Source organism: Aquila chrysaetos, chromosome 6 (assembly GCF_900496995.4).
Source record: "Aquila chrysaetos chrysaetos chromosome 6, bAquChr1.4, whole genome shotgun sequence".
NCBI lineage: Eukaryota > Metazoa > Chordata > Aves > Accipitriformes > Accipitridae > Aquila > Aquila chrysaetos.
In genome coordinates, this window is record NC_044009.1 from 18,701,782 (window position 1) to 18,973,625 (window position 271,844).

General features: G+C 41.7%; 7 protein-coding genes across 28 annotated transcripts; 4 read left to right on the top strand and 3 right to left on the bottom strand.

The window, feature by feature from the left end:
- Window positions 1–37,469: 37,469 nt before the first annotated feature.
- On the bottom strand, window positions 37,470–44,364 carry MSTN (myostatin). Of its 2 annotated transcripts, none has more exons than XM_030016954.1 (3): window positions 43,883–44,364; window positions 41,492–41,733; window positions 37,470–39,212 (listed from the first exon to the last, which is right to left on the bottom strand). In XM_030016954.1, the coding sequence occupies exons 1-3, from the start codon at window positions 44,253–44,255 to the stop codon at window positions 38,832–38,834; spliced, it is 996 nt and encodes a 331-aa protein (XP_029872814.1). In that variant the 5' UTR covers window positions 44,256–44,364; the 3' UTR covers window positions 37,470–38,831. The 2 variants fall into 2 exon arrangements, with proteins under 2 accessions (XP_029872814.1, XP_029872813.1); XM_030016953.1 differs by having other exon boundaries at window positions 41,492–41,865.
- A 22,564-nt stretch (window positions 44,365–66,928) lies between these two features.
- Window positions 66,929–133,173, top strand: C6H2orf88 (chromosome 6 C2orf88 homolog). Of its 8 annotated transcripts, none has more exons than XM_030016955.1 (6): window positions 71,806–72,311; window positions 72,578–72,772; window positions 73,031–73,128; window positions 77,503–77,576; window positions 78,190–78,269; window positions 81,911–82,031. In XM_030016955.1, the coding sequence occupies exons 1-5, from the start codon at window positions 71,961–71,963 to the stop codon at window positions 78,225–78,227; spliced, it is 756 nt and encodes a 251-aa protein (XP_029872815.1). In that variant the 5' UTR covers window positions 71,806–71,960; the 3' UTR covers window positions 78,228–78,269; window positions 81,911–82,031. The 8 variants fall into 8 exon arrangements, 6 of the variants coding, with proteins under 6 accessions (XP_040980325.1, XP_029872820.1, XP_029872815.1 ...); XR_003923824.2 differs by lacking the exons at window positions 71,806–72,311; window positions 72,578–72,772 and adding exons at window positions 90,537–90,589; window positions 132,579–133,173 and having other exon boundaries at window positions 72,807–73,128; window positions 81,911–82,368; XR_003923823.2 differs by lacking the exons at window positions 71,806–72,311; window positions 72,578–72,772 and adding exons at window positions 90,537–90,589; window positions 128,062–128,532 and having other exon boundaries at window positions 72,807–73,128; window positions 81,911–82,368.
- HIBCH (3-hydroxyisobutyryl-CoA hydrolase) lies at window positions 85,941–135,109 on the bottom strand. 5 transcript variants are annotated; one of them, XM_041124388.1, is made up of 16 exons: window positions 134,922–135,109; window positions 133,897–133,939; window positions 132,989–133,129; window positions 131,437–131,521; window positions 130,448–130,528; window positions 128,282–128,334; window positions 109,919–109,997; window positions 104,699–104,844; window positions 103,690–103,776; window positions 101,684–101,742; window positions 100,807–100,888; window positions 94,592–94,711; window positions 93,338–93,371; window positions 90,828–90,987; window positions 89,854–89,985; window positions 88,176–88,261 (listed from the first exon to the last, which is right to left on the bottom strand). In XM_041124388.1, the coding sequence occupies exons 1-15, from the start codon at window positions 134,951–134,953 to the stop codon at window positions 89,868–89,870; spliced, it is 1,320 nt and encodes a 439-aa protein (XP_040980322.1). In that variant the 5' UTR covers window positions 134,954–135,109; the 3' UTR covers window positions 88,176–88,261; window positions 89,854–89,867. The 5 variants fall into 5 exon arrangements, with proteins under 5 accessions (XP_040980323.1, XP_029872812.1, XP_029872810.1 ...); XM_041124389.1 differs by lacking the exon at window positions 89,854–89,985 and having other exon boundaries at window positions 85,941–88,261; window positions 90,832–90,987; XM_030016952.2 differs by lacking the exons at window positions 88,176–88,261; window positions 89,854–89,985; window positions 90,828–90,987 and adding an exon at window positions 85,941–86,181.
- A 342-nt stretch (window positions 135,110–135,451) lies between these two features.
- On the top strand, window positions 135,452–184,252 carry MFSD6 (major facilitator superfamily domain containing 6). 4 transcript variants are annotated; one of them, XM_030016945.2, is made up of 13 exons: window positions 135,452–135,732; window positions 138,831–138,903; window positions 148,317–148,378; window positions 152,001–152,082; window positions 153,341–153,424; window positions 154,750–154,799; window positions 163,816–165,412; window positions 170,621–170,718; window positions 176,318–176,479; window positions 177,064–177,162; window positions 179,311–179,591; window positions 181,794–181,812; window positions 182,030–184,252. In XM_030016945.2, the coding sequence occupies exons 7-13, from the start codon at window positions 163,869–163,871 to the stop codon at window positions 182,038–182,040; spliced, it is 2,214 nt and encodes a 737-aa protein (XP_029872805.1). In that variant the 5' UTR covers window positions 135,452–135,732; window positions 138,831–138,903; window positions 148,317–148,378; window positions 152,001–152,082; window positions 153,341–153,424; window positions 154,750–154,799; window positions 163,816–163,868; the 3' UTR covers window positions 182,041–184,252. The 4 variants fall into 4 exon arrangements, with proteins under 4 accessions (XP_029872805.1, XP_029872803.1, XP_029872802.1 ...); XM_030016943.2 differs by lacking the exons at window positions 154,750–154,799; window positions 181,794–181,812 and having other exon boundaries at window positions 135,459–135,732; XM_030016942.2 differs by lacking the exons at window positions 135,452–135,732; window positions 138,831–138,903; window positions 152,001–152,082; window positions 181,794–181,812.
- An 877-nt stretch (window positions 184,253–185,129) lies between these two features.
- Window positions 185,130–201,063, bottom strand: NEMP2 (nuclear envelope integral membrane protein 2). 4 transcript variants are annotated; one of them, XM_030016949.2, is made up of 9 exons: window positions 201,047–201,063; window positions 197,973–198,088; window positions 196,150–196,378; window positions 195,902–195,974; window positions 194,782–194,875; window positions 193,966–194,080; window positions 193,091–193,316; window positions 190,703–190,879; window positions 185,130–188,506 (listed from the first exon to the last, which is right to left on the bottom strand). In XM_030016949.2, the coding sequence occupies exons 2-9, from the start codon at window positions 198,060–198,062 to the stop codon at window positions 188,281–188,283; spliced, it is 1,230 nt and encodes a 409-aa protein (XP_029872809.1). In that variant the 5' UTR covers window positions 198,063–198,088; window positions 201,047–201,063; the 3' UTR covers window positions 185,130–188,280. The 4 variants fall into 4 exon arrangements, with proteins under 4 accessions (XP_029872809.1, XP_029872807.1, XP_040980321.1 ...); XM_030016947.2 differs by lacking the exon at window positions 201,047–201,063 and adding an exon at window positions 200,646–200,978; XM_041124387.1 differs by lacking the exon at window positions 201,047–201,063 and adding an exon at window positions 199,365–199,775.
- Window positions 201,064–223,129: 22,066 nt separating this feature from the next.
- LOC115342883 lies at window positions 223,130–226,566 on the top strand. Its single transcript, XM_030018084.2, has 4 exons — window positions 223,130–223,408; window positions 223,638–223,741; window positions 223,848–224,027; window positions 225,026–226,566. Exons 1-4 carry the CDS (start codon window positions 223,141–223,143, stop codon window positions 225,155–225,157), a joined length of 684 nt encoding a protein of 227 aa, XP_029873944.1. The 5' UTR covers window positions 223,130–223,140; the 3' UTR covers window positions 225,158–226,566.
- A 1,533-nt stretch (window positions 226,567–228,099) lies between these two features.
- On the top strand, window positions 228,100–254,561 carry NAB1 (NGFI-A binding protein 1). 4 transcript variants are annotated; one of them, XM_041124405.1, is made up of 9 exons: window positions 228,285–228,380; window positions 229,985–230,075; window positions 233,821–234,654; window positions 240,309–240,442; window positions 241,471–241,522; window positions 247,214–247,324; window positions 249,667–249,808; window positions 251,063–251,212; window positions 252,352–254,561. In XM_041124405.1, the coding sequence occupies exons 3-9, from the start codon at window positions 233,836–233,838 to the stop codon at window positions 252,441–252,443; spliced, it is 1,500 nt and encodes a 499-aa protein (XP_040980339.1). In that variant the 5' UTR covers window positions 228,285–228,380; window positions 229,985–230,075; window positions 233,821–233,835; the 3' UTR covers window positions 252,444–254,561. The 4 variants fall into 4 exon arrangements, with proteins under 4 accessions (XP_029873941.1, XP_029873940.1, XP_040980339.1 ...); XM_030018081.2 differs by lacking the exon at window positions 229,985–230,075 and having other exon boundaries at window positions 228,100–228,380; window positions 251,063–251,188; XM_030018080.2 differs by lacking the exon at window positions 229,985–230,075 and having other exon boundaries at window positions 228,101–228,380.
- The last annotated feature ends 17,283 nt before the right edge of the window (window positions 254,562–271,844 follow it).

Sequence of the window (271,844 nt, forward strand, 5' to 3'; positions counted from 1 at the left end):
GCTTTGGAGCTGTAAGTCTGGGTGGCTCCCCACCGCGGTACTCGTGGTTGGGAGTGCAAGTTGAAATTGTGAGTTGCTCTGATACTGTGCTGGTGGGAGACGGCTTTAGAGAGGGTGAGTTTCTCCTCGCTTTATCCAGTGTGGTTGGGAGGAAATGTTACTTTGTGTTTCTAGAGGTGCTCTTTCTTTTTCTAGAGATGCTTTTACTGATGCCTCCGGTGATGCATCCATTTTATGTTCCTTATTTAAACAATAAAAGTACCCCATTTCTAGATTTACAAGTTTAAAAGAAGTCAGATGGTGCACTTGATTTAATCGTTCTCAAAAAGGAAGGCACATCAACTTACTGCCGTTGCATCAGCACCTGGTGCCGCTCAGATGTGTCATTAGGTGACGAACCCCACGAGGCTTTCTGGAGAGCGTGCACAGGCTGCCTGTCCTTGCAGTCCCCAGCAATATGGGCTGTTTGAAAGGACAAGAAAACCTAAAATGTGTAACGAAGAGTAGACTTGGTTACTGTTGTGCTTGACCTCTTACCTTGGAGGAAAAAGGAGTGGGGCAGGACCTGGCGGGCGCATGTCCCAGCAGTAAGCGGACAGACTGCCGTGTCGGTGTATCCCACACCGTGGACCCACGCAGCTCTTTCAACCACGAGTGGCCTGGTCGGGGCATTTCGGGGGACTTCTAGTATTTGCACTGCCCTCTGCTGGCATTTTCTTTTCGTACAATTTTGACCACTGAAGATGATGGGTAGGCAGGTCTGAGGACCATGAACGAGCACCATTCCTTCCTTCCTTTCAGCCACCAGCAGGTCAAAGTGTTATTGCTTGTGATGCTTCTCATGGTGTGCACATTTGCCTTCCTAAAATATGCCTAGTGCAGGTAGCAGTGTTCCCTAAGCGATAGTCAGGAGCTTTCCAGACTAAGGCATGATCTCGTAATAAAACTTACAAAACCTTTTGGTTGCACATAGCTTTGCATTATTCCAGAGGATCATTTGTACGGTCAGTTTGGGCAGGTTCAGTTCTGGTGGTGTATTTGCAGCTCCAGTGTCTGCCTTGCCCAAATTCTGAAAAGTTGCCTATTATTTTAATAGAAAACCATTGAATATCAATTTTCTTTTTAAGTACAGGAAAATCTCATTGAAAAAAGAATTCTTTTTCCTTGCATGTAAATATGGGTATAAACATGAAATGGAGGTAGTGACTTTTACATGTTTCTTTTCTGAATGTACTAGGAAGCTTAATAATGAAGTTTCTGTTTCCTCTCAGTTAAGAAGTGTGTGTGTGTGTGTGTGTGAAGGGTTTTGGAGTATTTCTGGGGTTGTTTTTGTTCCTTTGGTACGAATAGTAGCAATTCAAATAACAGCAAAAACAGTAGAATGCTTGACTTATCTCAGGAACACTTAGAAGTCATTGGCAACAGTAAAATCTGTATGATGTAATTTGTGATTTGTTAAAATGGATACTTCTTATGTATTTCCGTATTCTAATATGGAATATTTAAAATACCTAGCAATAGAATCAATACTTCCAAGCAATACTCTAGTTATACAAGCACCCATTCCTCGGTCTCAATTTATGCAATTGGTTTCATTCCTCCTCCTCCCCCCCTCCTCCTATTTGTATTACTTTCATCAAAGTAAGCATCAAAGAGCAGCTGCTTAGGTTTTTGAAAGAGTTGTAATATTTGGTCTTCAGAGCTTGTTTTATCTTCTGTAAAGCAGGTCTAGTTTTGGTTTGGTTAGGGGGGTCTGGTTTGGTTTTGTTAAACTTATAATTCGGAATTAATTTTTTGTCTGTAATAGCAATATTGAAAGATTCTTGAATGTTTTGTTTCTTTTAACAACATTTAACAGGCTGGGTTAGCAATCGAAAGAAACTTGAGGTACATCCATTTAATTTTGCAAATGGAAAGCTACCACAAGTAGCTTTTATTTTTTTTCCTCTCTCTAAGTATGGAGTATGATATCTGAAATTACGGAGAGTATAAATGTGGAAATGTTAAATCTTTTGTTAATGGCTTCAAATTAAGCACACATTGTTGCAGATGATTTGGAGGACTTATTTAAAGTAAATATACAATTTCAAGCTCAATTATCATTCATAGTTTAACTGAATGTAGTGAGATATTAGGTCTGTGAATTTGATACAGTGTTACTTCATAATTACAATGCTTTTTTTACAGTAAATTTGATATAGAACAGTTGCTAAAGGAAAGCTGCTGAATGGTGTGACCAACCATTTTATGGGACACATCTGGTCCATTAGTTCAGGATGTGCGCTGCAGAAGAACAGAGCCCTTTGCACAAAATGAGAAGGAAGCTAACTCCACATGTATACGTTTTGTGGACATGCGGAGAGGTTAAACAATTACAAGTTAATTGTGTAAGCTAATAGGAGGGGTGTTCGTAATGTCATTTCAAAATAGCTAAGGAGGAAATGGAGGAGAATTATTGTTTTAAAATCTCAGATGAACAGTTTACACCTGTTAATGTTACATTTAGAACAGCTGTTTCTTTTATTATCAGTAAACAGATGCAGAAAGTAATGGAATGTTTTAAAGCAATATGTTAATCTTGTCTTCCACTACTGAACATTCTCACAATATCATGATTAAATATTAACTGTAATGCTGCTGTCATATGCAGTTACAGAATTCTTACTTATTTTTTTAATCACTTTTGTGTCTGAAGTTGTAAATGTTTATCCAGAGTTATTGTAGTCTTTCATCAACCCATCGTAAGCCTTTTTGCACATCAGTAATTTTACCGATGATTTTATTGGGCTGAATTACTCAGCCAAAGCGACCCTGACTTTGGTTTTGCTGAAAAGTTATCTCTGTATTTGTAATTTCCCCCTGAAATGAAGCAAGCTATATTTATAAGGGGAGAAAAAAATTGCTCTTGAGGACCCAGGCTAACCCACATTTTGTATGAACTCCATATGAAGTTGTTTGGTATGATAGGTGAAGCTTTGCCAGAGCGTGCTCAGTTAGGTCCAGCACTGCATATTGGGATAGTACCAATGAGGTGGTACAGGAGAGGTTCTTGTTTAGTGCATGGAATTTTTTGTTTTATGACAATAATTTTGATCTTAGTTCATTTATTTTCTGTATGTCTTATGACAAATGTTTTGTGCTACTAAGGTTTTGAAATAAAGAACAGCTATGGTTCTGACAGCCTCTTTGAAAAAAATAAAACCCTCAAAACTGCAGATGCAATACCACGGGTACCTAGAAAAAAACAACCAGCTATTTAAAAACATTTAAAAATTAGTGCCTAAACTGACCTGAAGTTTTCTAGAAACCAGTACCTGCCACTCAGATGCTCAAAGGTGGCAGTAGTAGTTCTTCAACTGGAAAATATATGTCTTGATTTAGAATTACAGTATCTGTAAATGTTCTTTAAAAATGTAGCATTTCAATGAAATAACGTGCGATTGTGGAGCATTACTAACTCAGCACTCCAAGAACGGAAGCGCAGAAGATTAATACTGTATAACTTGTTTGGCAGATTAGTTTTCAGGAAATGTAGAGACCAATGAATATGGCAGCTGCATTATTAAAATATTGTATTCAAGCCCAGGTCAAATTGTTCATTCATGCATGGAGTAACTCAGCATTAGTTGAATCTTTACATTTTTTAGATATTTTAGATCACCAATATTTTTTGCTTCAGCACTTAAAATGCCTGTTTAATTTACAGTATTCACAAGGAACAAACGTTTTGACAGAGGAATGCTGTATGAAGCATTTATATGCGAGTGCTCGCTTGTCAGGTCATTGCAGTAATAAAATGGCATTGGTAGAACTAAGGTTCTACCTTATTTCTAATGTCAGGACAGCCTATTTTTGGAGAATTTTAAAGAGGCTTGGTCAGGTAAAGTTATCTTAAGTTGACATAAAATAACAAAGAGCTTATGTCTTTCCTTGTTCTTGTTAGCCTGGTACTGTTTATGTTAGATAAATGAGAGAGAGTGTTCCTGATGAAAGGTGAGAGAATTTATTTTCTCAATTAAAAAAAAGGGGGGGGCAGGAGGGAGAAACCCTCTCGTATTCGTTAAGTAGCTTTAAAAAGTCCCGTCATCTCACTTCAGGAGAATGGAAAGGAAAATTCTTTTTGAAATAGTTTGAGTTTATTTCATATAAAGTAGTTGTTGAAAGACAACTAGTTTCAGCTGGGAGGAGCAAATCTAGGTATGATTCTTGTCAGACTTGGCCAAAACTGACTAGTAGTAAATAGATTATTTCAAAGCAATGTGCTGTTGCATTTCTATTCTTCTTCACTTAAGCGGCAGAGTTTGACTGTTATTTAGTCAGTTAACATTCCTGACGTTCCCTGACAACTTAGGTGTGTATAATTTAGAACAAGAGCCCGTTAATACTTACTAAGACACGTGAAACTATATACACGTAGTTCTAGAAAAATGTTCCCTCATCAGAAGAACTCATACAATTACTTTTCCCATAAGGTAGCCTCCTTCGTTACAGAACATTTCCTTAATTGTTGCACTTAGAGCTTCACATTCAGCTTCAAAATCCCCTCTTTCAAAACTGCTTGCCCAAGATCCCATTGCCATTTAGGAGAGCCATACCTCTGAGCAACTGAAAATGCTGCCAACTCCTTTAGGAAATGTGGATTTGAAATTCCAGTTTTTGTCGATGTCTGCAAATAAGTAAATGTGATTGTGCATCAGCAGCAATAAAAGGGACACTGGCCTTTTAGAATGGTAGTATTTCATACTGTTAGTGAGATTCACTGTAGAACCTGGAAACACTTAATAGTGCACCAACTCCTTACAGGTTATGGAAACCGAAGAAACAGCTCAATCAGGCTTGAGCTGGATGCAGAGTTTACAGGGGGGGAAAACCCCGAACTCTGCAATTCAGCCAACACTGTTGCCTGTTCACTATGATGAGCACATACCTAATAGTTAATGGGTGGGTGCAGTTTATTCTTGCCTAGTAATGAACTCCTTGTGGAGTCCTCAGGGCTGTATAATTTCTGACTCTATACTACTCAGAGTCATCAAAACTTATGCAGTTTTTCATTATTATTGTGTCCTGTTTCTTCTGAATTTGGATGCTTTATAGCAACAAAGTGTGTTGTTGAATTCTTTAATTATGTAAAGTAACGAAGGTTTCAAGCACCACTAGATTTTTTTCTTTTTTCTTTTTTGAAAACCTGTATGGATGCAGAATTAGTAAGACTAAAATCAAGTCCATCTAAGGAAAGGCTTAAATGTTAAAATATATTGCAATAATAACTGTCTTGCCGGTTTTCTTCTGGTTGCCCGTCTAAGTCTTCTAACTGTAGGTCAAAAATCTGGAGCAAGTATTTTGGCATAGCACAGTTTGTTGTAAGGAAGATTTAATAGCTTGTTATGTCCTATTTCTATAAACAGAAGTCATTTAGAGTTCAGCAGATATATTTAGAATCAGCATTTGTGCTGGTAGTTACAAGCTGAATAAAATAATCTTTGAAAAGCTCAATATACAGAAGGGAATATGCAAGTTCAAATTTACCTCGCAGCTAATTCTGTTTCAAGAGACTTAGGCATATTCACAAATACTAACCTGCAAAACTGGGAATCACGTTCGCTATTTTATTTACAGATCTTTTTAATAATGAGTTGAAGTGTTGTGTGCAAACTTTAATAGTTTTAAGAGAGTTTCATGGTTACTGCTGTACACTAGGTCTGCTCCTGCAGTCTTTACCCTGGCAAAACTCCCTAATCTTCAGAGAGGAAGATTTCTCTATCTCAAGGAGTGCAGTGTAAGGCCCAATAAAATGGACAGCCAGAAGCTCTGGAGAGGTCTTCTCTGCTTCAGGCTGGTTTGGGACAAAATATTAATAGTTTACATTGAGTGATTTGTAATCTAACCTGTGATTTGTTGACTTCAAGGTACGCATAATATCTGAAAAACACAGGCGAAGTCAGTTTAAGATACGAGTTTTACAGCAAATAGTAAATTAAAACCATAGTGACCTTTTGGTCTTGCTGATCAAGTGCATAAAGATGTTCATCTGTTGGTCTGTACTAATCACAGTAACAGGGCTCTTGCTCAGGGGATAGCAGGCATGAGCAATACTCTTGTATACTTGTTCTTCTGCTGTTGTTTTTATTGAGGAAATTTTGCCATTAAAATGTTTATAATCACACCTTGATGCAATGTTTGCATGTTCTGTTTTGGAAAAGATAGTAGTTCTTTTCTTTTGTGAAAAAGGGTTCACTCAGTGGTGCAAATAGACATCAGTGCCCTAGTTTAAATTTCAGTTGATATTTCTGCCCTGGTTGCTGGCACTGGCCACGTTGGTGTGAAGTCTGATAATTTCTACTGTACCATTTCTGGTACAGATATTGCCAAACACTCAGGAGTTTGAAAACTATTAATTAAAAGCATATTATATGTTGCGCTTAAATATCTTTTTCCTCCTGTATTTTAACACAAGAATAACTGTTGTCCTTTCTTCTATATTAAGTGTCCATGCTTTCAGCGTCACAAAAATTGTCGCCCAATTGTGTGATCGCCCCATCGTTAAAGTAGTATCTTGCAAGGATTGTTTTGCAAGTAACTTAAACCCTTCATTTCGTATTCTTATATCTAGACAGGACATTTTTCGGTTTTTACCATGTTTGAATTTTGGTTGTTTCAGTAAGCATCAGAGAAGTTTTCATGTAGGTGTATTATTTTTAAATGTAATTTCTGAAGAGAGAAAACATGACTACTATTTTTTTTCTTGTGTTACAGAGATTTAAAATGATACTTCACAGTGTTCATTGCTGTTCATCCAAGTGTCAGAAACGTGAAGTTGTAATGAGAGTCATATTATGCCCCTTTGTCCCCTCATTAAACTGGCATACTGAAAAGAGGACTGGCCACGTAGCTGGCTGTTGGCAAATCTGGGAACAGAACCTAACACGCTGATAGTGTTTCCCCGCTTTAACTACATTGGAAGTCTACTTGTTGGGGAAAATGATAGGCTGGTACCAAATGATATATATGATGTGCAACACAAAAGATTTCCTGTTTTCAGTATATATGACGTGACCTGTGGGCTAACTGAAGAAAACATCACTGAGAAAGTGCTATATCTACATATACAAGTGTTCCTATTGATACGTTATTTTTCTAAGATTTTGCTGAGTAAAGCTATTTCCATACATAAGCGTTTTGGCCATCTGCAACTGCTTGTCAATGAGCCTGGTTTGAGAACACTGCTCGTAATTGTAACCTCAGGAATGTGTGACCAGCTCGCGGCCAGCTGTGCATGCCCTGACTTTTCCCAGGTGTTAAGATACATGGCCACTTTTGTTCACTTTAACCAATGGGGCAAAATACAGTCCTTGTTTTTCTCCACCTTGTATTAAACCTAAAAACTGCTGGGTTTTATTATTTTTTTAATATGTCATAGCAAACAACTAGATGGAGTTGTCCATGTTGTTTAATTATTAATTAATTAATGCAGTGCGCTGCATCTCTATGACAGTATGTATTTAGAGAAATACAAAAAGGGTCCTCAGTGTGCCGTGGTCTTGCTATAAATTAACAGTGCTGACCCAGCAAATTGCAAAAATGCTCTTTGTTGTTGTTGTTTGAAAAAGATTTTAGTTATGTTTCAATAGCATAGATATTTCTGCAGTTTAAGCCTCTTCAGCCAGAGTGGGTTTGGCTACATTTTCTAGTCGGTTTTATTTTAATGATTCATTTCATGATCATAGGGACACTTACTAGCTGTCTTCTGCATGGGAACCTAATTGGAACTACTCCTAAATCCAACCTGGAGTTGTCTGCATAGGGGGGGTTGTATTTTGCCTTTACCTGTGTAGCATTTTCTTTACTTGTGTAGCATTTTCTATATTCAAGGTGAAGCATAAATATCTTGAAAGCAATACATAGGAGTACGGGTCCCCTCCTTACAGGTGTTGGAAGGGGAGAACACTTCTAGTAATCACGAGGACAAAATTTCCTCCATGGCCTGTGACACTGTTAAGCAAAAAGTGAAAGCACGAGATTAACTTATGGACATGATAATTTGCACGGTGTGATTGTTATAAAGGAGTAAATCCACTTCTCAAGTCACTGCTGTTGGCTCTTATTTGCCAACAAGCTGACATGCTCTCCACATAGTAGATATGGACAAGAAATGAGTTTGTAACTTAGACCGATTCTTTGTATGGTCAAAAAGACACACGTCATCCCTAAAAGTAACCTACCTATTTGGATCAGTTTCCATGGAATGAACTCAGACCTTCAAGCAGAGCAGGTCAGTGTCTCCCGTAACAAGTTCATGAAGTATGAATTTCTGCCTTTTATGGTCTTTCAAAGACCTTGCACTGTTGGTTTTGGTCATCTTTGAATGTAGTAAGGACACACAGATTCTAAACCAGCGCTGGGGTTTTCCTAAATGTTCAGAAGTCAGTGAGGGATGGGCACACGTGAAAACTTTGTATGCGCCTAAATGCTTTTCAAACTCTAGTTCTTAGGGACTCAGAAAAGCTCCTTTAATCTTGGAAGTCAGTGAAAAATTAGACTCCTAAACACTTGCTTAGCCGTTGAAAAACGTACCAGAACTGTTTTGGGGGAGGAGGAGAGTATCACGCCAATCCAGTGCTGAGAGCTGCTCAAACATAAACTTGTAGCGAGACAAGTTCTTTCCTTATGGCTGCAGTGATACGGAGCACTCTTGCATGATGGTCTTACATAAAAGACTGAACGATGTGCTTTTTCAAGGGTGTTTTTGTAGTTAAAGTACTGGTCTGTGAATCCTCTTCACAAAGCAGGGACCGTCCACTCTTCACCAGAGCCCACGGGAGAGCTGATAAGACCTGGGATAAAACTGCATGCTCCAAGTAACTCGTAAGTGATTTGTGCCTCTGACTGACGTCTCTCCAGTGAAGACTCCCAGATATGTACCAGCGTTGTGAGATTCCTGTAGCCACCGGTCTTCGGTATTTCCTGTGAAACTTAAACCTAATGTTCGAAATCTGCATCAGCACTGAACTATTCTGTCCTTTGTTTTCTGTTCGTCAAGGTGGCTTTTCTCATTAGCATAAATCACAAAGCTCCTGCAGCAGTAGCGTTGTCCATATGATATACAGCATCTCTGCTGTGGCCAAGGGATATTTACAACCCAAAATGCTCTGCTTTGCTGGCTTTGGAGAGACGTTTCATTGTTTCTTCTTTCACAGTTTCCTGCATCCCAATGAGTAATTCATGTTATAAGATGGAACAAATAAGGGTCTTTAAGAGAAAATCATATAGAATACATGATACTTTTATTATTATGCATGTCTGATGTGAACAAAATAAATTAGCCAAAGGCAAATAAAACGCACCCCTGTCGACATTCAGAAGTTTAAAAACAATGAAATAAAAATATCTGCGGTGCATTACATTAGACTATGGTAAAGAAGTTAAATGGTTCTAAATTGTGTGTAACCTAGTTGAAGAAATAAGATACTTCTGTGGGCTATGGATACATGATGTAAACAATTTCAAAGAGTGTTTGGCAGTGTCTTGGAATTTGCTCCAAATGCTTTCGGTTCAATGGGAGTGAAGAGCTATGCTCCATTATAGCCTCACTTGATGTTTTATTTTAGAGGAAGGAAACTTGGAAGCAAGTCTACATTTTTTTTCATTGCTTAAAGGTGACAATGGAAAAAAGATGAGCTGCATGCTCATATCGCTTCCTACCTGCTCATCTTTCTTACTTTCATTGTTGCCTTTAACCTTCAGTCTTACTTAAGCAAAAAGAATTAAAATGCGCACACATGTAACTACTAACATAAGATACGTTAACGAGTGTAATTGGTGACAACTGCTTGCTTCGTATATGAAAGAAACTGATCTGTGGAGATGCTTTAGTTTCCTGCTCTTTCTCAGAGGTTGCTCCTGGACAGGGAATAGGTATTTCTGATGTTATCTTCCTATCTGTGTATCTTTATAGTATTTCTTTGTTGTTATACCTGCTGAGATGATCTTGAGTGCTTTCTTTATGAGGACTTAGGACTCACAGGAGTAGGAAACATTTCCTTCCTGTACGGCTTTTGAAAGATGGGTAAGAATTGCTCTGATTCAGTGCAGCTTCCAATCACGTTGCCTTCTGCTGCGTTCTCATCAGATATTGCAGACTAAGTAGTATTAATCTGCTTAGTAGCTGGGTGGAAACCGCAGGGAACAACTAGAAGTTGATTTTCCCCCGCTTCCTGTAGCGGCATATGAAACCAGTTCAGCAGAGCTGTTAGCCTTGCTCCTGAGGGCTAATATAAATTAAAGGTCCTGAGCACTAGGGGTTGTTAAAATTCTCATAGGGCTCTTTATAAGATGTTAACCCCCATGGTCTGGCCAGGCTCCAAACGGGGTAATTACATTCTTCCTACCTAAATTCCCCCTGCAATTGCAATTCGATGTGCTGGTATTCCTCACTTCCTCTCCTCTGCCGTGCCCCGTGGAACAGTTGTTGCATTTCATCCCAGAGGTACTTGCTCTCAGTGACTGATGGAGTGATCTGTGCGTAGAGTCTAGAAAGCATGTTAAGAGCCTTTTGGATGAAATATAATTTATGATGCTTAATTTTTTAATTATCTGCTGTTTAAAATGGACTAGGTTAATCTGAGCCCTGAATGCGTGTGAACTGTGTGAAGAGACCTGGAATGAGACAGTATCAACAGCTGTTCTCGTTCCCCATTGAACTCCTTCCCAGGGGCTTTTAGATAGAAGAAGCAACAGACCAAACTAAAAATATAGGAAGGCTTTTCTAAAGGGTTCATTACAAAATAGGAAGAATATGAACTATGTAGTAAGGCTAATGCGATTTTTGCCTCAGCTGAAGTACATATTGAAGTGTATATATGTACACACATATATATAAAATGTTCCCTCTGCTTAGGGATTCTGTTGTAACCTTAAAAGCAGCATCTAAACACTTGTGTTCTAGAAGTTACTCTTTTCCTACCACTTCTTATACTAGAAATGCCTTTTCTTGTAAAAACACTATAATTTTTATTCAAGATATTGCATACTAATTGGAAGTAGACTAATTATCTATAAATTTAAATGTTGCCTATAAACAGAGAGATACAAAGTTAGTACTCAATGTTCAACAAGGTAGTTAGGGAATATCTGTCTGTGTCCAATACACAGAGACTTCAAGTAGAGTGTTCTCTAAATATGGGGTTTGCTTATCATATATCTGCAATACGAATAGGATAAAGCAATGCTGGGGGACATCTTTGTGTTAGTTTAACATTAGTTTCTCTCTTCGCTCGTGGAGTGACTCATACTAAGCCTAGCTGTACTACATAGGAAATCTTTGTACAGACGCTAACCTGAATGAACTAAACTTTTATTTCCTGACATCACTTAGTCTGGTCTGTTGTGTATGACAGGCCATTGCATTTCACTTGGTATTAGTGTCAAGCCTAAATATTTGTTTAGGTCAGATATTTCCCTCCTAGAACATCAGCACGTAGGCTACTGGTAGAAACAAAACATCACTGTTCGTCTGTGCAATAATGCCCTTGCTAATTAAGTGAGATCTCTCGAGGTTATCTAAGCAGGTGAACTACTGACTATGCTGCAGGGAGAGTCGAAGATTTTGCAGGTGACTTGTCCGGTAGCACAAGAAATGTATTTCCAGTCCCAGATGGCAAAAATCAATATATGACCCTAGGCAAGTGAATATGATGCACTACCTGAGCGGATTCTTAGTGTTACTTTCTGAGTCAGTGCAGATGTCCGAGCATCTTGACCCCTGCATCAGCCAGTCGCTCTCTGATGCTTCTGAGGAAGGGTAAAAAAGCAAAACCAACAAATCAAACTGAAAAAACTCTTCTTTATGTAAATAAATAAATAAATAAATAAATAAACCTGTCTACTCTGATACAATAAGTTTGAAAGTCTGAAGCTTAAAATGTCCTTGCAAGGTCTTTCATTGTGTTTCAGTGAAAAACTACACTATCATGAACCTAAGATATCTTTCTCTTTGACCTGTGATGAAAGCTGAAATAAATTTAGTTAAATATTTGACACCAAATTTAGCTCAATGTGCTCTACTGCTTGTTGCTTAGAAAGGAGCTTATACTAACTACATAGCCAGATGTTAAAATGAGTTATGCCTATATAATCCCACTCAGTGTGACTTTAATGGATTTTAACTTGGAATAGGAAATTTAGTTCTCTTGCATATGATCAATTTAGACATATTCTTACTTAAAACCAGTTTGTCATTTAGGATTGAAATAAGCTATTTGTATAGTTTTAGTACTGTAACCTTTAAGAATGTCCTTTAATTGCAATATATAATAGTAAATATTTGCATAAAATACGGCTGTGCTATGAAGCATTTCTCATGATCATTTATAGTTAACATTACCAATGCAGTTTAAAAATACATATTACATTACATTTTACATATTACAGAAAGAAATGTGTTATTTTTAATTCGTTTATGTGTAAGTAAACATAAACAGCTTTATTCATACTGATGGTCTCTTAACAGGCACAAGAGCAATGTACTCTCTCTTGCCATCAACTCTGACATGCACTCATGTCTTCTAAGCATCCTAAAGTGTTTATATTCTTTTATTTGTTTGAGCTTTGGCAAATCGGCATCTTTTTACATTTTGTACTAGCTTCTGTGTCCAAGATGAGACACAAATTCCTGGAAAATTTCATGCAAAAAAATCCATGTATTCTAATACTATAGGAATATTTCTTTTATCAAATAATATTTCTAGGTAGACGTAGTCTGATAGAATAAGGCAGCAAAGCATTTATTTAAATGGAAGATGATTCATAGCTAGATGTCGTGGAGGTGCATACCCCATCATTTTGTGCATCTGTGATCTTTCTAGCTTTCCTAGTTTTGTATCTTTTTTTCTTTACCTGACACTGTGGTGTAACTTTTTAAGTGTTTGTTTTCCATTAATGTAATTATCAAATTGAATTTTTCAGAAATTAGTATCAAAGAACAATGTATTAAATGTGTCTATGTTTTGAATTCTTTTTAATTCTGATTTTCTATTCTTTCAGCAAATAGTGTCTGCTGTTTGTGCTCCCCACCCCACCCAATCAGACTTCATTCTTCTCCACTAAATTCTCTCCTTGGCTGTTTTTTTTGCTGCTGCTGCTTCTTGCATCCACTCCCTCTGGAAAGGAGGAATGTGCTCTTTTCTTCTACTCATGCATGAATTTCTCACTGTCTCTTTCTTTTTTGTTACCCACAACTGTCTGGTTGGTTTTTTTTAAAGTCTCCATCTACAGCTTCTTTCCCCCCTAGCACTCACTGCTGTCATGAACAACTTTAATTTAATTAGAAATGCCTTTTGGTTCTATAAAACTGAATTTTATAGAACTCGGTAGAAGCTTCCATATCTAAGGTTGAAAGAAAAAGGTTTCTTTCTATTTCACACAGTTTCCTACCTATTTCTTCTTTTTTTTTTTTCCTCATTGATACCATTTTTCTTCTTTCTCAAAACTGTCTCTTTAGCACTCCAAACTCAAAAATTCCCTTCAGTGGTTGCTTGTCATTAAAGATGCAGTCTGATAATTAAATATTCTAAAATATGTGCAAAATTCAGTTCTGTGGATTTGCATTAAGTTTTTCTGGGGAAAAATAATTTTCAGTACTAGTGTCCTAGTCAATGTGGGAAACATACTTTAGAAATTTCAAAAAAAAGCATTAAAGCAATTTTTCTCAGAGCCCCAACCTTCTCATATTTAGGAGATTGTGTAGTTTACCCAGAAGAGTAGATTATTACTGCCATTCATTGGAGTGAAACCATAGCAGTATCTGTACATACTCAAAAATTCATCTTCGTTATGGGATGTTGTCTTTAATGACTGCTCTAAGTTACACTTTTTTACAACTATTATGTTAACTTGGTTGTGGAGACAGGTGGATATTTATAAAAAATTTCATTGCGCTCTTGGGGAAACCAGCCATACCAAGAATACGCGCTTTAGCTGAAATTGAGATAAATAACTTGAGGGTGACTTACTTAAGTTTTGAAACAGTTAATGCTCTCTTAGGAGGAGATGAGGGGTAGATAAATGGTGAACAACTGGGAAGCTGGCTCTGAAGCACGTGCTCGTGAATTTGGACACCGACTAATCTGTTTTGGCTGTTGCTGGCACCGCAAATAACAGCATAATGCAAAACCTCCCTGTTTCTTCCCACTCCGTCGTTTTAACTTTCCTCCGAGGGCAAGCAGCGGCCGTGGGCAGAGCCCTCGCCGGCAGAAGCGGGAGCAGCAGCTTGGCCCGGGCTTCTCGCGCGGCCAAGTCCACAGCCTCCCTCTCCCCACTGCGGCTCCTCTGGCTCTGGTGCTGATGGATGCACGGCAGAGCGCAAGTTTGGGAGGTTTTTCCCCCCTCTTTGCCAGCCTGGAGTCAATCTGTGACATCGAATGAAGCATATGACTGGTGAAGGGGAGTCAGCTGCAGCCATATGGCTCGTGTGTGCCCGGGAGCAAAACTAGGCACCTGTAACTGTTTTATGCTGTGCCATCTTCCGTGTTTGCCTTGGCAGAGCTACTGAAGAGGATTGCTAACGTGGAGATGTTACCATTCAGGGTTATCTCCTGCTGTTTTCTTATTAACTTCTCACACTCTGAAGTGCTGTCAAATCTGGGGGGTTTTTTCTTCCTTTTAATGGTTTATAAAGATGATGATCGGTATGTGTGACTCCCTCAAAATGTTCTCACATTTCAGTTACTTTTGTTGGTTCCCTTAGAAACCCGGTCTTTTGCCTTGTCTTGGAGAGAAGTCACACTCTTCAGAACTCATCACAAACTTAGTGACATCAAGCAAAGTTTGCCTACCGTTTCATCATCTTGTTCAAATGTTATTCTAGCACTTTATCTCCTTTAGATTGTCTGTCTTTTTTCCTTAACCCAATCATCTAAATTTAGCCTTGGTGGGTTTTTTTTGGTTTTTTTTTTAAGGCATCAATAAAATGGAATTTATCCTCTACTTGCTCCTCTCAGATGCCTCAATTGTCTGTTTTGCCTTAGCTTAGGTTGTAGATGCGTGGTAAATCACTCGGTTACTGAATTGTTCTCTGTATGCTCTCTGTTTTCCTCCTGAAACACAACCATGGTTTGTTGTTGAGGTGTGTATCTAAAGGATAATACCACCCTGTTCCTTGCATCTGCTTGGGCTTCTAGCTTACGTGTGGCTTCAAGACAATGTGGAAAGTCTGTGTGACTAATGAAGAGTGTGTTGCGATGCTCTTGGACACCAAGAGCTGAAGGTATAATTTGAAATAAGTAAAAAATATGCAGAGAACCCATATACAGATGTATAGTAATGTGCACTCCATTCTGGAAATATGAAATTTCTTGTGTTAGGATAATTTTGTGTGTGCGAGTCCTACAGATGTAAGGTTTGATTATTTGAAACAAAGCTGCCACCACCTGCCCTGTGGGTGCCCTCTTTGCTTTTGTATCTGAAGAACTAAAGATAAGTAGCTTCAACTGCATCATCTTCTCCTCCTCCGAGCCGCTTTTGCAGTATTTCATGTTCCGGGCTGGAAAGAATATTATGGGCTGCCTTGCCCTCAGGTCTGATCATCTCATTAATGGTCCTGTTCCTGCCTCCGTGGGCTGTCCTGGCACCAAGTCCCTTTTTAGCACCGCTGTCTCTCTTGGCTCTATCCCATAAAGCATCTAAAGGAAATGTTCCCTGAACAGCTTCTCATCTTCCATTCAGCCTGGTGTTTTGTTTTGGGCTTTTTATCCCTTCTGATCAGTGTAGGTGTCCGACAGAGTCCCTGCTGTCCGTGTCCTTTCCGGACGCTTTGATGGCGCGCTGTCCTGCGCTCCCGATGGCTGCCCTCTGGGAAGCCACACTTCCATCAGAGGCTGGGAACTTGTAAGCAGCCTCATGTGTCTGTTGTGTCGTTGGACCCACGCTGAGAAACCACTTACCCAATACCGGGAATTTTAAATTAATATAGCCTTCTGTATAGCTATTGCTTCAGCTGGAAGAGATGATATGGAAAGGATCTTGTGGAAAATCTCCCATATCCTATGTTGCAAGAAGATTTAGGTACATTCTCAAGTTGCTGCAAAAGGTTGTTTTAGACTCTCAGTGTAACCAAATGATTTATCTTCTGTTTTTCCTCTCAAATCCCATGTTTTATTCTGAACTGTGCTAAATTTCACGCTCTCTATGTGAAAAGGTTTTTGTGGTTCAATGTAGAGAAGAATGAATTGTTTTCATTATTTCCTAGACCTTTTTCATACCCTTCATGTCTTTGTGCCTGCTCCATAAAAATAATAGGTTTTATCAATCCTGTCTTGATAAAGCCAGCCTTAATCGGTTTCAGACTCTTCTAACTATATTAAGACTAGCTATCAAATAACAAGGAACATATTAAAGCCCTGTTCCTCTGAGGCTCAGACAGTCCCTGCTGCTTCCCAAGGAACTACAGCAGTTCCTTGGTTTTTTCAGGTATTGCTGTTTAGAGTTAGACTCATGCATTAATTTCCTTTACCTGTTGATGCAGAGTTGTAGAAAGGATTAGTTAGACTGCAGAGTTAGTCTGCTCTCCTCACTCTTCAAATAGCACTTTCCTATCTTGAAGCTCAATGTAGAATACCTCTGAATCACATAGGTGAGACTCTGTGTGGGCAATTGCTTGGGGAATAAATTTCATTTATGCTGACATATGTATATGCCTTCAAAGTAAATTTATGTATAGTTGCAATGATCCTCATTCTGACACATCCCCCTCACCCCCCACCATCCCAATTAGCTGAAGAAATATAGATTCAAAACTTTGAAGTCTAGGTTAAAAAAAACAGACCCAACCAGACAGCCCTGCTGAAATGCAGTCAAGGCTCTGCTACCCTTATAAAGCAATAAGGAGGGCAAACAAGGTACAGTCACACCTGATGGAACACTTATTCCAAGAAAATCTGATTGCAGGCATATAGCAAATATGCAGCTTACGCAGATCTGTGTGGGCAAAACACTTTCAAAATCTATTCCTCTCTAATTTTTTTTATCCCATTCCTTAAGAACAGGAGACAGTCTGACAAATTAAGGGAAAACACATTGACCATAGCCGGTAAGTGGTGACTGGAATTAATCAGAGTCTTGGTATGATAAAATTCATACATTTTCCTTATGGTCCTATTTGCTTCTCAAATATCCTCCTATATTTTTTGGTTTTAGCAGTGATGTCAGTATCTTGGACAAAGTTCAGCAAAGGAACTATATTAGTTTTAAATTTTCCCAGTAGTTCCTTACATCATATTATGGCTCCAAAATAACTAAGTATTGTCATCATGTTTGGTTTGTGCTTTTGATTTCAATTCCCAAGTTGTGTAACTCTTTCAAAATCATTCAAGCCTGATTCAAACTCCTAGAGCAACTGTAATACTGAAAATGGGAAGAGGGTGATGCAGTTTCTGTTGGAAAGGGGCATCTCAGAGAAGTTAGTTTATGTATGTTTGACGTAGGTTGGAAGACGTGCAGCTTCAAAGATCTTCAGGGAAATGTTGAATGAACACTTATAAGGATTTTTTAAATCACAGAAGATTGGGTTTGTGTGGCAAGGTTTTAGTAGTGGAGGGGATACAGGGGTGGCTTCTGTAAGAAGCTGCTAGAAGCTTCCTCCATGTCCGACAGAGCCAATGCCAGCCGGCTCCAAGACGGACCTGCTGCTGGCCAAGGCCGAGCCCATCAGCGACGGTGGCAGTGCCTCTGGGATAACAGATTTAAGAAGGAGGGAAAAACCTGTGCAACAGCAACTGCAGCCAGAGAGGGGAGTGAGAACATGTGAGAGAAACAACCCTGCAGACCCCCAGGTCAGTGAAGAAGGAGGGGGAGGAGATGCTCCAGGCGCTGGAGCAGAGATTCCCCTGCAGCCCGTGGGGAAGACCATGGTGAGGCAGGCTGTCCCCCTGCAGCCCATGGAGGTCCACGGTGGAGCAGATATCCACCTGCAGCCCGTGGAGGACCCCACGCCGGAGCAGGTGGGTGCCCGAAGGAGGCTGTGACCCCGTGGGAAGCCCACGCTGGAGCAGGCTCCTGGCAGGACCTGTGGCCCCGTGGAGAGAGGAGCCCACGGAGCAGGTTTTCTGGCAGGACTTGTGACCCCGTGGGGGACCCACGCTGGAGCAGTCTGTGCCTGAAGGACTGCAGCCCATGAAGGGGACCCATGCTGGAGCAGGAGAAGAGTGTGAGGAGTCCTGCCTCTGAGGAGGAAGGAGCGGCAGAGACAGCGTGTGATGAACTGACCGCAACCCCCACTCCCTGTCCTCCCGTGCCGCTGCGGGGGAGGAAGGAGAGAAAATCGGGAGTCAAATAGAGCCTGGGAAGAAGGGAGGGGTGGGGGGAAGGTGTTTTAAGGTTTGGGTTTATTTCTCATTGCCCTACTCTGGTTTGGTAATAAATTCAGTCAGTTTTCCCCAAGTTGAGTCTGTTTTGCCCGTGACAGTAACTGCTGAGTGATCTCTCCCTGTCCTTATCTTGACCCATGAGCCTTTCGTTATATTTTCTCTCCCCTGTCCAGCTTTGGAGGGGGAGTGATAGAGTGGCTTTGGTGGACCCCTGGCATCCAGCCAGGGTCAACCCGCCACACTGATGCACAAAAATAAAATGTCAAGTGCCTTTGGGGTTCCCTGTCATTTAGAACGTAAAGATTTAAGCTTGACTGTAAGAGGGCATTGAAGCAGTCATACAGAAAAGTGAGTCTGGCATGAATGTATTTAATGAGATGTAGAGTCAAGGTAATGATCAATAATGACTAAATACATTTGTAAACAGGTGCAAAACTTTTTTTTTTTTTTTCCCCCTGCCTGGAGAGCTGCCACTGTTATGTGATAGCTTAATATTTCAGCTAGAACTACAGCTGGAAAGGCAATGATATTGAATGATTTTCATTATCCATTCTGTGCTGCTGAAATGAACACAGCCATGTGAAATAATGCTAAAATAAACTCATCAAATAGACTTTACAAAAAGGGGGGTTTTGGAGGGGAGGATTTTTGGTAAATGAGTGTACCTTTGTGGAAACCTTTCAAAAGAGCTCTGGGCTACTGATTGAGTTTTCAGGTAATTTCTTTAAACCCGTATCACTTGAAGTCCTGAGCTACAGCTATAAAAGACCTTACCCCTGAACTTGTCACTACTGCTGCTCTCTGATGTGGCAAGTGGCCTTTGAAAATGGACCACTCACCAGGCCAGTCTGATACCAGCTCGTGATTGTTTTCCAGTATTACTGTTATAGCACTAGGACTCTGTTGTAGATGCTGCATACTGCAATCCCTAATCTAGGACAATTAGTGACAGTTGCTAGACTAATGCTAATTAGAAAATTAACAGTAATTTGTTTGCAAACTGCATTTCTTGGCTTCACTATGTTCATGCTACAGGTGCCTGGAAACATGTTCAATTTTGATGCAATCATAATGTTGACTTAGCTTCTTGCTGTCACTGCCTTATGTTCAGAGCATCTATTTTTATGCATCTAATATCAATATGTCTTATAAAAACCTGCACAGCAAAGATTGTAATATTCCTGTGGATAAAGGAGAGCAAGAAAGCAGAAGCATCACTAGCTAACTGAAGATTGTTATTTTTAATTCAGTATAGCATGCATAAACAGACTTGAACAGGACCACTTGGTTTAAAAGTCTAACTAGAGAGAGGTTCTTAATAAATATTTCTTCTAGCCTTGGACTTTTGGACTTGGTAAATATATTAATGTGCCAGTACTAAATATATAATGTGGTTTAGCTTTCCACTAATGTGTTTGCTTTCCCAGCTGTTTCTAAATGTTTGGTTCAACATATAACAGCGTGAACATAATCAGACGTAAACATAGTCTTTTTAATGCAGTATATTATGTTACCTTGTTTCTGAGTTGTATTTCAGATTGAATAGTATAATGTCAATATTAAGAAAGCAGGATGCCAAAACAGACAGTACTGACCAATTATCCAGGTATTTAGAAAACTCTAGTTAATTTTGTAAAGACAAATTTGTCCAAATATCTTATGTTAATAATAGATATAATTTATTACCTTGGAAAATCCATTCTGTATTTTAAATTAGATTACTGCTGGATTCAGAAGGATGAAAACCACTGCTGAAGTGTATCAGATTATTCATGGCCCATAGGGGAACTGTGTGCTACGAAAAAGCAGGTGTCTCCTTTCACTAGGAAGGCTTTCCATTACAGGAACAGGATTCAGAGTAACACATGGAAGCCTGTAGGATCCTAAAAATCTCTGCTTCCTGCTACTTTACATCATTTTTCAACAACCTTTTGGCAAGATGAGGCAAAATCATGTTTACAGGAGTGTTGTACTTACATAGCAAAACTGCAATCTCTTTCAAGTCATTTTATTTTGGGAGACTGCAGCTTTTTGGTGATAATTTAAAAATTTGTGGTTTGGGTTTGGGGTTTTTTTTTTTACTGTCACTTCTTCATTAATGCACAGGGTGTAGTGACAAAACTGTGCAAACTTCTTATAAGTTAACCATATTTAAATAATTTCTGTACCTATCCAGTCCGTGAAGCCTGGGAGGTGTTACAGTGGTGGTGGCCTTGTGGGGGAAGCTGTAGGAGTCTCTCAATTTCCCAACCGTGCTCTGCCCAGAACAGAGGAGTTCCCTGGGTCATGGCATTTCCAGAGTAACCATGGTAGATAGTATACAAAGAAGAGCTAAAAGCAGCAGATCACTGTTGAGAGTCCATCGGAGCTCAACATAAAACAAATTGCGGGTGTCTTTAGGGAAAGGCAAGAATTACCAAAAACTGCATTAAGGTCCTGAAGGAAGGCTAAGAAGCTGGCAACCATACAAAAAATACCTTGTGTTGCATGGCTGCTCTTTGTGTAGGTGATGGGGATGACGATGATGTGTTATGCATCCTTGTCCCATCAAGGAATGATTCATATTTTCTACATATTTTTCCCTTTCTTCTGTATGTTACATTTGAGAGGAGTGATTCTTCCACAATTAAAGTGTGTTTTGTCCTAAAAACAAGCGTCCACCTGCAGAGGTTATTCTGGAACAGCTCTTCGCTAATGTTTTATTCTGAAGGACCGTTTGCAGTTTGTCTTCTTGATGCGTAGCACTAAGTCTCTGCTCTTAGTAGGCCACTTGCGCCAGTGTTCTTGAAGCAATGGGGGGTGCAAGGGTGTTTATCACATGATAGTTTTTTAGCGCTAGGGATGGAAATTGAATTTTCAATTGAATATACATAGTGATCACTTGGTGACAAACAGCTTCAGAAAAACAGACAGATTGTAAAATGTTTGGCACTTTATGTTATGAGATTAGATGTCGACAGCATTCCTTTGAGGTGATGTGAAGTCTCAGAGAAAACACCCTGGCAAGTTTTTGTCAAAATCGCAAAGGAGTGTTCAGAGACAGTGAAAATCCTGGGGAAATCTTTGCACTGGTATGCTCAGAGAAGATGTTTTGCTTGGAGGTGAAGTATTGGGCTTGCCCCAGTTGTGACTTAGCTCAGGTTACTTGATTTGAAAGTGGACTTCCACAGACAGGGTCCCCATTGCACACCGATACATTGCCCCTACAGGATAGGTACGCTATTGTAAACTATACCGATGTGGAGGGAGGAGAAAAAAAAAAAAAAAAAAAAAGAAATGTTTTAGACAGGGTATTGCAGTTTCCTACTGCTCTTGGAGCCAATTCACCTTCTGGAATAGTACTTCCAAACGCAAACATTGTATTTCCATTATTGGTGTATCCTCACTGAAATGCTTAAAGTATTCCAAGTTTTTCATTCAGTTCTGTGATAGGGAATTTCTTTTTTCTCAAAGGCATCCAGTGGTGTGGGATCCTCCTGCTATAGTGGTGTGTACATTCAGTAGGGAACCTAAGTTAATCGAGGAGTAAAGAGCTAGTCAAAGCTAGCCAATCTTAAATATGCTGTGAAGTGCATGTTAAAGGTTGGAAAACTTATTTCATTTTTATTTTTTTAGAGTTTTCATCATTTTGCAGTATTAAGAAGTTATATTGCATATCTTGTGGTATTGCAGATATTTTCCGAAGATGTTTAAGTCACTGTGCTGTATTTGACAGCTACTTTGCTCTGAAATTTTCACATATGTGCACATAGCTACTGTCATACCAGCTTTAAGAGCTGTATGCATTTTTTGATTTTTTTTTTTTTTTTAATACCAATATTTTAATACATTCTGGAAGGATGATTTTTTGTTGCCTGTCCTCCACTGTCTTGAAGATAAGAAAGCTCACTAGTAGTTGGGTTTTGCTGACGCTGCTTAATGATTCTCCAATCCATTCAAAGTAACTTTTCTCAATCTTCGTTTATATTGCTGCTTCATTTTACCATGTACCAATAGGAATGGGAATGTTTTGGGATGTAGTTAATTAGGATAAAATCTTCTGTATGCACAAATACTTTCTTTAGTTTTAGGAGTGATTACTGACTTGCCTGTTGCAGGGCAAGAAGAGATACAGTTATCCTGGGAAACCTATCAAGCATATCACCACAAACTGCAGGAAGATGAGAAGCTATTTGTGTCCCCCCAGAGTGTCACAGTCACCCAAAAAGATCAAGTGTGGAGCACGTATTAGCTTTTAACTTACCTTTCACCATCCTATGGTCGCGATATTTTCAAATGTTTATACGATTTAATCTTGAAGGTAGACTTTTGCATAGTTTTGTTTTAAAAGTTAGCTGTGAATCAAAGTGTGAATTAGAGTAACGCAAAGGATGCTGCTTCTAATTTCTTAACACTACTGATGGGGTTAAGAACAGCTACCGTAGCCAGAGGTACATTTCTAGACCTCAGAGTTTCATGCAGGGTGTTCCCATAAGAGGAATGGAAAATCTTCAATAAGACTATTTCAGTGACTGTGCTATTGCCATAGGATTGTCATAAATTCATTGTGAAATCTTCAGAGAAGCCATTTTACACTTCATTTTTTCATTAAGGTTATTTTCATTAGTGCCATCTTGTGATGACGATATGTATTTGTATCTACATGATGCACTTAGAAAGGGTGGACTTTCTAAATAAGTAATTTACACATATTCTATGTAAGAATCAAAATCTAGGTATTCAGTGGTTTTAGTTTTCAACAGGGAAATTATTAGCTTAATTGCTGGTAAAAAGAATAATACTGTTAAGTCATCTGTGAATTATTTGAAATTATGTCTCTGTTTCTTTGTACGGTACTTCCTGTGGCTCTACTATCACTAGTACAAGTCATGAAGTCTGCTTTTAGCATCTAGCAATAGTCTGCAGTTTTTGAACAGTGGCACAGAAGATAACAGGGTATCCCTTTGGTCAGAGTGCACGTGTAATCCAATCTGTGGCAATGGGAGTTCATGCTCACAACAATATGAAAAATATATCCTTGAAATATGCAACTAATTATGTTTGTGATTAAGGAGTAATGATTCTACTATATGATACACAGTTTTAGAGCAAACGTAAGTCCTGAGTGACAAATACACATCATCATAATTTTCTTACATACTTAACTGTAAGATGAGTCTTTCTAATTTTTTTAAATTTATGCAGCACTATTCAGGGTAATGGGAACATGAGTTCATTATTCTTCCGGTTTTAAAGCAAGCCCTGCACTGATGAGTGAGGCTGTGCATTAGCTGAGGAAAATCTGTAGTTCTCGAGGGGTGCTTGGTCAACAATCTCAGATTAGGGTGGCTTAGTGCGTTGAACAACACAAGAGTGAAACCGACAGAATTGTGCACTCTAAGAATAATTTAATATAAATTATAGCCTGCTCTGCATTGAACTTCTGAGCAGGAATGAAACTGTGGAATTATGCTGAAGTTGAAGTTTCATGCTAAAGCCTCTTCCCCACCCAGAGGTTTATGTGCAGTCAGACTTCCCTTTAATCCCAAATATGTGAAATATAAAAAAGCATTTAAAATATCCAACTAGAAATTTCAACTTTGAACAGCCAAATTCCACTATCTTACTGACAGGGAGAGGGAGTGAAACTTCATTTTTTTGTTGACAGCTGTACCCAAAGTCAAAGGAAAGCTGGATAAGAACAGGTATACAAAGAACTCAAACCAGAAATCTAGACTCCTGGTTTCTGAATAGCAGGTCAAATAAATGTTTGTGTGTTTTCATCCAACTGCCTGTGTAGCTTTCTTGGTATTCCCAACTAAATTCCAGAGATGAAATACATTTATTCATAGTAATCTTTGTAGTGCACTAAAGCAAGCCACCATAATGGCAATACGCTCTTACATTCTTTCCATGTGTATAGAATAAAGATTACTTGAGTATTTTAGCACAACTGAAATCTGGAAGAAGACTTATATCTCATGAAATAATGATCATGAAATTCAGATTCCACTCTGTGATTTTGTCATTGAGTCCAAAGGGGTTTTAGTCATTGTTTTACTGTTTACGACCATCTGGACAGACAAAAGAAAGAAACTTCCTGTGGTTTTTGTTTTTGTTTTGTTTAATAATGTCAATAACTCTTCAAGTTATTCATGCTGGCCAAGCATTATTAGAAAAGGTCAAATATTTTTAAAAAAATCATTAAACAACATAATTAAACTTAAAAAATTTCACTGGAAGAGTTTCAATTCTTTTTTTACAAAAAATAAAATTAAAAAACATTCTTTACTGTCTGAAGCCCATGCAGCTCACAGAGTGGGGGATTTTTTGGAAGTCTCATGACCTGGACCACCGATGAATGGTGAGAGAAGACTTAAAAATTAACTGGAACAAAGAATATGAAAATATTATTCCTCCTCCTACCTGGTGAACAAGTCCATACCATTCTCTCCTTGCCCCACATAATATATAATTACTTATTCCACATTAGGTAGCAGTGCTTTAGTAGGATTACCCCATAGCTTGAGAGTGCATTCATCCAGGAGAAAAGAAACACAGAATTTAGAAGGCTTCCCATATGTTTAAAAAAAACAAACACACACAGAAAACAAACAACAAAAAAAAACCCACAAAAAACAACAGCTCCCCCCCCCCAAAAAAAAAAAAAAAAAACCAGAACAAAAAAAAGTTCAAACCAAAACAAACAAACAAAAACAACAGCAGCACAACACAGTTAGGTAAAAGGGAAGGAGAACCGAAAGAATTTTGTGTTACGTAGTTGTACCTTTGTAGGACAGATTTGGTGTTAGGGATAACAAGGCTTAGGCAGTTTTGGAACCTGACACAGAAATGTAGATGCTTGTGAGTGGCACCTATGTGGCACCTAGACTTAACTATCTAAAATGTCTGGTTTGGATTCACTCTTTTAATGTTGTCAGGTTGTCAAGGTTTGGATTGAAAAGGGGATTTTCAGGGACGTCTTTTGGAAAATATTAATTCACTGTATCCCTCTCCTGTAATTTACAGTAGAGAGAGAATATTAATGCCAAGAGACTTTTGAAGATGCTGATCCAAGAATATGTCACCTTCTCAAGTCCTAGAGGAAGAGTTACCAAGTTACTTATTCTCCAAAAGATCATCCCGTTTGAGATAGTATTTCTCTGATTTTAGAGAAAAAACAATAATTTCAGGTGTAAGATGGAGATCGGTTATCTCATTAATTTATTATACTTTTTTCACATGATCTTCTGGATATTATCTATAGGATATTTGAAAGCTTATATTTTGTGTAGAATGTAAAATGTGTTATTCTGTTAAATACAAGAAGTTTAAAGCCAGATGCCTCAGCACAGTAGGAGCACTGGTGGAACAGGGGCTGCTTAGATCCAGAAAACATTTATTTTTCTGTTGTCATTTCAGTAATAATCAAAAACATTGGCAATTCAAGGTGCCTGACTCTTATTTCTGTGTTAATGCCACACCACCTTGATTTTTGCCAGTGTTTCACAAGCTTTTAGGAAAGCAAGGGTTGATGAAGTTGTGCTTTGCTTTGTGGGGTTTTTTGGGGGGGGGCGGGGGGAGTTGCTTTTGTTATGATAAGTATTCGGCTCTTACAGAAGAAAATTTGGCCTTGGCTATAAGTGCCTGCATAATCTTTGGTAACCCTGGAAACATTTACTGAAATTCTGTTAAGTGTATCTAATTTTACTATGGTTACAGATCGAACGCAAAATAAAAGGTCTGATGGTGGTAAAGGTTATAGAGGCAACAGAGTGAAGTGCAAGAGGTGCTTTCATGGAATGACAGCTGTCTGGTTTGGCTTTCTGTTATCATCACATCATACTTACATGGGTGGATGGGAACTGCTCTAGACATGAAAACTTTATGCTTTGGCTCAAGAAAGGGACAGAAGGTCATTCTTGAAACGATTCCCTTTGAGCTTATCAGTTTCTATTTCCATTTCATGCTTGTTTCAAGTTGTTTAGCACTCTTGAACAGGTGAAGCACACAGAAGAGATGAGGACAGGCTGAGAGAGCTGGGGTTGTTCAGCCTGGAGAAGAGAAGGCCCTGGGCAGACTTTACTGCGGCCTTTCAGTGCTTAAAGGGGGCTTCTAAGAAAGATGGGGACAGACTTTTTACTAGGGCCTGTTGTGATAGGACAAGGGGTAATGGTTTTAAACTAAAAGAGGGTAGATTCAGACTAGATACAAGGAAGAAATTTGTTACGATGAGGGTGGTAAAGCACTGGAACAGGTTGCCCAGGGAGGTGGTAAATGCCCCATCCCTGGAAACATTCAAGGTCAGGTTGGACAGGGCTCTGAGCAACCTGATCTAGCTGAAGATGTCCCTGCTCATTGCAGGGGGGCTGGACTAGATGACCTTTAAAGGTCCCTTCCAATCCACGTTATTCTATGATAAGACAATACTCTGAAAGAAAAGGTTTTAAGTCATTTCACTGACTTCAAACATCAGTTCTACCTCCATCAGTTTGCAAGAAACAACCCAGAACTGTTGCAGCTACTAAAAGCAAAGAAATAGCCTTCCAAACGTTGACATCAAGTTTATTATGTGGTTATTTTCTCTTTCTATTGTCCACACTGATAGTAGTAACTCATATCGAATAGAAACATCCCTTTCTGCATGCCAGGTGGGACCATTGCCAGGTTCTGTGGAGGTTGTCCTCCGGGTCAGAGTTCTCCTGGGCCCCTTCACCTTTCAGGGCAGCTTTCCACCATGATCCCACATGCTGCCAACTGAAACAAGCCAGAAGCCCAGGGCTGCTGTTCTGTTATTTTGCCTCCCTCCCTCATTTCCCTTGCCCTACTGTCTCATAGTCACGACAACACAGTTACCCTCAGTCATCATGTTCCTATCCAGGTGTGAGTAGCAGAGGCAGTGGAAAGTTTCTCCCATGCAGCCCATCCCACACCCATCTCCAACATCCTCCAGAAATCTCTAGGATTGCTGCTGCCCTGCTGCGTTGCCCTTCCAGCAGATGCTGGGGTGGTTGAAGTCCCCATGTTAACCTGTGACCATGAAGTTTCGTCTAGTTCTTTAAAGGAGGCTTCCTCTTTTCTTGATTAGGTGTTCCATAACAGACATCCACCATGGTGTCTTCCTTGTTGGGAGATGTCTCTTCGATCCCAATGGCTCTGCAAATACTTGGAGAATCCTAATTCCTCCTGCATGTTTCCCACTATACATGAGGATGTGTATGGGCACTGGAGACGGACCTGATGGCTTTGCAGCTTGCTCGGGGACAGTACCACCCCTCCGTCCATGCGTACTTCCTCTGTTCCCGCACTCACTAGGGGCTTGGACTCCACCCCTCAAATAACCTGTTTAAAACTCCTCTCACTAGTTTGCAAGCCTGCTGGCAAAGGTGCTCTTGGCCACTTTGTCAGATAGATCTTACCTCTCCCCAGCAGTGCTCACCCTCAAAGAGGGTCCTGTCATCACAGAAACCAAAGCCCTGCCTGCAACCAGCTGTGCAGCCAGCTGCTGAGCCTCAGTAATAGCAAAGGAGGCTTCTACAGCACTCTTGCTACTTCTCCCTGTCAGAAGAGAGCCTTGTTCTGCCCATATAAGCCTCATACAAATGCAATTGTCGTTAACTGTTTAAATGAAACTTTAATACTTTTTTTTAATAAACCATGTATGAGTTGGTGTCACTTCTAGAACCATGCAGAAACTATGTAGGTCAAGTATGTATGGGGAAGTCAGGTCCTCATCTGCACGTGGTGGCACATTTGGGAGCGAAGCTGGCTTTTCTGACCTGGCTTCCTTGCTGCTAAAGTACTAACCATGTTGTCTTGCCTTAGATACGAGCCTTATACAACAGGGATAGTTTCGTCTCTCTGTGGACAAGTAGAAAGAACTAAACCATGAGGCTTGTGGAGTGATGTTAGGTAAGCCCAGGTTGATTCAACCTCACCAGCTCTAGCGAGAGCAGCTCAAGTGCTGACTTGCAGGCGTACATCCAACTCTTTGCCGCTACAGCTTGACTATTGCGCTTCCATCGAGTAGATTATGCTTAGCGCAGTTATGTCTGTCTAGTCTGTAACGGCATATTCTACTTTCAAGAAGCTTTACATTTTTGTTGTGAAAGTATGGTATCGGGTATGGTTACAAGAGCTCAATCTCAACTGAAAAAGCATTCCACCCTGCCTGTTATTGTGATGGGCAGTATCTAATATGGATAACTTACGAATTGTGGTATAAGCAAGCTGTGGGCGTACCGGAGATGTTGGTGTTTGCTGTAAGCTGGTGGAGAAGGTGTTGCTAAATCTCTGAGTGAGATCCATGGTAATGCTGCCAAGGAACAATTGGCTTCCAAACCACAATTAGGGTCCGTGGGAGCGGATCTGGAAAAGCCTCCTGAAGGCTGCATGGCCGAAACTGAATAATCGCATTTTGTTCTAACTAAGCTTCTTCTTAATCACAGTCGAGAGAAATTTGTGGAACCAATTTTTGGTTGGCTTTCAGCTAAAGACCTGAAGTTCAGCCATATCTAATCTAAACAACAGACACCGAGGATTGTGTTGTACCTTCTATAGACATAATTTGTTTTGAGATCCACTCGAAACCAGAAAAAAAGAAAGAGAATTGTCATATGTGGTTATGTGGTAGTAACAATTAATGTAGCTCTAGTCAGATGAGATCTTGTACGAGTGCGGTGGGAGATTTAAAGAAGTGGGCGGTCATGGACAGCTACAGACTTCTGAAGCATTTTGTAAAGGCCAGTAGTCTTCACACAAGTACACAGATAAAAGTAAGGTAACAAGAGTATCACAGTCACCAGAAGAAAATGGTAGTAAAAGGCACAGGTCAGTGTAGGATCTGTTACCAGACCAATACCTTGCTGACTGAAATCTGTTTTTAAGATGGAAAAGGTCTTTTACTGAAAAACATCTTTTTAAAATTTTTTTAAAATGTTCCTAAGACTCCTATTTTGAATATAAATAAGTAAATGAATCCCTTCAGAAGTTTTAATGAGGATAAAGTACTAAAAAGCTAGGGGGTTTTCTGGATATTTTTTCCTTGAAATCTGAAAATCTCAATGCACTTTTTTAACTTTACAGTGAATGTTTTCATGAACAAAGAAGGAGCTTTAAAAAAAGAAGGAAAAAGAGAGTTTTAATAGCAGATAAAATTTTTGACGAGCAAAGAAACCTAAGGTGATAGTCGCCTTTGGGCTTATCATTTTGTGGCAACTAGTGCTGGAGTCTAGATCTGAGCTGGTTCATAAGGAAAGTTGAGACAGTTGTTTGGGAACAAGAAGGGTAAGATGCTCATAGAAATCAGAAGAGAATTCTGTGAGGATGCTTTAATAGTATTTCCAGTTTTAGTAAGATATTGGAAAACTAAAATTAAAAGACATCAGTACAAAAGAGTAGATTAATGAATAAGCCACAAGTTATACATGAAAGCTAACAAATAAAAGATGAGGCAAGTAGCCTGAGAATATTTCAGAGACAACACAGTGGCCTCAAAAGAGAATATTTTGAGCAGCTGCCTTCTCTATCTCCCTAGGAAAATCATAGAATCATAGAATCATTTAGGTTGGAAAAGACCTTTGAGATCATCGAGTCCAACCATCATCCATGCCCACTAAACCATGTTATGGAGTACCCCGTCTACTCGCTTTTTGAATACCTCCAGGGATGGTGACTCAACCACTTCCCTGGGCAGCCTGTTCCAATGTCTGACAACCCTCTCAGTAAAGAAATTTTTCCTAATATCCAATCTAAATCTCCCTTGCCGCAACTTGAGGCCATTTCCTCTCGTCCTATCTCCAGCCACCTGACAGAAGAGACCAGCACCCACCTCACTACAACCCCCCTTCAGGTAGTCGCAGAGAGTGATAAAGTCTCCCTGCAGCCTCCTTTCCTCCAGGCTAAACAGCCTCAGCTCCCTCAGCCGCTCCTCATAAGACTTGTGCTCCAGGCCCCTCACCAACTTGGTTGCCCTTCTCTGGACACGCTCCAGCACCTCAATGTCTTTCCTGTAGCGAGGGGCCCAAAACTGAACACGGTACTCGAGGTGCGGCCACACCAGTGCCAAATACAGGGGAACAATCACCTCCCTGCTCCTGCTGGCCACGCTATTTCTGATGCAGGCCAGGATGCCCTTGGCCTTCTTGGCCACACTGCTGGCTCATATTCAGCCGGCTGTCAACCAGCACCCCCAGGTCCTTCTCTGCCGGGCAGCTTTCCAGCCACTCTTCCCCAAGCCTGCAGCACTGCATGGGGTTGTTGTGACCCAAGTGCAGGACCCGGCACTTGGCCTTGTTGAACTTCACACAATTGGCCTCGGCCCATCGATCCAGGCTGTCCAGATCTCTCTGTAGACCCTCCCTACCCTCGAGCAGATCGACCCTGCCTCCCAACTTGGCGTCATCTGCAAACTTGCTGAGGGTACACTCAATCCCCTCATCCAAATCATTGATAAAGATATTAAACAGAATATTAAACAAAATGGCATAACCATAAATGGGATGTACTGTCTGAATGGGTGCCAGGTAACAACTACCTCTGGAGAAAAAACAAGCAAACAAAACCAGATTAAATAAATTTTATTAATTTGATTTATTGAGTTTGTTGGCAACTGTTGTTGGGCAGACTCAGATCCATGAGATCTGACTGCAGGTCAGTGTATAGAATTTTGATGCTGTGGCTGCTTATTGTGATGTGACTTTAGAGGAATGCTTCTGCATTGGGGAAAACCCCAATTTTAATGGGCTTTGGAATTTGGAATTTTGGAATAATTCCTGTCTAGAAGGAAAACACTCAGTTAAGACAAAGCGATGCTGCTGTTAGTTGGAGTAACCCATGCTGTTAGGTATCCCTGGGCATACAATGATCGTTACTGGAATCCTATGGGATTTGTTGTTCTGCACTGCGATGGGTGAGCAATGCAACTGAACAGAAACCACTGGCCAGCTAGTCAGGTGAAGCTTCAGCGTATTGTGGTAGGTGTCACCTATAGCAGCGAAGCAACGGGCTTTTTTCCCCCCCCCCGGACGAGCACCTAAGCTGCACTGTCCCACATGACAGCAGCATACAGTAGGCAGCTGAGCTCAGCCTGAAGGCATGTGTTTGACGTGCCTCCCGCTCCTCCGACCACCTGGCACCGTGAGCGAGGCGAAGCTGCAACCTGATGCTACAATGTGTGACAGCCAGGTGTTCAGTTTTGCTGTTTCATATGTCAGCGTTACCAAACTCAATGAATACCAATGTGAGAAATGATGGTGAAAATGTTAGTAGGAGAGCAGGTTGCTGTTTGACTAAAATCAGAGTAAACCTCTAATTCAAAGGTGCAGATGCTAAAGCATAAAGCAAGTCTTTGCTCTGCATGGTCTTGTGTATGATGCTTAAGAAAGAGCATTATTTCAGAGTGCTTTATGGCACTGAATTTGCAGTGCTATCTTCCTAATACTATTGCTTGGTTGGGAAGGTAATTGCTCCCCTCCTAGGTGAAAAACCAGTGAGGAAAAAGAAGTTTTGACTGTATTTCTGCAGGAAGAGTCAATGAATTGAATAATCATATCTGCAAACTATTAACCAAGTCATGCGTAATTATATTTTGGATTGCTACATATTCAGATTATGATGAAACAGATTATGATTAAGTTAGATTTGCTTTTGTATTGGGTTTGCCTGGCAAGGTTTTCATTGCGGAGGGGCTACAGGGGTGGCTTCTGTGAGAAGCTGCTAGAAGCTTCCTCCATGTCCGACAGAGCCAATGCCAGCCGGCTCCAAGACGGACCTGCTGCTGGCCAAGGCCGAGCCCATCAGCGACGGTGGCAGTGCCTCTGGGATAACAGATTTAAGAAGGAGGGAAAAACCTGTGCAACAGCAACTGCAGCCAGAGAGGGGAGTGAGAACATGTGAGAGAAACAACCCTGCAGACCCCCAGGTCAGTGAAGAAGGAGGGGGAGGAGATGCTCCAGGTGCCAGAGCAGAGATTCCCCTGCAGCCCGTGGGGAAGGCCATGGTGAGGCAGGCTGTCCCCCTGCAGCCCATGGAGGTCCACGGTGGAGCAGATATCCACCTGCAGCCCGTGGAGGACCCCACGCCGGAGCAGGTGGGTGCCCGAAGGAGGCTGTGACCCCGTGGGAAGCCCACGCTGGAGCAGGCTCCTGGCAGGACCTGTGGCCCCGTGGAGAGAGGAGCCCACGGAGCAGGTTTTCTGGCAGGACTTGTGACCCCGTGGGGGACCCACGCTGGAGCAGTCTGTGCCTGAAGGACTGCAGCCCATGGAGGGACCCCACGCTGGAGCAGGAGAAGCGTGTGAGGAGTCCTGCCCCTGAGGAGGAAGGAGGAGGAGAAAGAATGTGTGATGAACTGACTGCAACCCCCATTCCCCATCCCCCTGTGCCGCTGCAGGGTGGGTAGGTAGAGAATCCAGGAGTGAAGCTGTGCCTGGGAAGAATGGAGGGGTGGGGGGAGGTGTTTTAAGGTTTGGGTTTATTTCTCATTGCCCTACTCTGGTTTGATTGGTAACAAATTCAGTTAGTTTTCCCAAGTTGAGTCTGTTTTGCCCGTGACGTTAATTGGTGAAAGATCTCTCCCTGTCCTTATCTCAACCCATGAGCCTTTAATTATTTTATATTTTCTCCCCTTTGTCCTGTTGAGAAGAGGGAGAGATAGAGCTGCTTTTGTGGGCACCTGCTGTCCAGCCAGGGTCAATGCCGCACAGCTTTAAAACATGTTCTAATCTTGGCAAAGGACAGACCTTTTCAGTTTAAGTATTTTTATGGTAGAGGAAGTCAAAGTTTAGCAAATGCCTCCAATATCATCCTGGATTTGGGAAGCTAAAATCTTTCTTGCTGTCTTGGGTACATCCCATCAAATTATTTAACTCCCTTAAATTTCAATTTTTATATATGCTCAGTTCCTTGAAATACATAGAAGCGGACCATTCTTCGCACGACTGCTTTACAATGAATGTTACATCTTACATGATTTCAGTATGTTGTTCTGTCTCTGCAGTTGTCTCCCAAACTGCCTTTTTTAAGTTTTGTGGAAACTGTCTACCAAGTAATGCCTCCATAATGCTTTCCCAGATACTCTTTCCATACCATCATAGTCTTTAAGGGCTCTTGTTAATTTTACTTGTGAAACATGGAACATAAGGTGCATTCCCTGCCAAAACCGAGTGTTATTATGTTTTTATAACCAGAGAACCTAACCAGATCTCACCCAAAGGTCATGCAGCATTCATCAGGAGTAACAGAAAAGACAGTGCTGAGCCAGGGCTTGTCCTTCTGCCTTTCCACAGGCAGGACTCATTTGAGCTGAATCCTTTCAGCTCTTGAAGAGGGATTGGCTTTACTTTTACAGACTCAAGGTAGTATGATAAATAGAACGGAAAAGCAACAGGTTTGAAATTAAACTTGATCATTGACTTGTAAGTGAAAGACATTTCTATAGGGACAAAAGGTAAGAGCTTTTAGGGTCACTGATTACTTTGGATGCATAATTAGACTTAAAGCGCAAATAGCCTCTAGGTTAAGAACTGATGCATCGCAGGTTGACTCATGGACACTAAGCTATTTTATTTTCTCTGGAAACTGCTATGTTGAAAGCATACGTAGTGTGAGTTATGTCCATTTCTGAAGAAAAGGAGCAGTCTTTCCTGTAGCCTCAGAAAGCCTTAGCGCTCAAGGCTGGTGAAACTCAGCCAGATTTACACCCAAAATGCTGCAAAGCTCATTGCTGATCTTGCCACCACATCTACAGAGGGGTTCAAAGCTCGTTGTCATCTATACTTCTGGAGTACTGAAAAACAGACAGTAGAACACCCACTGTAATAGTTCTTCATACCTCAAGTTCACCCTGTCCAACCAGTAAAGAGAATGATGCTGCTTAATTTGTCAGTACACCTAGTAATTAATAGCAGTAGTTTACCATTGAATGAACTGTATGTTTGCACTTCTCCATTGCTTTTTTTTCCCCCAAGATTGCTTCAGCAGATGCTGGCACTATCACTTATTTTTTGATTATTTAGAAATTGCTAAGAGTGAACAGAGCTGTACTTCTTCCCTGTTCAAATTCAGAAGTTGGCCTGTAGCCCTAACTTCTTCCTTTGGATCTCATCAGGGCTTTTATAAACTACACAGGGGAGAGAATTGGTGCTTCAGTGTTTCCAGAGCCTGTTAACATCTTATTTTTATGGAATCAACCATGCTACACATGCATTTCAAGGGAGAGTTACGGTCTTACTGCTTGCAGGGGAAGATTGCATAGAGAAGCAGATGCAGTCGCATTAGTAAGTTACTGAGTGGCTCTTTGCCATGTGTCTTGGTATTAAATCAATGTATAGATATCTACTTGCTGTAGATATCATTGTTGGGATGAAGCTAAAGTGCAAGCACACGGCTAACTTGGGTCAGTTAAAACAGATAACTAAGGTTCTTCATGACATTTTTGCTGAATTGCAGAGGTGCAATGTTGTTTTGAAATAAACTTGTCACATAAAGCTTCTTATTAGTGCCTTCCATAACCTACTATTTCCTAATTTTTTAAAATTATCATTCACTACATTTGGTTATTAAGTTTGTCCATCCAGTACTTCACATTATACTACCCTGCTTTGTCTTGCTGTAACTTTAATGAAATGTAACTGCCTGGACTGAACTGTCCAAGCCTAGTCTCAGGCTGATTTCTTTTTTAAGACATTAAGCCAAAAGAGCTCGTTCGCATCCAAGAATGAGTCAACTCAATAATCTCCCTGATTAAAAAAGAAACCACCCCAAAAACCCTACAAAAAAACCCCAAACGCCAATGAACAACCATAAAAACCAAACAGGCTCTACAGAATTGAGGAAAAGCTACCTAAAGCTATGAATGGATTTGGCCTTTAGCTGTTCCTTTGAAATCTGCTTATATTTAGCAAAACAGTACATCTGTGAAAAATTGCACACAGTTCACATATGCTTAGTGGCGATGACTTCTGTGTCAGCTGTTAAATTCCCCAAAGGCTCCATTCGAGCATATTGGAAGGTTTCCCCCACAAGCCGCAGCGTTCCGCAGAAGCAGGATGCGTTGGATCTGGCTAAGGGGCAGGAGGGCAACGCTGCGGCGGGGGCTGTTCCCCCTGCGGAAGGGAACGTGGCGCAGAGCACGGAGCGTGCTGTGAGCTGGGGATGGACCTGCGCTGCGCCGGGCTGGGACGTGCTGGGAAAAATGGGAGGGGAAGCGCTACTTGAACCACGGTGTAACTGGAACTGTGGAACTGGGGGTAGAATAGCACTGGCAAAGGACTGGCTCGTGTTGGGAGGGGAGGAGCTGGGCGGTAGAGCCAGGAGGAAGAGCTAATGAAAAATCGAGATGAGGGACTGCCCCGTCGCAGGTGTGCACACGCATCTCGGGGCACGTGAACGCTGCCTTGGAAAGCTGGATTCTGCCTGTGTCATTCCTATGGGGTTCTTAAGATGTCAGGCAAGGAAATGAGGCTGTTTATTTCTCAGAAATTATCCCTTGTTGCATATTTCTGGCTTTCTGGGTACCCAGCTTAACAGTGAGATTTGAGTTCTTGACGCACAAAGCGCTTACGGATGCTGCTGAAGTCTCTAGGACCCGAGCCTTGGAAATAGAAGGATGTAACCATAAGAACTGAATGAATGCTTGACATCTCAAATTGATTGTCAATAAACACATTCATTATGAATCATTCAGCAGCTAGAATCAACAAGACCGAAGCGCAGTGCATGTTCCTTGAGTAGCCACTTGTATGTGAGGTCAATACTAAAAACATGGGAGCCAGGACTGCTCTACGACAATTTCAAGCTTGGCAAAATATGAAGGACACATACTGCATAAGATTTCCATGGAATAAAATTTATCTGAACATCCAGATGGAACGCTGGTTGGAGTAGATGCTTTTGGGAACTCATATTATTTCTTTTCTCAATTTTGGTTAATTTTTCTTTTCACTGATACCAGCAAAAAAAGAAATTCCATCACTTGTGCACTGCATTTGTGCAGGGTACAGTTATTACTAGGCAGCCAATGATGTCACTTATGTGGGGGTAACTGAATTTGCATTAGCTTTAGTTTAGCTGTCATGAGTAAAAATAGTCATGCAGGTGTTGTATCAGGACTTCAGTGCAGCCTGGGAATACATTGTGTTTGCTCTCAGCTCCAGAATCCATGCTGCCACATCTCTGTGGCTGTTGTTATATGAACTGACCCAAACAAAGCTAGTGAAGGTCTAACTACCTGGTATACAGTGGAAGTTTGAAGTCTCTGAACAGTTTATGGGGCTTTTGGTATGCCTCGTGCAGAGAGATACTATTGGTAGTTCAAATGAGCAGGGACTGTCTGGTGCCTGAATGTCACGAGTTAAAAACTGAAGGGCAAAAAGCTGGTCTCCCTTAAAACCAGCAGAAGTTTTGCTATTAACTTCAACAAACCTAGGTTTTCTCCCTTAATTCTGTAAGTTTGGGTTTTGGCCAAGAAGGAATTGCGTTGTACTTTTACTTCTTGCGGCTTCACCAAGACTCCATAGTCTAAGCGTTTTTAAATTATCTTTTATTTGCTCTGGTTGTGTTTTGTGGGAAACTAAATTGAAAGTGTATTTAAGGGCCCCAGAGACCTGCTCGGATGAGCTCCATCGGGAGAAGTTGAACATCTGCTTGATGCTCGGACACAGCTTTAGCAGAACTCCTAATCATTCAAAAGAAATTGTAGAAAATCTGTTTGCTTTTAAGTTTCAAACCTCATCACTCAAACTTTAAATTTTAATGTCCTTACATACAAATAAAAAAAAGTAGAAAACTCAATACAAAATATTTACCACCTAGGCAGAAAATGTATAAAAGGGGGAGGGAAAGAAAAATCAAGCATTTTTGCAATTTTAGGGTGGTTTTACACAAAGGAAACTGAATTCCGGAATATAACAAAAATGTGTATCAGACGAACATGAAGATGTTTTAACAATGATTTCGTTGTCTTAACAAACACCTGTTTTATCAGTTGTATTTCACATGTGAAATGAAATGGACTTATAGTAAATAGAATTTTTAATTTCAATTAACAATTTTTTAGCCTAAGGAAAATGTACAGAATTTGTGTGGAAATCCATGTACTACGTTTACTCAAATAAAGATAATACTTTGCTGCAAATTTTTAAATATAATAAAATGCATTTAATAGCAATCTTTTGTGGTATTATCATTATTTATGGACATAACATTCAAAGTATGGAAATTCAGTTGTGGATCAAAATGACCATAAAAACAGTAACCCAAAGAACCTTATAAACATGTCAACACCCATCATTTATCACAGATGGCCCATACCAATGTAAAAAACATATAAAATGTAGTATAATTCTCAACATATGGTTTACTTTGTTGCATTGTTCCTACATGTTATTTGTGTTAAAATCCAGGAAATTATATTATGACGAGAATATTGGTTTTTGTTTATTAAACTAAATTACAGGTTAAAGTCATTCTTTTCGTGCGATGAACATATACCAACAGTGATTAAAAAATAAACATTTATTTACAAAATATTGATGCATACATATTACACAAGTCAGTTATATCAAAGTGGTTTTTTAAACAATATCTGTAGCAACCAACTATTTGCATTGGTTTATCATAGTGCAAACGGTAATGTTGCAAAGGCAGGTTATAATGTGGGATTACGATTTGAACATTAAGACATGTCTGCTGCCTTTTGTTTTACCACATCTAGAAAACTATTCCCTTTCATTTAAAAAATACCTATTTCTTGCGAATGTTGAATAGTGTACCTGAGGATAGGGCAAATGCGTTATTAGTCTAAATTCTTTCACTTAGATAACTATCTTTCTATTTACTCAGCCTGCTTACGTAGCACCATTGCCATTGATTACTAACATACTAATGAGAGAAAGGAATGGAAACACGCTAAATACACTATGCCATCCCTAATTTCAGGATTTGTCCATTTATGTGGAATTTCATCTGGTACATTTCACAATTCTGCACTATATATTCAAGTGTTTAAGGATGATTCTGGTGGTATTGGGTAGCGGTGTATATGTTGACCAGTATATATTTTCCTGTAAATACAATATTAAGTGAAGCTGTGAAGAAATGGACTTAAAAGCCCGCTCCTTCCGTCCTCAGATGAGAAGGAGCTTGCTTTTGATTACCAACGTGTATTGAAACCTGCGTATAACTTTGCATCTGAATGACTGAATATTGATTCCCTCGCAATGTAAGAACTTCATGTGTTAAATCCGGTGATTTTGATTGTAGCTTTTCTGTTTCACTGGCTCAAAGCCAGCCGTTAGGTAACTATATCGTCCTTTAGTTCACGTTCTGTAGCTGGTGCTGCACTAAATCTGTACGATAGCCTATCATACAGCATATAGGATGTCGGCAATGCCTAGCGTACGTAACTTCACAGTTTCAAAGACTGGTGAGGGGCTATAACTTTTTTTTTTTTTTGGTAGCTTCCACAATTTACGAAGCAGTGGATCTCACAATGATCTCATGAGCACCCGCAGCGATCTACAACCATGGCCGGTATCTTGCCGTATATTATTTGTTCTTTCCCGTTGAAGTACAGCATGTTTATGGGGGACATCTTGGTGGGCGTGCAGCAAGGGCCTGCCGAGCCTCTGGGGTTTGCTTGGTGTACGAGGTGAGTGTGCGGGTATTTTTGTAAAAATACAAATTCGCATTCTCCAGAGCAGTAATTGGCTTTGTATCTTTTAGGTGCGATAATCCAGTCCCATCCAAAAGCTTCAAAATCCACGGTCAGCGGGTAGCGACAACACCGGGATTCTGTCGAGTGCTCGTCACAGTCGAGGCCAAAATCTCTGCGGGACCGTTTCGGTGTGTCTGTAACTCTGACCTCTAAAAATGGGTTCTGTGAGGAGAGGAGAAGGAATCAGAAGCATTACTGAGGTAAGCCTAACTTCAGTAAAACCATGCAAATATATAATATTTCAGACATTGATGTATTGTATCAAGTCAGTATTTTCAAATAATATTTGCAGACATTTCTGAAGTTACACCCTTCGGAGAACTCTGTCCTCCTCCAAATCTCCACTACATTTGAGGTCTGCTCAAGGATTATTCCTCTGTTTCACACTGAGGACCAGCATTTCCTGAAATCACCATCATCTCGGTGCTAGCGTCATTTCTGTTAACTGCTAAAAGAACATTTCAGAAATCTTGAGGATGCTGGATTTTTACTTTTGCTGTGGGGTTTGTTTGTTTTAAAACTGATAATAAGAGCTACTTTTTTGCCATGGAAGAACTCCAAAAACTTTTAAAGGGCAGGACCAACTGGTGTTGGTCTCCTTTTTGTGAGTCTTTCTGAAATTCCCTCCATTAAAATACTGTTCAGTTCAGGCTTTCTGGATATCAAGGAAGGCTTCTTGTCCAGACCAAGGACGACAAAATTCACTCTGTAATTGCTATTGCTCTTGAATGACTGCAGTGGCAGTAGAAATGAATGCTTCACCTGCTGGGACAGGTTACTTGTACTTCACAGCCAAATTCAGCCTCTGCCAGAGGGCTGAATCTGCCGTACTGAATTTGGAGGGGCAGCTAATATTTTGACTCCTGAAAGAGCCCTGTGGCCAGGAATGTACTTTTGGCAGGCCTCCGAGCCACGTGCCTCCTACTGAAGGTGTGTTTCCACAGTCACCAACTGAGAATAGAAAGAAATTGCAACCTTTACAATCACGAGTTTGAAAAAGCTCCCGATGTTTCCTCCCTTCCACGCACTGATTTCAGCCCCGTGTGTCCGTTTGGCACTGACCGGGCTGTCCCATGAAGGAATTGGCTCCTCAGGAGTAAATAACGGCCCAGCTAACATTGTTAGGCAGGTTTGTGCCTTCCTAGATACCCGCCTTTACGGCTGCAAGTTGTCCAGCTGCTGGAGACACTCCTCCCAAAGGTAAATGATACGGGGAGGGGCTTGGTGAGAGGAGCATCCCTGTACCGGGAGCTGCTGGAGAGGAGCTGGAGGGAAGAGAAGAGAACTTTCCTCTCCCGTTATCAGCCATGCATCCAACCCTGCACTGCTGTTGAATCGGTTTGTTTTTACAGATGATGATAACCATGGGTTATCCGCATGTGTGAAAACACAGGGCTGGGTATTTGAACGGCTGGAGGTGGTGAGGACATTCCTTATCATGATATCCAGCTGGCCAATTCCAAGTATGGGAGATCCACTTGTGTAATGGATCTACAATTAAAGATATCACAGCATTTTTCCTTTAAGTTCTTTTAACAGCATTATACTTAAATGAAGTTAAACGTTGCATACCTACATAAACAGATTGATCTACTGCATAGCAGTAAAAGTAAAATGATATTCTTTATTCAAAAGGAGGGAATTCTTGGTTGTGATTGTTTCAGCTGTGATAGGTTCAGGAGTTTTTAGAAGTTGTGGATGATTAGTGATTTGCAGAAACAAATAGCGAGGAAAATGCTGTAGTTTAACTGGTACACTTCAGATTTAATTTGTTTATCTATACTTACAGAAAGAAACCAGGTAGTTATTTTATGCCCTTTCTCATCATTATGACCCATTTATTGTATCAAGCAGAATTTCTCTATTCAAACATTTCTAATAGGTGGAATGATGCACTCTATCACATACTGAAAGGTACACAACATTATGAAGAAAATCTGTTCTCACATTCATAAACATAGATAATTATTGCTGTTGTTAATAGAAAATATATGCATACAGAATAGGGAGAAACTCCCTCATGGTTTGAATGCAAAAAACTTTCTAAGCACTATCGCAGGCAGCTTTCCTATCAATGAAATAATCCAGCTATTCTTTTTAGCTTTACTGCTTATTATACAGTATTTGCTCTCAAATTTGAAAACAACGTTACTTTTGATAGTTCCATCCATCAGTAATTACCAAAACATTTTCCAGTTAATGCCTCTCAACATCTTACTGAAGAACTGCAATTTCTCTCAATTTTTCACATAGGGAAATGGAGGCACAGGAATGCTATTGATTTTAACGTGATCAGAGAGCAAAGAAAGAAAGAATTGGCTATACAGAACTCTTATCTTCCATTCCCTAAACAATACTTCCATTTTATCCTTAAAACACAACTTAAATGCTTCCCAATATAATGCAAGATATTTAAACGGGATTTTTCTAAATAAACTTACCAATCCATCTTCACCTGGTCCTGGGAAAGTTACAGCAAGATCTCGTCCATTCTCATCAAAAGCTTTTATTTCGATGCCTAAATTGGATTCAGGCTGTTTGAGCCAATTTTGCAACACTGTCTTCACATCAATACTCTGCCAAATACCAGTGCCTGGGTTCATGTCAAGTTTCAAAGATCGAATTCCAGTATATCTTGTACCGTCTTTCATGGGTTTAATAAGTCTCAGGATCTGCACAAACACTGTTGTAGGTTTTTGGACTTGCCTCAAGTATATCCACAATTGTGCCTTTACTACTTTGTTATATTGTATTTTAGAGCTAAACTTAAAGAAGCAACATTTTGGTTTTCCCTCCATTTGTACAAGAAAATCAGCTATAAATGAATGGAAAGAACAGATTACTGAACAGGGAACAAGAAGAAATATGCATATATAAACCCGATTTATTTTTTTTTCCAGACCGTGTAGGAAGTCTTACAATATGTTATAAACAGTATCAGTAACAAAGTGGATTTAACTTAATTCATTTTCTGTGGTTTACGCTCTACAGCAAATTTAATGGATGCGGAGGTGTACTCAGGCTGAAACTCGGAAATGATGGGCAATCACGGGAAACACACACTGTGGAGGACCTTGGCGGTCCTCGGCGTGCTCAGGGCTCTGACCAGTCGTACCAGTGCTGTGGGCTGACCTGTACAGCTGCAAAATAGCCTCTTTCCCAAACAAAAACTACCTGGGGCGAGGGCACAGCCTATTCCACTTCACAGTGACTACTACCAACTCGCTTCTGCTAGTCACCTCCCAAGGACCTTCATAAAGCATGCAGAATAGCACCTTTGCATAAGCTGGCTCAACGTGTATGTGGTGATCCAGCTACTTCTAATTTATTAAATAGCCTTAGTGTGCTACACATCGTACGTACGGAGGTGGCCATGGGCAAACTACATGAACACTTTCATTTCTTTTCTCAGTGGAAAAACAAATCATTAAAAGAGTATTAATCTAAGGATCATTTCGTTTTCATTTGAACAATATTATAGGAAAGTCATGTGCAGCGCTGCGTTCCTCCTTCCTGTAGCCCACGATGCAGCTGTCATACCTAGTCATAGCAATATCTTTCCATGCCAGGATAAAATGGGTAATACTAATCTTAAGTGGTGCAGGGCTTTGACATTCATAAATCTCACCACTTAAGATACCTGTCTCTTTAGTGCATTTAAAATAGTTCAAGGGCTTTTTATAAGAAGTAGGAAATGAACTCAGATCAATGAAGTACAATGACTTTTCTTTAGTCATTGTAATTATATAGCGGTTTAATTAAAAATAGTTATAAAGCCTTGGGCATAATAGGCTGGAATAAAACTGCTGGCAGACCTCAACTTTGTGATAAGGCTGCAGTAATATATTGCTGTTAAGTACACATCTTATTAATTTATAAGTTAAAAAATTTTACAGATAAAGTTGCTTTTTCATCGATGCGCACATTTTTAGCTTGCTAGAGCAGCTGATACGTTATTCTAGTACGTGAATTTTAACTGCTAACATGCCTTATATGTCCTGTCATCTTTTTCCTTTTTGACATCATATTCGTAAGTGTTATTTAAAAAAACAGCTGCCATAGCCAAATACTTTAGCTGATGAAGAACATAAGATACTATAGTATTAGCCGTGCAAAAGATACTTGATAGGAGCCATAGCAGATGTTTAGCACTCAGAAGATAACTCAGAATCTGCTCATTCAGTAAATGCCTTCTTTCTTCCTTGGCACGACTACTGGAGCTGATTGCTATAGCCTGGACATTTTAACATTTAAATCTGTTACACACATATTTGCTTTAAATACATAGTTTTCACTCAGAGGTGGGTGGTGCTAGTTTATGGGATCAGCAAAGAAGCAAGAATTTAACTCTGTACTTGCACTTGCTCTAACATGTCGCAGTTAGGTAGGTCTGGTGCTCTAAGCTGCATTTCTGCTGATTTCTATTGCTCCTAAAAACACTGGCCAGCGCAGCATCCCTCAGAAAAATATAGGTCTCTCGTTATCTGCACTTGTACTTTGTATTTGCGATAGGAAACGCCCTGAGTACTGCAGATAACGAAGTCAACTAAACTGCAGATCTCCCTTTGCTTTCTGAGGGAATGGGCAAATCCGAAGTGCTACAGGGCACACACGTTACGAGGAGCCGAAAACCGAACCGTGAAACAAAGGATCGCAACACGGTCATCTGAACCTGGCTCAAATTCTTTAGAAATAATGCTCTCCTCCCTCCCTCTAGCAGACTTCAGCCAGCAGCTTGTTGGGAGAGCCCGAGGAGGAGTTGCGTGGCTCTACCGCAGGGAGACAACTCTCTCGGAGGAGCGGTGGGAGGCAAAAGCAGCAGGGTTACTTACACTCCGTAGGCATTGTGATAATCGTTTCGGTGGTGGCGTGATAGTCATCGTCTTCCAAAGAGCCATCGCTACTGTCGTCTCTCTGGACGTCATACTGATCGATCAGTTCCTGTAGCGGAGGAGCTTTGGGTAAAAGTTGCTTAATAACATCCCTGCTAATGTTAGGAGCTTGTTCCAGGCGCAGTTTGCTGAGGATTTGAATTTTTATGGCTTCTATTCTGGAAGATTTTGTATTCTGTCTCCATGTACAAGCATTGCACAGTCCATCTTTTTCAGCGTTCTCTGGGGGCTGACTACTGTCATCAAGAGCCACTGGATCAACTGAAATCAGCATGAACAGGTAAATATAAACATAGATTGCTAGCTTTTGCATGATCTCACATTCAGTGCAGCGCTTTTCCCTTTTTTTTTTTTTTTTTTTCCCTCCCCCTTTCCCTTTCAGTGCTAAACAGATCCGTGAAAGCAAATGCAATCTGAGAGACAGCTTGCCACACTGGTGTACCTTATATATTCCAAGGGGGCTTTTTATACTCCAACTTTGATTAGGCTCATGTCGTCAAACCCGACGATTGGTTGCTGTCCCAACAATGAATCTGGCTGTCAGAGGGTAAAGCCCTGTCGATCACAAGTCACTAGACAGCGTTTAGTTACAGCCAAGGGTGAACTGATTTATCTGGGTGCTTCGTAGAGGATATGTCTTCGCATACTGAAAGGATATATTTCCAAGTATTGTGGGCAGCAGTACTGAAAGACAGCACTGTCATTCTTAAATATATACCAACCATGTACTTGTACTATGAATCAAGACAGACCTCTCTCTAAACTTGCTTTAAGCTTCTACCAGGTTTTTTGACTGGAAAGTTTGTGCTCTTTAAAAGAAAATCCCAGGGGATTACTGTTAGCAGGCAGGGAAAAAATACTTTAGAAATGCATTGCAAACAGTGCTAACTTATGTTATTCAACACCTAAAATATATTGAGCAGTTCATATTTCAGAAAACCTTAATGGGTTTTCCTGCTAGGTACTAGCTAAAGCGGTAATAAAGATTTTGTGCATATATGACTCTATGTAAATGCATATCTTATCTGTTTGTCCCTTTAGTGTATATCAAAATCAACCGAACAAATCCTTTACTGAATTAACAGTCAGTGATAAAAAAATGAGTCTGTCCCCTCTTCATACTATCACTAGGTCAGCAGAATTCCGGGCAGTAAATTAAATATTGAGAGATCTTCAGTAGCAAAGGTATTTTTAAGGAGTATCTTTAGCTACTCATTCTAATATTATACAGAAATAATAAAGCTTGCTTTTTCCATTAGTAGTGAAAGTATTAAAAGACTTAAAACATTTAAATGTCTACTGCGAGTATATCTTCTTTTTCCACGTCATCTTCTATTTCTGTTCATAATGTCTCTGTAATATGCCAGTTTAAGTGATACCTTTCTGTGCTTTATTTTGCTTCTACTCCAATATTTGTAAGTTCTCTGTATACATTACAGTTTTAATAGGCTTTCTGCATAAGAGAAATACATCTAGAAGTGATTTTATACCTAAAGGTTATGGCTTATAAAAATCTTACAGCAATGTAGTGCACATTTGATGTGCTGTTAGCAAGAATTATGGAATTCACGCTTAGCTGAGGAGGTGGGGGGTGCTGGGGGTCACTGTTCAGCAGAGGCTGTATATTACAGCAAGCAGAAATCCTGGGATTTGTATATGTTGTGTATATTTGTATATTTGGAATCTGTATGTTAGAGCAAACAGAAATCCTGGCGTTTCATGCAATATGCCAAAGTTTGCCTATCTAAGTTAGGACTGAATTGTCAGTTTCTCACTGAGTTTCTCTTCTTTTTCCATTCTGAGTACACCTAAAAACGTGGCAACCAGGGTTTTTTGCATATGTTCGCGTAGGAAAAATGTTGGTATATAGGAAGATGTGGGACAGAACTTTCAAAGAGCTTTTTTCTGCCTGGTCATTCATATTATTTTGTATCACCTCTCCAGGGCATGCAAATTCACTGCATAGCACAGAACTGAGCCCAATATTCAGCTCATGACCGGTGACGTAAATCACGAGTATTCAATTGAAATTGATTGTCCTACCCTGGTGTAAAGTTGATGCAAACGATAGATGTATCACACTCGCACATTCCAGGCCTATGGCTTTAGGGTCAGACCCTGATATTCTGACTTCAGCCAAAATCCATGTTTAAAGCAAGCAGTTTGACTTTTTAGCTTCTGAGTATTTACTTTTTACACAAGATACGGGTGCAGCTACTCTCAACATGCGGTAGCAGAAATGGGCTTGTGGTTCACTGGAACTAGAAGTCAGGCTAGCTCTGAGTTTGCAGTGGAGACTGCCTGCCATGCCTGTAACATATTTCAAACAGACTCCTAGTGCATTTCAAGAGCTGGAAATGTATTTTTATGGAAGATGCATAGGATGATTCACAGTAAGAATCTTTTTGAAAAGTGCTGACCCTGTTCGTGAATTTGGGGGGGGGGGGTTAGGTTGGGGGGGTGGGTGTTTGTGTATTATTAAGACAGAGAATGTCATAATAAAACTATTGTTTATTATTTTTTATTTTAAACCAGAACGATGTAACCAGTTGGGTATAAAAAGGAATCTATCCCCAAGTGGAAACCTTGACAGGTACCAGGTTTCACACTAGAAACAGTTTTAAAGGGAACAATGAACAAAATAAACAGGTGGAAGTAATGATGCAGTCCTGATATCAGAGTACTTAAATGCTCTGGCAGACCGTGGCAGTAAGCCGCTTGTGTCGGAGAGGGGACAAGAGAAGTGCTCAGCAAAGCAATGCCTCCAGCACCGCGACTCATCGTTGAACGTGCTCTGCAGCAGCTTGCCCGGTGCTCGGCGGCCACGCTGGTACCTGGGCTGCTCCTCCTCCTTCAAGGTCTTCCCTCTCTGACTGCCGCTTGCCACGAGCATGCAGAACGTCAGTTGATTTTTTCCAATCTTCTGGTTTCCAAAACAGGGCCCCCTTAGCATTTCTTTACGACTGCAGGACCAAAGTCCTCTCTTGTACGCCTGAGACCCCAGTGAGCTCTGAGCGAGAGTTGAGCTCGCTCTCAGCCACCAAGGTGGTGACACGTGGGGGCAAACAGATCCTACTGAGCACCATGCCTCTGCTCCCTGTTTAGAAGTAGGAGGCAGCAATAGCAGCTAGAGTGGTGGCATGGGGATTACCGACCAAGGATGGCAAAAGTGCCCCAGAAGTCACCAGCAGCCGCATAACCAAGAGCAGTATTTTTCCAATATTTCCCTCATGAAATGCACTTCATATCCACATACTCTGAATAACTCTAGGCTGTTAGTAGAATACCTTTCTCTTCATCTTTTGTTGTTGCCTTCTGCTTCTTTTCTATGAGACTGCAAGAATTTGGAAGAGAGCTTAAACACTTGCACTTGATCAGGAGCTATTGAAGTATCTAAATTCTTTAATAATAATAGTAACAATACAATATGCAAATTGTTTTTCTTTCTAACTTTCATTGTAGTGTTTTTGGAAGGTGATGACTACAGTAGTAGGTGACAGAGGTAAGAAAAGTAAGTGACAAAGGGACCAGGTAAAAGTTGTTCCAAAAATTTATTTGGCAAAAAAATTAATTTAAAAACAAACAAACAAAAAAACCCAACAAAAAAACTCCGACACATTACCACCAGCAAAACTAACGAAGAGTTAAAAATGAAATGCGCATCTTACTGAACTTTATGGCATTTTAATATTATCTTTGGGATTTGTGTCATTCTACCCGCCCTGCCTGCCAATAGTGAATAGTATTCCCAATCCTAACTATTCAAAGCTCATGGCTCAGGCCCCCAAAATCAAGCAGTGTAAGAATGTGTTCCTTTCTAAAGGAAAAAGGCACACGTCTGCCTACCTGTCAACTTCTCCTCTCCTTTCCCCCTTCCACCAGGAGCTTTTGTACTCGTTGGAAAACCTAAAAAAAAGACGGAAAAAAAAAACCCAAACCTACCCCCAAGACATCTGACCAATAGAGAGGTTTCAAAGACACTGTTACTGTGAGTTTTATGGAAAAACAGTGACTGTGTAGAGGTAAAGGAGATTACTAATGCCCTCCCTGAGGAGAAGGCAAACGGAGCCCAACCATTACCCATCCTTTTTGGCAGCCTTTAATTAGCCAATCAGCTTGTGCTTCTCCGTCGTTAGACAGCATGCTGATAGCTCTGGACCATCTACAGTGTGTCCTCCCTTGCCGGGCCAGCAACCCAGAAAACATAGATAGTGAGCAGGATGGGATTTGAGCTTGTTTTGGAGGTGGACCAAGGGGACGTGGAAGGGAACCAGGACGTTTCTGAGAAAAGGGAGAGTTACAGGGGTATGAAGGAGCTGCTCTCATGGCAAGGAAGGAGAGGGACATGGGTTATAACCCTGCCAGAAATCGGACGACTTCATCGTGTTGTAGGCTAGATTTCCAAACACTTCCTTACAGCCTGCAGGACCAGAAATTCACTCTTCTTTTTCTGTTAAGTTAAATGAAGTAGTTCCCATAGTTGTTTCACCTCAGAAGGTAGGACTTGAAGAAAAAATCAGGTGGTGTGAAATGCACTGCAAATCTGTGATTGCTGTTTACGGTGATGTCAAGTCCTACCTCTGAACTAGCTGGCTTCTCTCCCTGGTTTGTCTTGTAAGGAAGATACAACATTCCTCCTGAGCCACTGAGGAAGATACGATTTGAGTCACCTTTTCTTCTCACCTTTGTCAGCACAAAGCCTAATTTCTAGAATAGCATATTGAAATGGATAGAAAATTCCATTTTAAATATTTTTGGACCAGATTCATCTCCCACTTAGCTGCAATAAGCTGGGAATAATGTTTGTGAAGTAATTTTGGTCAGAACAGTTAGATTTGAATAGAAACATTCAGATGTATAATTAAATGCAATGGAGTTAGGGTGTTTGAAGTGCTTAACTATGAGTCCAGATGTCTTAACTCACCAGGTGCTTGCTCTTAGCCACCTGAATCGCAAGATAAATGCATTACTTTGAACCTCAAAACAGATACAAGGTCATGTCTATAAAACACCTGGAAAGAAATCCCGCAATAACAAAAAGCCTATGAAAACATCATCCCAATCACATTATGTAAACTAAAGCTGCAGCTACTGTAAGGCAAAAGTAACCACTTTAATATTAAACTTATTACCATGAACTAAAATATGAACTAGTATGAATTCTTACTCTGGAACAAATGCCCTGAAACAGTTTGTCCTCTGCTATACATTTTTTTCCCTACAAAAGTAGTCATATATAACCTTATAAACATTGTGCTGTATCAGCTGTTGGAAGTCAACTTTATTTCTTTATTTTGACGGCATGGACATTTAATTCCTTCAGCTGACCAAAAAAGAAAGAAGGTCATCTTCTTTTCGCTAGTGTGGAGTTCCAGGTACCAGAGAGCATATTTCACATAAGAGAAGAGCATGCACGGTGCAGGGTACGTGTGCCCTGGTGCACTGGCATCTGGGTGGGGTATGCCGCAACTCCTTCCCAACCCTTGCTGTCAGGTTGTTTTCCCAGGAAACACACGATGTTCAGAGATTTGGGATTTTGAGTGGTGTCCCCCAAGGAGGGTCTGTGTCTGCAGTTTGAGTGCCAGGACAAAACCTCGCTCTGTCTGGCGGATGATTTCTTCGACTGGGGAGCAATGGGAGACAGTAGTGAGTCCTACCTCCTAAGGAGTTTCTCACAAGCCGTGATATGTAAGCATGCAATGGATAAAATGGGGGAAGCAAGTAAAATCGGTGGCAAAGGGGTGCTGTGGCCTTTTTGGCTCATGATGCACCTCTCGGCTTGCCGAAGAGGTGCTGCTGAATGGAGGCTCCAGGGAAGTCGTACGGGGTCCCCTTCAGCTTCTGCCTTACTCTTGCCCTTCTGGCCATCTCCTTCTTGCCTGCAGCTTTTGTGTTGCTGTGCAGAACTGTACGTGTGGGATGGGCCAAAAATGCCCTGTCGCTTTTTTCTCTCCTACATATTCCAGTACACGTTGCTGCAGAACCAACCAGCTACACTAATGGAAATGAACTTTAGAAACAGATAGGGAAATATATTCCCATTAGGCTCATTAAAAACATTTAGGGAAGGATGTAATTATAGTGAAAGCTGCCGGTTTTTCTGAGTTCTTTTGTATTCAGGATTTTATTCTGCAGCCTTCACTGTGGTGTCTATGTATCTTATAATAAATCTTCTAGAAGAGCCCTGTTAAATACCTGTTTACTTCTAAGGGCTCTACCCTTGTTACAAGATGCTATCTTTTCTTTAGAGTTGTAGCTTTTATGCTTTTACCCAGAATTCCTGACATTCATCCTGACATTCATCTTCAATGTCTTTTAAAATAGCTGCGTCAGCCGCTGCATCGCTGGTGGGAAACCTTGAATTCCTCTAAGGACCTGGTACCGTACTTGGAGAGGTTTCATTTCTGCATTTGCACAATCAAAGTGCTTGAAATACCAAAATACTTCGTCTTGGTATTACTAGCTACAAAAATGTTTGTATTTTCTCTGAGGTACAACTCTTTGAAGGGAATTTTCAGCCCCGGAGGTCAGTGATTTGGTATGAGTGGCCTGTCCTCTGCTGGGTTGTTCGGGAACGGCATCCGCTGGGAAATGGGGGCCACAGCTCAGAAGTCGTATTCTTTTTCCTCTTCTTTTTTTTTTTTTTTTTGTTAAATACATGATGGGTTAAAAGCTAGCAGATATTCTTGACAAAACCAGAAAAATGCAGTTTCGCAAAATGCAGTGAATTTGACTCTGCTTAATCTTGCCCGGTGCCATAATGGACTGAATTAATTAACTTCTTTGATCAGAATATAGCTCTATGTGGGACAAATTTGGCTCCTCATCTCAAACTATCCTTCTGCTGCCCTCCCTATGGCCTGTGTGCCTCCTTTGCTTTGGTCCCCCTCTGTGGTTTTGCCTCTACTGAATAGAGATACAGGCTGAATGGGCACAACCTGTAGCACCCAGGACCCGCTTGTCTATAAGCAGTAAGTAAAATCACAGCAATATAATGATACACAAGGTTAAGAATAGCTTTTGTTTTTTCCTCTTCTGATATTTGCAAGCAGAGGAGAGCTGGCTTTGAAGTAAAGTCTTCTAAAACTCTTAACATTTGGGACAGTGAATTCATAAATACATTGAATTATAATGGTTAAAATAAAACCAGTTTTCTGAGATTTCAAGCCTGGCACATGGTTTCTGCAGTGGCAACACATTTGCTGAACTCCTTTTAAGGTGGGACATAATCAGTCACACTGTAATACTTCTGATAATAATATAGTGTAATTATTTCACAATGAAACAGATATTCAAAATGTACAGCAGTGTCCTCTCCTGGTTGCTGCCATACCTACTGGGACTGGCCAACTGTACTCACACCGTGCATTGATTTCTGCACACACTGCAAAGGTGTTAGTCTTAGGTTTTTATATATAGTGTTTAGATCCATGTTTAAGTGTTATAAACACAAATATTTCAAAAGTCAAAACAGCTCCAGAAGTTGTAAGACATTTCTTGTAAATACTCTAAATATTGTCTACTCTGTATAAGCATAAGGATTTTTAGTTGCGCTAAATTATTTAGACATTTTTAGGAATCTACTTTAAACTTGAAACAAAAAGGAAGATTATCTTTCAAACTGAGAGCAGCAGATTGTTTAAAATACGCGCCGGGAGAAAGGGAGGCAATAAGAAATGTAAGACCATGATTTTGCTCATGAAACTTCTTTCAAAAATGTTCAGTGAAAACACAGTAAAGAGCAGTAATATCAACTTTTCCCTTTACAAGATGCTAGTTTATACCTCATAGCTGTACAGGACTGATAAAGGGGGTAATGATTTTTCCTGCTTAGAAAGCTCATTTAGAAATACATGGATCACAATTCTTGCCCAAAGGTGTGCACTTTAGTTGTTCTCCTGTCGTTGCTCCAGGCAAGCAGAAAGAGTCAGATGAAACTATGGTACAGCTTCTCCCTTCCTTTCTGCCATGGGCTGTTCTGTGGTCAGTTTTAGACCGGCTAATTTGAGGCAAGAGCCTCTACAATTGAATGAAAAGTGGTGGTAACGTTCTCAAAGAAATCAAAGAACATTTGGATCTACAGTCATCCAAGAAGGCCTTTGAATCTGGCATATTTGTCAGCAAAGGAGTTGTTTAATCGACAACTTAGAGCCAGGTTACCTGATTTAACCCTGGTGTTAAAAATACTGGTAATGTAAATTTTAAAAAAACCTGTAGGAAAAAAAAAAAAGAAACTGCTAATTTTTTTATGATGAAATACAACATATTAAAGCTTTCGAAGTCATTTAATAACAAAAGTGTATAATGGCAAAAAGCAGGCACAAAAGGCCATAGCTTCTGATGTAGCTGCTTCTGTTAAAGTGAGGCCCCAAAGAATCAGGTGGGATCTGTGAAAAGCCCTGTACAAAATAATACAGAGACAGAAAATCATATAAGCTGCTTTAGGTTTTTAGAAGACAAAGAGCAGATCAGAGACTGAGTAAAAATCCTTGATGATTTTGATTCTCATTTGGAGGAGAAGAACATAAATGATAAGTTTTGTGATAAATGAGGTGCTTTTGGAGGATTTTCACATAACTAGTGCGACTGTTCAAAGGTATTGGGGCATCCAAGGGAAGAATACATACAGCACTTACTCCCTCTCCTTTTTTTATCTTTCCTTATTTGTTGTTCGCTCCTTGTCGATGTAGTAAAGATGTTTCGTATTTATGAGCTCCATTATGAAGCATCACATAAGAGCATCAACTGAAGGAAAGCTGCCTATACCGGCTAAAGCATTAGCTTTACTGCCCTTTCCTCTTGGGAATTGTCTCTGGCTCCTTTAGCAGACACTTGCAATTCCTGACAATTTAACGGCTGATGCTTTAAAAATTTACAAGTTTGCTTTTGTTTTGGTCTTTTTTCTTGGGACTCGCGAGCTTTTCTCTCCCATCAGCCTGCTAATTGGCAGCATCAGCCAACCGACTGATGAGAAACAAGGATAAACCACAAAGGAATTGACTGTTTGGGTTTTTTTACCTTCAGCAACAGACTTTCAAACCCCCTCTATCATTCTGCAGACATATAAAACCACGTAGGAATTAACTCTTCAGTCTTGTAGCACAGAGCCTGACTATCACTGTATCAATGGATATATGCCCTACACTCATGGAAATGATGTAATGATTTCATATTCTTTATTGACTATGCAAATAATTGAAAGGATGCTTCCAAAACATAATTCATATAATAGATCTGAAATATTACGGTCGATGTTGCTTCAGAGTTTAGTTTTAAGGCGTACTAGCATAATGCTATCTGGAATAGGCATACTCCTATTAACTAACGAAGGCTAGAGAATGGCTTTGAGTGAGTAGATCTGGAAGAGTTAATAGAAAAAAATATTCCTAGGATGCTCAGATTAGTAGATACAGAGCTATTTGTATGCTACTGACTTTGTGATAACTACACAAAGCTTTTTTTATGTCAAGTGAACTTTTGTACCAGGATATTTTGAGTACACAAATCTGAGGAACTTCAAGCAGCAGTCCACAACTGTTTCTGAAGTTTTAACAAGTAAGGAAAAAAGAGTCTTGCTGCATACAAAAGCCAAGCTTATGATCAATTAAAAATATCATGGTTTGACCAAACTGTTAAGGCTTTCTAGCATATAATGATTAAAAGAGATGGATGGTACAATTAGGAATGCAATGCAAAATGGAAATAAAATTGACTATATCAAATTACTTTGTTATGCCTTCTACAAATTATCAAAGTAACTCAACATTAAGAAATTGAAGCATTTTGTCATTTTGTCCAAAGCTTCTAGAACAAAGGAAAATTAATTAATAGCTAATGAATTGTGCAGTTGGCTGCTTTGTTAATTCTAAAGTTTGATTGATGTATCTAATGATTTCTATCAATAACTCTGAGAAAGCAGTGTGATAAATTTTAATATCCCAGTAATAACTTAGTAGAGAGAAATTGCTTCACTAGATCCTAAGCTGTGTTAAAAATACTATGTTTGTATATATGTAGTTATAGGGCACATGCGTGTACATATATAGAGAGAGAGGTTTTAATTGGACATTCAACCAAAAGAGCAGGTTCTCTGCTCAAAAGCTTGCTCATCGTTACTTAGTGTGCTGGTTGGCTTAATAAAAGAGATTGCCTTTCTGTATAGCTCTTCTCCCACGTCAATCAATCAGGCATTAGCCATGATGTCACTAAACACTTTCCAGAATTGTGCTACATGATGAATGGTACACATTTCTTATAAGAGATAAGGTCTATCAAAATGATAAGAAGGAATTACTTATTTCAGCATGTATTTGGAATTGTATGAAATATATATTTGTTGTTCATATAGGAAGAATATTAGAAATGCTAATTATTTAGTGACAGGCACATCTTCTTGCACTTTGGGCTAAGGCTTGGCATCAGCTGATATTAATATAAATTAAAAATCTATTTTATTAATGATAAATGAAATTAACAGCTCATTATCTGAGCATTACTATATAGGGTTAAATTTAGTTTTCTCTTTCAGCCATTCAGTACTACTAAAATGCAATAAAAAGAGAAAAGCTGATAGCCAATTTTGTAGCCTATACTGTGAGTAATATTGAATGCACAAACAAGCATATTACAATGGAAAGGATCTTATTTTTGCGTTATGATGCGCCTGTGTTTCAAGAAGTTCTTTGAATGGCCTCACGCTGTGTTAGCCCAGAGTGAAACAGGACAATGTAGCGTGTACAAACTCATAGGAACTCTTTATTATTCCAGCAACTACCACTGCATAGCACAGAGTTTAATTTTTCTTTTCTAGAGAGAATCTAATCAAAAAGTGTATTTCAGTGTAATGGCGTCATCCCCGGATTGTAGATAGTGAGAAAGTCACCACTGGCAGTAATTTCTCCATACAGCCAGGTATGATGTGTGTTCTTTTCAGTTAGATTATATAGGATAAGAGTCCTAAAATGCTCTGAATCTTTGCAGCACTTACGTAGAGAGTATTGCTTCCTGAAAAATAGCCATCTTGCTGAAGTGCTGTGTTACAGCCAGGCGCTGGGGTAGAGTCACTCTTTGAGAACCAGCATTAATATGCCGTTCCTGCAAGAGGTCCATCATGCTTTATGAACCTCTTTCTTCTCAAAGGAGCACGTTTGCCATGCACAGTATATAAATTGCAGTAAACCTTTCCCATGTACCTTCTCTGTTAGGAAGGTAACTTCACGCTGGGACCAAAGCGTGACTGGATGGGTGCTTGTGCCGGGAGGAAAGGCAATAGCACACTTGCTAGGAACGCGCTGAAGGATCTCCTGACGCAAAAGGAACAACTCCTTTCAGGTCGCAGTGGCCTGGCCAAACTTTTCCTCTTTCCATACAGGAAAAGAAAAATCAGCCAATGGTACGTGGGGTGTTTTTTCACTTCAGCTTCCTCACAGCATGGTCCCTGTCGAGTTTTTCGTTCGGTATAAAAGTAGACAACGCAACACAAGCGTTCCTAAACACAGGAATACGTGGAGGGTGAGGAGAGACTGACAGGCAGTCTGCAGCTCCCTGGTTTCCAGAGTAATAGCTACTGAGCATGGGAACGGTGGCTCCTCTTCTCCAAGCCACAGATTGTGGTGACGGTAAACAAATATTTCTCAATCTTCCATCCGTGGAGTGAGCTTGAAGTGTGTTATTTAAGCTTTAGTTTGGGGGGAGGGAGTTCAGATTTCCTCTTGGGACAAAGTACATATCCGCGCTTTGCCTCGGGAGCAGCTTTCCTCACCTTTTTTTCTTACCCAGAAGTACAAAGCAGGTACCAAAGGCGGGGGAAAGGTGAGGGGCTGGAACCAGCTTGCCCCAATGCACTGACGCTGCCTCGTTTCAGCTGGTGTTGAAGGTTGGTTTTGAGACGTGGCTAAAGAACTGAATTGGTTTTAATCTTATCTACACCGGTTCACTTGCCTCCCACAGTAAAGCTGAAATATCCGTCGCAGTTTGCATCCAGATAACTGTTCACAAATTTCCATAGCAGCAGCGGCAGCCATTATAAAATAGTGTGGGTTTGGTTTGGGGTTCTTCTGGAAAACATCTTTTGGCATTCTACAAATAATCAGAGGAAGAGCAGGTGTTTTAATAGACAACCACAATAAAACACAAATCTGGTTAACAAGTAGCAATCGATAAGAAAGCTAACGGGACTCAGGACAATTCCTGTGAGTGTCAGAGGAGTCGCTTGCCTCCAGAGCAGGTTTTGCATCCTTATGACAAAAATCAGCCAGGACCCAAGAGTTCGGGTTATTTTCATTCCAATTCAAACAAGCCTGGTAAGCTTTCTCTGTTTTTGTAAAGATCTAATGCAAGTGTCTTAAATATCTCATTGAGTCTCAGGGTTATGTCCTTGGATCTAATTCAGCCATTTAGCATCCTAAGCATTAACATTCAGTTGATTTATATTTCTGTGCTTAATAATAGCTAGTTCCTTAATATTTATGGGCATCTTTTTCATCACATTCACATGGCTATACCCAGAGGTGTAAAGGGAAACATGGCTACAGGGAATGCAAACTGTGCTTCTTGAATCCCTGTTCCCCCTCTTGTCTTTCCATTCTCCTCTCTGATTTTCACCGATTTCTTTTGTTTCCCAGTGAAACTGTCAGTAAGCTGCATGTTCTATGAAATACATGCTTTTCTGTTTCCTGCTGTTTAATTAATAATCCAGCCATTTCGGTTTGTGAAATCAGAGATGACATGCATGTATTTAACATAAAACCAGGTCCTTCAAGTCTGCTCTAAAATTCCTTTTCTTTACCAAAATGATGGGCACTCGGAAACTGTATAATCTGCAAGAAATCTCAGTAAGCCTGCAAAATAATCTGCCTCCTCACAGCTCTCCACCTTGAGCTCTGCTAAGGACTGGCTTCAGCGTCAAAGCATGAGATCAAAACTCCTGTCCAAACTTTAAGGTGTGTATTACAGTAAATCTAGGTGTTCTGAATCCATTGTAATCATAGCATCTCCTGTGGGCTGATTATGTGTTAGGTAAAGAGATTGCTCTTTTTATCACCATGGAATCTCCTTCCTTTCCTTTCTATTATATGGTTTATTGTACTCTTTCTATGAGAAATAGAAAACAGCAATTTCTTATCTGCCTCCTCTGTTCCATGCATAACTTTTGATAATTTATCATGTTCTTTCTTTTCTAAGGTAAATAGCTCCACTTTTTCAATATTAGTGTTTCACTCCTGTATCATTTTTGTTTCCCTTCTCTAGGGTTACTCTGTGAGGAGTTTGTTTCTCTTAAGATGAGGTAATCAACAATATTCTGCAAATGTCTGCAATATTTCAGGGAAGGTAACATATTGATTATACAGCTGTAGATAAACTATAGTTGTCTTATATTTACCCATTCTGCACACCAGGTTTTGGAAGTTACAAAAACCACCTGCAGGTTCAGCAGAAGTTTTTAATTGAGTTATTCACTGTGGCATTCTCTTCAAATAATAACATTTTTTTAAAAAGTATAATAAACATAAAACCCTGTAAGCTTTGTAAGTAATTCAGTGTTTCCTTCTGGCTGACTGCATATTCAGTAATCCCAACTGAACAATTTGCTTTACACATCTGTTTGACTGGAAGGCAGAATGAAAGTATTTTTCCCGAAGCACTTCCAGTTTAGCTATAGTCAAACCCCATGAGAACTGCGACTCTTAAAAGCAACTCTAAATTGTTCCATTTTGGGTGGTTCTGGCTACTTCCATAACACAGAAGTTTCTTGAATCTAAAAAAAAAATTGCACAGGTTAAATTTTCCTAAACATTGCATTATGAAGTGTTTTAAAATCATGTAGTAGTTTTAAATACTGCACTTGAGTTTACTGGGGTGGTAATTACAATAGTAAATACTTTTATCGGTGACATCCCTCAAATGTAGTTTAACAGTGAATAAGAACCCAAAATTTCTCAAAGATGAGATTGTATCACATAGACTTTGATTTTCTATACGAGATCTTAAATCTACCTTTCCTTACAAGGTAAAAGAAAAAGCTAACGTTATTTTCACTACTACCCAGCGGTGTATACACCACCACCTATGATATTGCCTGCTGCATAGCTCAGTGTTCAGGAACTAAGCTAGAATAAATTTACTTTCCATCTGCTATATGCATGAGTGTAGGAGCAGCAGAAGTATATTTAAAGAAAAAGAGAAAAAAAGAGTTTCGGAGCTTAAATAAACAGACTTTGTTCACTTGACTAACACTCAGTGACGACTTTGAGAAGTGGCTGACAATCTTCCAAAATGTCTTTTTGTGACTGCTGAAGCACTCAGTCTTTGGGGTCTTGATTCTGGGAATGAGGATGGGGTATAGATACTATTGCAGTGCAATGTTCATCAACGTGCCTATGTAAACATTTCTAACACCAAGAAATCCACTGGGGGAGGAAAGCCCAAAACCTTACTTCTAGTTTTCTGCTAGGGAGAACAAAGAAGCTGTACCAAGATCCAAAGAGATACAAACATTTTTTGACAAAATTCTTTATTCATGCCTATAATACTGACAGAGTCAAATGCAGAGATTTTATAGCATGAAGTGGCTTTCTTCTTTCAAAGGACGAAATAAGAATACTAAATTTGAAGCATAATAAAGATTCAAAAAAGTCACAGTGCTGGTTGAAGAGACCAAATCTTGTATGCAATTCCATTCTCTAATAAGCACATACACAAAGCCATGAGTAAATACTAGTGAAACCTGGCAAAATATTACTAAAGATGTTTCCAAAGGCTGTGTGGATCAAGCCCTAAGAGAAGTCAATTCTTGACTTTGAATTCCAGTAGTGGCCTTTGCCCTTTTGCATCAAGCAGGAGCTTCTTCCAAAAATAACTTCCTGAATGCAAATGACCTGTTATAGCACTTATTACTTGGGGTATATGTTTGAAGCAGAAGTGAACCATAAATTAGTTGAAGAACACATATGAAACTTGCAACTTCTAATAATAGTGAAGCAAGTCTTCCATATGTTGTTATAATTTTCAGTCTAAGATGATTAACGTGGCTCACAGGCTACTCTTGTAAGATGATAGAAGAGACATTTTTTCTGCCTCTCCTGAGAGGGCTAGTGTTTCAAAATTATTTCCAAACAAGCATCTTCTAAGCAAGAGATGTTTCTCATTTTTTCCTCACCTTAATAAAAATGCGATGAACACTCTCTTCTTAACTGTGTCATCATATGATCATCAAACAAATATCATGACAGTATGATGTGATAACAGTATGTATGACAGCCATAAAATAATATGTTATATTAACTAATACAAGTCATTAATTTATTGTCGCTGTCTTTATATTTGAAATAGAGTGCTTGTATTGTAAGTGTGCAGGGAATCTCAGAAGTAAATTCAACGGATCCATCTTCATTCAAAGTTATTTGTACTTATAGTAGGTTTCTATCTAGCATATTTTAAACCAGTTCTGTCAAAAGACTTTAGGAAAAAAAAAACTTACAAATTCCTTTATTAATTAAAATCATGCCAATAGTAAATTGGGTAGCAAGTTGTTTACAGCCATAAACAAGTTGTAGTGGCCTGGGATCTTTCTTTTGGCATAGAAGAACATGACTGGCAAAGCTCAGAGGATCAGTTTAGGCAATGAAGAAAGGTTATTTGGTTTCAAAAATCTTAAAACTTGGGTCTTGGCTCTAGTGAAATAATTGATAATTCTGTCACTCACTTATGCAAATATTAATTCACCTCTTCATCATGTGAAACCCTGCTCTAAGGAGTGACTATGACAAACTGAAGGGGCAATATTCTGGTTCTATTCTCCAGGTTGTTTGGGTGACCTTGGACAAATCCATTTAGTATTTCCCATCCGATACCAATAGCTGTAAGAGGACTAACTGTTAAATAGACACCTTATTCTTTCTATCAATACAAGCAGCTACCTGCCTGCCCGGTTCCTGGGCACGCCTGCGCCCCACAAAGCAATGCTGTGTTAACACACTGGAGCCAAATCCACACGAGTGACACATCCCTACTGTCAATGCAACACAGAGCCACACAGCACAGTATAATTACGTGTGCCCAGTGCTATACCCTGGCTTGTTCCGAGCCAGCTCAGATCTCTCTGCACAGCCCTTTACTGCATGCACACATTAAGCCTACGCATTTTCCAAATTTCCCCACCCGTTCCCCCCTCATTGTCCCTTATTTCCTCACTGTTAAAAAGTAAATATAACTTTCCACTTGGAGGATAGTTGTAAGAACAAAACGTACAATGGTCCAATATACCGCCCTGATGAGACTTCTGTAAGCGTGCAGGCAGGTAGGTAAGGAGATGGCAAGTGGTACAGGTTGCAGACATTAAGCAGTTATTTAATTACTGATAGTATGTGATGCTGTTCAGAGATGAGCTAGATAAAAACACTGAATATTCTTGTTTGGCTGAAACTATTCATCCTGATTCATCCTCTCTGATTCAGAAGAACTGAGGCTTGAAATGCGTCTCTGTCTGTGTGTACTACTGATGCTTGCTGAAAAGAATTTGTCAGACTATGTGTGTGTGTATGTGTGTGTGTGAGCCCTTGGCCAAGCCACTGAACAACTCCTTTAGTTCACTAAATGCAGGCTTGTTTTGGAGCTAAGTGACACAAGTTTTGCTGTGGAAATTGCATCCAGTTGTTGGCCTCTCATCACAGAGCCTGTATTTGACTAAATTTTTCCAGCTAGTAAGATGTCATGCGGCGTACAAGTAGGATCTTGAACTTTGAACTACGCGAGATGAACAACATTTAATTCATACATCAAAACTTAGACTTCCGACTTGGGGGCGAGGGGAAGAAAGGAGAGCCAGAAAGAGAGTGAAAAGTTATTCAAGTTAATAGGAGTGAGGTTCCAATATTAAGCTGTGGGCTTGTTGGCAGACCACCTGGGATGGCCTTCATGGATTTTGTGTCCTCTATTTGTCTCTCAGAGATTATATTACCTTTCCTATATTAAATACTTTATCAAAACTTAACCATATAACATTATGCTGAAACTCAGTTCAAGACCTCTCTTAGGTTTCTGAGCTATTGGATCATAGCAGATAATTAGTGTACAAAACTATATATAGAGATATATGTGTCTGTCTGTGCATATGTTTCCTTGTTGAGTCTTGGGACTACATCCCAAACTGACATGGTACAGGATGTCTGATGCTTCTTGACAGATGTGCTCTACAACAGCCAAAGGCTGATCTAGGTAGGTTTAATTCTCATAGACTACTTTATTGCATTTTTCTTATGTACGTTTCTGCTCGGAGAACAGAGACAGCATCAGTTAATACCAACCGAGGTGTGTTCTTTTGTAAGCCAAAGCTTACTGGAAAATGGGGGAAGATGGGAACTACCACCATTAAACTTCCAGTGATAAATTTTGTAGCTTTGGGGTTTTTTTGGCAGGCGCCTATAAATTTGATTTTGCTTTAGATCCTGTTTTTCTTCCAGTCTAAACCAAATTTGTAAGTCAATGTTTAGGCATCACCTCTCAGTGCATTTTGGCGGTGTACTTCTGGACATTTATTTTTCCTCTAGCATCTGACTTTCCCCTAGCTCAAGCCCTAGCTTAGCACAGCAGCCCCTGCCAGTCCCAAACCTACAAGTGTACCCACCACCTGTCAAAGCTGAACACTAGATCTCAGTTAACACTGACCACTAAGACCTAGGCCTTAATCCTGGCTTTATCCTGTCCCAAAGCTTATTCCACAAACCCTTTACTAGTTCAAATCATATGCTAGTGGCATACCAGCTCAATTTTTAATTTTTTTTAGCAGTAGCTGATCACAAGCTTCAATGGGTTGTGTAGAATCATGCATATTATCAGATCAAGTATTTTGAGTCTTTTCAGTCATAAAAACTTTTCTACATGTGATCAAATTTAGCTTTTCTTCAAAGCCCTGCTTTAATGAAATAGATGTGTAGCAAGCTTATGCTGTCTAACTTGGTCTTCCGACTAAAATATTCTTTCCACTGCTATATTTAAGGTAGGAATGGATATCATAAAATTAACTAGAAATTGGGAAAGCTGAGACTTGAAAGCAGAATGCCAGTCCGCACCCTAAAGGGTCCCTGAAATCCACGCTCGTGCTCTGTTGAATCTCTCAGTGTAGAGTAACTGTTACGCAGACCATCTATTACTAACATTTATTTCAACGGAATTGTTCTGCGATACTCATGATGTCCTCAAGACAATTTTTTTTTCCCCAACATAAATTACTTGTACCATGTTAAAAGTTAATTTCTCCTCCTGAAACCAAATTGCAAAGTTAGGGGTATTGGGGTCTATGTATACCATGAATGAAATCCATTTTCTTATTTTCTTCTTTGCCATTATGTGGTTATGGATAATATTTCTATTTATGACCTCCAGAAAATTTTTATTGCATCTTGCTGTTTGATCTGTGTACTGTCATAAATTTCACTGTGTAGAAGAGTTCTGATTTTAAGATTCTGTGGCTGAAAACCTCTTGATACACTGGAAAAGATATCTAATATGGGATAGTAGCTCAGATGAGATAATTAGATCGTTTGGGTATTGGGTAATGTCTGCAGGTATCAAAATATTTACTATGTGAGGTAATCACAATGACAGTTCTTTGTCAGTAAATTAGACTCTTCTGAAAATTAACTTCAAATTTATCATTTCAGTGACAGTTGAAGTCATTTTGTGACTTTATAAAGGAATTTTTTTTACATTTGTGCTGCAAAAGCACATGTTGGTGTATGAGAGAAAGTCATAGGGTTTGATCTCAGCCAGCAAGGCAGTTTAGGGAAATGAAAGTCTTCAGCAGCAGTAGCTCTGATTCAGTCACCCACAAATCCCCCCGAGGGATGTGTATCCTCAGCATCCGCAGCCTTCGGTCCTCTGTCTTTGCCCTAACGTAGCCTCTGAGGGAGTCTCTACCCCAGCTTCTTTTCCAGGCACCTTCTGGCTCATTTCCTATTCGAAAATCCACTTGCTCTGTGCTCAAAAGAAGCCAGGTTTTCTGCCCACCTCATTAGTGCACTGACCGGTTCAGACTGCGCCGCAGGGTGAGTCTTTGGTGGTCTCCCCATGGGCAGGCAGCTGAACAACAAATGAAATAAAAGATGTCCCTTAAAGCGAGGGGCGGATGCATGCCTGCCCTCAAGGCAAATTGAGAGAAGTGGGCCAGGCTCTTAAAATAGCAAGAGACATTACAGCTGCTCTCGTGGCAGCAAGAGCCCACCCTTTCACAAGTTTGTCTGTACGGCTTAATTCCTCAAGGTTGAGAAACCGATCTTCTAGGCAGAGGTGGTTTGGGGAGTTACTACAAGTATTAGGAACGCCTCTCCGTTTCATACTCACGAAGCATCTTTAGCCTTGTCCATATACACCCACGAAGAGCGCGTTTCAGGGAACGTATTAGTCCTTAGGGGCAGGATGATTCACTCTGAACAAAGCTAGGAAGAAATAATGTGGTGGGTTGGCCCCGGTCAACAGCCGAAGACCCACCTGGCTGCTCGCGCCCTCCCCTCTCCTGCTGGACCTGGAGAAAGTAGAAGGAAGGTGAGAAGACTCGTGGATGGAGATAAAGGCAGTTTAGCAGGAGAAGCCAAAGCTAGGTGTGGAAGCAAAGCAGAGGAGGGGTTTGTTCGCTACTCCCTATCGGCAGGCAGACGTTTAGCTGCTTCCTGGGAAGCAGGCCTTTGGCGTGCACGACGGATTACTTGGGAAGACGAGCACTGTAAACACAGACGTCCCCCCTTCCTCCTCCTCCCCCCGAGCTTGTGTGGCTCAGCATAACGCCGGGGGTGTGGGGCATCCCTTTGGCCAGCTCAGGTCAGCTCTCCTGGTCGCGTCCCTCCAAACCTACTCACTGCAGCGGCGGGGGGGAGCAGAGAGGGAAAGAGAGGACTCCTGGATGCTGTGCAAGCACTGCTTGCCAAAATATTGGTGAGTTATCAACACTGCCCCAGCCGCACATCCAAACTGCAGCACCCTATGGGCTGCTATGGAGGAAGTTAACTCCGTCCCCGCCAGACCCAGAGCAAATACAAAGCCTGTTACTCTTGTTTCATACTTGTTCACTTTCTTCGGTTGTTGCTAGTAATGATGTTGATCTCAGCGTGAAAATTTGAAGGTACAGATGTTGGTACAACATTCCTCTGAAACGCGTTACTTCTCCGCGTTAAATACGTTAAAGTCCACAGACGTTACAAGATTGGGAGGAGCAGGGTCTCAGCGTGTCACCGCTCTGCTGATCCCGGCTTCGTCTGCAGCAACGTGTGTCTTTGCTGAGAAGCAATTTCCATTTTAATATTTTATTGTAGTATCTTTTTGGTTTGGGAACCCTGGGAGTGATTTTTATTTCAGGGAAGGGAATGTTATGGGAAGACTGGGTCCTTAAATTCCTCTTATTTCTCTGTATTATTTCCCTTTGTGTGGCCGTTTTTGTACAACTACTGCTTTGTTGCTGTCCTCCGGGCTCTTAGTTTTTGGCGTGCCGGTGACTATATTCAATGTGGTTTTTGCTTTTTTGCCAGATAATTGACTATCGCAAAGCTCTAATTTCCAGTGTGGAAAGAAGATGGCGTTGTTTGCAGCCTCATGTCACAGGGAAGCCTGATGTGACATATTGCAGTGCACATCCTAAAGTTTGAGTTTATTCTAGGAGAGATCTAAATGTGAAAGATTTACCTGCTTTCTCTCTGTCCAGCTTCTCAGCTGACTAATTCTGGTGGGTGGCTTTTCAGTCGCAAATCTCTCTTGATCCTCTTTGCAATATTCGAATGCCTCATGTTTGCTTAATCCCTTCGCTGTGCTGCTGCCTGATGTTTCAGGGCTGCGGTTTGCCTGTCCTCCCGTGCTTCATGTTTTACTGCTGTTAGGCATTGATAAAAAAATAAAGAAAAGAGGACTTGTGCATAAATTAGGAATGTTTCTCTGGCTGGTATACTGCCTTATTAGCAAAAATGTAAATAATATTTGGTATTTACTGTTTTCCTTGTTTATGTTTCGTAGTACTGCGCACGGGATAAGGATGGTCTCCGTTCACAAGGAGGTTAAGTGCCTGGCTGCACAGGCTGTATGCAAACCGCACCTGAGCTGCTGCCGGGCAGTGGGATGGCCGAAGCCACGTGTCCGTGCTGCCTCTCGTGGACAGCTTATGTTCAGTCTCACTGCTTACCTTCTGCCAAACACGATCTCCAGTTTCATATGTAGGCAGAAGCAAAAGGTATAGCTGCCTCTTTCCCCAAAGCTCCTGGGGAGTGTTTATTGCTGCTGCTTTGGTTTTTCTTCATGATGAATGCGCAGTGCCGCTTTGGTGATTTAGTGCTCAGCTTCTGTGTATACCACAGAAGGAGCCATCATTTAGAAAGGTTTCTTAGAAACAAACAAACAAACAAACAAACAAAAAACCCAAACCCTAGTCATTGCTATGGCACCAAGATAAGCCGCGGACTTGAGGCCAGTGTTTGTAATTCCCCAGGGAGCAGAGTTTACTCCTGTTAGGGCAGAGCCCAGGTCAGGGCTCACTGCCAGCGAGTCTTTGTTAGCTGAAACGGTCAACCTCCTCCCGCTGGAAGAAATCCCACTATTCTGGAGTCTGTCTCTATCCAGGGAGTCGGCACCGCTCCCCGTTGGTGGACACAAAACCTGAAAAGCCCCAGGAGCATTAGGAAAGCATTAGGCTTTTATAATACAATAATCTTTGAGCTTTAGAGGAACCCGGGAGAATCCAGTATGGTGAAACTACTTCGTATCAGTCACCAGATACTGACAGAAGTCTTGAATTTTTAGTAATTTGGTTTTTTAGCTTGAAAACAATTTTTTGTCGAGTCACACTTCTACAGCATATGGTGCATATAAAATGAGGCTTTACATTACCAAAGTGTCTCCATTTTTGAAAGAAAGGAAGGAAAGGTACACTTGTATCTGGTGTGACTAATAATCCAAATGTCGGTTAATCCCATTCTCTCTCTTACAGAATTAATGTTCTGTGAGGTGTCCTCCTTCAGTCCTAAAGTCTTTTTGCTCTATATCCTTAGGCCAGACTCTGGTCCTGCTTTTACCTCACTATATATAAGCTAGGATGCAAGTGTCTTTTTGTATTCTAACAGTGCTACAAAAGATGGAACCCATGTTAGATAGCTGTGTTTTTCAGTGTTTAACATTTACTCTGTCTTATTAATATTTCTTGATAAGTCTGCTAAACAAAGGCATAAGATGGGAGATGTACAAAACTGATGGAGAACGGACAAGAGGAGATTTATTACAAACGGGCGTCAGGTTTCTAACTAAAAAGCAGCAATAGGGAAAGCATTTTCAGGCCTTACCTTGCAGAAAACAGAGGACAAAAGCTTCCATGGGCTTTCTCTGTCTTAATGTTTTCTTGTAAACTTTGTTTTCTCTGTTCTACAAAAAAACCCAACACATTTTCTTAATGTTATTCAATGTATTTCAATGAGATGCCGGATGATGTAAGTTCTCAAAAATATTACAGGTTTTATCAAACAACCAAGACCCATTTTGTGAATTAACTTTGTTTTAAAGATTCCTAAGGTTGCCCTAGACAGACTTCCGCTACAAACTTTCTATCAATTTCTGGATTAACAGCTACCGCACATTGAAACAATAACTTCTAACAACTTACACATTCAATTAGCTAAAAATTTGGGCTGTATAGAAACATGTAATTTATTTTCTAACCCCTCTTCTGGTTTCTTCTTTTTCATTACTGTTAAGTATAGTTGTTCTATGGGAGAAAAGAATTAATAGCCACACATTACATCTCATTTTATTTGGGCAGAGTGCCTTTATAGTGTAACATATTGTCATAATTAACTTTTTAGCACATTTTTAAGTATCTAGACAGCTTCTAAGTAAATAATGTTGTTTCTTCAAGGAAAATTTTGCAAATATGGTGGCTTAAATAGTTCCAAATGTCTTTGCACAGGTGTTGGTGACGGGATGAAAGGAATTACTGCAACTCAGCCTCTATCTACTGAAATACTGCAGCATACCCTGAAGTGTAAGTACGTGAGTAAAACTGAGGACATGCTTCAAGTTCTGCTGCTAAATGGGGTATTTCACCTATTTTTTGGAAAAAAAACCAGGTCTCTCCCCAGCTGTCTCATTGCAATCGTGATGAAGACTGATGATAACAGTCAGCTATCCTCGCATAGTGCTGGGGATTCATTAATGTGTACAAAGTTCATGAATATACTGATGGTTCACATTGTTTTTCTCCTTTGAGCTGTAGCAGGAGATGCACATTCAAGTAACAAAAAAAAGAATCAAATTAATAGCAATGAGTTAAGCAATATATTTTAAATATTGAGGATGTCTTCATACAAGAAAGTGGAACTAGGGTTTACATTTATATTCTAAACTTAAAAACTATCAAACCCTTTTTTGAGAGCGGGAGGATGGGATGTTCCAAAAATAATTGTGATGTAGAAATCAATGTTGTGCCCTAAGGTTAGAAGCAAACATGCCATGGCCACTGCAATGTGCTTTTGTAGTAACAGAGTTGAAAACTGGGCAGCACTGAATGATTTCCGTGGCCTATGTTTGGGCATACGCTACTCATACCTGTCCTTCCTTTTAATCAACACAGTTCGAAACACCAAGGAAATATTTTAAGAAAATATGAGCTCTGAGAAAAGGCTTTGGTAAATCTCAGTTGTGCACAGAATACAACAGCAATGCATAATAAAACAAGAATTAGGTAAAAAAAAAGAGAGGAAAAAACCATAGCTGAGGAAAGGAACATGTTTCCCATCAACAAAGTTTTTGAAAATAGAGCACTTATTTAAAAGGCGGTTACTTAGCCTATAAAGCTGGTTGTTTCAGTGAAGTCGACCTTTGCATCTTGGTTTTGATTTTGAAACTCTACCAAAGTACATTACTGCAAGGTGGTCAGAGCACGTTGGGTAAAACTTTAAGGCTCTTGGATTACTAGGGAGATTTTAGTCAATGAGAAAACTTTGGGGTTTTTTAGCTCTTCAGACTCTATTGATTCTTTTCAGACTGCATAACATTTTCCAGCCCATACAGTTAGCAGATTACTCCACGTATAAATAGATTTTGTAAAGTCACCACGTGACTGTGGGCATGCTGGGGGGGAGCTACTGGGGCAGAGAATACTTGTCCTAGCCTCCCTTCTCTAACTCTTCGACTGAATGAGAAATATGTGCCTCAGTAAAGCCCTCCCTCATACAGGTGTGTGCATGTATGTTAAAAAAAAAAAAAAAACTAATTGAGAAACGGAGCAAGTATGAAGTGGTTCAGCCAGCAACCGATGACTAGGGACTGAGCTGGTTGAAATTGGACAGATCCAGTACTCCTCCGTGGACCTCTTTAGCCCTTTTTGAATGCCACATGTCATGTCAATGGGATCTTCAATTAACTTAAGCACTGCTTGGGCAAAGGATTTCTTTTTTTTTTTTCCTCTGCTTTCTGAAAGAAAGGCAGGGACAATCTGACCCAGCGTTTGTCGGTGTGCAGGACTGACAGTCTGGCCGTCTGGGCAGCACCTAGTCAAAACCAGAGCACGTGCTATGTTTTGCCCACCTGGGCGACCACGCAGCACCGGTCAGGAGGTGTGGAAGAAAGCTGGGGTGGTCGTAAATTGGGCATAGGTGAAATAGGAGGGAGCTGAGATATTGCCAAGCAGAAGATATGAGTAGTACAGAAATGAGCGTAGGATATTGTGCGTTTATGGGACATGGAGGAAGAGATGAAGGCTTGGAGGGGGAAGGCTTTGCAGACGTGGAGAAGCCATGAAAGGTAGCAGGTGGAAGAATGAGGACAGGAACTGTGAAATTGTATCAGAGGGAAGGAGAAACCAGATTTCATTTATTCTGTTACTCTTGGACAACCTCATTAAAAGTTTGCCATCTGGTACAGAGCCTGGTAAGTGACAAATTTTGCACCAAAAGTAGTGGTTCAGCAATTTCTTACCTAAGTTCCTCTGAAACTTCAGCACAGCTATCATCTAGTCTGGCAGCCGTTTACTGTTCCAGTAATGCCAGTACTAGCACCATTCGGTAACTTCCATGGTTCAGTTTGCACCACTTTCCTCCCATTGCAAATGTATTTATGCCGCGTGCACCTTATTATCAGAAAGTGCTTGTATCACCATGGGGACATCCAAGCAGTTGTCTCCTGCCGGGGTGAACACGCGCATGCAGAGCAGGGCATGCCAAGCATTTAGAGGGTTCAGACTATGTTACAGGAAGATCTAGCAAACTCTAATAAGTAAATAACTAATAAAAATAGCTAATAAAATAAATATTGGATCTTACGACAACAAAAACGTCAAACTTGGTTCAAAACGATTTCTTCTGGAGGGTGAGTGCCTTCCTTGCCCCTATAGGAAAGTGCTTTCAGCCACTCAGACTGGCGGGAGGGGTGTAAGAGGCAGCCTGATCTGGGAAGCCGAGTCCCAGGAAAGGCTTTGGTGCCTGTGTCCTCCCACAGGCTCCTGTGCCCTGGCAGGGAGTAGGGTACCCTGGGGACCCCGCGGCCCCGCTCCCTGGGCAACTGCTGCACCTCCAAGGCCTCCGTGCTGGGGCTGGGGTACCTCAGATTTGGGCATTGTGGTTTTCAACATCATAGCACCTGTGCCTGGCCCCAGCCTTTCCTACTGAAATGCTTTACGAGCTAAATATTTCATCGACTGCCTCGTCTGTGCCTGGTGGTAGACATTTCGAATAGATGCTCCGCATTTAAAAAGACTGTCTGCTTTGCTCGAGCTAAACATAATAAGCTGTCTTGCATATTCCACAGCTAATAAAATATTAAATATGTTTTGGCACCCAGAAATAAATACCGGCTCGAAATTCTCATCACACCTATCTCCCTCTCCTTAACTCCCTGTCCCCCCCTGCTTTACACTGAAGTGCTGCTGCTCAGACTAAACGGCTTGTTGTTGGGTCATGACACAGGGAGGCGAGCGGTGCACGAGTGCCATATGTTTATTATCTGTCGGGATGTAACGGAGCGATCAAATCGGGCGCTAGTGATGTACTTATAGCCTGTGCCATGCAGAGGAGCACAGCCTGTGAAATGTCTGCCCCACGCCTCAGAGTTGCTCGGTGGGAACGGCACTGGCTTAAAAGCTGAAGTTAAAAGTGGAGCCTTGTGTTAGAAACCAGGCTAGAATAAAAAAGAGCACAGTAGCCATAAAACGCTACAAAGATATTCATAATTTAGTTATGAAATTCTTATTTAAAAACCGTTTGTATATAGTTTAAAAATCACTCTTGTAATAATATCACTCCATTAATGCAAGGCAACCGTGCCTTTCCAGTATTCCGTCTTGTTTTAATTGTCAGGGCTATGATTTTATTTGATTTGCTCCTCCACCCACCTGGAGGCGAACTAAAACAGTAATAAAAACATCTGACCGAAATGTACCCAGGTCAGGGCGTCCCGAGTCAAAGCTCCTTGAAATCAAAGGATATGGTGCCGCCGGCTTTAATAGGCTTTGAGTCAAGCTCCTAAAACCTGCTCCTGCAAACGCTTGCGTACGCGTGCTTAACTCCCAAAGAGCTTGCTCCTGGCTGGGGAACTCCTCGCTTAAAAATCGCACGTGTGAGGAACCGGAGCCGACGCTGGTACCCGAGGCTGCCTGCCCTGGGAACCGCTGCTGTGGGTAGGCTGGCAGGGAGGGTCGAGCTTTGCCGCCCCCCGTTTGCACCCCAGGCCCAGAAACTCTCCCTTCGGTCTCTTGGGGCGGCGTGGTTCCCATTAGGGCTGGGTGAAATGCTGCAGCAATCGCAGCACGTACAAACCCCACGCACGGCGCTTGTCAGCTGAATGCTTTCTCCGGGCCCCGAAGGCAGTAATTAGTAAAATACGTAATTTTTTTTTATTATTATTTATTGATGGACTCTTGGCAAGTAATGAGCGTAATATTGCGTGCTGTTGCCAAACGGTCACAACAGCTGTAAAGCAACAATCCCTTTACAACTGGCATAACCACACCGCTGGATTTGGTTTGAGGAGGTGTTCGGGGGTGGCTGCCTGCTCCCTGTCCCCCGGCTCTCTGGGCGAGGGAGGAGGGCTTGGGGTTTGCCAGTCACGGAGCGGGCAGCGGAGACCGGAGGGACGTGGTGTGTATTTTTCTGTGCCTACCTAGCCCCTGGCTCTCCCGGCCCTGCGCAGCCCCGCCGGGGCTTGATAGCAGCAGGGCAATGGCAGCTACGTTTAGAATAGCATTTTTCTTTGCTAGTATTACTTTCTTTGGCTTTGATACCCTTGCAATAAATTCCTTGGCTGGCCGATGCCTAACTGGAAATAGGTGAGAAACCTCCTTGACAATAAAACTGTTGCCTAAATACATAGGAGGACTTTGCTCCGGTCAGGAGCGGGGGGCCGAGCCCCGCAGCACCCCTGGCTTTTGGCCAGTTGCTATAGGAGAAACCGGTGCCCGGCGTGAGCCCCGCGTCCCGAAGCACGGAGCCGGTCACCGCCAGGACCAGGGGACGGCTGCGGGTCCCGGCGTGCTGGTCTCCAGCCCCGGCCAGGCACGGGCTCGGCGGCAGCCGCTCCCAGGCCGTGCCCAAGATCGTGCAGTAGCTTTGATGTCAAGACTCCCCAAAGGCGGGAGAGCTTTACCCGGGATGTCTGCTCACTGCCCTCTCTTCAGACATATTTTTCATTTTTAGCGTCGCTTTTCTTTTGGAAGAATTAGAAGTGGTATTTTAGTTTGCTCGGCTCCCTCCTTCGGCAAGCTTTCTTTTGGGGCGGGGGCATTTTTTAAAAAGCTTTGGCAGGATTAATATTTTTCTGTAGCGGCACGTGATGTGATGCTGCCTGACAGGATCAAATAGGAGAAGCGTCACCCAGGCCTCACCCCTGGCCTTTCCCACAGTTTTTCTTCACTTTAATGTTCACCAGTACTTCCCCATTCCCTGGCACGTTGGTGTTTTATCACAGGGCCGCGTGGAACATGCGCTTTCGATAACCGTGAGCTTTTGTAGGGTGACTCTGCCCTTTGAAAACGCTTCCCCTCCGCTAAAAGCCGGCGAAGCCAATGACAGGCGCTTTTCCTGCGTGGGTGATTTCCGTAACCCCCCCCCCCCCCCACCTTATTATTTTGTTGTTAATTTTAAACGGCAGGCCCCATCCCGGCGCGGAGGCACGTCGCCCCCGCTGCCACCGGGGGTGTGGGGGGTGGCCGGGGGGGGGCGGGGCGGCAGGTGCCGCTGCGGCGGGGCGGGGCGGGGCGGGGCGGCAGGTTGTGGCCGCGGCGCTGCTGAAGGGGACGGCGGGGCCTGGCCGCCCCGCCCCGCCCCGCCCCGCCCGGGAGCCCGCGGCCGCCACGGCGGTGCCGCGGGGAGGGCGGAGAGCGCCCGGTGGAGCGGCGCGGAGCGGCGTGAGTGGCGGCTGGTCGGTGGAGGGGGGGGGCACTCCCCGGCCGCTACCTGTGCGAGCGCTGCCGGGCCGGGCCGGGCGGGGGGGTCCCGGGAGGTCCCCGCGGTGGGTGCTCGGGGGGGACGTGGGCGCCGCTGCTGCGGGGCGGCGGCAGGGCGTTGGCCGCCGGGAGCCCCGCCGCGCCGGCCGCTGCGGGCGCGCTGGCGGGCCGTTCGGCGAAAGTGATGGGGAGAGGGGGTCGGGCGGTGGTTTCGCTTCTTTGTCGTTTTGGAACAGGAGGGCGGAGGACGCGGCGTCGGCGGGACGAGGGCCCGATCCCGCGGGCGCCTTCGGAGCGCAGCCAGGAGGGAGCAGCCAGCCCGCTGCAGCCCGCCCGGCCGCGGGAGTTTCTCTGCCCGATGGACGGGGGCGTGCCGGTGGGATCGCGTTCGCGACGTGCCCCCCCGCGCTCCGGCCGCCCCCGCCGCGCCGGTACGTCAGGCGGGTTTCTCGCCGGCGTCTCGTCTCGCACGGGACTCGCGCGGAGGAGCGGGGCCGCCCGTTGCGGGAGGGACGGGCCGCGGGTCCCCCCCCGGCGGCCGCCGCCGGGCGCGGCCGCCCGCGGGCAGGACCGGCCTTCGGCCTCGCAGGCGTGTGCCGCGGAGGGATGGAGGAGGAGCCGGGCTCTGAGGGGGGCTCCTGGGGACGGGCGGCGGCGACGCCTCGCTCCTCCCGCCATCTCGCGGCCAGGTCGCTGGCGGCGAAGTCCTCGAAACTGAGGAGAACGGAGGTGCCGCTCCAGCCGGGCGCCGTCCCGCGGGATCACCGGAGGAGCGGCGGAGAGCGAGGTGAGCCGTGCCGAGCGGGAAGGCGAGCGGCGCGGCCGCTTCCCCGTCCGCGGGCTTCCTGCCGCGGGGGGGACGCGAGTGCCGGCCCGGGTGGCGGGAGGGTTCCTCGTCCGCCCCCGCTCCGCCGCGAGTCCCCTTTCGCAGCCTCCCCGCAACGCCGTACGGGGCGGGCTACCTTCCCCTAGCGCGTCGCCAAGTACGGATTTAGTAGCGTAGGCTCAGCCGTGGCAAAAATCGTAAAACCTTCGGAGGGTCTCGTGCTTTCTCGCAGTTCGGGAAGCAGGAGTCCAAATCGAGTGTCTAAATATAGTGACTTGGAAAAAAACAAAAAAAAAAAAAAAAGAAAAAGGAAAAATACAGGGGCTCGCGCTACAGTCTTAACAAAGTGGCGCTTTCAACCTTCACGTACGTACAAATGAGTTTTCTTCCGAATGTCGTGTTCTGGGGAGAAAACCCGTTCTTTAAAACCGCTTTGGTTTGCGCCGGTCGCACGAGGGGCTGGGTAGAGCCTGGCGACGCTCGTGTCTCCAGGGCCAACGTGGTTCCGTGGGCAGGGTCCTGGGGGGAGAGCCGGCAGTGCCGCCAGGCTGCGCGGGGCACGACTGCTTCGCCTGGCTGCCGGCCGCCCCGCTGCTCGGGCCCGAAGGCGGCAACTCTCTTAGAAGTAGAAGCTGGCACGTTGGGAGCGATGAAATTCGAGAGAACAAATACTGGGGGAGAGCCGTGAGACGGTGTGATTTTTAAGGCTGACGTGGTTCTTTACTGCGGTTCTGGGCAGCTTTTGTACAGCTGGAGCATCTGGTCGCTAACTCCTCACTTTGTTCTCTTACTCCTCGGCTGATTTCTGCCAATCATTAGTAACGTCGCTGTGATTTTAAAACACGGGGCTGTGTTTTCCTGCGCGTTCCTGTGCGAGACGTGGAAAAATGGGTCTTCTGTTGCATTCCTATTTCCGATTCCCAGTTTTACAATTGGCTTCTGTATAGGGAGGTTAAAGAACAGAATGGGGCTGTGTGCTGCTTCTCTTGCACTCTTCTCTGGTTGATCTTGGGCAGATCCTGGCCGTCTCCTTCCTTCTGACTTTCATTTGCAATAATCCAGTGGGGCCTTTGCCTTCGTAAGGGCATCACAAAGCAAACCAACGCGCCTCATTCATACCTTATGATCTTCAGCTCCATATGTTCGTAGTTGAGTCTTGTGACAGATACTACAATAAAACGCGGCTGTCAGACTGAGATACTGATCCACTGTTTTACCTGCTGCTGCTCATCAGTTCTCGCTGGCAGGAATCCCAGGCTGGGCAGCAGCCAGTGACAACGGCAGGAGGGGCTTTCTTGCTTGTAAAGATTTGTGCATCCCCGTTCGTCATCTGCAGCAGTCTGTCTTTGGCTGGCACCTGTGGAGGACAGTAATAACCCTTTATAAACAAGGCTACATCCGAAGCTTTAGCGCAAGTATAAGTAGCTTGATGTTTTAACGTGTTCCTGAAGGTAGGCTGTTAAAAGGTAGGCTGTGACTCCACGATTGACTCGTTGGGATGGAAGTTTTGCAGTATATGTAGGAAAATACCAGTTTCCACTCTCGTTCGTTCAAAACAGAGTCACGGCATTGTAATAAACCAACAGGCTGCTTCGTTTGGACCCCGTGCCGTGCTTTGGAGCGGTCTAACATCGGTGTGGGACTTGGCCAGTGTCTCTGACACCCTTTGGTGGTATGCCTTGTGTTTTCCCCTGCTACAGAGAAAATGTTTGTGGGGGTCGTCTTCAGGCTATAGATTTGCAGCTAATATATATGGGGGGTAGGCTAATAATTGCAAGAACTGTGGGCTTTGCTGAAAGATGTGTTGAACCCGTATCTTCCCATGTTACGCAGGGCAAGGACACAGCTGAACATCTCTGTTAAAAACTTTATATCCATTTCTTATATTTTGTTTCTGTTCACTCCCCAGTTTTGAGCATTATTTTGTATTTGGGTTCTTAGAGAGTTTCAGATCTCCTCTATGACCAGTAGCTTTTCCTTCCTCTCAACCAAGGCATTCCTCTAAGTAAGTTCTGTAGTTGGGTTCCTTAAATCTTGGCTAAACTTCCTGCGGATGGAGTTCCTGAGAAGCTCTGCATCTTCTTCATGCCCTTTCTTCTACAACCTTGCTCCAAGGCCTCACTTGCTAAGGAAATCTATTGGTCTGCTTTTCCTCATCTAGAAAACAGGCTTTCAACAACAGTAGGCATCCCACTCTTGTTTGGATGAGGGTAGGTTAAGTTAACGTTCTCCCTTGTCCGTGGTCTGGCAGAGAGTCTGTACTGATAAATGTCTGCTTACTTGTATTCTGAGACACTGGGGGAAAAACCATCAGGCATTGAAAAATCAAGCAGAATTAATACGTTGTACATATTTCTGTCCAAATTGGGAGAAAACAGTATTATGTTGTAAGGTTGGATGGGGCTTTGAGCAACTTGGTCTAGTGGAAGGTGTCCCTGCCCGTGGCAGGGGGGCTGGAACTAGATGGTCTTTAAGGTCCCTTCCAAATTACACCGTTCTATGATTCTACGTACGGTTTCTTGTCAAGCAGCTAAGTTAAAATGAGAGCAGAGCCTGTAAGAAGTTTTCAGCATTCTCTTCCCCTCTTTCCTTCAGGCTGCTCTCCAAGCTGCATGCAATTCAGGTAAATAAATGCTGTACTGGAGGGAGGAGGGAGGATTTCAGGACAGGCTGCCTGGGTACAGTTTTACTTTCATGAAATTAGACAGCTACCAAGCCCGTGGTGTTCTTTACCTTTAACAAGACATTTTTTTTCCTGGATGAAAACTAACCTTGTGGCTGCTGAGGACTGTACCTACTAGCATTGCTGTTTTCTGAACTATTGGTATGTTCACCTCAATGTTCCTTGCTGTACTTCACCTTTGCTTTCTACATCAACTGACCTGTTACTGAAAAGCCTTTTGAAGTAAGCTAGAGGTTATGGCCATTTCTGAAAAGTGGGTGTGTTGTTTCCCCATTCAGTTACAAACTGGCTAAGAAGCCTGCAAAAGTTTTATCAATTCTGGTCATGGGGGGGGAACCCAAGCCTTTGAAATTCCAGCGTGTACCCTGAGGCAGATAACCAGGAGACTTTCACTTACATGCTAATCCTGCAGAGCAGTTGTTTGCCGTTCCTGCATCCAGCCCTTTCTAATCTGTAGCTTTTATCTCTCCTTGGCAGCAAGTGACACGAGAGGGAGAGGATGGCCCTGCGAGGAATGAGGGCTTTATTTTTGCTCTTTGTCGCCCGAGTTGTTTGGGGGTATTTAGGTATTTCAGTGATTGCCTGCGGTAGCTGGATCTTGGGAATTGTGCTTGTCTTAAAATAATTCTAGCTTTTTAAAACTTCCTTTTCCTACGATTAGAAGGAGTCTTTATAATAAATGTTACTACAGTGCGTCTCCTCTGTAGGATTTGCAGAAAACTGGATGTTGGGGAGAGGCAGAAATGAAAACTGGTGGATTGGACTGCTTTGAGAGCCCCTGCCTGGGGCTGCTCTGCACAGGGAGCCTCTGAGTCCTGCAGCGATGGAGGCGATGCTGTGCGCTAAGTGAATGATTCATCCCTCTACCATCTATGTGCCGCTGCTCCGTTCAAAACTGCAGAATATCCAAAGGCATAATATCATGTGTCCTCCTGAATAACATCCCACCTTGTTAGGGAGAGGAAAGGCAGATGTAGGATGTTCTGGGTTTCTGTTTCTCTCCATTATTACATGGAGGAGGTAAATATTTAATGTGATTAGGTGCAGTTCAGAGGTCTGGATGCCTAAATGCTGTTTGGTTTACCTCTGCTGGTATGTCGGCTGGGTCACCTGCCTTGAGTTTGAATATCTTTGTAGCAAAGAGTAATGTTTATTGTTTCCACGGTAATGACAGCACTGTGATTATCTGACTATTCTCCCTATGCACTTGGATGATAAAGGTCCGGGTCTCAGCAGAAGCTGGTGAGGGAGAAGGGAAAACAGGAGAGAACTTTCAGGCTTAGGCAAAAGATGGGGTGCTCCAGATGCTGGCATGTTACCCTTCCTATATCCATGCTGACATCGTCCTTTACTGGACTTGCTGTGGAAGGAGGTTGGCATCCTGCGTGTAGTACGGGAGCCACTAGCCCAAGCAGTGGCCCCGCTGTATGCCTGGGGTTAGGTGCTGTGTATAAATTGTTGCAGCCTGCCATTCAATCTAATTTCTGAAGTGCTGCATCATCCTTTTACCTTTGTCAAAGTCAAATACTGTGGGTGAACAGGCAAACAGTCTTCTGCAAGGCCAGCGCTACAGATTCATCTAACTTTGTGATGATACGTTAACTTTGACATCTTCACGAGTGCTAAGTTTTATTTATTGGCTCCCTTTGCAGAGACCCAGTCGTGAAGCTGTCTGTGCTGTACTGGGGACAAGTGGGACAACTTGTTAAAAGCAGCTGTGTTTTTGGTAAGTAGCATACTGAGCTTCTCTTGTGGATACAGAGGGGAAAAAAACCTAAAAGCTTCCCTGGCTGGAGGCGGGCTACAAGGAGTCATATTTGAACCTAAAGTTTGGGAAGGGAGGAGCCTGGCTCTGTCACAGCAGAAATTACTCGCCGTGTTCAATTGGGCAAAGCTGCTCCAAGCTATTTTGAAAAGTACGACTTACTTTTAATGCGGTGACTGCTGTAACAGAAGGTGTTACAGAAAGCAGTTCCTTGCAGTATAGCATTGAACTTCAAGGAGATTTTTTCAAAGGTCTTATGGATGGAAACCATTTAATTGGTAGCAGGAACTTGCTTGCCTGCGATAGCTAGAGATGTTGTGTAACAGCAAAACTCTTGCTCTTCTGCCTGTCTTCATCCTGTGAAGATGTATTCCAGAGAGGCAGGTGAAACGTATTTTTGGACAGTTCACATTTACCCTTTTGTAATTATTTCTTCTTGATGATTTTAATACCTTAAGAAGTCTTACTTATCTAAATAAAACTGCAGTTATGCTATTAATGCTTTTTTCCTGTATTTTATATTGTATAATAGTGAATTGTTGGCATCCTTTTACCATTGTTTTGTTTCCTTCAGTGGTTAGAAATGAACTTACCTTGACAGGAAACACTTAAAAGCCAGGGTGGCAAAGAGACTGCTTAACCCTCTCATGCAAGGTGAGTTCAGCTACCTGGTATGACTCCCTCAGTGTTTTCTCTCTCCTTGTATTACCACAGGGCACACATGTAGTAAGTAGCATAATAGGTGAAACAACACCCGAACTTGTCCTTGGGAAATTCCAATTCCAGGCATATGGAAGGGAATCGATTGTTTTCAGGACTCTTCTTAAAATAATACACAGTCTTTATAGTATTGAAGTTAAATGAGGTATTTAAGAGCATATTGACTATACATCCACTGAAAATGAGCACAACCAGGAACCTGTATTTTTTTCAGATTAATTAAATCAACATTTCACTTACTGTGAAATTGGTCTTTATAAAGACAAGATATGTTAAGGTTTGTGATGGTGTTGCTTTAACTCCTGGTTGACAGTGTAACAGAGCAGATTGCAGCTCCCTAACCTCTGCCTCCAGCTAAGCGCAGCAGCTTGTCACGGGAGGAGCTGCATCTGCAGAGGTTTTGGCCTGAGCCTCGAACCATCTATGCAGTGGTTTCTGAGCCGCAACTGGCAACAGATTAGAGCTTGGACACCGAAAGAAACAGACTGCTATCGGACTATTTTGCCTTGTGCAGTTACTGAATGAAACATCGTGCTGGGAGTAAAATGAGCTGCTTTTTTTTTTGCCTTTCCCCCCCGCCCCCGCCGAGGTTGTGAGCATTGTGAGGAAAGCTAGAGATGTTAAAATCCCTGTCGGAACTCGACGCTCTGGAGATGAGTTAGGTGGAGGGGATTTAAAGAGCGGTTCACCAGCTATGCGCAAGCAATGGTTGTCAGAAAAACAAGAAAGCAGGCAGAAGATTGAGGGCAGCTTCATTTGTGATCATTTATGTGCCAACAATTATTAACTCGAGCAGAGCAGGCAAACTATAAAACTTACTGCAGTGACTAGGAAAGTACTGCGCTCTATAAATAATGAAACGAGCAACAGTCAAGAGTTTAAACTAGGGTCGATAACTTTGCTTTTAAGCTCAACTAGTAATCAATTTGGAACAATTTAGTTGTCTTGCATGCCTTGCTATCTAGAAGTTTTATAGCCCACCCCTTCCTCTGTGTAAGACAGTCACACAAACATTTCATTTAGCCCAAATGAAAAGGCAGAGGTAAGAAGGTGGGAACAGAGGTAAATCCTGCAGAGGAAGATGCTGACCTAGGGAACTTCTCCCTACCTACTTCAGGAGATGTTTGTCCTCCCTCTACTCACACTCCCTCCTTCTTTCTGCTAGACACTAACTCATCTGCTGGTGTCCTCTAACAGAAGAGGAAAGGAAGTCTCTAGCTGTAGGATGGAAACATCTTAAAACAATGATAAAATGCTAACTAAAGCTGGCTACCATTCAACAGACCTCCTTTAAAAAGTGCAAAAATAGGATAACGTATAAAATAGTATGGCTTCAAACGTAGGCAAAAAATCCAAATCTGAATAGTCATTTAACAAAGCATCAGGGGTGAAACTCTGGTAAAATACATTGTTACATCAACTGTGGCATAGAGCATTTGTATGGCTGGGGAATCTGAGGTTTAAATCTACAATACTTATAGTTCTGGCTAAGCCTAAGGAGGACACGGTATCTAATCTAAAACTTCTAATTGTTACCAGTAGTGTAGTGAGAAGGGATTGGACAGCACACCCGGGCACCTCCCAGTGAAGCTTTTGTATTACCTTGGCTGGATAAAGACTGCAGCTTTCGGGTATCAGCAATGCTGAGTTATAGGTGCTATTAGTGATTCTTTGCCATATTAGATACTTCGAGCTCTAGAAGAGCAAGTGGAAATTATTTTTATTAATGTTTTATTAATGGTAAATATTGAAATTAGACATGCACAAGATATTACTATTAGGCAGTTTTGAATTATTCAGATGTCTGAATTGCTTTCAGACATCTCCTTGGCCTCTGGTCTGTAAGCATGTTCTGTAAGCTTTTTAAGTTTCATCAATGTATGCAGTTGATAGACATGGGTATAAAGCTCATGGGTTTTTTATAAACCTCCGTAGGGATAAATGTGGTTTCTTGTGCAGTGAAGGGAATCCTTCCTTCTACTCATTTAATAACAAGTTATTACAATAAAAATCTCACTGATAGCTTAGCTCTCCCCTGTGTTGGGTAAAACTACAAATGCTAGCAGCAGGGTTTATGTTACAGGCTTGTTAACTGTACTGCCTATTCTAAAATACACTGGCATGTGCTACAGCGTGTCATTACGCACAAAAGAAACTTAACTGAATTTTATTAAAGTGATTTACAAACATTTCTGTAAAACACTGAAATGTTCTGACACAAAGCTAGAGGTATGAAAACATTTGTACATACTTCATGGTTTCAGAAGCCCTTTAGGTCTGACTTTCTGCCAGGAACACCAACCACCACTTCTGAGTGCTGGCGCTTCAGCCCTACAAACTGTTTTCTAAACAGGTAGTGATGTTTCTGTGAACTGGCAGAAAGAGGAGGGAAGCTTCTCACCATGAACCAGGTTCTCGAGAGTCAGCTGCTAGACTGGGGAAGTCCCGTCCTACCTGTGAAGCACCATTTGCCTGCAAATGGGATTTCCTCTGCAAATATTTGCCTGCCATCAGGTTACTGCATTGGAGCCCCTATCTACCCCAGTATATAAAGCAAATAAATAAGGCTTAACATCTTTGCCATGATTATGTTTTCAAAGGCTATTTACAGAAAACCCTTTAACTTTGGATGACCTTAGTACAACGTCATCGGGTGAAGCTGTAGGGAACAGTTGGTTTCTGTGCAGCACAGTCTTTATTTTGGCTGGCAGTCTATTAACTCTGATAAGCGGGTAAGCTCATACCACGCGAAGTCAGGCATACCATGAGATTCTGCTTTGCCTTCATAGACAAAGTAGCCTGAGAAACAGCTTTGTAGGCTATTAAACAAAAAAACATATACCAGAATTTGGGGCTGACCAATTCTGATTCTTGAGTTTGACAAAAGGATCCTGTCAGGTGTTTCGTTCCTCACTTTCCCTTCTCTAGATGTAGAGTTGTCCTGTTTTAGTAAGAATGGTGCTCCAGCTCTGTCAGAACTGCCTTGAACACAGCAGTCCGCTGCTGCTTTCCCAAACCTCTCAAGGGAAAAAACAAAAAGCAGCTCTTGTTTCTCGTGAATACCTTCCCGTGACTGCGTGCTCAAGCCTCCTTAAGCAACAGCAGAATGACGCTGAGAATTAGTGTCACTCCTGCCCAAAGGGTGTACAACAGCCATGACACAAGGCTCTCGTTAGGTGGTGGTTGTATGGTGCTTCTGTGGGGTGTTTTGGGGGTTTGTTTTTATTTTCTTTAGCAGCAGCAGTCAGTGGAGTTAAACAGTATTTGTTTACAGATTCAGGAAAAGAGCACTGCATTGTCAGTTTGGAGGAAACATAGATTTGTTTGTTTGTTTGTTTCCTGAGACCTTTACATTCCTAGATGGCTTACATCAGGTACTAGGAATTGCATTCAAAGGCAGCTTGAATTCAGGTCAAGTAGTAGATGGATGTTCCTGATAAAACCATTTTACGCACACCATGAAGAGATTTATTAAAGTTGCTTCTACAAGCGTCTGTAGTGGATTTAGCTTTCCTTTGAGCTCACTCAGAATGGTAAACTATTTATTGTGTTTATATGAAACACTATTTTGACAGATTTCTTCAGAAGTGAAGAAGCACAAAAGGAGACGTTCTGTTCTTTGAAAATAACACGAACCACTGGCAAGAAGCAGCAACACTGTGCATCAAACAAGGAAACCACTTCCAGATTATCAAAACATGCTGTTGAACTGAATTCTGCAGCTGCGTTTTCAAATGTACCATGGGATGCATCAAATCCAAGGATGCCTTTCCAGGTTCAAATGCTATCCAGGATGAAAGGATCGGGGAAGGTAACGAAGGATGCACTGGGGAGAAATCATCACTGATAGCAGTGAAGGTGGATGAGAGAAGTCCATCAAGCACTATAGTGCTAGACTACGCACACCGTCTCTCCCGGGAGATTCTTGATCAGGCGGTGAAACAGTGGGCAGTGACTGAAAGCAAATACAGCGACATCCCTTTTATTGAAAGTGATGTGCCCTGAGCCCTGACTGGCAAGGACTGTCTTCACAGTGAGTGTCCTGTCTGTTAAGCAGTTTGTATTTGGTACTAGTGCAAATAAAGTAAAATCAGCTGTGATTTGAGCATAATGCCACTATATGAATGTTCGCAAGGAGAGGCTGAAAAAATTTGCCTTCTAATCTGTATTGCTAAGAAACTAATTGGATTACAGTAGAATCTATTAATCAAGTGTAATTTGTTATTGGCCGTATGTTGAGTATATTCTGCCTTTGTATGCGTTGAATGTGATCAGAAATTAGTGTTAAAAAAAGAGGATGAGAAGAATGTGGCTGCCCTGCAACTGTACAAGCACTGCCACAGAAGCCCCAAAGATGCTTAACAACAAAGCGTGGATTATTTTTATGTACTGCATAAAAAATCACTGGCCAGTCTGTAGGTGAAGAGAGAAGAATTCTCTATGCTTGGCAAATTTGTCCGCGTTTTGCTAAAGTGAAACCAAGGTCTGCATGTAGCAAAGAAAACTGCTGTCATAAATTTTACTTTGATTCTTTGACCTGACTAAATCTGTAAACCACAAAATAATGAAGGTGATGAGAAGCATTCTATAAAACCAAGCAGTATTCAGGGAACCATATGGATTATGATACTATTCAACTTCCATTCTTGAGTGAACCAGTGAAAAACATTACAATATTGATAAACAGTGCATTATAATTAACAGATGCTCTGGCTTCTGTAAATGCATGAAGGCTATTCTCGAAGATCCTGCAGTAAGATAGTTTAACGACACCTGATCACTGTGTTCAGAACAAGGCCGTTTGGGTTTTTTTGGTTTGGGGTTTTGGGTTTGGGGTTTTTTTTCTGTTAGGGTGCTGGTTTTGGGGGGGGGTTCTTTTGTGTTTTGTTTTTTTGTTTGTTTTTTTTTTTTTTTACTGTAACCCAGATAGGTGTCCAAAAACTACTAAGGCTAACTAGTGAAATGAACCTTCAAGGGCGTAACAATGTTTTAGGACTATTTGTTTCATGGGACCTATGGCTGCATTACACTAAAATTTCACTCTAAAGTAACACCCTTGGGACAGTACACCTTCCTTCAGCTTCTGTAGGCTCATCGCTTACCTGCTGGTAAAACTGTGTATGGGGATGCAAATATGAGCTACAGAAACCTAAAGCCTGAGCCATGCACTGAATTAGTGAATAAGCCTTAGGCCCAAAGCTAAAGGGCTACGTTCTTTACCGGTTTGATCTAGCTTGCATCCACACGCTGCACCCTGCCTCTCCAGGACTTGCAGCCTGACCTACTGCACTCATAACTAGCATTTGAGATATCAAGAAAGGCATAAATTAATCATAGCCATCTTAAAGCTGTAATTTTGCTGACATTTTACACAAAGTGAATGCCTTGTAAAAGCTTGGGTTTTTAGCACCTGTTTGTTCCTTTTTCTGTTATAGCCAGTTTAAAAGACATAGGGTTTTTTTTCCTAGATCAAAGTGCTTTTCCATTTTATGTCTTCATTTTATAGAAAAATGCTTTCTATACTGGCAAAAACTGTTACTATTTTTAAAAGGTACACGTAGTTCCAGTGAATGATATAAAGCATGATTTTTCAAGCAATGGGAAACAAGCAGAAAGAGGACCATGTAAATCGTTATTGTTAGCTTATTCTCAGACATAAGACAGTCTATGAATTGAGCTGTTCTGCAAACTTGCTGACACAAACTTAGTTATTTGAAGTTCACCTATATGGGGAAGTGGTTGTATCAAAAGCAAAGGGTGAAAAATGCTTCTTTGTAACACAGCACAAGACTGCCATTACTTCAGTCACCAGACTAGACCCTGCTATGAAGACTGTTCTCAGGCTTTTGCTGAAAAAGGGAACAAAATCTGCTCATGTTGTAATGCCTGGTCTATGAAGTAACATAGTCTTTGAAGCCACATGTAAAGTGGGACTAAGGTATTATGGCCCATTTAAATTCTACTGCTAACAGTGATGTTCCTTGAAGCTCTAAACTATGTAAAACATTAGACCATACCCTACATTTGCTCTATCTAAAAAAACCTCTGCCGTATACTTGGGTGAATTAAAAAGCAAAACCGAAACACTGATTAGATCAGTACATATTAACTGGATATTGCTTAACCATAGTATTAAAAAAGATTCCTATTCTTATTATAGCTAAAATAAAGCTTTATTACAAAAAAAGGCCAACCTTTCTGTAACGTTAGTCTTGACTCAAGAATGTTAACATTGCCAAAGACAGTAATTAAAAAAAAAAAAAAAAAAGAAAAAAGAAAAAAAAAAAAGCCCAAACTCCATACCATAGACATTAATTGCCAGATAGGTGAATAGCACATAGAAAACAGCACTCAGTTTAAGAGTGCATTTAGGTATATCTGTCTTGACCCTTGTACAAATACCTTGGTGGCTGCCACAGGGAGTTAGTGTTGAAATGCTTGCTGTTGCAATGTCTCACATCCTTTCTTTGGATGTAGCCTTAGCATCTGACACTCTTCTGGAGTCAGAATAACAGATGCACTTTTGAAAGCAGCTTCTCTATTGGCAGGCTGCCACCGCACGGTCCAACAGCAGGCAGAATTATAAAATAATATAAAATAGCCTAAAGTTACATCATCGCATCTGTACTGATAAAGACTCAAAATTTCCTCAAAGGAGAAAGTTACCTAGGTATAATTAAACATGCATCGCAGTGAGCTTCCTTTTGGAGTACTTGCTGTGTGGGATGGCTGCGCTGCTTGCTCAGAGAGCCACCCATAACGCGATAGCGACTGAATCGCCTGCTGCTTGTTATGTCCAACCAGTCACTTACCTGCAACAACAAAGCTTGTCTTCCCTCATTAATGCTTGAAGATTACAGCAGCTTCAATATGGCCTGAAGTGCAATTCCAGCTGGTTTATGATGCTTTCTATGATATTGGCACTTAAGGGAAAGCATGCAGCAAATGGAAAGCAAATAAGCTTACAAACAACAGGGAGACAGCTTCTCACCAGGAAAACAATCTCTTTTACAGGACACTGTCCTTAAAAAATAATGCACTTACTCTTAATAAAAAAAAAAAAAAAAATTGTATCTGTTCAATACTACAATCTGGTAAGAGATCAAAGGAGATCTCCTGCCAGAGTTCTGCTGTATTTTTAATACATAATACTAACAAATATAAAAACTTCTTCACCTAAATAAAATTACATCTGTTTACTTATCATTAGATTACTCTAAGCTGTCCTATAGTCTTATAAATCCACTTATAGTGGCTTTCCAACTAAGTTGCCACTGATTCTTTGACTTGACTTTGTAATAAAGGCACTCCAGTATGGGACTGGCATACTTTGCAAAACCGTTTACTTCTATTTAGGAGTTAAAAATACATATGCTTTATAATTTCTCCAGGAAACGCAAGTATAGTCTGAGTGGGTACGATGTGACTGACTTGATATTCTAATAATGGTTCAAAACACATTAACTGCAGCACAGCTTTGTAAAATTGACATTTCTGGAGTAAGACACATCAGTATTCCCAAATAAAACACACTACAATATATTTTTACAATATTTTTTCTGGAAAATATTTTCTTGCGGACCAAATAAAATTAAACTTACCATCTGCTTGTATGACTTTTATTTGATAAAAATGCACAGATTGGACAGGATCTTGTTACCGTGAGTTTGGGTAATTCCTGTTCACATAAATTTTGGAAGCAACTGAACATGCAAGTCAAAGTTTATTGATTCAGAAGTATACTCTTGCTAAAACGTCGTAAGTCCTTTTCAGTCAGAGAAGGTATGATCCCTGCTTCCTGGGGATTACTGTGTTCTTCATTAAATATAGTCGCTGAAGATTGCTCCTTTTGTACAGAAACAATTGAATGAATTTTTTAAAAATAAAAATACTAATTGTTTAAGAATCTAAAACATATAAAAATTTTAAAAAATAAGGGGGGGGTGGTTTAAATTTCTTACAGAACCAGCATGAGGTAGAAATTCAAGTCAGATTTTCAGGATTACCCAAAAGGTATTAATGAAATCTCTCAACTGCTTTTGAAAATAAAATCAAGGACTGTCTCATAACAAAGTTGTACGTGGTAACATTAACTCACAGCTGAAATTTTAACAATTTTATCTTAAAGATTCTAGTGACAAAGCAAGGTGCCATTTTTTCTTGATTTTGTTCTCCATTTTGCTCACCTCTAATTCTTTGAAAGTCACTCTAGTAGTTCACCTTGATGCCTGAATTTCCTGGACTTTGTTTCCAGGCAACAGCTTCTAGGAAGGAAGGAGCCTTAAACCAGTGCAGACCATTACCGTTGGTAATAAAAACTGCCCAATGTTGAAAACTCCGTAACGGTTCTGCTGTAGCTCTGACTTTTTGATTCCCCAGTGCTGATTACTGGCTATGTAATTTGAACAAAAGTTTTCTTCTTTTAGTCTCAGTGGTTCATCAGAGAATCCAAAATTTGTATTTGTGACCTGCCTATAACTGTAGCAACAAGTAGGAAGAGATACTGATACATGATTTGATTAACCATAAAAAAGCATGCAGTCTTACTGTTGAAGAAAGATTAGTAGCTATGTGTTGCATGCACAATAGAAAAATTAATTTTACCCCCCCAAAAGATTATACTTTTATCAAGGGGCTCTGGTTATGTCGTATAACTTCAAGTATTATTAGTATCAGAACCCGGCAACCTTTAATGCACATACAACAAGGGGTTTTTGATGTATATTTAAATTTTGATTCCAACAAATACATTTGTTAGGATATGTTGTGTTAAAAAACTATACGATCCATGTAGCAGCAGATATTTCACCTTTTGCCCTATTCATTATCTTCAGTACGTATTGCTGTGTTCCCCCTACTTTTCACAAATTTTCCACCCAGCAGACAGGATGTTCACGGGCACAAGCAAATGGCAACTCAGACTAGTTGGTACAGATAAACTCCAGCCACTTGTAGTATTAGGGCCAGGCTGACGTCTACCACTAAAATCATTAGACAATCACTCACATCAACAGGAAATGTGCTGCTTAGTGTTCAGAGGAAGGTCTGAGACAGTTATTTCTTTACCACTGTAAGACCAGGAAAAACTAACAATTTTTGAGATAATGAAAAACTAATTCTGCAGTTCAATCAAGCTTAATGGCATTTAAAAAATTTGGTTTTACAAGCAAGCAGAAGTGTGCTCCAGGCTCTGGCAATATTATGACATTTGAAACAATGTCTACATCACATAGCAAGACTGAATACTGACCAAATGTTAAATCCATAGAACAATTCCTTGCTCTCAGACTAATAATGTGTTAGTCTGACCTTTTATTTAAAAGACTACTTAACACCATGCATTTAGCACGTCTTGCATTTTCCTTTGTAGCTCTGTTTTAAAGCTTTAAGTATATTTTATTTTCATTGTATAGAGAAGAATCTAAGGCACAATCCCAAGTTAACAGATCAGTGACAGAGACAAGAACACAAAGGTCTCCTGACTTCTTGCTTATTAGGTCATCCCTTAACTATGCTCTCTCCCCAAAGGTTCCTCCTAAACTAAGAGTTGATGCAAAAATTAAATGTTAATCTTTGTGCAAAGTAGTAAAAATAACAATTTGCCTTGAAGTAATTTTTCCCCTTATTAACCAGAGATATGATTATTTTGCCATTATGGCAGCATAACAAAAGAGCATGTTCCTGAATGCAAAAAATTAGACTTACAAATCTCGGGCTAGGTAAAAGAGTCTTGTCAAGCTTTATCATACTGCTATTAATTTTTATATCATAGAATTAAGCAGATGTATAAGATATCAATAGGCTTGATCTTTACAACTTGAGATCGTTGTTTCCCAATGGCTTAAAACAATCATCCAGAAATTCATCACTGACTTCTTCTAGAGCAGCTGGCTTCCATCTGGGGGATTGGTCTTTGTCAGTCAGCACTGTCAGGTGGAGTATAAAAACACAAAAGTTATTTGTAGACTTTCTCTAATTAATATGACTTCAGATTGCATCCAGACAGACAACTACAGTGGACGCATGGGGGAGAAAAATCAATATGCTCTGGAGAAGACAGTGGTTTTGTAACATATGTATTTCTACTCTAACAAAAATTCTTGAGTTGTGACCTGTCTAGAGACATATCTGGGAGTTGCCTGATGATACAAGGAACAGTGAATCACTTCAGAAGTAGCCCAAGCTTTGAAGGAATAGACCTGACATTAGTGCTTTCTGTTGGACCTACTACTCTTGCCTGACTTCTGCTTTTTCATGTGAAACTGGGAACAGTGCATGATGCTCCTTTTGGACAAGGACCTCCACACCTCTGTGCAAAATCTGACTCTTTGTAGAGTATAGGAGATGACTCAAAGTAGGTGTTAAATGCCTAATGCTAATTTAAACACATCATAAAAACTAATAACGAAATAACTGATGAGGAAAGAGTAAAGCAGAGTATCTTTGTGGGAGAATCTATGTGGGAGAATATCTATGTGTAAATACTGACAGATACTGCAGACATATGTAGATTTAACTGGGAAGATTTGTATAATCTTAGTACATAAACTTTACACTGTATCCTGAAAAATATGCCACCGAAGATAAAATCATCAGTGAATGAATCGCAAGTAAACGTATAACAAGAAAATATCAATTCTCAAAAAGCATTCCTTGTATCACGGGAACGCTGAGGGCATGTCAGCAAGAACAGCTGCACTAGCAAACAGTAATGAGACAAGAGTTTATTTGTGTGTAAGAATGACCAGTATGAATGGAATTCCAGAACGTCCTTCTGAGCACCTTTCTGGCTCCAAGAAAACCCATAAAGGTGCTATTCAAAATGTGAAATTTTTATAATTAAAAAAGAACAGCTACAGTAACTGTGGCTCTCTAGGATGCACTGACTAGCTAACATCCCTCCTCAACACACATTCCCTTCAGATGTGTGATATCAGCAACTGATTTGGAGATGCACCTGTGTCCTGGAGACCTCCTGACCAACACAACCCACAGCATATAAGGGAGGACGGGCGGGAAGCATCCCTTAAGTGCTGCTGCTAGGAATGGAAGTTGTTTGTTTTTTTGACAAAGAGTTCAGAGTAGGATGATTTTAAAGGTGTGTGGACAGAAGACACTCACAGAGACTAGATATTTTGAAGAATAACAGCTGTTTTTTTGGTAAGTTCTCACGTCTTTCTGAACAGACTTCATTATTGGTGACTAAACTACAACAACCCAGGATCAGAAATGTGCAAAGGAGTAGGATTTTAAGTTCAGTGGAAAGAATGCCTACCTAAAGACTGTGTCTTATCAAAAGACAGGTGTTATGGCAGCTTGTGGTAAAAAATGTGTCTTGAAAATTTCTTTTTAACTTTTACATCTAGAGCCAACACTTGGAAAATGCCTAGAAAATAAATACTGTTCAAGTGACAACTGCACTAATTACTATTTCTGTAGCTGAAGACATACAGGCATCACAACTCTTTAGTTTGCATCTGCAAAGAGAAAGGAGAATCAGAGCCCTGCATCCACTTACCTGCAAATACAGGACTAAGGACTCCTTGGATACAAATAAACACTAATTTTGAAAAGAAACCCATTATACAGATAGAAGCTGCAATTCCACAGAGAGTAGAATCCATGCAGGCAATTCTTTAAAACAAATGTGCTGTAAAAGAGTGATTTTACCAAGTCATTCAACTGGGTAACTTACTGAAAAGTTATGATCCTAGAAGTTAATTTTAAACATTGTGATGTGAAGCCATTGATTGGTTTGGGTCAAAATATATCATTGTCCCAAATCAACTTTATTTATTCTATTGGAGTAGTACTTACCTAATGATTTTCTTCAACATTAGTTGAAGTTCACAATCTGGCCAAAATAGTCTTAACTGTTATCCACAAAAGCCAACACTGACTAGAGATGCTTTAAACTGGGGGGGGGGGGGGAGGGCGGAGAACTCCATGTGCATACTACTACAGCTTCGACTCTGAAATACAGTACTAATTGCCGATAATTCTCCACTCTACTGTGTAATCAAGTTAATCTTTCTGTTTGGATCTGTGGCCAGTTTTACTCTGGTGGATAAACTGAATGCTCATAATGGTCTCTCCAATGAAATCTTTTAATCTTATATGAGTTAAAATAGTTGTTTTCTAATAGTGTTGTGAAAATATTCCCTTTCTGCATTAACTTCTGTATATTTTGTGTTTCTCCAGCTTGAGATATCGATCACTACACGAACAGAACAAAAATTCTGAAGACTTCTAAGGTAGGCTAAGGGAAGTTCATTAAGATAAAAGTAACTGAACATAGACATTGTATTAAGGGTTTGTTCTTGTGTTTTACCTTTTTTTTAAAAAAAAAAAAATCCAACCCCCTTCTGTTTAGTAGCAGTGACTTTATTGGACTTCAGTTAGTGTTCTGTTGCTTAGCTTCATTCAGCACAGTCAAAACACTGATATTTCTAAGTACCTGAAGTTCTGTTAGTTGCAATGAAATCTACCTACCTACCCGCTGACTGCAGGGGGTTTGTGTGCCCAGGGTAAGGCTCACATCTGCCAGCTGCTAGCACTGCAGGAGACAGGGCAGAAGCCATATGGAAATAAGAGCTTTGCAGGATCAGCAATATGTAGAAGGCCTTTACAATTCCATTTGAAGTGTACCTTCCTGCACAAATAGTTAGGAAGCTAATTTAAGAGATTTTTGTCCCCTCAGGCTGCTGAGATTGTTGTCTACCTGGATGTGTTTGAGCACTGACTCCAAAAACAACTGCTTTTCTTATGCAGTAAGAATTAAAAAACAAAATTCTTGGAAATTACTCAGAGCTATGCATTTCTTAGTTTATGTATTATTCTATAAATCAAGGTGAAAAATGGATACCTAAAGTGTTCAAAGACCACATTTACCATTATATGGGAAAATGTTGATGAAATGTGATCTGTGTATTTCATGCCTTGAGGGTTTTGGTTTTCCTTTAGTAGCTCCAATCACAAGAATCATAAATGAGGAAGACTGTTTGCCAGCAGATTTTCAGTCTGGTTGAAAGAAAACTGGCTAAAAGAAAAATGAAATTTTGACCTCAGGTCAAAGCAGGTTTAAAAAGCTTTTAAACAAACTACTTCCCTAGCATGCCTATTAAAATTATGGTTTGAAGCAGATAAAAGCTGTTATTAAAACCTGACCTATGGCCATTGCTGCTGAAAAACAATCTTCAAAAACTAAAATCTCATTATTATTATATCTTTGTGGTAGATCCTCTTGTGGTAGACGGGGTCAACAGCTGGCTCTTAAATGCTTGGAATGTAATGTTTTAATAAAGAAAAAGCTAATACTTAAATCAACATTTTTATCATTTTCATTTTTATCCACTATGGTTGACCCTGTGAAATACTTAATAATCTTACTTCCTATTAAAAAGGATGCTCAGTACATTGTTGGATAATGATTTTTGAGATTAGACCCAACTACAAAAATTATCTTCATCTTGAGTGAGAATCTGCACCACTCTTAAACAAGAGTAACGATTTTAAGATGACAAATCTGAGGACAAGATACATGCAGCAAGCGGAGAGAAAAAGTACTTCAAGAACAAATTATTATTCTTAGCAATCCCCTTAGTGCAGCTGGATCTCTGGTGGTGGGGTTTTTTTTTTTCCCTTCCCCTGACAGAGTTAAGCCTTTGCTACATCATCCTATGTAAAAGAAAGCTTCCCAACTGCTGTTCTTGCAGCTTCTTTCTTTACAAGCAGTTTGTGTAATTTACTGGCCATACTGACAAGTGATTTGCTTTTGTCCTCTACCGCATCCCCATGTGATTTAATGACCTTGTGCATTACAAGTGAGAATTTGGTTTGGTGTTCATCTGACTCAGACTTTGAGTTTCTCACTTCCTGAATAACTACATTTCAGCAGCTTATATGGTGATTTAGAATATATCTTAAAAAGAATATTCTTAGGATATCTTTGTCCCCATTACCAACATAATGAAAACCATGTACTTCTCAACATGTGTGGTAAATTCTTCAAAGGACTCTCTGCTAATAAGTGCTAAAGATTAATTAATTAAGATGGGAAACTTTTTCCATGCTGTACAAACTTACTTTGCATCTCTCACCCCAGGCTATCTTTAATACAGTATTACTAATAGTGAACACTCAAACTAATATCCACTACTCAAGTGGATTTTAAACTACTTTAAAAAGACAGATATCTGTGTGAATTAAAAGCCAGGTTCCCTCAACCCCAAAGAGTTATTCATCCAAATGTCTTGTACTGTAAGCTCCTTGGAAAAGGAAATGCCTCTTCTTTGTTTCATCTTGTGCTGAATAGTACATAAATAATTATTACAGTTTCTAACAGATGTGACACTGGGTTTGACAAACTGCATAGTGAATCAGCAGTAGAATCAAGGACAGAATCTAAGTCTGTCCTCTAGATGAACTTGCTGAGCTGCTGCTCTACTTTTACCACTACCTATCTTGACCAATGCCTTAAAATGCTGAATTATTTAACATTAAGCTTATATATATAGTTTTTTAATAGTAAGAAAGATACCTCTATACAGAGATATTTTGGACATGGGTGAAAGTAGTCTCTGTTCTAACAATTTTCTGCGCAAACAGTTGTTCTTGACTTTGAGTCTTAAACCATCTTACAGCTGGCTGAACCAGCTATGTGACAACACTAAATCTGGACACACAAATGATACAGGTAGCTACTCGCTACTGTCAGTGTTAAATATATTTTCAACTATCCCAATGAACTTCTGAAACCTTTTCATGGTGCTGCATTACCAGGTGGATAAATAATGTTAGGAAACTGAGATTATGCATGGCTGTTACACTTTGGAACAAATAATAAATTTTGGCCATACAGCAGTCCAATAAGCAAAAACTGTAGTAAGCTGGCAAGTGTTCTCTGGGCTGTTGCTGCATGCACTTTTCTTATCTCCAGAGAAGCAACACAACAGTGAGCTTGCATATTAAGGTTGAGAAATGTTTTTGGTGTGCATGCTTACCTGCTCGAACCCCTTCATAGAAGTCATGGCCTCTCTGAGAGATTTTAAAAAAAAAAAAAAAAAAAAAAGCTGTAACATAACAGATTCTATTTATCCCATCTCTCCCTATCCCACTTCTGCTTGAAATGCAAGTTTTCAAGATTCAGTTAAATCCCACTTCTACTGTTCTCATCTAGTCCTACTTTCTCTTTACTTATTAAAGAGCTCTATATTCTCTTGCTTAAATGCAGCCACAGCTCTTAAAATCAGTCTGAACTGTAGTTAATCAGCCAACTTTTATGCAGAGTAAGTCCTCTCTCTGTGTTACATCTCATAGATTTTTCTAAAGAGTTTTGCATGATGGGGGCTAAGGTGTATAGGATCAGAAATTCTTCAGAGTAGGGCCATTCTTCAGGAATTGTGATGTATTCTGCAAACTTGAAACACTCTGCAGTTAAATGGAATCCTGGAAAGATCCAGTTATTTTTTTATAAAAGTAAACATAGCATTCAATCCCTAAGGATGCTTCACTAGCAATGGAGACATAATACTAGTTTCAGGAAAGATACAACAAGGATACTGACAGGCACTACAACGTATCAGAATTAGATACATTTTAACTTATATATTTTTTAAAGCATTTACTTTAACCATCACAAATCATTTAATCAGACACACAAAAATCTTAATTTAAAATGTGACAAAGCTAATAATAATGATACCATGGGGAAGCTTTTTGAGGAATTCATTCAGATAATTCAGTTAGCAACTCTGTTCTACTGAAAGGATCACTTCCTCATATGTTATCCAAGTACTCAGACCTTACTACAAATAGTACTAAAACTTCTTGCTTTCTTTAATAGATTTATCACAGCACTCCTGGAATGCAGTGATACACAAGTATTCCCATCCTGATGGGAACTGAGGCAATGAGAACTAAGCAATTTAAATAGGAAATCTGTTCAAGAACACCAGGTTTAAAATTATGGTCCAAATACAAAACTTTCTATATTGTAACATTATCATAGTTTTCTTAACAAAAGCCCTCTACCATTCCCATCTGACCATCATTAATGTAGTCTCCTTCAAGTTGCATATAAAGACATAGAACTGGAAGAAAGAAAGTGACAGCCTAACAAACACACAAAGAAGATACTGAAAATAAAAACCTATAAATTGTGAGCCCTTGATGTAATCTGTATAAAACTTTGTCTCTGACAGACTTGCTACCCGTCTGTGGCTGGAAAGAGACAAAGGGCTCAGCTGCTGGCTTACCATGCATGCTTGGCTCAGTCTGTATTCCATCATGAGTACATCTTGTAAGCTCATGGAAGCTCCTTCTCTGAGCTGTCTGAGAGTCATCTTTAAGGATGTAGGTGACATCTTATTAATAGTCTGAGGAAGACATTAACAATTATTTTTATTCTCTTCAATTTAGACACATTTGTAAGTCTGTCTTTTTTGCATTTTAAACTTTGTAAAGTAAATGATGGCACTCTTTCCCTGAGCTTACTTATGTGACACCTATTCCTCCTGCTCCCTCCCACCCTGCTGTCATACTAAATGAACTTACTTGCATAAACTTTTATCAGCAAGATCTCTGGGATGTATGCCATGACTTGTGGAAAGCCTAGAACTCCTAAGGTTGCATAATTTATGATCAAATTACTACTAGCTAGAGAATCTAATGCAGTGTGAAAGCCGTTTCCAAACAGATTCTTTTGAGAAGTGAAGGCAAGAGTTACAAGCAATTATACTCCTTTTTTTAATATAATATATATAATCTGAATTGCTCTTAGATGTTACTGATATTGTAGCTGATATTAGTATTGTACAGCATTTAAGTTTTATTTGGTACAATAGTCAGAGTAGTAAGGTAATAGTGAAATTAGCCACAAACTTTAAGTAGTTGCTTTATGATCATCTGCAAAGACTAGACAATATACTAAGAAGAAAATTGTGAAAGAAAGAAAAATATTAAAAGAAATCAAATATAAATGTGTATTTGTCCAGGGTTCCTGTCTGGGATCAACAGATACTGCAGCCATTTAGTCCTACATTGCTCCACTGATAGGAAGCCTGGAGGTCTTGCCCTCCTTCTTTTGACAGAGCTACAGGCTATAAATATTATGCAACAGACAGGATCTGTTCAAGGCACACAAACAAATGCTGTAAATCTGGCTCTCATGACTATCCTTCAATTAACAGCATGCCAGTAAACAGTAGGGGGAGGTGGGGAGAAAGACAAAAACCCAGTAAAGAAAACAGAACTGAGCTTTAAAGCTTTCAGGGTTGTGGGGGAAAGGAGCTAAATCTTATTGTTGCCTATCTTTGTTTTCTTGCTCTAAACAAGACTCTTCTTCCCCTGTAAACTCAACTGAAAACTCTGTATTATTCACAGTACAATAGGCATTTCCTGTTAATTAGGACATTTTTACCACTACTGAAAAGCGGCAGATGGTAGGATTTGCCTCTTTACATTATTTTCATTGTAGACATTAGACTCCTTACCCACAGACTGAAATGGCAGGTTTCCAGTCATGAACATTAACATTTTTTCTGCTCCCAATTACTCTTCATCCCTCTCCAGACACCAGCTGATACAGGAGTGACCCATTTTGCCTAGTTAAGCTGGAAAACATGCAATTGCTATACAAGCAGGAGGCTGTGCAATTGTACCTTAAAAGCTCTGGCTCTGTCATTCTGTTATTTGCATGTTGACCACTTCGCTTGAGAGAGAAGCTGGTTTAGAAAGAACTAATGCTGGCTCAAACTGTCAATGTTTCCTGAGTTCTGGTAAAGCTCTCTAACAATGAGCTGCCTTTCAGTGGATAAAGAAATCAGCTCTACCTCTATACATCACTATGTAGGTCTCAGATGGATAGCAACTCTTAACTGGACCCCTTATTTCCCATAATGTGCTGGCTTTACCTTTGAACTGGACCTTTTCTCCTTTGAGTTTCACATTTTGTCATCTAGATTAGAAAGTCTTTGCTCAGACCAGGTTAAACGGCATGCACAGTGCAACCAGATGGCTCCCTAGGTGAAACAGTAAAGGCGAGTTCCTTCTGGTCAAAGCAAGCACCGAAATCGGGAAGATCTGAAAACAGCATTTAACTAGTCTAGTGCATCCAGCAGCTGCCTTATCATGGCATATCAATGAGGTTGAAGGTGGAGGAGGCACTGCCATAAATCAAGCTCAAGGAAGAGGAATAAGGCAAGAAAATGGGTAGGTGTAATTGCAGAAAAATGAGTCACCAGTGTATCTATAAATAAATTATCCGTACAAAGAGGAGGAGGGGATTGGTGCTAGGGAACAAGCCTGAAAAGGAAATAGGATAGGCTGAAGTGGGGAGTATTAAAATGCAAAGAAGACTTCATAGAAATATTTGACATCTATTCCAGTTTCTTTGAAACCATCTTGGTTTCAACATGATCCTAAAAGCTACAAGCTGAATTTGCAATAGACCCAAATTCCAAAAAGATATTATTAGAAGGTGACTGAATTAAGTGGCACTGACTCAGTGGAGTCCCTTACAAGAAAAACAGCTGGAATAGTGGCTGCATCTTTTGTTTCCAAGGCCCATTAAAGCTTCTGACCTGAGCTGCTGAGGGTCCTTGAAGGAGGCTTTCTTTAACTTAAAAACAAGCAAAAAAACCCTCCCAGAGGTCCAGTGTATCACTTCCCTTGCAATAGATGAAGACACCCATCACTTACTTTCTGAGATACCAAAGCATTTTTTTCATCCATACCAAACAATGGTTCTGGATGAGCTTTGACAAAATATGAGTACCTAGCCAAAGCATTGCAGGAAACCTGCTTAAGGACAGTTATATCACTCTTATTGGTCTGCTAACAGTTTCAGAATGCTTCTTTACTTGAATTCAACCCTACCGAGATACCATCCAGCTTCGTTCCTGTAATCTCTCGCACCCACTTGCTGCATATCCATTTAAAGTTTCAGGAGCTAGTGTCTGCATCCCAGCCTGACCAGTGGATGTAGACAAGGTGTCTTGTAATTCTTAGTCTCTGCAGTGTCCTCCACACTATACTAGAAGTCATTCAGTAACCATGAAGGCTATTAAATCATGAAGTGTCAGTGCTCAGAAGGTGTGCTGTCCTGCCGAAAACAGCTATAAGAAAGCATCATGTGAAAACCAAGTCAAACATCTGATGCTTTTCAGATTTTGACCCCGCATGCTTACTTCATCCAATTAGAAGTGGTATTCTGTGACTCAGATTAAAGCTTTTTGGCTCATGTAAATCCTGAAAACAAAGTAATGCTATAAAAGGTTTTAAAAAATATTTTGAGTTCAAAAAGTGTGTTAGTAGTCTAGCTTTCTACCTATTTGTAACTGGCCTCAAAATGTGATTTAAATCATGAAGCCACTCTCAAGTAGAATTTTAACAACTTTACATTCTTCTTATTCATGCAAACCACTTTAGTATCAGATACATGAAAGCCTGCCAAGCAGGCATGTTCTGAAAGTAAAAAGCAGAAGTACTGCAGATTGAACAGAACCAGATACCTGGGATAGCACAGTTCACAGCATACTTGGATTATAGCAGAACTAGTAGTTCCATTTTATTAACACTAAAAGGTATCTGCACGTCAAAGGTGTGGATGTGCTAAGGTGTACCTCCAAATTAGGGTATTTGTATTAGACTTTCAGTTAGGGCTTATTCCACAGGCTTACTAATACATTTCATAATAAATACAGAGGGAAACAAAGAAAATAAGCATACACGTTGCTGCCACTGAATCCTTTACAGTCTCTATATTTATCATTTGAACGTGCTGTTGTTCCTGTACCTGGACACTAAAGTAAAACCTTGGTTTCACAAAGTAACAGGAAACTATCATCTATGGATGTATTCTTGGTACTGTGATACTACCGATGAGAAAAATGACTTGCTTCACACAAGTCAGCAAACTGCTAGCAATGATAATGTCTGATAATATCAGACTGTCATGGTTTTGCTACATGTTCCCTGCTCTAACCAGTTCTTTGAACTCCACTCCTCTGAGCAATGTGACAGCAGGCCAGTGCTCTGTCTGTAGGTGGTATAAAATGCTCAACTGCCAGGGTGCACACTACGATTCTTCCTCCAGCTACAATTAAGTTTAATTACAATTCTACTTCCCTAGTAAAACAGCACCTCCAGTTTAACTGCCAAGCATTTCCTGGAGAAAGCCAGATTTATACCTGAATTCCTTTTTAAATTTTTTTCCCCCCACAAATGCATTTTCCTTCTTCAGTTTTGTGGATCTTTCACAGAAGAAATAGAGTATTTGATCCTACAAGCTTACTTAATCCTACTGCTTAGTACAGAATGTGTGCTGTTAGAAAACTTGTCTGAAACTTAAGTACGTGTTCACATTAATAAGCCTTGCATCTGCTAAAAAATGTGTTTGGTTTTGTTTGGTTCCCCCCCCCCCCCCCAATTTCTGTATGGACAGAAGCAACTCATGAACACAGTCTCATCTCTTCAATAGAACAGGCAACAGACAATTGTTCAGGAACTTCTGTTGACTCCAAGGGCAGTCATTCATTTACGAATCATAAGAAAGAAAAAAGCTGCTATAAAGTCCTATTAAAGACATGAAATAAGAAAACCGAAGAAGCAACAAAGGAGCGATTTGTTTTGTTCAGGAATTAAAGAAAAAAAATCAGTTACATGAAATCATAACTTTGAAGTAGATGACATAGTTTTAAGTTCTAAATTAAAAATATGAAACAAAGGTACACCCCTAAACAACAAGGAACAAGAACTTTGTGTTTTTAGTAGGGGACATCTGAGTTATGAGGCTGCAGATGAAGGAAGCAAGTTCAGCAGGTTTGGGTAACTAGAGCAAATGTGGCAGAACAAACTGTCTAGTTAACATATTTCAGTAACAAAGTGTTTCCAGACTCCTTGCATACTTTGTAGTAGAAACTGTATTTTGAACAAAGCACCCTTTAAAGGCTATATGCTATTTTAAAAAGTTCTACTAGGTCTGATTATGTTTTAAAGTGCCATAAAATTGTACGAAATTAACTTAGGAAAAGGTATATGCAAGTAATTCTTGATTGTTTTCAACCTCCGCTGCAACTAATCAATATAATACCCCTGCAGAATTATATTAAACTTTATAAAATCTACAAATAACATACTGCCTTGTAACTCATTACTGAGTCACCAATAATACCGAGTAACTCAATAAGAGCCTCCAAAAGTGACTGCTATTAACATGCTATCGGTCTCAACAGACCTTAATATAAGTACTTTGCCTGCTATCTATAACATAGGAAAAAGTGAAGAACTGAATCATACAGCCTATATAGTTTGGGGGAAAACCATGATCGTAGCCTATAGTAGAATTCAGGTCTACAAACACATAAAATGATTATTCTGGCACTACCTCATTTGACCAATTTATTCAATGAAATTGGAATACAAGCGGGCAAAAAAATTAGCCTTCTCTTTCTTTCAGTTTCGCTTTTGTAATACATATGCTAAACTTCCTGCAGTGTACTAGGTGTACTGATTGGCACAAAGATAATTTTAAAACTTTCTCAAAAACTGTTTGAGAGTTCCAGTGACAAAATGTTAAATCTTTAATTAAAAACTAAAACCAAAAATGTATCTCTGTATCTGGGACAAGATGCCTAATGTTAATGATACTACATTATAAAATTATATTCCTTCTGCTCAAATGAAAGTCCAAAGATGGTGGAAGTTTTTATTTTATTACAAGAGCAGGATTTCTTCTGTGAGCTGTAACTAAAGTTAAAAGAAAGCTTTTGTTGGAGAAATGCTTGTGTTCTATCCAATTGGAAGTAATATTTTAATAGCTCCAAGACAAACTTTTACAAGGCACCTGAATACAGATACTTCAAAGGAAAAAGAGAAAATACACACATTACTTATAAATGAATATAAGTTGCTTCTTGCTTTTGAGGCTGAAGTGTGTATTATGTGGGTAGTATTACTGTATGTTTTTTGAGTAGTGACTACATCCAACACTTAGAAATGCATTAAAAAGATCAAAAAATGCTTTGTGATGATAAATTGCTTGCTGTTTACCCAAATGAGATTATCTGGAATGGAAAAAAAAAAAAAGAACAATATTGTTCTGGCACTGTTTTATTCCAACCCTTGGCAACAAAATGAGAAGCTATAAAAGGAACCTTTGTCACCAACATCCCCCTGATCATGGGGAGGGGAAAAGGGAAAGGGAGTTTGTTTTTTTACTAGATTATAATTTTATGCAACATATGATGGTATTCACATTGTGTGGTTTTACAGAGGAATATTCTTGTCTGAGTAGAAGTACTGACAATCCCACAGGACTATATGTGAGAACCTGAGGATCTCGGTCCAATGTCCTACTGGTGTTGTGTAGTATTAGTTATGTTAATAAGGTGACTAAAGTCTGCCCCATGATAAGAAAGTAAAGAACCAGACTTAAAATATCTAACAAAAATAACATAGAAGACATTATTACCTCTAGCTGCTTAATGGCAAAAGGAGAACCATCTTGCTTTAATTTTTTAACAATTTCTTCCATACTATTTGCTGAAAAAAGACTAAAAGAAAAAAAGTTAGTAAATTAATTAACTGCTCCAGCCTTCCTCTTCCATATGAAGTGCTAGTAACACAGAAATTGGAAACAGAGTGTAACCAGCTGATTTGGCTTTTCTTAGCAATGTGTTCTCTGTTGTTCAGGTTTAAGTAATTCAGTTGACAGGCATCTCCTCTTCCTTTACAAATCTCTAGCATTTCAATAAACCTCACTTACAAACTCTGCTATTTATAGAGAAACTTTAATTACTACCATTGGTCTTATCTGTATTTTTATAACACTTCAAATCTTTAGCTATCAGCTCCATTCTACTGGTTTGATGTCAACATCTGTCATCTCTGAACTTAGTTACTGCCATCCTTCTTCAGGAGTTTTAGCTGCTGCTTATCACTCTCACTTATTTCTCCTTCCCCTTCTGAAATACAGAAGTTCCAAACAATCATACAAATGGCCTTATACCAATGAGTAAATGCACTATGCAACATTTCCTGTCCAACTGAACAATTACTCTCACAAATCCCCATCCAATTTCTATAGAAAATGTTCATTTTAATGTGCCATAGGCTAGTTGCTTAATATAATGATGTATGAATCAGGCAAATATGCTCAAGTATTTAAAATACTGATGAATGAAATATTTAATGAGCTTCAAATAAAGCTCCCTAAAGACAAAAAAGTTTAAATGACTGACTTGAATGTCATTTCTATCACCTTATCTGTGGAACACTCAAACTGTTACAGGATTTAACTTCATATTCTCTATCCAAAAGAATAAAAAAGAGGAAAAATTGGTGAATACCTGTTAATCTTCTCCATATGTTCATCAAGTACAAACTCCTTTTCTTGATCAACTTTGCTCTATTTAAGAAGCAAATACATATTTTACTTGGTTATTTTAGACTGAAAAACTTATCACAAAAATTGCAATGACTTGTGTTACGGAAATATTATAAATGAACATTTAATATTCATAAGACTGATTTTTAATGAATTACAATTTTGCAGTGTGTATAAATGCACTTGTCACTTTATCTTACGAATGTTAAAGATGTCACACATATTTGACTGGGTGGTTATCTTGTACACAAGTAATCATGATTATTCTATCAATAACTTTCTATCAAATACGTTAAGAAAGCCAGTGTAGATACATCAACTCAAAAACCTGAGAATGTTTAAAAAAAAAAGCTTGATTATCTTACATATATACATGCCTGTATATTTTTTTTACTTAAAAAAAAGACAAAAAAATGCATTTCTCTTCCTTAACTTTTCTCTGCCACTTTACAGAATTTTACTTAGACAACTAAAGAGTGTGAAAGATCTGTTGGCCTTATGTGGAAAGGCTGTCAACTGTTTCATATCTTCTGGCATTAAGGGGTTTAGGGCATAAGCAGATGTTTCAGTAACAGCACTGAGGCTGAGAAAGGTTCCCTGTCATTTCAGCTCTGGTAACTAAAAATACACAGCTTCCTTTTCCATTCAGTGTCATCTTGTAATGTGCTATACTGAAACACATAGTCACTCCTATTTCATAGCTTTCTATTTTGTCAAAATAATCAGCACTACTATGTAAATTAGCTTATCCCATTTATTTTTCTAATTAATCTTTATATATGAACTTAGTAATTCCAAAACAGAAATAACAAGAGTAGGCACTGCTCATTTTAAAGCCAAACAAATGGGGAGTAATACTTAGATTGACTGAATATATTGAATCCTGATTTGACTCCAGAATTTTCCTTTCTTTTGAAATAAAATTACAATGCACACCAAAACAGCTAAAATAGCTACTGAATAACCTAATTGTAAAGCCAAAACCTTTTATTTTCATGCCCATTGTTACATGGGGCTAATGCAAATACTGATTATATATTAACAATACAGTTACATTCACCTCCAAAAATCACAACAGAGAACTATGGGTTTGCCCACTGGGAAAACAGCATCTTTCTCCCCCTGAAAATATTGCTTTAAGACCTCAGATGCTTTCCCTACAATGTATATGCGCTCTGCTAATGCTTACCCTATTGATAACTGCAGTGCTTATTCACAGTCTTTCAATTATCTCAAGGTTACAAACATATAAAATATTTGGGAAATTAAAGGAACAACTTGAACCTTTAAATTCAGGCTTCAAATCTGGACTGCAGATGGTCTGCATCAAAATAATGCTAAAATTTACATCAGATGCATCGAGCTAGCAAAATATTTCTTCAGGTCGACAAAGAGAAAGTTTCTAGGATGGAAACATAACATCCACTTCAAGTGAGCAGCACAGCATTTAATAACGGGCACTATAACTTCTGCAGCCTCTGGACTAGGCCAGTAGTTCTACCCCTGTCGTTTGTGTTCGTCAGAATCCCTGAATTTCAGGCTAACTTCCCAGACTGCACTTGCCATCATGTACAACTCCCAGTCTGCTAGTGGCTATCTATTTTGCCTTCTGCAAAGCATGCTAGAAATCCAGGAGTAACAGGGGAAAAATTAAGCTGCAGTATTATTTTCTGCATCACCATGCTACTGGCTGGAAACTTACATACACACATAGAAAGAGAGAGAGCTGACCACAGTTGGAATTTGAGGGGTATCCAAAATGAAAAAACAGTGAAGAAAGACTTTTAAATTTTAATTTTGACCACTGTAGGCATTAGAGCTTCAAATTAGTATTTTATGGAGTGCAAAGAGTTTGGAAACCCATTATTTTTTAACCATAAAACAAATGATCATTAGCATGGATAAAAAAGAATATGTATTTACATATATTTAACAATTCTGCTTGATTTCAGTAACTGATCAGATTACCTTCACATGGTAAGAGTTCAATAAGTCTGCAATATTTTCTGTTGAAGGAGATTTCAGTGCTATCAGGTCTTTCTCTAAGGCAGGTAGCTATTAAAAACAAGATTTAATTAAAAGCAAGTAAACCAAAATGTACTTCTTCGATTATTACTGCTATGGTAGCAGTACTGTATAGTATATATGTGTATAAACAGCCCCCAACCCCCCCAACTTTCAGACAGATCTTAAAGAGGTACCAAGTAAACAATACAGGGAGCCAGAGTTCACTCTTCATTATTGAACCATCTGGATTTAATTATGTCTGCAGTGATCAGCAAAGAACTCTGCTTCCCAAGCAGACAGTGAATGCGGTGCTACAGCTGCAGCAGGTAAAGCCAGCCTACAACAGTCTGACAGGAAAGAGCAGGAGCCCGGCAACCATGCTATGCTCAAAATGGTATCTAACTAGCTCCACAATGACAGTCATGGGTCTTTACACAGAGAAGGAAAGCAAGTCATTGTGTCTCCTTCACTTAGGTCCATGCAAGTTACTGGAACTTTATGACTCTGACTTTATCAAATATATTAATTTTTACACTTTCTTGCAGCCACTGTAAGAAACAAATAGGATATCTGTTTAGAAGACTGATAAAGAACACATTAATGGAGTGTTAACCTAGATTAAAAACTTTGCAGTTGTATAAATAATCTCTAATTTCAGATACTGTTGTCTAGATTGTACAATTTTTCAAGCAACTTCAATTATGCTCAGTAAATCATGCCCTTCAACAGTAGAATCATGAAGACAGCAACATTTGCTCCCTCTTCCAAGCAAAGCTGTCACTAGCTGGCAAGTGTTATAATGACAGCTTGAGAGTATCTTAACGATCCCTGTTCACAGTGCATGGCCAGCTAATATAATTGTGCCTCTGCATACACTCGAGTTGGTAAAAGTATATTGGTGTGCTACACCACTCAAACTCGTCATTATGGCTGTAGGCTGCACACTTGCTAGCACTGGTTAGCAGCTTACCTTTTCAGATTCTACAAAATGTGTAGCGATGCCAGCTTTTAGGACATCTCTTCCTTTCAGCCTAAATCCTGTTAGTGCAAGGTAATAGCCAATCTTTCCTGATAGCCTTGGCAAGAAATATCCTCCACCTACATCAGGAAAAAGGCCTGTAATAAACAAAACAAAACAAAAATGTGAAGGGAGAACTTGTCCTAATCATGCATGTAACTAAGTAGCTATTTCTTCTTGTCTCACTTTCATCTCCCTGACTTAGGTATGGGTCTCTTACCCAAGTTTCTCCTTGACTTGGTTTGATATTTCTCTGTCATCAAAACCCTTCCTAAAAGCAAACTCTTGAACACCTTCCAAAATATCCTTTCCACTGGCACATAATTTACAAACATATACCAGACAATAGTGTTCATTCTATTTGCCAACAACTTGAGACATTTTTAGATGCCTGGAGAATCAAGTGTGCTCTCAGCGAAAAACAGAAGTGAACAGAACAGAATTGTGAAACAATTTGTACAAACTCAAATTGGATGCTGCTTTTTCTCTGCAGTCTTTTATTACAATAAAAATATCAAACAATGATGAAGTGTCTCTTGCACAGCCACGTTTGAACCAATTTCGGGGCTAAGAATTCATTAATAGATCAATAATATTGCCAGGGCATTCCTGAAGGTGGAAGCGTGAGATGCTGACCTAATACCTGGCTCTTTGATGGGACTATGACTAACCTGCAATTTAAAAAAAATTACAAAACTTCCCAGTTTAGTGACTGTCTTACTTTTTTTTTTTAAAATCTACAGAGTAGGGTAATTTTTAAAAACTCAAAGCTCTGAATAAAATTTATAAGACTTTAAAGTTGTAATTGAAAAATATATAACTACTTTTATCAAAGTTTAAATATTTAAAATCATCACTTTGTCAATATCTACCTTATTCTGTTATATACATTAATCACCTACAAAATAAATTCAAATGCTTATTGTAAATTTTAACATACTTAAACTTAAGAAAACTTAAGCTTAGCTGTGTCAATCTCAGAAATCAAAATGGAAAGAAGCAGTGTCCAGTTACTACTTCAAAATAATCACCAATAGGGCATTCATGAAACTGAAAGTGTTTTGAAGAAATTAAAGGTGTGGTGTTGTTTTTGTTTTGGTTTTTTTTCCCACTTTGAGAGAATAAATGAAGCATGAAAATAAATAAAGAATACAAATGAGCAATAAGAAACTCAGAAAACAGTTGCCAAAGCAGAGAGATTAACTGGGAAATTAAGATGTTCATAAGGAGTTTAAATGGGGTTCTGACAGAAGGTGGTAATTTTTCACTCACAAGTAATTGCCTTCAGTCACAAAAGAGTCAATGTATGTATTAGAGAAAGACCCTATTACAAGAACTTTAAGATGTGGGAAATTAGCGGTCCCTGAATATTCTTCCCCCTTGGATGGATTCAAGGGGAGATTTCTTACAGACAGCTTCTCTTCAGTGTTTTCCCAATAATCTTTACAGTTCATCACTGCCTTATGTTCTCTCTTGCCCATCTCAGCTTTCCTTCTGGTTCCTTCTTGGTCCTCTCTTGGTTCTGCTGACTCTAATACATCACAAAGTTGGTTTTAGGAGCTACTTCCTATCAGTTATAGTTAGTATTCTGTTCCCATTCCCACTGACATGTGTGTTGCCATTAACTGATTTATTCCTCATCCCACAGACATACAGCTCTTCTCCTAAAATGCTGAATGTCTTGTTGGTACCCTTTAAAAGCCCTAAGCTGTATTAACCCCAATTCATCACTTACCTTCTTTTTCATCTGTACTCCCATTCTGAATAGTCTACTCTGCATTTTACCTTCTCAGTTTGAGCCATCATATCTATAATGTCGATGCCAAGACTGTCATTTAGTTTTATGTTTCTGTTCATCTGTCTCCCCTTGGATATCCTATTACTGCAGAAAAATCCCTCATTTCAAAATGAAACTTCTCTTACAAATGCCCTCCAAAGCAAAAAGGCAATTACATTTTTCTCCTCATCCACCGGGACTGCAACAGCAACAACCTCTTCCTCTTTGCTGTAATTAAAATACTGATGCTGAAGTACTATTCTCCCCATGCTCCAGTAAGTTTCCAGAGGAAAAGCCATCTTCCTCTTGGGATCTATAGGGCCCTTCCACATGGCCATACACAGGGAAATTAGTTCTAAATAAACTATGATGTTGATTAGCTTAAGTTGCTTTAGAGGCAAATAAAATGAAATTGAATGGTTTCTTTAATTATTAAGGAATTTACAAAAAGGATTAGTGAAGGTGTAACTAATCTACTTTAAACTTACTTGATTGCATAAACATAGTCTGCTGTAGCTTCTACTGTATCCTTTTCAAGGACCCTGTCTTCCTTATAATTTTACTCCTCTTGTCCCTGTTCTACATATTCCTCCTAATTCTCTCAGTAATGCTTCCCATATGTTTCTGCTTGCTGCTGGGTTTCTCTTAACAAATTCCATATATTTGATTTTTTTTCTTCTTTTTGATACCATTTACCAATTATTTCTCAAATCCCTACTTAAATAAAAGAACTGAATGTCTGCTGGGCTGACCAGGATAAAAGCCTATGCCTGTAATGCTGACTTGCAGTCTGTGCTCTGAGACAGATGCAAGACCCTTCACTGTAATCCCCATTGTGAAACTCTGCAGTTGCCAAGCATAAGATAAAGGTAGTGCTACTACATTGCTACCTTATCTTGCAGAGGTGGTTAGAGATTTATTAGTAAATGACTTATAGAAAACTAAAAACTTAGGTGGATATAGAAGAAAGTGTCCACTATTATTACACCACCACCTTAAAGCCTACCTCTTACAATATACTTTCATCTTTTGTTCTTCCCACCAGTGTTTTTTCCATACCCTCCTACATCTAAGCTGCTTTCCAGTGCTTTATCTTATCTATGTCAGTTTCAGACTCCTACAATCTAGAATTGCCTTTTATTTCTATTTGCACAGTGGCAAATCTATCTACATCCTTTTATTTATGGTTGTGTATAAATGCAGAATAATTGTGTGAAAATGTAGCAGCTGAATGAATGCTTTGTTTTCATTTCACAGAAAAGGTGTAATGCTTACTGAAATAAGTGAACATATGAAAAAATCAATTAATACAATATCTAGACAGCTAGACATTTTAAACATACACCAGAGATCAAAACAGCTAAGCCCTCAAATCCAAACAGGTTTCAGAGGTTTTACTTCTAATAGATCCTAAAAGGGTTTTAATAACTTTCTTTCCTAAGCAAGTTCTAAGCTTTTCCTTTACATGTCTTCACAGTCTATTTTAGTTTAAATAAGTTCTTGTCAACACAAGAAATGTATGTAAAGTACATAATTTTTGTTACTGTAAGACTACTCATATCTTTACCTTTGAAGAAGAAAGTGAAGAAGGTATCTTTATTATTAGAATAATTTTATATGCTAAAGAACCTCTCTTTAGTTTTAAAAAAAACCAAAACCAATTGTTTCTTTCAAATGGGTATCTTGTACAACAACTGATTATGAACTTCAGGGGATTAGCAAATTCATGTTGTATTAATGCTGGAGCTATTTAGTTTACTAAGTTTTCCTTCAGCACAGAAAGATATTTGGAGGCCTGCAACAGTTTTTGCTTTTCTCATCCCAAACTTAATTGTTCAGAAAAATTACATGACATTTATCAACTAGCAGGAATTGCTCTAATATTTTTTTAGGAGTTAAAATGATAATGAGCTTGCTTATATCTGGGGGCTTGTTTATGTTTTATTTTACTTGACACAATTCATTTAATATTTTTGGAATTTTAGAATGAGTCTTGTGAAATGTTTCATACAGGCTGGATAGCAATAAACATTAGATAATATGTGCCAGACACCCTTTAAAAATATGAAAAATGCTAGACCTTTTAAGCATTACTAACAGGGGGCACTACAAAAATCCAATCATTGGCTAAGCGTGTGTTTTAACCTTAGTTGTAATGACATTATTGTACTTAAAATATTCTCAACAAAAGCAGAATATTATAACTTTTATTCTCTCTTCAGAACCAAGTCCTGATTTTTTAATGTTATTTCTTAGTCTTAATATTATGTAACTGTTTGGAAATCCTTATATGAAAATAGTGGTCACTACTCCTTACAACTAATTCTTTGAGGTGAAACTAAGATCAAACCTAATAGCACCAGACATGGTGCCATTTAAGCTGTTTAACCACCAGATAAGGTTCTCTATTCTGAATAAATGTGTTCAACGGGGCCACATATTACAGACTAGCCTCATTCTGCTGCTTGAGGACATAAAGGTAAGAACAACTGCAATCATCCTTCAGCTGCCTTGCCTTGGAAAGACGTAGAAACTAGAAATTTTGCAGGAGAGAAATACAGGATAGGTTATAGGTTTTGAGCACTCTTCATAAACATTGTTGATAAGCAGGGAGAAGGGACTTGGACATTACTGAAAGCATTAATGGAGTATGTATGCCAGCCAATAACAGGTTCAACACTGGTGCCAGGATTGTCTTGAAGAGAAATGTGAATGATTTCACAGGAGGGTTCACTTTAATCTGACTGACTTTTCTTGAGCCATACCACCATCTTCACATAGCTCTGAGACACAACATTTTCTTTTGCACATCTCAAGAGTTGACAAAGAAGCTGTAGGATCAAACATTAGAAAACACACAAGGTACATGTTGCTATTTAAAAAAAAGAAAAAGACACTGTGATCTTGCCTGCACACAATCTGTACACAACTGTAATGGGTCTACATTAATAATCTACAAGAAAAACCGGAATTTCAAAATCTGTCTCATTAACATTGCAGATAAGCTTGTAGTACAGCCAGTTCAACTCATACTGAGTTGCAAATGTAAAGTTGACATACTTGCACTGGGATCTTCAGACTTTATCTGTCTACATCTGTAGCAAAGACTTGGTTCCTCAGATCTACTTCAATTTTTAAAAAATTGTATCCTGACAGTCTTTGTGTCAGTATAGACAGTAAACCCCAGGCTAAGAACATCAATGATCAACCTCCCAGAATACAGATACATTTCTATTAATATAGTAGAAAATACTTTCCATATATGGTCATGTCCAATTCCTTTTTAAAATTCGTTCATTACCACCACTGCTTTCAGTCAAAGGCATTTCATCATGATTACACAAGCAGTGAAATTTTAAACACGTTAATATGTGATAATCTGTTAAAATACTTACCTATTGCTGTTTCTGGCATTGCAAAAAGTGTCTTTTCTGTAGCAACTCGGAAATGTCCATGGACTGAGAGGCCAACTCCCTATGCATGGAGCACAAGCAAAGGACACAGTTATAAAACTACTGGTAAAAATAATCATAACCATAATCCTATGTAGCACACCTCTTGCTTTGCTCTACAATTAAATAATATTAGATTTACCATGCACATCTCAACAAAATATTAAAAGGCCTTTTACAGTTCAAACACTAATAAAGCATCACATTACCTTTATGATTTGGCTGAAATAGCATTCTATGCTTTAAAAGACTGATGAGTCATACAGAGATTAACTTAAAAAACCCACGAGTGACAGCAACAGAAACGAGTGACCCCATTTTCTCAATTAGACTACTAAGGGAGTTGGCATCCTTTTGCTAATGTTACCCCATCTATAATCTTTGCACATACTTCAAACCACCAACAAAACCAACTTTGGAATATACATGAATTGCACAAATTTATAATTATAACCCTTTTAAAAGAAATAATAATTAACTATTCTTATAATGTGATAATTACCTATTTCATCAATACAGAAGTACTTTAAGCAGGAAAAGCTTTCAGCATTATTGATTAAAATTCAAAGTATGTGGTTATAAACTCACTTATTTAACCTGGGGACTTTTGTTCTCCAAGTCAGACATAGAATTCACATTTCTAAGTACCTGGCCCTCTTCTCTAGCAGTGCTTCCTGATGTGTCACTTCCCTCAAGAGCAGAAGAGCTCCTGGTGTTGTCTATCATATTTTCTGATTTAGGCAGTGAGCAGCAGCAGCAAGGCCCAATAAAAATATATTTTTTCAGTTCACACAGAATTAATTTAGATAAATGTTCAAGAGGCAAACTGACAATTTTACAGAAAAATGGTTATCTGACAAAGTTACTATTAATTATTAATAATATTTGAAGTAATCCAAGAATATTTGGATTACTGGGCACAACCACAACATATGGGTAAAGAAGTCTCACTTGTCAAAGCTTATGTACATGATACGTGTCAATAGAAATGTGTGTTAGAACCTACCTGGAGACAAAACCCTCTACTGAGTATTTCACAAGAAGTTTCTTCATACAAATATTTTTTTCTCTCTTCCTTTCCACTGTTTCAGCTTGCTTTCTTTCCTCACTGTTAAATTTCCCTTTGCTTGGTCATTCTATCCATCCAATTTTTCTGTTAGAACTAAGATATCTTAAATATCATTGGCCAAAACAAGTCAGTGTCCGATGAAGATGTAAAAGATTTTTAAGTAACATTTATAATTGTGTAGATACTAGAAAAATGGCACTTTATCCAGCTAAGGCTACTAGTCTTCACAAACGTCTTCACAGTATTTCATACTTTCCATCAAAAACAGTGGGATTAATTGGGTGATATTTGCTTGGACCTGCATTATATATCTGATAGGCTTTTAAGGGAAGAGTAGAATGCAGTAGAACATCTTTTTCATTTTGCTTATCTACAGAGATCTTTGGGTGTGTTTTACATTAAAATTTTAAAAAGTTATCTCAATTTAATAAAAATTACATCCATTTCCTCACACCGTTCTCACGCATTCTTCCCTGGCCTCCCTTACAATTCTGCCCAGCAAGAAATTAATTGTGACTGCTTGTTCCATTAGGGCGATACATGACTAAATTTGAAAATACCTTCAAGGTTTTGCTGTAAAATGAATATCTGCCAGTGTTGGGTTTTAATATAGATGTATGAAGTTTTTAAGATTCCAGTCTAATTTCCTGAAAAATGGACACTTAAGGTAACTAGTTATCATACTTCATTTTATATCCAGAGACTAAGCCAAATCTATACACATGAAGTACTGCTGTTTCAAGGAGGCAAATGGGATTTGAGCAAATACCCGAATCTTATTTGCATGGGGTCCAATCCTATGTCTCATCCCTTATCTGTCCTTCAGCCCTTTCATGTGAGGACTGGTCAGAGGCTGTAGATCTCATCTGAGCAGTAGCAAGGGCAATGGCCCTGTATTTAGTTCTCTTGCAAATGCAAAGCTACATGTAAAGCTGCATTCACTCCTAAAACAGCTCTAAAACTCTTAAATGAAATGGAAATGTGACTTCATCACTTCCAACCTTTTTATATATCATAACAGCATATTTTCACTGCATTTGGTAAAGACTGCTGTTATTTTTATGCATGTTCAGCAACAATGACAACCTTTTTATAAAGATAATGAAATTAAAAGAAATCATGCCTATTTTGCTCTTTCCAATGCTTAAATTAATTTTTTCTAATCCTGCATCTAAGAATACAAATACTCTCTATCATAAAGCATTTTTCTGGCTTATTTTCTAGACAATCAGAAGTTTGTTTAAGGACTCAAATTTTCAGCTTGAATATTAAGTAACAAGGACTAGAGTGTGAACTCCATGAAGAAAGCTTCTCTTCCAAGCTCGTTTTGTTTATAGTGATAAAAGTAACTGTAGAGTTTTAATAATAAAAAGTTGAAAGAGGTAATTCTCTTTTGAAAGAAGTAATTAAATCAGATTTCACTTTCTCAAGTGCTTAAGCCATTTGTTTTCTAGATAGCTTGAAGTTTTATATTATAGATAAAAGCTTAATTTCAGATATATATTTAAAAGACTAAAACTGTATTTTCTTCTTATCCATTATAAAGAAAATGGTGCAAATATGTCCTTACTTCTTTGAAGATAATTTCTAAATAATCCAACATTAAGATAAAATTAGGAGAGAAAAATGAGTTAATGCTTTGAGGGTACAAACCCCAGTAATTTATTAAACTGGTGATCATATGCTTTCATATGTTTGTTTACAACTTCCTAAATGGTTATTTTAACACATTCCCTGTATGTGTTTAACCTTCTCCATCTAATACAGAGGACAGATGCTTATTAGTTTAATAGTATCCTGTGTAAAGAATGAACTTTTCCAGTCAGAAGTCTAAATGCATTCCCCCTCTGTTTCTGGATTTTGTAATTATTATTTTTTTTAAACTTTACTGAAATCTTACACAGCTGGAGCCCCACCTAGGAGGCCCTTCATACTATTAAAATACCTGCAGTTGGGCTGTGCTCACTTCACCAAATAGTCCCAGCATTTACACATATAAGTCTTGATGCTATAATGTCTTTATTAAAATACACTGTATCCTGCACTGTTGGTCCTACCTTTCATCATCTTAAAATATATACTAAAGCTAATGCCTTCCTTCAGACTTTTCCAGGATAATAGATTCCTATGGTGAATCAGGCTTGTTTTCTACTCCAGACAGTTTATCTTAATACTGGCATGAAAGTTTTTTTTCCACTGACAGCTGAATGTTTGAATTTTGTAAAGGATACTTAAAGAATGAGACTAGAAGTTGAGGAGTTAAGAAATTAACAAGAATCAATTTAAACAACCTTTCTGTAGGGTTTATATATGAATTAATCAAAAACATAGAGCAGAAATGGTGGTCTGACAATGTATTACTGGAGATAGATTGGCTATGAAGGTGTTTGGTTACAAATTACAGTTTTATTACTACATGGATATTAAGATATTAATCTTAAAAACAGTGTGTTATAACTCAACTATTAGACTCAGCGCACCTCAAGGAGGCACATAGTATTATAGACACTTTGGTCTGAATTCCTCAACAAACTTCTGAAAAAGCCAGTAGAGTATCTGAATTTTACTTCCCATACACGTGATTTCCTACTCAATGCCATATTTCAAAAGTCATGCGACTGTGTATAGAAAATTTATCATTGATTTCCATTTTTTTCTCATGATGAATACAGAACCTTATTAAAAGTATTTTTCTAATGAAAAACAAGGTGCAAATTACTGATAGATGGAGAAATGGAATACAGCTACTATAAATCTTAGAAGTTGTAGCCAGAGGGCTGTATTATCTTAAATTGAGAATGACCCATATTACTAAATCAGAGAACTCGTCGCATTTAGGGAAGTTATTAAGAAATTGAGGGCCACCACAACAGAGAACCATACAAAGCAAAATAAATATGCCCTTCCTGAATGACACACACAAACATCTGTTCACATACAGAAAAGTAGATCTGTGTCACAGCAAAACCATAAATCACGCTTGTCTATTTACTAAATAACCTAACTCAGACTGTAAAGGAATCACTGCCTAGAAAAGCATAAGCGACAGAATAAAAGAAATAGAAACAGAAAAGGTCTTCAGGAATGTTGCTTGCATCATCTTCACTAGGATGATAAAGAATTCTTAGCTGTTCAAGCAAACAATTTTATGATAATACCAATATTAATATTGTCTGCAGTGAAAGTCCTGTTGTAACTGCACATCCAATGATTACACTCATTTTTAACTGCATGAGAATACAGTTCCTGGCAGGGCTAGAACCACAAAAGAAATGTGGCAATCAACAAACAAACTGAGCATAACACAACAAAAGGCAAATATATCTGAATACAGATGTGTAAAAATAGCCAAGGTGCAGGAAAAATGTTTTCAAAAGCATTAGCTGGCAAAGTTAAGCGAGTGGAATTGATTCAGGAAGCAGCAGGAGCTTATAGCTATGTTAGATCAAAAATCACTGATGTAAGAGCATTACCCCCTGCATCCACACACAGCAAATCTTAAACTGAATCAAAATTAATCTTTATTCATCATTAATGTTATGGACCACTCCAAACAGTATAATCCATTTTTATCTGTAGATACTAACAGACAAGATGACTTGGTGACCCAGAACAATGCAGCATAACAGATCAATTTGGACTAAGAATATCACTTTCTTTGGTTGAAGACATATAAATCAACTCTATACAAGTATTTAAAAAAATATCATTAAAAACCAGTGCTTTTTGTGAACTCTTCAATCATTTAGTGTGGTATTTTAAAACATGTAATGCTAATGTAATATAATTTAAATATAAAATATTAATTTCCACATACTGATTACGTGTTAGAGTTTCTCAGTCCAAATTCCTACAGACATACAGAAGCACAACGAGCTGACTGGAGATAGATTATCTGTAATAATATCTGATGTTTCAGTCTTGTTCTCCTGACCCCTAATTATTTAAACAAATTTGATCCAACTATATTAATAGTAATCATTCAGGTCAGGTTCTTCTTACAGTAAAACTTGGGAAAGAAAATACATAGGCCATTCTGTGCACCAGTGCTGCTACAATGAGTGTCCTTTATCAAGAGAATTTATATTGAATTTTTAAAAGCCCTGTTTTGATTGTTCTGCTACCAGCCAAAACTTATCAATGATCTCAAACCATTTTTATCAGGGTAGTTATCTGCAATAGCTGTATTTTTTCCCCTGTGTAATCTGCAGGGACTGATCCTGTCTTCTGCTGGTGAGCACCCATAGTAGTGTTGCGATCCCACCTGACAGAGTATACAGAAGCCATGGTGGCAGTTAAACACATGCCTCCGCAGCAGGGACTGAGTGCCTGCAGTTTCACGTCCTCTCTTTCCATGTATGTTGACTCCTCCAAGGCAAAAAGCAGCAGGTTGAACAGTTTGGTCTTATGGTCCAGTCTGGCCTACAGACACTGCGGCTCGACAACCATGACACAAACATAAAAACTTCTACCAAGAATTCCTCCTGATTACTCAGAATTTTCTGAAATAACTTATTTCCAGAATTAAAAATGCTTTCCTTGTTTCTTTTTCACTACTGTGTATTACTTTCTAAGACTTATATTTAGTAAGCCTACAAAACTCCCTGGCATCAACAGTCAGCTATGCGTGTTAAAAAATACTCTTTCATGTCAGAGGAAGCAGAACTTTTTATGGACACAAGACTTCTGCTGCAACAGAAAGAAAAAAGATGTAAGAAAACTTAGATCTGAAAACCCTATAGCAAAAGTAATTAATTACTAGCAAGTGAAACTTTTTCTAGTGTTGAATTTCAAAGCATTCTTTCCCCCCCGAATTGTTCTCCAGTGTTTCCGTGTACATAACTGGCCATGTATGTTCAGAAAAAGATAGTAATTGTGGGTTTTTTATTATTTCTAAAATTCTGGAAAACAAGCTCTGTGCCTTTGTCCCTCTGTATCACCTAAAAATACAGCTACTGCAAGAAATCTGTATGTCCAACTCGCCATATATTAATGTCTCCAGGGAGAGCAAGCAACTTACATCAATGCATAACTAAGGCTTTAGGTTTTATCTTAAAACTGAAGAAACACTTCTTGTACTTAAAGACGGGCACATGCAACAGAACTTTATTTAAAGAGGGGCACAGTTATTTGGGATGACAGGAGTGAATTGAGGGGATTTTGTAATGATGTTCTATTTCTCAGGAAAAAGTGCTTAGAAAGTATAATACAGATTAAAACTAACTCAAGGAGAAAATGAGCATTCAAATTCTTCTGGAAATGAGAAAAATTAGCAGAAATATGAAAGGATGGAGAAGCAAGCACAGATAATTCTCTTCAGAACTTTTTTTCCTTGATCTATAATAAAGGGAAGGAGAGGGAAATAATGAGATAACTCTCAATATGAGAGTAGGCATCTACATGAAAGCCTAGAATTAGAGAAAAATAGTGGAACTTTTTGCGAGAAAGAGTCTGGTGTTAAATGGAGAGAACAAATCTGTGCAGAAACCTGCAAAAATCTCTGCAATGACAGTCAACAGTGCAGGGGTAGGAAAGCTCTCCCTGAAGCCACAAAGAAAACCTCCTTCAAACACACAGGTTTCAGGAAAAAAAAATAATCTAGAAAGTACAGTTAAAACTTCAACTTTAGTCTCACAGTAGACAAGTGATGTTTGCTCTGTGATGTGATCTATATGTCATTACATTGCACAGGAATGCAAACACTTATTCTGTAATTCTAAAATACTAAGTGCAGTATGACTGTATACTACCAACATCTGTACAAGTACATTCAGGAAGTCTGCCTTTCTTTTCTGGGTGTAAAATAGGGGCATCCCTTCCTTTTCATAGTGTACATTAAACAACTTGGTCGTTGTAGAGTTGGGAGAGGGAGGGGAGAGGAGTTTTACTTACTGCACCAGTACTGACCCATAATTTTAAATACTTGTTTTCAAGACAGTGCTTTATGATAAGCCCTGTGGGGAATAACATCACATGCGAATTGTTGAACATTCAGTGGTTATTTTTTTTGTTGATGTCAAGAGCTGCTGATAGTATAGTCCGATTAGCTACAAAATGAAGTGCACCATTTGTCCCTAGGATCATACGCAGGAGCTTAGCAAGCAGGCCAACATGCCAGATGGTAAATATACTGTAATATCAGCAAAGAGCGAATCCTTTCTTAGCATTGCCTCAGCATAGTTTTCAACATCCTGTATTACAAAAGCTAAGTGGTACACAAGTCAGTCTCACAAAGATTTGTTTCAGAGTACAAATAACAAATAACTACTTGCAAAATCTGTATTCTATTTTACAGTAAAAGCTGTCTTCAGCTTTGAAGCATTGGGAACAAAACAGGCTACAAGCTTCTATGTGGTACGCATCCATGAGTTTCCAGAGGGAGGGCGAGAGGAAGAGAGAGAATTGGAAAGCAGCTTATCTGGGTTTAGTATGACAATTACTTTTCGTTCAGGGCAGATTTTAGAGCATAAATTAAAACAAAATCAAAGATGTTCAAGTTTCAGAGCATGATGACTGACAAGAGGCATGACATGTTTATAAAAATGAAGAAAAAGAAAAATCAGAAGTCCCAAGAAGCACTGACATTTCTAAGTTCCAGTTTCCTAGCTGTTAAAAAGGGTTAAAGGGGTAATAAAGTCCATTTCAGTATAGAAGTGCTGTGCTATGTAAAAAAATTTTTCATGAACGTTTATATGCTGCAGTTAGTCACCCAAAGCATGATATGTATATATGTATATTAATAACTAATAAGCAGAATTTCAATAGTTTCTAATAAAATTTGCCCCACACATTGAACAACAAATTAATAGCTGTTTGTTCTGTGAGCAATATCCACCTGTGCACTTCATGAATGCACATTCGTTTAAAAATTGTATCATAAGTGGGCAAAAACTGTGAGATTTTTAAGATGTGATTAATTCTAATGTTTCCTAAGTTTTTGAACATTAGTCTCAAATGCTGCTATCTGCACCTCTGTATAAAACCTGTATGCACACAACTTAATGAATACATCCTAAAAGCAAATAAATAAAAAAAACAGATGGAAATACATATTACAATGTGGAGGAAAATGGGGAGCTTCCCCTCCCCGTTGTATTTTATATGTATGAGGAATATCAGAAGACACCTAACTTAAACATTTATGCAGCTGCTGCAATTATTGCAGCCTATGATATTTGTCTGGCTTCTTTTTCTGTAGATTCACTATTAACAGCTCCTAGTTCAAGTGAGATCATGATGAAGTAAAGCAGTTGGTTGTCTTTACGCTTCCCACCTTTCTCTTTCAGTCTTCAATCACTTCAGCTAAACATATTGAAATGCCAATATTCAGTGGTTTATAAGATTTTAACTTTGGCTTTAGATACAGGCTCACAACTTTTATTTAAATACTTTTTATGGAAAAGAACAGGCAAACATCAGGTGTTACGTTCATAATCATTTTGTTTCACTAGTTTGCAAGAAAAGATAGACAGCAATGCCAGGTAACTTGCTCAGAAGGAAAGACTCTGTAGATGTCCATACCCACAAATGGCACAGGAGAGCGAGGGCAGACCCTTCTCTCCTACTTTTACATCACTGGGAACTGGTTTTGGTAGTGGGTAGATTCAGGCTGTGGACCACTGAATCTTTGAGATGTTCCCTCCTTTTCCTCCTCCCACCTACTGCAGCAGTCCAGCTAGTCGTAACTCAGAGGCTAACTCATGAAGCCTGGGAATAAAGAATTTTATTTGTGTTTTTTATCTGCAGCAGTAAGAAAGATGTGTTTTTCCTTATGCTGCTTTGGTCCTGACTACAGAACAACAGGCAATCAAAAAACCAAATAATTCCATTTTACAACTATGTAATTTAAATTCAACATTGATGTTCACTTTTTTAAAATGTATTTTGGAAGGAACAAGTTAAAAAATGTTATTTGCAGACGTATGCCAGAAATTTTACTGTATTGGGTTTGTGTGGCAAGGTTTTGGTAGCGGGGGGGGTTACAGGGGTGGCTTCTGTGAGAAGCTGCTGGAAGCTTCCCCTGTGTCCGACAGAGCCAATACCAGCCGGCTCTAAGACGGACCCACTGCTGGCCAAGGCTGAGCCAATCAGCGATAGTGGTAGCACCTCTGTGATAACAGATTTAAGAAGGAAAAAAAGTTGCAGGGGGCACAGAAAAGGCAGCTGGAGAGAGGAGTGAGAACATGTAAGAGAAACAACCCTGCAGACCCCCAGGTCAGTGAAGAAGGAGGGGGAGGAGATGCTCCAGGCGCTGGAGCAGAGATTCCCCTGCAGCCTGTGGGGAAGACCATGGAGGTCCACGGTGGAGCAGATACCCACCTGCAGCCCATGGAGGACCCCACACCGGAGCGGGTGAGTGCCTGAAGGAGGCTGTGACCTTGTGGGAAGCCCACGCTGGAGCAGGCTCCTGGCAGGACCTGTGGCCCTGTGGAGAGAGGAGCCCACGGAGCAGGTTTTCTGGCAGGACTTGTGACCCCGCGGGGGACCCACGCTGGAGCAGTCTGTGCCTGAAGGACTGCAGCCCGTGGAGGGGACCCATGCTGGAGCAGTTTGTGAAGAACTGCAGCCTGTGGGAAGGATGCACATTGGAGAAGTTCGTGGGGGACTGTCTCCTGTGGGAGGGACCCCACACTGGAGCAGGGGAAGAGTGTGAGGAGTCTTCCCCTGAAGAGAAAGGTGCAGCAGAGATGTGTGATGAAGTGACCGCAACCCCCATTCCCCATCCCCCTGCGCCGCTGGGAGGGGGTAGGTAGAGAATCCAGGAGTGAAGTTGTGCCTGGGAAAAAAGGGAGGGGTGGAGAGAAGATGTTTTGAGATTTGGTTTTATTTCTCATTACCCTACTCTTGTTGATTGGCAATAAATTGAGTTAATTTTCCCCATGGTGAGTCTGTTTTGCCTGTGATGGTAATTGGTTGAGTGATCTCTCCCTGTCCTTATCTTGACCCACAAGCCCTTTGTTATATTTTCTCTCCCCTGTCCAGCTGAGGTGGGGGGAGTGATAGAGTGATAGAATGGCTTTGGTGGGCACCTGGCATCCAGCCAGGGTCAACCCACCACATTTACATATATGTTGGTAGTGAAAGGAACATTCATAAAGAGTTACAGCCACAGAATCTGGATAAAAATGGGACAGGATAAGGACAGCTATTGCTCAACTCCAGCTCCTTTGTGTACTGGAATTCTGTTGACTAAAATGTATAACATACAAGCTGCTTATGACATCACTACCAATTTACTTGATAAGAAATATTAATATAATAAGAACTGTTGACTAAATCCTGCTAAAGTGTAAGTTTAGATGTTTGTAACTATATTGCTAGAATCCTCATGGTACCTGTAGCAATCCTCTAACAACATTGTTCAAGAAAACATCATATTAATTTAGCTGTTGGAAAGTGTTCACTGTAAATTACATTTCTAGTCTCAGTAAACTCTCTTAAACTTGTCCTGTATATCTAAGTCCTCATTTTCTTTGATGAATGTGGTCCAAATCTGTCAGAGCGCTCACATATAGGCAATATGTTACATAAGGTAACATACGGACATGCTAATAAATAACCAATATATTAAGTAAAAAAAATACTGACTGAACATCTTCCCCTCGGTAATGTTTCATTTTAAGTGGTTTAGAAAAATGCAAGATGCAACTGTTATTTTGACTATTGAATTGGAAAACTTCTTAGTTGTTTCTTCTATTAAAATAAGTATTAGAAAAAAATGTTACAGCTTAAATTACATGCAAGCAGTGCAAAAGTGTAAAAATACTCCTGAAAAATTGACTTCACCACTCCTTGTAAGAAATTCCTTTATTTTAGGAACTGCCCTTCTTTTCACATAATTCTTCTTATTTCTGTGATTGAGAATGATTTCTGTTAGAAATACCAATTCCTGAAAAAAGGTAACTTCATATGATACCTTTAGAGCAAACTCCTCCACAGTGTTCGGCTATTTATTCTATGCAAGAACCTCAAACAACTAAAAAATAAGCGAATATGTTTTTTTCCATACAGTGCAACCATGGGAAGCAGGCCAATTCCTATTGTGACATGCCGACATGCATTTTTTGGAAGCAAACATCCCTAAACACACACAAGAGCACAGGGGATTAATTTTTTTTTTTAATTATTTTCAAAAACTGCTGATTGATTTCACTAGTACTTGCAGTTTATCTAATATTTTGTATGTCAGGCATTTACTTGCACCTACTGAAGAACTCTTCTACCAAGAAGAATTATATATCTGATGTAAATCTCTATCAAGTCTTCACCCATAGGTCTCAGAACATTATTATAAAGAGTCAACATTGGAAATACACAAAGCATTACTGAACAAACTTTTAGAATTATAAAACCTTTTCAGAATGTTGCGAGGTAAAATTTCACAAATATGCCAGGCTAAAATTGAAATAAAACACTGCAAACTTCCTCCAGAAAAATATTAATTAAAATTTTGACAAGTCTTTGTTGATTAAAGCAGAGTAAAAGCTTAAAACAGAGAAGTGTTCTACTTTTTCCTGAAGTGGGTTAAAATGTCATCCTTCCCCAAAAGTCACATTCTTCTTAAACCCTTACTAAGACAAATGGACTTTACATGATGCAACAGAGAATAATTACAGACAAAAGATGCAAATTTCAGCTAAGTAAATTTCTGCCTTAAAGACCTACATAACAGGTCCTGAGATCTGATTTACAAGAAAAGCCAGATTCCTCTAACAATGTCAGCCTCTGGAATCTTTTCTGAAAATGAAGTGGCACTAACACAAAAAAGAAGTAAAGCTAAATATTAGGTACTCAGTTCACTCTTCTACTGCAACATAAAAAGATGCAGTAATTCTGAATCTGTAGTCCAGAAGGGAACATGGTTAGATGCACAATAGAAGGAATATTTCCAAACCATAGAGTAGGTTCAGGAATTTGGCTTCATGTGTTTCTCTGGAACCCCTACATAACCCCCTGACTAAAATGACATTGTCACTCAGTAAGCAGCGTTCTGAAAAAGCTTCATGTTCTGAACTGCAATGTTTGTGACGCTTCCCTGTACACAGCATAGTCTCCTCTCATAAACAAACTAGGGAAACATAGCCTAGATATCACTATGAAGTGGAGGGCACAATCATCTGAAAGTATATTAAGAGTTATCAGCAGTCTGCAATCAAACTGAGAGGGCACCCTAGCTGAGGTCATACAAAAGCCAATCATTAATGAAGTTTTATTTGATTATTTTCATTGTCTGCTTGGATGAGGAAATAAGGATTTCTATAATTTACAGATTATTTTGGGGGAAGGCAAGATCAGAATTCAAACCCATCTCACTTTGGAGATCACATAGAAACTAACAAAATGAAGACTACACTTAAGAAAGCAAAATCAAATGCAGAGATTACAAGTATTTGTTCTATGGAACAAATGCCTAGACATTTTTCAGGGGTTTACAGCAACCATGAACTTAATACAAGTAAAAATGCAATGCTGTTGCAAAAAGAACTACTTAAGGTATCACACTACAGCAGAGTCTCTACCAGCAGGCACCAAAGAGCTGAAGCATACCTGCTCAGCCTAGATTGAATACACCTGGGAAGCCTAATCAGATTGATGCAGTGGACCTATAAAAGGCAATGCCAGCTAATATAGCACTCAGGTTTCTCGGGGGAGAAAATGAGTACTTTTTTTTTGCCTCCTTTGTAGTCTTTGAGGAAAAGGGTAGCTCCACAAGACTGGCTCTTTGATAAACAAGTTCTGTTCAAGGAAGAGGATTTAAAAATTGGTAAAAGGTAAGCAATAAAATGTACTGTGATGGAAGTTTATGTTATGCAAGGAGGGAGGAGGCAAGAGTAATAGCTTTAAGAATAACTAGAAATGGTAGCCTCCTAGCACCTGATGCTTTGAGAAGCTGCTATTTACATGGGCTATTTGTGACAAAATATCTCTGAAATATATGGAGGATAATTATTCTGCTCTACTTGGCGCTGATGAATCCTCCAGCTGAAATATTGTCTGGTCTCTGGTAATGAACTGTAAAGTACACAAATTGGAGAGATTCCAGAGGATTGCACAAAGACCAAGAGACTTAATCTATAGTAAAGGCTGAATAACTATCCTTATCCCTATTAAAGAGAGATGGCTAGAAGCAAGGAATGCAAGTATCTCAAAATGTTCTTAGACAGCTGTGACTAAGACAGGAATATATTGCTTACACATACTAAAGACTTAAATTAGACACTAGGGAATCTTAACTTGAAAGAATAACTAAGCACTTGGGTGGAATATCTAGAAAAAACAGAATTTGTGCTGTTGGAGAGTTCTGAACACATTAGGTGAAAATCTGCTAAGCAATCCTATAGCTATATTTAACCCTACTTCAAGTGCAAAAGAATAATCCTGAGGCTCCTCTCAGCTCTATACTTCTGTATAGTCTAAAGCTTAACATATTTGACATTACTACCTGAGTGACTAACAGACTCAGTTCTTCAGAAAACTCTACTCCCTAATAGTCACCTTACTTACATAGAGTATCTTTAACTTAGATGTAGACTCTCAGTTTAAGCAAAAGACCTTCCCTAAAAAAAATATGGTACTGTTAGGTGTGTTGACAAAACTAATGGAAAGTCACTCATGAACCCAAAGACCCAACTAACATGTTGTCTTCTCATACTCCCAGTCCATATACCTGAGGTCCTTCTCTACTGAGGAGAGCATAAAGCAGTCAGTACTGTGTACTGCTATTGCGCTCACAAACTGGGCCCTAGAATCTGAGGGAAGACAGGCATAGAAATAGGTTGGGTGACCTTTATCTCTTAAAATTGCAAGCTATATTAAAGTTCCAACTTCCTATTACTCTCCCTAAACATGAAGATTAGAAAGTAAGATTCTCAGAATAACTCAAAACACAAGGCTTCGCAAAGGACTTGGAGTTTGGTAGAGCTGCCAGCTCTCATTTCTGTACTGAAAGTTTTGCACGTTACCATATAAGTTAACATCTACTTGCCCCACAGGAAGATGTTTTCTTATCCTAAAACTCAAAGCATTAATTGTTAAAGCAAGAAGTGTAACATAATGGTATAATCTTTATAAATCTGTAACTTGCTAAAATAAACTTAGCAAATATACTGTGTAGAGGTCAGACTAAAGGATTAAATCCTGTATATAATTGTCCAAAGCCAAGAATTCCTATGTTTGAACAGTCATTACTCATCAGTAGAAAAATAAATATTTGGGGGCCTATTTTGGCCTTATTAATAAACACATAAGCATTCAATAATATTAGATGATAGGCCTGAAACAGAGCAAATTGCTTTTCACAAAGCACAAAATGCAACTGTGAAACCGACTGCCACAATCCTTTCTGAAGGCCAAGCCTACTCAATGTCAAAAAATACCAGATGAATAGAGAGGTGAGTGTGATTACTGATGGTGATTTAGCACCATGGTTCTGAAATAGAGCCTAGCTCAGGAAGTTTCTAAATCATGCATGCTCTAGAATACAATACTAAGGAAGAGGGTATTTTGTACACGCTGTTGCACATTCCTCCCTAAACTAAAAGCAATGGTCTTTGCTCCTGAAAATTATGTACTTCTGCTTTGGCAATATGCCACTAAAGTTTTAAGTATGCTTTACATAAAGTTAGGCCAGTGACCTGGACCACATCCATTAACTTTCAAACTCTATGCCCTGGGTTTTTTGGGGGTTGGGTTTTGGTTTTTTTTTTGCTATCAAATAGTCACCTTGAATTCTAAGCTCAATCATCTGAAAGCCACCACTCAATTCTGTCTAGTGTACTTTATTTGGCTCTGAAACAGGTTTAAAACACATTTTCATTAATCCTTTTAGTCTGTTGGGAGTATCTGACACAGTAATATATGTTGTGCCAAAGCCTTATTTAAAACCACAGATTTAGACTGAGCTTATACAGCACACTTCTATTCATCTCCAAAGAACTAGGGAAAAGATTGGGACTTTTCTAGAACCAAGAAGCCCAAACTTAGGACCTCACTTACAGACAGTAATTTTTAAGAAAAAAAAAAAAAAAAAGTTTAAATATTCTGCATTTACTGTCTACTGTTCAGGTATTTCATTTCAGGGAAATAAAAATCTATGGATAGAAGTCAACTAAAATAACCTGAATAGTAATTTTTAGCAAAATGAGAGTACACGCCCAGTGTTCCCTTCAACAGCATACACCCTTTAGCAGTAAATGTGGTATTTATAACTTGTTTCACTAATTTTTTGTAAAATGCAGTCATCTTTGCTTCATCAAACATAGTTGTCACTTGAACTTACTGCTCTGAATAAGTACAAAAAGATGAAAAGATACATTTATATTGAATATCAGTTTTTGATGAACTACAGGAGTATAGACAAGAAGGTGCAGAAAATAAGCTCCACAGCCCCATCTGTTGGCTAATTAAGCTCTCAAGAAAGCCATCTACCAGTCTCTAGCCAAAATGCTGAAGTGGAACCAGTTCATTTCCTTGGTACAATTCCAAGTTTTACCGTCACAGATTTATGATATCTGTGCATCAGTAGCAACTTTTACTAGCTAAGCACATAACTAAGTTTCTAATACACTTGTGTGATTTTTAATTTATTTTAAGTTAGAACAATAGAGCACTCCATGTGCATAGCGCTGCTTTTTTGAGCAAGGTTGAGATTGACTTGCTTGCATTTTCATTCATAGATAAATGGTCTATAGTGAAATTGCAGTGTTTAAGAGGCATCCCTTGATTTTTAAGCCCAAGCTAAAACCACTTGCTTCTGAAGCCAAGGGCTTGAATGTAATTTTTTTTTTTTTTAAAGCCATTTACTGTAGTTTGCAAGTGACAAATGTTTCTGGCTCCTATGGACTTGTAGCGACTAAGCCAGATCTTGAGCATATGAAATATGACCCGATTGTGCTAAAAACATAGAAGCTAGCATCTAAGTGATTTAAAACAAAGCATCAAATTATACCATGAATAGAATAACTCCTCCATATGAATGCAGTTCTAGTGAGTAATTACAGTAGGACAGAGTACTTCCATACAGCAAGCAGAATGAGATAACAGTATGACCATGACAAGTTCAAGGGCTGTTCTAGAGGTTTTAATCTATAAAATCCCACTGCAGTGAACCTATTTGTATCGCAGTAGAAAACAGGGCTGCAAGCCTTAAGTTTGGTTAAGGTCAGTAGTGATGGGGCTCCCAGTGCTGAAAATGGTGAGAGAAGAGGGTGAGGGAAAGATAGGAGCTAACGCACTTTTGCTATGTAATCATTGGTCCATTCAGAGGAACCAAACCAAATCTTACAGACAGGGGAGGCATTTGAAAGGAAAAGCACAGAAGACAATGAAAAACTAACACAAAACACATACACAAAAATTCATCAGTGTTGAGAAATACTACTGCTGACCTCCTTTGTTAAATTATCAGTAGATAATTCCATGTACTGCCTGGGGGGAAGTGTGTTGATGAAAACATGCACTCCTGTAGGAACGACATTAACTCAGAGTAAACTGAAGCTGTATAACAAGTGCAAATTAAATAGCACTCAAGGTTTAAAAAAAAAAAAGGTTTAAAAGTAGTCTGGAACTTGAGACCTACCTGCTTGTTCCCCTATGTTAGGGTGCATACTTGCTCAATCAAAATCTAGTCCCCCAAATGAAGATAATTGCTACTAGTATCTGAAGATAAACAAGTAAGTTGTCATTCAAACTCTAATGGCAGTTAAACTCTGTCAAGGTCCCACTGAAATTTGGGTATCCGTTACTAAAATTTGGATATCCAACTAAAGTTTCAGACTAACTGCTGTCTTTTAAAACCTCTTTAAAAGAAAGAAAACTAATAAAGAATCTTAGTAAGGCAGGATAATCTGACTCCATTACGCTCTTTTCAGTTCAAAAAAATACTTTCCTTTCAAAGGACAAAATTCTATTCCTGCTTAGGCCACAATCATAAAAAGCAATCTATAGGACCTCTGAAAAGGCATCGGCTGCTGGGCAATTTTGCTCTTTCATAACTATCTGTGCTATTACTCAAAACTCCATAAAATAAATGGATTCCCTATCTCTTACCCACAACTCTTCAGGTCTCCTATGTTCAATAAAAAACTTTTTCTGCAAGAGGAGCTACAAGGCTAGTCCCCTTTATGCTGGAAACTATTTATGTATACTAGACTGGGGGGAAGAAAATGGCTATCTGGCTGAGATCTTTGGGGCTTGGTAGCAGAGAAGAGAAGCAAAGGGGAAAAGAGCTATCGCATGTTCAGATCACAAGCTGAAAAGACCACAACCAAAATAGACAAAATGATATGTGTATGAAAAGACGGAAAGGGAAGAGTCATGATAGGTGATGGATCATGTAGTGTTCCACTTCTTGCATCCTGTCTTTGACAAACTTAATTTAAATAGACTGTATACCCATATCATACTGATGTGCAAAAAACAATATAAATCTAAGTGATAATATGGCAGACGGAATTCACTGTCAAACTCATTGTTCAACATAACTTAAGATTATTGTATTCTACTCCCTGCTATGGTGCAAATATATCCAACAGATGTCAAACGGAAGAGAATAGCATACCAGCATGTAGAAAAGCATGGTATTGCCCCTTTAACTACCTGCTCATGGTGTTTACAGCCAACAATTGCCGAAAAAATTACTAGCATTGAGTATAACTAGCAATGTGATGGAGTTTTATCCATGTTGCTTTAGTAATAAGGTCCAGGCGATGGGGGGGAAATCAGGATCTTGTAGCTCACGTTTTAGGAGTACTGCAGAGGTGAGAAAGTAGATGTATTTCCAGATTATTTGTTGGAAAAATACAGAATTCATGAATGCCTGTTAAAGTATAGCTTAGAAGGATATTTTTCAAACAGTTGTCCTTTAATTGTATTTTCATATAGTTCTATTTTTTAATACACTTTGAGTGGAGAATTCTTCTCAGCTCTTCTATGATTTACAAACTTGCACTTCAGTATTCTGAAAACCTTTGAGGGCTGTTTCTACAGTGACAGGATTTTCCTCTTTTTCTCAACACAGTCGCCAGATCCTCAGAGAAAGCAGTTGCACTAGCTATCAAAGAACAGCAGAAGCACTAGAGGAGCAGCAATCTACGCTGACAAGCAGAGACAAAGGTTCAGATTACAATGAATTGAAATGTTTGAAACATCATGTGTGCACTTCATTCAACTCAAGTACAGAATATTACATTACTTTAAAACAAATTACATCAGATATCACACCAAGGTACTTAACTTACCCCTCCCATTGTAATGCCATCGATAAGTGCCACATATGGCTTCTTGCAAGTGCCTGTAAGAAATGTAAAAAAATATACATTTTTTTCAAAAGAGTGAACCTGTGACTAACTGTATACATGACACATTTCCCCATGTCTTACTTCAGCAAGAGCAACAGAAAATAAATGGTAAATTAAACAGTAAAATATCAACTTGTAATGAAGGTACTTCATGTAATTCTTAAGCAATTAAAAGAAACACCAGTTACTGATTTACTGCATTCTAAGCTTTGTAAGAGAACAGTATACAACCATCAAATGTCAGATTGTTTGCTGTGCGAGTACCTGACAATTTAGCCACATCTGGCTATTATAAATAGCTTTGTAGGTTGCTGGGACACAACAGTTTTCCCTTTCACCCCACCTCACAGCCTGGAGTAACAGCACAGTGTGTACCAGCACTCCAGTACTTCACTACAAACCCAGATGCATTGGTAGGTTTCAGCCAAAATGTGACTGTAAACTACTGCAATGCAACCATGTTGTGTCTTGCCAACTCTGTTGTGTCTTGCCAACTCTGTTGCATGTTACAACCCTGAACGTGGCACAGGCAGGTAGAGATGATAATGTCCTAAAGTACCACAGTTTTATCTATCAACTTGATCTGTTGGGGCCTTTTGGAGGCATAAAACTAAAGATCTGATGCTTTCAATTACCATTCATGGAAAGATTCAGAAGTTCACTGTGAATGAAACTGCTGCCTCATATTCAGTGTTTTCAAGTCAGACTTAAAAGTTCAGTCATGTTGCTGATACGGGTATCCACTGCAACCATGTTGCTAGCTTTTCTGCAGCAACTATAGATCCTTGTTTAAAAAAAGAACTATTTTAAAAGGCAGTTCAATCCTTTAAATTAGTAGTTAGAAAATATAACAGAATTGCATTTTTAACTTTGTTTTTACATGAACATATAAGCCAATGCATGGGCTCTAGATGCTAGTCTTTGAACTAAATCTCTGTAAAAGCATGCCTTCCCAATAGCAAATGCTGTGAAAGCAGCTCCCCTGTGTATTTTTAAGTTGTAAAATATAAGATATAATTAAATCTTTTTGGCAGAAATGTCAGTCTTAAAGGAATACAATTGTACCAAAGTTGTTAAAAATCTAGGTTTTGTAGTTACATGCATTATAGACAGAGAACACCCTAACCATTTAAAAAAAACAAAACCAAGCTGGTAAATTATGTACCCTTGCAATAGTTGAATAGACTAGAATAGGTAGTTGGAAGGGACCTACAACAGTCATCTAGTCCAACTGCCATGGCAATACTAGTTTTTCCCAAGTATATGAAACCTTAAACTATTTTTCTTGATGAAGGCAAGAAAGGTACATGACAAACATGCTAAAACTAGAAACTCTGTCAAACAAAGTAAAAATAACTTCAGAAATTACTCTTACTCTAATAACTCTATGCTCTTCTGTCAACCTAAGCTGATCTGCAAGATGTTCACCTCTCCTCCTGTAGTGAGACTAACACTGGATACAATGTTTAAAAAACTCAAACTGTATTCCATTAAAGTATGTTTGGAGAAGTTTCTTCTCACCAAAACACTCAACTATTGACTTTTACCCTAAAGGTTAATACCCTGTCTTAATATCCTTTACCCCACTAAACTGTACAGAGTGTCTTTGCTGTTAGTTATTTTAAGATCACATACTCCTCTGTTCTTTGCAATAAACTAAGGCAGTTAACTCCTAGCTTGCGTATTCATTTATGCAGTTTATTTAAATGGAAAGCTTTAACATAATTTGATCTTCTGCTTTCTGCCTGAATAATAATGATTTTCTGTGCATCTATTTTTATCTCAGGTCTTCTTTGAAGTAGATCAATGATACTTAGTGCAGAATTGCACTGTCTGCATCCAAGACTTAATTAATCCATAATGGAAATACAACTACCCAGAACAATGGGATGGGATAAGGTAGCTATCATAATAGCTTAAACAAAAGAAACAAATTCTGCATGCAAGGTATAACAATGAGATACGTTACACTACTGGTATTGAACTTGGTAAAAAAAAAAAATTACTATTTATGTTACCAGAGTCTTTTATAGAGAGCAAGTGAATTTACACTCAAAGCAACTAATATGAAAACTGTACTGCTTCAGAATTTGCTATTAAACATACCAATGGCATTGTTCAGGATATATTCTTCTCTGAAGAAATCACGTGCCAGTCTACCTCCAACTTTTCCTGCATCAGCAATGGCTTAAGAGAAATAAAAATTCTAAAGATAACTATAAGCTTAATAGAAAATACAAGTAAAAAAATTAGTATCACATGATAACAGTTTTTTTTCCTACAGCAATCAAACAGCAACTTAATCCTACTTTGTTTTATTTGAGAAAATTTGCTCAAACTTAAATATGAATGCAAAGAATCAAATTTGAGTCAATTATATTATGCTGGAGACTTTGTCACATACTTGTGAGAGTGCAGTCCATTTTCTATGCTATGGAAGCCCTCCTAATGCCTGGTAGTCTTGTTTGTGATATTTTGCATCAATATATAGAACAGTCACTTAAAACTGGTTATATTGAAGACTCTGAATACTAAAAATGAGAAGCCAATTAGAGCAGGACATAATTTAACAATAACCTGTGCTACTTGTTTACCTAAAATATAAAACAACTGCTAATTTTCACAGTTTGGAGATTTCTTACGGCTCACAGTTACAAAATAATCACAGATACATTGATCACCATTGTCAGCTCTGTATCTAGCCATCTCAAACATCAGACAAATTATCCAATAGTAACAGAGCTACCTATTAGGACCCTTCAAATGTCTTGTAAAGAAGCTGTCAGTAATGAAAATCTGGGAAGAAAAAGATAGAGACAGGAACCCTCTCTTCCCAGGAATGACTGGCTGCTATTACCAGTTATTCATAAAAACCCAATTTTTACTCTTTTATACAATGTTCCAACAGCTGTCTCCTGACAAATAACCTAAATAGCATCTGCACATCAAGGTGTCATAAGAAGACAACACAACTAATCTCTCTTACTGTTGTATAGCAAGCCTCTGTTTACCTGAGTCACAGTAAATAAAGGAAATCAATGCAAAGTAGTAACTGACAAAGATGTGTCAAATGTTTAAGTGACTATAGTCCTTACCTCTGATGTCACCCCCAGCACAAAAAGCTTTTCCTCCAGTTCCCTTTATAATTATTAGAAAAGTTTCAGGATCTTGCTCCCAAGTCTAAAAAGAAGTGTTTCCATGTAAGATTAAAGTCCGTGCAAAAAATGCTTTCTCTGTATACTGTCTGTAATTCTTATTTTACATTTTCAAAAAGCAAATCAAACCATCTTAAAATTGTTTGTCTTAAACTGAAGTTTGAGAGCTAAAGGTCCTTCTGCCACCCCTGTGTCCTATTCAACCTTGACACTGGAGATCAGCAGAGCTGCTTCACATATTTCAGAAAAACACCTGTGCAGAGCTCCCAATCTCTGAAGAAAGGTAGCACTCCCTAAAACAGGGTCCGACATAAATCTCAATGGGAACAGAATGCTGGGGCAGAAAGCTGACAGTATGGAAGATGTAACAACAGTGTTTCAGGCCAAATCATGAAAGTTGTGTAAATCTAAGATGCATGGAAAGGAAAACAGCATTTAGATTGTTGATGGATTTTGTCAAAATGACTGCAATCAATGCTAATAGAGGCTTGGATGAAATCAATTTGTGCACAGAAGTTTTGCTAGGTACAAAGACTACGGGTTTTGTTTTTTTCCTGAATTACATACACTGGTACAAGACTTCAGCAGTGGTGCAACCATATTGAAAAAAAGATGCCTTTTATAGGCTTTTTCCCCCTCCTCTAAGCTATGCTTATGTATCACTTATTCAAGTAAGTGTACACAGATAAAAGAGAGACAAGACATTTCTGTATACCAGCAACTGTACTTAAAATTACGCCACCTTTTAAGGTTGTGCTTCAAATAAACCCCAGTACTCAGCACTACAGATTATGTATTTCTTTCTTTAAGTGTTCTTCAAAGAATGCATAAATTTGCAACACAACCATTTACCAAAATACCAAAAGGCAGGCAACTATCCAACAAATACTGGTATCTAATTAGTTTGTCTTTGTGCATATGATAAATATCATCATTAAATTAAAAAGGACTATTTGCATGCTTAAAATTTCACATTACTTCACTAGTTTGTGGAAACAGTGCCTGTAAATCCATAAAGTTCTTCTTTAAGGAATGACACTGACAGCACCTTGCTTCCTAATGGCTTGTATCTTTTATTTCAGCCACACAGCCTTCGCACAAAACGTGCACCCAGTCGAGAGGCAACACCACTGTATAGCTTGGAATTTGTGTGTGCCAACTGACCGGCTGGGTGTTGCCAAAAGGAACATATAAACACTGAGCGCTGCTTCCTTTTAATTCAGCTCTGGTTTTAATATGGGTGTCTCTTTATCTATCAAGATGCTAAATTTAACTTTGTCAGACAGCGTGTTTCTCCTACATGCCTTCTCCTCTTTCTAACTTGCTTGAAACTGTCTGTTCTTTCCCATCCTATAAGTCTGAGCTCATTAGCCAATGCACTCACACAGACTTTCATTCTTTAAAGCAGTACACTAAGAAGCGTCAGACTGAATTTTAAAATTGGTTTGGGATAACGTATGTATAGTGGATGGGTAGAAGCAGAGCTACTAACCTTTATTTGTGGATAAATTTGTTGGATCATAGAAAGAGTTAGTGCATTGAGAACCTTGGGTCTATTCAAAGTTATTATACCTGCACCTCCTCTCTTTTCCAACAACACTTCAGCTGTCGAATCTGTTTGCTTAGACATTTTCTGTACATGCAAAAACAAAAAAATAAAGCATATGTCATCAGTTAGATACCTTGAGTAACATACTTACAAGAGTGTTTATGGAAATATATTCTCAAAATGCACTATTTAAGATCATAAAACATGTATTCTGGAAATGTATGCTAAGGCTTTCCCACTGTACTTCAAGTTTCATTTGCATTTCCTAAACAGTTCTTTTGAAACCACTTTGAGTCCTTTAAAGTAATAAACCTCAGACAAGTTTTTTGAGCCACACACACTTTGACAATGATATTTGAGTTCATTAAAAAAAACCAAAAAACCCAGTAAAACACAAAACCATGATTCTTTAAGACTGACATTCTGAAAATACCTGCAACAATAATAACAATGACAGTTCCATGTGTCCCTACTGGCAGTTTGACACTGGAAACCCAGATGTACACACTGCTTTGTCTTTACGTAACTTTCAACAGTAGAGAACAAATCACTGAAGTATTTTCACAGTTGATCTCAAACTCACAGTTGAATGATATTTAAGGAATATACAGAAGCTAATGTAGAAATTAACTATAAAAGTAGGTGAGGCCAAAATAATTAAGCTTTAATTTACACTATAATAGAAATTTGTAACAAAGTGCTCAAAGACATGGGCATTATGCCTGAGCAATGAACAATGGCATTCAGAACCCCTGCGAGCAGACACATTACAAGTTGCATGTGCTGTCTTCCTCAGGGGAGTTAACACTCCTAAAAGCTTCCAACTCAGTCAAACAAGATGCTGTTCTTACCAAATGTTGTAGTATCACTTGCAGTCTGTTGAATGGCTTCAGCCTGAAAAAGAAATATTAAAAAGATGGCTAAAACCATAAACCAGCTACACAATCCTCAAATATATGACGGCTGAGTTAAGCAAAGCTTTGTCAGAAAAATTTCTGAACACAATTGCTTTACATTCTCCTTTTTAAAATCAAGTAAATTAGAGTACAATTTTGATATCAAAACACTTGGAAGCTTCTTTGCTTACTAGTAAATAGGTAGCAGATACCAATGCCAACTACTAATGTTTGCAACATATTCAATTGCAAGTTAGGAGAACCTGGAAATAATAAGACAAAGAGTTTGGGGGACACGTTTCATACTTTGCAGCGTGTCACTTAAAGGTTTACAGCCCTTTTCTGAACGTTTAAATACTAGCATTTTAAAAAAATGGTCTTGTCAAAAACTTGTGAATTTCCAAAGCTTCCATTACAACAAAGCTGCCCTCACGTCCTTGTGTGTATATACATTTAGGTGGGGTTTATGTAACAGCTTGAACAAGGCTCATGCTTCTGTCGCTGACAGGAGATACCCACGCTGGGACGTTCTGTGAACGTGTTACTTATTCACCGTCACCGTACCGAGGAAGACAGTTAACAACGGCATTTGCTGGACTTCAGACACCTGCCTTGCATCAACATTAACGAGCACCTTTACCTTTCAGCTAATTAAGAGCACAAAACCCAGCCAATTAACATGTTCCATGCGAACGTCCCGGCGTCCTAAGCTAGTTTTTAAGTACCTGCTCGTTTTAGAGCGGGAAAGTTAATCTTGGCCTAGCTAATCTAGGCCTAAATTGTATTTTACACTAGTTCAGGGGGTCGCAATCCCGGGCGTTAGAGCCCTTCCCAGACCATCGCTCCCTGCCGCAAAGCTCCGCCACGCTGCGGGCGCGGCCGCCCCCCGCCGCCATTTAAAAGCCCCTCGGCGGGGAGGGGGGTGAGCGCGGGAGAAGCTCCGCCGCTCCTCAGAGCGGCCACCGCCGTTTCCCCGTTACCTGGGCAGCGGCCTCAGTACCCGGGCCGCCATGGCGGCTAACCGGCGCGGTCGATCGCCGTCATCGGGTAACCCATGGGAGGGGGCGCATGCGCGGGGGAGCGGTCGGCGGGACGGGCTCCGTTCCCCTCAACCCCTCCCCACCGCTTCCCGGGTGAACCGGCGGCTCTGAGGGGCGGCCGCCCGCCGCCGGGTCGTCCCCTCCCCGCTCGCCCTCCCGCCCTCACGTACGTGAGGGCGGGAGGGCGAGCGGGGAGGGGACGACCCGGCGGCGGGCGGTCCCCCTCGAACAGCCCTTTATCCAGTCAACGTAGCGACTGACAAAGGCGGAAGGTCAGCAGGGCGACGGCATGGGGTTCGTAAAGCAAGGCTACAGGCCCCTTGCTCGGTAGTTTTATGAAGGGTTTTCCTTACCTTGACAGGATCTGGGCTGAAGGAGTGCTGCTCCCCGTCCCGGCTTAGGCCGGGAGGTGTGAGGACATGAGGTGAGGCTGTTGCTTCGTCGGTGGAGGCCATGGTGCCGTATGTAGCGATAACATAAACCGTGGTGGTTGGTGCCCAAGGTGAAGAAAGCCGGCATTGCCGGGTTACCTTCAGAGCCGAACTTCGTGGACTGAAACTGCGTTTTGAGGATGCATTGTTTTCAGCGGCAAAACCGGTTTCTTAATTTCTGACCTCCCGGTTTCTCCTCATCCTTTACGCCTGCAGCCACACCTCTGCTGTCCTCTTACCTACTGACACACAGATTGGTGAGCTGGGATTAAGGAGCTGCTCTAATGTAACGTCCCACCAAAACCTGGTTATCCTAGAAGGTAAATACAGAGATTAAGCAGCTAGCGTGGTTACTGCCCTGACAGTAGCTACAGACAGAATTGTGAGCTCTAACACAGCATGTGTTCAGCATAAATAGGCTCAGAAACAGCAACTGGGAAAACTGACTTAAAAAGAAGATTAAGGCACTTGAGAATTTATGGCCATCACGCTAGGAGTCCATAGTACTAAGTTCACTTTTATTTCAGTAACTAAATCAGACCATTCCATGGATATTTTTAGGCTGACACATACCCCCATGAGACTGATACTGAAAAGTGAACCGTGGAGTAAATGACAATACAGTGCATTAGGTAGAAATGTAGCTTCATCACCTCTCAATGTAGCAAGTTCTTAGCACTGGCTGTCTTGATTCAGATCCGTATTTAAAAACAGTAAGGTTAAAACCTTGTAGCAAAATTTTTTGCTGCAACAAAAAAATCAGCTCTCGGAAGCACTTCTAGAGAAGTCCCCAGAGGGCAACCTTGCTCTTCATTTCAAGAAATGATTCAGCCCCTGCTTATAGCAGCATCATCTGTATTGACATTTCTGTTGCAGTAACTCTCAGGGTATATTAAATTTGGTTGTAAAAAATCAGACTAAATAGGCACAAAAAAGGACACAGAACGTTTCTGTATTATGCAGTCTCAGTTTTCAGTCTTATACACAGTGAACAAAAAACAACTGACAACAGGACGTAAGGTGCTTTTGCAGGCATTGGGAGACTGCCTACTGCAAACTAATTAATTGCAGAATTCATTAGGCAATCCAGACTATTCAAACTTTTGCCTACAGATTATATGATCATTAAAGATGCAGCCTATTAGTGTCATCTTGAATGTATACAGCCCTGTATGCTGTTTTACAGCAAGTACCATGCAATTTAATCTAAACCAGTCTAAATGACACCAAATTATCACAGCTGCCAAATCTGAACCCTTACTTAGATTTATATTTTAAAAATTATTTTTGAGGATAACTCTGCATCTCTCATCCAGGCATAACCAAATTATGAGGAGTTTGTTAAGCAGATAACATTTTGTACTTCATATCCTATGTCTGAAAGTCTATACATTTCACAGACAAACACGAACAGAACATTTCTGTAGGATGAACTTTTTGCAGAAATTAAGAAATCAGTGTGGAAGCTAACCTTGGGTAGGAGCAGGTGGAGGCTGTTTGAAACCGCTGGAAATCTCTTAATAAATTCCACCTGCACATGGTGCACCTAGACAAGGCTGTGATCAGGACATGATTACATAGGATGTCTGTTTCTTGAGACCAAAATAGAAGTCACTGGTCTGATTCATCTTTTACTTATGCTGATTTTAATCTATTTCCCCCCTGGCTTCGGTATAAATAATGGTGTAGGTCCTTTCTTTGTCGTCTTCCAGCTGTATGTCTGATTTAGAACAAGAGTGGGGCCTGCTCATTTGTAAACAATGAAGTAACAGCAAGCATTGTCTTGCGACAGCTACTGATTTCTTTCCATGGTCCTGACACTGAATTTATACTTAATGTTTTCTTTAACACCCCCCCCCCCCTTTTTTAAATTGGTTTCAAGAATAAGAGGTGGTGACAGAAGAGCCATCTTCCTTGAGCCTAGTGTTCTTAATTTTAAAACATGCTGGTGATGGCTTGAATTTACCTATAGATTTTTTGGGGTAGGGGGGAAGTGGGTGTTAGAAAACTGCAATTTTCTCACAGACAGCCATTTAGTGCCTGCAAGCCAGTCCAAAAAGTAACTCAGATATCATCCTGGTTTTTAATAGTCCTCTTGCACACCCCATTTTTTGCACTGGAATATCAAAGTGAAAATGTTTTCTAAAAAGTAAATAAAAGACTTCTATAAGTAGAAATAGGAAAAAGAGTGAAAATAATGCAGTCGCATGAGAATAAGTGGGATGAGATGACCTTTAACCTGCGAGTTTATGGATGATATTACTATTAGCAAAGAGGGCTGCAGGAGACTGGATATACTAGGGGTGACCAGCACCCCTAGTAACCAAGCCAGGAACTCAGGGAGTATAAGTGCAATAGCCAGAAGGATAGGCAGGTTGTAATTCCTCCCCTTGAAGAAATTTCCTGGCAGTGTGTTCAGAAGGTTTGGAAAGAGAAATTGCAGACTGTGGGAGGACTTTAGAGTTGAGCAGATGTTTTCAGGTTTTGTTTCTGGGGTTTTTTGGTTTCTTTTCCAGAAAAACATGTAACTTCAGGATGTGGGAACTCTTGCTCCCAAGAAGGATTCCAAGAGCAGTTCAGCTACATTCTGTATGCCACCTATATACTCCTAATTAATCATTAATTTGTACCTCTCACTTGCATCTGAGAGCTCTCAATGTAGTTCACCAAGACCAGGTAGTAAAATGGTACAAGTACTTCATCATGTCCCATGCTCCTGTGTCAGGCTTGCTGTAAATTTAATCTTTTCCTCTTCTGCTCTAAGAGCTAGCATCTAATTTCTCTCTGTGTGGGTAGTAAGTGCATCCTTGCAGTGTATGAAGGTAAGGGAAAATGAGTCTGTGAAGGCTTGAGGAATAGAATGGGAAAATTTCCAGTTCATCCCTGCTAACTGGTTATTACTGTACTGACAAGCAATCCTCAAACTGTTTTTTCTCAGTCCAGGCTCAGTTGACAATACTGTAAAACACCTGCACAGATGATACATGTTCAAATTTCCTTGCACCAACATGGACACCTAGTACTAAAGGCTCAGGTCTGCAGTGGAGAGTCGTCTTCCATTGACGTCAGTGAGAGTAGAAGTAGACTTAAAATAAGTGGAACACTAATCTGTTTCTCCACTCTTAAACAATAGGCCAGCCCACGAAGGACTGAAACACATACGTAATATGGAGAAGAAAATTTTTGCTTTTGTCTGTAACATGAGTAATCCCATGGGAACAGAGTACCTTCCCCAGGGCTTTTGGTCGGAGACTTTCCAGATAATGCATCCATAAAACATCTGAAGTCATAGATTTAGGAGGAGGGCACAGCTCATGGCATGCAGTAGTGAATTTCTCCTGTAACAAGAAAGTGTGTGAGAGGGGAAAAAAAAACCACCTTTTTTTTTCTTTTTTCCTTTTCTTTTTTTTTTAACCAGTTAATTTGCATCTTATCAGTGGGGAACTAGAAGTGTTTGGAAAAGGATGAAAGCAAATCCATAATGAAACTGTGTGAGTGGAGTAGCTTCCATTTTCTTTTGGCCTCAGAGGGCACCAAGGAAAATGTGGGGGTGGCTGGGTCCTGCTGCTGCTGCAGATGCTGCTCTGTTGATGAGGCTGGGAGAGAGGCTCCAAGCAAGGTCCATCCACCAGTGGGTTCCTCCCCTCCCACCGCCCCAGCTTAGACATACCACTCGCGCTGCATCCACCCTGCCAGTACCCCCTAGGTTAGACGGGACCCTGGGCAAACACCCTCCTACATCTTTTTTCCCTGCTGCCACAAGCAATCTGTCACTCCTCCCCTCAAACCACCCTCCACCTACGTACAAAACCATAACTGTAAGGAATGCCCTCTTCCCTTCCCCCTTCCCTCCCCACGGGTCTGTTCTTAGTGGGTGAAAAATGCTATCTTCCTAGAGATCAGGTCACCCCTGAATTTGGCTTTGAGACCCAAGCTGTTTGGGATCTTTTAGGACCACAGCTGGGAAAGCTCTGATTGCAGATCTATTGTGTTAGTCTTTCATTTGCATGTAATTGCATATGTGCAGGTGGGGAGGGGCTATTTGCTTCCCACTTGCTTTGATATGCCTCCCTTGCTAAGAGGACCGCTTCCTTCCCTTCCTGCTCTCGGCCTCCCACGCATCCAGCAATGAGAAATGCTGCAGAAAACTGACCAGCTACCAACCCGCCCACCTGAGGAGGAGGAGGAGCACTAGCAGCAGCAGCAGCACTTTTCTCTCTCTCTCAGCTTTTTAAACACAGTTAAAAAGAGCTGAAGTGTGGGTGGAAATAGCTGTAGGGAGTGTGTGTGGGAATGGGGCCAGAGGAAAGTGAATTTTCTGTTGGTAGGACAGTTAACTTCCAGCAGACCAAAAAAATCCCCCAAGGATATCTTACTCCTGAGGGTGTCTTCGGGTGTGTGATTAGTTCTTAAGGTTGAGTTTCCCAGGTCTGGAAAGAATGAAACTGAGTTTCTTTTTACCTGGTAGTGCAAGTAATGGTACAATGGCAGACAGCACTCCTCACTCAGGGGAGCTTGCCTACAAGACTTCGGGAGTCTGCTTAGCAAATGATACTTGCATTGCATCCCGTTGTGTCATCACGTCTGTTGTTCTGCTCACGGTGGATCTGCTTGATTCTGTGAGAGTCAGAGCTGCCTGTATGTAGGAAGAGAAAAAGGCATGTGGTTTTCACACAGTGTGGGTCTATATTTCAAAATACTATCCCTGTTGGACCTCTTGAAATAGCACTATCCCAGAATATCAGTTAATTCAAGATTTACTCTAAATTTGTTCTTCTATAAGAAATTAAATTCAAGCATATTTATGTTAACAGGATGTTATTTGAGGTTCTTTGCTTGTATTACATGAAAATAGCACTGAAACTAGTATAAGAAAACAGAACTTGTAAGACTAGTGGTATAGAGTGCAAAGTGGTACTGCTGTTTCTTAAGAAATCTCTCTGATAGACTCCAAGAACCAAGGGTACAGAACAGCTTTCAGGTTCTGACTTGGTTTGACTTTGCTATCTGGAATACAGGTATTACAATATGTAATCCGAATCAAATTTGTCCTAACTTGAGTTAGTTACAGGCATTTTTCTCAATCCAAAACTCTACCCATAAATTTATTTTGACTAGATTTCTCACCAGCATTAGACTTATATATATAGACATATCCATTACTGATGCAGTAATGTATATAATGATGATCTTATATCAGGATGTGGTCTGTAATGATTCAAAGAGATGCAATAAGATCCAATTAATGAAATTTGACTCTCAAAATATAGGAGATTTTTAAAAAATATTGTATAGGGCATGTAATTTTTTCCTAGTGAGTAGTAACCTCAAACTTGGTATTTGAATGGATTTAGCCCTGTGAAGTAACTTTCTTCCTGGAAAAGGAGTGTGAAATCATGTCATAAGGCAACTTACCTTCCAGTCAAGACATAGCAGTTTGCCAGACCTGTTTCACAGACCAGGACTGCACAGATACAATGCAGTAGGGAACTGGGCTCACTGACTTCAGTGCCTCCCCCCCTGCCAGCCTGTCTCTTGTAGCTCTGGAGATTTTACCCTAGAGTAGGAATGAAAAATGCAGGCATAATTCCTTACGCTGATCAGCTCAGAAACAAAGTAAGTTATGAATAAGCCTAATTAACACATTTGCATGTGACACAACATAACGATCAGCTGATGGACTTATGTTACCAAGAGCTAAAGCAGTATCAATGGAGATGTAACCTTAATGGAACTAATTATCCTGATGTTTTAAAAGTCTTATTTCTGAATGGTGATTAATATTTTAAATATATCTTTATAACCTTCTGCTGAATCTTATGTAACTCATAATTATAATCTACTGGAATTACATACCCACCCTGAGGAGGAACAATATTCCAAATAGTAAGTTCATGTCACTTGACTGATTTACTTTAAAACATTGCAGTAATTCCTTTGTCAGTAGCATTTTGAAGCACTATTGGCCCGCTTGTAATTCCTTCTTGCATTTAGCATTGGTTCAGTTAACTTTAAAGGTAGTGCTTTTCATACCTTTTATATCAATGAATGTACATCAGATTTTAAATGCAGATTATATGCTTATCTTGCCAACTACTGTTAGCCTGAAATTTTCCTCGTATGATCTGTTGTGGTGGAATGATATTATTCAAGAAGCAGTAAAAAAACCCCAAACATTTAGAATCATTAAAAATATATTTTAGAAGCTCAGTCCTGTATATAACATTACTGTTGGCCTCCCTGTTTTATCTGTTGTTCAGCTGGAATGTCACACACTTTGGTCTTGAACCATCTGGTATCAAAACATTTCGTTCTCAGGGATTGTAGTGAACACCTAGTTACCTCATTTTGTTTCAGTCAAAATCATAGTGAATGAAGTACAAAAGCATTTGATGCTAATTAGTAGCTTTCTGACAGTCCAGGGATATGATTAGTAGAGAGAGAACCTCAGATGTTTATTTTAAGAATTTGTTGCTCTAAATTAAAGTGAGGCTCTTCAGCAGGGCAGTTTGCCTGACAGCATGACAGTCAGTATCTTATTAAATGGATGTGTGTGTATTCAAATCTTTTCATGTTACTCATCTGACACCTCGCACAGGTATTAATTTTCACTTGAAAAGATCTACATTTGATTTTTAAAGTCAATATTAAGAATATTTTTCAAAATTTCTTTCTATTTTATTTAATTCTGGAGTGCAACTAGAACTGTTCATAAAATAATGCCTTTGAAGAACATTGCCTGGGAAAGATATCTCATTTAATGCCACAAATGATGCAAAGGACAGCAGAGCAGATTGGAGAACTTAAAAAAGAGGAAAAAATATGTCAGCAGAATAAACAGAGGCCTTTAAGCTATTAAAAAATAAGCATACATCATTCATTGCTGCAGATACATTCTGTTTGTGAGTATAAATTACCAGCCTCCAATATGGGGTAATTGTGAGCAAATGCTAGCTTCAATGCAACTCAATTTACCAGCTCTGTGTATAATTATTAACCTGGTGGAAAGGATGTGTAGCAAGTCAGAAGGGAAAGTGTTTGTTTGTTTTTGTTTTTTTTAAAGAAATATAGTCATCCTGGATCATAAACAAACTTGGAGTGGAAGTGACAGGGATGGAGTACTTGGTTCCTGGAGCCCTCATTCAGTGGATATACTTCCCCAGTGATATACTGCTCAGTGAAGAAAGGCAGTGGCAGCTGTGGCAGGGCACAATATAGATCTAAGTTGTTCACAGGAAATGCATGTCTCTAGCATCGTTAGTTCCTCTCTGTAATCTCAATCTTCTGTCTGCCCTGTGGATTTCATGATGCCACTGGTTCTCCTGTCCAGACCTGGACAGTCCCTCCTTCTCTCTTGCTCTGTCTCTGCAATAGCAGACTGGAATGGAGGTTCATGCTGCTAAAAGCAGTATATGGGAATATATAATTATTTCAGAAATAACATGCAACACAGTGTGATTTAGTCATACTTTGACACACCTCTGTCTGCCAAGAAAAATGCAGGCACTACCTTATAGAACTGTTGCTAAGAGCACTTCTTCAGGCTCTAGGAGTGAGAAGATGCTTTATTGTATGGTTAACTGCAGGAATTAACAGCAGGGTTTCAATCTGGGACCTGCCAAGATATTAAAGCACACAAATCTGTTGCTTGAATTAAAGGCTGCGCTTCTGCCTAGGAGATGTAGCACCATGTGGAATTAGCCTAGGACATTATTTCGTAAATTGAAGACACTTTGAAAAGTGATTTTATTGACATTTGTAGCCTAAAAAAACAATTCAAGAGGAGAAAGTTTTGGCCAGCACCAAGAAGAAACGTCTTTTGTTTGTTTTATGCTAAAGTTAAACAATTTTCTAAGAAAGCAGAAACATTATGTTAAAAAAAAAAAATTAAAGAAAAATCCATTTTCAATCTGAAATGTAATGGAAATCTTTTTTTTCCCCATGACTGAGCAGGAGAATCATGAAACACATTTGGACTGTGCATTCCTTTTCCTGTGCCACCACTAGCATCCCTGTAGCTTTTGTGAGCCTTTTGGAACATTCACCATCAACTAGTCTCTTCCTAGTAAGAGACAGCTGAATTTTTGCAGGCACAGCTGTCTGCCATCTTAATTACAATAGCAACATACAATTTTCAACATTCTTTAAATAGTCAGAAGAAGCAGACATTGAGAAATAAGTTTGTAGCTTTTTCACTATTCTGCTTTAGTTTTCACTTCTGTGAAGTGAAGAAAGTAACATTTACCATCTCATTGTAATATCAGCATTAACTTTATAGTCGAAACAGTAAGATGCTATACACTGATGATAACAAATGGTATCTTGTCATTGCACAAAAGATAGCTCCTATTATTGAGCTAAACAGTAAGTATACTTTATCTATATGTTTGCAGTGCATATACCAGAAAATGCCACATAGCACAATGACCCAGGATTATGGGATCCAGAGGAAGAGGATTCAGATACCACATGCTTTGAATTTCTGTCTTGCTTTACAAATCAACACATGGAATATATTTTCCCCTTCTTTAAAAAAGAAAAGAAAAGCAGTTCTGTAAACTGTTATAAACAGGTATCCAACCAGGGTCTTGTATGTATTTTAGAAGGGATGGGTGCATGTTTTTTCTTTCTGAACAAATAATCTGACCACTGCTTCACATGCAAGCCTGTAGTGCTGCCACCTATCAGCTGTTACCCAGCTCTACAGAAGAAAATGAGGATTTTTTTTTTTTTAGCACAGGACAAAGAAAGCCATGCCGTATTAAAATGCGCTCACTGAGCCACACTCCTTTCCTCAAGAGTATTTCAATTATCTTTTCTTCTGAGGAAATTTCCCACCTATCTGAGAATTTCCCACCTTCTTCATTTTTTAAGTAAAAAAAGCCTAGTATTTACGGAAGTAAAAAGCCCAAAATTCTGTCAGGTCCTCCAGTATGCAATTTCAGGAGGTTGTAGGTATTTGCACAAGCAGTCAGCTCTCTGTTTCACAGTAATTTGTTTGCTTTTGTTAGTTATTCACAATAAGCAGTCATAATGCTTGTAGGTAACATAATTCCTCACTACAAAATGACTGCAACAACGGATTGTGACTTTGTCACTGCGTAATAACAACCGGAAGCAGATGTCTCAGGAATATACTGAATTATTTCTAGAAGGTGAAGGAAAACATTCTCCCTAGAAGATGTCACTTCATCTTAAATACCTGGAAACTTTTTGCCAAAGATTTTGGTGACCCATGCTGTGTAACCTTCACCTTTCTTGTCCAGGAAGGGGAACTGTTTGCAGATCTGTGTTAATCTTTCACACCTATCTGACATGTAGAATGTGGGCAGTGTTTACCTATCTCATAAGAAAACTATAGCTCAGCCAGGTTTTTAAAGTGCTTCAGCTCAGTAAATAGCTAAATGAAAGTTCAACTCCATAGAGTTGAAACTGTAGTTAAGTTCACTTTCTCTCTCCATTTCCCAGACAGGCCTGAGTTAATTAGTAGCCAACCTTCCAATACGTGTTTCCTCCTTTTGAGCCTTTTGTGTATATATATTTGTTCAGCCATTGTTGTTGCAAAGAGATCACCCCCACCCAGCTCAGAGTCCAAAGGTTTACCAGTTTTGTTTAGCTAATAAATCTAAAGGTAGGTAAGATAAGACAGGTTTTGTGAACCAGTTACTGCATTCCATTTTAATGATACTGCATTGACTTAAAATTGACTGTTGGGTCAAAATTTAAAATACATTGCAGTTTGAGGTCTTTAAAAATTCTTCTCCAGTATTACTATTTGGAATGGTAGTTGATGCTTAAATTATTAATTTAGAAAGTGAGAGAGACATATAAGGTAGACAGGCAACCTATGTGTCATGTACATGTATGTCCATACGTATTTTCATTTTTGTCAATGGAAATTATAAATAATCCAGTTTACCAGAGAATTTTCAAGATTAGAAGTCTTACTTCTGAGAGTGTTGTCTGAAGGGTTTTTAGGCATCGGAAGGGCTGATTCGCAATTGTCCTCCACAGTGTTTAGGGTAATTGTTTAACTTTTTTATTCCACTACAACCTGAATAACAAAGAACCCTACAATTCACAGCTGATGGCATTTGCAGTCTTTGTAGTGCTATTATTCAGCACACATGCTACAAAGAAAGAAGGAACCGAGACCTTAGGCTTTCCTTAACATTCCCTGCTGTTGCTGTTATCAATGGCCAAGGCTATGGAAGACACAAGGCACATTTGACAACTGCTTTTCTGACTTAGATATGACTGATGTCAGGAAGGAGCCAGTTACTGATAGCTTGCTCTGGCTTCTCCTTCTGTCACTCATATACTGATGGACCTGCACTAGTAGGAAATGCTACTGTTTTAAGTGCATTAGAATGGCTCTGCAGAATAGGAAAAATGCCTTCCTAACTCAGTACATCTATAAGCTATTGTTTAAGGCAAAGCATGAGGGTTAGTAGCACTTATTACATGGTGGCCTAGGCAACTCAAAGGTCCGTGAAACCATCAGTGACCCAAAGGTGATCTGCAAAAACAGATCTAGTGTTTACTTGAAACATTTAATTATAAGAATGCACAATATTTTGAACAACTGAAGGGAAAATAAACTGTGGTACAAAATGTTTGAGAACTATTGAATTATTTTTATTCTAATGTATTTTAATTGTTCTCCAGAAGATTACAGCTCTTAGAAACAGAAAGACGTAAAACCAACCATGCAGAGTCAGACTGAAGGACTGTCTAGCCCAGGACACCATCTCCCAAAAACAGCCCTAAGGGGCTGCATGGGGAAAAGAACAGGGCAAACATGTCTCACACTCTGTTTTCAGCTCAGGGGACTCCTGAGTTGGATGTTGTGGCATTTTTTATTTTATTTTTCGATCTAGTAGCCTGAGGATTTCTCTTCCATGCATTTGTCCAGCCTCCTTTGGAACTTGACAGACTTCTAGCATCCACAATATCTTTGCAAGCTTTGGACATGTCTCCTACTAGCTTCATTTGATGTTCCCTAATCTGTGTATGAGAAGAAAGAGTAAATTAACCTGCTTTCTCCAATTCATGACTTTGTAAATCTGCTATATGCCTGCTAAGTTGCCCCTTTTCCTGACTGGTGTATACTAGGCTACTCAGCTGTTCCAGGCAGAGAAGTCATTCCAACCTTTTATGCATACTTCTCTGAACCTTTTCCAACTCTAATATATTCTTTTTGAAATAAGGAGACCATACTGATTTTTTCCTATAATTCATATGGGATCCACGTCTGAATTTCTCTCCGTGTGAAAAAAAATCCATATATTATACTAAAATAGAATTCTTTCTTACTTTGCAATGGGTTTTGCACTTATAATCTTTTTTTATTTTTCCTCCCCTTGTAAGTACTTTGGCAGTTTTGAACCTTCTGGTACTAAACAGTTAACAGCACACTGTAGCAATATAAGAAATCCTCAGGGAGCTAGGTTGTACATCCTAAAAGCAGATAAAATTGTCCAACCCTGCAGGCAACAGACCTTTTCTCAACTATTAGCAGAACAAGGGGAAGAGAGGGGAAAAAAGAAAAGGAATATAGCAAATTACTTTAAAAAGCATAGGTACTTAGAATTCATAGTTGATGTGCTGATTTAGGAAGTCATGAGATATGGCATAGAAAAAAAGGTAAGAAATGTTAATACTGTTACATAGACAAAGACTATTTTTTCTGCTTTTGTCACCCTCCTGTGGTTTTTTCTTTTCCCACCCAACCATTTCAAAGGCATATCCTTACAATGACGCATCAGTTTCTGTCTGCTCAAGGTTTAGAAATAGCTGAGCTGTTATAAATAGATCACAATCTGCAAGAGACAAAGAGAATGGAAATATTGTAAAAGATTAGCTGAAAAATTTGGATGTGGATTGAGATTTCAGATGTCTCCAAGAGTGGAAGTACTCAGTTTGAAATGCTTTATTAACCACAGCAGAGGAACCCGTGCTCCTTGTGCAGCAGTGAAAAATAGCCAGGTAGAATCAGGTGGCACTTTTGGTCACAGTGCCAAGCAGAGAATGACGTCCAGCTCCGTCTCCGGGAGCTCACAGTTCAATGACGTGAGAAGGCGGCATTTTGCCGTTCCTTACTGTGAAGCTAAAACACAAGAGGCAATTACTCTTTTATACACTGTAGAGCCACTAAATCAGAATGTATAACTTTTACACCGTAATTTCTGGCAGTACTCATGCACTCTGAATTGGTAGCATTCATCAAGTTTGTTCCCTTTTTCCACTTGGCCTCCAAAATGCCTTGCCTTTAATGAAATGTCTTAGCATATGTTTGAAACCTTGTCCTTGTCCAGCAAGGCAGTGAAAAAATCAAAACTGGGAAACAGTCTAATATGCCTTTGTTTCTCTTTGAGTACTCCCTTTGTAAGGTCATTTAGATCCTGCTGACACTTCCAAACAGACTTTGGAAGAACAAGTAGTTGTCCTGCACTGAAAACTGGTAACATGGGAGTCGTATTATTCCTCCAGCCACATACATATAGCTGAGGTCCATTTTCTTATCTTCAACTGTTAGAGTGACTGTGAGAAAGATGATTTGGTGATTGTGGGTAAAATAAGACATTAAATGAAAGGAACAAACTTTCTCTGTGATATGTTTCTGTTTTGAAGAGAAGCTACTTCCTGAAACCAGGCTGGGTTTCACAGTAGCTACATCACGGCAACTAGCTTGAGGTAAGCTATACATTCTCAAACTTTGCCAAATACAATGTCATACCACTAATGTAGGACCTGGTCTTTGCTTGAAGTGTGTCTCCAGCTGTCATTGGTTTTAATAGAAGTTTAGGCCAATACACACTGCAGAATCAGGTTCTTCAAACCTAAATTAACATTCTGTTGAAAACTAAACATATGTTGGTTTTTTTCACTGTCAACAATTTAGTTTCCAGGTTTGGAAAAGAAACATTACTGGGGAGGAATCCAATGAATTTATTAATGAGCTCAGTAAGTATGAAACTATTAATATCTTCTGAGATTTTGTTTGTCTTATTTTTATCTTCAACTTCAGACTCTGAAATAAACAGATGTTCTGAAGCTTTCCACTGAGAATACTACAGTATGTTAAGTCCTATCTTAAATACATTGTGATTATCGGGACATTGTAGGAAACAGGTGAACAATATTTCTGAAAGAATTTGTACCATTACATGAAGTCTGTATCTCACATTGCACTGATAGCCCTAAAAAGAAAACACCTAGAACATTTCTTATACGTTACTAATGATTTTTATTTCTAGACAGAAATCTGAATACAAAAATGGAAACATTAGTTTATTCTCTAATATTATCAGAGAACATTAAAGCTGCTATTACTATTCCATGGCATGACTGACAACATAGTTTATCTGTCCTAAACACATTTTAAATAGATGAGGGCTTCTATTTGTCTAAAAAGGTTCTTTCTATTTCAGGATCACTTTTGATCAGAGATACAGCTTTGAATCTCAGTGTAACTGAAGTCTAGGGCAATCCTCCTACTGACACTTAAGTACTAAGGTCCTTTGTTCTTTATAGTGAGGAATATCATCTTGAGAATTTGAGACGGGCATCAGTAAATTGCTTATTGTTTTCACACTTTGGGGAGGGGAGACTATTTGAAATTCACCTTGAAACTGAATTCAATTACCAGTATTGCTTGGATGTTCTCATATTAACCAAGTAAAAACAGATTAACCCGTCAGTTATGCTGGAGGTCCTGAGATGAAATACAAAATAAAAAAGATCAGTCTGCTTTCTGGGGAAAGAGGGTAGATGGCTTGGCTAACACTGTGACTCCCTTCTGTATGAAAAGTGACATTTACTGCTCCTATTTATAATGAGGTAAATTCAGCCCTAGAGAAAATTAGATGTGAGGCCTCTGAAGTCAGCAGCTAGACTTAGCCTGAATTTGATGCATTGTGTACCTCAGTAGAAAAAATTGTTTCACTGCTCATGTCACTCAAGTAGTTTTCATCAAAAATCACATTTGCCTGTAGTAAATAAAAATGCCTGTCTTGGTCTTGGTTTAGGTTTACAAAGCTACATCTTAGAAGACCTGAATTTAATCAGGGAGATAAGATGATATGACTGTGCTTGTATCTGATTCAAAAAAACCTAGTTCAGTTAAAAACTGCTTTGAGCTATCATAATTTTTTTTAACTATATAAATGGTGAGAGTTAGTCCTTGGATTAAAGGAGAAGAATATATAATGCTGTGTAAAATCAGAAGTAATTTTCTTGAACAATCTTTCAATATGTAGAATACTGAACCTCAATTAAAATTTGTTTTGGTCAGGGAATATTTTGCTGTGCAGTGGTATTGTATTTCCTTTAAAAGCTATTCTCAGAAACTTAATTTAGTCAAAAGCTGAGAACTCAAATTCCCATCGACCTCAAGTCATTGACTAGTAATTAGGAAAACAGGGATATCTGACCCTATATGTGATTTTTTTGTGGACGTAAAGGACAATGATAGAAAACAATTTCTTGCTTGAATGCCAGTATTTGCTCAACCCCTTGCTCTCAGTAGGGATAGAAGGAACTTCCTAGGGATCAGAGAGAACTGGTCAGTTTGCCATCCCTCAGTCATATACCTGCAGTTATTAAAAAACCTGTTAGGCTCAATAGTTATTTAGTACATTCAGAATACAGCGTAGAAGGCATACATTTGTATTATAGAAGCTAAGTGTGGAAGCAAGGACCCATCCTGCCAGAACATAGTGGGCAGAGGACGTGGGTGTATATGTCACATTTTTAACTATTCTGCCTGCCCTAGTCAATTTGCATTTTTATTTTAACATTCCTAGTTTTTATTTAGAATAAAATGTGTGTGCATGTGGGGGCTGTTTAAGTTTTAGAAGTTTGGTCTTTTCTGGGGACCCGGCTATGAGATGGTCTAAGCAGATCCATCTCAAAGCCCTGGCCAGTTAAGCTTCCCTCCCCCTGTGAAGACAGGCCAATGCAGAATTCATTGCAGGTTCAGGGGCTAAATTGCATAAATTGTCTCTAGTTCCTGCCTGGAGTCAGTCAGCGGGGCTTTGCACACTCTCCAATCTGTAGCAGTGGAGCTTATGACAGGATCAAGGTCATCATGTTTTTGCACATACTCAGTGGCATCAGTGTTAGCAGCAGCCCAATGTAAACAATTTGCTCTGTGAACAGCAAAACTAATAAAGCTTGATCTCCTATGGGCTTGTGTATTATGCTTTTAGAGTCTGCTCCCTTGTCTCCACCACTTTCAAAGCCTCAGCTGTCCCTTCTCCTTTCCCTCCCGTTCCCCCCTCTATTCCTTTACCTGATGCCCAGTTCTTCACAGGGTAACTTAACTGCTGCTTGGGCAGGAACAATGATTCACTGGACAAATGGGAGCCTGCTGTGGAGTTCATGCCGTGGGCTTTCCTCCCGCGGAGGGCACTGTTTTGCCTTTCTTTTTTCTTCACCAGCCACTGATGTTCACACAACCGTGTAGGAATTTAGTATTTGTGAGACTGTCACCGCACATCAAATTTGATATCTGCCAGTGGGTTCAAAGGTTCTTGGGGTGAGGAAAGGTTGACTACTGTATAAGCAGATACCATGCAAACACAAATCTAATTTGGGGTGGGGCAAAAAGGCTTATCCAGTAGGAAAAAGTACGTATATACACACAGAGTAAACACAGTTTCTGTAACTAGTATTTGCTTTTGCGCATTGCTTTGCCTTCTCTTTGCTAATGAATGTAATACTTCTAAAAGTATTAGATTAAAAATTGGAGGAAAAGAACCCTCTGCTTCCCTGCCAAACCAGACAGACCACTGCAATGGTAGGTCATTTTCTTACTGGCTGTGTATATTTTGTCCTTGGTTACCATTAACATTTCTTGCAGCTGTGTATGATTTGCTGATTCACTGGATGACTATTTCTCAGTTCCTCTGTTGGGATTTTTCTCTTACTGGTAATATAGTTGCTTTTAGCCTTTGAAACAGTAGGGAAAAGCCACTTTGTTCCTCATAATGACTTACCTTCTTCCCACATTTACGCTGGGATACGTAGGAACTGTTGTGTTATGAAGAACTTCCTGAAGAGGAAGAAATGAATGCCATAGTTGTCTTAATGCAGTGCCTCTCCTAGCAAAGGATTGACAAAAAAAGTAGTTTTGTTCATGTTATGCAAAATATATTAAAGGTTTGATGGAAATGAAAGCTTTTCTGTCGTCTTCATTGTACTCTGGAGCAAGTCCTAGCGGCACAAATCTCACCTTCAACTTATCTTTCTAATCTGACTGATGCAAATGATTTTTCTTTCCTCTTTTTTGGCTCAGAGTGAAAAGCTGCTAAAGGACAGCAGAATATTTTGTGTCAACCAGAAATTCTTGATTTCAAAGAACAGCTCTAGCTTGTGAATGAAACCGAGAAGTTTTTCTATACATTAAAATTTAAGCTCCTAGAAACTATTTCCATAATGTGGGGCTCAGATACTTTACCTTTGCCATTACTGGAAAATATCAGAAGCACAAGATGCATATATCATACATATAACATACCAGATGTTTTTCCATGAGAGTTTTGTGTGTTCTGCTATATTTACTTTATTTTTCCTCTAACCTAAGGAACAAGTCACTGAGTCAGCTGACACCACTGAGTCCTTTTCAAGCAAAATCTACTATGGTTAGCAATGTGCAGTTCCAGCAGGTATTTGTATGTAATTTTGTTTATTTTACTTATAAAAGATAACTACTTTGCTTTCATTTTTCAGTTTATTTGGAGCTTTCTTTTAGACATTTGTCTGGTTTTTAAGCAGTGAGGCTTTTGTAACTATTTTTGGCAAGTTTTCTCACCATGATATATATGGTAAAGTGGTATAGGACACACAAATTGAAATTTTTACAAAGTAACATATGCATTGAACCAAAAGCCCACAGAAATCTACAGGTATTCTTTCCATTTCATGAATAAGTTTAACCCAGGTGTGGGTTTATAGTACAGAGTTTATTATGTGGTATGCATATGTATGAATTCTTTTTATTTTATAAAGAATTATTTCTGAATATTCTAATATCCAGTGGTCAGGTACATATTTATTAGTGTCACTTTATTAGCTAAGAGAAAAAGATTGTTGTTTCGTATATCACGTTTATATATCACATGTGATTCAGAGCTTGATCCAGAAGTCTTTGAAAAAAGAGATCTTTCAATTTAAATGGATTTTACACCTGACTCAGCTTTTTATTTTCTGTAATGTTTTATACTAGTAACTGTTGTAATAGAAAACTTTGTACTTTAAGTAGCTTACAACTATATTTCCTTTTCTCTGAACAGTGCTTTGCCTAGAAATATATAGCCTTTAGTGATAAAAATACATTAGGACAGTTTGTGTACAGTGCAGCAGTTTCTCCATTTTTGCTAATCCTCATTTTCATAGCTGAAAGAACAGAGAAAGAACTCTCTGAGCAAGTGTAATAATTTCTAACAGGCTGTAATCCAGACCTTTACACAGAGCCTCACTGAAAGAAATAACCACGCAGAGCCCTATTATGTTCAGTTCTGCTCATGCTGGAGTAGCTTGTCAGGTTGGAATAATATTGTTCAGTGCTAAGGCTTTTCGCAGTGGTTACCTTACGATGCTTACCGAATGGAGGCAGCGGACCCCAGTTTGAGCTATGTGGCCAAACTCAGTTGGTACTGGATTGGGTTTTTAAACTCAGTAAGAAACCATTTTTATATATGTAAAGAGATATATACATATACATTTTATATATATATATGAAGATATTTTATATAAGGAAAACATTGTAAATTACTCTGTATTAGTCATATTCTATACTCTGGTCCTCAGCTGTATCTTCTTGTTCACATACCAGGTTATGCAACAGCCTGCAAAGAAATGTTACACATTTTGTCTTAATTCCTCCATTCAGAAAGCATTTTAAATTTTTTTTTTTTTTTTTAGGAAATATCCATGGCACCTCTGAAACCAATTAGAAGGAAGGGGAATGATCAGGGTGTAACTCCTCAAACACAGCTCCAAGAAAAGGTAATACAAGCAAAGCTGCAGAAGATGGCCACATTCTCAGTGTGTGGTGGGCAATGTTGAGTTACCAGGGTTTAGGGAAAGACTGCTTTTATGGCTCCAGTAAACGCAGTCTGCGACTCCAAAGATCAGCTTTCCCTTTTTAGTTCACAAACAATGACTGGCAATGATTTGAAATACATGTTCTCCCTAAAAGCATTTGCAGTAATTTGCCAAAAAGTCTCCATCAAGATTAAATAATTTCAGTTGGAGCTGACATCTGGTTTATTACAGTAATACTTGGTAATAAAACCCCCACTGTATGAGCCGATAGTTGTCTGTGTCTGATTCTGCAAGATTACAGGAGGCCTGTGCTCCTGGTCTCCTCAGACGTGGTTTCTCTCAGTGGTTAATTAGCCGTGAGGGAGATTCTCAAAGATGAAGAGTTTTGAAAATCCTTCCAGAGAGAGATGATAAACAAGCCTTCTCCTGCCCCAGGTCATCTGCCCTATGAAATTCAGCTTTTGTCTCCTGCCTCCTTCAGGAGAGGCCTTTACCATAGGGGCAGGCAAGCTCGTAATCGGATGGTGTCCTCAATGGCCTTCGTATCCACATGCAAAGATCCCACCCCATGGGTACGTTAGCATGGCAGGGGAACAACCTTGAGAGAGCATGGCTTTCCATGGGGACTGGTGTCCCTTTCACTTCAGTGAGGACTCGAATTAAATGGGTCAAACACCCATAGTGCCCCCGTTCCTCTCCATCTGCCTCAATTAGGCAAACTTGTAGTTTTCTCTCAATTTCTTCCCTTGGGCAAAATAATGCAATTTTTTTTTTCCCTGAGGAAAGGGGGATCCTCCCTCAGAAAAGGGAGGTACGAATTAGAAGATGCAAGTAGTAATGCATTTGCCCTGTGGTATCCCAGTTAACGCTGTCTGCCGTCTGGTCGCTGTCCTGGGCAGAACCCGCCTGTGCTGTGCTGCTGAGAGGGGTGGCCCGTGGAGTCTGCTCGCTTTATTGACTCTGCTTGGACTGTGGCCCAGTCTAAGAGCCTGTGTACTGAACACCATCACTTCAGCTTAATCCTCAAACAACTTTGCTACCTCCTGTTCAGTTCAGGGCTGATAAACACCCCAAATCTCAGGCTGGCCTTTCACTTTCTGTCCTCATTATTCCCCTTCTTTAGCTTAACACTGCTGACCTTTTGATAGTGCAACACGGCTCAGCTGTTGCTGGGGAAATTATCGTCCCTGCCTGTGTTTTTCTGCCTCAATAATTACTGTTGGGGGGGAAGTTCATGTTGTTGTTGTTTTAAGCATTTACGTGATTTTATTTGTATATAATTCTAGAAACAATGTTACCGCAGGGATGATGCCAGCGGCTGCGGAAGGCACTACAGGTAATAATTTGATTCTTTATGCTGCAATACGTGTTTGGAACTTCTGAGGAGCAGGAAGCACTATGCTTGTGGAGTTACTTGGTTGTTTAGGGTCCACGAACGCTCCCCAAACGCTGTTTTTAAACCCAACGTCCAGCCCCTGGCCCAGCGCAGGTACGGCTCCGCCACCCGCAGCCTCAACACAGCACGTAAGTCAAACGACCCCTTCCCCGTCCTGCCCGGAGCCCCCGGCCGCCCTCCGCTCCGCTCCGCTCCGCGGCCGGGCCGGCGAAAAGGGAGGGGAGAGGAGGGGCGCGAGGGGGGCGGGGGTGCGAGGCCACCCGAGGCGGGGGGCGGCTCTGTAACCTCCAGGCAAGAGCAATGAGGAGGGAGGAAAGGCAGCGGAAAGGAAAGGAAAGGAGAGGAAAGGAAAGGTAGGGAAGGGGGGGGAGGGGGAGAGGGTGGAGGGAGAGAGCAGAAACGAAGCAAGAAGAGGAGGAAGGAGGAGGCAGGCGGAGGGAGGAGGGGGCAGATGCGATAAAGGATGAGAGCCCCACAGGAGAAGCACAACGGGAGAGGTGAGAGTAAGAGCGGACCACGCGGTGCGGGGGGGGGACGGGACCGGAAGCAGGCCCGCGGACGGGGCCGCCGCCTGGGTGCCGGGGCCGCCGCCGCCTCCCCTGCCCGCGCTCCGCGGGGCGCCGGCAGCGGGCGGGCCCGGCCGCGGCCCGGCGGGTACCGACCCGGGGGTCGCTGCGGCCCCGCGGGCCGCGCCGCGGGGCTGCCGGCGGTGCGAGGCGGCCGGCGGGCCGGCCGTGGCGCACCTCGCTGCTGCCGCGGCGGGGGGGGGGGGGCCGTTCGCCCCCCCCGATCTCTGACCCGGCACCGGCTCCAGCTCCCTCCCCGCTGGGGGCGACGGGCCTCGTCCCCGCAGCCGCCCAGGATGCTGCCGCTGGGCCCTTGCCTCAGCCTTTTCCTTCCCTCCTTAACGGCCGCTCCGCTCGGCTTTTCCTCCTGCCTGCGCCGCGCCGGAGCCGATCAGCTGCTCCTCAGCTGAGCCGGGTGGTCGCGTGTGCGCTGGCTTCGCTCTTGTTGAGGTCCCCTGACGTTAACTGTGCTAAGCGGTGACCTCATTAGGATGCCGGCCCTCGTCTTCCGAAGCTCAGCCTTGGGGTTGAAGCGTAACCGCCGTACGTGCGACCGAGCCATCCAACGCCAAATGCCCCGCGGCCATCGGCGGCGGTGTCGGGGTCCCCGGAGGCGGCCGCTGGCTGGGCCCCGTCCCGCCGGAACTCCTGCGCAGGCATCCCCGTGCTTGTCCCTGCTGCCAGCACCCAGGCGTGGTGGTCTGTGTGGCCGTCGTTCGGTCTCTGAAACCTTAAAATGCGCTGATTTTTAGTAAGCACGTTGTCAGTTGCTCCTCTGTTTATTAAAATAAGCATAGGAATAGATGCTTGTTTGAGAAACCAGGGCCGGAGGTACCATGGGTGTTACGGATGCCTGTTATATCCTAAGTTAGATGGGGTTTAAAACCCATGTTTGGTCAACAGCTCTGAAGTTTTAACAGCAGGCTCTTTTTAAATGTAGTGTTAATGAAAAAGGCAGTGTTGAAGAGTGATAAACTTGGAGTTCAGGGGAGAGGAGAGTGGCTGTATGAACATAACAGTGAAGTACTTCAGTAAAAACTCACCCCAAACATTACTACGTTACTAAGATAGGTAGGGTCTAATTGTCTACTGTATTTAGTAATGTCCAAGGAAAAAGATTGTAAAATGCTTGTTTTCTAGCTTGGTTATTTTTTATTTATTTATTTATTTCCCTGGCTACAAATAGTGTACAAAGGTGACATCTATTTTATTGTTTGTATTCTCCGAAGACCCACTGGGGAATAGGGGAAAAGAAAACAATCCTCTTTTTAAGGATGGTGTTTGTGATAGCAGTCATAAACCCAGTAAAAATCCTAAGCAGATTTAAAAAAAATAAAAATTAAACAGGTGGAGTGAGAATATGAGAGCAAAAGCCAATGATGTGAGAAGCTAATGTGAGGAAGCTGTGGTTGGTTGATCACTAATGTAGCTGGTGCTAGGGCACAACTTAAATGCAACCTAAAATTCATCTTCAGCTACAGCACAGGGGGCCTGAGTTTATACAGCAGCGCAGGAGAGTGTGAACTGGTGACATGATCTGGCCGCAGTAGCGGCGGCTGGTCCCCAAGGCTGGGTATTGCTTGGCAGGCCTTGCTGCTCCTGCCGCTGCCAGACTTGGTGGTGCAGCTGGGTGCCTGCATCCCTCCCCAGCACTGGAAGTAGCTGTGCTTGTGGAGTACTGCGGCCCTGACCCTGGGCGCTTGCCTGGCCTGTAGTTGAAGGAACGCTTGTTATATACCATTATTAATGAAGCATAAACCTTGGCAGGGTGGATATGTAGTTGGTAAATTAAAAACTGGTTAAAAAAATTGGAGTCTAATACTGACTAAAAATAAACTGATTAAAAAATAGAATCTGCTAGGACATACTAATTTGCACATATTAAACAGAAAACATGATTGGAAAGCAGGAGTCCTAAGATGTGAGTTTAATGATTTTTCTTTAACAGATGAGGATCTGATAGTGTTCTTGTCTTCTTTAATGTTAATACTAGCACTATTGCATCAACTTGGCAACTTCAGACCTATTATAAAGTGCATTAAACCTATTATAAACCCGATCTTGACACACTTCAGACATACTGTCGTCTCTCAATCTAATTGACTAAATGTGTCAAAGTATGTGGGGTTTTATATGCATATTGAATAAAGTAAAAAAACCTATAGACCAACACATTAAGTAAGCGCATGCCAAGCAACACAAAATAAAGCAGTTTTAAGAGTTAAGTGGTTTAGAACGAGGTGGTTTCACTTCATGGAAACCCTAATTAGGGTGGTTAATGCTACAACACTAATGTCTTGCTTCAGACTTGAAACAAATATATTTCCCACTGAGTTAATGCACTAAATGTGATTTATTCCTGATTTTATAAATTCTTGGTCACATGTCCATACTAGGGCCTCACAGGAGTCTGCTTACCTTTAGAGAGCAGGGGATGGTGATGTGGGGCAGGTGGGTCAGCCTGTGTGAGTTGGTCTGTATGGCTTGGCAGGGGACAGCCCCTCCAAGGACTCCGCCTGGAGGTTGGCCTACCTGGGAGAGGTTTGTGAATGTGATGCAAGAGTAGATGAAGTCTGTGCACTCCTCTGTCATGATGTAAGTTGTTTGCATAACATTCTCCTTTTTGGCATTGATGCAGGTGAGAGCACCAAACTGTTTCTTAGGGGTGAAACTTGCTTGGAAATGGAAAACATGGTCTATTATTCATATTTATTACAGCGATGCCTTGTAGGCCTGCTGGATGCAGGGCTTAATTCTGAGAGATGCTGCACAGATACTGTAGCAGAAAGTCTTTGATCCAAAGGTTTTGTAGCTTAGATCAATGAGACAAGGGGGCCTGAGGAGGAGGTAGAGTGCATGAGCAATATGATGGATGCGCTCATTGTGGCGGTTTCACCAGCTGGGGGATGAGCGAGGTGAGCTTTCTTTGGAAGATGGATAGTTTTTAAGTCTGCTTCTCTAGCACAGACCTGTTCTGAATCAAACAATAATTAGTGACTTTAAAAAAGGGGGGTTATTTAAGAAACATGCTTTCTATTAGCAGATTTTTAAATGTTCATATGAAAACTTCATGTGGCATTTCATGTGTTTGCTACAAAGTCAGTTTGCTAGTCAGTGAAGTCTGAAAGGGGTAAAATAAGATGGGATGCCATGTTGGCTGGCTTTGATTTATCCACACAATGTAAACAGCAAGCTAGTCTGCTCCGTTCTTACAGCTGTGTGTAGCCTGAGAGATTACTTAATGATTCCTGTTTTGAAATTCTACTCTTAGAGTATGTTTTCTGAGACTGTATAAATATAAATCTTCTACAGTGATTTTGCTAGGTATTTAACGGGTTAAGCTACTCTTGATCATTTGCACTGTCTTCTGATGAGCTGTCCTGGGGTTTGTTTTTCTACATTCAGTATACATCCAAACCCTGATTTTGAGGCTCTGCTTTGTGAGTCTTAATTATACTTTAATTCTCAAAGCCTAGCAAATGGAATATTTATGGTGAATTAAATTTTATTTAAAACCAGCAGTACTCCTTTACCCCAAATCTAACTTTCTGTTGGTCTGCAAGTGAAGTGTTAATGCCTTGTGCTTGAAGTGCCATGATACTTTCCCTGAGAGGTTTAGGGATTTGCTACCCCAGTCTGATCTGTTGATTGGCTTTTTTTTTTTTTTCCTGAGATATAGTGCAAAGCAGGTGTTTTGAGGTGGGGTTCCCCCCCGGCCTCCTCCAAGGTTTTGGGAAGAGTGACTCGAAGGGGCGACCTGAGGTTTTAATATACTATATTATTATTTTACTTATTATGATTTTCCTTTGTTTTATAGGGAGCTCCTTGTAATGGCAGGTTGTCTTGAATAGATTAGCTTTTTATCCTTTCTGATCTTGAAATCCTCTTAATTATTAGGAGAGCCAGAGTAAATGAGGATCAATTTAAGAGATAAAAAAGGCAAGAATGCCAAGAAGATACTTAACTAAATGTAGAATACCCATATTTGCCTCTTTCCACCTACCTGCCAAAGAGCCTCATTACAGTCATCAAAATGACCTTTGCATTGTCATCACCAAATTCCTTGGGACGAATGTTTTTTCCTCTGTTCCTCAGAGAGCTGCTCAAAGGTACAAGTCTGCAGGAAAGTTGCTGTAGCTGTTTGCGGAAGATGACTGGATGAAAGACGTGTCATAGATGTAAGGGTTTGAAAGTGGATTTTGACTTGCTGAAGGAATAGATATAAGCCAGGCGGCAGCAATCTGTATCAGGAAACTTAGAAAAAATAGTAGACTAGAACTTATGTAAAATATCCTATCTGTGCAAAGCTTGAAGGAAGAATAGTCTTGTGGTTAACACGTATATTCTTTATGTCTGAAAAGAAGTGCATGCACTTGTGCATAAACAGGCTCAGAGCACGAGTGATCTTGCAGAATAATCCCCAGTCTGAGAAAGCTGGGTTGGCGACAAGCTTCCTGTGCAGCTGTGAGCAAGGGACTTATGCTCCTGGGCTGGTACGATAGGATCGTGGGTTGGGGGGGAAGTGGGAAGTTCAGATTTTAATGAAGTTGTCTTCTGTTGAGGCCATGTCAGGGGTGATGGGATGATGAGGGAACAAAGACTTGGTTCCCTGTTCTGAGTTCTGTAGTGGTTTGGAAACATAAACCTGTGAGAAGACAAAAGCTTGTTTGTCTGCTGGAGGACCAAGGTACTTTATTGTGACGTACATCTGCTGTGCGGTCTGCTTGCTACGCCTCTTCCCTTTCCCTTTGCAGGGCTTTCTCCGGATCTCTGCAGAAGTTTCTTCCAATTTGAGTGTTAGGGCTTTGTTGTATGTTTGTGCACTTACCTAAGGTTAGGGAACGTGGCTTCAAAACTGTTACTCCTGGTTTTCAGACAGGGATGTTGCTAGTCTGCAACCCCTCTGGTCTCACTTGTCCTGGCTGAACTGATGACATTCAACAGGCCTCTGCCAAAACTTCGTGCTCTGTTCAGCCTCAAACGAGTTAAGATTTATATTCACACTGAAATCCATTCTGTTTACTCTCTGAACCTTTCCTCCTCACTCCTGTTCTCTGTTGTTCATTTTAAACTTGCTGGTAGTGCTGTCTTCTATCCTCCTACTGTCTTGTGGATCAGAAAAAAATTTTGCAAAGTGAAGATACAGTATTTGAAGGCTATGGTTAAAATAACCAGTAGATAACTAGTCTCTTCTCACTTAAGTACATTGTTTTTCCATCTGTTTGATTTGTGGCATTCAATGCCTGACTGGCACGGGGTTTTTGTCACTAGAAGGAAAGCCCCATAGACTATTAATTTTTTTGTAGATTTTTCAGTAACAATACCACTTGGATGGTTTTCTCATTTTCAGTCATTTATTTTTAGAATTTAAAAAATTGCTAAATAAAATCACTTTAAAAACCTGACTCCTAAACTAACTAGTGATCAAAACATTGAAGAATGCCATATGGCTCCTACCAGTCTTGATGCTGTTATATTTCTGACGAGTATATTCTATGTTATTAATAATATTCAATGAAACACTCTCAGGGTGGGAAAATATTTACTGAAATGATTATGAAATATACTTTTCATAGCATTCTAACCCACAATGTTCTAGTCAAAATACTAGGAGTGGAACTTTTGGATTAATTCTTGCACACAACAGGTTAGAAGAAGATGGATGCTGGGGCAGATAGAAGTTATGGAGGGAGAAAGAAGATGCAACAACTGAAGTGTTTGAAGACTAGCAGTGTAACAATTTTTAATACATCCACTATTCATACAATGTACAAAATTGGAAGTCCCATTCCAACAGAAAAGGGAAACTGAATTAAAACAGATTGAATACTGATTGCTCTAAAGGCCTTCAGTATTATTTACGTGAGATCAGATGGTTCAAAGCTCATATGTAGGGATAAGGAGTATGGCTGTGTTGTTTAAGTCAGGGTAATTTCAATTCGTACTTGCAATGAAGTTGTCCTAATGTCCAAGTGGTTAAAATGTGCTGTCTTGTCATGTCATGGGGACTGGGGAGGATATTGATTCTTCAGAATTAAATGCTGTAAAGCTCTGATATAGCTAGTAAGCAAGTTGCTGTAAATAGATGAGCATATACTGGTTTTGGTAGGACACAGGAACAACGCTGAAACCTCAGTTAAGTCCCCTTGACATAAGTGGGGCCCTGTGCAAGTTCTGGAGTCTTTGTTGTCAAAGCAAGGCGAGGCATAAAGAAAATAAAAGCCCAGATGATGACTGATCTAATTTACTCATTAGAAGGACTTGTTTTATGGATATAGAAGCCAAAAATGAGCAAATATATGAGCAAAAAACCCACAGTCCTTCCAACTGTCAGGTGGAAGTGGCTGACTGAACCAAAAATTGCAGGAGCTAACGAGACAGCTGCTGGTTTTTGGTTCATGTGGCTTTTGATGGTAGCATGTAAGAGCGAGAAAATGTGTTTTCACATTTGACTGTTCTAACACCTTAATTAGGACTTTTCTAATCTTTTGCAACTTGAAATACTTTTTTTTTAAAATACCTTTTTTTTTTTTAATTTATTTATTGGGTTGTCTCTGAAGAAAAAAGCAGTCTGTATGTATATGCTGGCATTGTTTTGATTAACTTTTGTCCTTGAATGCATGAATATTTAAGGTTCCAAGATTTTTATGCAACCTTTTCTCCGTAAGCAAAAGCAGAGATCTTCGTAGATAGTATCCCATAGAAATGACATTTAAAAGTGAAAAACACACACAAACTCATATGAATGTTTGGGATTTTAATGACAGTATTTTTAGACTTGTCTATCACTGAACTGTGTAAGGTTTAGATTATTTTAGTGGACTGTTGTTTTTAGAAGTATCCATGGCTTGTTCTGTCAGCTGTTATGTGTATGTTGGCTCAGTAAGAAACAATTAATTTAACGTACTTGTGAATGTTAGAGTCTCTTTTCTGTTATTAGCCTTGCATTGGTTTGCAAATCCGTTGTCAGTATTTAAATAAATTCCGAATTATAATTAAATAATTTAAAGTCACTGGATATATCAATGCATGACTAATTTTAAGGGGACAATACTGTGCTTTCAGTTGAGTTTTGAAAGACTGAAATTTCATTGGAACTCTTCTAGTGGGAATAAAGTGCGGAACTGCAAAAAAATACTTCAGATTCCTAGAGAAGATATTCCCAATGATAAATTGAGTGCTCTTAGAGAAATTTCAGGTTCTTCTGGAATAAAATGCTCTTTTCAAATATTAGTCCTTTAAAAGGTTCCTGTGTGATAGTAACACTAATCAAAACAGCAAAGGCACGACAAAACCAAAATACATTAAATGTTCAACTTTCTTATAATGAACATGAGCTAATCTTCCTACATTAATTTTACAGCTATTAATATAGCAAAAATAGTTGCCTAATATAGTGATTTTGAGCTGGTAGCCTGCTGGCAGAGCTTTTTTTTATTCCTTGAAAGGAAAGCTTCTGTTAGCTAGCCTAGCTTATTAGAATGGTTTGTTGTTTTTAAATGTGAAAGCTGGTTGGTCAAATCAAACTCTAAGTAGTGGTGAATTTATTTTTAAGTGTTGCCTGTCAGTTTTGCAGTCTTTTACTTCTGCAAAGGATAAGTGTGGACAGCTGCAGTACACTTATCTCCCAATCCACCTTTCTTCAATTTCAGAATTTGACTTGAAGAGATCGTTGTAGGGCCTGTACTTAATTTCTGTCCCTGTGTTTCTTTGCTCCCAGGTCATTGCCTTCAAGGTTGTTATCCTAATTTTGAGGGTCCCTTGTTTTAATCTTAGAGCCCTATCCTAATTCCTACCTCTCTTCCCATTCAGCCTAGAAGCTCAAGCCTCCCACCAATTTCTGCTGTGGTTGTGGAGTGCTTGGAAAATCACTTTTCAAGAGGAGATTGATGAACCTTTTGAAGGCCATCATGAGGCCTTGGATAATAATTTGGTTTGATAATTAAAAACCCCTGGATATATATATATGTGGCTGCATTATTTAATTACAAAATCATGGCTATCCTTTGGTATAGTAGTGACTACTGGAAATAAAGCAGTTAGCCTTAGGGGAGAAAAGACAACTTGAAAGAAAAGACTTGCAAATGCTAGCACTTAATTGCCACAGTAACTTTGAATATATAAATTATTCTCTGCCCTAAACATGAAAAATGTTTTATTGCTCAATATTAAAGCTGCTGTTGCGAGAACTTCACAAAAGTGGTCATAAAACACGTTTTTATTGATGGTACCATGTACCACTAGTCTAGACAAATGGCCTTCCCCACCCTGATACTGCATTTATTGCTTAGGAATGTCACTTACAAAAAGAAGCTTTGTCCTCGATGACTGGCGTTGCAGGTCTGTTCTCATGTGGTACCTTAATCATACTATGTTTTATTTGTTTGCAGGGTATCCCTAGTTCCTTGAGAGTGCACCAAATACTGGATGCTTGTGGTAAACCATGGCAGCTGATGATAAAGTTGCCATTTTAACCGATGATGAAGAAGAACAGAAGCGAAAGTATGTGCTTGCTGATCCTTTCAATGGCATTTCCAAGGATCAAGACCTGCCACCCCATAACGAATCCCCTTCAACGGAGACAACCACTGTCGCAGATGAAGAGCTAGATTGGTTAGAAAAGCACTGCGTCAAAATAAACAATGATCTTCTGATCTCAAAGGTCTTTTATTTTTTCTTCTATTCTGCATATGGCTCTCTCTACCCCTTGCTGCCTGTGTATTACAAGCAGCTGGGTATGTCACCCAGTCAGAGTGGACTTCTGGTGGGCATCAGGTACTTTATTGAGTTTTGCAGTGCTCCCTTCTGGGGAGTGGTGGCAGATCGCTTCAAGAAAGGGAAGATTGTCCTCCTCTTTTCACTTTTATGCTGGGTTTTATTTAACCTGGGGATTGGATTTGTTAGACCAGCCACCTTAAGATGCGTACCAAAGGGCCTTCCCCCAGCCCATCCCACCAATGCAAGCAGCCTTTTAACAACAGTTTTGCAAAACACTTCGATGTCTCCTCTGCTAACCACAGTGAGTACTGCATCCCCAAAAGTTCGTGGGAAGAGCGACCTGCTCACTTCCAACCCAGTCACTTTGGAAACAACAGGGACAGCTAATCCTGAAATGACATTCCTGTTACCTACACAGAGCAATGATGTGGAGTTTGTCTTGGAAAACAGTACCTATTTTATTTTGAAAAACACCACCACTAGCCCAGTCTCACCAGGAAATGCGACTCCAAGTACCACTCCAGCTGCCATCACCACAAAGCCGATGCCTTCTGACCAAGCTGTGCTCGTTTATGATCAACAAGAAGTAGAAGCCATCTTTCTACTCATTCTGCTGGTTGTCATAATAGGAGAATTTTTCAGTGCTTCCTCTGTTACTATTGTGGACACTGTAACTCTGCAGTACCTTGGCAAACACAGGGACAGGTATGGATTGCAGCGTATGTGGGGGTCTCTGGGCTGGGGGCTGGCCATGCTCTCTGTGGGAATTGGCATTGACTATACCCATACAGAAGTTGGCATTGAAGGTCAAGGATGTAAAGCTCCTGAGTACAAGAACTACAGGATAGTTTTCATCGTTTTTGGTGTTCTCATGACAATGGCATTAATTGTGGCCACCCAGTTTCGATTTCATTATGCGCACTTCAAGCAAGACGAAAATAAGAGAAAAGAGGTAGAAATCTCACAGGTGGACAGAAGTGCCTCCAATGAATCCTCCGATAACACTCCTACCAGTACGAGCCAGTCGCAGTCTTTCAGTTTTTGGGACCTTATAAAACTGCTGTGTAGTATCCAGTATGGCTCAGTCCTCTTCGTGGCGTGGTTCATGGGGTTTGGATATGGCTTTGTGTTCACCTTTCTTTACTGGCACTTGGAAGACCTGAATGGCACCACCACTCTCTTTGGTGTTTGTTCTGTCCTCAGTCACGTGTCTGAGCTGACTGCCTACTTCTTCAGCCACAAGTTGATAGAATTGGTTGGTCATATCAGGTAAGATGTTAGCAATCGTTAGAGTGCTATACAAACCCCATTGAATTTCAGGCTTAGCCTTGTGTTAAAAAGTGAAAATCAAGCTAATCCTTTTATTTTAAAATTCCAAGTCCTGCTCAGTTATGTAGCTTGCCTGATGGAGTTGTTTATTACTATTTTAGGAGCTGAAACTGCTCAGAAGTGCTTCCTTTGCATTTGAGTTGCATGTTAGTACATGCATTATGCCTGGCACCATAACCTTTTGCAGATGGTTCCAGAAGACATCCTGGTTCACTGATGCAAAGCTCTCTTAAGAGATCTTTACAAATCGCCACCCATTCAAGGATTGTCTGTTTTGTCATGTAAATATAATTAATTTTACAATTTTTTTTCCTGTGAGTAGCAGCGTTCTGGAAACCTCTATCCTGCTTCTCCTTGTGGGGCAGTTCTTTGCCCCCACAGTAGCCTAGAAAGATGTCACTTGCACGCTGAGAGGGGAGGAGGATGAGACGAAGAAGTGAGGTGAGCACCTCCTGTGCACATGCCCTCGTAATCAGATGCTGGGTGTTGGCAGAATGAGGTTGCAGCCTGGTAGTGTCGCTTACCAGTTCAGTTCCTTGCTCTCTTCCTTTAGTTGCAACTGTGCGTGTTAGCTACTGAAGTGAGATGGCTGTGCAGGGCTTCTCCCCTAGTTTTTGCCCTGTGCAAGTGAAACTGACTACTTCCAGCATGTTAGCGAACACTGTTTTCCACTAAATTCACAATTGACTTAATTTTCGGATATTCTAAATCCCTTCACTACTCTTTAGAAAAAGCTCAAGGGAGGAAAGATAAGGGGGAATCTGAGTTAATGAAGTCGTAAAGGTTTTTTTTTTATATTTACTCAGGTACTCTGTGCAACTGAGCACAGAGCTCTGTGTGCTGTTAGCATCATGTCCTTTCCAAATGCCCTGTTTATAATCATACAGTCATTGAGATGTAAGTATTTTTAAGCTGTCTGCACTGTTCTTTTTGTGCATTCTGTTCTGTGGTTTTGCTCTTTGATTTTTTGTTTTGCTTTTATTGGGATGAATATTTTGATTCATTTGACCTCTACTAAACATGTTTGAGATGCTTAGCACAGTACTTTGAGAGATTGCTTAAAAGATGGGGTTTTTTCTTCCTTTAAACTGAGGAGGATCTCTTTACTTTGAGTCAGTCTCTTATTCTCTGAATTTGACAATAATTAGTACAAGAAAATATGACACCTTGCATGCAAAGACTGGAGGAAGCATGTGATGATGGAGGAGTGGTCAGAACAGATCATAATCTTGATAGCTAAAGATAGCTTGGGTATGCTCTTTCAATGTATATTGTTATAGTATAAAATTCAGGCTTAGATTTCAACTAGAGAAAGAAGGAAAACCAAAAGAATGCTAGGCTTGTGAATAAGATGAAATAGAAGGAGATAGAAGTACAGGATTAACTCCTCTTTTTTTTTTTTTTTTTTCTTTGCACTGTTAAGCCTATGAAGCCAAGATTGGATCAAGATTAAGTTGTTTAAACCCTAGCTCCTATTTGCAATAAAACAACATTCTTTGTACCTACACCTGGGAAATGCACATTAGCCACATTTTAATGTTATCTAATGCTTACTTGTATTTAGTCATCACAGTTTGAGGTGTCTCCTTCTGGTTGCCTTTCTTCTTGTACTTTTTGAACTTTGTATAATGCATGGTTTGTTCAAGAGGAGGCAAATTTATTCTTTTTTTTAAAGAGGAAGGTATAGGAGTCCGTAGCTCATATTCTTTGATAGTTCTGCGTATGTCTGCTGCCTTATAGTACAGATATTCATTCTCCCATGAATAAGAACCAAGAACCTCCAACTCTTGTTGGAACTCCAACTCCATATATCCTTCTTGGAACCATCTTAGCCAGAAGCATTTGGGTTCAGTATTTTATATATATATATTTTTTAATAGCTTAAAATTCCTTTCTTCTGGATTGTTAGACTCCTAGATGTAGACAGTCTTTCTGCAGTATTTATTTGAACGCTATCATTCAGTCTTTCCTTCCTGTCCCAATTCTTTGAAGACAGGCATGAGTACCAGAACTGCATGTACTGTCACAGTAGCAGGAAAAAAAGTTATTGACTGTCCTTTGTAGAACTAAAAGAAAACAGGCTTTACACCCTTGTCAGATAGAAGCTCAGTTTTTCTTTTCTAGCCTTGTAAAGCTTTCTGTTTCTACCATGGTACGTGTTGGCATGTAAGACCCTTACAACATTTGAAACCTATTCTGTTTTCACAGGGTTTTTTTTAACTAATACTCAAATTATTGTCCAAGCATTTTAAGCATGACCATACTAAACATGTGCTGACTAAACCACCTGTTTCCTGATTTCATTAGTTCATACACATGTGCACTGCATGTGTGCGTGTTATACATGCTGCTAGCGTTTCTAACATTGTATATTAGCAGGTCACTAGATGAATCTGGAGTAATGACAGTCATCAGTTCAGCTAGAAAGCTGTTCTGTGATTGTACAGATTTACGAGGGGAGGGAATATTGCAGATGTTAGGGTATTTTTTGCCTTGCCTCCTCCAGCTACCTTCTGACAGATGACAGAGTAGATTTTCATTTAAAAGTAAACTAAAGAGTTAAAATAAGTCGTCAGAAAGTATGGTGAAGACCACAAGTTCTTTGAGAGGATATTGTGATGCAAAAGCATACAAAACTGGCTATCAAATATTTAGACACCATTGTTGAATGGTATCCTGTGTAAAGCACTCATAACTGCCATTGAGTTTAGGAAGATGATGTTAATCTCTGAAAATAACTTCCTACTTGAGGTTAAGCTTGAATGTGTTTGACCACAATTCCAGCATGGGAGGTTTTTATAGGAAGCAGAGACTGGTAGTCATGGCTGTAAACAGCTTAGTCTCCTTAACATAAACATAGATTCAGTGTTTTAAATGTTTAACCTGTAAGTTGAATATGGTGTCTCTATGGATACTGCATATAGGGTTCATAAGGAGCATCCATTTACATTTTCCATTTAGGTGTGATAAAGACCCGAAGTGAGTATTATAAATACATTTTTGAAAAGACTCTGCAAATACACAAAAGTTCTTGTGTGACGTACCCCCCCAAAAGCATAATTATAGAAATCTTTATAAACTGTAATTTACCTAAAACTCTGTACATATTCTAACAAATTAAAACGTGGAACCTGACTTAAATTGCTGCTCTTTAAACTCTGAATCCAAATCTTTCTGCAAGTGTGTAACATGATGGAAAAGCACAGGTAGCCGAGTGTGTTAGTGATGATGGAAAAACTAAGAAGCAGGAGACCTCTTCACATCTCTGGTCTGGCTATGATAGGGAACAGCTGAGATGGTAGGAAAGTTCTTGGTGCACAGGCAAAGGTTTTGTGAGACAAAAGTGAAATTCAGCTGGCAAGAACTGGTCCTAAACAGAGCTGGGTGCATCTGTACTGCTGATGAGGAAAAACAGGTATATGGTGAGGTGATTCCTTTGTATCCCCAAGAGTGTGCATCACCTTGGGCCTTACTAGTAGGGGAATGAAGAGAGGAGCCTACAGACCTTGTATGTTTGCTTACTTTTTGTGGCAAATGTGTCCTAATACATTTCAGAAATGTGACTGTACATGAGAATTACATTAAGTTGTGGCTATGAAAGGAACTAAGTTATTTGTTTGGAACAGAAGGCATTAATTAAAGGTGGAGATGAAATTTAATGATGCATGGCGCAAATAACAAGTTTGTTCTCTTTATTGTATAATAACAAACTTTTTCATGGCTTCCCATGTTTTCTCCAATGAATGCTTGGGCTTGCGTTGCCTAAAGGCAGCTTAAGCCAGCTATTCACGGACCTCACATGTATCTGGAAGCAGCACAGTTTGGTCTGATGTGTGATTTGGAGGGGCAGCACTTCCTGCAAGCTTACCCAACTTGTTGAAAGTAAAATATATTGTCTTCTGTAAATCCATGTTGTTGTGAAATGCACAGACCTGTCTTTATAATTTTGAATGTTTTTTGATATCACTGACATGATGAAAACTATGGTACTGATTTCTTTAACTGTCAACATCTGTATTTGGAGACCTCAAATGTTAACAAGACGCTGCATTTTTATGTTTGCATCTCACTCTAGATTTTTCAGTGGCTATGTACCATTTAATTAAACCTCGGTCCGCTTTTGTAGAATAACTAACTGAAAAAGCAGCACAAAGAATAATGAGCCCTTTCACAGTGTCTATGCTTGCACCTTAATTATCAATTGCATTTATTTCACTTGTGCCCAACCAGGGGTCAACCAAGAAGCCATGTTTGGACAATAAATTATCTTTGTCCCTGAAAAAAAATCTTTAAAGGTTGCAATACAGCATCTTTTCTCAAGCTAAAAACATGTTTTGCATTAAGTCTTTGTTTCCTAAGATCCTTCTAAGAAAAAGAGAAAGATAGCAGGATGAGTAAGCACCCCAGAAGTAAGCTAAGCTAAATCTGAAAACTGGAAGGGAAAATTCATCAGGTTAAACATGCAATGGGAAATGCACTGCACAAATAGTCTTTGTGCTTCATTGTTTGAAAACTGTTATAAGACCTTTTTTTCTCTTCATTCAGAGATGCAGCATCTGCTGCTTTTCAACAGGATGGTTAAGTTTTATCCTGAGGCATGTTGTTATGAACCATATTGCTTCTGTGGGATGTGTTTTTAGAGTGGTTCTGAGCAGTTTGCAGATACTGGGACTATAAACTTATATTAAGTGGGGTAAAATTAATTCATCTAATACAAACCTGCACCAGGCTTACATTAAAATGGCAGAATGAATCTCGGAATGATTAGAAGAGATTGTTTGGAAGGGATGTTGAATGTGCTTAGAAATGGTCTCTCTGAAATAAAATCCTGTGTAGAGTGTGGCATGGAACAACAGAGCTTATTTAAAAGCTCAGTGGATCTGTTGTCCCTTTTAATTTTTTTCCATTAGGATTTTGAAGAGAGTCTTAACTTTAGCCTCAGTTTGAATATGTGTTGGGAGTGGGCAAGAGGAGGGTTTATGTTTGAGTGTAGGACTTGAAGAATGTATTTTCGGTTGAGCGAATGCTTTAGACTGGCAAACTGTTTGTACACCTGCAAATTATTTCTGAAGCAGTAAGCTATATTATAACATACGAAAAAAGGAAAGTGCAAACTATCCTGACTTCTCTTTTCCTTACTTCCTTTAGAGTGCTTTATATTGGTCTTGCCTGTAATACAGCTCGATACATTTACATCTCGTATCTGGAAAACGCCTGGACTGTTCTTCCAATGGAAGTACTTCAAGGTAAGACAGTGCAGTAATGCCCTTCCAGTATAAGATCAAGTGCTTACATTTATCTTCTTTTCAAGTGAACTGTGATTAAGTAAAAATCTGGTATTTCTCTGTTTTTTTGATCACAAATATCCCAGAAGACCCAGGTCCATAAAACATTACTGTTTATCTTGGAAAATATTTGACGTCAAAAGGGTGGGTTTGCATTTGATTGTGCACAGTTCTCTGTTTATTCATACAGAACTGTGTGAGACCAACACACCCTTTAACTAAACAAAGAGACAGAAGCACGAGGTTGGTACACACCTACTGCAAATCCTGTTTGGTGATAAATGTGAACTTCATTAAATGCAAAAGGTCGTGGTTCTTGAAAGGATGCTGTAAAACAAACAAACAAAAAAACCCCACCATAGTCTGGGTCATTCTGTCTCTTAAAATATTTTGTAGTTTTTCAGTGGTATTATTTGATCATACCTTTAGACTACAGGATTAATTTTTTTAATAGCTAGAGAGGAATTTCTTTCAATAGCTTTGTGCTTATAGAGCTTCTTTAAGATACTTGCCCTTTAACTAATTTAATTAGAAGGACAGAGGTGTTGTCTATGAAAAGTAATTTGAGCCCTGTTTTCAAGTTGTGTTGTCAAACAAGTCAGTAAGACCTTCATTGGAATGGTAAAGTATAAATTGTTCTAACTTAGATTTTACGAGGTTTTTTTGTCTTTGTAGTGGGTACCACTTCTCAAAACCAGGAAAAGTCTAAACTATTTTATTTTCTGTTTTCTTCAGTATTTGAAGAATACTGAAGTATTTGGGTTTGTAAGGTTGCAAGAGGATGGTTAATTTAAATGCAGAAAATGTTTTCCCTGTCTTTAAAAATAATTGTACCATCTTTGTTAAAGCCAGTGTTTTGGATTTATACAATACTACTTAGAAAATTTTCCACAGATTATACTTAGAAGTTTTATTCTTCTATGTGCAGAATAATTTGAATTTGCATTAACTTTTTCTACTATATTTACACAAATCTTTGTAAGGTAGATTTTTTTAACTTGAGTTATAAAATGCCATTGGAGAGCACTGTGTAGATCTTTGCATATACATAGAAAGAGATTTGTTTGTGTCCTGGCTCCTTACCTCCCTGCTAACAAAAACAGTTTATTGTATTAAAACTGCCCCAACAGCAAGTTTCTGAATTTTGTTATTAAAACCCCTAAACCACAACTATTGAATTGATACTTCATTGTGCATACCAAGTGTTAAAATATGAAAATGTTACAAAGAACCTGAAGAATGCATATGTGTTGCCTGCTTAAACATCTGTGGGGAACAAATGATGAATACAAAGCTTTGGATATTACCTTCTAGGTAATCCTGTTTTAAGAGACACCTCAACTCAAAATACAGGGGAAAAAAAAAAACCCAACTTGTGTCTCAACAATACAGCCATAAGTCTGTGCCCAGAAGCATCCTATAGCCACGGCTGAGAAAGAAGTTTATTTTACTTTTAATCTCGTTTTTATTCTGCTGAAATTTCAACATGGATTGCTTAATATGTAGGTTTGCTTTTACAGCAAGGCTGTGAGGGAGCTGTTTTCCTACGGGTTTTTTGTGTGGTGTGATCTTGAGTAATCGAGATTTAAAGAAAAAACTAAGGACCTTCAAAATAATACTTTCTCATAAATTTATTTGCCAGACTTTCTCTATATCTAGCTACTGCTGAATCATGTATGCTTGGGTTAATCTTTCTGTTTGCAGTTACTTATAGTCAGCAAATGAGAAAGTTAAAAACAAAACAAACCCAACACACAGACACACAACCCCTCCCCACCCTGAAAGCCTCTTCGTGTTCTACGTACACTTTTCAGCCTGCATCTAACATGCTTTATTAGTGTCCATGAAGTCCACAGGTACACTAGATGTGTATCTAATTACTGCCACTACATTTGCTACATTCCAGTAATCTCATTCAGTATTGCTGAATGGGAGATCAAGTTTATCTTTTTAGAAGTACTGTTGACTCCCCCACTTTATTCTTTTCCCCTCTTCGCTCTTACCAGTTTTAATCCCTTCTTGATTCATTATTTCTTTTGCAGCAGTTCCTGTTTCTTTGGGCTCTGCTTTCTTTCCTCCATATCCACTGAATCTGTCGGTAGGGTTAAGGGGTGACACCTTAATGAAATTTGGTGAGGTGGAAGCTCTTATTTTTGTTAAGTGAGTTTGTTGACAGAGGTAAGAGTTGTAGCTGCTTTGCATATGTACGGATTAGAAGTCTTTAAAAACAAAAAAAGAGTAGATTGTGCAGAACACAGGTACCATGTGGGCCACATGACTGCATTAAGTTGATAGGTCTTTTAAATCCCTTGGTGAAAGTACTTACTATAATTGTACATACCTCTTTTTGCAGGAAGCTGTCAAATTCTGTGTAAATTCCAGTTCTATCAGCTGGAGAGGTTTTAAGGTCAACAACAGTTTCAGCTGCCTTTCGTAAAGAATTTATTTTTCTTTTTAGTAAGTTTCTGGAATACAAGAAGGATTATCCCCATGTGTTGTGCTGAGGGGCATGGAGAGATTTCTGGAAGATGACTCTGCAAACTGCATCCATTGATTGTAATTAGAGCCATGCTGTGTTTCAGTTGCTGTCTGTAACTGGGATAGGGAGGGCTCTTTAAGTGCACTGCACTCTCAAAGGAGTAAATGAGGAGATTTAAACTCACTTCTTAATTTAGAGTTTTGAATCCGTATGCTGTATTGACTTGCCCATGCAATGTATGAAAATAAGAGCTTGGGCTGAATCTTTAATAACTGAAAATTTCAAGACATCCTCATAGGCAAATGTGTATAACATGTATATACGTCATCAGTCTGTGAACACGCAAGCAGTCTTGTTCATTTCGCACTTAAGAGATTACATTTTGATATGCTAGTTAGCTGCAACTTACTGTTCCAAAGTGATGGTCCAAATTCTCTGGTAACAGCTATGCTAGCTCACCAATTTGCATAACAGGTATTTTCTGAATTACAAAACTATATTGATAACCTGAAAATAATCTATTTTCACTTGGCAGTTATCCAACTCCAAAACAGGTACTATTCTAAGAAGTGACTCCTACTGATGGTCCAGCAATACAGTTATGCCTAGAGAGCAAAAAGCTTGGGTCTTTAACTGGCAATAATTAGGACGTACCTCTCTTGAAATTAATCTGGCTCCCCGCCCGAATCTTCAATTCTTGGTTTATATGTAAATTATCTGAAGTTTGCTAAACATTATTATTCTAAGCATAACACTAGGGTTGTTACACTTGTTGGAATTACAGTCCAGATGGTGAAATGGTGGTTACTGGTTTTAGCAAATAATGTCACAACATATATATTGTGAACAACTTCTTTTTAAAAGAATTGTGGTTAGCAGTAATCCAGACTAGACTTCTTACATAAATTGTTGTAAAAACTGTTCTAAATAGTCACTGTTCTATAAATAATTATAATAAAGATCACATTAGTAATGTACACATACTAAAAAAAATAAAAAAAAGCCCATACCTTTAAAGGCAGGTGAAATAAGCTGGTTTAAAGGTATGGATTTGTTTTCAGAGGAACTCAGAACATTGTGTTCTATCTGGATTGCCTAGTAGAGCTGAAAACACCCAAGAACCTGTTGGTTAAGTTATGGCCTTTTGTTTTCAAACAAATACAGTGGCATTGTGCTTCATGGTTTAAATAATTTCTGATGTGTTTTTGATTTGCCTGGCTTTAAAACTTGACTTACTCTTTAACAGCTGATAAAACTGAATGTTTTACATTAATTGATATCCTTTATAAAACAAAAACACATTATCTATATTAGATTAGCATTGCTTTGTTATTGGGACAGTTCTTGGTTGCTACTTTCAATGCATACATGGGTTTGCATTAAAAAGAAGTAGATATTCAGTGAGTTTTAAACCTCAGAGCTTTTTGCACGGAAAATCTGAGAGTTTTAAAGCTTTAAACTGTACATGGTAAGGTAAAATGTACTCATCCTAATGTAAGCTTTTTATTTTTCAACAAGGTGATATACTATTACCAAAACCAGCTCTGCAATGTATAAAGGTGGCCTTTACAAACCCAAAGCTTGACAAATTTTTATTTAGATTTGGAATGAAATTGAACTGTACAGCCTTATGGACATCTAACATGGCTATACCAGAACTGTATCAATTCCATACAGTGCTACTTATCATTTTACAACTAAGCGAAATCCAGGTTATTCTGTGAGCATGTTACAAAATCATGTGTTTTCTTGCTCTTATGAGTCTTCAGCCTAAATGCCTAAGTAATTATTGAGTGTCCAACTGTTTATTAATAAGTCAAGTGTAGAGGACAGAAACAGTTGACTGAATCATCAGTTGTGCCAATATTTTTTTTAAAACCAAGGCAGTAGAGCTTAGGCATTGGTAAGCTGTGATGACTATTTTTAATACCACTCAAATAAGAAAAAAATATTCCCACTCAGTCTGAGGGTGGCAAAATAGTTCAGGCTTATTTAATGTGTGACGAGCTACAAAACTGTTTTGTTTTTCCAACTTCTCCCTAACCCTGCCTTTTCCTGTCTTCTTCCCTACTCCACAAAAAACCCACCAAGCTCAAAGGCGAGGGCTCCACCTGCAGCCTGTTTCTGCATGCTGATGGTTATTCACTGTCTTTCCCCTTAGCTGTCCTTCTTCTGCAGTAGGAAAAAGTGTTCGTAACCCTGAATCTACAAGGCACGTGCCAGAAAGAGACTTTCAAAATCTCTGCTGGAGAGCTGGGCCTGTCTGGGATACGTGGCCATTGTTTACAGCAGCGAGAACCTCTGCTGTGCTCGGTCCCCAGAGCGGGAGTGGGTGAACCGCGAGGCAGCAGCAGCGCACAGCAGTGCCTACGCACGATGCAGTCATAGCGGGAGGAAGGGTGTGCTGACTCTGCCTCTAAACAGCAGGCGTGAAAATCGGCATCTTTGGCCTACCCTGAGGAGCTTGTGTGCTTTTCCCCTCCAGACCATTCAGTGCTAAATGCAGAGCGTGTTGGTGTTGCATCCAGAAAGAGTTTGCTTGGAGGCGGTTGGTTCTTGGGGGGAGTGAGAAGGGCAGGAGGGGATTAATTCTTCCCTCTGAAATGACATGGCGCGCTCTGGTATTGTTTGGATTTTATGACCTTTGCACTGCCTTCATTGTGGCAGTAAGGAAACTGCTGAGAGGCATCAATGCTTTAATTGCCTGCAGCTTATGAAATCAAGACTGTATTTCAAAGGCCCCAGGTCACTCTCAAAGGGACAAGGAATCTGGCAGAGAGACTGTTAAGGCACTTCATTTAGTCTTCCTAGGGACTGTGTCTCAAGAAGAGAAGTGAGGTCATCTTAGAGGGAGAAAGAGCTATTGACAGACTCTGCAGAAGAAGGAGTCATCATGTCTCCCTGTGGCTTGGTTGCCAGTATCACATTACCAAAAGCTGATTTGTACTTCATTGACATTTGTCAGTGAAGGGGTTTTGTTGTTTTTCTCCAACGCATGCTCCAACTGATGAGTGCAGTCGCTCTGATGTTGTATTAGTACACTCTGGACCCTGTACTCTTCGCAATGTTTCATCTCTCTAGGTGTCACGCACGCGGCTATATGGGCAGCTTGTATTTCGTACCTTAGCGCGGCAGTGCCTCCGGAGCTGAGAACGTCAGCCCAGGGAATCCTGCAAGGTCTCCACTTGGGTCTGGGCAGAGGATGCGGGGCTATGGTTGGCGGGGTTTTGGTCAATTACTTCGGTAAGCAAAAATTGTATTGAAGATTTTTGTTTTATTTATTGAAGTTCTGGTTTTACTGAAGTACCAGCTTTAAACTTATTTATACTTAAGGTATTGTTATGTTTTAAAGCATAATGCACTTTTTATAAAACATGGACTCGTAGAACTGCTCAGGCTGGGAGGGACCTCAGGAGATCTCCAGTCCAGGCCCATGATCAAAGCAAGGTTAGCACTGAATTCAGACAAGGTTGCTTATGGCTTTGTCCTGTCAGTGTTACAGATTGAATAAATATGTTATGCCTAGATATTTTTAGTACTGTGTGAGCAAATCTCCAACCTGATCCTTAACTAAGATGAATGAATCCTTTGTGAGAGAATAGGTTGATGCTATGCAGCCTCTTGGATGAACAAATGAGCATCTAAGTACTTGGTTAAAAATCCTTTGCAAAGCCTGTTGAAGAAGTGATGGGGGAGGAGGATGTAATGAAAGAAGCTAGTAAGAGTCTACATGGGACAATACATACCCAAGGAGTGCATAATGCTGACTCATCTTGTATTACTTTATTAAGTAGAATCTCAGTTAAAAAAAAAAAATCTCATTACAGGTCCTGCGGCCACATTCAGAGGAATAGGGATGGCTTGTTTAGTGATTCTTCTTCTATTTGCACTGATCCAGTGGCTGTTGGTTCCTGATGAAGAAGAAGGTAAATATTCATGTCACTATGACACTACAGAATTAGAGCTAGTGAAAAAAGGTATCTCGGAAGCTGCTCCCTGCAGCTTTTATTTTGTATGTTTGGTGACTTTACTCAGATTTTTACAAAACTGTTTGTTTTCAAGTGAGAAGTTTTTTCCTGAGCAATGATAGAAATTGAGATGATGTGTTCCTTTTGTAAGAAGGGCAGCATTGCATTCTTGGATGCTGGCAGGAGGAAAGCATAACATATTTTACTACCTGTATGTCCTCTCAGTTCTGGGAATCCCTTCTGTTAGTCTTAACAGCTATAGTGAGTCACTTCAGTTGCATCAGTTCTTTAAGGTCACCTTGACCACTGCATGCTCTCATATTCTGCTGATCCAAGCTACCTCTGCCAGAAATTGTAGAGAGGGCTTCAGAGGACACAGACTTTTATAGCTGCCTCAGTTCTGTTCTGGTACCTGAGATATCTCCCCTCAGGTGGAACTTGAACTTTTTCATCTCCACCTTTATTACTGTAAAGGTTAACCAGAAATTAAATGCTTAGTGCAAAGGTAACGATTTAGCATAAATCTAATTCTTACAAAGACAATAAAACTGTGGCAAATTCTGAAAAGTCATGAATTTTCGAGCTGCTTTTTACCCAAATGTTACTTGCCAATATGAGCTTTGAGTATGAAATGAAAGTTAGTTTTCTCTAGCTGGGATATTAAATGAATTGTCCTTGACTAGTTATCAAGTCGCCTGTACTGAACTGTTCAAATATTTGTTTTATTAGAATTCTCTTCACCTCTGTTCAAAAGATAATGGCAAAAAATGGAAAGGTGAAAAGGATATTTGCTGCTTTAGTTTCCCATCAACTTTCAGTTAATTACACGTGAACTTACAAAAGAATAGTTTGTTCTTAATGGCCTTATTCTGTTTAGTTTGTTTCAGTCTTTGGTTTTCATTTAATACACACTACCCACCTTAAGAGCTTGTATCTTAATTTTAAGCATGGCAGTAATTAGGTTGCTTTCAACAAGACCAGCTGGATGAGTAAAACTAAGCATGTGGTCAAGTGCGTGCAGGATTAGTCTCTTCATTTCCTCACTACTAGAGAACATTCAGCCATTGCTTAAAAAAAACAGTATGATCTAAGAGTCTGTAAATAAAATATGATTTTATAATTTTGAAAAAAGATCTTTTTAATCAGTAAAATGTTTCTACTCAGAAAAAGTATTTTCTCAAAATTTACAGAATGCATTATTTACAGACTCGTAGAGAACATACAGCTATTACTTAAAATATCCAGCAGTTTCTAACAACGTGTTTAATTACTTTTCATATATAAATACTCTGGCTCTTCAAGATTGTAAGGCACATTGTGTTGGGTCATGACAGTCATGTAAGGGGTGACATTTCAAGACAGTTGTGAAAACTACTTCAGATTGTTGGAAGACCTTAGAGGTAAAGGTCTGTTGGGAGGATTTCTTCCTTTACCTGAAACTCTGTGACAGATATTTTGTCTCCTCCAGTGTGTCACTCTAACCTTGTTATTTTCTCACTAACGGCATAACTTTGTAGTAACTATGGAAGGATGGTTTATTTCTTAAACAGAAAAAGGTGGTGAAGATGTGAAACAACTTCATAAGTTAAATCAGTAAGCTTAGAAATTTTAAGATCAGAAACGGCTGTTCTGATGATGTAGGCCATGCAACTTCACTGAATGGTTCCAGTGTTTAATTATGAGTATGAGTGAGTTGTAAGATGCAGGCTTTATGCAGAGAAAGAAGTTTGCCACAAGTCTAGAAGACTTATTTTCAATTTGCATGTAACAGGAAAATGACTTCTTCCATGTAAAATGAAAATATGAATTTCTAGTAGCTGAGAAAAAACGGACTGCTTCATACTCATTAGCCCCTCCTGTTTATGCAGCCATCCAACATACCTCACTGCAGTTGCAGAACAGCCTTGCTTATAAGGCAACATCGACGTTGCGTTTCCCTAACTAGATTGTGGCATGTCTTGCTCCTGGCTGTTTGTGCCAGTGTTCTGCTTTCAGTACAGTGATAACCATATTATGAAAGCAAGAAACGCTTTGTGTTCATTGTCTGCTTTACACTTTTTTTAAGCTCGTTGGCTTTGCCAGTGATTATTTTGTTTTAAAATTCAGAAAAGACAATGCTGGCGGAAAGGATCCCAGTGCCTTCCAGTCCTGTTCCCATAGCAACTATTGACCTTGTACAACAGCAATCAGAAGATACCATGCCTCGGACTGAGCCCAGGCTCCCTCTAAAGAAAACTAAACACCAAGAAGAGCAAGAGGATGTGAACAAGCCTGCCTGGGGCATCAGCTCTTCTCCTTGGGTTACCTTAGCTTATGCTGTCTACCAGATAAAAGAGATGGTTAAACTGTCTAAAACCAATCCAGCTCCTGAGAATCAGCCTTTGCAGGTAATCTTCTAATGTGCAGGATGTTCTTAAGTATTTATTAGATGCTAGAAAACCTTTATAGCTGTGTAAATCTGTTAGTACCTGGCAGGTATTCTCTGTCAGCCTGTAATGAATTTGGGAGTTGTGACACAGTAGTTGAAATACTGCATTGAATAGAGTTGTTTTCTATGTGTAATAGAGCAGGAATAACTATTTTTGCAAGTATTATCTTCCTGAAGATGGGAGGAGAGGGAGAGACATAGAAAGAGACTCTGTTTTACAGGCTTGGATATTCTTGTATTCCCTTTAAGTTTACATTTGTTGTCATGTTAGTTGGAATGTGTGAGTTATGCATTTTGCAAAATTTACAAGGTGATAATTGAAGATGCACAGCTGCTTAACAGTGTAAAATGATTTTTATTTAGTTTTGCTTCCTTGGGTGTCAAACATCTACATGGTTGCAGAAATAGGTGTTCCAGACAACTACTGATGCGATACAGAGCCCTCTGTTCAAATAAAGTTAATATCTTTTTTTCCTAGAGTTACACCAGCTAAGAGCCATTCTGTGATGTAAAATGTCTGATTGCTGGTGCTTACTTTACACCATTTCCCTTCTGTCCAGTCTTCTCCCAAAATACCTTTTAATACCTTTAGGTTTATTAATGATTGGATGGGCTTGGATCTTGAACTACCTTTTAATGCTTTGGACGTGTGTTTCAGAATGGAGCTGAAGCATACTGCTTAAGCAAAGTGGGGAAAGGTGGTCAATGCAAGTTTTAGAACAGCATGGTTAATGTTAAAACCACTGTGTTTACCTGTCTGGAAGGAGCGGGTGACGTACCTTCTTACGCACCTGGTAGGCGTAAACACAGAAGTGCTTTTTCCACAGCTGTTGTCTTCAGAAATGGGTAATTTGGAATATGAGTGTGAATCACCAGAGCAGAGTGTGTAGGAATTTCACCTAGTCAGCCATCTCCTGCCTTTCTTATTTGTCTTTATTCTTGAAAATATATTTACAGGCACGTCTGCTTTAGGTTGGTTGGGTTTTTTGCTTGTTTGTTTTTGAACTTCCCTGAGTCAAAGAATGTGGTTTTTATAGTGACACTGAAGATATCAGTGGGTCTCTGACATCAGAGTAATTTGTCCAGACAAACCGCTCTGTTTCCCATTGGTAAACGTCCTCAGGGTCTTGGTTACTGTAAGCTGTCCCCTTTTAAAAAGAGAAATCAGAGAAAAGCAGTTGCACAGAATTTGCACAATGAACATGGCAAGAAAAGAATGTTTTGCAGTTGTGTGGTGTTTGAGACTGACTTGTCCAACACTGCTGGACACCACCCAGCTGCTTCACTGAAAATTTTGAAGAGGCCAGAAAGGCTTTCGTGCCTGTTGGCATCTCTATGGCACATGATCTCTTCATTATTCTTTTCTTCCTGTAAAAATACAGTGCTGATATAAAAGTAGTTCTTGTTGATATGCCAAAAATCAATGCATCCCATTGTATTATCTTCTTCGTCATCTGTGTTCTCCAAAATCTCTTATGCTTACTTCAGCACACCAAAAGGAGAAACCTCCAAAACATTTCAGGTTTTGTGCTCAGTCATTTATTTTAGGCTGGTGATATTAAAATACTGAAACTAGAAAAAGGCTGCCCAGCTCTCTTATTAAATTTGTTAAATAGCCTCCTTAAAATGGAAATAGATCATTTGGAAGGAGGGTCAGTGCACAGAAAATGGAATTAGTGACAAAAATCATTCCTTCTTATTAAGATTTTGGCTTGATTTTCTACTGCTTGCTTATACTTCTTCAAGCAAAGGGACATACTTGCTGTATTCTCTATTCTTCAGTGCAAAACAAATAATCATAGATAGTGTATCATCTTCTAATGTGAAACGTATTAGTGTGAAGGCTTTCTGTTTCAACCCTGGGGAATGTAACCGGTGTTTAAACATGCTCTTTTGTTCCTTAGTAAGGCCTGTTTGAGTAGACTGGATGGAGTCGTTCATCAGTATGGCAAAAGTTCTGCCATTCAGAAAGTCTGAACAGTATCTTGGGGAGGGATGGAACTATTGCAGAAAGCTATATTTAAGGAGCATAAAAAAATTTTACAGAATTGTTTGGTCAAAATAATGATCGTCTGAACTCTTTGAAGTCCAGTTAATTGTTTTTTTTTTTCCCTTGAAACACAACAAGTTTGTTTTTTGCATGCTTCTTGGGAAAGTGCAGTTAGGAAAAGAGATGGAAGGTAAGCTACTGTCTGCTTGCTATTAGTGTCATCTGGATTTAAATGTACTACTTTTGCTTTGCTTCTTTAAGTTTGAATTGTTGTGTTGCGGGCATTCAAAGTAAGCGCTTTGTGAATTTCCAGAAGTGCCTGAATGCATCTGGGGGTATACCATTGGGGACAGTGTCATAAGTGTTTATACTTACTTTTTGTATGCAATCCTTTCTCCTCTCTTTAGAAAATCAATGAGAATTGCAGTGCTTCATCAGCCAGCTCAGCAAGACAACCCCAAAATCCGACAGATTCTGGGCAGTCCAGAAATTGTTCAGCACCAACACCTACAGCAACATCAGATTCCCAAGTAGATGGCGACCACATTGTGTTGGATCATGATGCTCATCCTGCTGCTGCAGGGCCCTGAGATGCGCTCATCTTATCAAATCCAGTGCATGGAATTCTGCTTCTCACCTGGGAAACGCTGGAGTAGGAGCTCAAAAGTAGGACTTACTTCATCTTAACAATCATAATGTGATGCAGTGCAAGCTTTTAACTATATAAAGAATATTCATATGACTACACAGAGCAACATGAGCAGGAAAGCCAAAAGTTCGGAATTCTTGAGGGAAGTGATGTGGCCAGATCTAACGATAGGAAGAATTCTTGGCTGCTTTGCTAAAGCTGAGTCAAATGCGATGAGATTTCTTTGCAATCTGTAGAAAGAGGGAGTTCACTCCTCACTTGTTGAGGAACAGAGTGTCTGACTTGATTGGGTAATTTTCTTCTTTGAATTTGTTCCCAGGACAAAATGAAAAGGCTTTTTAGGAGAGAAACGGGGTTTCCCTGCATAGTCTATTAGAATATATCAGATCAAATAAATATAGGAACAGCATGAAACTGTCTCTGTAAAGATTTCTCAGAAACAGTGTAGCTTTAGGAAGCGTGTCTTCATATTATGGTGATGGATAAAGTAAAACTCACACATATTCAAAGAATATGTCTTTGAAGCTAATGTTATCTTGTTTGAGATAAAGGTTTAGTTCTGCAAAGCAAAGATTTTGAACTGGCATTTTAGTGAAACAAAAAAGCTGGAGGAAGGCTTCTGAAGAAGTTAACCTCTGCACTTGCAGCCCTTCGCTTGGGCATAGGTTGTGTGCGTTTGGGTAATTTTAGGTTTGATGTTGTATTGAGACAAGAATCTTTGATCAAGATTGCACAACCTGGGATTGATCAAGGGTTTCAATGGACACACTGTCTTTTTGGTTTATTATTTCATCATCTATACAATGGTTTATTTAATGCAGTGTAGTTACTGTGGTTATTTATTAAGAAAACAGTAAGCTTTAAGTGCCTAGGGAAGGTGGGGGGTAGGGAGGAATCACCTAAAAATCTAATGATTAGGATTATAGGGGCAAAGCTGTTGACGCAGAAAATAAGTGGAGTGAGAGATTCTCAGGAGGAAGCAAACGTAACTAAATTGCAGTATGTTTAGGAAATTACTTTGCCCAATGTCAAGACACTGGAAGATTCTGGATTATGTTTTGTTATACTTTTCAATATTAACTGCAGCCAGCTCACTTGCTGGTGTCTACTGAAAATTGCTGCTGGAGGGAAATCCTTGGGCTCAGGGAGGAGTCTGGGGGGTTTAGTCAGGATAGTGTTTTGGCCCATTTGCTTATATTAACAGCTTGTTCCTGGGAGATTCTGAGCACTCAGCTTCTACGGGACTGAGTGAGCGCTGCTCAGCCCTCCTTGAAATCAGATGTATGTGATGTGTCAGGCCTTCCATGGGGAAGGTGCGTGCTGTGGGACTGTACAGTGATCCAGAGGCAAGACTAACAGGAGGACAGGGTTAGGGGAGAGGAAGATGGCAGCAGCTAAGCAGGAAAGGGGGTGCACAGTTTTACCCACTTTGACATCCAATCGGCTTGACTGAAGGGGTGTCCCATAGCTGTGCTTTAGCTGTGCTTTCAGAACAACCCATGTTCTGGTGGTGCCTGGGACCAACACCGTAGACAATAGAAAGAAACATCGATGACTAGCCACTAGTTAAGTTTTTTGCACTTGAACTTAAATGTACTGTACTCACGTAAATCCTCATGACTTGTCTAAGTGTCCTTTAAAATCAGAAATGTATTTATTGTATGTTTGTATAACCTGGGGGAGAACTAAAGAGTGAACTGGTGACAGGACAGAAGGATGCTAAAAATCATCTTGAGACAAACCAACCACTTGTTGAGTTCATGCTGTATGGTGTTACCTCAGCTGCTACTGCATAGCACCTGGATTGTGAGGTGAAGAGCTTGTACACTGTGTTTACACTTCAGAATTGTGTATTTGAAATGCCTGCTCTTTTTGGAATTGTATAGTCATTCTATGTTGCAAAACGGACATGTACACCTGGGTTTTGATATTTGTGAAACTGTAAAAACTGTGGTAAGAAATACAAAATATCCATAATGTATTTAATAGTATCAATCTGAACTTTTATTACATTTGCTCATATTATTACCTTGCCAGCAGTGAACAGAGTCACCTGAATTGAAAATAATTCAATGATAATGACGTGTTGCGAGGCTCACTGGAGGATAGTGTCTGGAGGATAGTGAACCTAGAGCCTAGGAACTACTCTTGCACAGTGTTAAAATCTGTCTCCTGATCAAATCTGACTGTAGGCAAAAATTCCCTTCTGTGGGGTGAGGGGAATGTAAGGGATGCACACCATTATGCTTCATAAACAGGCTGATACGGAAGTGTGCAGGACATCATGAGTGAAAGTCAAAATTGGATATTATGTTTGTCACCTAGCAGTTTTGAGATAGAGGCTGCTAAGTACAGGTCATGTCAGCTTGTATGGAAATACTTCCGATTTCTATTTCTGATTAACAAAATATATTTGCACTATTGCACCTGCCCTATACAGCAGCACATTGGTCTGGAATTTCTTTTTATTTTACGTGTAGGACAGTTAGATTTTTACTATTTCAACTGCTTAACTTGTACGCATACAAAAGCAATGACAGGGAGAGATCAGTTTTGTTTTGTTGTTTCTGTGTGTGTAACTGCCAGACCTCACTTGTCACCTTACGAATTTGGTTTTGTGGTGGTTTGGATCTGACATGAGTGCAGAGTGGGAATGGCAAGTTCCTTCAGGGAGATGCACTGAAGGTAGAGGGGACTCTCCGTTTTGGAGCAACCACAGCTTAATGCAGTTACCGTTTCTTCAGCCTGCAACAAGGGAGGAAACCTCCGGATATAAACACATCCAGTTTGCTTGGTGCCTCCTTGTCATATGTCCTGCTGTTCTGAAGAGAGTAAATGCATAAGGGAGGAGAACCACACAGTTGAAAAATACTTTTATTTAAAAAAAAATCTTGAAAGTACAAGACAGTGTATCAAGTATGCTCTACCATGAATACAAAATAAATATGAAATTCTAACTTTTTTAAAGACCATGAAACAGAAAGTAAATGTAACTCATCCTTCGTTATGGAAGAAAGGCTTTTATAACAGTTAAGGCAATGGATTAACATCTAGATTCTTTTGCCAGATTTTCTGGCTGAACACTGTACAGTACTTAACAATTGTGTTTTAGTAAACCTATGTAATCTCCATATATCACAGGAGCACTGTGCAAGTAAACTCACTGTTGGCAAAGGGCTCAAATGACAGCAGTTGGTTTCGGTAGGTTTTGTTTATGAAATGCTTCCAATGTTAGAACAGGCTTGGGAGGATTTTTAAGGTCAGCATCAGCTATCCACTAAAGTAGTTGTCGCCTTTCTCATACGTTGCTGCACTTCTGTCTTGGATGTACTTAGTAGTTTCCTGCTCTCCTTTGGATAGTATTTACCCATCCCTGGTAAATGATGGACTTCAGAGCTACATAAAATGTGGGTTGATTTATTTTTCCCTTGTTGGAGTTGGCGTACCTGATACTGTTCTAAATAATTTAGAAAAAGGGACTGTCTGAAAAATGTAATTGCCTATTTTGGGGGGGCTTTTCCATGTAACGTATTGCTTACATAAAATATTATCTTAATGTATTATCTGGGCTATTGTATATAAATACATATTATGTACTTATGGAACGATGATCATCACTACCTCAGTAAAGAGAGGAAACCCACAAAAACTGGGTTTAAGCTAGGACAAATTTGATTCTCCCCCTTAGCCTCAAATCACATGGATGGGAGTTCTTGGCTAACTACAAAGTACACTGAAAAAAACTGTGTACTTTAAAACATGCAAAAAACATTTAACATTGACATCTCTTAAGTATCTTTTTTTGATGAATCTGTAATGATTTTAAGTACTTCGTTTTCACGATAGTGACACAGGCAAAGGTAAAATAAATCTTTAGTCTACTAAGATCATTGTTTGGGGGGGAGTTTCCCTCCTTCTCCCAAACCATCAAAGATAATGAAGCTTTCCTCTGCTTTCACAACAGCTAATGCTTCCAGCTTCTTGCTAGTGACAGAACCCCCCAAGCCAGGCCTGACTTCCAGAGTGTGGGTGGCAATTTAACTGTGAATTTGGTAGCAGCAGCCTCTCTCAGAGGCGAGTCTTACTGCTAGTGGCCTTCCTGAACAGAACTCTTTTGCTCTATTTTTGAATGTTGTGGACTTAACAGTGAGTGTATTTTTGGATCACCTGCTTGACAGGGCTTCTCTCTGCTAAACATGCTGTAGATTCTGCATATGTATTTATAAATTTACAGCACAAAAGGGTGTTAAGTGTCTCTTTACTGTAAAATGGAAGAGTTTCTTTTAAAATGAAGCAAAGTTGAAGCAATATAAAGGAGGAAGGACCATGTAAGTAAGGCTTTCAAGCACCAACTGAGTGATGTTTTATACAGAGGAGCTCTTGGAATGTGGTATGGCAGCACTTGTTAGCACTGTTACAGGTAACAGATTTTCTCCCTCGTCCAGCGATGGACGATGAGAAACCATGATAGAGCATGCACTGCTGAAGTCATGCTGCATCACTAGGCATGTTACAAAGAAAAGATAATCCCTTTTAAAGCAAATATATCCTGGTCTGACATGCCCATCTGGAGACCTAACTGCTTCCCACCACTAGCAATTCCTGGTGGGTTTGTAAAATCAGACAGTGCCAGAATTAATAGTCTTTTGTTTTCTGCAGTTCGGAAGACAGTAAAGGAAAACAGCAAGGTGAGGACAGAAGAATATAGGGATAGTCTTAAGAACAAAAGAAGGAAATGACCTCTGCAGGTGGATAAACTGAGGGGACGTGATCTACTGCCTAGCCTAGGATCGTGTAATACGTAAGCTGAAAGACATTTGACTGTCTAAATTTCTCTCTCTGTTCTTTTCTTTTCCTCCCCACACACCTCCTGTGGTAAGTCCCAAAGAGGGTCGAAGATGGGGACGTAGGAGCCAGGTGTCCCTCCCTCCTTGTTTTGCCAGGAATAACTTTCCGCTTGTTATTGAATGAGCAAACTACTGAGTGCTCTGAGGACAGTGGAGCTATATGTGGGTTATCTGTATTCCCAGCTACATGGTTACAGCACCACTCTAGCTCTGCTGACAGCAGATCCTCCAAGCAGCTGAAACAGCCTCAGCCTTTGTTCTTTCCTGGGCCGTTGAAAGGCCTGGAATGGACAGCAGCACCCGTCTGAGGTAAGGTGACGGTGAAATTGAAAACAATAGTAAAAATACATTTGGGGATCGAAATCCTCTCCTCTGCAGTTGCTGGAGATGGAGAAGCAGAGGACTGAAGAAAGGTTCAGCAGAGGGACCTATAGAAGAGGGAAGAAGAGTATGTGAAGAAACAAAGACATAGAAAGAACAAAGTGCAGTGTAACTAGGGTGGAGGCCAAGAACAGAACAATACAAGCAGAGGGCGAAAAGTCAGGCAGGGTTCTGAAGAGTAAGAGGAGCTTAAAACAAATGTGGAGAGGCAAAATGAAGCTAACAGACAGCAAGCCTAGCCAGAAGAGCGAACAAACTTTGTTCAACTCTGTTAACTCTCTACTGATCTTTAGCACTGGAAAGTCCCACAAACAATAAAAATAGTTTATCAGCACATTAAAAGCATTATTAAAACTGTTGACACATAGGGTACTTAGTAGAGTACTAATAATGGCTTCTCTTCCCTCTAATGCTCAGCACAGAGGACTTGACAATGAAAAGGGCCAAAACAGATTCTCTGTTCTCTAGAGGTAGTATCCTTGGAAAAACAAGGCATGCTGGTGGGACCGGCTGCTGCCAGTACTTGCTTTGGAAATAAGCAACATTTACTTCCCCAGTTAAAAGTACCAATAGCATGAGAATTCTCTTCACTTGAACAGCCCCTGTGGTTTCCTTCTGTTGCTCTAATGAGGCAACATCAGTGATATAGGAAACAGTTTTTTCAGAAATCCTTGTTTGTCCACCAGCAACCACAAGAAATCACCAAGCACGAGTTCTCAGTCTGTATCCTTCCTAGGATGAATGTGTTTTTCCTCTCCTTTTTTTGGTTATTTCCCAAAACTCAGAGCAACTCAGTAGCATATGGAAATGATATTTGTTTATGCATTTCATCTTCATCCTCCTCATCTCCTTCATGGATGGAATTGGCTGGATCATCTTGCTCAGATTCTGCCCTTGTCTCAAAGAGCTGCTCTTCCAGGAAGAAGCTCCCAATGCCATATTCCTCATCATGCGCCTTTGTTTCTGCAGGTGAGACGTGGGGAGATCCCAGAATAAAACCTGCAAACCTGCCAGATTTTTAAATAGAGAATTCATCAGCTGAGAAATGAAAAAAAAAAACACTGTAAATGCAGGGGATACTGCCAGTTAAGCAGGGATGTTGTAAGGACATGCCCACAGGCAGTGCAGATGAGGGGAAGTTGCAACATGAGCTAGGGAGACCTGAACAACAGAGAGTAAATCACAATGGATGGCAGAAACCCTGAAGATTTGTTTTCCTGCCTCATCTTTTCAGTCTTTATTCTTTTCTATATAAGTAACTTCTGCTCTCCTGGAGGCCATCTGCAAGGTCTTGTGACTAAGCAAGAAGATCTAACTTCATTTTCTCATCTTGTCAGTACTCCTGGGGTAATCCAGAGTAAGCGTTTGTACAGTTGGATAGATGATACTTTAACTTCTAAAAATAAATTAAAGCTGTAGCATATTTGAGACAAAGGCTGTAAGCGTTCAGGTAAGTTGACATTGCTAATGAAAGGAAAAGAAGGTGAGAACTTCACATTCCTACATTGCTGTGCCACCACCTTGCTTCTGGTGCTGCATGCACACTCTGGGCAGGCTGAGCTAAAGTTTTGCCAAAGAATTCCTGCTTTTGGTGAACGTGGAGCTGCAGACTGGGAATTCTGCAGCTGCTCCAAGTAAATGCCAAACTGGAGGTCTGGCAGAACAAAGCATGAACTTAGCACTGACCCTACATTTCAATTTGTCACAAATCTTACTTTCAGTGGACAAGTACATTGAAGAGATAGAACGGAGCTGGAGGTTTCTGGCAAGCATGTGGAAACAGACGGCAGTTCTGACACCTGGGTAAGTGTCGACAGCATCAGAGAAACTTAAGAAAAAGGAAATGCAGCTACATTCTGGAGTTCTGATATATCTGGTAAACTGATCAATAATTTACATTTTAGACTTAACATTTCTGTGAGATGAATGTTGTCACCTCGCTCTTCTTGGAAGCGCTGTTAGTCTAAATGGGGAATAGAGTTGGACTGGCTGTGTTTTACAGGTTTGCCTTGTGTTGAACTATCTTCTGATGCTTAATGGAAGCTTGAAGGGGTACTCAACTTTAAATCAGACTTCTGTTGGTTCTCCTTTTTATTTTTGTATTTTTATAGTGAACAGTTCATAAGAGCTATATTAACTAAGTGATGGCTAGAAAATACGTGTGTCTCAACTGTTTTGTGCATTTGGCAGTATTTTGCTTTGCAATACTGCAGCGAGTTTTCACTTTTTGTATCTTTCAATCGTGCTATAGAATGCAAGTATCTTAGAAAATAAGACAGTTTCACAGTAAGTTTATAAAACCTGGCACAGAGGCTGTCTGTGTGACCATCCAAGAAGATGAAGGTTCTGAAACTAGTTTTAACTTTCTATTAATTAAATTCCAAGCTGACTGGGGCTTCTTTGAAATTGTGACACTTGGTTCTGTGGCAAGGGCCAAGTCTTTGTGGCTGAGTAATATGCAAAACTCTGCTCAATATCTCAAAGTTGCAGTTTTGACAGAAATACACTGCTATTATGATTAATTTTATATTCTGCAATATTTTCTGGCTGCATTTATCTGCCCCTTCCCTTCCTAACCTGTATTTGTCTTACGTTTGTCTCAAGCTATATCTGGAGCAGCTCTTCTACGTGTTATACTTCGTAGGTGCAGGCACTGATTTTTCTTCCTCTGTATTCTTAGTCTTAGGTATTGGTTGATACTACCAGTAATAGGATTTCTTGGCTGTGCAGGCTTGCAGTTAGAGAACTTAATACAAGTAATATTTGAGCATGTATCTTCAGCCTACCCCAATACTACGCAATGCAAAAGTGTACTGTTCTCAAAACTGAAGAAAAGGGCATTTCACTGGTTAGACAGCCACTTGGGTCACTGTGTAGGAACTTACAGAGGCACTGTAGGAAGTGTGTACGTTTTAGGGAAAGCTGCCATTACCATGAATTAGCTGTGAACATCTGCAAACTCTCAGAGTAATTTATGGTCGGGGAAGAACAAACAGGGGGTTTAATACTACCAGCAAGTAAAATCCTTGAGAGGTGCGGCTGTGATCTTTAGTGGGATTACTCAAGTAGATAAAGCTACCTGCACATCTGACTGCATGCAAGATAAACACACCTGGAACAGTGCCTGAAGTAGCATTTGAGTCTGCCGTGTACCAGTGTCTGTACAATGTGTTTCCTGTTCTAGAGAAGCCAAATTTTCTTACCTGTGTGGGGACTGGAGTTTGGATATAGCTAACCATGATGGGAAGTCAGGGTTCCTGCACAATGAGCGTAGCTCCTCCAGAGCTCTGATAGTTTCTGTTTCACCTTGTTCTCGATACTCCTCTTCAGTAAGGCATTTAAACACTAACTTTTTTGATTTAAAGTGGTTCTTCATTTTTCTAGAATGAAATTAAAACAATTAGTATTCCTAAAGTCTTCTGGCACATAATTATTGTCATCCTTTTTCTCTACTACCTGTTATTAACATGCACTAATCACTTTTATTCTTTTAAGAGGACAAGCTACGTTCTTGCATTAAAATTTTATGACAAGGTGGCTAATGTTTGCTAGACTATTTACCCTAGGTCTTAATCAAAGTTGTAGAATTCCACAGAATGTTATCTAATGAGCTTCAAATGAGCTTTGGATCAGGTCCTTATTGTGTATGCATGGACTAAAATCTCATAGAATTAAATAGATGGCTGCTTGCTCAGCCATTTTTAGGTGCAATATGCAAAATGTGTCTGCAGAGACACGGGCTGAATCAAAACCCAGTCTGCATATGTAACTTCAAAGATAAGCAGTGCTCTAAGTCTGTTATGAGTTGTTCATGTTGTTTACTAGATCGCTTCTCTTAAATCTTGCTTTAAATTACAAAACTGAGTAGTGTGAGGCCAAAATGTTTACAATCTGATGTTTTTTTAGCTGCTGCGTAGCAATGTATAATATAATTAGATATCAATTAGAAAGTGTGCCATGTTCTGTTCCCTTCTGTCGACTGCTTTCAATTTAAATGTTGTGATGAGTTAAGATAAGCAAGGGCTGCATGCCCATAAAACTTTCAGCTCTGTATAAAAACACCTGCTCCAACCAGCAGCATTCACTTTCTGCCTTATTTCCCCGGTAAAGCAAGAATGAACTGTAGCCCTGGTTCAGGTCAGATGGTCAAGGTCTTGCTGGCTCAGTGGGATCAGTACTGATCTTAACAAATAACGCAAGATTCTTAGTTATTTTGATGTATCTGCTGCTCTGAACTGTGTATCTGGCATCACGGCACCACAGTTTGCTGCTACTGCTTAGTGTTTTGAAACAGATTCCCCTCCCCCCCCCCTTACTGTCCTAAGATAAATTTGTAGAGCTCTATTTCAGTGCTTTTTGGCTTTATAGAAGCATCAGATCATGAAAACCAAAAAGAGGTCCACATGGAAAACTAGAGTGTTTCAGGGTAAAACAGGTATGTTCTGACTTCTGTGAGCTTACAGCCAAATCTTACTCATTTCAGAGTGAGCTGAACCTGCTTACATCAGGTTAAGTATTGATCCTGTATGTTGCTTTTGAAACAGTTCGTGCTTTTCAGCTGCAGGCAAAAAATCAGTCTTCAACAAATGATGAATTCTACCTAAAATAAAAAAGTTTCAACCCAGTCCACCCTTCAACATCTAAAAAGCGCACAATAGCAAAGCAATATGTTCTTCAAAACTAAACAAGGTGTAAAGGACTAAAAAAAGAAAGTATTTGTTTTTTATTCTTTTGGTTATGCCAGTTCTAGCCTTTGCCTCTTCCTGGTTCTCTGCTGTTCAGCAGAAGTCCACAGCTACAGACCAGTCTGCACTAAAGTCTCTCAATCTGGATGCCATCACTGAAGGTAAAAAACAGATGTAAATTGGCAGAACTTTTTAGAATCTTCATTGTGTTGTATTTGTGATAAAACATGCTTCAAATTCAAGGATGAGCAAACATGTTGTTCCCATATTGCTAAGGAAAATGCTTAGCAAACTTAAGGTCTACATATTGCAAGCAGTTCCCATTCCAAATGCCACAACATAAATGGGGCTCTGGGAATACAGGGGAATGGCTCCACAGTGATAACAGATTGTTTCCACGAATTAAACGTAGACATGTACATCTAGGATAACAACCTTGGAAAACTAAAACTTGGAAACCATTACTTTTGTGGACATGGGTTTTTAGTCTCTGAACTCTACACTATCTAATCTACAAGGACTGTCACTTTTTAACATCATCTTCCTCGGTGATAGTACACTTTTATCCCATAAGATTCAGTACGAGTTACCTGCAGATTCTCTCACTACACACGAAACTGAGGCAGTATTTCTGCAGTCTAATCAACCAACCAACCAGAAATGTTTTGGTTACCATATGCTGCAGACTAGAAGGTGGTACATTTGTACTTAAGAGCACAGTCACATTTCTCCTTTCTCCATAGAACAAAACTCATGCTTAAAACTGCCAAATGCAAAATAATTGAATTCCTGTGTCTCAGGGCTTTAAAGCTTTTCTCACTATTCAAGTGTAAGGGTTTTTTCATTATCAGCTTCCAGTATTTCCTGGTGATACAGCGACTTGCACATTCAGAAATAGATACAAACCTGCCTATGTGACAAGCAGCACCAAGGGGGTAATGCAGGCCTTTTGAACAGAGGCTGACCGCAATTAGCGCATACGCAACTTGAGGTATGGTCACACCACAATAAATCAAGACAAAGGCTGTTAATTGTAGTGTCCATGTGAACAAGGATATGCTCAGTTCACTGGTAAGCGGCCCATGCTGATAGCAAATGGCAAAGCTGGTAATTCCAACAGCCAGAAAATACCCTGTAGAAACAAAAGGAGGACATGGAGAAAAAGATGCAAACTACCCATATAAAATTCATTAGTTTCGTTCACAAAGCTTGCAACTGCTGTGAAGTATAGCCTGCTGTTTCTTGTCTTATAGATACCTGCACTATGTTGTATGTGCTTTATATTTCAAAAGTGTGCCAAGAGTTCACGAGGTGATCTGTGAACAGCCTTTAGCTAATGCTACAAGCTACACGTGAATTCTCCCTGTGCGTGAATGTCGAGGCAGGTGCCAGATCAATAGATTTGTCAGCCCCTGCAGCCGCATCCAGTTAGCAATTTATGCATCCAGTTCCCAAATGCAGCAAAATACAAACCAGCATAGCGGCCATTTTGCTGTTACACGGAACGTACGTAGTGGCAAATCAATGAACAAGTAATACAGGCAAAATCTGCTCTTAAAGCTGCTACTGGCCCACTATATCAAACTCCTTATTTAATGACACAATGTGAGTAGACACTCATTTGAATGAATTAGGAACCTTTGGAATATTCCAACGTCTACAGTTTAGGAGAAAAAAGTGCTCCATAAATGAGTCACTTGATTTTGTTTTTTATGGGCAGGTATTCATCTAACCACTAAATTAAACCAAAATCTGAGCACGTTTTTTGATAATTTTCTTACCTAACAAGTAGTTTCTGTGTTCAGACCACAACCACTGCATATTCTCTTTGAAGCAGTAAATAAAATATAGAGAGGACATCCAGCAGCCACTCATTAAGATCCAGAAGGTACTGTGCTGGAAATAAAATTTTAAAAAACTTGAAAAAATAAAAAAATTTCAAGTCAGAATCAGGACCATTGTGTGCAAGGGAACTCACAGCCAAAACCAGATGTGATATTCGGTAGAGCTACACAGCTTATGATCTGTGTTAGACTTCCACTGTACAGTGCTCTGCATGCTATGACTAAACAATATCAAGTGGAGCAGCTGCATCTCTCTATTTGTGTATCATGTCCCCATGTCATCGTATAAGCCTATTGCAGCATATTTCCAATTAACATATCTCAGCAATATTGTGGGAATGCACAGACTTTGTAAAAGTACAGGAAAAATTCACATCTGCCTTGCAATGAATTGTCTCTGGTGAATGGAAGAGAATCTGTCCCAGTTGCCACTAAAACTATATTTGGATTTAGATTGATTCATAGATTCAAAAGTAAGCTTAGCTCCAGTCCAATAAAAGAATTTATGTTTCAGAATAAACTCTTCTTGTAAATCAACAATGTCCTGTTACTTTAAACTCAGGAGCAAGCTAACTAGAACTTGATTCTGACCTAATTCTGTTTACTTGACGCAAGAAATTCTGCAGTCATTTCAATGGAGTTACCTGGCCACAAAACCAGGGCAAGATCAGAAAGAATCTGGCTCCGTACTCTTCACTTCTATATTATGATGTTGATGATTATTATTATTTTGTTTTATAAATGTAGATTTACCCTTGGAATAAACCTTTTAAGTGTCAACAGGACAAAGACTAGCAGAGCAAGAACACCCAGTATTATTCCAGAAAGGTAGAAGAACTTGGTACTCCTGTAAGAGAACAAGAAAAGATGGTGAGAAGTATAATTTGTAATTGGTTAAGTTGCCAACATCTGTAAAAACAGCAGTGATCTTCAATAAGAACTTAACACAGCTGTAAGTTAGAGTTGTAGTTACATGGTTAACAGGCCCAGTTTATATACTAAATCTGTGTAAGGAAAAATTCCCAACAGATACTTCAAGTCACTGGAGTTGTTACAGACTAGGAGATTGTGTTGGGTTTTTTTTTTTTTAAAGCTCACACTATTTCTGATTTCATTGACCTTCTAGTTTCTAGTAATTTCATTTTCTTCTATGTACTGACATGCTTCTGTACTGCAAGAAAAGTTGGGGGGGGTTAATCTAAAATGTAAAAAAACCTCCACAAACCCAAAAGCTTTTTTTTCTAAGCTTATGCATTTATGAAGTCTGACTTTGAATTCAGAATTAACTCTATAAAACCTAATGCTGCTCTGCTTGTTTTAGAGGTGCCTCCTGACAATTAGTTTGTGACTCATTTTGCTTTGAAGTCATGAGACACATGTTTTGCTTTAACAGTAAGTACCCTCCCTTACATGCTATGCAAAACGTGCATCAAAAGAACAATAGGGAAAGGTTGGCACAAAGGAGGAGGCAGAGGAGGGCCCAGATGACCTCATCCTAAGCATTTCTTGCTGCAGGAAGGCATCATTTATAATACATACAGCAGTATTTAGCATTCAGCTAACCTCACTGGTCTACAAAAGGGAGAAAGAATTCTCCTGAATTCACACACTTGCTCACTGAGGATTGTCTTGGTGTTGCCCAGTGCAGGAAGCTTGGATACAAGAACCCTAACACAGCTACGTGATTAATAAGAGTGCAGCACTCCAAGATACGTCACAATCTGTCCAAACACAAACGGTATGAAGGAGTTTTAAATATATGTTCAGTTTTCTTATTTCACTTTCCCAAAGAACCACCTCTTTAGCTTAGAAAACAGACCAAAGACACACAGGCTTTGGGAAAGAAGGTCAAAAACCAGCACCTAGTACTCACCTGCTCAGGCTGTTTGCAAAATGGAACAGAAAAATTCCAGCTACAAACAAAAACAAGAGCTTTCCATCTAGCACTAAAAAAAGGGGGAAAAAAAATAGAAATGGACTTTAGACTAATTCAATCTGAAATGCTGATTATATAAAATATCAACAGAAAAGTCCCGAGCTTCTTACAGAAGAGATGGTACATTCAGTAGCACTGGCAATACCAATCTATCTGTAATCTAAACCAAAAGCTTTTTTACTTACTTTCTCGTTTCACACTCACAGTGTATGGTTCGGTTTTGAAGGGCTGTATTTTGAAACAAATATCCTCTCCATATTGTTTTATGCTCATGAAAGTTTCCATAGATGTCTCTGGTTTCCAGAAGATTTGAACAGCACATGCAGCAAACTCAAAAACAGTTTCTGAATTACGACAGTTGCTTTTTTCTGAAACAGGCTCAAACCTGAACATTTCTCTGCTGTTAACTTTTACCTAAAAACAAACAACAGAATACACAAAGTAGTAGCTCAGAATCACTGGGCTTTTTTGTTTTTCTGAACTATATAGCATATAAGCCATACATGTGATAATGAACATCAGTATAGAGACCTCAAGAATAAAATGCTAGTGCAATTCTTAGTTGTTTAATATTGGTTATTCATATTATGCAAAGATTAATTGTTTAGGCCTTACAAGGTGATTCAGAGAACTCAATGTCAGCAAAGTTCTACAGAGGGGCCTCAATCCATCCAAAAGCTCAGTGGGGTTGGTTTTACCATGACACTTAGCCACACACAAGTTTCTAACAAAACCAGTAATATTTGACTTGACCACAGTTTCTTTTCTGGATGTTCATATGCTTCCCCATTCCCCTCCTGAACCGTAAGAAACTGGACTTGCTTTTCTTGTAGTTAATAATGCAATCTTCATGTTAAGGACAGAAGAGGGATAAGGAAAATGAAAGATATCATAACCAGAAATTTAAATATAAGCACATTCCTGCTGGGTATTTTGGGGTTTCTTGCTAGCTCCTAGCACCCTCCCCAACCAAACTGGTAAAAAATCTTGTCAATTTTCTGAGATGAGATGATCTTCCCGAAGATTGTGATTCATTGTGAGCTCTTGATCAGGACCTATTAGACAACAAAGACCCATCTACAAAAAAAGTGATGCAACAGGTAATAAAACAGGCTTCTAACGGGAGAAGAGACTACATGTCAGCAAGCAATTTGTTGTGGGAAAAATCTGAGCTTCCTGCTTTTGAACATTTACTCCAGGAAAAGCCTGTGTGACCGCTGGAGGGTTTCACCACCTGAAGTCTGCTACTGTTCATAAAAACACCTGCAGCATGTTCCTGAGGAAGACAGTCCTGGGAACAAAGGGATGTTCCACTTCCTTGTATCTGAGAGCAAATTCCTCCAACAGAGATGAAGTGAAACTGTTTCCTTCCCTTGTCCAGAGACGTACTTCCCGGGACAAAAAGGAACCACACAAATAGTCAGCTTATTCCTTTAGCTATTATTGCTTCCACTGTTGAAAGATTTTTACATTGTTTCGAGCTAATCTCTAAAGGTATTTCTTGTAAGACGACCCTCTGTTACTCAGAAAAACAAAACCGCACTGCTACTGCTGTTTTTACATTAGTCACGATCTAATATGCCTTTGGTTCCTATACTGTGGCCTGGTATGCTACAGCAAGTGAGTTGCAGAACTGCATTTTATCCTCAAATTTAAAAGTTTTATAAAGGCATTTGGTGATAAGCAAAAACATTTGTTGCAGAGGTTAACAGTGGTCTATCAGCAGAAAAGGTGTGCAACAAAATAAAGCACAACACTAAGTTAATGTTTGTGTGGTATCACACTATAAGCCTGGTTGACATCCTTCGAATAGAGAGACAAACCTCACTGCATCCGAAGTGGAGGATCACAATGCTGCATTTTTATCATGGTCCTACCTATACACCATTCAAACTACCGATTACACAGAGAACCTGCTTTGGTCTTGATAACTGATCATATGCTTCGCTGGCAAAAGTTCACAAGAAATGTATTGCGTATCTGAATGATCCCCCAAACGGCCTCTTACCTGAAGAGTCGACCAAACATACTGTAAGTGAATGGTTCTGTTTTGCACATAGCAGTAACAGTTTTCTTCCTGTTTCTGGATGACATCCATTTCCTGCAAAAAGCTACAGTTTCTACCTGGGGGGGGCAGAAAAGTTAATTTTAAGCATGTATCAAATACAAATGTATAATTTTCCTCCATTTCATTGTTGTATATGCGGAGGGAATCACAAGCAATTTGCAGATAATCAAACGTGAAAACTATGCTGCAGGGTAGCATGTTCAACACCATTTAGCTGAAAATTCAAATCAGACTTCTAATCAAGTCATTTAGGCTCCAGAGTAAACTGCAACACCTTTGGGGAAAAAAAAAATTAATCTAGGGTGTTATTTTTAAAAAATGTAATCCGTAAGAGCTTGGCTTCGGTATCAGTGTTTTGATGGCACTGGAATAGGGCCCCTGGGCCAAATTCACTGCTTGCACGAGTGGGTGTAACTCCACCGGAGTCGATGCTTATACCAATGGTGAATGCAACTGTGGGAGTCTGAGCAGGTAAACAGGCTTACATATTAAAATAGTCATTTCGCACATGACACGGCTGCTGATCGCAGAAATCATACTCCTCTCCCTCGGAAATGTTTCTAATGTTAAATAACACAACTCTTCTTTTCAAAACAAATTTTCCTGACGTGGTCCAGCCATGACATGTAATAAGGCAACTGCACTGATAGCTTGCCATAAGTCATTTAATTAGGGATGCTAATTGGTCTAACTCTCCTGAAATGTTAATGAGCCCCTACGATCTTCAGAATTAGATTGCACTTTTGAGCAGAAATGCACCTGAAAGATTTATGGAGCAAACTTTGAAGAATAACATACATTCCGATCTATATACATGTGTAAAATATACCCTACAGTGCATTACCACAGTGTTCCAGGAACATAATTAAAGAGAAGAATAAAGGAAATAATTACAGATCTGAACAGAGGGAATCATCTGGCTCACTGAATAGAAAATGTAGGTCTAAGCCAAGCGCAGTAATAACTGCTAAAACACCGTCATACACTCAGAACAGCAAAATGAGTATGTGCAAAACAGTCTCAATCTGGACAAGGAGATACTGTTTGCAGGTAAAAACCTGCCCTGTCTCTGTAAGGAAGCTGAACTTAGGCTAAATTATTTTTTAACCAATTTAATTAAGCCAATGAAAAATACCTGTGTGGATGTTCTTACATAAGTTTATTAAGTCATTCCAGAATTAAAGTGTCCACAGGTCATCCTGCTAAAGTAAATTGGTTTAAACTTAAAATTTGGGCATTTTTTATTGTGAAAAATTAACCATCTGATTAATTTTCATCCATGGCAAATCCAGTGGGAGGGAGCACAAGCCTTCAGACAAGGGGTGGCTGTACCTCTTGACAGGCACTTCCATAAAAGTCATCAGATGAAGTTGCGAAAGGGTTCGTTCGTCTCTGAAGTGCTGCCGACTGACGTGGCAAGCGGGCGAGGCTGGGCACTACCCAGGGCTAAAACCGAGATGATCCAGTGATAGGAAACAGCAATACCCTAGCAGGACCAAAACGCAGCAGAGTGCCCACACCTTCCCTGCAGGGCATATTAGGATTTTCTGCCACTACGGATAAACTGTCCATCCACTTTAGAAGTAATGTCCTCCATATACAACGCTAGCAAGTATTTTCTTACCTGCCTTAATTTTAAGGCATTTTCTTGAGAAAAATAATTTGCTTCAAACATGACATCAGCTCCACAGAGCGAAACAATCACCTTCCAAAAGGAAAGATACCCCTGAACAGGTAACCGTGAGGACACCACAGAGAGGGCAACTCTCAACTTCTGAGATTACGAGCAGTGGAGAGACTCGGCATCTGCTGCAGAGTCCGGAGGATGCCCGAGACTTGGGCACGTCAAGGCAAGGGGGGAAGCAGCTTCTTCAGTTGCGTATTATTGCTACGGCTGGGAACAACCGTTCGGGTTTTCGCTGCCCTCGTTCTGCTCTGCAGCCAACTCTCTCTGAATCGAGTGAAGGGGAAAGCCAGAGGGAGTAACGCAGACTACAACCGAGCTTCCCGTGCCAGCCGTACCCAGCCTGCCCCCCTCTGCCCCCGACACGCAGGAGCGGGGCACTTGCTCCCCGAGCGCTCGGTGCCGCGCTGTCCACGCAGCTTCTCCCAGGCCGGTCCGCGGCGCCCGCGTCTGCCTGTCCCACGAGGCACCACACGCGCAACATTCCTGTGGAAACCGAACCCAGGTGGGACAAGCGGGAGAAAACAGCGGAGCGCCTCAGGGACGCCTCCGGCCCCGGAAACGACTTTAGCTCTCGGCCCGAGCGGGCGGGGAGGGAGGAGGCGGCGGCCCCCGCCTTTCCGTAGGGCAGCGCCATTTTGGGCAGAAGCAGGAGGCGGCAGGTCGCGCCGTACCGACGGCGATGGAGACCCAGAGAAACCGGGGGGAGGAGAACGTGTCTCCCCGCTCCCTCTTCTCAAGGGGACGCGAAAGGGGGGGGGGTGAGACACTCCTCTCCCCCCCCAGCCTGTGACCTCCCGGGCAAGGGCACCCCAGCACCCCCCAGGACCACCGCCACCCCGCCCGCGGCCTGCTCTGCCCCGCCGCTGCCGGCGGAGCTCTCCCGGCCCCGCGCAGGCCCCTGGGGAGCAGGAGGGGAAGGCCAGTACCTGCTGACGGCGCCTGCCCGCTGCCCCCGGCCGCCCCGGCCAGCGCCAGGAGGAGCAGTCCCAGCCCCGGCCCCGGCCCCCGCCGGGCCCGGGGGCGCTGCCAGCGGCGGAGCGGCCGGGCCGGACTCATGTGGCGGCCGCCGGCTCCGGGCTCGCCCCTCACGGTGGCGGCGAGGGCGGGCCCCGGCGCGGGGAAGGGGCGGTGCGGCCCTGCGCTCCCCCGCCGGAGGGCTGCGCTCGGCTGGCGGCGGGCAGGGCCGGGGCGGCTCGGGGCGGCCGGCCCTGGGCAGGGGCTTCACCGCGCTTCATCCCGAATACTCGTGCGGGGAGCAGGCGGGGGCCCGGCCTGGGCAGCGGCGGGGAGGCGCCTCAGGCACCTCTCGTGGCGCGTCGCGTCCTACCCCGTGTTTCTCTCGCTTGGGTTTTAGGGCTTCCGCGGAGTTAAGAGGGTGCGCTTGGAAAGAAAAAGGAAAATCGCGTGAACGTAAGAGCTCAGCAGAAGCGTTGCCTTGCATTGCGGTCCCATCGCTGCCTGGCTGACCGAAAACGTTGACTGCCCTTATCGGTCAAGGTGTAGATTGGTCCCAAAACAAAGGCTCGCGCGAACAGCTCGCGACACTTCCAAACCTCAACCAAGGCCGCCACCCCAGCGGAACAGAAGAGAGTTAATATTTGCCTCCTTACGCGCCCTGTGCCAGAGTCCCCCTTCCCCACCCAGCCTGAGGGAAAGGCCAGGCCGGGTCACCAGCGTGCCTGCAACTGGCGGTGGTTGAGTCAGCCGTTGAGCGACACGTATTAATCGGAACCTCTGCCCACCCAGAGGAATTCCCTGAATGAAATGTTATTGGATGCTTTGATGGAGGTGAACGTCCACTGCTTTTCTGTATTTCCTAGGCAGCCACAAGAAGAGCCTGGAGCAGGACATGCTGTTCCCCCATCAGCGCTGTGAAGACACGAGCTAGGTCCAACTCAGCTCAGTCCCCGCTTGCTCATTGCAGTCATTTTAGATCGCTTGTGAGTCACAGTCAGCAGTCAGGGGTGGAAAGGGCTGGAGCTTTTTTCCTATTCTATGAAAATCAATAAACACAATTTTGCCAAGGCTTTCTGGCATCACCAACGTCTATTTTTATACCGAGCCCTACATTTGGCCTTTCCAACCTACTTGCTTTGCTACAACGTGTTCCCTTCCTTGTTCTTAAAACTATGCCGTTTCTCTCCATGAAGGTTGCTTTTGGAGTTATTTTTGATTGTTTAGGGCTGGATCCAATTCCCTGGGGTGCCAGGGTGGGCTTTTTTAACACCTGAAGGGGGCTGCCCACTGCCTCGCACCTTGTCTCTGCGCTTACATCTGCGGGGAGTGGGTGGTGCGGGGCTGCGGCTCGCCTCGCCTCCTACACCCGATCGGCACTGGCTGGGCTCGCGTGTAACTGCAGATCATTCCTTGCAAGTACTGAGGAAGTGGAGAATAAGGGCAAAAATAGTTGGGATTTGATAGCGTGTGCAACATCTGACAAACTTCAGTCTGCAAAGGAAGCAGCGATTGATTTGTATCTTTATTTGTCTTTATGTAATTTGGGTGTTGTCTTTATATAACTTTTCAGGCGCTTTCTCTAGCAAATGTGGTGAAGAAAGAAATGCTGGGGTTTTGCTTACCTGCATCCCTAATAAACCCTTAGAAATATGTTACCTCTCAGTTGCGTGTCTAAACAGCAAGGGACAATCATAGCCAAGTTATTAGAGGAATCCCTTTCACATTTTCAATTCTCAATATTTTTTCGGTTACGTTAACCTTCTTGACAGTATTTTTCTGGGAAAGGAGACACTCCACATTCAGCTCTTGCTCGTATTTTCATTCCTAGAGCTCTTTGCACTTCACTGCTAATTAACTTTCAATAACTGTCGTAGGGTTACAGTCAGTCAGCATGAATCAGACCGAAAATGTAGCTTTAGGGGACCGCACTCTGTCAAAAATGATTAGAAACCTTTGCTTGATTTCCGAGGAGAACGTACTCGTTCAAGCAGGATACAGCAGCTATTAGGCAGTGTTCTACCACAGCAAGAAATCTTTAATAAAAGAGACTCGGTGCTTTTGCTACAGCCCTCCTTCTAGGGTGGCTCTGAGTAATTATGCGGCATTTCCTTGCTTCCTGTTTGTTTGTTTGACTTCCTAAATGGTGGTGTTGCTTAGGCCAAAGCTTGGGTTCTGAGCTTAAAGGCGGTGTTTTTAACTGTTTGCTCACAAATATAATTCAAAACTGGGGAGAAGAGGGAGGTCATTTATAGGTGTGGCTCAGCTCATGGAAGCTCGGCCCTTCCCAGGTCTCCTAAGCTGGGGAGAGTTGAGTGAGACCAGCTTTTGGCTGGGAGAGCTTGGGGGAAGACCTGGTTGTGACAGGCAGCGATGCTGGTAGTACTGGGAATGGGTCACGTTCCCAGGATGCAGCATGGAGTGCTCTCGGGCTCCATGCTTCTGACAAATTGCCACTTTAATAACTGGGAAGCTGGCAGGTGAGCAGTGCAGAGCCACATCCCCAGCGTGTGCTTTCCTCTCAGGCTTTTGGAGCTCTGGGTTATGCCACCCAATACGCTCTGACACCTGAAACGCTCCTTAACATCATCTGCAATGCCCACGTCTGGCTGCTTAAAAGCTGACTGTAATGTTAGATGTAATACCAAATCCTCTTTGTACTGCTGTCCTTTTTCTTCCACAAAGACCCCAGCTACTCACTGATGATGATTTATTTGGCCTGTGCAGCCATAGAAATAGGCTACAGCTGTGTAAAGCAATCCATGGGGAGGTCCTCTGTGCTCAAAGCCTTGCCCATCTTGGGCTTTAGTGCTGTTGGAGACAGTCCCTCTCCCCTGCAGCTTCTGCAAGCCTGAGCTGGGGATAAGGCACTTGGGGTCCTAGCTCCTACCCTGCAAGGTGATGCTCATTACCCAGTTATAGCCTACTGTTTACTTTCTAACTAGAGCTAGTAGAGGCTTTTAATTTCCAGGTGTGCCGTTAAAATCTCAACATGTGCTCCAGATGACTAAGGATGCTTCCTCTGCTTTTTTCTTTTTCTTTTTTTTTTTTTCCTTCCCCTTTGCTCTCCCTTCCCCCTCCTTAAGTCAGCAATGGGTATAACTTGTTTGCAGAGTTAGAGGGTGTTTTATCTTTCTTTGGCCAGCCCCAAGTGGATTGGGGTTTGTTGAAGTCACAGCATTCTTGCTTTCTTAGAGCTGGCATGTGGGCGTTGGATTGTGTCATTTGTAGGAGGTGAACGTCAAAGGAAGTGGGATCAACTGCTGGAGGAGGTTTGTAAGCCAGGTACTTAATATTTGGTTTCCTGGAAAAGCAAGAAAAAAATAGCAAAACAGGCAGCCTTTGTGTCTTTAGTTTTCCCATGTAATCAGAATAACACAATACCTATAGGTGCTTAAGCACAGTTTGGTTTGGTTTGTTTTTTGTTTTTTTTTTTTTTTTGCCTTGGCTTATTTAGGATGGAGAACTACTGTATTTCCCTTAAAATAGTTTCACGTGTTTTGGTGGATTCTGTTGAATGTTTATTCCAGTAATACAAATAATTCATGTTCCGTAAGTGCCCTCACAAATAATGCGATTTATTATCAGGTACATTATGTTGTCTTTTTATTTGATGTAAAATGGTCTCTTAGAGTTAAAATTAGACAGAAGAGCCATTTGAGACTATTTTGTTCATCTCCAGCTGTTTTTTCAGGAGTACATTAGTCTGAAGTATTTCATGGGCAAAATACTGAGTTATTTTGGGGGGAGAAAAATTATCTACAAAAGAAAAGTATAGCTACTTATTTTTACAGTAGTTTTATTGTAATAGGTATTTTATTTGACATGTATAGATACTGAGCTAGATACTGCTCTACTAGGAATATTTCTTTCTCCTAAACTGCTCTAGGTAGTAGATATCTTCTGCAGTCCTTGGTCAGGCTAAGCTTAAAAATTAGCAAGAGAAATGATGTTTAAAAGTTACCTGTGTCCTATCTTCCGGATTAGGCAAAAGGACCATATTTTTTCATTATGCTGTTTTTTCTTTGCCTATTTAATCTAAATGCAGGATGCTTATTCTAGCTGTCCATGCTTTTGAAAAACTATGTGCCATAGCACATTTCCCCATTGTATCACTAGTGGGGGTCAGGCATGTCTGAGACTGGTGCAGTCTGAATGTTTTTAGATAAATGCCTCTGAGTAAAGCCGCTTTTTCCTTGTATGGCTTCTGATTTACGCAGCGGTCTTGGCATTTAACCCTATGCTCATTTTCCCATTGCTATCAAAGGGACCTGTAGGTCAGGAGGAAGGAAAGCTCAGTCAGCCGACGGTAAAGTCTTCACGGGAGGATGTGTCTGCAGTTGCTGGAAACACAGTCCCTCCCTCTGACTTCAGCAAAGTAGTCTGGTGTAAATTCATTGAGCTCATTGATACTATTCCTGATTTACACAACAGTAAGCACTAAGAAAGTACAACAGTAAGTTAAGTAGCAGTGGGCCTTAAATATTTATCTAGTTTATTTTTAGCATGCCAGTTGCAGCTATTTATATAGCAAGGAAGCAGTGGTACAAATCTGACTAGATTCCTCCTTCGCTTTGAATCTGCAATAGAGAGGTAGTATTTTTTTTTTTGACCATGAGCTCTTATTTATTATGTTAAATTTGCTCTGAATAAGATGTTATAAACTTCATTTTTCAAGGGCCTCTTAACCCCCACTTTTAAGCAGAAGGGATCTTGTTACTTATCTAAAGGAGCCTTGATGCAGCCCAAGAGCAGCTGTGAGATTGCCCTGCAGTGCTGTGCAGGCACTAATACCTTACATGGATTTATCCTTGGGGAAAGGTCCCAAAATTGTGAGCAGGCTCTGCAGTAGAGCAAACAATGTGAAAGGAGCAGGTACTCTTTAATAACATCTAGTACACCAAAAAGAAAAAGCGCATTTATGGTTGCTTATTTGCTTACTAATAAAATCCTAGAATAAAATATATTCTCCTATGAGAGACATTTGCTGGATGTAGGACAGGCAGATGAGAGTACTGCTGTGAGTGAGCCCCTATCTATGCCAATGTGGCCGGCATGGACATTCCCTCTGAAAAGATGCATGAAGGGTAAACTAGGCTGGTGGTTGGAGATGGTAGAAAATAGCCTGTGGTTGTACGCGCTGGCTCAGAAATTAGCACTTTTGGCTCTTAGGCCACTAGTTTATGTGCAGCTTAGCATATAAAAATCTATTGCTTTCTGTTGATTATGGATGGTCTGTGGTAAATAGATTGGTGATCCTAGCCCCGCCTTTAGCTGGCAAAGAACCACATCCCAAAAGCCAAGCCCTACCACTAATGTTGGCATCCCGACTGATAGTCTCAGACACGTTCCTGGGACTTCGGTGGCAGCTGAATAGCCCTCACCACTGACAGACAGGCAGGTCATCACCTCGCAGGACCAGTTTTGTTGCTGTATCCCTCCTGTGGAGAAACAGGGGACTTACCCACTGTTGTGAACTTAAAAACATCATTCCATATTTGATTTTAAAACAAACCTTGGGAGCCTGGGAAGGAAAGAGAACTAACAGATGAAGTCAACCCCCCCATGTCTGCTACGAGAAACCACAGAAGATAGTATGGTTTTGTAAAGAGGCCATGGGAGCAATGTCTTGTTCACGGATAAGTGTGTGTCTGTCTGCCTTGCACTTTCAGATTTACGTTCCTATTAACTGCTGTTGCTCGTTATTACATTTATACAGTAGCCTCTAGTAATTGTCCTGGGATTTGACGAAGCACTGTTGGAAGAGTGAATTGCTAGCAGTGTTAAACAAATGTGAAAAGAATTATTCTCTTTCCAATGGTTCTTGAAATCAAATTTTATCCCCAATGTGCTCAACTAGCTTCATGCTTAACCTCTGTATTGTCAGAGGAGCCTGTCAAGCTCTTTTAGATCAAAGGAGGCTGTTTTATATTAAGAAGATTCTGATAAAGTCTTCCAATTAGTTTGTAATCACACTTCTGCATGAACACCGTTGCGGTTGCTGGTGTGCCGTTACGCTGGTCAGGGAAAATCGAGGACTTTTGATCAGCCAGGTGCATGTTTGGTAGGCACCTCTTCTGAACCGTGCCTGTCCACAAGCCAGTAACAGAGTTAAACCAGCTCAAAACCTAGTCCTTCATGTTGATGCTCTGAGCTCGAGTAATTTGTTGATGGCCGGCTGTTTTATGGAAACCTTCTTGAGAGGCTTCACGTGAGAAAATGCTCACCAGAAATTTTGAAGAGAGGCGGTAGCCTGCCTTCACAAAGCCACGGAGGACAGGGGAGGTCAAGGGACCTGCTGCCTTGGCCCCGCAGGGCGCAGCCGAGCGCCGGCCCGGGCATTACCCGGCACGGTGCCGAGGAGACCTGCAGCAGGGCCAGCCCTGCTTGTGCTTGAAACGGTTGGCGTTGGCTTTAACTAAGTAAATGGTGAGAAAGACGGGGCGGCCTAAGCCTGACTGTGAAGGCCCGGGAGGGCCAGTCCCTCTTGCAGCTCTCGGGTACAACGCAAAGGTAGCCTGTGGCTCTCTGCTGCCTTTTGACCCGTGAAGTTTTGGGGTGTCTTGCTGCCTCCTATTTTCTTCTATGTGCGTGCTCTGACGGGTCCAGCTCAGGCTGGCAGCTGTTAGCGCACGCATAACCGAGCACTTCCAAACTACCTGAAACATCTCCGTGCTCTCTCAGAGCCCGCCTGGTCTTGGTTGTTGACCATTTCTTTTTGCAGCCTGCCGTTGCTTACCCATGCACCGCTGTACACGTTCACCCTGCACCCATGTGAAATCCACTGGTGTGCAATCAATTCCTGTCACTGGCAAAGTATGCCAGCTTGGCTTGCGTCCCCTCCCTTCCCAGCACGCCTGGCATTTTTTAAATTTCTGTTTTTCCTGCTTTCAGACACAGTCCTCCTTCATTATAAAGTTTCTACGCATCTCCAAACAGGCTGCTTAATGACTATTTTTTTTCCTCAGCAACTCAGAATTTTTTGGCTGCTGCATTTTTCCTATCTAAATATAAACATGGGAGAGACTAAGAAAAAAATGCTATTGAATGATTAGGTAGAGATACGCCATTGGCTTTGCTTGATTAATGGATTTACATTGTACATTAGCCATAGGCAGCTTTCCAGTGTCTTTCCTTAAAACAAGGTAATTTGCTTAAAGGGCTATCTTTTATAAAATACCGCCAAGCAAGAGATACTCGGTGCGTGTGTGAACATCTACGTAGGGAGAGCCAGGATGTACAGTCATTTTGCCCCTGCTAGTCACAGCCACTCCTGCAGGCACTTGAGGAATGCAGGATGTGCCCCAAATAGGTCTTTACAAACATTCCTCGCTGCAGTCGTTTCAGCCTTTCCTGGCATTTGTATTAGCTCTTGCTGACAACAACAGGATTTTCATGACAGTGACTGCAGCAGCGTACAAATGCTTTTTATTCCCCTTTCATGCCAGCTGGAAAGTGAAGGTAAAGACTTGCTATACTGACTTAGATGAAAGGTTGAACAAGCCCGGGCTCCTATGTCTGGCAGTGGCCAGAGAAGCTTCAAGAGAGTGGAAGAACAAAACAAGCATAAAGTAATACTTTTCCCTACTCCATCCTCCTCACAAAGTGAGTGTTTCCAGCTCTGGCATCTATTCTGACAGGATAAGAAAGAATAACTTGAAGAAATGGGGTGGCAAGGCGAGGAGAGAGGCGTTCTCTTCAAAGTACTAGCAGGGTTTAGTTTTCTGATCCGGTGCCAAACGCAACAGAGGTACTTGCCAAATGTCCTTGCGATGGGACTTGTCCTGGGGCTTTACAGCATTGCACCTCGCTGTCTATGTCCTGCTGCACTGCTTCTGCTGGAGTCGGTGGGGTTCCTCTGATGCCGAGGCTGCTGCCGAGCCTGTGCGAAAATCCTGCTGCTCCTGACTGCAGGGTACGTCTCCGGAGCGTGAAAGAGCAGGAGAGCCCTGTCCACACCGTTAGCAGGGCAAGCCGTTAGTGAGAGCTGTAATTTCTTCTTGGCTACTTGAGGCTGGGGAAGGACACGTATGCTGCGCAGGGAGACAGCCTGTTTCACAGTACTGCCTCATTTATCACAGTGACCCGTGGATTGAGACTGCCTTCTGAAAGTTAGAGGAGATGCTGGGCTGGTCCCTGTGGTTCCTACTGTCTACTCGTGACCAACCTTGTATTGTTCTCCCATTTCCTTCGCGTGTGGGGCCGCGTTCAGTCTGGTTATAAATCTGCTAAAGGCTGTGGCGTCAGTACCAGGCTCCTCTGAGGCACCGGTGCCTGCACAGTCCTACTTCAGGATTAGGCCTGCTGGACTACGTGTACGTTTTCTGCAGAAAATGCGTGAGAGGTGGAGGCACAAGAGTGACTCCAGTTTGAAAGCTGAAACTGTTTCCGTGAGATGCCAGTTTTTTTAACTGCACAGTGCTCTTCTGGCCTTTCCAGTTGTATAACGTGGGTATTAAAGCAAAGGGATATTTAATATGTCTGTCCATTTTGATGTCAAAGGGTTAGAGTTAACTGGAGAGTGAGCTTCTGACTTGGACATTTTCTTTCACTCCAGAAAAAAACCTTTTTAAGCTTTTAGTCTCAAAAGCAGCATAGTCTGGAAGCATCAGCTTTTCTTTTGTGTCATTAAACCTCAAGTCTGAATTCCCGGAACTGTATTTCTAAAGGAAAGCATCCATAGGCAGGTGTTATTTGCCAGCTGACTTGGACCTTTGGCAGTTCCTAGCTCTGAGCAAGCTTCCTCAGCGTGGAGACGCACCACAGAACTGGTAGGCTGGCAAACACTGTTCCCTGCTTCAAAGAAGTTACAAGTACCAAACACACCAGGGGATCCTGCCAGCTCCATAAGCCAAAGAGACTGCAGTCTAAGGAGGTCAGAAATAACTTAGACACACCTGGAAATACTCATAAAGCACTTGAGCTTCATCACTGTTGCTCAAGGTGTCCAGCAGCTCTGCAAACATTCGAACAATATCTGAGCCAGGCAGGTGCGGCTTCGGCAGCTTGGATGCCCCAAAAAACCCTCAGCAGGCTGAAATGCAGGCAGCGCTTGTCTCTTTCTTAATTTGTTCGTATCTATGTCTCTATAGTCCTTGTGTAGGGAGAGAAGATCCCAGCTTTTCCAGGTACCGGGATGCAGAAAGGACAGGAATAAAAACATCCGTGGCTGTGTTTGAAGTGGCGGGGCGCGGGGGGAAGCAGTGCCCGCTGGCAGCAGGCCAGGAGAGGCTCAGAAACATCCTACTCCGCAGGTGGGTGACCGCTGCCCATGGCACAGCTCTGCTCCTGCCCTTCCTGGCCACCCTGCCCGCCGTCGGCAACAGTGTCTTCCAGCCCAAAATGCCCATGTTCTCTAAACTGATCTTGCGTGGCCGTGGGACGCCTTTAGAAGAATGTTAATTTTGGAGAAAGACAGGGTACTGCCATTTCTTGAGAATTAGACTCTTTTAAAAGGTCCTCTAAGTGACCAAAACTTGCAATGCTCAAAATCATTGGCCAACGTTATGTAAGCATATATTGCTCTGTAAATGTTTCCAGTTGTTGGTTTTATTTCCTAGCTGTGAATTCAAGCTGGGTGTTGTAATAGTTTCTTTTGCTATGAGTCATAGCACCACAGCCTTGAGAGAGACCATTGCTACATCCACTGAAGATGGAGGCTTCGAACTGTTGAAGAATAGCAGAAATTAGAAGGTTGCGAAGGGGTTACCTATTGTATGCATAAAAACTACCAGTTGGGGGAAATAGCTACAGGGAGACTGCACAGGAGCAATAGCTAGAGTGCTCCTCAGCCTCTTCTAGTAGAGGGGTGCAACACATTTGGGTTCACTGCATTCCCTTTATTCGAAGGATAATTAACTGTTGAGCTTTGATGTCTTGCCTACATGGCTGATGTGCGGTTAGGATGCTCAGAAACGGAGCTGAGTGCTGAGATGCCCCGCATTGCTCGGGATTTCCACTGTTGTGCTGCAGCTGGGACCAGCTTTCAGCGGGCATCTGCACCAGCCGCTGCTGCTTTTGTTCCGAGCGCTCATAAATAGAATTTCCTCCCTCGCGAGAAATACTGGTGACATTTAAATTGTTTTGGTGATTTTGATGCAGAGCAATGGTATCACAGATACTGTGCTGTTATTGATTTAGCAGTGTTCGTTTTCAGCATGGCTAGTGGGTAGCCAGCACAAACCTCACCTTGCATTGCTTGATGCTCCTCAGAAGCAGATGTTCTTTGGACTGAGTTTCTTGTTCCCTGATGCTACAATACACTTCGCTCTCTCCAGTGCAAAGGCAGCATTCCTCCTTTGTTCGCTACTGGCGTCTGCAGGAAAGAAAATCTTTGGTTCCAGGCTGAAATAATTCCTACAGTGGTAGCTGTATGCTTTCGGTGTATTGGGAGCAGAACATCAGACTAGAGCAAGGCCTTCTGCTGAACTGGCTTTAGAAGTGTGCTTATTAGCGCTAACTGCATTTTTTAACAACCATGGACGGGGAAGTTGAACACCGCCTTGGCAAATGAGTTATTTCACGTTTAAGACTTGTGCTTTTACAACTGGTTCCCTGTAGTGTCGCATCCTGAAATTGGGCTTACTGGTATTGTGTGGGGCATGGCACGTGGATCTGCAGGACCCTGTTTGACTTTCGGTACTTTTTGTTATTTCAAGTGTCAGCATCATACCTGAAATGAAATGATGCTTGTAACAAAGCCAGGCGAGCCTCGTTCTGATGTCCTTGGTCCTATTATCAGCACTGCTGGAAGAGGCATTAGAGCATCTTGAAGGAGCTAGCTGGGGCAGAGGGAAGGCGATGCCAGGACTAGGCAGAGTGAGGGTGAGGCAATGCAGTACCACCGTGGATGGGATGCGAGTGAGCTGGGCCTAAACAGTCTTGGTTTGGCTGCCAGTCCTCTCAAGTGAGGCTTGACTACAAAATTGTGAACCTCAGGCAACTAGGAACTGTGATTTCTTGCTTAAAGCTGGTGTATTCCCTGCCACAGAAACTGCATTAACTCCTTTAGTGACAGTTTGTAGCACAAATCCTGGCTGTTTAATTGGATTTATCATGGCTATTGGGAGCATAAATGTGTTTACGGATTTGTTGTGAAAGCTTTTTTGTGTGTTTTTCTCATAGCAAGTCAACTTCCATGTGGTGCAATTATGTTCAAGATGTTCCCTGTAGCACTGGAATAATGTCAGATTATACTGTGTGTGCATGTTGTTCTTCAAGAGGATTTTATCTGAGGCATGATGCACTGTGTTGGAAAGAGAAAGGGAGCTTAGTCTTTTATTAAGAAAGGCATGCAAAGCTTAAAATGCAAGAAATTCTGTCAAATCCTGTTTTATTATAGTGAAATGCTTGTCTCTGTCTACTGAAAAGTGAAACTTTTTCCCCGTTAACTTCCTTCCTGCTCCATCCAACACTGAGAACTAAGTCCATCCATCTGCAGCTTGCTACTTTTGTGCTGCAGCCTTTTCGGTACTGAAAGGTTGAAGCAAACACAGCGAGACATTTCAGAGACAAAGAGTCTGGGGTTGGGGGGGGGGGGGAGGAGCGTGGGGAAGAGATGACTTTCGTTTGGTTTGGAAAGTTTCTTGGTTTTCGTTTGGTTTATCGTCCCATATAGTTTGGCCTAGAAACTTGCAGCATGTTTGATGCAGTGGTACAGGAACCCACGTGAAGCCTCTCACGTTCCCAGCCGCAGGGCTGCCGCTGAAGGGATGCTGTGGTACGGGAACCGCCGTCAGATGTCAGGGGCTACGGCAAACAGTGCTGTGCTAGGGATGGGGCTGGCCCCTAGTGCTTACTGTCAAATTTTTCTTCTTCTTTTTTTTTTTTCTTAATTAACTTGGATAACAATGCAATTTAACAATGCAATTTCCTGTCTGATGGCAGTTCAGATATTAAATGTCACGTCTGCCTAATACTTTCATTCTTAACTATGACAAGTTTTCCCAGCACTTCTAAGAGAGACAGTTGTGATATGTTTCATTCCGGGCTGAATGATAGTCAGAAAACCAAATTTGCTCTGTAACTCATTATTATTGTTACTAATTGTTGTTATTAGTAAGCCTTGTAGAGGAGTTACTTGGAACAGCAGCACAACAGTTCTCCCCACTGTGGGAAAAGTCAGGATTTTCAGATGGCACCATTTGGAGCCTGTAACCTATTACTCTGTGTGTCGGTTGCAGGTTTTCTTTTTCAAAGTCGCACTGAAGGACACTTTCCAGGGACGTGCCTCTGCTATCTCCTGCCGCCTCTTTAGTCCATCCCCACCTTACAATCCCTCTCTGTCCAAGGGAAAGCTGCTGAGTCCTTGGCTGAGGTTGGCAATGCAGTGAACGATGCAGGCATTTGAAAACTAGAAAGCTCAAAACTTGTGTTCCTGTGACCAGAGAGATGGATGGAAAGATCAAAGAAGAGGACATGCAACTTGAGAGGGCATAGCGGGCTCTGGCGTCTTAGGAAGTGAACAGAAGACGGGCTCAGTGCCCGTGATGCACAGAGCATTGCTGTTGCAACAAATAGAGTACCTGTGCCGCAAAAATGCGTATAGAAAGGCACAAGGAGCTTGCAGCTGTGCTTAGTCTGCCTGTCATCAAGGAGGTCCTGGCAATTACTTGCCTTTCTGTCATAAGCACTAATGAGGTAAGGGAGCAGGAGAAAGCACTGATCTGCTCACATCCTAAGTGGAAAGGAAAATCCGTATAGCAAGTACTCACTAAAGATAAAGGTGAGGGATCTCTGGCAATCAGATTTCTGGTGGCCCTATAGAGATTCACAACAGCTGAGAATCTGGCCCCAGAAACTGAGTGGCAGCAGAGCTGCAAGCTGAGTAACTGTGTATGCAAGCTTCAGGTAATATTTCTCATTGGCTTAGTAAAACCAGATCTGCAGATCTACTTTGCTGATTAAAAATTTGGCCTTGCTTTTAAAGAAGAAAAAAAAAAGACAAAAGCCTGAAGCTCTGTGCAGGTATATAAGCGTGTACCCAAGAATGTAGAAACACACCGTTGTGGGCTTAATCGGATAGATATCTACCAAACTTTCCAGAACAGTTTGTATGTTCAGAAGAAAATCACCTTTAAAAAGCACAAAGTATACTTTACAGAAGCTCAGTGTCCAGGCCGTTTTACAGAATGCAGGTTTTTAGTCTGCTTCAATCTGGTTAAAAAGCCTGAAAGATGAGCCATTTTAAAGTGTTTCACAAGACCCACGAGTCTTGTAAAAATCCTATCATGTTTTTCCCTCTGGTTGAAATCATAGAAGTTATGAACAGTAAAAGAGCTGTTAAATCACAGATAAAGAATGCTGCACAATGGGTTGGTGAAAATAAATAAATAAAACCTCCTAGTTTTCCTCCAGTTTCTAATTCCCTGGGCATGAATTCAACTGGTAAAAGCCAAGTATTGCAGCTCACACTCAAAAAGGAGTGGCACGCAGCTGTATCCCTTACAGAGTTGCTATTCCTTCTCTTGGTTTCTTTACTGCTCCAGGCAAACGGAGATGTTAATACCACTCCTTTATCTAGCACACTTAATTTCCCCACCCTGTACCAGCTCAACTTCTCTGGCAGGTATGTTGGGGGATGGTGGACCCAAGCTTTCATCTGCTCCCAAGTCTTCTGCTAACAAAATTGCCTGTTTGTGATCCCACAGAACCTGCTCCGTGCCCGGAGCGATCCGGGCAGGCAGGTAGGAGGTGACACCGTGTCCTTATAACTCAGCTCTACCAGTGCTGCTACTTCTGTAGTGTTAGGGTACCTGCATCCCCTAGATATTTTTATTACTAGAATAAATCCCGCCTGGAACTACTGCTGGGATCTGTGGGTAAGTGCTAGGCTGGCCTTTCAACTTTTCTTTTTCTGTATTTATTTCTTATGTCACTGTAATTGTTGAAATCCTTCTCCTTTTAGTTTCTTTTCCCTGAAACGCTGTGGTCAGATTTCCCAGACGTTGTGTTCCTTGTTGGCCAGGAATTTCTAAATACCGAGAAAGAATTGAAGGAAAGCACTAGGCAGGGGGTCTTATGTGACCATAACCATAAGAGCATTTAATCAGAGGGAAAGTCTCAATTTCTATTTCGGTCACCATTTTGGAGCATGTATTGGAGGTCGGGAATTACTTTTGGCACAAATAAAAGTAAATTCAAATAATAGGAAAAACGTGTCATTTTTTTGCCAGTATTTTGTGAAAAAATTGAGGAGAAACAGCTATTTTTCATTGCTTATGTGTTGAAATCTATATGATTAAACTGGCTTTTAGCTGAGGGAAAATAGTGTAGTTCAGCAACTTTGCTTGTGGCACAGAGAGGAATAGTTCTGCTTCTCGACAAACCTGAAACGTTCTCGCTATTTAAGAGATTTCTAATGACTTCTCGTTGCTACTTTTTTCAGGTTCCCATTTTCACACATTTTTTCTTTCCCACAGTCACTTCATCCTCTCTGTAACCAGTTCCTGCTAGAGAAAAGACAATGGAAAAAAAGAAAAGAAACCCAACTCACTGTTAGTCATGAAGTTAGAGTTGCACACAATGTTTTTGGTGACATCCCTCGGAGCTAGATCATTGCCACCAGCCATACAACAGACAGCAGGGAACCCCAAACCCTGGTCCTCAGTTAACGTGGTGGGGAGGAAGCAGGGCTCACCAAGCATCGCTGACAGTGTCCTCTTCTAGCATCTTGTAGTGGTTGATCTAGAGCCTAATCCACTTCCCTGTGCAATGTAAGGTGTCGCAAAAAGGAGTGGTTTGGACCGCTTAAAGAATCACTTCCCATGGTATTAGCAAAAGAAAAATTATTTAATAGGAATTTATGTAAAAGCGTGACTTCACAGTATTTGGTGGCAAGGTTCACTGTTAATTAATGCATGGATGAAATGCACGCAGGAAAATTAAGTTAGAATCAGACTAAAATTAGGTATTCAGAGACTGAAAATGCAATAGGTTAAAAAAAGAGAAATATACAAAGAAAAACCAAGTTTGAATTGATTTCTTGTGATTTGTACAGAGATCGGGAATGTAAAAAGGGTAAGGGAGACCCTCCCATTGAGTCACGAGGTTCAGAGAAGACCCCCTTGCTTTCTAAACTCCTGTCGGAGCTTAGGTGCGGCTGGATGGACTCCTAGTCCCAGACTTGGTCAACGGTTTATATCTAAAGGGATTATAAGTATAATAGCAGCCTGAGATTCGTGCACGGTTGAAGAAAGTTCACGACAGTAATTTAAGTGTAGATTTGAAAAGCAGTAACTTGTAATATACTTGCTATAGAATATTTATGTTAGTACACACACACATGCATAAAGGCACTAAGAGATATACACAAGCAAGCAAAAGAGGTATACCTGTTAAAAATTCTCCTCGAGTTCAGTGAAAATACTCACATTGAATGCTTCAGCATCTTTCTCAATGGGCAAAGGGTCAAGCCTCAAGGAGCAGAGAGTATCAGCCCAAGTCGTGTCGGCTTTCGGCAGCAGACCTCCGATTTTTGCAAACTGGAGAGTTTGCGAGCTCTGAGAGGCGTCCCGCTCAGAGGGAGATGCTGGTCGCAGCCCGCTGCGGTCCAGGAGAGCTCAAAGGGTCTCACTTAGTACCGCTGCTTATAGGTCCGGGAGATGATTGGCTTTAGTCATCAGCAGATTACTGGGATTCCAGTAGCACTGGTACCGTTTCACATGAGTTACAGCTCAGATACGGAAGGCTCTGGGGCTGTCAGAGGATGACTTAAGATTCAGATACGGGATGCTCCAAGGGGAGGACTGGCATACGTCCCAAAGTTGTCAGGAGAGAACAAATTATCTCTACTTTTGTTTTTTTGTTTGTTTGTTTTTGCCAGTGGGAGTGCTTGAGACGGTCTGCATGCCCCCCTGTCTTAGTCGTGTGAGAGTCCCTGGTACGGCCAAGGGATGCTTAACCGCCTGACTCGTTACACTTATGCTAAGGCCTAGCAAGACTTCCCAAGTTCGTAGATCAGCCCGAAGAGGGCAAAGAAATGCACCACCACGTAAGGGGAGACAGCAGCAACCTTTGGCCGTTCAGCTTCTTCCTTATTGCCCACCGCTGTGTAGGCTCTGCCATCTGATCTTCCCTTTAGCAGTACAAGTGAAGGGTCAATAACACCCTTGAAACATCCTTCCATGTAAAATTAAACGTGTCCTGCTTTCAGATGGTTGCAAAATTCCACACATTGTAATGAACTGCGATACTAATTTATTGTAAAGTATCTTTCGTGTATGTTAACTTAATGAGCTAGGTCTTGCCAATGGTAAATAAGTCCAGTGTAGAAAAGGCTTATGGAATGAACAAACTGCTCATTCCTACAAAAATGTCATCTGTTGTCAAAAACATCTGATGATGTAACATCTCTAGCTCTCTCTTTCTTGTGGAGTAACCCCAGACCTACTTACCCCTGCTCCTGCAGGTAGCGGGTCTAGTGAGCAATTTAAATGTCTCACATAGTGAGGATGCTGATGTAAGACTTCTGAAAATGGGTACAAAGATGTATTGATTTTAAAAAATTAACTCAAGGTAAATACCTGGCATGGAAAATTTTAATCCAAATTATTAAAGTTTAGCAAGATCAAAGCATCTCAAAACAGGGTTTCATTACAGGAAATGTTAGGTAAGAGATGAAGCTCTCAGCCCTGCTAGTAATCATCACCTTAAGATGGATCAGCACCTTAAGAAGATCGTATAATGTTCTGTCTTTGAAAATCTGGCAGCTAATTTTGAAAACAAAAATGTCTGTACAGCAATTATTGGAATGAACCTTGTAGCTATCCACATGTTACTCAAAGGTGACCATGTCTTTTCTGCTTTGTTTCTTAGCAAACCCCTTGGAAGAGGTTCTGCATGTATTTTGGTGGTGTTCAATACCTGTATGTGACCTTTCTCACTGATGTCAAACTTGCACAGAGGAGAGCAAGCCGCAGGCTTTGCTTGTGTCTGTCTGTTGCTAAACCCCGGGTGTCACATGTCTGTGTTGGCCACCAGTTCCCTTCTGACAGATCACAAAGCTAGTCTTTGTTCCAGTTCATCTAGCTGTCACGGGTGCTCTCCGAGGCACCGCCACCTGGGTCACATAGCAGGAAAAGACAAAATTTGCTGCTCTACCTGAAGGAAGCAGCTAGAAGAAGAAAGTGGTGGGAGTCCTTACTCCACATGCAGCAGAGGTGGCCATGAGGCTGGTCCCAGCTGTCCGAGCCGGTGATGCTGTGATGCGTGCTTCCAGCTGCCTCAGAGGGGTTTGCTTTGATGCAAAGATGTGAGGTGACCAGTCATCTTTGTGGATTAGAGGACGAAAAATTGTGGTTTATTTGTGTGTCGGTAGCACCAGGATATCCCAAGCATGGGTCAGAACCCCATCGTGCTGGATCCTGTTGACAAGACAACCCCAGTTTTAGGAGTATGCTGTGTGGATTCAGCAGGTACGGATGGCGGGGATCAGTTTGATGAACAGATACAGCGTTTAGCAAAAAAAATAAAATCCCCCTTTCCTAAGGAGAGTGATTTGTAGGCACTGTGGCAGGACTGCCTTGAAAGACAGCAAGATGCCCGCTTTATACCTTTGGACAGATGTTTTGCCACATGAAGAGCACTCTCTGAAATGTAAAGTGCCTGTTCCGTGGTTATTGTGCAGTGGATTTTCCCTGTGCTGGCTTGTCACCATGGTGCTGGACTGGGAAAGCTGCAGATCAAAAGATTTACGGAGCTGTATGGCTCAATCGTTTCTGCTTTCATCGTCCATTAAAAAAAAAAATCTAAATGGAAGATGAGAACCTGCCCGCTTTAGGTTCATATGCAAGTAATTGTAGGACCAGGCAGCGGCAAGGTACTTTCTCAAAGATGAGTAGATGGCTGGGCCTCTTCAGGAAATCTGCAGCAAACAGGTCATTCAAAAATAACTTTTTGAGGCTAGAGAAAGTGGGTGAAAAGAAATAGCTAATGAAAAGGAGAAAACACTGATGAAAGGAAGTGTTATCTGATGGCAGAAGCTGTTGGCTTTCATTCTGATCCTGTTGTTTTTTCTGTGTACAGCTTTTAGAGTGCTCTTAAGTTGTCTCAAAAGGTTATTACTTTTCCAGGAGCATTAGAAAGGCTGAAATGATATTTGCAATGAGGGTAAGTGACTCTCTTGAGGTTTTGGCACCCACAGCTCCAGATTAACTGGAAATGCAGGCATTTAGTAAATCTGAAAATCAGTGCCTCTCGGCCCTGCGTGCTCCAGAGAAGCCAACCTAACTTTTGTGAATAGGACCAGAGCAGGAACACAGTATACGCCACACAAGGGACATATATCTGGAAAAATTAAGCCACCCAGAATGAATGCCAGCTCATAAGGTGGTGGCCTCTGTTCTTTTTTGTCCAGACTATCTCATCCATGGAAGTCAGGGAAGCCCTGCTGTTTGTTGCATCAGTGGGAACAGCAAGATTTCCCTTTCTGGTATTAGTTTTGGCTGACCAGAGGTGTAATTCTTACAAATTTCTGTAATTTAAAATTGCCTCAGGTTTCCGGTTCCCAGGGTAAAAGAGCTCCATTCAAAGTCTGGAGTACATTAAAGCAGTGACTGTTAATCCAGAACTAGTTCTTGAGATGCTCCATGAGTAGGGAGATGGCTTCGACCACAACAAGGTGAAAGGCCAGGGAGGACCTGGCAATAAGAAAACCAGCACCGGGGACAAGAGGATAATACCAATGAGGTATACGTATATGCATACTCCCATATACGCAGCTGTATCTCAATTGTACAGAAACGTTCCCTGCCTCGCCAGCAGTTACTAACTTGTTTTCCTTCCAGAAAGAAAATCCTTGACAGACTTGAAGTGATGAGTAATGACTCCACTTTCTTCCATTCCAGCTGCCACACAGGCACGTAGGTTGGTCCCTTGTTGGCCCAGCAAATTTGAACATCTTAACCTTTTCTTGTTGTCCCATGTCTGCCCTATCACTTACCGGTTGCTCGCTGTTGTGGTATGGCGGGGTCGTCTTCCCTCGGGAGATGCTGCAGTTGTTTTTGCAACAAGAAAGAAACTTACTGATAAACCATGCTACACGTCTAGGGAAAATGTCAGCACTTAAACCCGAGTCTTGCTTTTCCCTCTGAGTTGTCATTGCTGGATCCTCTGCCCTTCCTTACAAGTGGGTTTGAGGAGGTGGTTGTTTTGGCTGGAATTGGAGAGGCACAGGTGGTACCACCAGCTGTAAATTGGAGGAGGCACTTCCTGATTATGACCACTGCCTACACGCAGAGCGCTGCCAAGAGAGGAGCTGGAAGGCACAGAAGCCTTCTCCTTACTTGGAAAAAGGGCCTGGAGGATAATCATCGCTCCCCTCTCCCGCAGGCTTTCACCTGTAGGCTTCAGGCTTCGTTGCAAGCACTTAGTTTCCCAAAATGCTGTGATGTGAATAACCCTCAGCCGTCACTGAGAGGTGGATAAACTGAGGCACTGAGTATTTAAATTCACGCCTCTAACAACATTTAGGCACTCGGGTCTGTATAAAGACACCCGGAGCTCAGGAGATGTAAGTGCACGGTGCATTTGAAAGCCAGCTTACTTTTTTAAGGGACTCTGGCGTGGATTCAGATGTCTGCTTAACCATGGCCGAAGAAGTGGTGAATAATATCTTGATCTCTGCAAGGTCAAGATTTTGCCCTCCAGCTTTAAATGTCAGTGGCGAGAGGCTCCTACCAAGCTGCAGAGCGAGCATGCACTGGGCTCTCCTGTGAGGAATTTGGGATGTTGCTCTTGGGGGTTGTTTTCGGAGGGCACTGCCAGCTACCTGCTTACACAGGACCATCCTGGTCTCAACCGTGAGCACGCACTGCCATTTCCAGTCATGTATTTTTATTGCCAGGTTACAATTTTTTAATTATTGTCTGGTGCTCATGTCTCCACCTTCACGTGATAGAAGCCTCTGTTGCTGGCCCTGACTTGCCTTGTCTTCAAGAAATTTGGGGTGCCTTGTCTCTTCGCTTGCTGAAAGCCCTTTCCCTGGGATGATTCCTCAGCCCATTGCCGCCTCACGGTCTTGGTTTTCATCTTGTGTGGGTCTGCTGCGCGGCGAGCAGCAAGCGAGGGAGAGGCGTCGGAGGATTAACCCACCACCGCGTGCTCCTCGCCCACGCACACGAGGAGAGAGCCAGATTAAAAGATTAAAGTTACAAACTGAAAACCCCCTCGGGGCTCCTGATGAGATCTGAGCTCCTGGCTGCGAAGCCAAACTCCCACTCCGGAGGTGCACGGCCCCGCACGCTGTTGCTCGTGCCGGCGCTGCCAGCTCCCGCCATCCCTTTCTGCTGCTGGCTCCGGCTATTTTTACAGACCGAGAATTAAATAATAGACCAGTTTTGCCCTGAAGGAGGGTCCTGGGCAATGCCTCGGCAATACCCAGCGTCTCAGGGGGATGGCTGTATGCTCCCCCTTGTTGTACTCCTGAGCTTTCGGAGTTTGCAGCCTCCACTTGTCCGCTCGTGTTGCGGCCGCTGGATTGCTTCGGTTGGGATGAGGGCCGGGGCTGCTGCGGGAGGGGTGGCAATCGGCAGCCCCTGATGGTGGTAACCACGCAGGGAGGGTCGCAAGTCCTCTGATGCTTTCGTGTCCCTTCGTTAGACGTCTCATACAAGCCTTAGCCTAGCAAATCTACTGCTGGATATGCTCGCAGTTAGTGTATTTTCTTGCTTTTCTCCCCGCCCCCATATCTTCATTAGGACTGGGCAAAGAATGGCCTTTTTGGTTTTATGGCTGAGAGGCACAGAAGTAAAACTGTGTCCCAAACCACAAGCACTATTGCTGTGCCTGTGCCTGTATTTTTTATTTGACCAAAGCAGCGAGTCTGAGCCAAGATGATGATTCCATCATCATCACAATACTCGGTGTACTGAGCTCTCAAAAGTAGTTTTTCCCTGATTTTTTTTTTTTTTTTTCCCCTGTTTTTACGTTTTGGGGTGCTTTTTGTCAGAAACAGGCCGTTTCAAAGCAAAAAGTTCAGCCCTGCTATTTTGAAAATGTTGAAATGGTATATTTTGCCATCTCAGCAGTTGTTCCTCCTCCCTGTGCTTAGATGAAGATTCCCAGATGAAGCTCTTCATCAGACGCAGGCTGAACCTGTGAAGATGTTCAGCTCCTCCAGGGCTCCATGTTTCATCACATTCCCCAGCTATCAGATGTTTTGCCCAGCTCATCCCAAGCGCTGAGGTGACGCTGGAGCGGAGCGAGCATCAGAACCTTCTTGCCCTTGCAAGAAACGGTTCGGTGGCTGGACAAGCCGTTGCTAGTTTGACTATCCACTGCCTGCCGTGCAGCCCTTCCCCACCTTTGGCTGTAGAAGCATGCATCGCTCGGGTCTGTGTCTCAAGGGAGGACAGCAGCAGGACCTGTGTTTCCCGAGGGACTGAAATGGGCACGGCTAAAATACCATGCAGGCGCAACTTTAAAATGGAGTAATTTCCAGGTCCATGCCTGTTTTGACGGAGACTAAATGAGAAGTTTTAGCAAAGTCTTGTTTTACGAACCGTATGCTTGCCCAGGTCTTTGCCTGTGATGAATCTGCATCCTCTAACTGATTATAATTAGCGCGCTATTTTATTTACATAGGATTGATCTAATTCAAATGACTAGATGAAATTCTTTGATCTTCAGGGTACAAAAGGTGAGACTATGATGATTTTAAACAGTTGCTCCTGGCCATAAAATCTATTCATCTGAAAATCAATGGAAAGATATCACTTGCCGCGTCGATGAGATAATTTCCTCTGCTACTCAGCCCTGACCCTGTTCTCCTGGTTTTCACCCTCCTGTCAAGTTTAAATGGCTCTTTTTCTGGAAGCTCTGCTCCACACCATCCTGCACAGCTTTCTGTGTGTGTGTGGTACTGTCCTTTTCATTTGAAGCCACTTTCTGATTTACGTGCACCGAGCACACAAACTCTTCTTCAAAACTCTTTTCCCAACCATGCATTCAGTCAGGTGTCGCAGCTGGCAAAAATACATCCCGCTCCATATTTGTTCTTTGTTGCATTGGATGAATTTATAGCTATAGTGTTTTGGCGACTGTAAACTTTCTGGGGCACGGTCTCTAACGAGTGCTGTCGTCTGTTCAGCAAGCCCTGCCCGTTGCACGATGGCATGAATATTTATGATGCTAGACAATAATCCTTGCCTCTGACCCAGCACTCTTCATCAGCAGATCCAGCATTGCTTCACTGAGGAAGCAGTCAAATCATTATTCTAATTTCCAGATGGGGAAACTGAGGAGCTGCAAGGTGAAATAACTCGCCTGACATCGGCAGGGGGGAGCTCGGAAGGGAGTGCAGCCATCTCTGGCCCCGGCTACAGGGTCCAGCCACTAAAGCCCGCAGCCTCCTCAATGACAGCTAATAAAATTTGTGTTTATGCAATGCATTTTTCTCTTCCCCATTAAGAGCGAACAATTTGTTTTCTTCACAGGCATTAATAGCCTCCCTGAGAAATATGTTTCAACATGCATTTTCAGCAGCACTTCTGCGTGCGTTGTGCCCCAGCTAGCAGCTGTGACCTGCTAGCAGGAGGCAGACTGGGGCGAGGGGGAGAAGTGGCACCTACGCCCCTGCGCTCTGCTTCTCTTCCTCCTCCTCCTCCTCCGCCGCCGCCGCCGCCGCTCCGCCGGTGGCAGCCGGGGAGGCTGGGGACCGACCACGGAGATGTTCTGCGTGGAGCTCCTTGGGGAGCTGTACCAGCTGCTGTGTTGGCAGCCTTGGAGTTGCCTCTGGGTCTGACTTGCCGTCTTGTCTCCTTGAATATAATTGCTCGCTGCTGATTTATTTTTTTTTTTCTTTCCCTTTGATTCTGTGGCATTCATATCCTACTCAGATTCCTCATCAATCTTGCAATCTGGGGAGTCTGAGGAAACGGAGAACTGATCATCTGCAGATTTCTTCTGTATATTATGAAAGTGTCCCTATGCCATGTGTGATTCCAATCTTTTTTTTGTTTAAGCAGACAGAACATCACAGAGTCAGACTGTACCGGCTAGGCCTGCGTGCCGAGCAGGGAAGGAAGGAGCCGCTTCTGCGGAGATACTCCCTGCTCCCGGCTCCGTAGAGGTGACAGCACATCTGTCGCTTCCCCCTTTCTAACCCTGCGCTTTGCCTCCCCGCACTGCTCAGCCTTGCAAATTTTCTGTGGCAGAGCATGTTATCTCTCTCGCAGAGCCCGCTGGGGCAGGACTGCTTGAACAGCAATGGCTACGGGGAGTCCTCGAGGAGCGGCAGAATGCGTCTGCCTGGAAATCTGCACGTGCCGTGGATGAACCCATTTCTTGGTCTTTGGAGGTCTTGGAAACCAAATCACTTCATGGAACTGGCCAGAATTTTAATGATACCCACCCAGGTACCTTAGCACCGTGGTCGAAAAAAAGCACGTGTAGAAGGTTGGGTGGGTTTATTTGGGTGCAAGGGTGTGTGTGCTTTTTAGGCATTACATTGAATGTTCATCACAAGCTTGTCGGCACTCTGTAGGGCCTGTGTCATGAAGATCAGACTAGATAGTCCTCACACTAGGTAAGGGTCTTAAAATTTGGCATTTATTCCCTAGCTGGCAAGCATTTTAGGAAAGAAAGGAGGTCTGAAATAGAGGTTGTCTTCTGAGCTGTAGTTCTGCTACCTCCATCACTGGATCCACCTGATTTATTTACTTTCTTAATGTTACAATTTCTTGTTTTCACCTGCCTACTCTCAGTACGCTACAACCATTTCAGAATCAAAATATAAAAGCGTAAAACCAGCTATAAAACTGCCAGAACTCCTTCCATCCCTCCCTTCCCATTTGTGCAGGGCAAACATCTTCTGAAGGACACTTTTACCTCCAGATGTCAGGACATTTGGGGATCAGGCTCGGTGCTGGTTTGTCCTCTGTGGGATGTAAGCAGAAACAGTACCTGGGCAGGAAAGTATTTGAATTTTCATGATAGGATAGTGCTAAAAAATGCTGTAAAAACACTTCCCTGCTTTTTGCTGGGGAAGTTTCAATTTGTCTCATTGGCTGCCTCTGGCTTTTTGCCCGGCATTCTCAGATCTGCTGGTGAAGGGAGACAGCAGAGCACGTTTGTCCTATTCCTCTTCCCCAGCGCAAGATGCCAGACTGGAGCAGATACGGCACCGTTACTGGTCTAAGCACGTGCCACAGAGGGGGGCTACGGTCTACTCAGCCCTCTCCTACGTCTGCCCTGGTATATTCAGTATATACATGGGTTACACCCATACAAGGTATATACAAGGGTTACACCTCGTTCGCTGGCAGCTGTCAGAAGCACAGCTGAGGGTTGTGAGCATCTCTGCAAATCCATTTGAATGCTCCTGAAGCAGTAACGTTAGTCTCCCTTTCTCTAGGATAGGCACGTGCAGTTCCAGGTGTGCAGGATCTCTGCCCGAATCCCAGCACAGGATCGCCCTGGGTGGACTTCAAAGGTGTCCTGGGAGCTTCTTGCAGGAGAAGGGATTTGCTTCGAGCATCCCTGGTGAGAATTTGACTTCCCGTCTTGACGTGCACCGTCCCCGCTCCTTTTCTCCGTAGGAGCGGCTGCATTTGTGTGGCACTGGATGCATGGTATATAAAGCATTTAGGACGAAAAGTCTATAGAAGTGTGATACTAATAATATTTTACAGCTTTAATTACCATGATTGTAGTGCCTAGAGGCGTATGCAAAAACATTTTGAGTGGGAGGAGAGAAGGCAGCGCTGTGAACATTTTTGTGGTTTTGCTGGGCAATGTGCAATTGAGTTTTCTCATGGGAACCACGGCACGCCAGGGAAAAAAGCTGCCTCTACCTCCTCGTCTGCTCCGTCGGGATACTGGATCACACCCCAAAGTCGAGGAGACAACCACAGTCGCTCCCGTTTCAGGCAACGGCTGGGCTGACTGTGCCTCCCTCTGCTTTCAGAGGGGCTCCAGGTGCAGGTGCTGCCCATTTCCGCAGGCAACAGGTATTTTCCCTCCGGGAACATCCCTTCCGGACGATCAGCGGCAGTTTCGCCTGCGGGATGATTTCAGGATTGGGCAATTGCCGATTTGTGGCGTGGATTTGCCAGCAGCCCCAAGAGCAGCGTGCCCCTTTCTCGCTCAGGGTGTGCAACGCAGAGGGAGCCCTCGCTCCCGCCCGTGCCATGCGTACGGGGGCAGGGGACGGACAGAGGGGACGGACAGAGGGGCCGGACAGAGGGGCCTTGTGTGGCTGGGCGAGCCCCCCAGCACCCGCCTTACCGCCTTCCAGCACCCTTCCCCGCGGGAGGCTGTGCGGCACCCCCGATAGGCCTAATGCAAAGTCACTAGCTCGATGGTCACGACTAATTGAAAAATAGGAAAATACCCCAGGCAGGGAGGCGAGTTCTTGGAGTTGAGGTGTTACAAAATAAAAACCGAGATGGAATAAAGATGCTTGCGTTTCCCTAGCTATAGAATGCAGTCCTGCGTCTTTAGAAAACTTTTTTAAAACTTTGTTCCTAGCTCATGTATTAATTTTCAGACATACTGATGTAGTTTCTGGGACAGGGATTTGCCATAGGTTCGTTATTGAGATGCTACAAAGGCAGTAGCCTTCTATTTGGAAAACCGAAATTCAATTTTATCTGGCCTTGGTTACCAAAGAGACAGTCCGTGACACAGCTTCCTGGCGGGCCGGTCCCTGCTCAGACGAACACTCTCTGACAGCCAAGGTATGGACTGAAAGGCAACGAAAACTGAAAGGAAACCCTGTGTGATAGGTATTCCCGGCTGTGGGAAGAGTTGGACGTTGCCTACAAGATGAGCACTTCCCCCCCCCCCCCGATTCATCCTTTTTCTATTGTTACCTGCACCAAACATGATTTACATTATTAAAAACTCATACTTAAATCAACTCCCCATCAGTTAAATAAATACATGTTATCATTGCTCCTCACTTGAGTTGACACTTGGTATTTTGTACAGATTCTTGTATATGTTGCTCAGACGTAAAAACTGAAAATAACAAATTTCAGTGAAACCCCAGTACCTTAAACAAGGGACCAAGTTTTGCCCCCAGCCTTGCTAAGACTCTCGTGGGGAGCAAGAACGCCATCTCCCATCGTTGTATTACGTGTTGTACGTCAAGTTTGTATAAAGAAAAATCTACCGCTGGGCAATCGAATGGCTAATGGAGATTAGCTCGTAAAGCCGTAGATGGAGATCCTCGACCTCGCCACCTGAGCTGTCGCCGTGAGCTGGTATCACTGCTACACCCCGGGAGAACGAGAAGCGGGCAAAAAAGAAAATCAACTTTGTTCCTGCTCGGTATTTTGAGTTCTGCCACTTGCCGTGCTACCCAAACGCATCTTGCAGGCTGCGGGGTACCCTCACCTTGGGTACCGCCGAGGGGTAAGGATGTCTGTCCTTCCTTCCTTCCTTCCTTCCTTCCTTCCTTCTGGAGGGGGGGCACTTCCCCAGCAGCAGGTGGGGGGCTCTGCGGCCACCGGCCAGTTCGAGACTGCCGGGCGGCAACACCAAACTACGGCCGCGGAGCCTCCCTTTCCCACGCGCCTCACGCTTGACGCGCGACTGGACCCAGCCCCGGGGCTGGTGCGTTTGGGGCGTGCGGGGCAGGGAGGAGGAGGAGGAGGAGGAGGAGGAGGAAGGTGGTGTTTGCCCCGGAGAGGTGATGCCTGGTGTCCCGCAACCTGGGCAACGGGTGACTCGGGCTGGCGGGTCTTCTCCTGGCCGGTCCCCCAGCCCGGGCGGTAGCTGGCTGGAAGGAGTCGCCCCCCGGCGGAGCCCGGCCCGGGGGCAGCGGCCCTGGGCGCCGGGCCCTGCCAGCCAGACCCCGCTGCTTCTGCCGGCGGCCTCAGCCGGCCTTCCGCCGGGCGCTCGCGTCGCCGAGGGCGCGTTCCGTTTCAACTCGGCGCGGGGTTCACCGCACAGCTCGCTTTCCGCTTCTGCCACCCCCCCGGCCCCGGCCGTGTGCCCGCACCCGCAGGGGCTCGGCCGCGCCGGTCCGGTCCGTCCCGTCCCGCAGGGGTATGACGGACCGGCAGGAGCCCCCGCCCGGGGCGCACCTCCTTACGCCCCCCGCAGCGGCACCACCTCCCGCCCGTGCGAGCGGAAAGTTTGGAACCGCGTCTTCCAGCGGGGCCGCCCGCTTCGTCCCGGCTGGGGGGGGGGGGGGTGCCCGGATCCCGGATCCCGGTCCGGCCCGGCCCGGTTCGGCTCGGCTCGGCCGCGGCGGGGCGCGCTGCCGGGCGGCCGGTGCCGGTCCCGCCCCCGCGCGGCGGCGGCCCCCGCCAGGCGCTGCGTCACGCGGCGGCCCGCGTGGGCGGGCGGCGGAGCGCGCCGGGATCTCCCCATGTGACCGCGCGGGAGGGGGCGCGTGTGTGCGGGGCGGGGGCCGGCGGGGCCGGGGCCCCGGGGGGGGGGGGGGGGCGGGGCGCCGCAGGCCGCTCCCTCCCGCCGACCGCCCGCCCGCCCGCTCGGCCTCCGCGCACGGCAGGCGCGGCCGCGACGAGGCGAGCTGCGCGGGGCGGCGGGGCGGCCGCGCGGCCCCCCCGGCGGCAGCGAGGCGGTGGCGGGGACCGGCTCGCCCACCCGCCCCGTCGATGGGAAAGGAGGAGCCTGGGCCGGCGGCGCGCAGGCGGGGGGGGGCGCTGGCAGGAACTTCGGCGGGGCTGAGTCTGCGGCCCCGGGACGGCATCGAGGGAAGCCCCGGGCAGCCGGCGGCGGCGGCAGCCTACTGCAGAGTACGTGCGGGCCGGCCGGGGGCGGCGGGGGGGGGGGGGGGGTGCGCGCGGCCGGGGAGCCGGGGCAGCCCGGTCGCGGCCCCGCGGGGGACGGCCGGAAGGAGCGGGCGGGCCGTGCGTGGGTGATTCCCGGAGAAATCTGGCGCGGGGGGGGACGGGGGAGTGGGCGGAAAGTACAGAAACGTCCCTGCCGTCTCTGCTGCCGCGGGGGGGGGCCGCGGGGCGGGGGCGGCGGGGCGGGACGGGACGGGACGGGACGGGACGGGACGGACCAGGCGGAACGGGACGGGCGGGGGCGGCGCCCCGGCGGCGGGCTGCCGGTACTGCGCAGGGGTACGGGGCGGGGGGGGGTGGCGGCGCTGTGGTACCGGCCGCCCCCCTTTCCCCCAGGCAGTGTGGTGCCGTGTCCCTCCGCGGCCGCTCCCCCGCGCAGTGGTTCACCCCCTCCTCCCGCCCCGCGGCCCTTGGCGGGACGTGAGGGGTTGTCCGGGCCCGCTGGCTCCGGGCGCCGCCGGCCGGGCCACCCGCGCCCCCCGGCGTAGCCTTTACGGAGAAGCGGCCCCGTCGCCGCCTCCCGAGGGTTGCCGGGCCCCGGCCCGGGGGGTGTTCCTGTCAGCGGGCTCGGCCGCTGCGAACTGGGTGCCGGGAGCGCAGCCCCGACCCGTGCCCGCTGCGCCGGTTCCCCCGCGTCGGCTCCCTGCCGGGGCCGGGGCGGTGGGTGACCCTCCCCGCGCCGGGCTCGGGTGGGAATCGTGAAGTGCCGGGGCTCGCTCTTTATCCTTACGCGATTTCATTTTTATTTTTATTGCACGTTTCAAGTTTCTTATTAGTTGTGGCGTGACACGCATCTGTATTTGAATGTGAAACTCGCTTAATAGGTTGTATTTTGGCACATCTCAGAGCTAGACAAGACTATTTAATTTGCTAAGTCTCGCTTCTGCAGCTACGTGTAATTTTCTTCTCCTGCTAAAAGTCCTTTGGAAACGCTGCAAAAATGTAATGAATATGCAAAGCAGCCAGCTCTCAAATCCAAATCCGGTTTGTCTTCAGAGACTTTTCAGAACGCCCAAAGTGATCAAGATATATTATGAAATAATCACTTTTCCCTAAAATACAGGAATGTGGTATTTCACACTTTCTCCTTGTGCGTATTCCTAATTTAATTGGTGACAGCTCAAATATAATTCACCTGAAATGAAAATCTCTAAAAATCACTTAGGGTTGCTCAATTGCTTTTACTCCTAGTGCAGCCTTAAAAAGCAGGAAAACTGCTAGTGAAGTCCTTGCCCCGTGCTTACATCCCACAGCTCCCGAGTTTTCCTTCTCCCAATACTTCACCCACGTCCACCACCTGCTTACTGCAGCCGCCTGTCTTCCTGCCACCTCCGGGAAATGTGCAGCTTTGAACTCGGACCAGGCAGAACGGGCAGAAACGGGTGTTTTCCTGTGGTTAAAGATGTTGAGCTGGGCTGCTGCCACTGCCGGTTATCTTGATAGAGGGAGCCGGTTGCAGAAATAGGTTGTGATTCCTACACTGGTTGTTTACAAATATTTAGTAGTGCTGTGTGGTGTCTCTCTGTGGGTTTTGTTTTCCTTTTTCCTAGGAGTTATGTTTGTGGTCAGAGTTAAGGTGACATCCAGCGTTTGGAGAGGAGGGCATGGCATGTGGGGTGATAGGCTGTGGATGTGAATGAGGTAACGTGGAAAATCAGAATGCATGGTTGTGGGTTGCAAAGGCTGAGTGAAAATCTAACTTGTGATTTCCTGGTTCTTCCGTGGCTGTAACAGTATGCAGCTTTGCATGTATTTTAAACAGCTTTCTCTGTTACGGGGAATTTCGTAGCTGCTTTGTTTGTGAAAAATGTAAAAGGCAGCTGCTCTTCCCTGTGTTCCCACACTCCTTACTGGTATGGACAACGAGCAAAGAAGGGGGAGAGGTAGCAGCTCAGCTGCCATCGCAGCGTTCATTTATTCCTGCAGACCCTCCCGTGCCAGCTTCGCGTTCCCGCCTTTTGCCGTAAAAGGGTTTGCAGTTGGCCATACCTTAGAAGATCTACCTGCTCGCTCCTAAGGCAGCAGATCGTTCTGGATAGCTTCTTAGGGTTTGCCAGAGGACATTAGCAGGCTGTTACTCTTGAACCAGGTTTGTCTGGGATCCCAGATTAGAAAGGCTAAGACTTAGAGGGCAGGCTGTGGAAGAGGGGAACACATGCGGTGCCCCAGGGTCTTACGCGAGGTGCTCTTCCCAGTGGGGAGCATACACAAGTCTCCTGGCTGCGAGCTCGCCCTGTGTCTTCTCGTTGCATAACCTCTTCTCGTGCTCACCCTTTGCCCCCAAAGCATGGCCCCTGCTGTGCTAAGAAGTGAGAACAACAGTGGTGGAAAGCAGTACTTTAGGTGTCTTAGATGCAGCTTAAAGGTCACCCGAAAGATGTGTGGCGCTGAGACTTGAGTGGGAGTGCTAAGGGTTTGCCGTAGCCGGATAGGTAAGCAGAGCCAGGCAGCAACAGCAATGCCGTGTGTCCCTTGGGGTAACGGTCTCTTACGATTCAGGCAGTGCTGTGCTGCTTTCTCAGCAAACCTTGTTTGTTGCTTGTCCTCTTCCTAAGCCTCATCTTACTCCTCCAGGTCGACTAGCTTACCTGCTTTGCTGGCTTTATAGGCTGTGAGCTGAGCCGAACCAGTGGAGTGGACCAGTAATGTCTGGAAAAGCAGCGTAGCTGGTGGCATGGTGAGGCTGTCTCGGAAAGGGGAGGGAGCCTTCCCCTTCTAAAAGTTTAGAAGTACCTGGGATGTCGTTGAGGTGAGTGCAGAAGGAACTGTGTTTAATGAGAGGAGAAAAGAGGTCAAAAGGAGGAGTGTTTGAAAATGCCTTCTCTGCAGAAATCGGTAGCAGTCGTAAATGGAAAATTTGCGTGGCCCTTTCAGGAGTTACTGTACTAAATTTGGAAAACAGAATTGGTCTTTAAAGTACAAAGCAAACGGATTTCGGTTTTGCTTTAAATGCAAATCTCAATGCAGTCTGAACTGTGGACTCGCTACTGACGCCTCCATAGTACATATTAATCCAGTTTTATCTGTCATGAGGAGATTTGTTGATTAGAAGCCTCTAGGTAAAGGCTGCTCGTGGACTGTTGCTGCTCTTCCAGCCTGTGGGCTGGAAAAATGAGCTTCATGCCTTGCCTGGAGCTCTTGGGCCGTGTGTAATTTCACTGCCACTGTCCTCCCAGGATTCAATTTAGCTCTCTGCACAAAGTCCATTTATGTAGATTTATGTAGATTTTGTGCTAAGATGGATGACTTTCAGAGCAAATGGGTATTCTTTTAACAGTTACATAAGTTAATTTGTGGTATTGATGGTAGAAAGTCAACATCATTTGAAATGGGAGGGTAGGAACAATTTATTGAAATGCCACTAAACCGTAATCTGTTAGTTTTGTTTGTCTTGTCAAAGTTTGTATGGAATGGGAGGATTTTTCTAAGAAATTCTGTGAAGTAATGACAATTTTAAAAATACTGAAAATTGTACCATTTGAAGGATTACCTTAAGTGATTTTCCTCATTTTCCTTGTTGCCTCTCACATCTTTGAGTGTAGACAGTACTTAATTTTCTGCAATTAACTGTTATTTTTGAAAGCTAAACTGTATTTCTAAAATATGTAGCTCTTAAATGTTTCCAGTTTCACCCTGAGTTCCAAAGTGTGTGCAGTTCATTAGCTCTTGAGCTCACCAGCAGCTCCTTGCGATAGCTGCTCAGATCTAAATGGCTATTGCTGTCCATTCTGTTTTACAAATACCAGCGTACAAAGAATTATATGTGCAGCTGGTGGTTTTGGGTTTTTTGTATTTTTTTCTTTTTTTTCCAGGGCTCCATCTCTCTTCTTGAAGAGATTGTTTGTAGGTATCCCATTGCTGCCACATACGTTTTTGTGAAGTTTCTGTTGGCCTCCTAATTTTATTTCTCTCTAGTAGAGTTTAATCAAAGTTTTGCAGCAAAAGCCTGATATTTCAGATGCCTCCTGAATAGAAGTTGAGTTCTGTTTGTTACAACTGTACGTTTGAGTTGCTGAAGAAGCAGCGCATATTGTAAAGGAAAAAAAAAATATGCAAAAGTGCATATTGTAAAAATAAGTTCTGCCTTAGTTTTACTTTTGATTACCAGCCTCCCAATGTCCCTAAGCATACATATATTCTTGCATCGGAGTTTTGGGGGGGAGGGTGTTTGCATGTAATTAAAATAGTTTCCCCCCAGTGTGTGCAAATCATTCTGTAACTGCTGATTTTGGGGTTACTACTATGTGGTTTTTAAAGTGCAACATGATAGTAGAGCCAGAGTAATGCTAGCAGACCAGCTCTGTGTTTTAGTTCTGTTACTTTCCCGACCAACTATAAATTACATGCTTTAGACCTTATTGATTGGTGGTTTAGCTCAATACAGTAATACTGGAAATTACCCGCCTGTAGTTGTGAAAGCCATCGTAGAGTGAAGTGCTGTGTGTGTGAGAGATCTTAGAATTCTCTGAAGAGTTTATTATTTGCAGGATAACTGTGGATAACGGGTTTTATGAAGTTGAAACTTGTGCAAATGTTTTTTGTGCAGCCGTAAGTGTAGAACACTGCTGCAGTTTGTCTGTTGGGAGCCCTTGGAGCACAGTTGCTGCATTGCTGAATGGTATTTCATGTCAGAATTATCAACGCCATGCAGGTCTGTTAGCAAATAGAACAGGCAGGTGAATTCAAAATAACGTCTTTAAACTGTATGTGTTGGAATCCATCAGTATTTTTGCTTTGCCTGTGGATGTTCCTGCCATAATTAAGCTCAGTAGAGGCATTAGGTCCTTTTTATGCGAAATGGGGAAAACTGTAGAAATACTTGGTTCTGAAACACCCTTTTACTGATCCAGTTCATTAATCCTCTGGGGTTCTGTGAAGCACTTTTCTTCTTTGCTCTCCTTTTACAGTCCTCCACGCTGCTATGGGGGGAAATGATTTGAGAATTCAGAAGAATTGAAACTGATGAGCTTTTTTTCTTCAGGGGATCAAGTATTCAGTAATTCTTTGGAGTGTTTTGTGATCATTTTGATCTGAAGATATGAAAGAGAGTCAAGTAGAAGCAGTGAGCAATATTGAATGACATTCTTGGGAACAAACATGAAGTGGCAATGCTGAAAACAAGCTAGCTTTGTGTTTGAATCATCTTTTTTGTAGGTGCACCGCAACTATCTGCTGATTTGTTTTTTCACAAATGTTTCCATTAAGTTAACTAGTCAAAAAACAGAGCTTTCACCCCTTTTCTCACTTCCGTACGTGTTCTTATAATGAGAGAAAGAAATCCTGTCCCCTGAGTTGACAGCCTTACGGAAGGATGGGCGATGGGGCGGAATGCGTCTGGACGTTGGCATTCTGGTGCTCATCTTCCCTCTGTTTTTACTGTTTGCAGGTTCTGTCATCCGTGATGGCGTCAGCTCTACCCAGAACCCTAGGGGAATTGCAGCTGTATCGAATACTACAAAAAGCAAATCTCTTATTCTACTTCGATGCCTTCATTCAGCAGGGTGGCGATGACGTCCAGCAGCTCTGTGAAGCAGGTGAAGAGGAGTTTTTGGAGATAATGGCTCTTGTAGGCATGGCTAGCAAGCCGCTTCATGTCCGAAGGCTGCAGAAGGCTTTGAGGGACTGGGTCACAAACCCTGGTCTTTTTAACCAGCCTCTCACCTCCTTACCGGTCAGCAGCATTCCAATATATAAGCTGCCGGAAGGGTCTCCTGCATGGCTGGGGATATCCTGCAGCAGTTACGAAAGGAACAGCAGCACCAGAGAGCCTCACCTGAAGATTCCCAAATGTGCTGCCACGACATGCGTGCAGAGTGTGGGCGCAAGCAAATCCGATGTGGTGGGGAACTTATCGCTGCAGAGCGGCAGTGAACCGAGACTCTGGCAAGGACACCACACCACAGAGAGCGAACATAGTCTTTCCCCGGCTGACCTTGGGTCTCCAGCTTCACCAAAGGAAAACAGTGAGACCCTGGATGCCGCTGCTGCTCTGTCAGTTGCTGAATGCGTAGAACGTATGGTTCCCTCCCTGCCCAAAAGTGACTCCAATGAAGTCAAGGAGTTACTGAAAACAAATAAGAAACTGGCAAAGATGATTGGTCACATCTTTGAGATGAGTGACGAGGACCCTCACAAAGAGGAGGAGATCAGGAAGTACAGTGCAATATATGGCAGATTTGACTCGAAAAGAAAGGATGGCAAGCATCTCACCCTCCACGAGGTAAAATACCATGAGCAACAGCGGGCTTCCTCCCCTATTCCTACACCTTTTACAAGATGCTGTTCACAGGGTACACTTTGTAAGGGCACTTCTCGCTGGGTGACGAGAGTTGTGTGTCTTAAAGGAGCCGTAGGCAGTCCTGCCCTGGGATAGAAATCTTGGGTGCAGTAGAAGTACCCTTTCTTGGGTGTGTGTGTGCACTGGTGACCTCACCTTGGTGTCATCAGACTGCTCCGTTACTGGTGCGGCCTGTCAGACAGAGGTTTTAAACAGTTTGGCACTGGAATAGCAAATCAGCATTGCACTGAGCGTGGCCCTTGGGATTCTAAGCATTTGGCACATTTTTAAAGCAGTCCTGTCTTGATATTCCCTTGCAGCTTTGAGAGTAGACTGGTTGTTTGGGAGATGAGTAACTTAAAATCGCTTGTGTCTGGTAACAGGATCACCTGGCTTGGTTACTACCCTCTGCTGTCTTCCCTCACCTCGAGACCCTGCTCTGTAGCTTGTGCCCTTGAGGTAAAAAGGATTCTGCTGATGAGGTCCCTAAGCCTGATGGGGTGGGATTTTTTTGTGTTTGAATTGGGATGAAGCTTAATTATACAACCTGTGTGGTTTTTTGGGCACAGTGGTCTTAAGCCAGTCGAGTGAAGTGCAGACTGTGTGAGGAGGAAGGGAAGGGACCATCTCCGGTATTGATCAGTGGCTGTAATTTGAAGGTTTGTCCTGTAATACCTGCAGAGCATCTGTTCCCTCTTGTCCTTAAAAGTCCATGCGGGCCTCCTTTGCTTCTCTTCTGGCATTCTTGAGGCTCGCACTGCGTACATTGTAATGCAATAGGTGTGTCTGTGTGGGGAATAGTTCCCTAGTGCCAAAGTACAGTACAAGAGGAGAACAAACATTAATTCAAAGCAGTGCCAAAATGCTGTTGATATGAATGCTGCATCAGCATTTTCACAGTTAACAGTGATTGCAAAATTTCAGTTGGATTTAAAATTTGGCATGTAAGGCTTAGCTCCCAAAGGGAAAGGCAATGTTTATGTTACAGGAGTGCCAAAAAAACTGTACTGGCTTTAGCCTTTTTTTGCTTCAAGAAGAAGTTTTGTAGGTGTGTGATCCATAGCGTAAGACTAGGTTCTCTTTATGCTTCTGAGTGGAAGGGCAAAAGGAAACAAGGCATATTTCTTTACATTTTTGTTTATGTATTTACATTTATAAGGCAACTGCACATCACCAGCAGTGACTTCACAAGGGCTTTTACTACAGACTGGGGAGACACTTCCAAGGGAACTTGTCAGTAGTCAGCCGCATTTCTACCACACAGTTTTAGCTGTGCAGCTTTCACTTACGTGCTTTGTGGCTTTATGTTGAACACTTCTAATTTATGAATTCATCCAGTGTGCAAGAACAGATCTCGTCCTACTCCCCTGACCTTGCGGGACTCTCTCCCGTAACAGAACAAGTTGCGTATGAGATGGAGGCATGATTTGAAAGGATTAATTGTGTAGATGCCCTGTGTACATTGCTGCAGAGTCAGAATTTGGAGAATGGGGGTCCTCCCCAGCTGAGGATGGAGACAGTCAAGGTGTACAACGTGTACAGCTGTGCGCTTTTGCAGTCTCTCTCTGGGATAGCAGCTGCAGAAAATGCTCTGAAATGTGGGCAGACATCTTGTAGGATAATTTCCAAGCATCCAGCAGCGTAATGGGAGGTGGGTGCCAGGGGCAGCTTTTGTGTCAGGCGTGTGGTAGGCTCAGGAGTGGCTCTATGAAGCTGGAGGAGTGAATAGCGGCGTGGTAGTTTGAAGGAGCAGGGTAGCAAAGAACTGGAAGAAAGGACGACTGCTCTGCCTTTTTAATTTTTTTTTAGTACTGCAGTACAGATCTTACTACATCATTGTAAAACCATGTTTAAAAATGGAATGAGAGCATGGTTTGGCTTTAGGAAATATTTCTATCGCTATTATGATTAAGGGCACAAGATCAAAGGAGTATGTGGTTGACTTATGCCTCACTTACGCATGTGGGGCCTCGCTGAACTTGATGGGAACAGCACACATGCAAGCAAGAAGAATTTGCTCGTAATTGGTTTACTGTTTGCTTAAAGAGGCCAGATTTCACAAAGTTTTGTCTTGAATAGTTTTCTCTCTATTTCCATTTTAAAGCAGCAAATACACAAATAGTAGCAATGAGACCATTTTTTGTTTAAAATCTGCTAAACCAGAGTTTGCCTTTTGGAAACTCAACTTCAGTGGATTTTTGGTTTTGATGGCTTAAACAACTTGCTGCTCAGAAGGAAGGACCATAAACAACCAGGGAGGTAAGTTTCTGCTTGTTCAGAGACTGTGTTTCTGCACATGTTAATACATTCCAAGGCTGTCATTCTGCCTCGCAGTTCAAGGTTTCTCCTTGCAGCTGGCAATGAACAGCTGAATAAACTTCACTATGAATTTAAAAAGCTTAAGTAGTGGTTAGCTTCTTAATGTAAAGATCAGGGTATCTCTGGCTTCTCAAGCAGAGTGGAGTTGCATGCAAATTAAAATCAAACTTGATGGAATTATTAGTGGTGAATTAGTGAGAATATTTTCTGTTTCAGTATGAACACTGGAGTGTCTCAGAGGGCTTGAGCAGCCATTAGAAGCCAGTGAGAGCTGTAAACACTGAGCTGGTTTGGAAGTGTGTGCTATTGGTAGGGTTATCTACATAAGACAGTGATCTAGCATAGAATCTGATGCAGAATCTTTCAAAGACGTTCCAAAACTAATAAACATACTGTCCTTAATCCATCCCATTGTCTCGGTATTGCACAGTTTTTCAAGCACGGAGAGCACTTCATGTTTAAAGTTGGACTGGAGGAGGGATGAGTATGAGGCATGCCCTTGAACTTGGTGACCCGTGCGTGTTTGAGTCAGATTTGTAATTTGCGTGTTAATATTTCAGTGCCTGTCTAGGTACCTATAAAACCGAAAAAAATGCTGTTTAATAGTGTGAGAAACAGGAATAAGAAATGCAAGTAATACATTTCGTCTTGGTCTCTTCCTTTTCTTTTGCTGACTCACCAAAACAGTAGGGCTCAGTATTTAATTATGTGTATTTTAGTGGGGGAATCTATGAACCCCATCAGATGGGAATACACCCATCTCTTTCCGTAGAGCCTGTATGGTTATGTGCTGCTCCATATCATTAAGGCTTCCAGCAAACAGAATCTTTATTTTTAGGCATGCAACACTTTCTAGCTGCAGTATTATGCCTCCTGAAAAGGCAGGAAGCCATGATGCACTTCAATTCAGTAAGTCTGGATGTGACCTGAAAGAAGAAACCGGGAAAAACAAACAAACAAACAAACATTTGGCTTTTCTCATATATTAGGATAAACAGCATTTGCCTACGACTACCCAAAGCATTTGCAGTCATTTTGGCTCTTTGCAACCTTCCAGCACTTTATTGAGGGATAAAAAACATCTCAAATTATTCTGTAAGCATTAGCCGTATTATTCATCCTCGGCAAAGTAATAGCTATCACTGTTACCCAAATTAATGCCTGCTTTGGATGGTAATTCTTTTCATCAGTTTTGTATTAACCTTTTATTTTTGTATCTTTTTCCCCCCCCTGTGTTTTTTCTGAGAAGATAGGCATTGTAGAACAATGTTCCCATCTAAGGGGTAATAGTTTGTTATTTTAGCACACTGTATTGTAGGAACATAATAACCTAGAAATGTTTCACAGATTAAACCTAAACTTCCCACCCTTGTACATCTGATCTCTGTGAGATTTTTTTTTGTCTGTGCAGAGACTAGAGGATCAGGCAACATACCTAGTTCACCTGTTAAAGACATGTTTGCCCTCTCATTAGCATTCAGGTATTGCGGGAAGTGCCCTACTCGGATCAGAGGCTTTTATGCTAAACACAGGAAAAAATGCTTATTAAATATTAGGAACAGCAGTTCTGTGTGAGGTTTTACTGGAAATACTGCATAGGCACGGGCCACTGAGACAATCTCAACTCTTCTGATACTTGTTTTTGTTTTTTCAACCTCCCTGGAGAACAAGTGTCGCATTAGGCGAAATATATTTTTTCTAATTTGGATGACCTCAAGCACTGTAGTGAAGGACAGCATGGTTGTGTGTTGTTCATGTCTTACGACAGCTTCCATCCTTCAGGGATGGAGCGTGCGGTGTTTCGGGTGAGTCGCTGGCCTCTGTGTTTTAATTCACAAGTAACATTCTGTGGTGTGGTAGATGGTGGGGTAAAGGAGCATGTTTCTGAGCCTTCTCCCAGGAGACACCATTTAACTGCAGACCTGCTGGCCTGTCCTCAGCTTCACCTTCTGTCTGGTTCCATGAAAAGCGCTTCTTGTAGGAGCAGTAGTGTTTTTGGTGTCTGAGGTCACACGTGTGTGGTCCTGCCCGTCCTCAGCCACATGACTGTGCTGAACTGCGGCTGTTCTTTGCACTGCCAGATCAAGGGTTGGGGATGGCACATCTCGATCTGTCATGAATATGCTGACTGTGCTGTGGAAAACCTAGCTGCTTTGTAATATTCAGTAGCCTGAGACACATACAGAACATACTGTTGACAGTAGCAGCAAAGCAGCTGTGCTCATTTGCAAGAAGCCAAGCCCATTCAAAGCAGCTTAATTTCTAGAAACAAAGAGTAGAAGAGTTGTGGGCACTTTGGGGAAAAAAACACCTGTAGTATTCTGTTGGCCTCTTGCTGTTAATGCTTCATTACAAGTGCTGGCTGTTCTTCAGCTGAGGAAGAAGTGAAAATGTCTCTTCAGCCCCTGCTCACTGTGGAAGGAGCTGGAAATCTCCTCTCCAGCATCTCAGTTGCAGTGTCTCTTGCCTTAATAATTTTGTTGTTTGTCCATACTGTTGACCATAGGCTTTTCAGACAGCAGTATTGTTAAGCTGGTATAATTCATGTCAGTATCACCACTTCCTATAGGCTTCTGAAGAGCATTGCGAAACCATTTTCAGCCTTAAGGCTTCCCCCCCCCTCTGCTCTCTATGAAACTATTGCCAGCACCAGAGGCAGTAGAAATGTGTCCCGGCAGGAAAACATCCTTGAAACAAGTTACATTTGATTCATGTCTGAAGATAATCTTCACAAACATGAGGGTGAGAAACACAGCTAAAAAAAGTTTAATCGTTTCTTAAACCATCACCTTCTACAGAATTTATGCTGTATTCACCAGGGAAAGCCATCTGTACCCACACTGTCAGGGTGGTGGTGTTTTTTTTTTTTTTTTCCCAAGTCCTGGGCATATTGCATTTATAAAAATAGTATTCCCTGTAAACCAGGCTTTGGGAGCCAAACACTGTGAACGTTCAGAGCTACTGTTTTATACTGAGATTTAATTAATGCTGGGATGAGGCACAAGCAGTGCACATTGAGAGAGTCTTACAATAACATCTTACTTTAAAGGACATTAAACGCACCAACTACATTTACATCTTTTCTGTTCCCAGAGGTTTACCTGGCTTAGTAAGGGTATAAATAAACTGAAGAAACCCTCCAGGGTTTAGTATACAATTATAGGTAATTTTACTTGCAATCGAAATTTTTATTATTTCAGAAGAACAGGTACTTTTACAAGCACAATGGGTGAAATTATGCAAAATCATGAATCCCTGTTTTTGTGTTTGATTTCCAGCTAACAGTTAATGAAGCAGCCGCTCAGCTGTGTGTAAAAGATAACGCGTTGTTGACCAGGAGAGATGAACTCTTCGCACTAGCTCGGCAAATCTCTCGAGAAGTTACATACAAGTATACTTACAGGACCACCAAGTAAGGTTTTAATTAACTCAAAGGACCTTTACTTTCAGGGAGCTAATCAGTCTGATAGCATTTCTTCTAAAGAACTGGAGACACTTTCTTCTTGCTCTTTAGCTAGCAAAGTGCTCTTCTGAGGAGGGTAGGAAAATGCTGTTTAAGTTGTGAAGCTTTCAAACTGCTAAGATTTCGCTGTCTTGAATTACCTTTTTATTTGCTCTCTAGTTTTCCAGATTTTGCAATGATAGTGCATGTGGAGAGGCATCTGAGAGGCTGGTGTTTCAAGTATTTGAGGCATTTGTGTATTTCAAGCTTAATGCAAATAGGCAGAGTAGCCAAACCTGCTTAATGTATCAATTATTTTTTTTTTTTTCCATATACAGATTTGCCTTCTTAGTTTCCAGGGAGTGAAAAAGATAAGGTCATAGGGAGTGGCTTACAAACTTGCTTTAAAGGAATTGAAGCTGAGTCCTAATTTCAGTTGTTACTGTTCTGTTAAATGAACTACTGTTATGAAACAGTAACAAAGGCGGCTTAACAGCTTTTAAATACAATTAAAACTTTAGAATTAATAAATATGATTGAAAGTCTTGATACTTTCTATATATTGTTTTTAAATGTTCACTCCCTTGAGTAATGCAGTATCCTTTCAAAATACATTTTCCTACAGTTCTAGGAGCTTTTTATGGTTTTCCTTTGCTCCCCTTTCTTCCACAGTGATTACTGTAAATATACATCCATTGTGGGTAAGCAATGCCAAAGGCATTTCTGTAATTCTCTGTGCTCAGGTAGCTTTCCTTTCTGTTTGGAAGAAGAGTGCATGAGTCTCTTGACATTTTTGAAAACAACACAGGGCGCTTATATTCCTCTATACTTGAGTGACGTTTATTGTCATCTCCAAGTGAATTGGAGGCTTTTTCTGTGCATCTCACTTGTTCTTGCCTGATTTATTTTTTTTTTCCTTGACTCTGTTTTTCATTATTATTTCTGATGGTCAGGGTTAATGTGCTGTTTACTGATAGTGTATGTGTCTTCTCTTCTAGATCTAAATGTGGAGAAAGGGATGAGCTGTCACCAAAGAGAATCAAGATAGAGGTACAGTGTTGTGACTCCTGTATTTTGACCTATGCATGCTAAATAAAATTCACTTGTTTTGAAGGGATCTGTCTTAAGGAAATTTGTCAGAAAAACATTTGACAGAGAGTTGATGGGTGTGAGGGAGAGAGGTGGAGAACATCGCCACTGTCTCTGCAAATGTAAATGCTTGGTGGAGAAACCTGTAGGAGCAGGGGTAAAGAGTAGGATTTGCTTAATTGTAAAGTTACTCTCAGTGTTTTGCGCTCTGAGTGAGTAGGAGGGGGAGGAATGAGACTGACTGACTTCCTGTGGTGGAATAAGCTTGAGCACTATAGGAAGTGTCTTCCCAAAAGGCCTCCTGCTTTTAAGTCAGTGTGAGGTGGGGTTTGCTTAATTCGCTTGAGTCAGCTTGTGATCCTGTCCAAAATCCAGAGTTCTGGGTAAGGACTGATGGTAGAATACTAGCCGTCTCTGACTATGCTATAAATTATTAACCTGATCATATTGAAAAGTCAAAAGCTAACTAAAAGCTATATATGTCAACAGAAATGTTTGTGCCTGTAGATATTAATTTACAGTTTTTTGTAATTAGTTTTGTATAAAAAGCACACGTACACATGGCTAATGTATACACCTGCACAAGATGTTGCTTAGGGAGATGCTGGGAGTTTCTTGTTAGGACTGCAGGAGCAACATATATATAGTTTATCATCTTCTTTGGTTACCACTGCTGGGAAGTAAATGTGAGGCCTATGAAAAAGTCACTTTTAATTTAAAAAAAAAAAAAAAAAATAAAAAAAAACTTGGAAGTATGTGTACCTATGTACCTCATAAGAATAGCAGATCGTCCTTATAATTTATTTTTTAAACAAATTACTGTTTCACTGTTACATGGGTATCTAATTCATCCTTAGTGCTGTGGGGTTTTTTTATTGTACTTCTGCTCCAAAAGGTGTAGCTCAAATGTGCATTAGAATGTAAGCTAGGCCTGAGCTAGATTTGTATGTGACACAGATAGGCGATATATTCTTTAACTGTAGAGAACAGTTGCAGCATATTCTGGAATGCGTTTTTCATGTGTAACTCATTCTGTGAAAAATGATGCACTGAATGTAAGGCTTTCATTTTTTTCAGTAGTGCGATCCTTTGTTACCTGTACAAAGGCTTTTCCAGTGAGGCAAACCCTGGTGAGAGCAGTTAGTTTTGAAAAGGCAATTATGAATAGGTATGGAGGAGTTAATCTTATTTATTTATTTATTGAGTTCTGTTGGTCTGTGTACAGCTGTAGTTTGAGTTTATATAATACAAAATATACACATGCATTGAGGATTTACTGGTACCTTTGATGATAAGTCAGTAATGTCATTTAGATGTGTTAGGATTTGCTTTGACCTATGCTTGTTCTTCGATCCACAAAAAAGCAGGGAAATGCTGCATTAAATGATTTTATCCACCTTCACCATTATCTGCCTTGACCAACACGTTGCAGGATGGTTGCTTGAGTCTCCCCTCTTTTGTCCAGTCTAGTCCTACTTTATAAGAGCTAGTGGGGAGCTGCTGCTCCTCTGCTTGAAATAGTATTTTACTGACTATTGGATTTCAGCATTAGGAAGTTTTTCCTTCATTCAGTAATAATTGATGATGAGCAAGTATCTAAAATGACACACTGCAAGGGAGGTGCTTTATTCCACAGGATCTTCATTGAAAGAAAAAGTAAAATTAAAATCCTGAAAAATACAGGATGAAAGATTAGGTTTTTTGGAGAGCAGGAAATTTGGACAGCCTTTAGGGGATGTGCATTCTCTTATTTTCTGCATGGTGAAATCTTAAGAGTCTGGAAGGCCTGCTTTCTCTAGACACTTTTTAGTTCAGTAATTCTGAGAAAGGATGTTTACTTGATTTTCTTTTTAGCTAAAATTACAGTCATATTTTAAAATGCTTGTGAAAATTCCGTGTCCTAACTGTACAAATGACTATTTCAGAAATAGGACTTTTTTCCAAAATAAGAAATTGAAAATTAAACTAAATGAAATAATCTTTCATTTGATAGCATAGCATTATTAATTATGAAATTACCAGTGTTGTTACCAGCATAAATGTCTTTTTCCTTACAAGTTTGGGAGTCTTCTAAGGAGTAAACCACGACTTCAGTGCATTATAATTCTGAGGTACACTGTAAATCATGGACTTTTCTTCAAAGAAATTAAAAAAAGATGCAGTATTACTAAGTAGGTCACTTTTACATGTGGTGTTTTGAGTTCCTGGGGCTTGCATTTTGCCAAAAAAAAAAAAGGTCCTTTTTTTAGTAGTATGTTTGGGGATTTTTTTGTGTGTTGTGTTTTGTTTGTTTTTAGAAAAGTGGAGATAAAAATGAAAATGGTAGCAAATGCTGCAGATTTTTCCTTCTGTTCTAGATAAGAATTCCTCATCCTGCTTTTAAAGTTGTAATGCTTCAATGTGGCTCTATTAGCTCACTATATCATGCAGAGGATCTGAACATGGGTGGGTTTTTTTTTTTTTGCTGTTGTTGTAACTAGGTCTGTCTTTTTTCTTTTTTCCTTTCCTTTTTTTTTTTTGGTAAAGGTCATTTTGCCTTTCTGTTTTAAGGCTGAACTCTGTATTTTGATTCACCATTCCTTTACCCATTAGTCATTAATGTCTCTGCAAAGCGTGGTCTAAAATACTAGTGCTTGCATTTGGAAAGACTTCGCACCCTGTTTGCATAGTGTAAAAGATTACTTAAAAAAAAAGATGAGTTAATTTCCTGAAATATAATAACACTTAAAAAAACCTCCAGAGAGACTCTGAAGGTCATCGTTGAGCAGAGCTAGCAGAGCTGTGTGTGCAAGCTGCAACACTGCCAGGTTACAGCCGTCATTGTAAATTTATCCTCTTCATGAATATGAAACTCACACAAGCATTACAAAGAAACAATATGCCATGAATTACATCAAATTACCTGTAAAAGCCTTTCTCTTCCCCTGCGAGCTCTCCCCCTCTTATTCGTAGAGTGGGTGGGCGAGCTGTGGGAGTGAAGTGTAGAGAGGAGAAGGGAAAAAATTCCAGGCAAATGACAGACTAAAGGTGTGAAGGGAGTGAAAAAGGGAATGGAGTGAATTGGGTTTTGGAAGCAGATGGTAAAAAAGGGTTGTAGTTCCTAAACCTGCTCTGGACAAAGAGCAGGACAGGCGAATGGGGATGGAAACGTCGCACCCTCCTGCAGAGCAAGGATCTCTCCTGCATAGGTGTTGCGGGGTGGGGGCACCCCTTGTTTTGTCATCTTCCGTGACTCAGTACCGGCACTGCTCAAAGCGATGAGCTGTTGTGGCACCAGCTTAGAAAGCAAAACAAGTCACAGGTATATCACGCAGAAGTCACGGAGGGAGAAGCTACTCATCGCTGCTGCTGCTGCTTTGCATTGGGGTTGATGAGGTTCCCCTTCAGAGTCAGTGCGAACAGCCAAGAGAGCAAAGAAAGAGAGTTTTAAAAATATTCTTGCGGTCTGCGGCATAAAGGAATTGTTCTGTGTGTCAGTGTCTCCGTTCAGCTGAACGAGAGGGGTGGGGAGAGCTTGCAAAAGCTAATTTCACAAAGCTCAGTGGGAGTCAGGGGGCACAGGCAGGGAGACCTGAGTGGAGGCTGCAAGGAAGCGTCTTCCCTTGGTGCCGGTACGGGTGGAGGGAGAGGAGAGAAAAGGCCCATCTCCACCGTTGCCGAGAAGGTTGAAAAGAAAACCAGTCGAAGTGTGGGATATGTGTTTTTCACAAAAACAGCAAAAGCAGTAGAAGCTACTGTTTGCATAGGAAAAATGTCATTAGGGGGAGCGAAAAAGCACATGTGGGACTGAGAACATCTGCTGCACGAAGCCGCTTGAAAAACAACTGAGCAGCGGCACGGCAAAACAAAAATGCTGTACTGCATGCAGCAGGCCCTCCTGACCGCAGAGGGAAAAGGAACCTCCGGGCAAACGTGGTGCAGAGCAGGTCATCGCCTGGCCCAGCCTGCTCCTCGTCGGCCCTTACCGACGGGGCAGCGGGGAGGAGAACAGCCAGCGGTGGGGAAGGGCTCCAGGAAGGTGATCCAGAACTGCATCGTCACCAGGGTTATCTGCGTGACTGACGGGTGACAGTCGCGGCAACAAACAGCAACGGGTAGCCGCGCCTGCTTTTAGGAAACAGCCTTTGGTTTTGTATTGGCAAGTGATCACAGATACGTTATAAAGAGCCGTGTTACCTGTTTTGTTGCAAAAATACGACCCTGAGTGATAGGTTTTTGTGTATGCAGTTTCTCGTCTTCCTACACATAATCGTTCTCCTCTCCCAAACAAATTCAGGTCTAACTGTGAAAACGGTCAGTGCTAATGGAAATGTGCTGCAAAGCCTTTGTTTCAAGAGGATGAGGTTTTGTGGCAATTTACCTGGTTATGAAATTTTGCATACCTGTCATGTTTATTTTTTCCCCGAGGGAGTATGTTGGGAGGATAAAAGCAATACGCAGTGTTCAGACAGATTTTTTTTTTTTTTTTTTTTTTCCCCCCACCCCCGCCCTGAGCATAAAGAGTAGCTTTATTGGCATTATGTTGCACTGAGGGTCTGGCCACCTGACATGGGTCTGACCACCACTCTGCAGGTCAGTAGGCAGCCTGCCAACGGCATGGACCTTGTAGTCCTTCCTCTGTGTTTTTTCTGAAAGATAGCTTTTCTTGTTCTTGGGCTGTAACCCATTTGTCCAGCTATTGTCAAAAATGTTATTATTTCAATGCGTGTGACCTCTAGAATCCACAAGGAAAATATACCTAATTTGGTGTACTTTTGATACCTGGGTCTACGGATCCTCAGTGACAGGTGTCACTGTTTCCAGGTTTGGGTCTGTCGTAAGATCTCTAGCTTCCTCTCACATTGTGACAGTCACCTATACTGTGCTTTTGTAAACCTTTCTGGATGTTCCTCTATTTTACATGAGCTTTACTTTCATAATGCCAAGTAGGATAAATTTCTCATCTTGAACCTTTGCTTCGATGATTAATTTATTTTAATGGAGTCTGGCAGGCTTTCACAGGAACTTTATTTGCTTTATTGGTACATATGCAAGCTGCAAAAGAGATTTGCATTTCATAAGCATTTGAGACTGAAAGAATTATTGAATCATGATTTCCCATAGTATATAAACTCTTTGCTACCCTACTTTTAAAATGGTGATATTTCATTTTGTGATACTAGTGTAGGTTCTGTGTGAAATATGTTGAATTTCAGGAGGCTTTGCTCAGTTTCTCAAGGTTAGTATATCCAGCTGCTGTGCCTTATTCTCAACTTCATATAAACTTGATTTCTTAAGAATCTCTAAAGCCTCTGTATGTAGCGAGTGACAGAAGCCACGGGCCTGAATCTACCTGGCAAGAGTGAATGTGAACTAGTTTAATGTCAGTGACAACAGTAGTCTGGGTTCACCTGAAACTGTAAGAGATGAGATATGATTGCCTGTGTATGCCATTTTAGATATATAGTAGTTGTTGTTGAATGGCTATGTGTATTTTATGCACAAACTTAAATGAAATGGATAGCACAAATACGTAAATTGCAGTCCAGAATTTTTACACAAGTTCAGGAATGTTTTTAGTTGGTTTTTTATTTTTTTTGAGTATACAGAGAGGGTGAAGAAAAATCAGTAATAAGTCCCTCTTGGTGTTTGGTTTCTTCTTATGCTCAATAGGATGGCTATCCTGATTTCCAGGACACAGTCCAGTCGCTCTATCAGCAAGACAAAATGCCACTCGCTTTGGCTAAAGGAAAGAGTGAAGACTCAACAGCTCTTAATTCCCAGGTAAACCAACTGCACTACACTGTGAATAATATAGACCATGTCTTTCTTTGTACATCGATTTTGATGTATTGTTTTGATGACTCAAGTAATTACTGTCAATTTTCAAAGGCTACCTAGCTTTGCTGTGATTGCATCACTCTTAATTTGGGTTTACCTTCTGAAACTGTTCTGACACAGTGCTACAGCTTTACCCTTGTTAGTTCCAAGAAGGTAAGATCTAGCGTAGTGGGCTTGAAAATACGCGATTGCTTGTTGGGAGCAAGTAGGGTACTATTGGTACAGTATGTGCTGTGTTACTTGCTTTATTAGATATAAATGGAAAGTTCAAGTTACTGAGTCTAGAGGAACAGAGTAGGCGATCTTGGAGTCCTCAGTTCTGACGTTTCTTGTAAGAAGAAAGGCCAATATGTTTAGGAAATAGTGAACCTCTGGATCCGAGAGGATAATTTGCTTTCAAAGTAACATCTAGCCGGGTGGAAGTGCAGTGTTTTCGAGTATCCAGAAGGCTTTTTATAAATGAAGACAGGCTTCCGATTCTTTCTTTGTCTTTTCTGTAGTGTATCCCAGCCTTGAGGCAAAATACGCATCTCCTACTGCCAGTTGTTGCCAAGGAGGGATTTCATGCTAAGTTGCTACAAATTTATTTTGTATAGCTGATTTGGGCAAATGTAATCACCGAATTTTCATGTAAGATTACATTTAAGAGTTACGCTCCTGTTTCCTGAGACTAGATGTGTTACCCTGTCTTTTACCTTCTCCTATTGCAAAGTCGTGTACAGTCATAGAAATCTGTTAATTGCAATGCATCAAAAAGCAATTATGCTACATGTTCTGATGTCACATAATGATTAAATGAACTTAATTTTTTGCAAGCTTATTTTCATCTGGTGTATGCTTTAAAGTTTTCATAGGTCACTGCTACGTAACAATGGACTAGAGATTTATTTTAAGCTTAAATGTATCTACAACTCTACAGGTTTTTCTACGGTGATCAGAAGCATTATTGCTGTTTAAAATTCTGGTTTTATCCCAATTAAACAACAAAGATGGCATGATTTTTTCTTTTTAAAAATTATTTTACAGTTCAAAAGTTGTAACAGCAGTGACAGAATAGCAAAATTAAAGCACACTTGAAAGTAAACTGTTTGAAAATAGTTTCTTTTTTTTATGTACCTCCCAAGACCAAGCTTGAGCTATCAGTGCTCTTCTGCAGAACCTGATGAGCTCTAAGCCAGAGTAAGTAAATATCGGTCATGTCACTACCCTGCTGTCAGGGTCATTACTGTGCTGGAGAAGCTCAGATTTTGCTGGTGTGTTATACTGTCATTGTATTTGTAAATTGTTGAACTATGCTGAGTAAGCAGACTTTCATGGGAAGTCAGGGCTTTCATCATCTCCCAAGAAAAGTTAAGTGCTCTGCAATTAATAGGCCTCTGTACTAGCTGAAACAATTATGGTATTACCTGAAAGAGAAATTATTTTTTTTCCTATCAATCGTAGATGTTAAGTTTGTACACTTTCTGTTCTTATGTTCATTGTGGCTCTTCTAAATCAACTTTCTTGACTTGTGATTTTCTTTTTATTTTTGCAAGATGCTTATTTACATTCTCAAGAACAAGATTATATTGAAAGTTTGAATTCTCTTGGCATTAAAGTCAATGACAAACATTCAGACACCATTTCCTCCCACGTTGCACTGCATTGTTTAGTTTCACTCTCTAGAGGTGTATAGGTCTTGTTCTTCTTCTAGACAGACATTTCACACCTTTATCCCCCACAAACATACTGTCATCCTACACTTTCAGAATGGCAGATTTTTAAGCTTGTGTAGTGCTGTTTCCTAAAATAAAGATTCCAAGATGTCTGGTGAAATCTTGGCATAAGTTTTTAGCAGATGTTGCCATTGCTCTTGGAATACTTTTTGGAATACTTTGTGAAGACATATATTTTAACAGAGCTAACTGGATAATTAAGACATTATTTCTTGCTTTTCTTGAGATTCTCTTCACGTAACCTGCAGTCCTAAAGTGCAGAAAGTGATTTTTGTGTGTTTTCGAAGAACAGAATTTGATGTTGCATTTCTGCATGGATGAACTACAGCAGCTTGCATTTTAAGTATTCTTGAGTGACTCAGATGTACAGTATGAAAATCTTTATGGGTGCAAAAATATTTTGTTTGCTTGATAGTTTTGAAGAAACTGTAAAGCACACATCTGTACATATGCGTCAACAAAAACCTATATCTAGGCTGTTAGTGTTATCATCTGATATTGTTTTCTTTCCCTGTTGTGACTCGCTGTATGTATGTATATATAGAGAATTCTTTTTTGCTTTATTTGCAGTCAGAAAAGGTGATGGCAAAACAGATGGAGTTTCTTTGCAACCAGGCTGCATTAGAAAGACGTCTTTCCACAGGGTGTTACAGACAAAACTCAGAAGAGCACAGCCCCAATGGCATGTCATTAGATAATGCTGATGGACAAGGTATGGTAGCTTCCAGGCATGGCGTTCCTGCCAGCAAATACATTTGATATTACGCAACCTTTGTCAGTGGTGTTATTTATCTAGTATAGAACACTGAGCACTGAATGGACAAGACAAGATCTCTGCCCTGAAGTGCTTACAGTCTAAATAATGCAATCAGATGTACAGTCAGATTCTGCTCTGTTACTCTAATGTGTCTGGGCAAACTGCTTTCCCGATGGATAGCGTGGGGAGGGAAGAAGGCAGGGTGTACTACTATTCTTGAGGGCAGAACTTGGCACTAGCTTTATCCTAAGTTTTGAAAACAGAGCAGAATGTTGCATGTCTTTCTGTTCTTGCTTTGTGGAAATTGAAAGTAAAGCAGATAATGTAGTTGGTACCCCTTTTTGTTTACCTGTTTGTGCAGTCTAGGAACAAAACCTGAGGACCTGGCTATGTAAATGACTTGGAACTAAGCAGATTCTAACGATGTTCTTAGTAGCTTGTTATTCTTCAAAAAAGCTTACGGTTTTGTGGTTATCTCTTTGATTTACCAACTGGCTATTCCTTAGCTTGAATTAATTTTAGGAGTGTTTGTTTTGTTCGAGCACTTTCTGTTTGGATTTCTTTTTTTACTGTTGTGAAATGACACAAAATGTTATAAACACAAGAAATACAACCAGAAGTTCTTGTATCTGTTTTTTAAGAGCTAGTTTGTTTAAGGGGGGTGGGGGAGAGAAGCAGTAGAGGGAGAAAGAGAAACTAAGGGAATCCATATAAGTGAATGTTAAAACATAGGTTTTCATTTGTGTGTATTGGTCAAGCAATGCAGTACACAAGTATACAGGAAGAATTAGGTGTGTGGATCCAGCTCTTCTTGATGGTACAAGCTTCTTTATAACATTTATCCATCGTGCAGTGGGAGTGGGAATTTTTAGGATCTCAAAGGGATTGTGCAGCGAGAGCGGGAATTTTTAGGATCTCAAAGGGGTTTTTGCGCAGAATAAGAGAGTTGGTTTTTTGGTTTCTTGGTTGGGTGGTTTTGGTTGGTTGGGTTTTTTTGGTATGGCTGAGTGTCCCTTTCTAGTAGTGCCTGTGGAATAGTCTGCAAAGCAGCATATTTCCATAAGCCTTGTTTTGCTAGAAATCTTCCCTGAGCAGCTGGAATTTAGGATGTACTTTTGCTGATAGAATTTGTATGTCTTTAAGTCTCTACCTGTTTTTAATATTGCTTTGCTTTTAATGTATCAATGTTTCACTGTGAACATCTTCCAGGTGAAAGACCGCTGAATCTCCGAATGTCAAATCTGCCAAGTAGACAGCTGCAGCACGTTTCACTTGATGGAGAGCAGCATGTTGGAAAACCTCTGTGCAGTGATTTGATCCGGCTTTACCCCAGTGGTGAGGCAAAGTCCCAGTCCTCGGGTTAGTGCTGTCCCTTGTAAATTACCCACCATTTCTTACAAAACCTGTGATGAACTTACTAATACATGATCTCTCTGAGTGAAGAAGCTAGTAGCTCAGCCTGGCATGCTTTGTGTGTAACCTTTTAATCAAGGCTTTGGGCAGAACTTTAAGAGGGGTGTTACTTGCTAATCTAGAATCAGATTGAATATTATTTGGGAAAAGCTTAGAGGATGCATAAGTAGGTTCAGATAAGCAAGTTCTGGCATGTGTCTGTCCTCAGAGAGTGGTATTGACCCAAACTACTGCTGTTAAATACTTCTGTTGCTGTCATTGTAATGCAGTTTGATTATAACATGGCTTCACTCTGTGTAAGGGAATCAGACTTCTTATAAACACTTTTTATTCTGGTTTGTAAGGACCTAGCACTGTTCCTGTTCTGTCAACCAAATTGTGCATTAAGTCTTTTGAACTGGCTTTCCCATTCACTGACTTCTGCTCACTGGCAATCCTGTCATTTACCTCTGGCATGGGGGGAAACTCATTATAAGGTTGATAGAAGACAGCAAGAATCCTTTGTGAAATCTATATGGGTGGTTTCAAGTTTAATACTCGGCACACTGAGATAAAGCCAGGAATTCTTGACACTTTCACAACTTTAGGAATAATAATAAAATCCCACCTGAATTTGGAAGATGCAATGGGAAAGAGGTTATTTGAAAGACAAGTTGCAAAAGTAGTTGTTTTCAAGACTGGGCAGAATCTTACATCTTCCACTTTGGTATATTGCAATCTTAGCTCACCTTTTTTGCAGTTTGTCCCAATCCCAGTGATAATTCACTTGGTGGAATTTCTAGTTGGGGATTTTTACCAGTTCCCTTTCAAAATGCAGGTGAAGAGTGCATCTCCACTAAGCCCTGATGCTAGAGAGAACTGAAGTAAATCTGTGGTGATTACTCTGTCATCACTGCAATGTAACTGAGGTGGTTCTAACCCAGCTGGGTTAAAGCCCAGTACGAGGAGGCAGAATTTACTGCTTCAACTCTTAGCATCCATATGGTTCATGGACCTTTTTCTTGAATTAAGAATAGAATATATTTGTTTCCAAGCAGCGTTTTTAACATCCTTTTTTTCTTTCTTTCTTTCTTTTCTTAATGCAGAAGGCCTTGGTATTTTAAAGGATTTTCCTCATTCGGCTTTTAACAACATAGAAAGGAAGGTCATAAAAACAGAACCTGAAGACACAAGATAGTCATTCTTCTCTGGAAAATGGTGTCATAGTAAAGAATGAAACTTCACAAGAGAAAAAAAACCAGCCTTAATAACCAGTGTTGCCTCATTCAAATAAGAGATTTCAATAGCCAAAGCCTAAGAACTGGTACAGTAATCTGTGGAAACAGGAAAGCAAGAGACACTGCAAACTAAAACAGTAATACAGGTGGATAAACATTCCTGTAAAAGTGGTTTTATAACGTGGGAAGATTCGCAAATTAATATTGTGGGTCTTCATTATTTAAGAATGTATTATGTATTTGTATAACTTATCAAAGTAAATCTAGATGTCGGGACGTGTATTGAGTCCAGTAGATGTGGCTACAGTTCATTTTACTTGAAATTTCAATGTCTACTTTAAGTGTACCTAGCGTAGATATGGTTGTTAAACATTTGAATTAAAAATCCTTGGAGAATTAGGAATGCGAACCTTGTGACACAATTAACAGCAAGTTTGCAACAATATTTGTAGAAAAAAGGAAAATGCATAAAATATTTCATGGTTTAAAATGTTATGTGGATATAGCATAGACCTAGACCCTGATTCTGTATTATAGCGGACGTACTTGACACTTAACTATCGTTACATCACTTTCAATGGTTTCAGCAGCCTTTGTGTAACACACTTACAGCATAATACCTACCTACAGTTCAGGAGTGTAGAAAATGCCAGTTAGAGTATGGAAGAGTCCATATGATTGGCTCCCATTTTGCTGGGAAAAACTATGGTTTGATATACTGTATAATTACTAAAATCTCATTTGGTAGGAACCCAAGAGACCAAGTAGCATGGACAGGGCTGCAAAAATTGTGATTCAGACCATTATAACTTTTCGGACTTCTCTGTGGATCTTAAAAGGAAAGAAAAAAAAAAAAAAAAAAAAAAAAAGCAAGCCTCCTAGGTGTGGCAAAGATGAAACATGATGCAGGATTTGTGCATCGGTGTAAAAGGTTGCACCTGATATCCAGAAACCATAAGATCTTTTGGAGGAGAGAGACAAGGAGTTACGTCTTTAGCATGTGACTCCTTATTAAGTGCTGTCCAGCCCACATGATTCTATGAATATACCGTATACTGCATACAGTATGCCAATACGTTTCTTTATATATGTGATTAATTAACATCTGTATTCTTTATTTATTTGACAGTTTTTATTTTTTGTACATTTTCACTTTTGCAGATGTCATTTTATCTAAGGAGAAATAGTCGGCATATAACTTTGGAATTTACCATGGTGTGTTTGTGTGCATCCATTTTTCCTCTGTGCAACTCCCTCAATAAGAGTTGCTTTCCTGCAGTCAAAATAGTTATATGCCTCAGTTTCTGAATACAGTTTTTGCCTACAATGTGTTCTGGAGGGGAAGGGGAGGGCTGAAGAAAGTAAGTTACCATGCCAGTGGGTAAACTTCCATATTCAGGTGTGCACTTCATGTCTGCAGTTTGCTCTGTGTCATAGATGTGTATTAACGATTCAGTCACAGTCTATGTTGTACTGAAAGGGTCAGCGAAATGTGAGCTGAAATGTCTACACTGCAGTCTCTTATCACTGTAAACGTATCTAATTATTTTATCACTTTTGATTTGTGGAACAAAGCTTTATAGTAGAAACACCAGTAAACAACTTTTTATACTATTAAAATGTTTGTTTTTTTAAAAAAATGTTTCTTGAACTGTATGGTACTGTTTCACTTACTGAAGTATCTTACTTTAAGCAACGGAGTTTGCAGCTTTGCTGTTAGAAATAAGAGATTGAATGTGTAGTTATATTTCCTCTTTCCTGTTGTGTGAGCTAGTAATACGGATAAGATATTTCTTCAGTTTGTAACGTTAGCCAGTGCCCTGGTTAGTATCCGAGTAGCTTTCATGAGATGTGTATGGAACTTGTTAAAGGACAGCTTAAGGTTTGAACTGTACTGGCATGATCAAAAGTTGTGCGTGGATCACAGAAGAAGCTCTTAAGCTTGCTGGTCTCTTCAGTTAAAGTGAGAGGAAGGACAAAGAACTTGCTAAGCAGCACGCTGTTTCAGTTGAGTCCAGAATTTATTTTGTAAACACTAATGTATTAAATTTGCTATAAATTAAAGTATATAACAGTTATATTTTTGAGTTGTAAATACAGTACTTTGTGTCACGACCAGTTGGTTATCTCTAGAATGATATTTCAGTTTATAGTCCAACAGGCCATTTCAGTCTCAATAAGCTGGAAGCAATTTTTTTTACTGGTTTGCAGCTGTGTGACTTTTTTTTTTTTTTTTTTTTTTTTAACCGGGGGTGGGGTAGGTGGGAGGTACATTCCGAGATTGCACATACATTTGGTAATAGAAAATATTCAAGCATTGGTCTTTCCATGACAAAAGTCTTGGTGGACTGCAACTTGGCTAGCCTCTGGAGTCGCAGGTGAAGTCTTGCCCTCATCTGCTCTTGAAGGGTTGCTAGATTCAGGGTACTCTGGATCAAAGGCCAGCCCTGCAAATGTTGCCTGTTCTTATCCACATGTTTATATTGTTGCTTACGAAATAAAATTCACCGTGAGAACTCTTTAGTTTCCCCAGGGGTTTTTCCTTCTTTTTTTTTTTTTTTTTTTTAATTTTATTTTATTTTATTGTGTTTTCTAAAAGGAGGTGTTAATTTTCTGGGGATAGGGGAGGAGGGAGTAGCTTGAACTGCAGCTCTCACTGGAGGAAGCCTTTTCCGGCTCCTGTGGTTGAATCCTCATTTACGGGTGGCCTCGTTACGTGCACAGCCAGCGGGGCTTGAGTGGGCCACGGCGAAGAGGGAGAAACTAAAACCCAGGAAGGGTCTGCAGCGTGCCGGTCACATTTAACGCCCTTCCCACCTCCCGCACTCTTGCTTTTGCGTGTGCTTACATTTGCACAAGAATGCTAGCAAAGCAGATCTGCCAGGAGGTGATACTAGGCAGTTGTAGGTGGTTGTTGGGAATGCAGGAGACAAAGCATCGCTGCCCAGCCCTGTGGCTGCCCTCGACGCTTCTCTTGGTGATCCAACTCGCTTTCTAAACGACGGCCCACATCTCGATAGTCGAGTGCTAAAGTGTCGCTGGAGGACAGAAACTGAAGGGGAGATGGGGTATAAAAAGGGAAGAGAAACAGACCGGGGAGCAAAAATATCAGAGAGAAGTGGGGGGGGAACCCCACCAAAACCCATCAAAAACAGGCAGCTTGCTGAGATGGCGTAGAAGTTGGGTGTGATTTAGAGGGGAGGGGAGAATCCGCTCAGCCCGACGGGGTCAGAGTAGGGTGCAATCCCCCTGCCTTCTCCCGGTCTAGAGGAGATTAAATGTGGGAAATCGGAACCAATGGCTGAATGTTTGCTGGTTTTTGTCTGCACTTCCAGTGTGATCCTGCCGGGTTCTGGGAGAGGAAATAGGAGGGGGAAGGAAGGAGCTAGGCGCTGTCGTCGTGAAGGACGGGACAGAATACGGCACAAGTTATTTATTGATCTTCCAGACTGCACACAAGTAGAGTTGGAAGACCTTTAGATACTTACTCTTTTTTAACTTGCAGCAGCTGGCTGAAGTTCAATAAAAACACAGTGATGCTGGGCAGGCACGGTCCTACTAGGGCCCGCAGGCTTGCGTCAGGCCCACCACATTCAGCGTCTCACCCAGGTGCTGTGAAGCTTAATGCCGTGAGCTCCTCAGCTGGGAAGCGTTGTTGGATTAAACAACTGTTACAGAAGGGTCATTAATGTTAATTTCAAATTCAGGAGGTGCCTGTTTCTCAATGCAGCCAAAAAACCTCTTTGTCATTTAAATTTTTGTGGCTGGCTACCTGCCTAAAGCTCCTGTGTCTTTTTCTGAATAAGGAATTGATAGGAGGGTCAGGAGGGAAAGCGTCCGCTCGTGGGGATGGCTTTGCCCACGACAACAGCTGCAGAACTCATTTCCTCCACGTTTTCTTTTCGAAATGCAGGGAACCGGTACACAAACGCCAGGCTCAGACCTGGTGATGAGATGTCTTCCAGCGGCCCCTAGTTAAAGCCCAAAGGCTCATTCCCGCACTTTGGCTTGGACCCGGGCTCCCGCGGCGGTGGGGAAAGCGCGCCGTGCTCCGGGCACCCCGCTCCGCTCCTTCCCTTCTGCGCGGAGCGATTTTCCGGCTGAAAGAGCGGCAGCGACCCCAGCACCTCCACGCTGGCCGCAGGCAGGCTGGGCCGCGGTTTCGGGGTGCCGGCTGGTGGGGGGGTTTGTCTGCTGCCCCGCGCGTGCCTCTGCCGGGGCGAGGAGGGGTCGGGCTGCTTCCCAGCCTTGAGCCGGCGGGGTCGTGCCGCGGAGCTCGCGGGCTGCCTCCTTAAGCAGGAAAACGAGGAGAAATGCCATGAGGCTCTTTTCTGCTGTACAGAAGGGTTGAAAAGATGTTGTGCTGCAGTGATTCAGTGGGGAAAGGATAAATCCCTCACATACACCTACGCACCACCACGAGAAAGAACTCCGTGGGCAGAGAAGGAGCAGAACATGAAATATGGATTTCCTCGAGCTGCTCGGGAGGAATGGCTTTCCGGGGCCCTTCCTCTGGCGGCTCCGTGCCCCCTGGGGAGAAGGTCTGCCCCCGCCTGGGGAAGGCCCCCCCGGCCCGGGCTGCTCGCCCTGCCCCGCCGCTCGCACCTGCAGCCGTGGTGAAGGGCGAGTCCCCTTCTCACACGGTTTTGGGCTGCGGTTCCCGCCCGAGGAGACAGGTCGGGGCCGGCTGCCCGTCCCTGCCTAAGCTGGCGGCTCCAGCAGGCAGCAGCCCCAGGGCCGAGGGAGGCGGCGGGGGCGGCTCCCACGACGGAAAAGCTCAGGAAACCCTAGTGTAGGCTTCTGCCAAGTCCTTGGGTCATCAAATGGTGCCCCAGACAACTGCTCGCCCCGAAACCACCCCCTCAGCCAAATCTGTGATGCTCCTGACTGCGTGTTCTTTGGTAAATCCACAAAGAACACCCCTCTCCGGGGCGGGGGGGCTGCGGTTGGAGATGCTGAAGGGGTCGCCCAATGCTTCTGCCCGTTTAACGACACGTACGGAGGTCCTTAAAGCGTGTTCATCTGAGACGCGCGCCATCTGCGATGGTCTCCGGCGGAGTAGGGGCCGCGCGGAGCCCGGGGCGCTTGCGGAGTCCCCCGGAGGAGCCGTTGCAGCAAAGGTAGTTGCTGCTGGTTCGGGTACATTTGATTTACATTGCAAGGGGTTTTATTCAATTTTGTTTGCTTTCTTAAATATTTTATATTACTTCTCAGTAAATTTGAATTCCTCCTATGTCTTTGGAGCGCGTGTATATGCAGTTAATTTCCTATTACCTTGGGGATTTTAGACAGCTTCGTTCTCAGAGCTATTTAGAAAATTATTTAATCACCTTGGAAAATCCTATGTAGCCAAAAAATCTTGTGTTTACTTATTACTCGGTTGTAAATTGGTGGTGCGAAACATAGCAGTACTGGGTTGTAAAACTGCACATAAGCCTCCATTGAAATCCAGTGCCAAAATTTAGAAAAAAAATTAAAAATTAACTCTTTGCATGCAGTGACACGAATGCAAATGAATTTTTTCATCTCAAGGTTGGGCAGGAATTTCCGAGGTTTCTGCAGAGCCGAGTAACCCCACAGATTCAGGGTAGCTCATCGGTGACACACCGAATTAGGATGTGATCATATTTACACATTTTGAAACCCCGTAATGACTCATCCGTATGCCATTAAAAGTTTGCGCTTCGTACATGTGTGTTTGGCTGCTGAAAAGGGGCCGTGTCGGACACCCACGGGGTGTCGGGAAGACAGCCCTTCCTCCCGCCGCCGCCTCCGACGGGCAGGGCACGGAGCCACGGGCGCCGGGACGCGGCTCGGCGGCGGGTGCCCGCCTGCGGATCTCAGCCCTCTTCCCCCTTGCCCCCAAAAGGGGATTTGCACAGACAGAAAGTCGCTACCCGGGGGGGCCCTTAGGTTCAGCATCGCCATGCCGTAAAAAGAAGCGTGAGCTGGTCCCCCCGGCTTCATACGGAAATACCGGGGGTTATGTTTCTCAAGGACCCGTTGAAGTCACTCGTCTCTGTGCTTGACAGCACAGTTTACTGGACCCAGTGCGTGTACAAGAGCCGCCTTATTTTTAAGGGACAAACCCCAGCCTTTTCCCCGTGCACAAAATGAAAGTCCGCGGGCGTCTGGGGAGCCCCCGGCTGAGCCCGGGAGGGGGCACGGTCCCGGCCCGGGGGCGACGTGGTCGCGGGCTCCCGCTGGTTTCGGTGGAGCAGCGTCAGCCTCGCGCCCGCACGGCAGCCTCGGGATCCGCCTCGCGCTCATTCAGGAGCTCCAGCTTTGCCGCCACGCACAGACTGATCTCGGCAGCATCCCTCTCGTATCTCCCCTCCCTGGCTCACTTCCAGCCTCTCCCGCGTGCGCCCGGTTATTACTGTAGCATCCAGCATGTTTTACTTCATATTCATCTCTTTTGCACATACCGGCCCACTCACATATTAGATCCGAATCTTTCTTTTCTTTTTTTTTTTTTTTTTTTTGCTTGTTGCTCGACGAAGCGGTGAGGCACGACACGCCGCGTGTTGTGACACATCCTGACAGGTCTCGGCGGTACGGCACGGAGCAGCCGTCTCCGCTGCGCCCCGGCTGCCTCGCCGGCCGGACCCGCCGGCTGTCGGCAGCAGCCCGCCTTCGGGGAAGCGGAGGAGAGTGTCGGATGCCTTGGATGGTGATGGCACCGAAGGTGTCTTGGCTTTTGATATATACTTCTTGCCAAAGCAGGGAGAAAGGCATGGAAAACCACAGCTGTTTGGTATGCCCAGAGCCTTGCTGCAGTCGTCTTCGATAATATTTTGGCTTTTCTTTCTCACGGGCGGTGGTGGCCACGTTAGCTGAAGATGACTCCATAGGGCTGGTTGGGGCCACGTAGGATTCCCTGCTGTGTTGCTAGCACTGAAAGGCGAAATGCCAGAAATAGTGCGAATACTGAGTTTTCAAATGATTTTGGCGTGTTACGCATGTGGCCAGTTTTAAAGGAAAGCTTTTAAAGCTTGATAGGAACAATGAGTTGCAAACGGGAGGGAGAGCGGATCGTATCTTCTTGCCGAGGAGCGGTCATGAGTGGCTGGGGAAGACGTACCGGTGCATGGGTTCAGCAGGGGTGGCATCTCTGTGGCTGGATTTTTGTCTTTTTTTGCATCTTCTGAAATCTCATTTTTCTGTTTACTGATTTGCCTCTTCTGGAGTGACCTACTCAAAAGGTCTAAAAAGTACTTCTGCTGGCTGGTGGAGTCTGGGTTTTATTTAAATTTGCAGAGGGAAAAAGTTGGAATGATATTCAAAGTGGCCATTTTAAAGTATGCATCCATCGCAAGAGATCTCTGATGTAACTGTAGACATTTTAATTACGAGATAGAGAAGAATTCATGTCAGTGCTTGAAACCAAGTTTACATCTCATCCTCATGCAGATGACTTTCTCTTGGTGTCCAAAACGATCCCCTGGGTCCCCACGGAGCAGGGTCCCACCTCGTTTCCAAGAGGCAGTTTGTTTCTTCCCTCCAATAGAGATTAGGAGGCTCGAAGAGCAGCAGACACCGTGCGAATCGCCTTGCTGGCTCCCAACTTACCTGGAGTCATTTAATTTCACCCTTTGCTGTACCGAGCAGTGGCTGGACAGTGCTGGGTCTCGGGTTGGACGCTTGTTGGGGTGGCTTTGGTTTATTCCTAGCCATTTCCATGCATCTGGGGGGAATCAAAGAGGTTTGATGTGAACTCCACGGCCGAGATGGAGCCGGTGAAGCAGGTGGCAAGTCTGCGTTCATTGCAGGGAGGAAAAAAACCTGCAGACCAAACTGAAAGGCTTTTAATTAAACCAAAAGATTAGATCAACGAAGTATTACAACAGGTGGTTAAATCCTGCGGCTAAACAGCCCGTGCTTTGTTCTCCGAGTCTGATGCATGAAGAGAAACTTTCTACAGGGCAAACAAGGGATCCTGAATACGTGGCATTAAAAGTTTATTACCGGTAACACAGCAAAATTGGCACCTGCGTTTCACAGGGAGAAAGCAGAGACATGTAAATGCATGGCTTACATTGACGGGGCCTCTTGAACGATGTCAAAAGTTTGCATTCCCGTGGGATGGAAAGAGACTGATTTGGTTTGCTCCTTGCTGCGAGGAGCCGCTGGCACCCCTGTGCACCCGGGAGGTGCGTGCTGCTGGCTGGGGACACGGGGGGACGTGGGTCTGAGGCCGCTGGGTTTCCCTGCGGCCTGTCCCGCGCTGGCAGCTGGGCCGGGCACGGCCGTCCACCCCCCCTTGCTGTCCCCCCCGTCTGGTAAATTAGTGTGAAGTGTTTCGCTCCTCACAGGCTGTGATATTTGCAAAGCACTTTGAAACATGCGTCGTTGGCAAGGGCTTCTGGGCAGTTCCGCAGCCCTGCTGGGGAAGAGGTAGGATGCGTTACCTGCTGCTGCTTACCCTGCTCCCGACCCCGCGAGGTGCTGCCAAACCACCTGCCAGAGACGCCTTGTTCTTTGCGGATGAGCTACACCTTGATTTTCAGAACTGTTGAGCAATGTTCCCCCCTCCTGATCTTGGACACTCAACCCCATACACCTCGAGGGAGATGATGATGAGAAGCTGTGTGCACCCAACGGTGCGTGCGTCCAGTCTTTCGACATCCATGTAGGCACCCCCTGCAGCTCGTTGCTTTTTAAAGCTCAAGATGAGAAGTCTCCTGGGTCGTGCCGGGCAACGCGGTCTGCACGACAGGAGACACCCACGCGGGCCACCAGCCTGCGTCGCCTTGGTCGTGCCGGTAGGTTGGCGCCGTCCCGAAGGAGCTGTCTGGACCGCGTCCTCCCCGCTCCGGCGCTGCTGCAGGTCACCCCTGCGGCTCAGCGCACGGTACCCGCCGCGGCGAGCGCAGGCAGGGCGAGGGCTGGCGATCCGCGGGGAGTTGGCAGCTCCGGGGGATGAAGTCAGCGCCACGGGGACGTGCCCTCGCGGCAGCTGAGCGGCACGGACAAGCCCAAAGGCATTCCCAACGCCGCTTGTGAGTCCTCCTCCTCCGGTGGTGCCTGAGCGTCAGGACTGAGGGAAACGGGGGCATGTCGTGCCTGCTCTCACAACCGCAAATGGTACAGGGAAAAAGAATCGCTAGTCAGAATTGTCAAAATTTTCCTTTGAATTAAGGCTGGAGGGGGAAAAAAAAGAAAAAAAAAGACACCCGCCGCTGAAGCGTTCGGTTGCTTTGCTCTACAGTCTGCATTCAACAGAATTTGGGGGAACGTCTGTCTTCTTGAAAGACAGCAACTCAAAAGCCCAACCCCAAACCCTCTTTACAATGTTCCAGAGGGAGGAATTGGATTAGCTATGGCTGTGCGCCGGGGGAAAAAAAGCAGAGCTATCATCCGATGCTTTTAAAGCATCTGCTGAGCCACCATGTTAGGAGGCAGGTAAGTATGGCAGGTCCCAGAGGAGGGATGCCGCTCTCCCACAGAGCGGGTACCAGCAGGCACAGCCCCAGCTTGGAGCGGAGCTGCCGGAGCAGGAGCCCCGAGAAGCGGTGCCGTGCCGAGGCTCGGTGCCGCCTGCTATTTTTCGCGGGATGAGGAAAGCGCTCTCGCCTGACCTGGGGGCTTCTTCCCCCTGGGAGAGGACAGATGGTCTCCCAGTGAAGGCGTGGGACTGGGAATCGGGAGCTCTGGATGCCTTTCCCGGCTACATCAGAAACGTGCTATGTGGCACCACCTACTTCTGTGCCCACGTTTCCTCCTCCTCCTTCCCTCTCACTCGCCGCTTCTTCCAGACCTTTCACCTTGCTGCTCGAACATTTTTTTTCTTTCACAGAGTGCTTTTCGCAGACTCGAAAGCCTCCCGGCACGCTGTCGCCGGTACCTGGACCAGACGCCCACTCCTGCCCAGGCTTCTTCCCCTTCCTCGCTCTTCCCATCAATCTCTCCCTTCCCCTCGCAGAGCTGCTGCCATTTGACGTCTCCCCCAGATACTGCTTGTGGCCAAAACTTCTCCTTGCTCTACTTTTGGAGCGCCGCTGTCGGTTTTGCCGCAGGCGGTGCGCTTGGAGGCACGGGCGATCGGGATGCCGAGGGCAGAGCCGGCAGCGGGCGCGGAGGGCGGTGGGCAGCGGGCAGGGTTGAGCCCCTGCTCAGGCAAGCCTGCTGGCAGGAGCATCCTGATATCGGTGGAGGTGACTCACGGTGGAGCAGCCTGACTCAGCTTATGGGTTTTCTGCTCTGGACTGAACAAAACCTTCAGAGCCGGGTACTGCTCATCCTCTTGGAGGCATTTGTCCACATTTGGCTCTGGGTTTTGCTGTAATTTGCTGCTTCAGGGTGATGCTCTCCATTTTTGGCTAGGAGCGTGTGCTTTGTGGAGCAGGTGCTGCCTAGTTAATAAGCTTAGGGCACAGCTTTTCACTCCCCAAAGGTGATCTGTGTGACATGACGCTGTGCCTCCCCTTCCCAAGGGCTCCTCGCAAAGGCTTTGCTTTCCGTGCTCCATCCAGGCTGCGGCTGTCGATGTCAATTGATTTTTTAAGTGACTAATCGCAACATCTAGGTTATTTATTGCTGCCTCAAAAGGACGAGACGCCCACTCCAAAGCAAAAACACCTACACGGTTTCTAAAGCCAGGTCCGGCCCGGGCTGCCCAGCGTACGTTGCTGCTCCCGGTCACCCGGGGGACGGATCGGCGTGACGAGCCGTGGTTAGCAGTGCCAAAACGCTGGCGGTGTCAAACCCTTCAGCAGCATCCTTTGCAGTTGCTGCTCGCCACCCAGCGCGAGCACCGGGGACCGCCTGGGGCGGCGATGGAGGCACGGCCGGCGTGTCACAGCTGCTCCCGCCTGGGACGAGACTCGGGCTCGCTCCTGCTCCGAGCCGCGTCCACACGGCTCACGTCCCTCCGGGAGCTCTGGCCCGGCGGCCCCATCCCTTGAGGTCCCGTTCGGTCGGTTTCGACCTTGGGCGCACGCAGCAGTGACGCCACGTCTTCAAATCCCGGTGGAAGCCTCCCCTTGACAGACTGAGCGTAGCTCTGCCGGGGCACGGCAGCCGCGCAATTAATTCAGGTTTTTTCGACGGCGAAGCGTGGGGATGCAATAGATGCTGTAGTCCTTGTCTTCAGCGAGGCTTTTGGTGGGGTCCTACCTGGCAGTCTCATGAACAAGCTGGGAGGACGTCTTCTGGATGCGAACGCCCGGCGGGGCTGAAAACGCCAGAGATCCACACCCAAGTGGGAGTGTGCTTAAAGAGGAGACTAGAGGCATTTCCTAGGACCACCGATCCTTCCTCCAAAATACGAGGGTAAGGAAAACTGGCTCATCCAGTCTGCAGAGAAAAGCTGGGGATGAGGGAGAGGAGCGATGCCAGCAGGATAAGGGGATGCCAGCGTGTAAACCTTGAACCTACAGCTCGAAGCTTTGGTTTTTCAGGAGCGACCCAAAGGTGGGACGAGCCCGGCGGCGCCGAGGACGGGGTCTGATGCTGGCGACGTCCCCACGTACCATGGAAAGGCACGTAGAGCGGAGCAGCTTGTGAACGCGCGGCAGAGCAAAAGGTGAACCGCAGGACTGGTTGAAAATATCTCTACTTTTCATAACCCAACAACACGTCTTGCATGTAAATTAGGTGTCTGATGTGTTCCCACCACCATCAGCAGGATTTTTATCTGCCTGCGAGAGAGGGAGCTGGGTAAGAGCCTTGTGTTACTGAATAATCCTGCAAGAGAGGAGAATATAAGAACTAATTAAATTAAATCTTATTTAATACTTGGCTCAGGGTTAGGAAGGTAATAAAAGAAGAGAAACTGTTTCCTTGTTGTAATATGGTAGAGCGTTAATTAAAAAAAAAAAAAAAAAAAAGCCCCAAAATTGTTGTGATGCCAAGTTGCGTTAATATCCAGCTGTTGTGCTTTGCATCTGCTGAAGTGCTGGAACAGTCCTTTAAAATATACGGCTTTAAGTTTGCATAAATAGAAGCAACGATCAAGGCTGGGGGTGGCAAACAAAAGGGAAAGCAGAGATGCTCTACAGTACAGGGGCAGGAGATGGGGTTTCTCAAGGAGCTTTGCTCTCCAGAGGAAAGCACAAACCTACCTCTGCCACTGCAGTCTCCAGCGAGGAAATGTTTCTGCACGGTGGAGATGATGGGGCTTTTCCTTTACCTATTCAGCAAAAGAGATGGCCAGTAAAGCTGATGAGAAAGCCAAGGGAATGTTACTTCATCCCTAAACTTGTAATCTTATAACCTAAAAATTAAGGATTCTGAAATGTCTTTTGACCTTCTTAAAACTTTATTTTATGCAACTCATATAGAAATACTTTATTTTTATATTTTTATAAAAATATTTTTATTTTATTTTGCTATTTTAATCTATGAATGTATCATAAATTTAAGGAAAATCTTAGGTTATTTATCTTGGGCCCTTCCTGATAAAACTGAAACGTGCCTTCGAAATATTCTGGATTCACTAAATCTGCCTTTTTTTATTATTATTATTTTTTCCCATGGAGATCTGCTGGTTCAGAAAGAATTCAGCAAATTCCTGTGATAACACATTTGAAGATGATGTTTTGGAAAACCAGTAAGTGATACAGGTATAAAGCTCGTCACATTTCAGGATTCTTATGAAATGTCACAAAGGAAAATAATCTATAGCTGCAGAATTAGAACAAACCCAAATATTTTCAGTTTTTCATAAATTAGAATTTTGGAAAAATCTAATTGTTTTAGAATTTTGAGGAAAATCTGTTGGGGTGTCTCAAAATTTGGTTAGTGCGTGGGGATGTTTTGCCATTCCAACTTTTCATGTCATACCTGTGAAGGAGGGGCATTACGTGCCTTACAATTACTGAGACATCATAATATGACATAAGAGCTTCAATAATTTTTATTTTTTATTTTCTAATTAAGAGCAGTTTGGGCTTCATACTGATTAAACTACCTTGCCTTTGTTTCTAGATCAAAGTGGCTCCTGTTCGTGTTGTAACGAAACGGTTTGACAGCTTCACTAGGGCACAAACTGGAGCCGCTTTGATCTAGAACAAAGAACAGATGTCTCAAATAGTACCAGATAACAGCTGCTCTTTGTGATTGTAATGGAAAATAAAATGAGAATATTTCAACTATTATTCTTGTCATAATATGACATGATACAATAACTACTTCTGACATGTAATTTAATAGGTAAAAATAATATTATTAGAAGGAAACTCCACAAAATAAGAATGATTTTTTTTTTTTTTTAACGGAGAATCCTTCATTTATAAAGTGGCAATTTTCATCGATACGCATGTTTCGTCAACAACTGAGTTCTGTTTCAAGTGCCTTTGTGATGGAAAACACTTCGTTTGACCAAAAAGAAGGCTCTTGTTAGCTTGGAGGCCTCGGTGCTCAGCCGCCTGGGACGCAGGGATGCTCTTGCAGATGTGCCCCGTGTCCGGGGACAGTGTAAGAGCTTCACTCCGCTGGGGCGAGGAGGGGGATGCCGACAACCACTGAAAAGCGGGGCACCTGCAGGATTTCTTCCCGAGAGAGACTTACTTGCTCAGACTTTTTCCGAAACTGCATGCAAACAGCCTTTGTGGTCTTAACTGATGACTTTGTGGTCTTACTTTAAGCCTCTGACTAGGGTCTCTCCCTGCTGAAGAAAGCTAGGAGAGGAGGGGAGGCTTCCTTAGCCCGCCGGAGCTGGGGTCTCGCTTTCCTCACCCCAAACCCAAGGACTCCAGGTTGCCAACAGCCATGGCGTCGTGTAGCCACGACCCGCTGAACGTGCCCCCTCGTCCCCCGGCAGAGCTGCCGGGGCAGGCAGGGACCCGACGTGGCCCTTCCCCGTGCCCGCGGCGTCGTGCTCCTGCAGCCTCGCCACCGGCACGCTCGGAGGCACAGCCAGGACCAGAGAGGCTTCCCGGGATTTGGGGAAGGAGCCGAAAGTCAGTGTGCTCCCAGCTAGCTGGTGAAGTTTGCTGAAACTTCAGGAGCTGTCAGTGGGGTTTCTGGCCAGCCTTAGCCTCAGGTGCTCCGGTGAGGAGCAGCAAATAAAACCTTAATTATTTTGTGTATGTAGATCGTCTCCCGAAACAGGCTTCTGGCAACCCTAATGGTTTTCTGCATGCCGGGGTGTAGCCAGGCACTAAAATAAGTCAGTCTGTAGGAGGGATGGGAGGTGGGAGATAGGGAAAACTCTTTTTATATTACTCCCCTTACTATATTAAGAGGCACCGTTCCCTTTCCTGGCTTGAGAAAAAGCTCTCCCTTGCCTTGCAGACAGTCTCTTGTCCTGGTTTAACTGCTCAGAAACCAGGATTTAGAAATCCTCGCTCTTGGCATCGCCACCCGCATCCCTGCGGCCTGCAGGGACGTGAGGAGGTCTTAGCTAGGTCCGGCTGCCGGGTAAGGCCGTGGCGGTGCCGTTAGCTGACGCCGGGGTCTGGGTCTGCCTCGTGTCCCGGCTCGGTGGCCGGCTGCAGACGGAGAGAATACGAGGAGCTGGGTGTTACAGGGAGGTCCTGCTCCTCCCAGAGAAGGGTCTGATGGCTGAGGGGGACCTCGGGCACTGGCATTGCTCCTTGCTTTTTTCACCACCCCCACCACCCCCCCACCACCCCCCCCCCCCTTTTTTCCTTTTCTTTTTTTCCCCCTTGAAGCTTGCAGCTGGGTGTCGCGGGGGGTGAGGCTGCCGGGGGGTGGATAACTTTGGATGTACGTGTTTTAAATAATGGCGCCGAGCCCAGAGCTTTTTGGATGGGCGCCGCCTTAATATTGTGGAAATCCAGGGAAATAAATAGCAAATAAGTGACTCTGCCCCGCAGTCTTTGCTCCTGGCTAGTTACTCCTTATAGGTGAACTTCATCCCATAACGGTGACAGTTTGCAGCCCCTTCAAGCGCCCCTGTAACGCCCGTCCTTGGAAGTGACTCAAGGAGATGTTTGACCTCCTCAGGTACATGGAGGTGTACCTGCTCGGCTGACACGACTTCCCTACCTTGCTGGAAGCCTGGCGTGCTGCTGGCAGCCGGCGCGAGCGCGGAGGAACCGAGAGCAGGCTGTTTTCTTCCCGAAGCGAGTGGGAGCAGGCAGCGGGCGATGCTGCACCCCCGCTCGTCACGGCTGTTGTTTTCCGTCAGAGCGAGGGGGAAGAGACGCAGACGTCGCGAAAGCTGGATCGCACCAAACCGCTGTTTCTCCCCCCGTGCCCCCCCAACCCCCAGCCTAAACTCATCCCAATCCGTCACGCTGCTCAGAGCAGTAATTAATAAGCGTGCATTGTTCCCAAATAGCAAAGCTCAGGTGAAAAGCGGGGCAGGAACAGCGACAGCCCTGGGTCCCCGCACAGATCCCGGCGTGTTTGGCATGGCCCCGCGGGGGCCCGGGACCCCTGGGCTCTCACCGCAGAGGGGCCGGGGATGCTGGGTAACGTCCCCCCCTCAAAGCCATTCCACTGAATGCAAAGATTTGTTGTCGTTTTTCCACAAAGCCTCAGTATTGAGTTGCGGCGGAGGTGACAGTGCCTTTTATTTCACCGGGGTTTAGGATAAAAAGCAAGTCAGAGGCGTGATCCCACAGAGGCATTATGAATATTTATTCACCCTACTCAGGAGCGGAGATGTTTGTGGGATGCAGCCTTAACATAGCATCTGAAATTATGCTGCTTGTCTAGATATTGCTATTAACATCTACCCGTAACAATAGCATCATCATTTCTACACAAATCTACTTCAACAGAGAAAACGCAGAGGAGACCCTGCGGTAAAGACAGCCTGGCTCCTGAGCCAGTTGCTCCGCCGGAGCCAAACTCTGCATCCCCAAACGCTCTCCTTTCCTTCAGTAGTGCAAAGGGAGTGAACTGTGAGGGTCAGGGGGTTCTGTGGTCCGGCCTCATACCGGGACGCAGCGGGGATCCTCGCCTCTGTATTTTTGGCAGGGGTAGGGATGTCGTACCGATGACCGGGCTGTGAGGAGGAGGAGGAAGGAGCAGGATGCTCCGACTCTTCCCGACAGGAGTGACAGCTCTTTGCTGGGGCTGCCTACTACGATACATCGCATCTGGGGCCAGTAGACACCCAGTCCCTGTAAAATGATGGTAACTTCCAGGACTGCAGGAAACACATCAAAGAGCTTCTGTCAAGACTAACTTGATAATAACAAATTAATTTTGTAAAATGGGGCTTTTCCAATGAGCTGATTCCTCAGTCATGTTTAGAGACTTTTTCCTGTTTACTCGCATTGTGCAAATGCTGATTTTTCTCAGGAAATCCAATGCGTGTTTTATAGCCTAATATAGCATTATATTGACTTTGAGTATTAATTCCAGAGATGACCCATTTCTGTTGTTGGAACAAAACCCCACCAATTTTCCACCATAGGGACCATGTTTACTTTGTGCTTCATATAAGAACGAGGCGTCCGGTAGAGCCTCCAATACTGGGAGACAACTGATCCAGTATTTTCCAACAGGCATGTTTCTACAGGTAGCAAGTAAGCCATTTGTTAGCCATGACATCTATATAAGTGTCATCCTGGTTTTTTTTCCCTTTTTTTCCTCCTTCTTTCCCCAATCACTCACTTTTTCTTAAGCTCTTTAAAAAGGCCTCCCAATGCTACATGGAGCCCCAGTTTGACAGTGTGAATATTGAGTACATCCAAGATTTCTTCCTACAATATCAGGTGTGCTTTGCGGATTAGACAGCAGAGTCCTCACCAGACGACTTTGCTATAAAGCCTCATGAAATCTGCTCTGACAGGGGCAGGCGATCCCCGCAGAGAGCCTGCTTACAGTGCTGCCTGACTTGTGATGCTCAGATTTATTTTTGGAGTGCTTGGAGTCTTGAATGTGTTAGGCTCTGAGATGCCATTTTGCTTTCTCCAAAAATAAATTTGCAGTCTTTGTGGTTGAGGGCAAAACCAATGAGTTTATATTTTTCCTTCCATTGTTAAATAGCAAACAGAAGAACCATCCTTTAAAGCTATTCTTTATATGTATTTCAAAGAAGAAAGACAAGGCACGAGGCCCTTTTGCTCTACAGATCACCTTGGATTCCCATTTGCCATACCCACACCACCCTTTTGTTGCTTGGTGAGTGGAACCAAATACGTTCATTTTTTACCTTTTTTTTTTTCTTTTACGTTTAGCTCCCCAGCCGAAATCAAAGTGGTGGTGCTGGCACAGCTGGGAGAGGGACAGCAGCTGGCCCCTGTTCTCCAGGGGTTTTGCTAATTACATTTCCTCTGAGCAGGGTGGGAGGTAGTCTGTCCCTCCTTGGGCTTCCACCTAGGGTGTTTGCTAAAATTTCTTTTCCAAAAAGAAGGCAAAAAAAAAGCACATTTAAGCAGTCACTGCGTTTCAACCTGTTTTCTTCTTTGCTGTGTTGAGGACTTTCCTTGGGAAGGATGGAGAAGGGAGGATGCAAGAGGATGGATGCTACCACACTGCCTAAGGCTTTGGTGAGATTAAAGCCTTCCTTGCTGTTACCGGCAGTCGTTAGCAGAAGGTAAAGGTGGGCGAGACTGGCTTTTGCTTTGCCTCTTGTGTGAGCATTGCTTGTTGTCAGCTTGTCCTGTGCGAGGCTGATCTTCGTGTCAGCAGGACACCAGCAGTCCTGTAGTACCAATTCAGGCCCTGTTCGTGGCAGAGGGTACCCAACAAGGGGAGTCAAGTCGTTCTGCTGACCAAGCTAAAAAGCCACCTAATTCATTGTGGCCACAGCTGGCTCACGTATCACATCTCTAGGAGATGTTATGGGTTTCCTCGCTGTTGTAACTAGATGGGAAGTAAGAAGATACGTGGCACTTAGGGACATGGTTTAGAGGGGGACTTGGCAGTGTTATGTTTACGGTTGGACTGAATGACCGTAAGGGTCTTTCCCAGCCTAAACGATTCTATGATTCTAAGATAAATACGAAGTAGCATTCAAGTAGCATTAAAGAGGTGGGCTAATACCCCATAAGGTGTACGCTGCCACTGGGGTTTAATCTAAAGGACTGACTCTCAGGTGTGGCTATGCACAGATTAATTGAGGTGTTTAATTTAGGAGTGTTTAATCAGGCTTACTGTAATCAGGTTTACTAGTGTTGGTGCAAAAGCCTTTCTGGCTGCCTTCATTCGTTTAGAAACGGGATTAATCGATGTCAATTAAATAGACTAGGACCACATTCAAAGTGAAATTAGCCGTTCTCAAGATAAATAAATGTTGAAGAAAGGGTCTGGGCTGATTTAAGAGTCAGTGGCTGGGGGAACATGGAGAGCTGGTGGTGGAGGGAAACCTCTAAGCCCTGTCCCTGCACTGGGTGTCTGTGGGCTGCCTCCCCTCTGCGGAGCCATGCTGTGGCTCTTATGGCAAGGTCCTTCCCAACAAGCCTATTTTCACTCCCCCGAATTGATTTAATTCCCGCTGCGAGCGGTGCCAGCCGTGCCCGCGCTTACGCGCCCGCGTTGTTAAAGGCTACATTGATTGCATTTTTGCACGCCGTACCGACGTCGTTTCTTGACACACAGCTTTCTCCCTGTGCTGTAGTGAGTAGGAACAAATGTTCCCCCGTTCAGTTGTGGCCAAGGCGCTTTCAGCAGCTCTGAATGGAGAGGGAGGGCTCATGGTGAGAGCAGTTGAGTGCCAAGACGCTACAGCCGCGGCGCAGAGGCAAGCCTGAAAATAGGTGTTCAAAGACCACAGATGTGTGAGCCTCCACCAAAGAGAAACAAACATCTCATCTTATCCCAAGAGAGGTTCAGCCCCAAACCGCAACAATACGCATCTTGATTGCAAATAAAATTTGCAAAGAAAAGATATTTTAAAAAAAAAACCAAAAAAAACCAGGGAGCGTTGCGCAAGGCCCTGGGAAGACTCTGAATTTTAACATTCACGCTGGCTTGCTCCAAACCTCTGCTCCAACAGGCAAACACCCACCTCCTTGCCCACCCACGCGCGCGGCTGTCACGTTCCTTCCACCTCCCGCATCCCCAGCAGCCCGGGATGCAGGAGATGATTAATGCTGGCAGAGTAGGCATGCGAGTAGTATTTGTCTCGATCTTACATAAATAAGATGCGTATGGAAATAATTGAATAAACAACAATGGTTTAACTGCATTTCCTCTAGGGTGTATCATTTAGAGCTGATGTGTTAGGAGTAAGAAGGGAAAACGGGCAGTTTCCATCTGGTTCTATGATTCTTCTTGATTCTACTAATCTATTGCATATCTTTTATAGACCTGGAAGACAAAAAGTCTCACTCTTGAGCCTTGATTGCTTTACTGCTTCCCGCTCGAAGCACTGCAAGGGACTGGCAAGGGCTGCGTGCTGCTTTCTGAGCACAACGCTCAGCGCTGCTGATGGCCACCAAAACGCTAAAAATATTTGAGACTCTTGAGACTTAAGTTGCCATATAATATCTTTT

Excerpts from the sequence above, each read along its gene's own strand:
- MFSD6 (XM_030016943.2), top strand. The coding sequence starts at position 163,869 with ATGGCAGCTGATGATAAAGTTGCCATTTTAACCGATGATGAAGAAGAA. Across the intron at positions 170,719-176,317 it reads TCCAATGGAAGTACTTCAAG|GTGTCACGCACGCGGCTATA; the intron begins GTAAGACAGTGC and ends TCATCTCTCTAG. Across the intron at positions 176,480-177,063 it reads GGTTTTGGTCAATTACTTCG|GTCCTGCGGCCACATTCAGA; the intron begins GTAAGCAAAAAT and ends ATCTCATTACAG.
- MSTN (XM_030016953.1), bottom strand. The coding sequence starts at position 44,255 with ATGCAAAAGCTAGCAATCTATGTTTATATTTACCTGTTCATGCTGATT. Across the intron at positions 41,866-43,882 it reads TATCACAATGCCTACGGAGT|CTGATTTTCTTGTACAAATG; the intron begins GTAAGTAACCCT and ends ATTCATTTATAG. Across the intron at positions 39,213-41,491 it reads GACCAGGTGAAGATGGATTG|AACCCATTTTTAGAGGTCAG; the intron begins GTAAGTTTATTT and ends CTCTCCTCACAG.
- NEMP2 (XM_030016946.2), bottom strand. The coding sequence starts at position 198,242 with ATGGTGTTGAACATGCTACCCTGCAGCATAGTTTTCACGTTTGATTAT. Across the intron at positions 194,081-194,781 it reads TTAAAAGGTTTATTCCAAGG|CACAGTACCTTCTGGATCTT; the intron begins GTAAATCTACAT and ends TTTTATTTCCAG. Across the intron at positions 188,507-190,702 it reads AAACTCCAGTCCCCACACAG|GTTTGCAGGTTTTATTCTGG; the intron begins GTAAGAAAATTT and ends AAAATCTGGCAG.
- LOC115342883 (XM_030018084.2), top strand. The coding sequence starts at position 223,141 with ATGCATTTTCAGCAGCACTTCTGCGTGCGTTGTGCCCCAGCTAGCAGC. Across the intron at positions 223,409-223,637 it reads AGCCTTGGAGTTGCCTCTGG|ACAGAACATCACAGAGTCAG; the intron begins GTCTGACTTGCC and ends TTGTTTAAGCAG. Across the intron at positions 223,742-223,847 it reads CTGCTCCCGGCTCCGTAGAG|AGCCCGCTGGGGCAGGACTG; the intron begins GTGACAGCACAT and ends TCTCTCTCGCAG.
- NAB1 (XM_030018080.2), top strand. The coding sequence starts at position 228,240 with ATGGGAAAGGAGGAGCCTGGGCCGGCGGCGCGCAGGCGGGGGGGGGCG. Across the intron at positions 228,381-233,820 it reads CGGCGGCAGCCTACTGCAGA|GTTCTGTCATCCGTGATGGC; the intron begins GTACGTGCGGGC and ends TACTGTTTGCAG. Across the intron at positions 247,325-249,666 it reads CAACAGCTCTTAATTCCCAG|TCAGAAAAGGTGATGGCAAA; the intron begins GTAAACCAACTG and ends CTTTATTTGCAG.
- C6H2orf88 (XM_030016955.1), top strand. The coding sequence starts at position 71,961 with ATGACAGGCGCTTTTCCTGCGTGGGTGATTTCCGTAACCCCCCCCCCC. Across the intron at positions 72,773-73,030 it reads CGGCCGCCCCCGCCGCGCCG|GTCGCTGGCGGCGAAGTCCT; the intron begins GTACGTCAGGCG and ends TCTCGCGGCCAG. Across the intron at positions 77,577-78,189 it reads TAAAAGCAGCTGTGTTTTTG|TGGTTAGAAATGAACTTACC; the intron begins GTAAGTAGCATA and ends TGTTTCCTTCAG.
- HIBCH (XM_041124388.1), bottom strand. The coding sequence starts at position 134,953 with ATGGCGGCCCGGGTACTGAGGCCGCTGCCCAG. Across the intron at positions 128,335-130,447 it reads TATCCTGAACAATGCCATTG|GCACTTGCAAGAAGCCATAT; the intron begins GTATGTTTAATA and ends CATTTCTTACAG. Across the intron at positions 89,986-90,827 it reads CCCCTGCAGTCAGCGGGTAG|CACATTTGTTTTAAAGAATT; the intron begins GTAGGTAGATTT and ends ACTCTTTTACAG.